Source organism: Anastrepha ludens, chromosome 5 (genome assembly GCF_028408465.1).
Source record: "Anastrepha ludens isolate Willacy chromosome 5, idAnaLude1.1, whole genome shotgun sequence".
Taxonomy (NCBI): Eukaryota; Metazoa; Arthropoda; class Insecta; order Diptera; family Tephritidae; genus Anastrepha; species Anastrepha ludens.
The window spans coordinates 38,363,890-38,652,247 of NC_071501.1; the positions used below are offsets into that span (position 1 = coordinate 38,363,890).

General features: G+C 35.5%; 3 protein-coding genes and 1 long non-coding RNA gene across 8 annotated transcripts; 3 read left to right on the forward strand and 1 right to left on the reverse strand.

The window, feature by feature from the left end:
- The first annotated feature begins 22,709 nt into the window (after window positions 1-22,709).
- Window positions 22,710-183,935, forward strand: LOC128863950 (sodium/potassium-transporting ATPase subunit beta-2). Of its 5 annotated transcripts, none has more exons than XM_054103382.1 (8): window positions 22,710-23,197; window positions 44,087-44,974; window positions 133,252-133,392; window positions 140,832-140,951; window positions 146,078-146,244; window positions 146,327-146,437; window positions 146,801-146,966; window positions 183,539-183,935. In XM_054103382.1, the coding sequence occupies exons 2-8, from the start codon at window positions 44,845-44,847 to the stop codon at window positions 183,640-183,642; spliced, it is 939 nt and encodes a 312-aa protein (XP_053959357.1). In that variant the 5' UTR covers window positions 22,710-23,197; window positions 44,087-44,844; the 3' UTR covers window positions 183,643-183,935. The 5 variants fall into 5 exon arrangements, with proteins under 5 accessions (XP_053959357.1, XP_053959358.1, XP_053959360.1 ...); XM_054103383.1 differs by having other exon boundaries at window positions 22,710-23,179; XM_054103385.1 differs by having other exon boundaries at window positions 22,710-22,912.
- On the reverse strand, window positions 28,727-29,201 carry LOC128863951 (uncharacterized). The gene is made up of 2 exons (XR_008454639.1): window positions 29,029-29,201; window positions 28,727-28,971 (listed from the first exon to the last, which is right to left on the reverse strand). It is a non-coding gene; the product is annotated as an uncharacterized LOC128863951 (long non-coding RNA).
- Window positions 183,936-199,089: 15,154 nt separating the features above from the next.
- LOC128863490 (proteasome maturation protein) lies at window positions 199,090-199,749 on the forward strand. The gene is made up of 3 exons (XM_054102680.1): window positions 199,090-199,198; window positions 199,261-199,481; window positions 199,546-199,749. The coding sequence occupies exons 1-3, from the start codon at window positions 199,196-199,198 to the stop codon at window positions 199,697-199,699; spliced, it is 378 nt and encodes a 125-aa protein (XP_053958655.1). The 5' UTR covers window positions 199,090-199,195; the 3' UTR covers window positions 199,700-199,749.
- Window positions 199,750-202,823: 3,074 nt separating this feature from the next.
- LOC128865174 (lysosome-associated membrane glycoprotein 1-like) lies at window positions 202,824-233,618 on the forward strand. The gene is made up of 5 exons (XM_054105243.1): window positions 202,824-202,905; window positions 203,061-203,256; window positions 229,047-229,436; window positions 231,653-231,871; window positions 231,941-233,618. The coding sequence occupies exons 2-5, from the start codon at window positions 203,193-203,195 to the stop codon at window positions 232,276-232,278; spliced, it is 1,011 nt and encodes a 336-aa protein (XP_053961218.1). The 5' UTR covers window positions 202,824-202,905; window positions 203,061-203,192; the 3' UTR covers window positions 232,279-233,618.
- The last annotated feature ends 54,740 nt before the right edge of the window (window positions 233,619-288,358 follow it).

Genomic DNA, 288,358 nt, shown 5'->3' on the forward strand with positions numbered 1-288,358 from the left:
ACGCAAATAGGTATCAGTCGACGGTCTTTACAGCGAATTTTGGTTGATTTGAAGATGTTTCCGTACAAGGTCCAGACGGTGCATCAGCTAATAGCTGCTGACCGCCAATCGCGTCTAACATACGCTCAAGCCATCCTTAATCACCACCAAGAGGAAGATGATTTTTCATCAAAAATAATCATAAGTGCTGAGGCCCATTTCCATCTTAGCGGGTACGTAAATAAGCAAAATTTACGCTTCTGGGGCACTGAAAATCCGCGTGTAACCCACAAAGAGCCATTACACCCGCTCAAAGTCACTGTATGGTGTGCTGTTTTCGTTGGAGGAGTCATCGGACCTTTTTTCTTCAAAGACGTCGCGGGCCAAGCGGTAACTGTGAATGGTGAGCGCTACAGAGCAATGATCAACGAGTTCTTTTTGCCGCAACTTGATGAATTGGGATTGGAAAACATGTGGTTCCAACAGGACGGTGCAACGGCACACACTGCACGTGCCACAACCGATATGCTGAAGGATGCATTTCCCGGGCGCCTAATCTCCCGTTTTGGCGATTTGCACTGGCCAGCAAGATCGACTGATTTGACCGCTTCAGACTTCTTTTTGAGGGGCTTTTTGAAATCGCGGGTTTATGTCAACAAGCCTCAGACTCTTGCAGCTCTTAAAGCCAATATCCGTCAAGAATGTGAGGACCTATCGCCGGAGGTTTTGGCCAAAGTGATGGAAAATGCCATAAAAAGGGCTCAAATGGCAATCAACTGTGGCGGCGGCCATTTACATGACATCATATTCTCGACTTGATGTGAAAAAAATTAAAAGACCAAATAAAAATAATCCACAAGAAGAATCAAAGTTTTTCATTTTTTTTTTTAAATTACAGCCAAAAAACATCGCAAGGTTACTTTTGCGCCACCTTGTATAACGCATATGAACCACATGGTTTTTTAAATGCAACTTAAAAATAATCCACTTTGCGCTTTGCTGTTAACAATAATATGTGATTTTTAAAATCAGTTTGTCTTAAATTTGAAATGGTTTTATTTTATGGAAATTCTAAATGCTTTTATCTATTGAAACCGGATTGAATCCCGGAATCTCGTGATTACTTTAAAAAAATCCCGAAATTTCAAAATTTTCCGCCAATATTGACATCACTAGTAAGAACGTATGCATATATTTATGTTTATTAGGGCGGGTAAATTTTTTTCGACATCGTTCCTGGATCGGATTCTTTATATCATTCTAAGAAAAAAATTCTAGTAGAGTAAAGCTCTAAAGTAAATTTTTGACCCCTAATTTAAAAAAAGATATTTTGTATTTTTTTCTTTGTTTTTTGTCGCGACTCATACAACATTAAGTCCATTGCACTGCATTCGGGTTCCTTTTCGTTTTCTTTAAATCTACCCGGCCTCCAAAGAAATATGAGCAGATCTTCCGGTGCCAATGGGCCAAAATGGTCGCTTCTTAAGGGGGGAGCCAGGTTTAGGAGGTCTAAAAACTGCATCTCTTTGCGATTTTTTTTAAGGAAAAAATTAATTTAGCACTGCAAAGCTTTTTCTATCTTTTAATGAACATTTAAAAAGTATAAAAAATTTTTGTCCTGGTTAAAATAAGTTGAAAAAAATGTTTAACATAGAAATTAGTAGAGCGCTGTAACGCTGGAGTTTCCAACTGGCGTACAAGATACAGCTCGTAATTATTATCTAAAGCAAAAAATTCAAATGGATTTCTAATTATCATGATTTTTTATTCTAGATGAACTAAGAAAACTGAGAGAAATTCCAAAATTTCAACTTTTTGGAGGTTTTAAAGAAAAAAATGCCTTTCTATAAAAAAAAAAATTCACTTCAACTTGGTATAAAAATCTTGAACATTTTTTTTTAACTATTTTGTTAGTTCAAATAGAAGAGAATTTAATACTGAAGGGAACAAGCTATGATTCTTTTCAAAAGGTTCATTAGTTTTTTTTTCATTCATGTACGCCAATTCAAAGAAATCATTAAAATGAAAAGTCGAGAAAGGAAGATAAAGTTTGTACTATGTTCTAGCTGTCCGGTCACAGCGTAACTACCTAACGCTCGCCTACCTTTGGCTTTGTATCTACGGAAATATTGAGAATTAGGCTCTGTAACTTTGTGTGAATATCCTGAAATATATTAGGAATCGCTTAAAACGAAAAAAAAAAATTATTTTTTTGACCTTATAAACCAGGCTCCTCCCTTAACACATCAGACCTCAAGCATGATTCGAGCGAAGGCTGGGCAAGCGCACAGAAAGTGGTCCGCCGTCTCACCCTCCCATTTACATGCTGGGCAAAGTGCACTGTCTGAGATGCCTACCTTTTCCTTTTCTACCAACCAGCTGCCTACAGTCCCTTCTCCTTAATGACAGGAAAATCTGTGACAGTCAGACATGACAGGTAATATCAGTTTCGTCCATCTGCAGCCTCTCTCAGCCTGCCAAGCTCACTTTTAGGTTAGAGTAACCCGTTTGCTAACCGTGGCTTTAACTGCGGCAGAAGGGAGTGGCCAAAGAAGTTGACCTCAGAGCCCATCCTAGCTACCAAGTTAATATAAAGTTTAATATTGGCCACTGTATGTATTATTGTTTTTTTAATACAAACTCCGACTTTCGAATTTTTTTATACGAAAAATGTATTTCTGATATCTATTTATCTTCATAAATTACGCCTATGACAAAAGTTCAGCGACTATCTGCATTTTGTATTACGGGAGCACTAAGAACGACTCCAACCACGGTCTTTGATTACATACTTAACCTGACTTCTTTAGCTCTAAACGCAATACACTTAACTCTTATACGGGCAGTTTTAATATGACTTAGACCTAAATGAGTCAGACCTAAGCGAGTTGTATTAGTTACCAGATCACTGCAGTGTATTTCAAGCTGGGATTTTCGCAGTTAGAAAGGCAGTAGGTCTAGCTATTGATACTACTGAGACAAATTCCATGGTTAACTTTTACAAAAATATTTAGACAGCTATTAAGGTAATTATGTACATGGTTTAGTATAACGTCCTGAGCAGGCAGGCAGCAGAAAGGTTGGTAGCGAATTGTATGCTAAAATTCTATAGTGTTCAAGGCAATAAGGACATTGAAGGGAATGAGAAATGGGGTCACTCTATCCTCGGATTTTGTCAACAAAATACCAAAGCCAATATGAATATTATTCAACGAACTAGACGAAAAAATTATCAGAAAATTCCGGACAAGGTGGGAGAAATTGTCCAATTACAGAAATGCTAAGACTCTGTGTAATCAAGACGACAATAGTCGTACTCGACTTATACTATCACTAACACGATGAGATTGTAGATCTATGATAGCCCAGTAGCTGCGTGTGTTTAGAAGATATGAATCTCGGGCAGCGATTAATGCAGGGCTCAAGGGAAACTGTTAATCATCCTCCTTGCGGTTGTCCTGTGTTATTCAAAACACGCTTAACATATTTGGGGACAACACAGTTTGATGGATTGGAAGGCATCTCAGCAGTGGTTTCGAAATGCCTGCTTAAATTCGTAATAGAAACAGGCATCATGCGGGTGGACTATTTCAAAACGCATAACTAATGAATTCCATCTGGTAATGCTATCGACCGGACCTCTCTGTGACTACAAGTCAACTAGCTCAACCTAACCTAACAATTTTTTTATTCAAAATACCCCATGACGGCGCTACAGAGCAAACTGTATGGACTTTTTAAATATTATATTAAAAAAGGATGCTATTGGAAAATGTGCTAGGAACGATGGCGAAAGAAACTATCTCATAAGAATTGGCCTACCCTAGTACGAGTATATGTATATACAAAAAAATTGCAGTTTTCTGTCCGCAATTAGGTTTTTTAAATTTCCATCAAAATATTTTGGAAAAATATCTATATGAATTGATCCGATTTGAAAATACCTTCAAAAGTCGATTTTTTTTAATAAAATTAGTTTTTAAAAATTTCGGGTTTTTTGTAGTTGCACGAGAATGATCGATATCGACAACTATGGTTTGACAGCTTAGAATGGCAAACTGTTGGCAGTTCTGTTCAGTAAAGCTGGGCAAGTCATCCTGATTCGTTTAACGCCAGATCAACGCTTTCAAATTGTGGAAATTTTTTTTGTTTGTTTTTTTATTAGCGCGTACACCCTTCTTTTGGGTGTTTGGCCGAGCTCCTCCTCCTATTTGTGGTGTGCCTTTTGATCTTGCTCCACAAATGGAGGGACCTACAGTTTGAAGCCGACTCCGAACGGCAGATATTTTTTTATGAGGAGCTTTTCCATGGCAGAAATACATTCGGAGGTTTGCCATTGCCTGCCGAGGGGCGACCGCTATTAGAAAAAACTTTTTCTTAATTTTTGATCCTTCACCGAGATTCGAGCCGACGTTCTCTCTCTGAACTCCGAATGGTAGTCACGCATCAACCCATTCGGCCACGGCGGCCGCCATTGTGGAAATTCACTTAAAAAAAAAAATCTGTTCGCGAAGTGTTGAGAAGACGCCGAAATGCTCTACCAGATATAATAAAAGAAAATCAATCCTACAATTTTTCTGTTTTGTATTATCATTTAAGTTCACAAGCTCAGGTTTTTGATAGTTTTTCCAAAAATCCCTTATATGATAGAAGTGTTTAAGTAGAAAACTTGTTGCATAAAAATGTTTAAGGCCCCCTTTAAACTTATCAGTGGATTCATAAAAAGGTGTTTTTTCTCAATTTTTTTTCGAGGCGAAAAAAGTGACACACAGGAATAATCTTTTGCATTTACTTGAAGGCATGATTGGAGAGTAATAAACAATTTTTTAACATAAATAAAAAAAAAAAATGGCGGACATATAAGGGATCTCGCACAGCTTCTCGTTGCGCGCTAGTAAAACGGCGTGTAAGATTGCGGTCGCAGTTTTCACCTGAAACACAAAAATATTGCCTTATTCAGAATATAATAGACTACTCTTGGTTAAAATATGAAATAAATAAACACACAATTAATTATTGAAAAAAGTGCGTTTTTCAGTATTTTTTTCAAAAAAGGTGTTAAACAACATTAAAAAAAGATTTTTTTTTGTATTTTGTTAGTTAATTAGTTGCGCATTTTAATTATCTTTATATAGATTATCGGTTTGAAACGATAACTTTCGTCGTTTTTTTTAATCTTACAAGCCATTTTCAAAAACTTGGTTTTGAGAAAACTTGTTTCAAAGTTTTCAGAAGGTGGACAGTATACTCACACGAGGGACCGTACACAGGCCTGTAGCCCCGAAATCACTTTGAATTGCGCTATAAAATTTTGAGGGCATATTCTCCTATAATATAGGGTGGTTAAATTTTAAAGGCCGATGCTGAATGTGAACCACACCTAACATCAAGATTGTTCCGCATTTCATTTGACATTTTTCAATTTCAGACTAACTCAATTTGAAGCATGGAAAGATACATAATCGAGTAACGCGTTAAAGTTATTCAGGCTTATTATGAAAACGGACGTTCAAATCAAAATCAAAGTCATCTTCAGTGGTGAGGCACATTTTCACCTAAATGGATTCATCAATAAGCAGAATTGCCGCATTTGGGCGAAAGATAATTCAAGAGTGATTGCCGGAAAACCAATGCACCTACAAAGAGTGACTGTTTGGTGCGGTTTATGGGCCGGCGGCATCATTGGGCCATATTTTTTCCAAAATGAGGCCGGTCAGGCAGTTACTGTGAATAGTGTTAGCTATCGTGAGATGATAACGAACTTTTTATGGCCCGAATTGGAAGATATGGCTGTGGACGATACGTGGTTTCAACAGGACGATGCCAGTTGTCACACAGCTAACGAAACAGGGGCTCTTTTGTGCGAAAAATTTGATGGCCGAATAATCTCACGTCGCGGCGATGTCAATTGGCCGCCAAGATCATGTGATTTGACACCGTTGGACTTCTTTCTTTGGAGTTATTTGAAAGAAAAGGTGTACGTCGATAAGCCAACAACAATTCAAGATAATTCGGCACATTAACGGCATTGAACATCAATTATGCCTCAGCGTCATCAAAAATTTTGACCATCGGATAGAGGTTTGCCGCCGAGGCCGCGGCGGTCATTTGGCCGATACTTGGTTCTATACCTAATTGAGCCATACCAATATCATAATAAAGAGAAATGACAATAATTTCCTAAACAAATTGTATTTTATTCAAAATCAACACCGGCCCTTGAAACTTAACCACCCTTTATATCTATCGATTGCAGTAAAAAAAAAATAGATTTTTTTAAGCCGACTGATAAGAGGCCCCGCTTGAACATTTCATGAACGAAATTAAAATAAAGAGATTTTAGGCGCTATTTCAAATCGTAAATGATTTTTTTGGTATGGCGAGTGATGCACCCTAATGTACAATACAAAAAATGTAGGTCCTTTGCTGGGCTATGTTTGTGGCATGCAATGTCCTTTCTTAATGCACTACAGTAGAATAACTTGATTTTATTGGTGTGATAAGCAGTCCTATTTGTATGTAATGTGTGTATCTGTGCATAGGTTGGTATATTTTTGCATGATAGCTTTAAACTTACATACATACGACTACATACATACACATGCATATCGGCACAAATGTCAAAATGACAAGTTGATTTTGGACAGCTTTGGGCAAGTCGATTTGTGCTATACAATAATAGAAATGATAGCTTTTTTTATTTGGGCGTGACAGTCAATTTATTATCTGAGTGTAATCAGATCTAAAACACTAAAATGCAGTTTTATATTTGGAAGCTCGAAATTTTGTATAATCACGCTAAGAAGGACTATTGAATGGAATTCGGCTAATAAAAATACAAGAATATATGTTTGTAGCCATAACAAATTCCAGATCCTTCCCATTGTTATGTCCCCTACTCTATTACCTATAACTTGGCCAATAGTAGGGTATTGATAATGTGTATACCCATACTAAGTAACAGTATTTCAACATAAATGGTTCTAGAGGTATTTTGGAATTGGAGGTGCCACGCCCTTTTATATGGGATTTAATATTTGTGTAGGTAGGTAGGTGAAATGGTTGAAGTACCCCTCTGGCACTCCCCAAGTAGCATTAAAGCACCGTTTTGATACCATTATGAGACTTTCAGCAGGCAGATATCTGCAGTCAGCCAGAGCTGTTGATGTTAGGGAGCAGATTGGTGGGATTTAGGTTGGCGCACTGCCCCAGGCTATCGAAGAAAGGATCACTCAGTGACCTTAATCGTATAGCTGCCAAGTCCGGACATTTATAGAGAAAGTGCTCAACTGTCTCCTTCTCTGAAAGGTCCCCACTGCTTCTGCAATGCAGGTGAAATAGTAAACTTAGCTTTTCCGCCTATGTGCCGATCATCTAATGACCAGCTATGAGTTAGGAAATTGAATGGCGTGGAGTCCCCAGCACTTTTTGAGTCCTGCGTCTATTGTACTGTAACCAAAGGGTTTTTGAAATAGCACATATTTGTGTATTAGAACAGAAATTAGTAAACGGTAAATCTTTTATTGAAATTGAACAAAATTAAGACGCTGAAGATTTATCTGGTGTTGTTTTACGAGCTTGAGAACTTAAACTGATAATACAAAATAGAAATTTCGTTGCAATAAACTTTTTTTGTTATAATCTGGCAGATCCTTTCTTGCCACTTATTATTTTAAAGATGATATTCGACATATGCCCGCCGCGGTTACGTGTTATCTTTTTCCAACAAATCTGAATAATAAATCGAGTCGAACCAATCAGCAAAAATGCGACGCAAACGATGGTCATTTGGCTTCAATTCGTGCACGAGCTGTATTTTATAGGTACATAAGTCAAGATCCTTATGTAAAATTTTGCACGTAGTCGAAAGACAAAAAGACAAAGGCCAAGAAGTTGAGAACGACAACGAATCGACATTTCGGCGTCTTCTCAACATTTCACTCCATGAACTACGCCAATAGATATATTTTTTCAAAGTAAGTTTCCAGAATTTTGAAACGTTGATCTGGCGTTAAACGATTCATGATGACTTGCAAACCTTACTGAGCAGAAATGTCCACAAAGTTTGCCGTTCTTAGCTGCCAAGTCATAATTATCGATATCGATAATTTTCATGCAATCACAAGGGCGAATTTTTGATTTTCCTCCAAGTGTGCCCTTTTTTACAAAGCACAAACATTTTATCATTTAAAAAATCCGATCTCATACCTGCTAGCCCTATAAGCCTTCATCAGTTTCATATACGTACATATACTTACACATATATGTACCTAACGGACTTCAATTGTGTGCCATTATCTAGCTGAGGAGCACTTGCTCTACCTTCTCGATTTTGAATTGCTAAACAAATAAAAATGTTCGTGTATAGATAAACGTGTGTGTGTCTACATAAAAATTTATAGTCCACTTGGAGTTATTATTTAACTCAAAGCTTACGGAAGATTTACTTAAGTGTGCTCATAAATACATTGCATAATTTACTGATGTGTGTCGGCAAAAAATTATATTTCGGAATTACTTTCAATTTATAGTTATTTATTTTAACTCTCTTAATTTTATATGGAATTAAGTACTGGCAATATTTAAACCAAAATTGGTGACTCCTCAAAATCCTTTTAGATAGCAAAGCTTAATTTTATTTAAAATATAAAAGTGTTTACGTATTTTTGCACACTTGAAAAGGGCTTCCGACTGCAGTTGAGGTTACTGATGCTTTGTTTACTTAATTGTTTCTTCAGCGAAATTTGATTGCCTTTAAAAATACGATAGTTGATTTTGTTCACTGCTGTCATTTGTTTGCGAATGACAAAAGCACAAAATCAAGTCAATAACTTCATCGTTTGCTCTTCTCAATTCAGTAGTAGTCTCTCTTTTTTTATGCCACCTTTGATGAATATCTTTATCTAATAGTTTCTAGGGTTCTTTGCATTGGTGCTGATAGAGAAAAATATCTACGTAACAATCGAAAGTAACTTAGGACGGATTTTTCTTAATATAAAAATCATGCATTAATGATTATTCTTTTAGTTTTATGCGAAAAATTTACAGAACATATTTAACCCCCTTTGGAAACCTTTTTTAAAACCTTTGGTTGGGCACCCTGGTCCGGCCTTTTTAGACCTCGAGGATCCTTTTGAAAAGGTTATATCTGTAAATCGATAGAAAATTAAATTTTAGAAAGCTATCTGGAAGCTGAAGTCATGAGCTATAATAGAAATATGTCAAATTCATGTCCAAAGTCGTCTGGCCAGACCCGGGTGCCCAACGGAGGGCTAAGTGCGATGATCAATTTTTTCCATAAATTATATGAACTTTTCATTAGTAGACGTGTATCCCGCCATCATATTCGGAGCACACATAATTTATTAGTCCGAAAAGTGTCCTACTGTAAGAAATTTGAGTGGAAGCTATTTTTTTTAACCCTTTACGTGCTCCAATGCTTATTGCTATTGAGTTGGGTCCAGAGGGAGAGGGGTGTGAGGTGAGTGAGTTTAAGAGGGTATGTGAGTTTAAGAGGGTATGTGAATATGTGGTTAGTATCGTGCGGAGTATCTTCACATGCCCAATATATACGTATATTGAGTATGTCGGGATCGATTCTGGATAGGTTGGAGTTTAACCTGCTACAATATCCATAACGTTATTGAACCAATAAAATGGGTCTCACGAGGCAGCTGAAGCTCTTGGTTGAGCTCCGATTACGGCATTCGGTAGTCTGGTGTTTTGAAAGGTGGTAAGATGGTAAGAGACTCCCAATGGATGCCGTTTAATGTCTGTCTATATACTGTAGAATCCAGTAATTGTAGTCGTGTTTGACCCTGGATGTAGTCAATATAGTCGAAGAGATGTCTCTTGCCTCGCCTGGGAGGTGCCTCAGCCTCTAGCAAGTGTCTTCATATTCGTCAGCAGTAATATTAATACTTCTATCCTCTTGTGACTTTTATAGATTAAACAGCATTTTACATGACATCAACTGGGAATATTTGCTTTCTGGGTTAGATATTGTTGAGTGCTATCCTACCTTAAAGCGCAGTTGCTCGAATTTTTTATGAATTATGTACCACAAATTAAAAAAAAAACCCTTTTAAGCTTCCATGGTACACTTCTCAACTTAAAAAACTTAAAAATTAGCGGAATAAGCTTCATAAACAATTTTTAGAATCTCAGAGTAAATCTATATTTATAAATTATCAGCAATGCTTAGAAAAATTCAACCGTTTAAATAAATTTTTGTACAGGAACTATATTCTTCGGATTGAAGAGAATATTAAGTCTAATCGTAATGCCTTTTGGCGATTTGTTAAAACTAAATGTTCAAACGCTGAAGTCCTTTCTGCGGCTAGCTTTATTGACAAATCAGCTACAGACGTAGCAAATTTGTTTATCGTTTTTTTCAAATCTAATTTCACTAGTGATGATACGCACTCGTTTTCTTCTTGCCGTTATAATCTATTTTCATCATTGAATTTTGACTATTTAAACCATGTTTCTCTGGACATTGAGAATGGGATTTTGGGTTAAAAAAAATCTTCGCAGACTGATAAGGATGGGCTGTCCGTAATTCTTCCTAAAAACTGCTCGGCTATTCTCATCCCTCTCAAACTAGTTTTTAATAAATCTCTATTTTCTAGAGTTCTTCTCAACGATTGGAAAATCACAACTATCGCCCCTATTTAAAAGTGGCAAAAAGAATGATGTGTGCAACTATAGGTCGGTCTCGAAGCTTTCTATATCTAAAATTTTCGAAGGAATTTTAAAAGAAAATATGTACAATACTTTGCAACTAAGAGCTTAATCTTGGCCAATCAGCATGGATTTATCACGGGTAGGACTACAGTTTCCAACATGGCTGCTTTTGGCGAATATTGCTGTTCAACTTTTGCTGACTTATCTGAAGCATTAAATAGAGTTTCTCATACAATTCTATTACGTACATTATTAGTCTCGCTTGGTTTTCATTCTGTTTTCTTTCAATGGTTGAAATCTTATTTATCCGATAGACGATGTGTGATAATGTTGGAGGGTGAATGTTCGGAACCTTTCACTGCATTTTTCGGGGTGCCACAAGGCAGTATTTTAGGATCTCTCCTCTTCGTTTGATTTGTTAATGATATTAGTACCTGGTTTTCATTTGCCAACTTTCTTCTGTCTGCTGATGATTTGAAACTATTTTCTGCCATTAGAAAAAATGAGAATGTTCCTATGTTAGATTAAATTAGATTAGATTTGTGGGGGGTTGGACAAGTCCAAGCACTCAGTCAGTAGACCATTGTACTACACCCGGATAGAAATCAGTAGAAAGAATAGAGATAGGAAAGATAGAAGGTGGATGGTAAAAAGTAATAGATTAGTTTGAGGTGACTCTTCCACAAATCTCTTGGATTCATTGATGAATTTTAAGAGATCCGGAAGAGGAAGAGTATGAACTTTGTCCATACTCAGTGTATCGCAACCCAATATCCTAAGTCTGATTCTGGCAAATGCAGGACAGCTACAGAGAAAATGCTCTGCAGTGTCGTCATTTTCAAGACAGGGTAGGCATATCGGACTGTCCACGACCCCCATGGTAGCCATATGCTGACCACAGACGTTGTTCCCTGTGATTACACCCACCAGTACTCTCAGGTCCTTCCTGCTGAGTTTTAGGAGGAAGGTCGCTGTTTTCCTGTTTGGTTCTTTCACAAAGCACTTGGCTACTCTGCACGAGTTCAACTCAGACCAGCGACCTCTGTGAGTAGACCTCATGAAGTCGTCAATCCATAGTTGAATCGATGCGGAATTGACACCTAGAAAGGGTTCACGGCCTAGTGCCATACTTGCAGAGCCTTCATTTCCCAATTTATCAGCCAATTCGTTCTCTGCAATACCACAATGTCCAGGCACCCAAATAAGATTAACTTTGTTGTGTTTTGCCACACTGTTCAGTTTTGTCTTACATTCACCGACCAACTTCGAAGAGCAGCGTGGGTTAGCAAGGGCTTCCAGTGCAGCTTGACTGTCACTATAAATTCCAATACTGTTGCCCTGCCACTTTTTCTCAATTAGCCAGTACGCCACATTCAAGATTGCATAGACTTCCGTAAGGAATACCGTGGCCATCTGTCCTGTGGCATAGGAGTACTTAGTGTCTTCGTCTAAGTACCATCCAGATCCGCTTCCATCGCTGGTTTTGGATCCGTCGGTTTAGAAAGTGTGCTGGTATCCCGTTAATAGGTTCTCTGGGCTTAACCATTGATCTCTATCTGGAATGAAAACATCATACTTCCTACGGAAGCTAACGACAGGCACCCGATTGTCCACCGACATCGAGAACAGTGTGCACCGCTCCGACAACTGGTGGTATATTTGACAGTGGCCAGTGTTTACTTCATTTCCCCAGACTCCGTTTAACTTGAGCCTGTACGCCGCCTTTATTGCTTCCTTTCGAATTTGAAGATCTAGAGGTTACAAGTTCAGAATGGCATTAAGGGCATCACCAGATGTTGTGCTCATGGCACCTGTGATACCCAAGCACACACTTCTCTGTAGCCTGTTTAGGGGTTTTACTCTGGAATTAACCATTGTGGGTTTCCACCATACTACAGAGGCGTATGTAATAATGGGTCTAATCAGGGTGATGTACAGCCAGTGTACTATCGCCGGTCTTAGACCCCATGTCTTGCCAAAGGTTCTTTTACACTGCCTATGTTACAAATGGAAATTAATGTGCCCGTTCGCTGGTGCAGTAACTCTCTCTAAATATTAAGAAATGTTTTCATGTCACTTTCGCCAAACTCAAAATGTTTTCCAGTCATATTATAGCGTTGAAAATACTTTACTTCAAACTGTTCATGAACTCAAAGATCTAGAGGTGATCTTTGACACACATTTTTCATTTAACAGTCACATTAACTTTATTGTACTCGTATCCACTTCTTACTCAATCTTAGGTTTCATACGGCGTAGTAGCTCGAAGTTCTCGCACCCCTCCACTCACAAATTACTTTTTACTTCCATTGTTCGCTCTAGATTAGAATATGCAACATTTCAACCGAAATCACGTAACATGATTACCGATAAAAAAACCTATTTCTGTACAACTTTTTTTATTTTATTATTATTTTTAATATATTTTATCATATTTCTGCACCTCTTAGACGAACATCCTTTGCTGCATATAAATGTAAGCAAATGAAAAAGAAAAAGAAAGAAAATATATTATAAAAAGTAAGAGACTTTGCATAGCCTATTAAACCACCTGGCCTAATGTTGGCTGCGTGCCTGCGTGCCTAAACACCGCAATCATTTGGCTGCTGACACCTCCCAAGAGACCTGGTGTCAGCAAAAAGCTGCGTAACGAGCAACAAATACAAATAAGTAAACGAATATTAGTTACCCGAATTCAAAGCGAAAGAAATTATAATGAAAATTCCGACAAACCAATGATTACGACACTGAGGTAGCTTTGTTTGCGGATATTCTTCTTCTCTTATTTATGTACATATGTACGTTTGCTGTTTATAGATAGTACAAGGCATATCGGCAAATCGAATAGCCAGTCCTTCGTACCACAGCGTTAAGGACTTCGGACACAATTGGTGACACTCATCCATTCACGCATACATCGACCTCTTGGAAAGTAGCTCCCTGACTGCGTCTCGTTCACAAAATCACCCACTTTCTTACCCACCGATGAAATGCATAAGTAGTGAGTATGAGACTATGCCGAAAAAAGTGTAAGAAAATTGAGACCGTGAGAACTTACCATCATCAAGCAGCGAAGGTAGCGCGCACTTCAGGTGTGGGTGCGAATTTTTATTATGGCGCCAAAGCGCCATATTTGTATGCTACAATGTCGGAAAACAAGATTTTTTGTTACATACATTTCTATTTAGATACTTGCACTGCTGAGTACTTATGCATTAACTGCCCTCAAAACAGAACTCACAAATAGCTGTAGGGCTACAATGAAAAGAACAACAAATTTGATTTCCTATTCTGTTATGGGTAGAGAGTAGAGAGTGGGCGCGAGAGAGAATGCATAAAAAAGCATGCGCTTCTTCCCATATCCTTCAAAGTATTTGCTTTTCTTGTTGCTGCTCCGCTTCGGTTAGGTAACAACAGCTGAGGAATGACGTAACTTTTGTAGGGGATTTTAGTGTGTGGCCTGTGGCCTGTGGCCTCTTTAGTCAGGATGTTAAGTTTAACATTTAGAAATAGAAGTATGCCAGTGTGTGATTTGCATACATCGGAGTGTTGGTTGTGAGTCACGTGGTTGTTTTTGTTGGGTCAGATAATAGGCATGAACGTATTCGTATTCATAGGGAAGCGTACGCAGTCTAGGTAAGAGGTCAAGCTAATGCGGGCTTAAAAGGGTCACGGGTATTAGTTGCGAGTTATTTTCGGTAATTTGGGAATATTTTTAATAGAGCTAAAATTTTAGGAAATCTTCAAGCGGGCGCATGCAAAAATTTGAACTTATTAAGTTTGTTGTTTAAAGAGGTAGAACTATAAAATAATATATGACGCCAACTAGATTTCCATACATAAGGCAGGTAACGAGTTCGATCCCCATCTCCGACAAAAAAGTTTTACAAGTTCTTTGTAACATCGGCCGCCTTCTTTGCTGACAACCGTACACTTCGCAGTGTATTTTTACCATCAAAAAACTTTTCATAATAAACTTTTTGCAGTTCACAGTTGGCGTAATATTTATGAGGAGTTTTTTCATGGCAGAAATACACTCGGAGGTTTGCCATTGCCTGCCGAACGGCAACCGCTATTAGACAAAACTTTCTCTTCATTTTAGTGTTTCACCGAGATTCGAGATTCAGAGAGAATGAATTCCGAATGGTAGTCACGCACCAACCCATTCGGTTACGGCGACCGCCTGCTGCCTGCTGTAAAATTGAACGCAATATCCCTCACAGGGAAGGAAATTCCTGCTTCCATAAATAAAAACTATGCGGGCGGCATAGTAATAGCGGTAATATTTTCGGAAAATTGGTAAACAAAAAAAATTTGAACAAATTAATAGTTTTGATATTTATTCAAGGTTTAAAATTTTGGTACAGTGTTTTTAAAAAAAACTTTACTTTTTTTTTAAATTATCATTGTTAAAATATTACAAAAAAAAAAAAATGTATAAAATTAGGAAATAATCTGAGCAAAAAATGTCCCCAAAAGTTTCAACAAATATATAAAACTGTTTTAAAAGTTTTTAGTCTCATAAATTAAATTTTTTTTAATTCTGTACCAAAAATTTAAATCTTGAATAAATCTCAAAACTATAAATTTTGTTCAACATGTTTTCTGTTTACTTGTTACCTACGCAAAAAAATTGACGGAAATGTCTAAAATACTTGGCGCATTTGATATCGAATCGCTCATATCTCCAGAAACAGCACTACAGAAGCAGAAGTAATCTCTTCCTGATACAGCAAGAAGAAAGGTACATGTGCTCCGAAAAACTGGAGGTGAGGTAGGAAGGGAGTCTAGGTTTATTGAGGGAACTGAGTCTGGATGAGGTATTGCGGTTAACAAAGTGCAGAAAAGTTCTTCAGGTTGAGGTCCATTTTATTTCATTCTATTCTATACAAAAATCACGGTAAGTATAAGCTTTAAAGAAAACATAGGCGAAGTGCTGCGAGTAAAGATCCACCAACCTCGGTGGATAGGCCACATTCATAGGTATATATCTCTTAGTGGGGACAGAGGAAAAGATGGAAAGCGGAAAGTAGAGAAGGACTTTGCTGTACCAGGTGTTTTTTTAATAACTTCGAGGAACAGGTTAGAGCGAGTAAGAAACGAAGTCAGATAAAATCAATTAGGACGAAAGTCTAGTCAGCAAGGGTCAAACATTATTGACGGAAGACGCCATTTGAAAAAATTATAAATCTTTCGATAGAGTGATAATCCTTTTTTATCAAATCATAGGGTGTTTATTTATACGTGCGCCATAAAATTCACGGAAACTGTAACCATTTGCTGATTTCGATATGACATCCGCTCTAATAAATTACGGGGGTGCTGAATAAAGAGGCGTACCACTTTTACATTAGGGTAGAATGGCTTTTGGCACAGCCTGAGCTAAAACGCCCAAAAGGAGAGAATTCCGAATGATTGGCTTTCAAGTTGGAGGAAACATAATGAATAGATGTTCTCATAGAAATTCCGCTTTGATCTCGATGACCCGTATTCGAGATTATAAATTCCTTTGATAAACAAATTTTTAGTTATGCGGAAATTTTTAAGTTATTATATTATTTGCATAAATAATTAGAAAAAAACTAAAAATATTAAAATTTTTATAGTGTCGGTAGTTATGATAAACAAAAAAATCCTTTGCGGGTAGAGCCCTTGGCAACACCTAGTTAATAAATTATATTAATAAAAAAATTGAAAAATAAAAATATAAATAAAAAATAAAAATAGATACTGAGTAAAGAAGAAAATATAATTAAATAGATAAATAACAACTTAATAAATAGAAAATAAAAATAAATAAATAATTAGATAATTGAATAAATACGGAAACAAATAAATAAATGAGTAAAAAAATAAATGCACAAATAAAAATATAAATAAATAAGTAAGTAAAAAAAGTAATAAAATAAAAAAGAATAAATAAATAAAAAAAATATAAACAAGTAAATAAATAAATAAATAAAAAAGGTAATAAATAAAAGAAGTAATAAACAAATTATTGCTAAATCAATACAACAATTAAAAAAAAAAAATAACTAAATGAAAAGATAACTTAATAAATAAATAGAAAAAATTATAATTAAATGAACAAAAAAATTAACAAATAAAAAGATAGTTAAATAAATAAATAATTAATAAAAATAACTAAGAAATAAATAATTAAAGAAATAGAAGAAAGAATTAAAAAACTAAAAAAGACAAATAAATAAATTATTATATACTAAATTAGATAATAAATAAATAAGTAATTAAATAAATAATAAATAAATAAAAGAAATCCAAAATAAATACATAGATAAAAAATAATAAAAATAAATACTGATTAAATACGTAAATGAAAATAAAAATTAAATAGATAAATAACAACCAACTAAATAAAAATAAATAAATAATTAGATAAATCAATAAATATAAACGAAAGGAAATAAATAAATGAGTAAATAAATAATAAAAAATAAATGCAAAAGTAAAAATAGTAAAAAAAGAAATTAAAGTAAATATAATATTAATAGATAAATGATTAAATAAATTAATAAATGAATAAAAATAAAAATAAATAAATAAATGAATAAATAAAACAATTAAATAATTAATAAATAATAATAAATAAATAAAACGATTGCAAAAAAAAAAATAAATATCGAAATAAAAAGATAACTTAATAAATATTTAATTAAATAAAGAGAAAAAAATGGTAATTAAATGATCAAATAAATTAAAAAAATAGTTAAATAAATAAATAATTAATAAAAATAAATAAATAATTAAATAAATAGAAATAAGAATTAAAAATTAATAATCAGAAAAATAAATAATCAGATAAAAAATTAAATAATAAAACATAAATAATAAGTAATTAAATTAAAAATAAATAAATAAAAATAAGTAAAAAAACAAGAAAGTAAGTAAATAATTCAAAAATGCATAAATGATAAAATAAAGAAATATTTAAATAAAGAAATAAGCACATAAATAAATAAATACATGCAGATATATATATATATATATAGATATATATATACATATAATTAGCGCGTACACCCTTTTGGGTGTTTGGCCGGGTTTCTCCTCCTATTTGTGGCAAGCGTCTTGATGTTCTTCGACAAATGGAGGGGCTTACAGTTTCAAGCCGACTCCGAACGGCTGATATTTTTAAGAGGAGATTTTATATTTGATGCTCCACGGAGATTCAAATCTACGTTCTCTTCGAATTCCGAATGGTAGTCACGCACCAAAACATTCGGCTATGGCGGTCATAGAAAAATAGATATATAAATAAGTTAGTAATTAAATAAATAAATATGCATATGAAATGTTTCCCTTTGGTTATTATAATTTTCTATTTCATGAAGTTAAGGTACTCCGCGCAGCTCTATCATCGCATATTATAATCGGTTATAAAGCTTCTAAAGATTATCCATAAAAAAAATTGAAAAAAACATGTCAAAAATATTACAACCCACCACAGAGTATCGATAGGTGCCTTTAAATTCAACCACATTCACTGTTTTCTGTTGCACTTTCCACCCAATTGCATAATTACTTGTGACACACTCATACAAGCATCATACGTATTTGAATCGCCACTATCACAACACATTCTCAACTTTAAAATTCTTCTTGTATTCCATTTATACTCCAAACCTCGCCACTCTGCACTCCATTGCTTCTACGACATGATTTTTATTAACACTTTGTTGCGCTCTCTCTAACTTTCTAGTTGGTAGCCAGATTTTGCCCCTACTCATTTAACCCATTTATAGTAATAATGAATATCACATTTAAAATTTAACAGAGTTTCAAAAGTTTTAACGCATCTATTCATCAATACACCAATACAAATACGGTCAATATATATGCCATCGCTTTGTACATACACACACATACCCTTTCACATACTTACATATACGCCTATAGTTATACAACAGAAATTGTGAATGCGCTCTCTTACTTCTCCAATTCTCATATAATCGAACACAAATCCACTCTTTCTTCGATATTCGTTGGTGTGCTCGCTACTTCTCAAGCGCTCAAGTTCTCATTTTCTATATTGAAATCAATCAATAAAAGTACTCGCTTCGTATTTTCAATTTTCCACATTTTTAGACGTTTCCCAACAGCTTTATCACATTCCTTCATATTACTGTACATACATACATACACACTTATTCGTATATGAGACAACAAAACGCATGGCTATGAAATTCTGTGTGCTTTTGCCTTCTGTATTACCAAATATTTTTGCCGCGCATGCCCATTTTTCAGACAAATACTCGAAATAACAAAGTGTATTGGAATTTGCCAGACTGGCCGTTGTTGTGGCTTGTGGGGCTGCACCTACCATGGAACTACATAAATGAGTAACTACTAAATTCACCCCTTATATATTCCAATCACGACTTCGCTTCCAATCAGGGAAAGGTATAGTTTAGTATTGGATTTCGGAAAGAGTTATTGTATTGAAAGCTCTCTTATGTTTGTTCTAAGAATAGTGTCTTACAAGCATAATAAGGATTGTATACTGCAAAAAATGATGGGCTTTTCGAGAGAAAAAAATTAATTCGTAAAATTTACTAACTCTAATAGATTATCTAATAATTTTATGATTTAAATTTTAACGCTCTATGGAAAGCTTAAAGCTAAAGCGAAAAGATATTCACTGACTAGCTCTAAAATCTTTATATGCTTGAAATTTTCTACAGAGATCCGAAGGAATTTTTGCTTCGAGTTGTCACCGTTGATGAAACCTGGATTTATCATTACAGACCAGGAACTAAACATTAATGAAAACAATGGATGCGAACGGTGTCATCTTCATGGAGTTTTTAGAAAATGGAAGAACGATCACTGGACAATACTACAGTGAGTTATTGGACTGCATTCACAAAAATTGAAGGAGACACGGTCGCATTTGGCGAAAAGGAAGGGGTTGTTCCACCACGATAACGCATCAGCACATTCATTCGCAGTTGTCGCCGCCAAACTGCATGAATTGCATTTCGAATTGCTGCCAATCACCCCGTAATCACCCGATCTGGCTCCCTCCGACTTTTTCTTTTTTCCTAACATGAAGAAAGGGCTCGTGGGAAAAATTTAGTTCAAACGAGGAAGTCATCGCCGAGACAGAAGCGTAATGGGGAGATTTCGCAAATATTATATTTTGGAGGGGTTAACAAAATGACCGGTGCGCTGGGAGAAGGGTATCTTTCTAAGAGGAGACTATGTTGAAAAAAAAAGTTTTTTTTTTTAAATGGTGTCTCATATCTAATACGGGTACTTTTTGAATCCCCTAAATAGTATTACTATCATTGTACCTACATTTTGTAGGACATAAAATACTGTACTGTGAGGTGTTTGGTCGAGCTCCTTCCCCGTGACGTGTGTCTAGATGTTGTTCCACAAATGGAGGGATCTACAGTTTTAAGCCGAATGCCATATGGTTTTTTATGTGGAGCTTTTTTCGTAGGACATACAATAATTTTTTAAAAATATCAGCTGCTAGCATTGAAGCCAAATAGGATACGAACTACTCAGTCGCAAAGAAAATTCATGGTATAGTAATTTAGAACTTTTACTTTTTCCGCCACGACATAAAAATCGAGCTTGGCGACTTCAGCGCCAGGGTAGGCAGGGAGGGAATTTTTAGCCCTCCTGCTTTCAGAGAGCACTCCCCAACAATCCGGCATGCACGAGCAATGGAGCAACGTACCGCCGCCGAAGAAGAAATCGGATTCCGGCGAGCCCGAAAAACAGTTGGTACGACGATGAGTGTCATGCTGCCGCCGAAAGAAAAGATGCTGCCTATAGAGTCACGCTGCGATCGGGTGCAACGCGAGCCATGTGGGATCGCTACCGAGAGCTGAGAAAGGAAGAGAGACGTATTATCCGACAGAATAACGAGAGGCCGAAATACGTGAGTGCGAGGAGCTTGAGTTGCTGGCCAATAGGACAACTCCCGAAAATTCTACCAGAAAGTTCGGCGGCTTACAGAAGGTTTTAAGACTGGGGCGTTTTCCTGTAAGAACAAAGACGGCGATCTGGGGACTGACATCCAGAGCATACTTAAGTTATGAAGGGGACACTTCTCGAACCTGTTAAACAGTGATAGTTGACTACGGAATTGTCGTTCAGCTACCCACCATGACGAGGTAAGAATAGCGATAACGCGGCTAAAGAACAATAAAGCAGCGGGCGCCGACGGACTGCCGGCTGAGCTATTCAAACATGGCGGCGAGGAGCTGGTAAGGTGCATGCATCAGCTTCTATGCAAAATATGGTCGGATAAAAGCAGTAGTAGTAATAGTAAAGTCCTTTCTCGACGAACAAAACTAACACTCTACAAGACTCTCATCATGCTCGTAGCGTATGGCGCAGAAGCGGGGACGATGACAGCATCCGATGAAGCGACGCTTGGAGTGTTTGAGAGAAAGATTCTGCGTAAGATTTTTGATCCTTTGCACGTTGGCAACGGCGAATATCGCAGCTCGATGCGGTACCAGCTGGTGGTAGTAGAGGAAGAGAAAGGCCTCCTTTGCGTTCGAAAGATCAGGTGGAGAAGGGCTTGGCTTCACTTGGTGTGCCCAATTGGCGCCGGTTAGCACGAGAAAGAAACGGCTGGCGCGCTTTGTTAAACTTGGCCAAAATCGCATAAGCGGTTATCGCGTCAATTAAGAAGAAGAAGATTTCAAGCGTTAGTATGGAGAGTTTACCTTATATTTTTTCTTTAATAACAGTTTGGGTAATTTAAGTAGGCTGCTAATTTTTTGATCTGTCATACTTTCTAATGTTGAAAACGATGCAGAAACTAAGCAGTTTATTCCTGTTCTTCTAAGTAGGTGTTCCAGGGTTCCTCTCGCGTTGACTTCGTTACATATTGTGCCCGTCAGTCCCTACTACAAGTTTACACTCTTTCCTGGGAAGAGATAAAATATAGTTTGTAGACCTGACATTGTGCTTGCGTAGTATGATTTCCGCGTTTCTGCATGATCTGTTTCTTTCCCACCTAGAATTCGCTTCTCGAATCATTGCTGCATATACACATATCTCGTCGTTGTTTGCAGAAAGGTGGTTGTATACCGGTCGTGCTAGCTACTGGAAGATTAGCACCTGAATTGGCTAGCATATCTACTTTCTCGTTTCCTTCAATTCCCTTGTGTCCAAGATCCCAGTAGATGGTGGCTTGTTTCTTAGTTTCCAGCTCATCCATCTTCTTCCGGCATTGTCGCATGCAGTGTGAGTTTGTCATTATAGCTGCTATTGTCTTTATGGCTGTTAGGTTATCAATGTAAATTTTTATTTGAGAGTTCGGAGGAGTGTTCTGTAGGGCTAAAGTCTACGGCTTTCGTTGCCGCGTACATCTCAGCTTGGAACTCACTGTAGTAGTCCGGTAATTTGTATGACTGTTCATATCCTAATTCCGGAGAGAATACTGCGGCTCCGACTCCCTCCTCCAACTGTGAAACCATTGGTGTATATGTTGAAAGTGTGGTGCTTTGAAAGTGGTCATTTCCGCCATCCATCCTTTTCTAACACCATCTTAGGTTCCCCGTTGAAATTAGTTTGAGGAATAACGTAGTCCGAGTTAGCGTTTAAGCCTCTACAGATTGCTTTGTTCTTGCTTCGGCAGAACATATACTAAAATTTAAACACTAAATTAATTCATTCTCTTCCAGGTTAGATTGATATGAGGTCATGGGTGGGAGAGCTCTCGAGACTTTGGCTGTTCAAAAGCTACAAACGGGATAAAAACTATTTTATATAAAATTGTCTGCAGTTATTTTCAAACTATTACTATTTTCTATCTGAATTTCACTCACCACCACCCACCATTTGTATACGCACACACACACACACTCACCTGCTTTCGTAAGAATTCAGTTGTGGTGTATATGGCCCCGTTTGAAAGCATCGATAAAAGCTCTAGAAATAATCTATTACAATACTCACACTTTCGTAGCTTTTTAGCACATTTCTAGTCAACGCTTCCAGCCGAAGCGCATTGCAATGCAGAGCAGCGATAACATTGACCGTTCGGTGAGGTTTGCCAGCTTAGAGCACCAGCACGACAAGTCGTTTCGGTCAGTTGCAGCGAAGACACTATCATTGGCGTTTTAACTGTGGACGGTAGCTCCTCGACTCGTCGTTTAGTGCGGATTATAATACAACAAAAGCAGTAGGCAAAGTCAAGCCAAATTAAAAGCAAGAAGGCTTCTACTAAACTATATTATATATTGCAAATTATGTAGAAGTGTGTGTGAATTGCATTTTTTCTGAAGAACAATTTTAGTGAAAGTGCATATTTTAATGAAAAAAAGAAGAAAAACTTTCTGAAATTTCATAGAAGTGGGCCTGCTGGATACTAGACACTCTCTCTCTCTTTCTCACTTGCACAACGCGCGCCTGGTGCTACTACATCGAGAAAATTACATAAAGCCTGGTGAAAAATCGAACGTTGAAATTGAAAAGTTGTGAAGGATTTGCGTGACGAAGGACTTTGTTTGACATTGGCTGAAGAGTAATGAAATCTATTGAAGTAAATTCTAGTATTTTTATGTTAGTTAAATGCAAAAAAACGCGTTTCTGTGAGGAATTTGAAAATTTTATGTAGACTATGAGTGTGTGTGCTGGCCTTATGTGATTATAAATGTGTGCATGTGTGTGTGTGTGTGTGTGTGCAAAGAAAATAAGGATATGACATCCCAATCACATTCAAATACATACAGAATTTCGATTTTTCGCCAAATAATAGAAATTTTCGGCTGCACAAATAAAAGCTGGTGCAAAATATTCGCGTTAATTTTTTGTCAAAAGCGTTAATAACGAGTGAAAATCAAAAGGACTTTCAAGGACAGCTAAGAAAAAAATATGTGATGTGTTATATCACACTCTGCCTACCGAAAAGCTTTTAAGTCATACATTGGGTGAACTAAGCAGGCATATTTAATACAAAAATGAATTGTTAGTGGTCAATTGAAGTGTGGCGAGCAATAATTTCAGTTTTCAAAACATATTTTATCTATTTCAAAATAAATTTTTTTTAATTATATGAAAAGGAAAACTTCGTGAAAAAATGTGCTGATTTTGTAACAGTTTCGCCGCAAACCTAGGCGCCATAGCGGCAGCGCGAGTATCCTGCGAGATAGAGAGCAAGTGAGCAAGCGAGAGAGTGAATTTGAGTTGGCTATAGAGGGCGAGCAAAAGCCGAGTTCTCATTATACAATATGCAATAAGAAAAAAAGTGTAACTGCGGTCTCTTCGAGTGCTCCAACTAATAGCCGCCGATACGGGCAAGGATAATATAATACATAATACAGCAGCAGCAGTGTGCCAGTGCTTTAGTGACACGTATTTTGTGTTTGTGTCTACGCGCCTCCAAGTGCTACGCCTCCTCGCAGACGTCTATGTACTCGCATATACACATATATATATGCATACATATATAAGTGTATGTGTGCGTGTGTGTGGAATTTGTCTGTATGTGTGCGCATAGGTTAGGCAAAGAATAGGTGCTGCCAGGCTATATGCAAACCCCTCCTGCTACTCCTCCTTTTTAGTGTCGCGCCCTCCTCGCCTCCATTTTTGCGCTCGCTTCATTGCTCAAATTTGTATACGATTCCGAATTCGAAATCCATTTGATGTCTAATTTTCGGTTAGTCGCTTTTCGGTAGCATTTCTGTAATACCCGTGCACGCTCGGGGTTTCTGTTTAAGAAGTTTTCACTCGCTCGCTTGGCCAGTCTCTTGGGGTAAGGCGAAGTTTTGCTGATTCGTTCGCTCATTTCATGCAAAGAACTTTACATACATATGTACATACTTATACATACATACTATAGTATTTGGTATGTATATTCCTGACAGCTTTTACACAATAGTCGTCCTCCGCCCGCTGTTCGTCCTCTTTCGCTTTTATTTCCTTTTGCTGCCTGCTGCCACATAAGCGTGTGTTCTTTTTGAGAATTTCTGCGCTACTCGCTGCATACTTGCGCAATCTGAAACCTTTAGTATAACATACAGCCTTTCACGATTTTTCCCATTTTCTCGATTTTTTTTCTTTTTATTTCAATTAATTTTCTGTCATTGATGTTATATTTGAACGTCACAAGTCAACTATGCTGCTATAACAAGCATTGATGAAATGGATAAAGCCATCATTATCCTTGCCATCACTGCGCTGATGGCATATCCTTGATGCCTTTAAGGTTGCACATTGAGATTATTAATTTGACTTAAGTCTGTTTACGAATATAATTTCGGAGTTTCAATATGATTTCTAGGCTTCAATCAAAAATATCAAAATAGTACGAGTGAGCTGTGAGTGTCAAAATTTATACAGCACCTCTTTCCAATTCGATTTCTCTCGAATACTTAATCCACTTTTCTCATAATTTTTTTTTTTTTCATGGAAAGAAAAAACTGTCTACTTAACCCGTTGCACCTTTTATGTGCAATTTTTCACTTTCACTTTTCATTACCTTACACCCTTACTTATTTACAAACAAATGCACATACATGCATGGATATTTGCCTCGTATGGCTTTCTTTTGTTGTGCTATTTTGGATTTACAATATATTTTGCTTAGCTTGCAAGAATATGGAAAGGTGAAACAACTTTGCAGCGTGACCTAGTCAGGGTATTAATGGAAGTGCGGAAAGCAGATTAAAATGCAAAATCGGATATTAACCTAAGTAAATATTTAATTGACCCAAATTACGAGGCAGACAGGAATAAAGACCCCAAGCTCGCTGCCTGAGACTTTAAATAAAAGAATATGTGGTATAGAAATACAATACAAAATACTTTTTACACATTGACCGGAAATTCATCCATAGTAGTACCAAGTGTTTGTATGGATAGTTTGAGAACTTTATATTTTGTCTTTCACACAGTTTTAGTTAGAGGATTTCTGCCAGCCAAGTACACATATAAAATATTTAAAAAAAATTCCAATAAAGGTTGCCTTGTGGCCGTTGTTACCAAACACCTCTGAGTACATTTTTGCTTCCAAAATTCAAACAAGAACCATTCGTGCGTCGAGGCGGTATGAGATTGTCAACGCCACCACTTGAAGGCAGTTTGGTGGAAGCTGGGTCCAAAACGCTTTTCTAGGTGGTATGTGTCAATGTTTTGATTATACTTGCCCAGAGAAAAAAATCGATACCTTTAAATCATCAAAAAAAAAAAAAACCGAACACATTTTTGTTAAAAAAGACGATCCAGTTAGAGGTATCGAATTTGAAATTGAAATAAAACAACGAAAATTCAAATTTATTAGACAATCATCATTATTTTTGTGTAGAACCATTCATGACATTTATTTTTTAAAGATAATCCCTTTTAAATGTTTACCGCAACTGCGCCGTAATTCGGCGCACCGTACTCACCAATTTCGAATGATTCGCTGGAGGCCTTCGGTCGGTATCTCATGAATAACTTTAGTAATGTTGGTTTCCAATGCCTCAATCGCAGCTGGTTTATCTACAAAGTATTTACATACCCCCACAAATAAACAAATAAAAGTCCAAAAGTGAGATTTCACACGATCTTGTTGGCCAATCCACTGGTCTGAGTCGAGCGATACGTTTAAGCACCGAAAGGACGACACAGTAAATCCATACTTTCAAATGCTTTATGGTGAGTAGCGCCATCTTGCTGAAACTCAATGATGTAAAGATCACGGGCTTCAACTTCCGGCAACAAAAAGTCCTTTATGATTACGCGATAGCGTTCGCCATTCACTGTTATATTGGCGTCAGTCTCGTCGTTGCAGAAATATGGGTCGATGATACCTACAGCCTATAGGCCGCACCAAAGGGTTATTTTCAATGGATGTAATGGCTGTTATTGAATTACTTTGTGTTCCTCTTCACCCCAAATACGGCAATGATGCTTTGTGATGTGGCCATTAAGCCAAAAAGGGGCCTTATCGCCGAACACCATAAGTTGGCCTGAGCGTGCGATGGACACTTTTCACAGAGCGTCGATTTTCGTAAGACAATTCCACGATTTGTTAACGTTGTTGAAGCGTAAGTTTTTCCATGATGAAATGTCATGAATACGGAAAAAAAATTTGACAGCAGTCACTCCTGTCTATCAAAAACCTTATTGGAAAAAGTACCTCCAACCTGATCATCCTCTAAAAATACTTATTCTTATAAAAATAAATATTATTAACTATAAAAATGTTAATTTGTGGCACAATTTGAAGTCAAACACTTCAATTTGTGTTATCTACGTATGTGTAAAAACACTTGTTTAATCTATGTTTTTATAAGCCCCTTAAATTTATTACGAACGCGAAAAATCTTAGCTTTGTGTCGATCATGTAAATTCTGCCATATCCTTCTTCTTCCTCTTTCAGAGAAAGCTTTTAAAATAGCTAAAATTAAAAAATGTTAAGGGATTACATACATCCAGCAGCGCCAAAAATGCGCTAAAAGAAATACTGTTTTTAGAAATAAATATAAAAAAAATGTATACATTGTTTATTAATACTTAAACTTTATAAAAAAATGTATTTTAATTTTTCTTTGCAAAAATTAGTATATAACAAATCACGTGACCAAAGTGCCAAGGAAAAAAGTTGCTCCACGGTCTGCATCATTTCTCCTTGAAATATTGATGGCTCTGTAAAAAAAAAAAAATCTTGTAAAATAAAGTTGTAGTTATAGTCTGTCGAGCCGGATTTTTGAATTTCGAAAAATTTTGCTCTATATGGCATTTTAAAAAATTATGCGTTTTACGTCATAAATGTCACACTTTAATTATGTCTATACATTTTTTTAATAAAAATATTAATAAAAATAAAAATCCGGCTCGACAACTATAGAAAAAACCCCTTCGAATATTAAAAAAACAACGCATCAAAAAATATTAAAAACGGTATGAGTTATCATGCAGACCGTGCCGGTAAAAGTAGTTTCGACAAAAACGAGTTTAAACTTTCAAGTGCATTTTTGCTGCCTCAAATGAAGGACAGCGACCGGTGCGCATCAAACTCTCGTCGGGCAGTTACATTTTCTACCATAAATTTGTATCTATGGGGAATTTTTATTATCGACTTCCACAGAAATACGCCTAAAACTACAATATAAAGAATAATAATCTAAAAAAAAATCTATTTTTTGAAAATTCTGGACGTATGTAACCCCATAAATGGAGGAAAAATTTAAAGCATAGTTATCAAACAAAATATGCTCAAAAACAATTTTATCCAGCAATTTTTCGAAATGATTAAAGAATCTCGTAGAAATGAATAAAGAATCTCATAGAAGAATCTCGTATAGTAACTGCTTTTTATTGTTTCGCTTTTAATTGAATTCACGCAACAATCGACCATTGATTAATTACACTGAGCAACAAAAAAAAACTCTCGGAAAATATCTTGGAAACCAACACTTGTTTTAAGACAAGTAAGACATGCTGATTACAAATATAGAAACCGTTTGTGTCTATCACCCACCGTTGTTGAGATATTTGGCATTGACCATTTATATATGTTTAATATTGTATCAAAGCAAACAACTCGCAGGCAAGTCACAGTAGAACATATATCGCTGAATAGAGTACTACTTAACATAAATACACATAGCTTAAGATATAATACACTTGTAAAATACATAGGTATAACGTAAAGTTCCTTAAATTGAAAGTTAGTTTGGTTTGAATTTCTTGGCTGTAGACTTGCGTTTGTGCTGACAATTTGGCATGTTGCGCTGAAGCATCCAGCAATAGTCGGCTAACATTGCTGCACTCCATCGACTTTGATAGCGTGACTCCATCATGCTAATATCTTAAAAACCTGACGTGATAGAGAAAAACGGTTTTAAGATTTGTAATCAGCATGAAAAACTGCTTTAGAAAATGTAATCATCAAACAAGATATTTTTGGGTTGTTATTCAGTGTTATTAATTGCTACCAGGATTATTATTAGGCAACTGCGCACTGCGACCAAAAGAGGTCTATTGGGCAATTATATGTATATACAGTCGAACTTCCATATAGTGAATTCGCACGGGACCTGAAAATCACTTCACTATATAGAAACTTCATTATACAGAAACATTGATTTTTTATGTCATTTTATTTAAAATAATCAGTGAGTTTGGTTTGAATTACAGTCTTCCATTTTTCATTTTCAATAAAAGCTTCCAAATCATGTAGAGAGTTGAAAACATTAATCGGCACGTCATTCCTCATTTCCACAAAGGCTCTAATTACGCTAATGGATGAAGCAGCTTGTATCAACGTAGGTAATGCCTCCTCAGTTTCTGCCAATTCTTCAACGGTCAAATAGTGTTCATCGTTATCTGAAATAATATTTACATATTAAATTTTTGTTTGACTATAAAAAGGTAAATGCTTACCAGGTTCAGCTGGAACTCCGCGACTTTCAAAAATGCTGTTGAGAATATCTTCTTCGGATGGTTTGTCCCAAGTCTGCACACCATTATCAACATTTACGTAGTCATCAAACGATGCTTCGATATTTGCTACTTTTTTAAATGAAGACTGTAAAGCGGCCTAATCCGATATTAAAAGAAGGTCTTCTTCATCCCAATGCTCAAATGGAATCTGCATAACATCTTTTGAAAATCCAGCCTTTTTAGAACAGTTGGCAACTGTTTCTGGTTTAACATAGACATTCCATATATTGCTAAGATTTAGAACTGCTTGCAGCAAGTCTATGGCCATAACAGAATTTCCCTCATCCACTTGAGTCAATATATTCGTTAAAATTCGTTTTCTGTAATGTTGTTTCATGTTGTAGATAATGCCTTGGTCCATTGGTTGCAGTAACGAAGTCATGTTGGGAGGAAAATAAGCGAGATGAATGTTTCTCAACTTGTCTCTTACATCTTTAGGGTGGGCAGTGCAGTTATCAACAAAAAACAACACCTTTCTGTTTTGATCACAAAATTTTTTGTCGAGTTTTACAATCCATTTCGTAAAAATCTCACTGGTCATCCATGCTTTTTTGTTAAACTCATAATCGACACCTAAAGATTTTATTCCCTTGAAGTACCTCGGATTTTTGGCCTTTCCGATTACCAGCAATTTTAGCTTTTCTGATCCAGTCATATTGCTTCCCACCAGGACAGTTATTCTCTCCTTGCTTTGCTTCCCACCAAAGCATTTTTCATTTTTGAATGCCAGTGTTTTAGTTGGCAAGCATTTGAAAAACAAAGCAGTCTCGTCGGCATTAAAAATGTCGTTAATGTTGTAATTTTCAATTAATTTCGGTAAGACGTTCGTCACCCATTCATCACGGTTTTCTATGTTGGTGTCAGCACTTTCCCCACATAATGTCTTTTGAATAACGCCATGCCGACTTTTGAACTTGTCTAACCAACCTGTACTTGCCTCAAATTCGTGGTGTCCTAGTGCTTCCGCAAAATCTTTGGCCTTTTGCTTCAATAATGGTCCAGATAAAGGGAGATTCTTACCACGTGCAACGAGTAACCATTTCAGCATTGCTTCGTCAATATCCTCAAAATGACAAGGTCGAAGTCTTTTGCGTTTGGTATTTACTGCCACATCCTCCGCATTTTTTAAAATCACTTCCTTATTTTTTAAAATATTTGATAAAGTGCTGGGAAGAACTCCGAATTCATTGGCAATATCTTTTTTTTTTCTTTCCTTCATTAATTTTGTTAATCATTAATAACTTTTTTTCAAGCGAAATGCTGCTTCGATGCATCATTTTAACTTCAATCACGGAATAAAACTGTAATAGCTCAGCTCTTTCTAAAACTTTTGAAAAAATTCACTATATGGAGACAAAAACTTAGGACGCTTGAATTTCCAGCTGTAAAATTTGTTCATTATATAGAAAATTTCACTATATAGAAATTCATTATAAGGAGACAAAAATACACCGAAAGTAGAACGAAAAAGCAGTGTCTTCGAAACCAGCTCATTATAAGGAGAGCTTCATTATATGGAAGTTCACTGTAGAGAAGTTCGACTGTATTTATGTATAATCGACGCTTACACTTTTTGTGTGTTTCTTCTATCGTGCTTCTCCTACTATTCGGGATCTTGATGTTTCTACAAATGGAGTGGCCTACAGTTTTACGCCGCTTCCCAATGACAGATGGTTTTTTATGAAGAGCCTTTTCACCGCAAAAATAAAAAAAGGAAATAAAACTCAATAAAATAGGACAAATACTAAAATTTATTGAGGAAGTTGAGAAATATTCTGAAGAAGAAAAATACTCTGAATCCAGTAAGGGGTTAGGGGTAGTTGGAGGCCGGAAAAAATGATGATTCTCAATAATTGGTTTTGCTAGTCAATTGCTTTATTTTACAAAAAAAAAACATAGCATTAATGAGTCATGTTTCGATTTGACTTTAGCCAAATTAAAAAAAAATTAATAATTATAAAAGTTATCGCTGTTTGTGTGGAGCCTGTTTCTCCAGAAGTCTCTTGAGGTGATCATCACAAGTTCTTGGAGATTCATCTAGAACCAATCGGACAAGAGAAATTAGTTTTATTAATAGATAATCTTGTGCCTGATCGAAGCTTTTTTCCAAAATTAACAATATGGCGGCCTCAGGAAATATATTTCGGATTTTCGAGAAAAAAACCGACAATCGAAATTTTTGAAAAAGAATCCTTCGATCAGGCACGAGTTTTTTATGTTTTTTTCAAAAGCAGTATAAATTTTACTAAATTCTACCAAGCGGTTTTTAAGTTACAGTGATCACCAGTTTAAAAAACATAGTTTTGAGAAAAACGCATTTTAAGTTTTGAATAGCTCAAAAAGTATTTGTCGGATTCACTTTAAATTTTCACACAATAAGATATTATACTTTAAGAAAGTGCAAAAAAATGTCCATTGTTTTGTAAATTCTGACTACCCCTAACCCCTTAATGGTGCGCAATAGATGTTTGAGTTCGGTGTGCTAAAACCCCTCATAATAATAATAATAATAATAATAATAATAATAAAAATAATCTGCTTACTGTACACTTATTGTAATATTCTCATTGTTTTAGAAACGAAATTCTATTCCGCAAAGCAAATTTACTGGAATTTTCATGATCAATAATATTGGCCAATTTTTAATTTGCTAACTCCACTTTTTAATCTTCAAAAAGCACATGTGGTAAGAGCATTTGGCACAGATGGCAATGACAGTATAAGCAACTTAGAAGAAACTCTGCCTGAATTGATGAATCCAAATATTTAAAAAATTATTTAATATTTCCTTTCACTAATGACGGTAATATTTACCAAAATACTCGTCAGATTTCCAATTATATACCATAATTGCCGAATTACCTGCAAAATTCCCTTAAAATTCCCCAAAATTTTGAATATTCATTTTCCCAGAGTTGTACGTGTCTTAGGCTTAGTAAAGTAGAAAAAAATGCATACGCAGAATTTTGAATTGGCCCTCGAAATCTAGGTGTCGGGCCTTTAAATCAATTATTCATAGGCTGAAGCTAACGCTCACCCATAATTTTAGTTATATTTATTTGGTGAAAAAGTTAGAAATTTTTGCACATTTTTTCTCATAAAAAATTCCCCAATTCTCATTTTTTTCCAGAATATGCGGAGTGATTTTTTATGACGAAATAAAAGAGTCAAATTTGAACGTGGATGGATTTTGATAGTTTATAGCTCGTTGAAATATAATTGAAAGTAGATTAGTATACACGCTGATAAACAAAACAGTCGTTAAAAATGCTAATCCTAATTGAAAAGTTTAGAAAAATTTGAAATATTTATTTTGTTTTGCCTTCGTAATCCGGCTTTCCTTAAGGGGTTGTAGACAGTTAGAAGGCCGAAAAAAGCGAATTTTTTCTTAGAGAACTTTTAAATTTATTGATCTAAAAATTTTTACACATATTTGCGTTATCTTTTTGCTGTATTTTAAGACTTAATATTAGTAAAAATATTTATTTGGAAATAAGCTACAGCTGATCTCCGGGAGCTCTTCTCAAAAAAGACGATTTGCGGTGACCTCTGTCCTCTGAAATTAAAAATCCAAACAGATTTCTTTTAAGTAACGTTAAATCTAGTAATTAGTCAAAGGAATAAGCAAAATAATTTTCTTGGACTAAATGGCGGTTTCTGAAAAAAAAAATCGATTTTTGACCAAAATTTCGGCCTTAAATTGTTTAGAAAAAAATTACTAAAATATATTTGTAAGAAGCTCGTATTAAAATTTGAAACTAATGTTGGTTACCGACTTTCAAAACACCATTTTGAGAAAAACGCATTTAAAGTTTGCCTTGTACGAGGGGTGGCTTTTATATGTCGGGATTAGAGAACAAAAACAAATGTTAATCATCGAAAACCACTTTATTGCTTTTCAAAATATTCTCCATGAAGATCTATACACTTTTGCATGCGTTTGAACCAAATGTCGAAGCACTTTTGCCACTCTGAATGAGGTACCTCCAAAACATGCATTCTGAATGCCGCAACCGCTTCAGGTGTCGAAAAACGTTGACCTCTCAGTTTGTTTTTTATGTACGGGAATAAAAAGAAGTCATTCGGTGCCAAGTCAGGACTATACGGACATTAATTCGATGTTTTGGGTGCTCAAAAATGCAGTTGTTTGAGCCGATGTGTGAGAGCTCGCATTGTCCTGGTGAAGAGTGATCCGTCTTTGGCGATTGGTTTTCCTAATTTCTTGGAAGACAACTGGCAAACAAATGGTTGTGTACCACTCAGAATTTACTGTTCTGCGATGTTCTAATGGTACGGTTGCGACATGTCCAGTTTTTCTGAAAAAACAGGCGACCATTTGCTTGGAAGTGCTTCGTGCGCGAACAACTCTTGTTGGATTTGGCGAATCTTGAAACACCCATACAGTCGACTGCTGTTTACTTTCGGGCTCATACGCGTAAATCCATGATTCATCACCTGTCACGATGTCATAGACGTGTTTCGAAGCGCCGCGATCGTATTTTTTGATCATTTTCTTCGACCAATCGACACGAGCCTTTTTTTGAGCTTGTCGATCGCTGGGTGATCCAATGCGAACAAATTTTTTTGACAGTCAAATGTTTATGCAATATTGAATGTATGCTGGTCCCACTAATGCCTAAGATTGTCTCAATCTCACGATAGGTCACATGACGATCTTGCAATATCAGTTCGCGCACAGCATCAATGGTTTTCGGAACAACAACTGATTTTGGACGACCTTCACGAAATTCTTCTTGGAGTGAACTACGATCACGATTGAATTCACCATACCATCGATAAACACTGGTCCTTGATGGAGCTTCATCGCCAACAAATGAATTAAGTTCATCCATGCAATGTTGCTGAGTTAATCCATGTCGAAAGTTGTAAAAAATAATCGCACGAAAATGTTCACGATTTAATTCCATTTTTGGACCGAGATGAATCTTTTGAGTTACTGTAAACAACACAAATAGCGCTGGTATTTCAGAACGTTCTGAGTACGTAAAAGCCAAAAAATGTCAAACTTTGCGATACAGCTGTCAGTTGCCAGATTGCAACACCAGGGTTGCCAACTCCCGACATATACAAGGCACCCCTCGTACTTTCAAACGCTTTTTCAAATTTACGTGTAACTTCGAAAATATTCACCGGAACGATATTAAATTTTCTGTGTGTATTCTTAAATATATATATATTAAGAAAAAAAAAATCAGTTGTTTGAAAATTCTAACTGTATATAACCCCTTAAGATATATTCACATTTTATATGCTATTGTAAGCAGCTGGGTGTCAGCTTTTGAATACCATTTAAAACATTTTCTCACCCAATACACAAATATAAAGAAACGGGAATGTAGGTACATATATGCGAAGCCTTTGAAGAACTGGTTTTTTCGTCCCTAAGTTTTGAATTTGACGGTCAATTCCTATTTCGCAGCATGCAGCTCTTTTTTACTTGACTAGACCTAAATCTTGGCGGCCGCCGTAGCCGAATGGGTTGGTGCGTGATTACCATTCGGAATTCACAGAGAGGTCGTTGGTTCGAATCTCGGCGAAAGCAAAATTAATAAAAACATTTTTCTAATAGCGGTCGCCCCTCGGCAGGCAATGGCAAACCTCCGAGTGTATTTCTGCCATGAAAAAGCTCCTCATAAAAATATCTGCCGTTCGGAGTCGGCTTGAAACTGTAGGTCCCTCCATTTGTGGAACAACATCAAGACGCACACCACAAATAGGAGGAGGAGCTCGGCCAAACACCTAACAGAAGTTTACGCGCCAATTATTTATTTTTTTTATTTTTAGACCTACATCTTGATTCATGTGTGCCTCAAAGGATGTATAGTTTCGCCAACCAACATTGTAATTTATTCAATTTTAAATCTGTAGTAAGTACATTCAAACTAAGTTACAAGGAGCTAAGATAAAAAGCTGCTTAGACCTGAAAACCGTTTTAGATACTTAAGGATGTTATAATTTAGGTAATTTCTGTTTATATGGCATGATGTCCCAAACTTCACCGTTTTCGAGATATTAGACTTGAAGATTATTAAAAAATACTTATACTTTGTTTTATTGCTTTTTTTTTAATGTTAGGGCTCGATTATTATCTATTTTATTATTATTATTGGGCCACTGCGTACTGCGACCAAAAAAGATTTATTGTATAGTTATTTCAATTTATGTTAATCATTAATTTTAACGCTGACAGTTAAAAATGGCTACTTGGTAAAGTTTTGAATTTACGGTTTTCATTAAGTGTTCCTGCTTTCTTCTGTTTCATACTCCACATCATCTAACGAAAAATTGTATGGAAACTATTCCGTAAATCATTTTACAGTGCGTTTCATAAAACAAATTCGCCTCACAAATTTTAAAGTAAAATTTCGTAAAGATTTTGTCTTTTATTTTTAGTTTAATATTTCAATACTTAGGTCCCGCTATAGTCATATGTCGTCCCTCACCAATGCTGGCTATAAAGCTTGATGTCATATTGAAGAGTTTTTGCTTATTTTTTTAGCATAATCTGGACGAAGACCCCTCTGATTTTCTTAGTGTCGTGCCAAGCAGTTTTTCCCCGAATCCTCGCTTCCATGGCTTTCGAGCTCACACATTTTCAATTAGATTTGCATCCGGACTTTACGAAGACTAATCAAGCTGTTGTTTCTTTCTGCTTTCCAAGAAGTGCAAAGTCGACTACGATGTTTTAGGCCATTGTCTCCTTGATAGATGCAATCCGCTGCCTTCGGTTTATGAAGCTTCTTTGCACGTTTTAATAAAAATTTCTCACAAAGTTTGATCGTAAATTTTGCGTCGCGATTTTGTGTAAAAACAGTTAAAGAAAAGTATCCGTAGACATGGACCTTGGGCGGATGTTTAACAGTCTGTTGAACAAATTTTGTGCCTTTACCAACCGAAGCTTTCTTCCAGGAATTGAAAACAACAATAAATGATTCGTTTGCGAACATAAACTGGGTCCAATAACGATTCAAATTTGCGTTTTCCCATACTAGACGTTTATGAATATGCGATTCAGTCAAAAGAGGTTTTTGAAGTTTGCTCCGATTTCCCGAGACAGCTTCCTTCAATCTCCGTTTGATTGTACAAATGGAGACTTCAACGCTTTTTGTCGAAAGAATTTAAATCGTTTGTTTAAGGGTTAGGATAAGAGTTTTTACGAATAAATTTGTAATGTCTTTGTCATCACTTTTGTGGTTGTTTTAGTTAAACCCCTGCTAGGCTTATCATCGACATTGCCATAAACCTTAGTTATGGGTCCGCTATATGCAAAATGACTTGACTTTTTTTAAGTACTTAGTTGTAGATATTTTCGGTGCTTTGGGATGAATTATCAGAAATGCAAATTCAAAACGCTTCTTCTATGTCTCCTTGTCTTAACAAGTAACCACTTGAAATCACATCACAAAAATAAAGGCTCATTGCACTGCGTAATTGGCATTATTACATTAAATAAGTACACAAATCTGTTTGGACGCTGCCGGCCACACTGTATGCCTCTCTAGCTATCCAAATAGGTATAATATTCTAAAAATAATGTAATTCATTAGACTCTGTAAGCAGTTCAGCATAACGACACATCGACTGCAAACACAACATATTTTGTACCGCGGATAATTTAAACAGTGGAAAAAAATTTTAAAAAATCATAACAATTATAAAAATATTATACAATTTTTTTTTAATTTAAAAAGCATATGAAATATGTATTAGAAATAGGGGCGTCAAGTCGATAATTAATTGTATTGAATAAAAAATTATAATTGGAAATTTTTTTGTTTTAGTCAATAGTGAATTGCATACCTCAAATGTCGGGTTCCTCGATATTGTGATTTTTGATAGTAAATCATAATTTTTCCAGTACATTTTTATTTGCAGTTTTTTTATTTAAGTGACATTTTTTTCACTCATACCTCATACACTTTCCATGTGGCTACGGTAAGCTCAGATTACTCGCAGCATTCGTTTACCTACGTAATTTAGTATTTTTATGCTTAGCAGATGTGCCAATATCCATTTCTGTTACGTTGCTTCCCATTTCTGGCTTAGCAACTTTCCAATAAATTTCATGTTCGCTATTCGAATCTTCCATGTGCTTCGTCCTTCACTATTCTTTGCTTTTTGCCTCGTCTTTTCCATTACTGACAGTTAATGGCTTTCTCTGCCATTTTAGTACTCACACACACCGCATAATCCCGCAGCCTTATTTATTCTCTTTTCCGCCATTTTTAGCAACACTTCGACTCTCTTCTTAGCACATTTCCGATTTCTCAATTTTCTGTGTTTGTGTTGTGGTGTATGAAACGAGCAGCGTATGCAGCTTTCGGTGACTCGTGTCTCTCTTTGCTTTCGGCTTTCGCTATTCTTCCTCATTCGTATTCGTTGCTCGTGACATACTCTGGCCATTGTGACTCGTTAACTGCTTTCGGTAATATTACGGACAAATTTTCATCTTTTCACTTGCGGTCTTTTACTGAGTATGTGCCGTTACATAATCGTATTTTCTGTTTGTGACAACAGTAGCAGCGACAGACACAAAACTTAGGCAGCTTTCTGGTAGTGGCAGTAATATTTTTGATGGCAGCAAATACGTGGTGCAGTAGCGGCAGTACAATTTTTAGAAAAAAAAGTTTTCAAATATTTTATGTATAAATTAAAAGCAGCAAACATCTAAACGGGGATGACTAATTACTAATACAATTTTTGGCACTTTAATATCGATAAAAGCCTAAGGTTTTCAGCCGATTGAGGTGTCCTTGTGCTGTCTCTGTGGACAAGTCATAGCAGTTGCAGTGAAGAGAACTATAAAAGAGGCATAACTTACATATAAGTAGTTGTGTGTATAGCGGTATTCAGTGCGACAGTGTGTTGTGATATATGAGAAGAGGTATTAGAGGAATTCAGATGGTACGCGGCAGCTGGCGGCATTTGACCATAAACCTCTCCTTGATAATAAAATAATCTTGTGGGAGTTGTCGTGTATAATTTTTTAATTTGGAAATGTGTATTCAGAAAAATGTATGTGTTTGTATGCAGAATATACAGTTTTATTGCACAAGTTCCTAAATGACAAAAAGTTGTCAATAGCCTTTTTATTTTTTAGAAGATGCGAAATAACGCGTTGAGGCAATAGGTCGGCATAAGCGAGTGCACTGACAAATACTGCCTTCAATATACCAGATTCCATCTCCAGAACGAGTTTACAAAATCTATTTATTTTTAAAAAAATTTCTCAAAGCGAGTGCTACTTGTCCAGTACGCGTACTGAAAAATCTCCGGGCTCATGTACGACATGAAGTTCTAAAGCGACTTTTCAATGACTTGTAAACCTTGTTTAAAGGGATTTTTTAAGTGCTTATTGTTGTTGCAACAGCTTAAAACATTCTCTATGTATTTTTGGGGAATGCCATTGAAGTGATGGTGCTTAGTCGGGTTCCCGGGTTCTTGCGGGAGTGCCATTTGTACACTCTGTGTAGATGAGGCTTTAATAAATTGTCTGCCATCTTGTCTAGATAATCTGAAGTGCCGCCGAAGCAAGAAAATATGCTAATAAAAATTCCTAGTTAGCCAGAAATATTGCACATTTTCTACACTCAGTTTCCCAGTCGTTGATCATCTCTCTTATCCGGATATTCTCTTATCATGAATTTAAAAGTGGCGTCAAAGAAAATGAGTACTAGTGAATGAATTAACTAAGGTAGGAACCTTGCGGTGACCGCTGTAGCAGAATGGGTTGGTGCATGACTACCCGTAGGTAGAGCCCGTAGCTTGAGCGAAACACCAAATGATAGACAAGGCTTTTTTAATAGTGGTCGTCACTCGGTTAAGGGGTTATACGCAGTTATGACTTTCAAAAAAATCGATTTTTTTTATTGCATTTTTGTAATGTACATATATTCAAAAGTATACGCACGAAATTTGAAGTAGATCTAAGCAATACTTTCGGAGTTATACCTAAATATGTAGAGATGCCTCGGCACGTTTTAAGGTAGGTATTGAAACTTTAAACGTGTTTTTTTCAAAACGGCATTTTTCAAGTCGGTGTACACGATATCTCGAAAACGGCTTGTTTGATCGGTCAACCGTTTTAACTCAATCTTTAAAGATACATTTTCTAGTAATTAATCGTTCCTTTTGTAAATCTGATACTTATTTTCCATTTTATAATCAATTTACGGCGAAATTTTAACGTAAAAATCGAAATCATTTCTTTTAAAAGCTGCCATTTTGTGAAAATTCACTATTTTTATTAGCCGAACGATTAATTACTAGATAATCTAATATTTAACAAAATTTGTTTGGTTTTCTGATTTCAGATAATCCAATCCTGAGTTACGATGTACACCGTAAATCGTCTTTTTTTAAAGGAGGTTCCAGAAATCGCCTGCAGCGCGCTCTATAATCAACATTTTCATAAATAAAAAATTTTGTTACGTTCTTGAAGGATGCTTTTATAACCGCCAAAAATTTTCAAATTAAAATATTCTGAAGTTTCTTCAGGATAAATCCTTGACAACCCGTCTTTTATTTGCTTCATAACTGCGTATAACCCCTTAACAATGACAAGTCTCCGAGTGCCTTTCTGCCATAAAAAAGCTTTTTATAAAACAGTGGGTCCGCACATGTACGAAAAACATCCAGAAGCACACCACAAATAAGAGGAGGAGCCTTGTACGAGCCCAATAAAATATTATATATAAGCGCTAGTTATATATAAATATATGTATGTCTATAGGAGCCTCTCTGGATCGTCCCGTAGAGGTGGCAATGGGAAGCTCTCTCGGGGTAATCCACAGTAGAACAAAATTGTACTTTTTTGGACTCCCGAGGGGGTCAGATATCCAAAAGGAATGGAGCTTTGAACTAATAACTGATAAGAACCGTTTAGTAGATGAAAGGCAGGAGAATTCTCAAGGAAATATTACGTTGGAAAATCATGGTATAAGAATAGAGTTTCCCTATAACAGAACATGCGGCAGCTGTCTTCTGCTTGATTGGGAGGAAACCCTCCATCATTTCCCAGGTCTATCACCCTTGAAGCAGAGATTGCGCGGCTGGATGACTTGAGTAGATTTATAAGTGAATCAATTTTTTTTGACTAATTAAATTACAATAGAATTGGAGTATTATTCATGAAAAGTGCTATAAAATGACACCTCCGCGCGATAATTGATTCTTGAATAGCCAATAAACTTTGGACAAGAGGACTATAGTATATGAGTAGTAAACTCATGCATAGACATATTTGAGTTGACTTAAGTTGAAGCTTTTATACAAGTTAGACTTAGTGGCTTGGTATTATTGAGGTATTCGCTCTGATTTACCAACGTTTACTAACCCGAAACCTTGCTAAAATACCTTCTCACAAGAATGTTTGGCTCAGCTAAAGGTAGCTTTTAGCGGCATCTGATAATTCATCAGCATCCATTCATTTTGTCTCGAATGCAACATGAGGCCTCCCATGCTACGCAGCATGCACGTTGGATTTGGAGGTGCAGAATGTGTGTTTATAAGGAAATAGTTCTACTGGTGTCTGTCGATTGGTCCCTGAGTAATCATCTAACCTACCGCGGTAGGTAGCACCGAAATGGTTCGGAAGCTAGTTGGATTCTGGATGTATCACTACTTCAACCAACCAACCAACTGCGAAGAATAAATGCCCAAAGTCGCTTATTGGCGGGCGATGTTAAACCTCCGGTAAAATTTCTGGCATGAACGAAATTCTGATAAAAACCCATCTGCCCTTGAAGGTAATAGTTATGACTGTAGCAGCATAAACATTCTCCATACATGTATGGGGCCAAATATAAATTAGTGTCGTTCCGGCAACATAGAATCGACTGTCGTAGGAACGTAGGTAGAACCCTCCATTTGCAGGAAACCTAAACTCGGCCCATAATAATTTCAGCGGAAGCTTGGTCTGAAGGCCTTTTAAAGATACCTTTTCCTTTTATTAATATATTAAAACATCTTGATCACTAAAGGAGAGCAGGTTGAGACAAATTGGCGTATAAGTGAATCCTTACAAATCCAGTTTTTATTAACCCTAACATTTGTATAGGTAAACTGTTAAGATCACCTAGCAGTTTCGAAGTTTCCTACTGTACTTCGTTGTTTTTTGAGAGCATCCATCATCTGACCCAGTCGGTACAATACATCTCAATATTGTACACCTAAATATTTCACTAGCGTTCAGGGGTAATCTAACCACCAACTCATAACCAAATGGCCGCCGTAGCCGAATGAATTGGTGCGTGACTACCACTCGGGGTTCGTAGGTTCAAATCTTCGTGCACGAAATACCAAAAGGAAAAAAAAAAATTTAGTAATAGCGATCGCCTCTCAACAGACAATGGCAAACCTCTGAGTGTATTTCTGCTATGAAAAAGTTCCGCATAAAAAATATCTAACATTCGGAGTTGGCTTGAAATTATAGGTGCCGGCATTTGTGGAACAACATCAACACTCACTCCATAAATAAGAGAAGGAGTTAAACCAAACACGCAAAAGAGGATGTAATCGCCAATTAAATATATACTTATGTAATCCATTCGAAGCGTTTGATGGATTTGCCGAAATATCAGTATTGATGTGCTGAATTCAAATCCGTACTTTTGTAAGTAGACAAATTCAAAATGGTAGAGCCGATATTTGCCCACTTTGACGTTTTCGAGGTTGCTGCTCACTACTCAATTCAAATTCTAAAAATGCAAGTAGCAGATTAAAAATTTTACGAAAAATCATCAAAATTACTAGTAGTTCCTCAAGCCAATCTGAAGACATTATATAAAGATACCACTGGAAGAACGTTATAGGCCAAACACATTTTTTTTTGCTTATGTATCCAGTAAAAGGACCTCATAAGTCAAAAATGTGTATTTACTTTTACTTGGTAAATTAAAAACTTTGAAGCCGTTTTTTCCGAATTTTTGATTTTTTGGGTCTGGACGTTCTTCCAGCAAATTAGAGATACATAGTAATCACATATGTTTCCCCATTGCCATTATTTAAAACAAATTTAAATAGAGTATAAAATAAATAATTTTTTAGAGTTTTTAGAATCTTTTACTAAAATTTACCAAAATACCTTCTTTCTGATGAAGTTAGGATGTACCTATAATTGGGATGTATATTACGATGTATTAAGCGCTACATATACGTCACAGAGTCATGGGTGATACCTGGTGCTGTGACATCTGAGATTATCAGAGACAGTTTTCTGAATTCAATTCGAGCATTCCACTAAAAAAATATTTCTTTGACGAATTATTAAAGAAAACAGTAAATAAATCAAATTAAATTTTTTTTACAGTCTTCAGGCTTAATTGTTACTGAAATGAACTAGCTTTTGAAGGCAACATCATTGAAATATGTTCTCAGAAGTCCGAAGGCTCCTTCAGAAGACTGCTGACCAGAAAAATTATTCCCAGAGTTACCTTTAAGCTACTACAGTATTTTCTAATGCATTGATGCTTGCCCGAGATTTCTCTCCTCTATTCGATTTTTTTGTAAACATAGCAAGCGTTGGGCGAAAAATCACTATCCATCGGGACTCTGAACTATTCAGATAGCTTTTTTTACTCTTACAACAGTTTTTGAAGTGTTGAACTTTTTTCTAAATTAATCTACTGGCTAACAGCTCACCTTGCTAAAATTGTGATGTAGCTTTTTATTTACCATTAGTTTGAGCTTGAAAACCCCCAAAAATATAAATAATGCGCATTTTTATTATTCAAATTTCAAGACACAGTTTTTAGATATCAAGCGTATATGAGTAGCAGAGCACAGTTAAATTGCAAGAGATGGTATGGCTAATAAACTACAGAGCTATGCATGTTAATCTTGAGGTGGTTCGTCCTAGAAGAGATAATGCGGGCAACCCTTTAGCTATCTTTCACTAGTCATTAAATTTGTGAAGAAGTTTAGAATTGAACTGGCCGATAAAGTAATCTGGTGTACTCCTGCAATTGAAAGGAAACTTCAAGAGTGGGTTGGGGATACAATCAAAAGAGGTTTAGTCAACTGATAACCATCCCTAAGAATGAACTGAGAATGCTCACGGGCATTTTTACTGGCCATTGCAGATTGCGTAGTCATCTGCACAGGATTGGAATATGGTCCACTGACTCTTGCCATTTCTGCGACCAATCCCCGGAGACTCTAATGGACCTTCTCCTTGAATGTAGCACAGTAGGTTGCGAAGAAAGGCATATACCTACGCTCAGCCCAACCCAGGTACATATATCTAAAGTTTACTGGGTTTGATTAAGGTACTGGGATAAGAAGAGGGCACAAACGGCCATGACGTCGAAGTCCAAACCACAAATCTATGTATTCTGTTATATTCTAACCCTTTAGCTATCTGCGCTGGGCGAGCACCATGACAAATATTGACGCAAAACCACTTTTATAAGGGTCACCCCTTAGTTACTTAGGAGCTTCTCAGGCTAGCCAATGTGCAATATGTCGGCAAAGGTGTAGGTTTTAAATGAGCACTATTTGTAAGGAGTCCATTTGATAGTGTATAGCTTTGTGAAAGTCACTTTTACCTTAGATAATTTCAGAAATTCGCCAATAAATATTTTTTAAGAGAAATGAAATGAAACGAGAGAAACAGTACTGCTAATTAGCGTTTTGTTGTATAGGTATGTGAAAGCTGCTGAAAGCTTCGAGAAAGTTTCGTGTGCGAATGTTGATAAAATAATGAAAGCTTCTTCTTTAATGAAATAACTTTTTTAAGGTTACTTTTAATTAAAAGCAGAGAACTTTTTGGAGCACAAGTGATTTGTAAGCAATGAATGAATAAATGTGATTGCGTGAAAATGTATAGGGAATGTGAGAGCTTTGTGTTTCGCAACTGTTATTTCTGTACCACTAACTCTCCAACTCGGTCAAACCTCGAAGAGCTTATAAAATATTCACAAAATTTAAATGCAGATTTTAATTAAAATGGAAACTTTCACTCTTTCATCTCCTTTAGGTGGCAACAGCATTAGTATTCAAAATTAACGAATTGCAATAGCCAACTCGCAGTATTCACCGTATCTAATAATATTATAAAATTATTACCAATATTCTAAGACGAACATTAAAGTGAGAACGAAAAAACCAACAAAAACTAAAAATAAAAATGTTTCGATGCAGTTGATTAAGGCAAAAACTTATTTCAATAAAGAAAAATAATAAAATTCAATAAAACAACAACACTCAAAGTAATTCCTTAAAGTTAAAAAGCAAAGAAAAGTTAAATCTAAACTACAGCAACAAAAATAAAAACAAAAACAAAACAAACACAACAAAACTAATAATCTTGTTGTTATACGTAAAAATACAGTTAGTAGAAAATCAGTTTACTAAGCAAAAAGTCAAACATTAAATAAACCAAATAAAGAACTACTCTATATTTCATAGTATAAACATACATACATAGTGTATGAACAGTAAATATTACCACAAAAATAGGCGAATCAAAAGAACTAATATAGATTAAATAAATGTTAGAAAACATTTGAAGAAAAAAATACTGAAAATAAGTATTTGAAGTGAAAAAGAAACCCTCTCAACTGCTACGCCAGCAAAGTCATCGAAACGAGAAGACAGTCAAATAAAAAGTACCAACTACTTACCAGATAATAAAAGTAGAACAACTAAGTTGAAGTACCACTAAAAAGCAGTTAAAAAAACCGCATACCCACAAATACAACAACAACTTCAGAGCAAAAGCACAAGACAGCAAAAATGGCCGACAAGAAGATAGCAGAACAATACTACTCGCCACCGCCAAAGATGGGCAAATGGGAGGGTTTCAAAAAATTCCTATGGAACAGTGAAACTAGCCAATGCCTTGGCCGAACAGGAGGCAGTTGGGGTGAGTACACAAAAAAAAAAAAAAAAAAAAAAAGAAAAGAGAAAAAAAGGAGACAAATAAAAGAAAGAAAAAAAAGAAAAAAAACAAAAAAAAATTTTGAAGGCTCAACTTAAGGGCTTATGGATGGGTATATTTATTTATATATATTATGTTGCAAGTATTTAGTTACCCTTATACACAAGTACATGAAATATACACAAATATTCAAAATATGGCTTACATAACCGAAAATAAAATAACAGATATTCTTAGGTATGTCTATTCATTACTGCTCAATATCAAGCAACATTACTGCATAATATAATATACAGTCACTCATAGCTTATTTGATACAGATACGATTTTTTTGTAAAGTGTTCTAAATTTCTCAATATCTTGCGTTAATGGGAAAACAGAGTATGCTCCATTTAATTTGTTTTAATTCATTTCTCCACATGAAATCCAAAAAAGTGCCCACTACGTTCATTGTAATGCAAAAAAAAAAATAAATAAAAAAAATAAAAAAATCCTAGAGAAAACTCACGCCGCAGCTTAAATGATACAGTTAAAAAAGAGCAACTATGTATTTCTAATTTTTAAAATTTTAAGGTATTTAGCACTTTGTTGTCATATTTTCTTATATTTGTCTTCAAACCCGACTACCAATTTTCAATGACGTTCAAACCCGGTGATTATGCAGGAGTTTCAACAATGTGGGGTCATTTATATATTAACTATTGTATTATTTATTAGTATTATTCGAGATTTATCTATAAATCGAAAGCCATCTTCAATGTGTAATTTTCTAGCGCTTCGAATCATATTTTCTTGCAGAAACTTTAAATAAACAAATTTTTTTATTGTTTCTTCGATAAAGGCCAATTTCCCATTCCATTTGATGACATGCAGGCCCATGTCTGATATGTCACCAGTTCCTGATAAACTGGGTAATGAAGGCTCTGCTAGCATACCACTAGGCCCTAAACTCTTTCTAGGATTTTAATTCTGTATCGATTCAACTATGGATTGACGACTTCATGAGGTCTACCCATAGAAGACATTGGTCTGAGTTAGGTTCCTTCACAGTAGCCAAGTGCTTTGTGAAAGAACCACACAAGAAACTAGCAGTATTTCTCCTAAAGCTTAGTAGGAAGGACCTGAGAGTACTGGTGGGTGTAATCACAGGCCACAACGCCTGTGGTCAGCGTATAGCCGCCATAGGGGTCGTAGACGGCCCGATATGCCTATCCTGCCGAGAGAATGATGACACTGCAAAGCATTTTCTCTGTAGCTGTCGGACGTTTTTTAGAATTAGACTTAGGCGATTGACGTGCGATATTCTGAATATGCATACAGTTCATACTCTTCCTCTTGCGGATCCCTTTAGATTCATCAATGAAAATATTCGCGGAAGAGCGACCTCAAATCAATTTTTCAATTTAACCATCCATATAATATCTGTCTCTCTATCCCTTCTCCTGTAATATATTTGGGTGTTATACAAGGGTCTTCCTGACTGAGTGCTTGGACCTGTCTAACCACCCACAAATCTAATCTAATGACCAAACCACAACGTTGCCACAATCGTGTTTTATAGTAGCTCACAAATATTGGGGCTTGGCCTCGCGCCCTATAAAAGGTTTGCCATCTGGTTCAAATACCTAGTCTGTGAAAAGTACGGCCCTTCAGAATGGGGTCTTATTTAGATGGTCACGCGCAAACTGCAATTTCTTACTTCTATTCCTTGCACTTACGAATGGTTTACTACGGGTATTTGTACCATTTCAATTTGCTCTCTCAGTACTCTTCGAACAGTTTCTGGATGGCAACTCTTTTCTAAATCATTTTTGACTATTTCAGTTTACTTTGGAGCGCTTTTGCTGGATTTTTATTCTCTGACACTCTATCTCTGTGAAAGTTTTCTGGGGGCCTGCCGTCCCCTTTTTACCACACGGTTTTCATGCAAAATGCATTCAATAATGTGCTGAACTGTTGACGAACTTAAGGGGTCCCGCTGGTCTAGAGCGGTAAAATTTAGGGTATATTCAGGAATTTTTTTCACAATAAAAAACGATATTTAAATTTTTTAGGCTTTTATTTAACTTGTTTTACAGACAAAAAAAAATTTTTTTTTTATTTTAATAATTTTGAAAATGGCGCTGAAGTTGACCCTCCCGAAAAACTCGACCTGGACGGTGTTGCCCATTTTGGCTCTTTTCTTTTTATCTGAAACACAAAAACCAAAAAAGTTATTAATCAATATGACTGTAGCTATGTCCCGTACTAGAATAAAAAAAAAAATTTGACAAAATGGCGCGACTAGAATTTGACACTCTAAAAAGTTTTTCAGTTTTTATTAAAAAAACGAAATAATTGAATAAAAATATGATTCTAGTACAGGCGATAGCCATTACTGTTGTGAACAATATATTAAAATTTCTGACGATTCGGATGAATAGTTTTTTTGTTTTTTTTTTTGACAACAACAGACCAAAAAAGTAGTTTCGAGATAAATGAATTCAAAGTTTTAAGAGCAGCCAAGTGGCGAACCTGACTCTACCTGCTAAAATGGCTGTAGATTCGAAAGCACTGGGAATATCCTGCCAAAAATTTGATAATGTATTCTTAAAAGTTTTTGCTTTCGGAACATTAAAAAACAAAAAATGGATTTTTCGAAATTCTAGCCCATTTTTAAAATGCTCCAAAACTAATTCACGCTTTTCCATTGAAGTACACGGTCCCATAAAACTTAGTCTCTCGCATATTAAAAATATAATTTCGTTCGCTAAAACTTGCGCCGGAAATAGCAGTACTTTCAACTGTATCATTTATGTTGCTGTGTGAATTCTCTATATGCATTTTTTTGGCACTACAATGAAATGAATGAACACTTCTTTGTATTTTATGTTGAGAAATTAAATAAAGCAAAATAAGTAATAAGTCTGAGCACTCCGTTTTCCTATTTTCGCAAAATATTTTTAAATATAGAACAATTTACAAAAAATCGTATCTGTATCAAATAAGCTGTGAGTGACTGTATAAATGCTGGGTAAAAATATTGATGAGTGTACGAGTATAAGCACATACAAGTCCCCCATGATTGCCTGCTACATTTCGAAACTAAAATAAATTGAATTGCTTACCATGCCAACTAACTACTACAGTTCACGTAATTGTCAGCTGCCACTTTTCTTTTATATTTTTGTTAAGCTGTCAGATGTATTATTATATATTTTGACTGAAAAACTTCAAATCAATTACTTTTAGTTCAGTTAGTTGAAATGGCATATGTAACTGCTTTTGATTGTATGCGGGAGGTTGTAGCTACGCAAGTAGAATACAAATCATGTACGCTGGTGGGCATAATTTGGTGCATCTTTTTTGTTTCGGTGCTTAAAGCGGGGAAATATAAAAAGTTAGTAGTGCGACTCATAATTAAGTGCAAATGGCCTGCCATCGCGGCATTTAGAAATGGGCGATTCTGCTATAGAAAATTATCAGTACTAATTTTTAAATCACAGTATTTTCGATTTTTGCACTCGATGTGAGTGCAAAGAAGAAGGTCAAAATCCAATGATAAATGCGAAACAAATGTAGATTTTGATTAATTTTAAAATTTTGCAGCGCTTGTCATTATATTATATTATCATTCGAAAAATCGGTATAAAGTCCAAAATCACGCTGGGCAATACTAACGTGAAGCAGCTGATACGCGAGTTGCATTTTTTATTTTGCTCCCAGTAAAGAAAATAAGAATTTCTGTGTACTAGCCAATGCAATGGTTGAAAATTTTCCTTTATTCCTGTTTTATTTTCTTTTTGATGAGATATTTTCAAGTTAATTTTGAGTCCAGATGGATTATTGTTGAGCTTAACCGCCATAGCAGCAACCTTTGGTTTTGTCGTAAACATTACTTGTACAGATTTGTTCTCATTTATTTTTAAACTCCATTTGTCAAACCACTACTTTACATTGTTGGTCTAGAACTGTAATTTTGTTGCTGCGGTTGAGAGATTTTTGTCAGATGACAATAAAATTGTGTCGCCTGCAAATTTTTCTATAGTTGAGTTGGCTTCGTCCGAAAGCGTTATGCCAGAGGTACATAAGACGTTTGGCAATGGTCCTAGAACGCTGCCTAGAGGAACTCCTGCTGTTATTGGATGTATATGGAATATTTATCTTTGTATTTTATGTGGAAGCAACGACTAGTAAGGTAGCTCGTGATAACTAAATAATATTGCAATCCTGAGTATGTAGAGACCTTTGTGCTAAAGTTTGTCAAATGCTTTTGCAACCTTTAAAAATACAGCAACGCAGTGTCGTTTATTTTCCATATTTAAATTATAGTTTGTATAACTCGATGTATTTGTTGGATAGTTGAATGTTTTTTTCGAAAACCGAATTGATGATCTTCTTCTTTTTGATTGACGCAATTTTGACCGAATTTAACAAAGCGCGCCAGTCGTTTCTTTCTCGTGCTAATCGGCACCAGTTGTAAACGCCAAGTGAAGCCAAGTCCTTCTCCACCTGATTTTTCGAAGGTACAGAAAGCCTTCCTCTTCCTCTACTACCACCAGCTAGTACCGCAGCGAATACTTTCAGAGCTGGAGCGTTAGTATCCATTCGAACGACATTACCGAGCCAACTTAACCGGGTCTTTATTCGCTGCACTATGTCTATGTTGTAAAACTCAAATAGCTCATCGTTCCATCGTCTGCGATACTCGCCGTCACCAACGTGCAAACGTTCAAAAATCTTCCGCAGAATTTTTCTCTCAAACTCTCCAAGGAACGCCTCATCGGATGTTGTCAACGTCTACGCTTCTGCGCCAAACGTTAGGATGGGATTAACGAGAGCCTTGTAGAGTGTCAGTATTATTCGTCGAGAGAGGGCTTTACTACTCAATTGCCTACTTAGTCAAAAGTAGTTCTTGTTGGCAAGAGATTCTCTGTTGGATTTCAAGGCTCAAATTTTTATTGGTGTTAATTCTGGTTCCTAAATAAACAAAGTCTTTTACAACACTCTGTCTGAAACCTCGTTTGGTATCAATCGGCTCGGAACGGTCCTTCCCAATTCTGACGGCGCTGCTGGTATTGAGCAACATAATCTTGCATAGCCGTATTTTTCGAAAACCGAATTGATGATGTGGAATAATATTTTTCGAGTCAAGTCAAGTCAGTTTGAAGTCAATATGAAGTTAAAGCGGTTGGATTTTTACCCGCTTTTGGTAGCGCAATGCTTTCAGCGACTTTCCATACTTTTAGAGAGTATTGTAAGCGGAACATGCTGTTAAACTCATTTCTAAGGGCTATGTAAGCCTCAGTTAGTACTTCCGTAAGTACTTTGCCCATCAGCTCATTAAATCTGGTTGCTTTTTAATGTTTAATCCTAGTTTCGATGTATAATATAAGTTTTGTGTACTTGTCTTGCTCATTTTTGTGATGGTATCAGTATTTATAATATATTATTATTCATCTCAATTTGTTTATCTTCGTCATTTGATAAGACTTTTTTCAAATAGTTTCCAAGTGTCGCTGCTTTTTTATCATGTGTAAAAACCCATGAATCGCCATCTTTTCTTAGTGGTGGTTAAGTTAAGTACATTTCCACAGGTATAATTTTTGATAATGATGTGAATAAGTTCCTGCATCGTTTCAACCAAATTTTCTTTTGTTGATCAAAATACTCAGCCACTCTGTTTGCACTAAAGCTCGCGGCGTATTTTGCAGGTTTCTCCTACTGTATTATAGACAACTCTACGATCGCGCGTAAATCTGGGCTCTGCAATGTTTATTGAAATACATGAAATTTGTGATCCTTGGGCCAATTTTTAACCACTTTTGGGGTTCATGTCACCCTGAAATATTATTTAATTGACGGAAAAAACATATTTTTCCATAAACTGTGGCAAAGTGGCTTGTAAGGTACTGCGGTAGCCTTTCTTCTTCATATTGACATCGATTTCTATGACAGGTTTTCAGTGGCTTATCACTTTACTCTACATTGCTCTACCTTTGCTTTCGTGCAACGACTGATCATCGTGCGTGCATTGCATTTTGATTTATTATCACCTTGACAGTTAAATAGCGACCTTTAGCAAATGCCGACTAGTCATGCTCTGCTAACGGCTGGCAAAGCGTACTCGTATTTGTAACTATAGTAGTTTCGAACAATGAATTTTGAAGTAAGAAGTAATTTGTAATATGTATATAATATCAGCTTGGTAGCGAGAGCAATGGAAAACAATGTTGCATGCAAATAATGACAATTATGTACAATTTTTCATTTCACACGCATCTGGCGCCTATGAAATAACGAATTGAAGCGACTCAATGCGGCGCGAACAAGTTATAAATATTGTGTGTAGTTTTTAGTGAATAGACAATAATTAGCGATGTAGATAAAACTAGGAAAATTCATACTTCCTGAATTAAAAACAAATACATAGACCATAGGCACAGCAACTTTTTTCTATTTTGCTGGTAAAAGGGTTGCTACTGCAGTTTTTAGATAGACAAGTAAAAATAAGTATTTATGCAAGATAATGACTTTATTGCGTTTCAAAATATAATATTACCCATGAACATGCATGCTTTTGAACATTTTATTTTATTCTTGTTTGGCGGCTGTAAGAAGCAATCATTATGTCCAAGACTAGAATACCAACTTGATCAAAAAGTTCCCGGAATATATTTAGAAAGTACTTAACACGTTTATTCCTCGCCTTCAAAGTACTCCCCATCAACTGCGTTTATGGTCCGAATTAATTACAAAATTCCGCTTCTTATTTGCTTATTTTACTAATTTGGTTTTCTTGCGACAGTAAGGTTATTTAAAAAAACTTTATAATAAGTTATAAAATGCGAGTCCTACAAAAATGCCGAAAAAATCATCACATGAAATAAAACCTTATTCCTAATATAATACAAGTTGTATTCATGTTTATGTATGTTTATTTTATCCAACTTTTTTGTGGCTTATAAACTAAAAAAATAATTTTTTGAAATAATTTAAAAAACTTCCATTCTCTACAAAATAATAAATTATGAATGTTTCATTGACGAAAAAAAAATCTGTAAAACTGCACACGAAACAAAGCCTTATCTTTATATATAAAAATGAATGTTTGTCTGTATGTCATCGATGAACTCAAAAACTACTGGACCGATTATTATAAAAATTGGTATATATATGTATTTTCCATGGAGAAGGTTTGTAGAATATGCTCATTGATGCCACTCGCCACCAGGTGGCGCTGCAGAGTAGCAACTTCTGCCTCGGTCAAGTGATTGTCATAAAAATTAGTATGACCATGTAGTTTTACACAGAGGAATCGAATATGACATGTTCCTGTTGGCGTAGCAACGCGCGCCGGGTACAGCTAGTTCCTAATAAAATACAAGTTGTAGTCAAAAAAAGAAAATTATGTATTTTTATTTCATACAAATCTTTAAGTGGCTTAAAAACTAAAAAAATATTTTTTGAACAACTAAAACAAAAATTTTTATTTTTATTTCTTAAAATTAAAATGTTGTGAACAGTCCAAAAATACTACAGAATTCTAACTAAATCTTAGTTTAGACTGGCTCGCATTTGCATAAATTCATAGCTCTAATTCTGAACTAGAATTTAGAAATTAGTGATCAGCTTGAAAAGTTTTGAAAAAGTTTGAGAGTAAATATTATATAATAAAACTAAAAACTAAAAAACATATTTTATGTATATTTATTTTTATTTTTTTAGTTTTAAAAATTATTTTAAAATTTCTGAAAATTTTAATTAATAACTAACCAAAAAAAACACACCAAGAAGTACCGAAAAACCATTTTTTTAAATTGGAAAAATAATTTTAAAGCAATAAACAAATTTGCATATATTTTTATTTTTTTACAAATTCTTAAATAATAACTAACTAAATACATCGCACAATTCCTGTAGTATAACTTTAGTCGAATTCAAGTACTCCCAGCAGGGTACGCATTGCACATTCAATAAACTTGTAAGGAGAAGTGTTTTGTGTGGTTATCTCCCCCAAAATCCAAGTTAAACAAGCACTACACTACACGCACTCACAGCCGCACGCATTAAATCGATCGATATAACTGAATAGTGTTGTTTGCCAACCCTTCGTTTGCTCAAAGTTGGCTGTTGGTCGATGAGGTACAATGAATACACACACGCACACACATACTACTTACATGCAACTTTACACATTCGGTTGTGGTCGCTAAAGTACGAGTTGTTGTAGTTGCTGCTTTCGCTTTGGGGAGCATTTCGGGTGGAGTTTCTCTTCCACATACACACATTTACGAAAGTAGTAGTGTAAAGTTGTCACGTAACACCCATTGTTGTTCTTGTTATTGATAAGCTGCAGTTGGCATGACTAATCGTTGGAAAGTTTCGTGTTTGCAGCTCATGACCATAAACAAAAAATATAAAAGAAATGTGTTCCAATTTTACTACTTAATCCATTTTTGTTATTCTTTTACAAAGTTACCAACATTTTATATCATTTTGCTTTTTATTAACTTTTTAGTATTTCATTAATCTGTTTTGTGTATAAAATGTTGTTAGGTCTTAATGATCTTCGATTTTTTTCATGCAGAAGATTTTTGGGAGTGAAAATGCAGTTTTTAGTCATATGAGTTGCCTTGTATGTATATTGGTTTATGTTTTTGTTGTGCCTTTTTATTTGTTTGAGTTAGGACGATTTCCCCGTGTAAGGCACCTGCATTTGTTCGAAATATTTCAACTTGAGTGTCTCCTACCATTTGTTCATACTTAGCCAATACATATTTGGAATATGAGATGAATTGTACCATAATATAATTTTTGGAAATATTTTGACGCCTGCTCCATCAGGATTATAATTTTTTCAAAATACAAATAGCTACTTCTATTGCGAGCTTAGGGGCGCTCAAATTTGGGTTTTTCTTAATTTTTGCACTTTCCCCCATTTATCTGCATCCAAAAACAGTTTTGGTCGTCCCGATTTTTTCTTTGAAGCGTTTTATCAAGTCGTATACAGTCGGACGGGTTTTCCCTTTTCATGATGACTAGTAAATAAATTTCTGACTTCAATTGGCTTGCCCACGCTGTCTACCTATGTTTATAATTTGGAAACTGAAATTTTATTTTAATTTATTACGTTTGTTCTTTCTTTGCACTGTTTAATCGAAAGCAAATTAATTGTGAAATTTCCCGTTTTAAAGTACCAAACAATCGCAATAATGCCAGATGTTCGGCTTCTTTTTTTACATAAATTTTGCGAATGCTGCATGATACATTTTTTTTAACAAGGAGGTAATAGATTTGTAAATTATTAATACTATTTTTAAAATCCTTGTTGAATAGCCAATAGAAAAATATAAAAATAAAAATATTTAATTTGCATTTCTTAGAAAAATTTTGAATTTGAAGCTGCATATGTCCGAGTTCTTTATTGAGCCACTGTACCTCATGTACATAGATATATACGTATGGTAAGTAAATTTTTATGACATTAAACAAAAATCAATGGTAACCTCATTTTTGAGAATGTGATTGCCAAAAAAAGCAACAACAAACATACATATGTATACATGCATACGTATATCTATCCTTGCTACATGCGATAGAACGGTAAAATTGTGTATTTATGAAGTCGTAATGGGTGGCTTCAGAGTTGTTGGTGTTGGAATGGAAAAATCTAAAAATTGTTTGACAGCCGAAAAAGGACAATTGAAGAAAATATGGAATTTTACATGTATTTGTGTAAGTTTATGTGAAATTACAAGCGTGGATGTGGAAAGTTTATAGCCAGGCGTGGTTGCTAACTCGTTGCAGTATACATACATTATTCATATAAATAAGTAGGTTAAATTTTCTTTGTTTTTGCTTTCGCTACTTTTTATTTTAGACATTTTTAGAAGTTTTTAAGACATCTAGTGCTTTGTAGCTTTATTTGTAGTTTCAAGTAACCAAAAATGAGTAAGGAATTTATGCCACTGCTTACGTTAATTACGTAGGGTGAGCACTAACCGACATGCATACAGATATATATATATATATATATATACATGTATATTTATTTATACATATATACAAGACATACATGTATATGCATGTATGTAAATACTTCCAAAATAGTTTTCAAAACCGAGCGTGCAGAAGCAGAGGTATGACCAATATCAGACCATTAAACGGCTCTCAAAGCAACCATCTGATGTCACCTGGGTTATCTCGTTCGTTGACGAAAAAACTGAGATTTTGTTGGAGATATGGATGTCACTTTGTTGCCATCTGAACAACGATTCATTGGACAGAATTTTGGTGCTGAATCCCCAATGACGTGGTAGTCGAAAATGCTCTCACAGTTTTGCTTCGGATAGCCAAACCTGTTAATCTATCATCTTTGTGTGCGTAGCATATCAGGCAGCAAAACGAAGGTTGTTGGTTCTGTGTCCGCTTTAAAGTGATGAAAACAGAATGAATATATGTATTTGATAATGGTAAATCTGCGAGTAAGTTTCTACCTGATGGGAGATGAGTAAGATGCGACATTTGAGCGTATTTGGTGTACTCTAAGTGTTGATCCATTTTTAACGAATGGGAGAGAAAATTTCATTATTCTCACCGTAAATTGATTCGATGGAGAAAGTAAAGCCGGTAACATTGTGATTGATAAACTGGATTGATAAACAATGTGGAATAACTTGTCGGCGGCATCTTCTAAATCAAAATTGAAGAGGAGCTTTCCCTTTGTAAAAATAAGGCAAAAACCTCGATGCCACACGCTCCCATGATAGATTTACGGAACCCGAACGACCCGGATTTATATCCGGCCAGGGACTGTCACTCCAGCAGCATACCCCATATATGTGTGGATAATGTTTATACCGGTAGAACGATATGACTCTCGACTCTATCTATCCACTCTCCCTATCCACCCTTAAAAGATAAGTGAGTAGGGGCATAATAAATACCCAAGTTACTTATTATCGATCTCCGAAACTGTAAGGTTACAGCGGTGGATTATATAGTAGTTAAAAATATTAGGAATTGCAGCTATTTTTTTTAATTTAATTTGTTTTGATACGATTGCTGATTGTCCCGTGTTTCTTGAAGTTATTTTCCTTAATATTCCCGCCAGACCACATCCTTGCCCAGAGCTTTTCTATGTGTGACTTCTTAGGTTTTTGTATGTTCATAATTCTCCTATTACCAGTGCCTTAATAGAGTTCAATAGAATCTTAAAACATGTCGAGATTTATTTTTTAGTTTCAAAAAATCGTTTGATGGATTGTTTGAATCACTTTTTTAAGGAGTTTAGTTTAGGTTTTCTCGTATTCCTACTTAAATGTAAAATTTACATATACCCTAGTATAAATGCATAAATAAATAAATGGATAGTTAAATAAATAAACAAAAACTAATAATAAAAAAAATTAAAAGTAAATAAATAAATGTATCTCTTAGCCTTTTACAATAATATCGAAGTCCTAAATATTCTTTGGCTGCACATCTTCCGTAATGTGCGTTGCTGATGTCCTTCAATAGGAAAGGCTTGCAATTCTATGCGTCTGCTGAAGGTAAGCGATGTTTTTATGAGCAGTTTATTATCGCAGAAGATGTGGCATCGCTTGCAAATCGGTGACTACTACAAACATATTTTTTCTATGAATGCCGATATTTCATGTTTCGAGAAGGCAACGAGCCCGGAACCGACCGAACGATAGTCCAACATGAGTTCATTAAAATAGTTCAGGTAGTAACACAATGTAAAGGAAAATAGATACACTCCATACTGTGTCACGCCAATACCATTTTTCTGGCTCCCATTCCATCTTCTCAATCCCTTTTTTTTAGGCTGCCTCAATTCTTTACAGGAAAGAAAAAAGGCCTCTAATTGGCTAGAATATCAGATTTCTGCTGGTTTTAATTAATCGCCTGATTTTGCTTAATTTTTTCACTTAAAGCAATGATTTATTAAAACCGAATAACCAGTAAAATCGCCTTTTAATGCAGTGAGCTTCGTTTTATAAAACTTTCCACTAGTCCTGTGTACAAAATATTACCTTTGAAGGGTCAGTTGTATAAGAGGTATACGCAGAGATGGCACTGCTGTATTATTCTACCAAATCCTAACCCAGATTATATTATATACATATTTACTGCAAGACTTATGTACCTCACCCCACAACTTTAAGATAACCCAGCGCATTGTTTTCTAAGAGGAGTTTAGGTTTGAGGAAGCGCGGACTGCATGTAGGGTGGCAGTGTATTTATATAGTACGTAGAGAGGACCGGAAAATGAGTAACTCGAGGTTTTGCCTTTTATAACTGGCAACAATATTGCTAGAGTATGGAAGAACTCAGCTAATTTATTCCTTACAAGAAAAAAAAGCATAAACATAGTTTTAAAGCGAGTGAGCTCTGTTTCTACAAACTCGTTAAGGGTAAAGTTAAAATTTCATTAGCAGGATGAAAATTAGAAATTAACTCATGCCTGAAATCGCCATATATCTGGATGATTTTTTTGAATTTCATCCTATCAAAACTTGATTAAATTAATCCAATTTATGCTACAAAGCAACCAGCAAAGCATTGCACTGACTTCGTGCACTATACGGTGATTAATTTTTGTTTGCTAATTGAAAAACTTTTACTCATAATGAATTTCTCCTGTTAATTATACTTTTTGTAAACTCTATTTAATTACAAAAGTTAAGAGTATAAAAAGGCAAATGAAATACGCTAGCACACACGAAATGATATTTATTTAAAATGATTTGAAAGGGAATTGGGTAGAAAGAAGGCCAATGCATATCCACATTTTTACTTTTCAAATTCCGAAAAATCCACAATAACCAACAATGGCGGCTAAAAACATAGAATTTCTGAGTCTGCAGCTCCCACTTACCCAGCTACCCAGAGATGATATCACCAAGTTTAGTATTGAAGTGAACGACAAAGCCAACTGGAGTACACCGGCATTTGTAAGAAAACTCCAGGAGTGTACCCTGCACTGACAAACGAAATACTCGAATACACCAGTAGAGATAGGTACTGAAATATATATGGCCTCAGAGCACCAAGCGTTCTGTGCCGATGGGTAGTTTTCCAAGCGGAGGTGTATGCCATATGTCTATGTGCCGAGTTTAAGTTAGACAGGATCTTCCGGAATTAGCGCATTACCATTGCGAGCGACAGTCAGGCTTTGTTATCCTGTGAGATTAAGCCCTCATTGATCTCTGAGTGTATTGAAAAACTGAATCTCTTAGGAGCATCCGACTAAATTGGGTCCCAGGACACAAAAGTATAGATGGTAAAGAAATAGTGGACGCATTGTCGCTTCCATATTACGGGACAACATATCATCAAGGAGAAACTTAGGAGTGAATAGCTAAGGTTAAGGGAGGCTAGGTGGTACCTAACTATGGGGCTACGCTAGCCGAAATCCTTATTGGGCGGGTGCAACTAAAAGAGGTTTAGAAGGCTAATAACTCTCCCAAAGGATAAATTGGAAATGTTCATGTGCCTGACCACTGAAGACTGCTGATGATCGGGATATGGTTCACTGACTCTTGCCGTTTCTGTGACCAATCCCAGGAGCCTCTAAAGCCCCTTCTTCTTGAATGTGCCGCTATAGAGCGAAGAAAGTTGAGACATCTAGGCCAATTGCAGCCAGAAGGAAGGCACATACGCTCAATTCAACCCAGCGCTAGTTTGATTCGAATAAGAAAACTGGGTCTGGATGTGGTACTCTTGTTATGAGTTGAGGGTAAAAAAAACATGAGGTCAAAGTGCAAACTAAAATCAATCTATGTCTTTCATGAGCAAACATTCCATTGAAAAGCTATTAAGGTATACTTGGACCTTAGATAATGTGAAAATTGAATGTGATCACAAGTTATGGAAAGCTTCGGACCTGTAAAAGCTTTGTTTCAACGTCATGCACAACTCTGGTGATAGAGATTTGGTCAAGAATGCGTTTATCACAATGGACAAATTTAATTTCCTCTACAAGCGTATTGGGAGTCAAAGCCAAAGTTGCAGCAGCTCACTCGATTAGAGAAATGCTGCAGACGTCACTAACATAATAAATAATTCAATTATTTTGTAATCAATTTTGCAGTCCGCATTGCGACCAGTTACATTCACATAAACCTTCATACAAAATAAATCCTTGGCGCTGGATTCAGCAGTGATCGGCAAATTTATTGCTGTAAATTTGTTTCTTCTTTTTCCGGTAGAAAATCCATTTTTTCACATATTCGCCACAAAATACATAACTACTTCCAACACACAAATGCACATACAGACATACCTACTGTGAGGTTATTATGTAGTTACATTGCTATTGACGACATTTGCAACAACAACGACGACGACAATTGCATGTAATTGCGGAACGAATGAAGTTGGCTGCTGCAGCGGGCCGCCACTGATGGTATTGTATAGATGGAAATGATGTGAGGCAGCTGATGCTGATAAATTGATTTTCATGTATTATTCCTGATTCTTACAAAAAATTAAAGAAAAAAAAGAATTGTCATTGGAGAAAAATGGTACGTGAAATGAGATAGTGCGAAGGGAGCAAAAGAGAGCACAAGGAGAGTGGGTGGAAATTAGGGGAATGGGTATTTAATTTCAACATTAAAAACTGCTGCCATCAATGCCAGAAAAATTGAGTGCACTTAATGGCCATGAAAGACGGAAACCGGAAAGGGAATGCTTGAATTTCCATTGAGGCTGAGTGTAGATGAGAGGAAATAGGAAGTGAGAAGTGGAATGCATGGGGTAGAAAATTGGCCCGGAAATTTAGTCAACTAAATTTGCATGGCGAACAATTTCTATAATTGTCGTTACTTTAATACGTACATACAGTTATTTTACCTGAATGCGGAACTAGCAAGTGAATGTGAATTGTAATTGAATTGAAAGGACTTGAAGGAGGAATAGGGACATAATAAAATAAAGAGATAAATAAAATAAATTTGAATAAATTTAAGAAATGAAATGAATTGCAATGAAATATGCTTAAAATTGGGTAAATGCATGAAATACATGAAATAAAATAAAATAAAGAGAGATTAATTAAAGTAATAAATAAAAAAAATTAATAAATAAAACTAAGTGAAATGAATGTAATTAAGGTAAAATAAAGTAAAATAGAAAAGTATTAACTCGCAGTGCTTCCCAGGAAACTATTCTGAACTCCATTTGCATTTTAGGTGTTATTTTGGCGAACTTCTCATGGATAGTGATATCTATGGTGAAAAGAATTTGACCTGTAAAGGGCCGTAAACCAGCACTCAGCAAGTTTGGAGGCATCAGCTGATTTGCTGGTATAACTGGGGCTATGAAAGATTTTTGTTTACGACAGAGGTCGTCAAAAACTGAGACTCTGTAAACAACGACTGATAAGAGAGCGTAGGAATACGTGTAAAACGGTAAAATGAGCATACAGAATTCTGCTGCCGAGTCGCCGATGGCGTGGTAACCGAAATTACTCTCAAAAGTAAAGGATGTTTATTTTAAGAGCTTGAGAACTTAGAACTTTCGAACTATTTTTTTTTATTATAATCTGGCTGATAATTTCATGGCATTTATTTTCTGGATTTGACATACGTGGCGGCTATATTATATGATCCATTCGACCTGTGGAATTTTTTTTTACTTTTTCCAATTAATCTGTATCTTAATCTTAAAAAATCCCAATCAGCAAAAATGCGACACAAACGATGGCCATTTGGCTTCAATTCTTGCACGAGCTGTATTTTATAGACACATAAGCCAAGATCCTTATGTAAAACTTTCCACATAGTCGAAGCACAAAGGCCAATAAGTTAACAACAACGACGAATTGTCATGTCGATTGTGACTTCTTCAACATTTCACTCTATGAGCTTCGGGAACAGATACATTTGTTTTCAAGTAAATTCCCACAATTTGGACGCATTGTTCTGGCGCTAAACATTTCATGATCACTTAACGCACCTTACTGAACAGAAATATCAACACTGTTTGTTATTCTCAGCTGTCAAACCATAGTTATCAAAATTAATAGTTTTCTTGCAGTTAAAAAAACGCCCAATATCTGTCCTTAATAGTCTCCACGATTTTACCGCGACTGAATTCAAATAAATTCTCACAGTGGAGATAATATTGAAAGTGGTGACCTCTGCAAACCACTATCCCGCCCTCAGTAAATATGACAGAATCAGCTGATTCTTGAACTTTTTATTCTTTGCACGTAATTCTTTACTGTGGAGCACACACACTTTTTTTGTGTTTTTTGTACTTTTTTTTATGAGGTGTAAAAGCAATCGAAAGTCACTAAAAACACCTCAAGTCCGACGGTTGATCCTACCGGGATGCCGATTTGATAATTACGTCTGGAGGCCATCGTGAGCAATAAGCTCAATTGTCAGTTACATTTGTCTGGTGTTCGTCTTGCTGCATTTTATCAATACGGCAGGGGTTCTTGCTGCTGCCTTCGTCTAGCCCCGTTTGCCTTCGTTTAGCATCATTCCTTCGTCTCCAATCAACGTTGCGAAGTTCCACGCTTTCCAACTCAAGCCTTTATGTGACGAGATTATTGGGTGTTATAAACACACCAGTTTTGTTTGCAAGGTATCGCGTTCTTTATCGAATCTGCTGCAATAAAATGTTACATGTTCGGCAGCCTCCTCTTCGCCCAAGCATTCTGGGCAAAAGGACTAACAGCCAAGTCTAGGTGATGCAGATATTTTTGGATGCATCCATGTCCGCTTACAAGCTGCGTCAGGAAAAAATCAACGTCTCCGTGTTTGCCAGAGCTGCACTCGTTAATTCGTTGGGGCAACCTATGCGACCACCGGCCTTTTGATGACCGGCCCCATTTTGATAGCCATTAAGCTTTCGAGGTAGAACGTTCCGCTTGTTTGAGTTCATTTATCGACTGGGACCTTGCGAGCACACACACACAGTGACTGTTTGGCAAGGCATTACTGCGAGAATTTATCATACCTATGTACTACGTCGTTCGCTCTCTCTTGTTTACCCAATTTTTACGTCACAGCCATAAATAACATACTTTCGCGGATGTCGCAATATCTACTGTAATCTATCATTCTTCATATTGTATTTTGATACTCTTGCAAATTTGGATTGCTTATCTATGCGTGTTTGTAGCATCAAAATGGATTCTGGCGCCAAAAATATTTTAGTGAATATAAATGGAATGTATAGTATGTACATATGTATAAGCATTAACCATTAACCATGTATAAGCATATGTACGTATATATGAAATTGAATAATGATTCATTTAAAAGCACATGGCTTCTCTATTATCCCATTCTAGTATCATAGACATAAAAAAGTTATAAAAGCCATTTGTTAGCTATTCAAGTGAAGACGAATGGAAAATAAAAAAACTCTGCCTGGTCTTCGATTTGGGTTGTGAGGTATTTACGAATTTATATTGTATTTCAACTGGTTTGTTTGAAGTAAAATTGCTTCAGTGATAAAATAAACTAATATAATATAAAAACTAATAAAGAAATCAAATATAAATAAAATAAAAATATTTCAATAAAAGGCAAATAATAAAGTTATTGGTATACCCAGTGTGTTTTGCCAAAATGTATGAATTTGCTTTACAAATAACAACAACAAAAAAAATTTATGGTATACCCACCATGCTTTGCAAGCATTTTTTACCGCTTTTCGTTATCATTTTACTTCATTTATTGTCAGATTTAGTGGAATTTCATTAAAATTCTGTAAATCTCGGTATGTACATACATATGTACATATGTAAGTTTATATGAACCGCTTTCATTGAAAATATAAACATGCACATAAATACATGAAAATGTGAAATTCATTTGCGTTTGATTTTCACTTTGAATTACATTCATTACCTATATGTGTGTGCTTAAGCGAGTTTGTGTACACACTTGTGCTGGTTTGTATACATTTAGCAGTGCATTTCTTTATCAAATATTAATTAATAAATGTGTAAACAAACAATTTCAGTATTTGTACTCGCTCTTCGCTTTAATCGATGTGTATTCAGTGTTTTTTTTTTACTTTTTTAACTTTTTGTAAACCGAGAAAAATGAGTAATCATTAATAATAATCAGTTCAGTCTGTTATTACATAAATTTCAGAAAAATTACTTTGTTGAATAAATCTATAATTGTACTAATATTATTTTAAATTATTGGGTCTGGCTTTCGTAAAAATGTGAGTGGAATATCATTGAATTTTTTAATATCAACTAACTGATTGGAAATTTGTGTAGACAAATTTTTAAATAAAATAGTAAGTTGGAGTAAATTTATAAATAATTTCTAACAAATGCAGTCATAATATATTTTTTAATATATTTTTATCATATATTATATTTTTTAAGAACTTTTTTCAAACATTTTTTTATTAATTTCTTTCAGTAATTCTTTATAAGTTTTTGTAATATAAAAATATTACATTTCTTATACCGGCCGCCCCCTCCATGTGTATTTCTGCAATAAAAAAGCTTCTCATAAAAAACTATCTGTCGTTCGGAGGCGGGATAAAATTGCAGGTCACACCATTTCCACCAATTTCTTTAATAGTTTTTTATATTTTTTGTGCAATATAGTTTTTTTTTTAGCAATTTTGGAAGAATATTTTATACAAACTGTACGCCCCATTATGTCGTTACGAATCGACAACCTTAAATATTTTATAAATTATTTTTATGATACATAATTTCTTAAATTTTTCTGAATTTTTCTAAAGAATTTTTTACACGCCCCATATTGTTCTCGATAACATTGAATATTTCAAAATGTATTTTTATAATACGAAGTTTGTTATAAATCTTTTAAACCTTTAAACATTGTATATTTTATAATGTATTTTTATAATATGAAATTTGTTAAAAAAATTTTTTTAAATAATTTTGTGCAAAAATAAAAGAGTAAACAATTTTTAAATAATTTGTTTTGTTACTAAATTCCATAATATAGTAGTAGTTTCTATAATGGAAAGTTTAAACTTTCTTTTAAAATAATTTTTTCAAACTGTTTCAAAGAATATTTTATTAAAATGCATGTTCGACCCATTCTGATGTTAAGGGGGGAACCTAGTTTATAAGGTCAAAAAAATCATTTTTTGTTTTCGTTTTAAGCGATTCCTAATATATTTCAGAATATTCACACAAAGTTACAGAGCCTAATTCTCAATATTTCCGTAGATACAAAGCCAAAGGTAGGCGAGCGTTAGGTAGTTACGCTGTGAACGGACAGCTATAGTACAAACTTTATCTTCTTTTCTCGACCTTTCATTTTTACGATTTCTTTGAATTGGCGTACATGAATGAAAAGAAACTAATGAACCTTTTGAAATGAATCATAGCTTGTTCCCTTCAGTATTAAATTCTCTTCTATTTGAACTAACAAAATAGATAAAAAAAAATTGTTCACGATTTTTATACCAAGTTGAAGTGAATTTTTTTTTTATAGAAAGGCATTTGTTTCTTTAAAACCTCCAAAAAGTTGAAATTTTGGAATTTCTCTCAGTTTTCTTAGTTCATCTAGAATAAAAAATCATGATAATTAGAAATCCATTTGAATTTTTTGCTTTAGAAAATAATTACGAGCTGTATCTTGTACGCCAGTTGGAAACTCCAGCGTTGCAGCGCTCTACTAATTTTGTGTTAAACATTTTTTTCAACTTATTTTAACCAGTACAATAATTTTTATACTTTTTAAATATTCATTAAAAGATAGAAAAAACTTTGCAGTGCTAAATTAATTTTTTCCTTAAAAAAAAAATCGCAAAGAGCTGCAATTTTAGACCTCATAAAGCAGGCTCCCCCCTTAATATTGTTACGAGAGGACAACATTGAATTTTTTGTAATGTATTTTTTAAAAACAAATTTTTTTATATTGATTTTAAACATAAATTATAAATATGCGACCACTATAGGTATCGGTCCACATTCAATATTTCATAATATATTTTTATAATATACAATTTTTGTATGATACAGAACAATTTTTTAACATTTTTTTTTTAATTCAATAATGTAATTGTAGTTTTTAATATTCAACATCCAAAGTTTCATAATGTATTTTTACTATATATCATCAAATTTGTGCGTAATACTGAACAAATTGTTTCTTATGGCATACACTTTTTTTAAAATACTTGTTTTTTTTTTTAATTTATATTTTTATAATATTTCAAATTTATTTCAATACTTTCAAACGTTTTTCGTTTCAAGTTTTTGTTTATTTTTTTAAAGAATAGTTTATTACATAGAGATATATATACAGAGGTCTTATTATTGTTAGGCCTTCATAATCTGGGAAATCGTAAAACATCATTTTAATATAAATTTTAATAAATGTTTGTTAATATTGTAATATTTTTTTTTTAATTTCTTTCAATTTTTTTAACAGTTTTTTCATATATTTATTTTTTAAGAATCCATTACATATACATAAATACATGCGGCTACTATAGGTCTTAATATTGTTAATCTTCCATAATATAGAATATTGAATAATATACTTTTAATATAAGACTTAATTTTTTTTAATAAGTTCTTAGATATATAAATTTATATTTTTTGTACAAGTGGGCCCCTCGCAAGGACAACCATTTAACCTAGATATATTTTTAAATATTTTTTTTTGATAATGTTTTTGTTTTTACCTTTTTTACCATATTATATACAATAAAATACTCAGCCACTAGCGATCTTAACATTCTTATGCGGCCATGACATAGCAAAAAACAGATACATACACGTAAATACAGGGCCCGCCATCTATCGTTACGGATTTGAAGTAGGTTTTATTTGAAGAATGGTAGCACTTAGCTGTCATCTGATTTGCTCTGCGACCAGATTGATATATTGTGCGCGCTTAAGTGCTTAATTAAAATGAATTATTTCGTATTGCGAGGAATCGAACCAGCTGCTTAGAAGGGAACATTTGTAAGTCTTCATTCTTTAGTAGGTGCGAGTCTAAGATTCTGTGTCACTTGTGTCAACTGTGACCAACCACAGTTGGTGATTAAGTGTTACATGGGCTCCTTTGCATCACAGCAGAACCTGCATAAACCAGTGCTAGATAATTCCATTGTGGCCTGTAAGTGTTCCACAGAGTAATCAAAGGCCCTTTTTACCTAGGGTTGGGTCGGGCTTTGCTCTGTTGATAATAAAGTTTAGAAACTTTAAGGCCATTTGTGTCGTTCTTGGTTTTATTTGGATCCATTTATACGACTTTCACTTTTTCCATTATGGCGCATGGAAAATTGTCGCTTCTGTGCTCAGTGTTAAAGATTTGTGTGCTTTAGGTCCCACTATTCCTGCTCATATGCCCTTGAGCGTTTTGGGTCCGCCTGTATACCAGTTTTGCGAATCATGGTGACACTTGACTACATGGCCATGTTAGGCTAGTATTCCACTCTTCCCTAGAGGGGAAGATAACCTTCTATCTCTTAGTAAAATTGAGTACGGGTTTCGTGTATTCATATGTATATATATGTACTTATACTCGTACTTTTAGAAATATTAAGTTTTTACTTCTTATTCTTATACTTATTATAAAAAAATGCATTTAAAAAAAACTAAATTTCTTTTCCGTCTCTTTGTTGTGTTGCCTTTCATCAATTTATTTGCATTGCATTTGCTATTATATTCGTGCATACATAAGTACATATGTAAATATATACATACACAATTGTATACATATGCAAGCACATTTTAATCGACTATCACTTGCGACTGCCGCACGCTTAATTGTCGGGCAATTAAAATGCGTCTGCAAGCGAGAAATTAATTGGGTGGCGTATTTTCATGTACTAAAAATAACAATAACAAACAACAACACAAAGTTATGGAAATAAAAACAAACAAAAATAAATCATGGAGTTTTTTAAGTTGTACTCAATTAACGTAATTTGTTGTTGTAACATGGATTAACTTAAATTTCTACCCGTAATTCGTTTTTCTCCGATATTTATTCTGAACGCAATGACAGAGGTAATTATGACCGAGGTGGAAGAAAGAGTAGCTCTTTTGTCGAAAATTGAAATTAAAGCTCCGGTATACCCGTACGCTGACAGCGTAGGAAAAATGGAAAAGTTAGGACATGTTTATGCATCTGTAGAAGATTACTTTCACAAATTGCGAATTAGAGTTAAAGGGAATGTAGGTGCATTTGTAAACAGCTATGTGGGTAAATGTATGTATATGTGTGTATATGAACTCATATATGTATTGCCTTAATATGTGTATTTGATTTGTCTCTAATTGATTAGTTTTCTGTTATGGAAATCAGATGCGAAACATTTTTTGAAATTACAGAAGGAAATGATGGGAAGAATAAAGCGTTCAGAATTTTTTTTTTTTTTTGCTAAAACTAAATTGATTTTTTGTGTGCCACAATAGAAACTTGCAAAAACGAGTAGAAGATTGCGTGTCGGACTTCAGTGCCAACCAGCACACATGCACTTGTACATACATAAGTAGTAGAGAAGTAAGGGTCAAATGTTCCTCCATATTCATATAGTAAATTATAATATTAATAATTGGCGCTTAGACCTTTTGTTCGATGTTTCGCTGAGCTCCTGCTCTTATTTTTGGTGTGCGTCTTCTGTTTTTCCACAAATGCAAGTTTTATTGCCACCTTTGAACGGCAGATGGTGTTTTCAGAGTAACTTTTTCATGGCAGAAATTCATCACTAGGAGGTTTGCCTGACGAGAGGTGACCGTTATTAGAAAAACTTTTTATATCATTTGTTGCTTCATTCCTGAGGCTTATTGTTCCATAATTTATATGAATTCTCGGCAATATCACCAAGTTAGTGTAGATTTTTTCTGCCTATTGCAGGATATTCACAAAGAATGCGTTCTGAATTTTCAGTGTCCGTTTCACAGAATCGGCAGATGATAGTCTTAGAGAGACCAATTTTGTTTAAATGAATTTCAGGCTACCCTGGCCTGTAAAGTAACCAGTTAAAAGTCTAATCTGCTGAGTGAAAGTAGCTAATCGGAAATTTCTCTATCCGGCGTTAGAAAGTGTTTCGCTTGTAGCTGACCTTTAGAATATCCGCCAGTGTTCAATGAATTTTATATCCTTCCGCTTTCTGAGAAGTTCATTAATGTGATCTTTTGTAAGTCCACAAGAATGGTTATGAACAATTGGAGACACGTTTGCCCCTTTTTGAGCTAGATGATCAGCCATTGCATTTTCCTTATATACAGGGACCCAACCTAATAATACTGGGCTGAAATTCCCTAACATGTTAAGAAGATTCAGGTAGTCAAGAACAATTTTTGAGGTGATTACAGTTGATAGAAGGGCTTCCAAAGCCGCCTGACTATCTGAAAGTAAATTAATTTAGATTCCTCTGAATTTCCTTCGAAGAAATTCCCTCACACATCTCTCGCTGACATTTATTTCTGCCTGGAAGATTGTTGTGTAAAAAACCATTGAAACCGATTTTTTGAATTTAGGACAATTGATGCCCTAAAGTTTCAATCAGTAAACCATATCTGGGAGCCTAGTTTGAAGGTGATAAAATTATTGTTCCAGGCCGTAGGTACGTGCATTATTAAGAATTTGAAAGTTCCTGAAGAGAATGGGCTTGGGTGATAATGTATCAACCCTATCGAAAGCAGGAGTATGTCGAAAGTAAGATCTTTAAATATCCTTTCATGCCCCCACTTTTTAGATCGAACATGGCTTTTAATCTTAAAGCGCACAAACGAGCTTCTCTTTCAATTAAAATGGGAAGCGGTGGTATACATAAGAACACCCATGCTTTCATTGTTTCAATTTGTTAAGTTCATTTACCGCCGTTCGTTGCTTAACTTTAGGCCGCCGTGCTAGGGAAGCGTAAGTGACTACGAGTTTAAGAACTGTAGTGAATATCTAGTACGTATTTTTGTGGCTTAGTCCCCATTTTTTCCAAAAAGCCTTGTGCAGGTAAAGAATACTCTTATGGTTTTTGCAGTAACTTTCTCCAGATGAGAGTTCCAAGGGAGCGTTTTATTAGGATCAAAGAAAAATGCTATTTTTTAATATAAATGGGCGGATGTTTATTTCATTATAAAGAGGAAGGTATGCCGTTAATAGTGGAAAATAACATCAGGCAAATGACCACCACGACCATGCTTACAGGACAATATCCTTTTCATGCAATTTTCCATAACCGAATCGCAAAGTGGCTGCCATATGTCCCCGATAGCCTCACGAATTTCATCTTTGAGGTCTTAAATTGACTCTGGGTTGTTGGCGTAGATCTTCCCTTTCACGTGGCCCCAAAAAAAAAGAGTCACAAGGTGTTAAATCACAAGATCTCGGTGGCCAATTGTGATCACCTCTTCGAGAGATAACACGGTCCGGAAACTTTTCCCGTAAAGATCGGTGCTTGTGTGGCACGTAGCGCCGTATTGTTGAAAATAAACGTTGTCCGTCCAATTCCGGCTATAAAAATTCGTTAATCATCGCTCCTGTTTAATACCTAACAGCTGTTATTGGAAAACCCGTTACAATAGATGGTTAAAAGATGGCGTATTGCAGTTTCAGCAGATTTGTTTTTTATGTAGGCAAATTGAAGTTGATGAAACTAAGTTGTTTTCGATTATGAGCTGATTTAATATTATATTTTTCCATTGTTTTGTGGGAAAATGCGCTAAGGTAGTCATGCATCACCTACTCGGCGTTGGCGGGAACATTTATTTTACCTTGTATACAACCTAGGATTTAATATTTTTTTTTTTTTTTTGTTTGTCGGGACGACTAGCAAGTGCAGCACTCAGACATTAATTGAGTCCATTGTACTACACTTGGATTCCCTTTTAATTTTCTTTAAATCTACCCGATCTCCGAAGAAATCTGAGTAGATCTTGTGGTGTCAAGGAGCCAAGATGGTCGCTTCTTAACACATCAGTGCCAAAGACCTCAAACCTGATTCGGGCGAAGGCGGGGCAGACACACAGGAAGTGGTCCGCCGTCTCATCCTCCTCTTCACAAGCTGGGCAGAGTACACTGTCTGAGATGCCCAACCTTTCCATGTGCTTTGCCCACAGAAAGTGGCCCGTCATCGGTCCAACCAGCCGTCTGCACTCCCCTCTGCTTAATGACAGAAGGGTTAGCGACAGTCGATCGGACATGACAGGTAACATCAGTTTTGTCCATCTGCAGCCTCTCTCAGCCTGCCAAGCTCGCTTGTGGGTAGTAGTTACCCATTTGCTAACCGTGGCCGTGATGGCCGCAGAGGGGAGTGGCAAAGCGGGCTCTGGGCCAAAGAAGTTGGCTTCAGAGCCCATCTTAGCTAAGGAGTCAGAGGTCTCGTTACCCGCGATACCCACGTGTCCCGGGACCCATGTTAGCATCAGGCTATTATGTCTGCCGACATAGTTCAGCCTGGATTTACAGGACTTCACTACCCCTGATGTGGTTTGAGGGCTGTCTAAGGCCATAAGCGCTGCTTGGCTGTTGCTGCAGACACATATAGATCTGCCTCTCCATCGTTTTTCCACAACAAAGTTCATCGCTTCTTGAACTGCATACACCTCCGCTTGAAACACAGATGCATGCATTCCAAGAGCAAAGTGCAGTTTTGTCCCGCTGGATTCCACGTAGACCCCAGAGCCGGAGCCATGCTCGGTCCTGGAGCCATCCTTAAAAATGCGAAAACAGTGTTTGCCGGGCTCATTTTCTGAGTCTCCCCACAACTGAGCCTCTGGTAGCACTACACTGTATCTCTTTTCAAGTACGACTCTTGATGGCATTGAGTCAAGGGGCATGGAGAGAATCGTTGGATCGATGTCCATGCCTTCTCTGTGTTCCAATGCCGGACAAGGGCCGTACCAGTTCCCACTGTGTTTCAGTCTGCAGATGGCCTTCAGGGCCTCTCCTCGGATGAAAGCATCAAGTGGTGGTAAACCAATCAGAGCATCTAGTGCCGGGCCTGAAGTAGTCGGAAAAGCTCCGGTGCAACAGATGGCCACAGTGCGTTGTAGTCTCGATAAGGTCCTCCTGACTCCCACTAGGGATAGTCTACTCATCCAGACCACTGATGCATAGGTGATAATGGGTCTTATCATAGCCGTGTAGATCCATAGGACCTTGCTAGGAGAGAGACCCCACGTTTTCCCAAAGACACCTTTGCACTGCCAGAAAGCTGTCAGCGCTTTGGATGCTTTTGTCTCAACGTGTGATTTCCATAGGAGCTTACTATCGAGGATTACTCCTAGATATTTAATTTCCTTGGATAGCTGGATTGTGACTCCTTTTAGCCTTGGCAGAACGAGTCCGTCAAGCTTCCTACTTCTGGTAAAGAGGACAATACCAGTCTTGGCGGGATTTGCCGACAGCCCGTTCGCACAGCACCAAGTGTCAATCCGATCCAGAGTTTTCTGCACTTTCCTGCAGATGTTCATAAGCGAAGAGCCTGTTACCAAACAAGCAACATCGTCCGCATATGCTTGTGCGTAGACTCCCGAATCGTTTAAGGTGGTGAGTAGAGGATCGATTACCATGCACCAGAGTAATGGAGACAGTACACCGCCTTGGGGGCCGCCTCTGTTAACCCCAGATGACACCAGCAGATCTTCCTCTGCTCGCACCGAAACGATTCTTTGGGCCAGCATCGAACGAATCCAATTTACTAGCACCCGGTCTACGCCGTGCCTACTAGCAGAGTTACACATACTATCAAAAGTGGCATTATCAAACGCCCCCTCTATGTCTAAAAAGATACCCATAGCGTAGTCCCTCCTGTCGATGGCCAGCTCTACCCTAGCAACAAGGTTTTGCAGTGCCGACTCGCAGGATTTTCCACTCTGATAGGCATGCTGAAATAGAGACAGAGGGTGAGCCTTCAGCGACTTCTGACGTATGCGCAGTTCCACCAGTCGTTCGAGACTTTTCAGCATGAAAGAGGTCATGCTGATTGGTCTAAAGCTTTTGGGGCTGGTGTAGTCGTCTTTTCCAACCTTTGGGATGAAAGCGACCCTCACCATCCTCCAAGAGCGTAGGATTTAATATGCTAGCTGCGGTTTTTGCGCAAGAGTCTGAAAACAAAGCAGCATTTTGATTGCGATTTGAGCCTTGTGGTGAAATAGTTTTTGCTTTGGTATTTCGATAAACCAGACTTTGCATTCAGATCAGGAATTGAAAAAGGAAGATAACACTCACACACAGAGTAAGAGAGGTTTATTCAAATACTCACACTTCTTCGGTAATATTTGCCTCTCTCTTATTTAAAAAATTTCGAATACAAGTTACAATACAATACGGTTGATTGCCAAATACATAAATGCATATGGTACATAGATGCTTATGTAATATATTTGAATTTGTTACTACATTTCAACATTTGTCATGTCTGCTGTCTCGTGACACACTGTCAGTTTGGTGAATATGAAAAGCTGTAATACATTCGCTTGTCATATGCTCGCTATCAAAGCAATATATAATATTTCAGAACGCTTCACAAAGTTCTCTACCTTTTTTTTTGAAGAAAGTTTGGTTGTCATAATTTGTTGTTGTGAAATATTCAAAAGTTCACAGAAATGGCGTGACGGAATGTAAATTTATTAGTGTTACATTATTTTATACATACCTTCTGCTCAAATATGAACGAGACGTTATCAATAAAACGGCCCGCGGATGGCATATGGCAAAAATAAATTTTTTGTTTTTTGGTAGGACTGTTATAAGCTTACATGGCAAATTTCAGCGTGATATGTCACATAGTTTGTTTTCTGTGCTACTGTAAACAAGTCAAGCTCGAGTGTGTTCTTCGAATTCTCTTTTATGACTTCAATTGTCTCAAAATGTTTTCCACGGAGCGGCAACTTGAGCTTGGGAAACAGGAAAAAGCCACATGGAGCCATATCAGGCGAATACGGTGCTTGCGGAACGATATTAACATTATTTTTGTTCAAATAATCGCGAACAAGACGTGATGTGTGAGCTGGTGCATTATCGTGATGCAAGAACCATGACTTGTTGTCCCACAATTCCTTCCATTTAAGACGAATCTTCTCGCGCAAACGCTTTAAAACGTCTAAATAATATTCAGCGTTAACCGATTTTGCGATTTGTGCGATTTTCAAGCACAATTTCCTTTACTTTTACGATGTTTTCGTCGTTTACTGATGTTGCTAGACGACGTTCATGAGGCAAGTTTTCAACCGATGTACGGCCCTTTTTGAACGATTTGTACCACTGGAAAACACGTGCACGCGATAGACCAGAGTCCCCATAGGTTGTCTGCAACATTTTTAAGGCGTCTGAAGCCGAAATTTTGTTGGAATAATAAAATTTCAAACAAATTCTTTGTTCAACTTGAATTTCCATCGTTAAATTCGAAGAACACACTCGATCTTGACTTGTTTACAGTAGCACCGAAAACAAACTATGTGAGATATCACGCTGAAATTTGCCATGTAAGCTACCAAAAAACAAAAAATTTATTTTTGCCATATGCCATCCGCGGACCGTTTTATTGATAACGTATCGTTCATATTTGAGCAGAAGGTATATGGTAGAATTTGCAAAATCAGAAATAAGAAATGTGCAACATGCAGTAAATGATTTAATTTAATAGTATATGCTTTATTTTTTATGCAATATTATTTTTTTATTTTACATACATATGTATATCATTTTGTATGATAGTGAGTACGTTGAGAGGCTTAACAGGCTTGTGTTCGGATATATCTTTCATATGAAAGACCGTTTTGAATAAATTGTGCGGAAAGTAACGAAGTCTAGGTTAGACAGGTTGCTTGTCTAGACAAGACACTCAGTGGCCCTAAGGTCCATTGTGAAACTTGCATTTGATTTCCATCCTCCAACTAAGTAGCACAGGCTTACTAGAATTACACAATTTTAAATCCATACAAAATATTCGTTATTGGAAAACAACTAAACTTTGATATCGTCACGTTTTGTAAAGGGTCTTTCAAAAGTGTTCCCTAGATGTAAGTAGTAAATAATCCCGAAATGGAAATTTTTTTTGTCATCTTTGGCATTTATCAAGTAGACAGATGCGCAATATTACACGTTAAAACGACGAGTTAAAATTATTGAAACTTATGAAAATGGTCGACCTTTAAGAACAGCGTATTGTGAAATTCATTTTTTTTTATGAAAATAATCGCCAGAATGAGTCGACAATGAAAGATGGGTGATCAAAATTTCAAGAAAGTGGTTCTGTCGAGGATAGAAAAATGACTAACAGACCAAAAGCTGGACGTTCTAACGAGAATATTGTTGCTGTAGCGCAAAGTGTTGCTGAATAATCTTCAACATTGATATCTCCACGTTCTCAGCAATTAGGCATTCATGAATCGACTGTTTGGCGGATTTTACCTGTAGATAGACATAATCATGGTGGACATTTAAATAATGCAATTTTTCATATATAATTGTTAAGAGCGGTATTTTGAATGAAAATAGAGAAACCTGAAAGAATATATGAGTAAATTTGTACATGCTTTTTTTTAAAACAACATTTAAGCGCATCTTTTTAAAGGCCTTTTATAAATGGAGGTTCTTGATTTTTGTTTGTGAATTTGTCAGTGAGTTTAAATTCTCCTTATTTGCTGTTAGGTTGTGTATTTGCCGCGTTATGTTCGGTTATGTTCGGTTATGCTATGTTATGTTTTCTTATGTTTTGTTATGTTATGTTATGTGTTATTATGTTATGTAAATTATTATCACTAACTACATTTTCTTATATTGTTATTGTTCTGCTCTGTTGTTTTGTTATGTCATGTTATGTTCTGCTATGCTATGTTTTCTTATGTTTTGGTAACTGGTGTTGTTCTATGTTCAGTTTTGTTATGTTATGCTATGTTTTATTATGTTATGTATGTTTTCATGTGCTGTTGTGTTCTGTTATGTTGTTCATTTCTTTTAATTTTTTTATAATTAAAAGGTTATAAAATTATATCCGACATTTTAATTTATAGCCTCTTTTTCATTAAATGTTTCAGAGCTCTTTTGGCCTAATTACGATGTTTCGTACTAATATTTGTTTACAATGCATACTTTATGTGCGTATATTTTATTATTATTTGATACAACTGCTGTCGCTTAGCGATAAATATTTTTTAGTTACATATAATCGTACTTTTACGCGGTGAATTCTTCCATTCATTCTTTGCTATGCATTCTACTGGGGTACACTAAGTGTCATTAATTATTTAGCTTTACATTATCACATTTTCACACATTTCATTAATCCAATGCATTTGAACAGCTCATTGAAACACATAAATAAAATTTGTAAGAGGGCGCCATCAATTTCCCCTCTACCCACTGTCATAACTGTATGCTTGTAATATTTGCGAAGTTTTAAAAAAGTTGTTAGTTATCCAAGATATTTTGTCACTTAGAGGTTGACCCTCGGCAAGTAGTGACGAGCCCTTCAATGCATTTCTGCCATGAAAAAGCTTTTATAGAAATCTTAAACTCACATCAGGTGTACGTAATTGCTTTCGCTCATTTAATATTTTTTTCTAAGATCAATAGAATTACATACACTTTTAGAAAACACAACTCATATATACAAATCGTTTTAAAGTTTAGTTCGCTGCAACTTTCACTTTGTATCAATCGCATTCTAAAATCGTTGGAAGGCATTCGGTACGAGTAAAAGCAGTAAAGAAGTAAAGAAAACAGTTCAACTTCAGTAAAAGTTAGAAATACCTACCCTATGATCAGAAAGTACCGGGAATATTTAAATAAAATAAAACAGAGTTAAATTTCAGGCAAATTTATTTTGTAGCCTTCAAAATATGACCCGTCTGAAGCAACACACATGTGCCAACGTGTAACCCAGTCCTCCATGTACCCTGATAGGCGGACGAAGGGATGGCCTTCAGCTCCTTCGTCGCATTCTCTTTCATCTGCTCTATCGACTGAAATCTCCTTCCACGAAGTGGTAACTTCAACTTGGGAAACAAAGAGAAGTCGCGCGGGGTCATATCAGGTAATTACGGTGCTTGCACGATGGTATTTACTTGGAGTTTGGTCAAATAATGCAGCACAATTTGGGCTCGGTGCGATGGCGCGTTATCATCATGCAAAATCCAACAATTGTTTGCCCACATTTCTGGCCGTTTGCGACGTACAGCATCTCTCAAATGCTTCAAAACGGATTAATAATATTCTTTATTGACTGTCTGGCCCGATGGAAGGTACTCATGGTCCACTACGCCTTGACAATCGAAGAAAACAGTCAACATCATCTTCCCGGTACTTTTTGATCATAGGGTATGTCACAGTCAAAGCAGATAGTATTTGCGCTGAATAATCCCGCACAAAAAGTATATATTATTATTCTATTCGAGACATTTTTAAGAAGAGACAGAAAAATATATACATTTTAACTACAACACAGAAAATTTTAAACAAAACAAAATTATCCATATCTCCGAACGAAATAATCTGTCCTCAATTTGCGTGAAAAATCCACAAAATGGCGTAAAATCCCCACATCCGGCACCACAGGTCTTAAAAAAAATGTTTTCGCATAGAAAATTAGATACATTTAAGATGAAATTTGCTGCTGAAAAATTAAACTGCCACATGAAAGACTCTGTATAGCGAGCCGTATCAATCAAATTAAAAAAATATTTTTATATGTAGTATTTGGCCACCCGTATTGACAAAATTGGCAATAAAAACTTTTTGTAATTTATAATTAAAAACTAAAGTGCACTTAGTCTGCACACTTCCTTTGCCAAATAAATTGCACAGCTTATTGCACAACCAGTATCTGCATCGCCTAACCAAACTTTGCAATTCATTTTAATGCACTTAACTAAAAGAACTGGAATCAGGATAAATGAAAGAGCAACAAAAAAAGTTCAGCAAAAGCAAAACTTTGCTTAAGTGCCGAAACTCTTCCATGGTATCCATGGGCAGCTATAATATTTTTTTATTAACGAAAATCAACGCCTTAAAGAACAAATAAATTTATTTGAGAAAATTCAGAAATAAATTGCTTCCAATAAATGCAAGCAAAATTTCTTAAGCTACGCTTCAAAGGAAAATCTTAAGCAAAGCGTGGATGCACTGCGCTTTTCAATAGAAGCAATGACAGAAGCTCAAGGGGTATGCAGTTGAAAAAAACGAAAAATTTAAATGTTTAAAGTAAAGAAAGGATAGCACAAAAATGCCACAAATATTCAAAAGCACGTGAAGGCATTGAAAAATGTGCTCAACGGAAATGTACAAGGACTACGCGCACTCGAGTTACAAAAGACAGAAAAAAAAAAACAAAATTGATACAAAAAATGAATGAAGAAAAGCTTTAAGCTGTAAGATTACTGTGTGTGCCAACTATCCCTACAGGTATGGAAAGAATTATGAAAAAACAGAAGGTGGGTGAGCCATACACTCTAAGGATGCATATATTTGCCCCACACAAAATGCAGTAGCACTGCGTTACAAAAAAAAAAGAAAGGAAAATATTAAAAAAGTATATGAAAGCAAACACGACACAATAAAATACACGACGAGTGATGGATAGGGCAGTAGAAATCCTTGAACTGCGTAAAAAATATTAAAACGTGCTGCTTGTGCGTGCAAACGTATGCACATGCAGTGAAGCCTCGATATAACGAATAAATGCTTCGTTTGGAATAAATAATTACTTTGTAATAATAATAATTGACGCTTACACGGTTTGCTGGGTCTTTGTGGTTTGCATCTTGGCTTGGGAAGGACTCCGAACGGTGATCTTTTTTATGGGAAGTTTTTTCATGGGCGACAGCTATTGGATAATCTTATTTTTATTCTTCATACCAAAACTTCGGCTTATCTTTCTTACTTTTATAGGTACACCGAAAAATGCAGAGTTATTAAAAAAAAATCGTTACAAATATAATCTCCTCGCTATTGGGTGGGAGACGTAAATATCTTTTCCGATAGTCAAGCTCCGATCATGGTCCTGTAGTCGCCATGTTGCAGCTCTGTTCTGGTAAATTCCTGTGAGGAGAAAATCAAACGTCTCGAATGTGTAGACAACACTTACATTATCTGGGTTCAAGAACATGCAATCATAGAGGGAAATGAAATCGCCGATGATAGAACCGAAAGAAAAGATTGTCAGAACCGGTTTAAGCTGCCCCTATCTCAGACATCACTGCCCTCTTGACCGTTGTTAAAAGGAAAACTGCACAATTTATTTCTTAAAAAAGCGCAAGACAAATGGAGTTCTATCTTATCGTGTGCTATATCAAAAACACTTTGGCCTCAGTGCTAGGGATCCGCTGTCATTCAATTTCCAAACTCATAGCTGTGGTCACAATGTCATGGTCACAAAATCCATCACAATGGATTATCGAAACTCATGAGCAGAAACTTGGACTTCCGTACAACCCCCCATTGCAGGAGCTGTGGGGATCTGGCAGATAATTAGACTGTTGAACACTTTCTTTGCAAATGTTCGGGTCTGGCGGTTAGGCACTAAGGTTCCTTAGTGTGCCTTTCGGTGATAGCTTGAAGCAATTCTCCAATATATGTAGATCCCGTTTTTACAGCACTGGAAAAATGTAGACAGTTTTTCTTCCACTTTTCGCAGGTAGTGGTCTACTGTATGGTATCAAAACGGCAATCTAGTGCTACTTGTAGTGGTACTCTTGCCATCTGACCTACCTACCTATAATTTTCTTTTTTCTTTCTTTCAAACAACAAAGAAAAACATACACTGCTTAAATTTTTTTTTTATAAATTATAGAAATTTAGACGCATTTTTTAAATTGTTAATTTAAAATAAAAAATAAAACAAATATGCACTCAACGCACTAGTCTTTTGCTATATAGAGGCTTTAACTAACGAGACTCTAAGGTTTCCAAGGGCAACATGTCTTCGTTATATCTATGAAGCATTTTTTTATATGGCCAATTTCGCTACACCGAAGTTTTTTCAGAGGGCACAGCAAAAGTGTTATTGTCTTAAGTTTTATGCTTTATCAAGATTGACTATATTGAGAACTCGCTGTATCATATAGTAAATGCATACAATTTCAGTCCAGCGCTAACTTTATACATCTGTTGATGTTTTGCATTGCATTAGACAGACAGGTTCCTCCATCAGGGATTGGTTTGACTGTATGATGAGCAACGGCTTTACATTGGCAATGATAATAAAATATAAAAAAGTAGAAAAAAGAGAGAAGGTGTACGCGTATTGGTGCGCTTTTGTCACCTTCATAGCTGGCTAGTTGCTAGATGCAATTTTTCTCCATTTTATTTTGCTTCACTTTAAAGTTTTCAAAGCATTCAACATAATGCGTCATCCTACTTTTTTACAAAATTTAAAAGGTTACAACATGATATTTCAAGAAAAAAATGCATGCAAGAATGTTGTGGGATTCATTTTAATAACTGCATGGTAGAGGTGACCAATAGAGTTACGGGGCTCAATCGTACAAGATTTGCAGACAACCGATTTGTCCGAGAGAGAAATTCCATATCAGTTGATGATGGGCCAATGCACTCAAAGTGGAAAAACTCCTTATACTAAGCACAGAGCCCTTGGGTTTAGCGCGGTAAACTCTTTATCCGCAGATACACGGCATATTACTAATTAAATTTTAATGTTTCTTAGATGATCATAGATTATTTAGTAATAGTCAATATCTCGTAATAAAAAGTGGATATTAGGAAGTCGGTATCATGTAAATTATGATTAGGGAAATTTTAATTATACTATAAAGTATTTTTTAATTTAAAATGTATAGGAATTGTCTTTTTATATAAGACCAACTTTACTCCTCCGTCTGTTAGTGATTCTGAGTTTACGAGGGGTGCCTTTTATATGTCGGGATTAGAGAACAAAAACAAATTTTATTCATCGAAAATCACTTTATTGTTTTTCAAAATATTCTCCATGAAGATCTATACACTTTTGCATGCGTTTGAACCAATTGTCGAAGCACTTTTGCGATTCTGAATGAGGTACCTCCAAAACATGCATTCTGAATGCCGCAACCGCTTCTTCAGGTGTCGAAAAACGTTGACCTCTCAGTTGCTTTTTTACGTACGGGAATAAAAAGAAGTCATTCGATGCCAAGTCAGGACTATACGGCGGATGACCCATTAATTCGATGTTTTGGGTGCTCAAAAATGCAGTTGTTTGAGCCGATGTGTGAGAGCTCGCATTGTCCTGGTGAAGAGTGATCCGTCTTTGGCGATTGGTTTTCCTAATTTCTTGGAAGACAACTGGCAAACAAATGGTTGTGTACCACTCAGAATTGACTGTTCTGCGTTGTTCTAGTGGTACAGTTGCGACATGTCCAGTTTTTCCGAAAAAACAGGCGACCATTTGCTTTGTTGGATTTGGCTCATCTTGAAACACCCATACAGTCGACTGCTGTTTACTTTCGGGCTCATACGCGTAAATCCATGATTCAACACCTGTCACGATGTCGTAGACGTGTTTCGAAGCTCCGCGATCGTATTTTTTGAGCATTTCCTTCGACCAATCGACACGAGCCTTTTTTTGAGCGATTGACAAATTTTGTGGGATCCAACGCGAACAAATTTTTTTGACAGTCAAATGTTTATGCAATATTGAATGTATGCTGGTCCCACTAATGCCTAAGATTGTTTCAATCTCACGATAGGTCACATGACGATCTTGCAATATCAGTTCGCGCACAGCATCAATGGTTTTCGGAACAACAACTGATTTTGGACGACTTTCACGAAATACGTCTTGGAGTGAACTACGACCACGATTGAATTCACCATACCATCGATAAACACTGGTCCTTGATGGAGCTTCATCGCCAACAAATGAATTAAGTTCATCCATGCAATGTTGCTGAGTTAATCCACGTCGAAAGTTATAAAAAATAATCGCACGAAAATGTTCACGATTTAATTCCATTTTTGGACCGAGATGAATCTTTTGAGTTACTGTAAACAACACAAATAGCGCTGGTATTTCAGAACGTTCTGAGTACGTAAAAGCCAAAAAATGTCAAACTTTGCGATACAGCTGTCAGTTGCCAGTTTGCAACACCAGGGTTGCCAAATCCCGAAATATAAAAGGCACCCCTCGTAAGTGTGATGCGAATTCGTCTGTTGACTTAGACTATTTGTGTGTGATGTTGCCAAAGGTATTGCTAAACAAAAGAACTCCTCACAAACAGATATCGATGGTCTTTCGGTGGTTCAGGTTAAAAATTATGTTTCGCTTTCTTATGCTGTTCAGTTGGTAATTTTTTTGACGAGTGAAAATTAACCAATTTTTAAATGCGGAAACAAGAAAGATGAGAGTAATTATAGACCTATTTCCAAGCTTTTGACTACCTCTAAGTTGTTTGAATGCATTGTAAACGCTAAGATATTGTTTACGATTAAACTCATAATTTGCCCCAACTTTCATCCTTGGTAGATCAACGCTTTTTTACTGCTGCGAAATACCATTAGATGGTACGAGTATACAATTCTGATGCAGGTTTATTTTCGAGCAAACAATAGTCTTCATTTAAATTAAGAGAAAACGTCGGGTTACTAGACTATTTCATTCCTTAAAAATTATTGCCTCTAATTAAGTGAACCGGACAGTTTATCAGCTTTTCAGAAAGGTCCCCAGGTCCATGTGGTATATACGGATTTCTCTAAGGCTTTTTCCAGAAGTTCGCCATCAATCCTTGTTAAGAAATTAACGTGCTTTGGCTTCCAGTCCATGTTTCTCCGCTGGTTGGAGTCCTATATCTGGAATGGTTGGTGTGTGGTTGTTGTTGAAAATCATCAATCATATTCTTTTATCGTATTTTGGGTTCTTTGCTATTTGCCTTGTTTATCAATGACATTAAAATCTGTTTTTCATATGCCAAGTTTGCTTTGTACTGACGACTTAACATCTATTTTATTCTAAGAAACTCATTCGATTCATAAATGCCACAAAAAGAGTTTGATAAACTTTATTTCATGTCGTACTAGTAATCAACTGTTTCGAAATGTCGCCACTTAACTTTTGAATACCACCTTTTTAAAGAAAAAAACCGAACTTTTTACGAAAAAAACTACCAGTGTATATTTTGTGACAACTATTTCTTATTACTCAATTTATTCGCCTTTACTATTTGCCAATTCTGATCGCTTCTGGTCGTTCGCCAGTTTCATTCAGGCCAGTTGTTGACCGAAAGGTGCATTTCAGTAAAACAAAAAATACCAAGTTCAACTAAAATTCAATTGCACATCTTTGTTTCAAGCTTATTTTCCGAACACAATACAAAATAGTCGACGTAATTACGTTAATTGAACTCAAATGGCATAGTTATTTCACCATATAGCAATGAGGAACTCTTGTATCGAATTAAAAATGTTGAAAAATATGACGTTTTTAGAGTAATGGGTATATGTGAAGGTGCATGATTCATCTGAACTTTAACTCCACTTTTTGAATTATGGTCTTGCTACTCTTAGCTTGATATCTGCTTTGGCGTTGTGCTACAAGAGTTAAATATTTATCTTCGCAATGCTCTTTGCTACCATTCGTTTGGCAGAGCAAATAGTGGCTTTTTCTACACTCTAAATAAGTTATAAACATCAAATACGAGATAAATCAATACGGTCTCACATAAAGTACCAATTAGCGAAATAAATTAGGTATTGTAAATAAATTCCACACTTTTTAACGTGGTTTGAGTTCAAGTGGTTATATGAAATACGTGGGAAATAAATAATTTTTAAACAAAGCTCCTTGATCTTAAACCCTCTGCATTGCATATTTGCTTTCCGTTGAAATCGAAAGTTAATAAAATTAATTCACTTACGTTTTTTTCATTCTTACATTTACTTTAGAATTAATATTCTCACACTCACACATAGGTACATGCATCTACTTGTATGTTATCAGCCTATTAAAGTGATAAGCAGAGTCATTAACATTTTATTATTGCTTATTCGAAACATTCATGTTGTTAATTTTCATGAGGTGCATTTGCAAATTTGCATTGTTATGGGAAACGAATACACATACGTAAACATACCATACATATATACATTTATATATGAGGCAATAGGGGTATGACTTTTTACAAACAACATGTTGACCTATTCTTAGAAGAAGAATAAAAGAATGTTGGGCAAAAATTGAATGGATTTATTAAAATATTATATGTTGTTTGTTATTGCAAAATTGAGTTGAGGAAGCCGGCTAAATTAAGAATGGTCCAAAAGTAGTGTTCTGTGGCTAAAAGAAGCAAATGAATGATCAAAGAGAAAGAAAGAAGTGAAATATACAGGCTTAAAGGGAAAGCCATCCTAAATATTTGAGGATATTATTATTTAAGCGGTATCAATTAAGAACCTGGAGAGGTTTGAAAGGTCTGCGCTCATTTGTATCAGTGGGGAGCTTCGGGTCACTCCTACTCTAGCACTTAGTGGAATGCTAAATGTGGTGCCCATGGACATTGAAGGGAAAATTGCCACTGCATGCACTGCAATAAGATTGAAATATTCGTGCCGTAAGCTACGGACACTCTAGTATTCTTAAAAACTTTGAGTTCATCCCCATGGTGCTGGATGATTGTACACCCACGCTGTGTCCGAGCGGTATTTTTTCCACTCATACAGGCGGCTGGACGAAAGAGTTGGTGGGGGAGTATTCTACGAGGAGTTCCCAATCAAGCTCAAAGTTGGGTTTCCGGACCACGGTAGTGTTTCCCAAGCGGAAGTAGCTGTAATTAAGGAATTTTCGTGTGAACTGGTTGCGTACTTCCTCAATTACAGTAAAGAAACTAAATATCTACTCCGACAGCCAAGCGGCAATTAGGGCTTTGGGCTCGTTGTTTGTGCGTTCGAAATTAGTTGGGGAATGCTTGACTTCAGTCTCGATTGCATCCGAACACTTCGATATTAGGCTCATTTGTGTTTCCCGTCACAACGGCATAGAGGGAAACTGCTGGGCTGATGTTCTAGTATATAGGGATCCTGCAGATGATTTCATCGCATAACGAGAGGATTGGAGTTACCTTGAAAACCTGTTTTCTGCTTCTGGATAGATGAGCCTTGCGTCAACTCAACCAGCGCTGGGATAATGCGCAAACATGCAAAGTCGCGAGATCCTTCTGGCCACGGGAGGATCGGGGGCGCTCGAGGGAACTTCTAAGGCTAACAAAGCCGCAGCTCTTTACCGGTCGTTGCTCGCTAGGTGTCCATTCGCTGAGACTTAGGATTGCTTCAAGTCATTTCTGAAGAATTGTCTAGAGGACGAGGTGAAATCATCTCAGTACTTTCTTCTCAGCTGCTCTGCTCTCGTCGGGTAAAGATTTAAACATCTGAGCTCTCACTTTTTTACTACAACTGCGGATATTGGGGGTTTACATATCACACACCTGATGAAACTCGTCAGCAGCTTGAAGTAGCTAATACTAACCTAATTAGCCACTGTTGGTCGTCATCCACTAATCCAACACCCTTTCTTTCTATGCCCACCTTTTTGGTTCTTTTTCTTCTGCTTTCTCATGCTCAATGCCTCAATGGCGAGGGCTCGAAAGAAACCTTGTACAAATTATTATATTTTCCCAATGCATCCAAAAAAATTTGCTATAAGTGCATGCCCCTAATTTATGTAAATACTTGCAATTATTATTATGGTTATGTTTACAGTGCATATGCACATTGCCATTTGATTTAATTGAAGCCATTAATTCAAATGGTTATTGTGATTTTGTTCAATTCGAAGGGCAAAGAACAATGACATTCTAAGTATGAACGCAATACCACATTCCACAATTGGGTGTCAACATTGACTTTGTTAAAGCAAACAATATTACAACAACAATTGTTTTAATGAATTGAACACAAAGATTACTACTTTCGTGCAAATATGAAGCAGTAAAGTGGAGAAGCGCCCGAAAATTGCCAAACTGTACAAACAAAACGTTTAGGGGAAATTTGAATTCACTCTGGATGAGCAAACAAACATTAGTGCAATCAAAGAGCGTAGGTTGTATATAGGTTTTCTGCGTTTTTCTGCATGCTTGTCGGTACTGCAAGTTAGCATTAGCTTAATCAGAACAGTGATGGCCAAGTGGGTGGTATGTGTATGTGTGTCTTTATACCTCTTCGCTGGCAGTGCGACTGCTGATGCTTGGTTGCGCTCACCGCAGTATGTCATTGGCTGCGGCTGCATCACAAGAGGCGCAGCACTCCAACGATTGCAATCTCCTGAATTCCAGCTCTTTTAACGATTACTCGCAGTTAGTTCAAATTGCTACTTTCCCTTCCGCCTTTGTCACAACTGAGGTAGACAAGTTCATTTTTGTTTTTTGATTTGTGGTTTGCAATTGCAATTTGAACTTCCTTCTCTAATGCTAACATACTCGTATGTATGTTCATAAAGTGCATTCTTGTGCTAGTGGTGTAAGTGGTTCTCTATTGTTTTTTTCTTCTTATTTTCCAACCGTTGTTGTGGGAACAGCTGGTGTTTTGCGTCATATGGATACATAGTTGCTGTAATGTGGTAAACTCACTGATTAAATTTCCATCCACTTGCACACACAGTGACACGCAAGTGCACATACACGAAGAAGGAAAGTGGAAATGTCAAGGCTGCTATGATGAACGTCAGCAGGCAAATGCGGTAATAGTAATAACACACAAGCATCTAGAGAACATATGGGGGTAACCATTTAGAATATTTCTGATTAAGAGTTACTCACGCATCGATTAGAAATCGAGCGTGTAAAAGTATTCAATCTGAATTTTTAAGTGAAATTTGGTCAGATGTCACAAAGTCGAAGACGTGGTAATAAAAATGAAAAATACTTTTTATTTCAAACTTTTCTATTAAGTTTCAAATTTGTATTAATATAATTCTTTGATTTTCATGAAAATTTGTTAAAATTTCAAATTTGTTAATCAGAATTTAAAAAAATAAAATGGATATGCAGTTCATTCATTATAGTCCATTGAATTTTGATACATTAAATTGCAATCGCGTTTATTTTTGAAGATTTTTTGTTTTGCGTTTTATTCCACAAAAAAAAATTCAAGCATTTATTATATGGAGAAATCCACAAGACTGACAGCAAAAAAAAAAAAATATTAAGAAAATCGGTATTTTTTAGTAATTTTAAACTTGTCCTTTATGGTATTAGAATTATTTGGCTATAAAACTGCGTACCCGAAATTTTTTTTAAGTTCTGAAATTTTTTTGGAAAATCGTTGAATATTTATAAATCCACATGACCGCCAGCGAAAAAAACACAACAAAATGTGAAAACTTTTTCTCTTATTAATGTACTATAAAACTGTGTACCCGAATTCCTTTATTTTTTTTTTTCAGTATAAAAAATTTTGAAATTTTGATGAAAATTCATTAAATATTGTATTTACAAATCTTCTATGAAGTTTGAAACTTGGTTTAATATGGTCTTTATCATAGAATGAACTGTGTTTAAATAAAGAAATAATTTTAGTTAAAAAATAAATATTATAAATAAATAGTTCTTTTGGGTGGTGCATTTTAATTTCATCGACGATGTAATAAAATAAATAAATAATTGGCGCGTAAACTTCTGTTAGGTGTTTGGCCGAGCTCCTCTTCCTATTTGTGGTGTGCGTCTTGATGTCGTCCCACAAATGGAGGGATCTACAGTTTTAAGCGGACTCCGATGGTTGATGGTCGATGTAGAAGACCCCACAATTGGTCCTTTGCGCCCGTTCCGCAACAAATTCGGCTGACAGCTCAATATATTATGTTTTTTTTTTCGAAGTTGCCAAATAAGTTCGGGATGGCGTACGGGAATGCACAAAACATGGCAACGTTCTGCTGCCTTACGGCAAGTCCGGCGAAAATGACAACTGTTTAAATAAAACAAATTTGTATATCGCTCAAATTTTTATCAGAGGTATATTATTTTTATTATATCAAATAAAATGAAGAAAATAAATGGAATTTAAATTAATTGAGATTGAAAAGTTGTTCTGAAAATAACCAAGTTGTTCTGAAAAAGGAATGTGGGCCCAATCTCGAAGTTGTGGTCGCATCCACGCACTACCACCACCATAAATTCTATTAAAACCCCTCTTTCGCTCCAAAAAGCATTAATTTCAAAACGTATATCACACACAACCAAAAACCTCTTTATATATGACGAAATATCGTATTTGCTTTCACGACAAGAACATCTGAGTTTTTGTTTATATGCGGCAATCCTTCGTTGTGGCACCATGGTACGTTTTAAACGTCACCCCAGTCAAAGGCGTTGCCTCAACGGACGAAACGAACCCATTGTGATAGGTTTATAAAGCTTGCTACTGGACTATATATATATATATAATTGGCGCGTACACCCTTTTTGAGTGTTTGGCCGAGCTCCTCCTCCTATTTGTGGAGTGCGTGTTGATGTTGTTCCACAAATGGGGGGACCTATACTTTCAAGCCGACTTCGAACATCAATATTTTTATGAGGAGTTTTTCATGGCAGAAATACGCTCGGAGGTTTGCCATTGCCTGCCGAGGGGCGACCGCTATTAGAAAAACGGTTTTCTTAATTTTGGTGTTTCACCGAGATTCGAACCAACGTTCTCTCTGTGAATTCCGAGTGGTAGTCACGCACCAACCCATTCGGCTACGGCGGCCGTTGGACTATTCTTATACCTAATTTCCCAAAAAATGTATTATTAATAATTAACTCTCCAGTTTCCAAGCCAAACGAGTACAAAAAAACTATTTCAGTTAAATGCCTCGTATTGTAGCTTGCAATTTTTTAATTTTCCTTTCCATTGGGACATTTATTTTGCAAGATAGTTAATAATGCAGGCACATTTTAGATATACGTACATAATATTTTTCTCTTAATAAAACGAAACTTAACACACAATGAATAACTCAGGTGTTCACCCTTTTTTAATTCAATACCTAATTACACTGATTTGGTTCCTTCAAAAAAAGTTGGGTACCCCTCTTTTCGATTGAAATGCAATCTGTGCTTTTGTATTAAAGAATAAGTGTTAGACAAAGGATCGTGGCTGTACATTCTTCGTTTTTGTTACTATATTGTAGAATCACTTTGGATTAAGATATAATTACACACATATTTACTAAAATCTCGTCACCTGTGAGTAACACTGGGGACTGAATCGTTTACTTTATTCAACTAAACTACCAAGTTATTTATTCTAAAATTTCATTTGATTTCACAATCCATATTTTTCTTTTGAATTTCGAAATATGCCATCGAGTTATTTCTGCTTTGAGGAAAGGCGGCAAACTCAAAACGAAAATATTAAATTAAAATAGCGCTTCTTCTCGAAAATTAAATGAAAACCACTGTAAAGTCTCGTCATGTCTTAAGAATGTCCGGAAGGCACAGCCAGCCATTCACTGTTGCTCACAATTCCCGGCAAGCCTTTCCAATCCCACCCATCGCATTTTTTTGTATATGGTTCGTGGCTATTGTGAATTCCTAAGTGTGTTTTGCCCATCCTTATTTTGTGCTTTGTTGCTGAAAATACGAGCTTGATAAATGTGTTATCATCAATTACTATCGCGTTTTCCACTACATATCCGACACTAATTGGATTTTGTTGCTTTGGCGAAACTGCCACTGCTGCACCGTTATGTTGGCTTATGAATTTCATCCACTAAGCATTGCTCCTTTGGGGAACGCACACTGTAACTTACAACTTTGGCCACCATTAGCAGATACGGCATTTTGCCGCCTACATACAGTTTGACAGCCAATGTCCATTAGTTATGTCAACAGAGTAAATGATGGGCGTAATCATTTGGAAAGCTTTGGGCGCTTCTAATTGTTTTTCAAACAGTTTTGTTTTAATTAACCTTACCAGTTTGAAGGTTCAAGTCAGGCATAGAAATGATTGTTTCAAAGCGGAAAAATCACAAATTCAATTTTTTTCGATAGTATTCGAAAGTATGAAGTCAATTTTTTTTATCAGGCTTTGCGTGGGTAATAGGTATAGTTGTAAGTTAATTAATAGAAAATTAGAGCAAATGATATCGAATCTTATAGTTTTTTGGGTTAATGAAATTACCGTTTTAGGTAAGATTAAATTTTTGGTTTCATACTCAAAGATATACCTACTGAATTAAAAAGCCGAGGGAAATGAATGAAAATATAAAGTTATTTAATATTATTTTGTGAAAAAAATCCTATTATGTCGAAATAGGTGCTTCATTAGGGCATATCATCCAGTGTTACTTTACTGTTGGGATTTGGTATCTTCAGCCGTATGGACTGCTGGTTGACAGTCCTTTTCATATACCTAATCTGTAGATAAAATCACTAAAATCCATTTTTCTGTACATTTTATTGGGTATGGGAATAAATTTCCGCCTTCATAAAAGAGATGTCGTGATTGTGATTGTTTTTGTGTTCGCTCTAGTAATATACTGGTGATTTAAATGTGTATACGTGAGGTCTCGATCGCAGTAGTTAACATTCGTTTGAAGCCTAAAGATCCTTTTTTATCTGACGTCAAAAATGTCTACGATCGTTCCGAAAAACAGCATTTGCGAGAAGTTATGCCATACTAATACCTTTCAAAGAAAAGTGCAGCTGAAACGTGTCGGTAATCACGCTCCATCAAATACAAATTGTAAAGAGTGGTTTCTACGCTTCCAAAGTGGCAATTTCGAATAGCGTGATAAGGCGAATAATCGCGAAGGGGCTCCGAAAAATACGAAGGTACTCAACTAGAACAATTATTGAATGAAGACGCATGTCGAATCCTTAATGATATGTCTAAAGGGTTGGATGTTTACAGATCAACCGTCGATAAACGTTTGCACGCATTCGCAATAGTCCAGAAAGCAGGTAACTGGGTGCCACATCAATTGAAGGAGAGGGATATCGAGAGACATTTGGTGACGTGTGAAATTGATCTTTTATGATAACCCTAACCGTCGAAAATGTTGGAGCCTGCCAGGTGAACCAGGTCCATCGATAGCCAAAAATACTATTCATGCTTCAAAGAGTATGTCATGCATCTGGTAGGATCAGAAGGGTGCCTTCTGTTATGAACTCCTTAAGACATCTGAAATCATCGCCGGCAATCGTTACCAACTGCAGCTAATGCGTCTGAATCAAACTCTCGAAGAAAAGTGGCCGGAATGGGACGGTAGACATGATTGACATGAAACTGATTTGCTACATGACAACGCCAGGCCACATGTTGCTAAACTGGTCCAGAAATATTTAGAGGTACTGAATTGAGAAATCTTGCCCCACCCGCCGTATTCCCCAGACATTGCACCTTCGGATTACCCTCTGTTCCGATCAATGCAGTCAGCCCTTATTGGGGAGCGGTTCACGTCTTACGAGAGCATGGTAAACTGGCTCAATGAACGGATTAAGTCAAAAGAACTCGAATTTTTCGTCAGAGGAATCCGTATGCTCCCTGAAAGATGGTGTAAAGTTGTAGCTTCCAATGTCACATACTTCGTAATTAATTCGTAAATAATTCATAACTTTGACTAAGAGTGGACGGAAGCTTTTTCCAGTACCCAATAGCATCGGATAAATTTTATATTGCATATGTCTAATGTCCACCGCTCAATTCATTTACGACAGTTCGAAACTAATATTAAATTTGGAGCTACTGAGTACGCTTTGCATTGCTTTTTTAATATACTTCCGAATCAGCGTGAAATTCGATAAATTATGGATATACAAGGCGGCGCTAAATTAGTCACCTTGTCGGAACATGTTATAATTTTTGCAAATTGCGTTGTACGTCAATCGTATTTGACACTTGTGGACTAGAGAGGTCCAAGTAAAGATTTCGAACACTTAAAATCATATTTTTTCATTTAGTAAAAAAGGGTTATTAAAAAACAAAATAGGATGATCAATTTAATACAATATTAATTTTAAACATTTCACTGATAGATGGTTCCTTTTCTTGTCGTTAAGTACGTACGAGAAGGACAAACGCTTGCTTTGATTGAATTGAATCGAATTTTGTAACTGTCGACTCTGAGCATTTTGGTATACAAATGTCTATATCTATTTCGATAATCTTATAGACTGTTAACTGTTAGCAACTCCCGGTCTTACTGTAGGGTCTTAGTTCTGGACATTGACGAGCCTCGATGGACTGTTATTAGGAGCATTCGAGAGAAAAATTCTTCGCAAGATCAATGGTGCGATTTGCGTGAATAATGCATATTGAATAAGATGTAACCACGAGCTGTACGCCGGCATCGACGTAATAAAGCGCATTCGAATTCAGCGGATGTACTGGCTAGGTCACGTTGAGCGAATGGGCAATAATTCTACAGAAAAGAAGGCCCTCTTTTTCAAATGCACTGGTGGAACTCGCAACAAAGGACGTCCTCATCTACGTTGGAAAGACCAAGTCGACGACGATCTGACCGCTCTTGGTGTTTCTAACTGGCGCCAACGAGCGCAATACAGAGGCGATTGGCGCAACATCTTGGTAGTGGCCAAGATCGACCATCGGTTGTAGTTGCCAACTAAGTAAGTAAGTAATTAACTTTTAACAATGGAATCAAATCGCAGTTTCTAAGCAGCTAACCGTTGTAGTTAAGTACTCGATCTTCGATATTCGATTTGAATATTTCCCACCTTTGTTCAAGTGAAAAGCAACTCATTTTGGAAATGTCTGTCTACAAACTAAATGCCTAACGTCATTCCATGGATGCCATTTAAATTCCAAATGCAAAATACAAATAAACGATTGCATATTTTCTAATAACAAAAAAACTATCATAACACCGAAAAATCACACTCGAACATAAATTGAAGTCTGTAATTGCCACTAGCTGGCTACTTAATTGGTACAAATAAATATGATATTTATAACGAGCGGATTGTTACAAATCAATAACAAAATATTAACACATGAACAAGGGAAAGCATAGTAAAAAAACGTGGAAAATGCTAAACGAGTATTTGTAGAATAAAAAAATAAAAACAATCAGTAGCAACCGAGAGCATCATTGAAGCTATCAGCGGCAACAGTAGCATATTTTTTTCCATAAAGTAAAACAATGGCTATATTGATGATGGGGACAATGTTGCTTGAGTAAATGAATAGCGTGCACTCAACACTAACAATTCAGAACAACATCAACAATAACAGAACAGCAATAGCCAGTTGTCATGACAGGCAATCAATTGACATATTCAACGAATCTGTTGATAAAATCAACAACTGTTTGCCAGCTCAATGTGCAAGCACCAATGAATGATTGAATAAATGAATGGATGGATGGATGCATGAAAGGCCTTCGATTGTTATTGATGCAGACGCAAATAGATCATGCATGTATAAGTTTAATATTTTATTGCATATCTATTTGTATGTATGTATGTACATACTTAGGCAATCTTGAATATCGGTTTATTAACGCCTACCACATCAGCGCTCACGTAAGCATCTTTGATGTGTTGAATTTTCTTGTTTTGCAATCAGTATTTGGAGCCAAGCTCCCTTTCTCTTGGTAGTAAACTCATATGTATACATGTAAATATGTATGTATGCATGTATGCATTACTTTTTCGCGCGTCATACTGCCTTCAATTTCCTGCATGTGCCAAATTCTCCTCGTTTATGGAATTCGCTAATGATTCTGACAATGACTATTGCTTGTCTTTCAACACTCCCCCTTCTCTCACCTCCCCAATCGAGTGACTCGCTACTGCTGCCTGCCTGCTACTTCATTGTAGTTGTTATCGCTATTTTGGCATATTAGTGCCTCTGGGTGTAAAATTACAAATGAAAGCGTCAAAATTGGGAGTTTAGCTATTAGCACGTATACAAATGCACGAATTAACACGTAAATTTGCATGCGTAAGTGCCGCCTGTAGCATACAGAAGAAGCGTAAGCTGCGGCAATTAAACAGTTCCTAGCAAATGATGGTACAAAATGTCAATAACTTCTGCAATTCTAACGCCGCTGTAAATTTTGTGGACTCCAGCACTGTTAGAGAAGTAGAAGCAGTTTTATAGCCCATAGAAATTTGATATAATAAAGTGCACGTTTGAAGTGGTTTAAAAATCATTTGGGATAATTTTTTTTGTTGTCGATATCAATTTTGGCCTATCAATTTTCGCCATATACTCGTAACGAATGCTCGATATTTCTGCTATAAGGAAGAAAACACCCACAAAATTAGCATAGCAAAAAAAAAATAATAATAAAAAATTAAGGCGACTTTCTCACCACCTCAAACTTTTACTTTATTACACAATATTCAATAGGCTATAAAAATGTGAACCCATTTTTTTTTTAATTCTGATAAAAAACTTTGATATTCTGATAAAAATTTGTTGATCTTTTTTTAAATTTGCACGAAGTTCGACATTTGATTTATATTTTATGAAAATCATTTCAATCAAATATAAAAAAAAAAATCAACAAATTTTTATCATATTAAAATTAAATAGGAAAGAAATAAATTTTCCACGTTTGTCAATGAGTCATTGTGTAGTAGTTATTCTATCATAGATATATAGTCCTGATATTGAAAAAATTTGTATGATACCTGATATCGACAATTGAAACTTGTATATGTATATAAATATGTAAGTTAACCTGACATACTCAAAATATATAGTTTCCATTCTATTTACTCCTTACAAGGAAATTTTTTCAAAACGGCACAAGTAGCTTAGCGAAAACTTGATTTGCGAAAATCAGAAAACAATGAAGAATGCCAGTTTGTCTGTCTCTAGACTTTCTTGAGGAATTGTAAGCTATAAATATTATCAATATATAAAAGTCCAGTATCAACTTTATATGCATCTGCAACTAGTAACAATTAAAGAGTAAAAAACGTGGTGCCATGCGGTATATTACGCGCCATTGCTTAACGAAAAGAAAAACAAAACTGGATACAAAATTTAACCACCAAATACCGAGATCGTCTTCAATTGCTTCTATTCTCATGCCACCATTGCATGCCTTTTTAAAGTGGAAAAGGAAATGACCGATGCAGCTCATCTGCATCTAACTATAAAATGTCAAATTTGTTTTACTAGGAAGGATATTTCACAGAAAAATACCTTTAATACTTATTTGTGTCACTTTTTAAATGAACTCAAATATTTCTAAAAGGTCTTCTATGAATTATAAGTATAGACAGAATACAGAATAAAGTTAAAACAAATTAAAAAAAAAAAAATTAATTAAAGATCTAAACCGACTGAAAGCCTCTTTGTTATTGTCGCTAATACATATTATTTATACTGTAGTTTAGCAATGCGTAAATTGTTATAAATAAATAAAAAAATTGTATTGTTTAATTAAATTTTTCTTTATTTATAATTAAATTTTTCTTGTTAAGTTTTTTTTAACTTTTTGTGAAAAAAAGCATTGGATAATCTGAAAAATCCTTATTTGTGCTTATAACACATAAGTCAGGCCTAACAAAGAAATCACTTTTTTTTGTTCAAAATTCGCTTTATTCAGCAACGTAATTTCTATCAAGAACAACGGAAGCATTCCAGCGCCGCTCTAACATTTCCATATCACTTTTGTAGAACTATTTATCTTTTGCTTCAAAAAAGGCCTCAGTTCCAGCTATAACCTCTTCATTTGAGCGAAATTTCTTACTGGCGAGCATTGTTTTAGGTCTGCTGGGAGACAAATCTGGTGAATGCGGTGAATGTTGGAGCAATTCGAAGTTCAATTCACATAGTTTTGGCACTATGACATGGTGCGTTGACTTGTGACATGGTGCGTTGCCTTGACGAAACAAAAATATTCTCTTGTTTCGGCCATATGCCGACGTTTCTTTCGCAATTTCGGTCTTCCAATGCTCCAAAAACTTTAAATGATATTCATTTTTGATGGTATTTCCCTTCTCAAGATAGTCGATGAATATTACACCACACACATCCCAAAATACTGAAGTCATAACCTTTCCAGCAGATTGTTGAGTTTTCGGCTGCTTTGGACGAGGATCTCCTGTTGCTGTCCACTCAGATGACGATCGTTTTGTTTCCGGATTGAAGAGATACGTGAATCCAACGGAGGTCCCAAAACAATTTTTAAGTTATTACTTCACTTGAACGCTATTCTTTCCAATCATAAAGTAGTGGAAAATTAAAACTGTTTCAAGCCGACTCTGAATGGCAGATATTTTTTAAGATTCGTTTTTTCATGGCAGAAATACACTTAGGTACACTCACTTAGAAAGATATTGCTCGAATTGATTCTTCTACATTATTTTAGAAATGCCAGTACGGTACAATTTTAACCATGAAGTGGTACACAGCGCAGAAATCGGGAAATTTTATTTTTAAAATAATTCATCGAATATTTTATCCGTCCAACGCCTTCAGTGTACACAGTAAAGTCTCTCATGCAGGAATACGTGTCTTGTGCGAATATCTTAGAAGTGTACCAATCTCAGCTCATACAAAATTTGGAGAACAGGGAAGTTGTGGATGCGCGTAAAAATCCTGTGGAGGTGCGCCATTATTCATCACAACGGAATATTCAAAATCTCGTTAGGGAGAAGAAAGACTTGCATAAGCCTCAAGCACTCGAAAATCTCGTTAGGGAGAAGAAAGACTTGCATAAGCCTCAAGCACTCGACTGCCTGCAGACCAATTTTTGCGCCATAATCCTAGAAGTGCTTGAAAATGCTCAAAGTACGGTTCAAATGTGCGTCGTTGGAAATGATGAGCATCTTTTCGATATTATTTTCGGTGGTTAACTCAATAAATTAAATATTAAATCAAATTAAATTTTAATTTGAGAAATTTTAACTGTATATTTACTTATACGGGTATTTTTTTAAGAGCTTTAGAAGTTCAAATGATAATACAATCTTTTTATTATAATTTGGTTGATAATTTCATGGCATTTACGTCGTAGCTACGAGTTACATGATCCATTCGATCAGCCAAATTTTTGACTGCTTTTTCCAATAAATCTGGCCGTATGGTGCCAATGGTGGCTTTAATATTGCAATAATTCGATGGTCGCGCCGTCTTGTTGGAACCAAATGTCGTCAATGTTTAGCGGATTAATATTCGGAAACAAAACTTCAGTCGATAGCCCTCGCCATTCACCGTAACGGCAGCTCCTTCCTCATTTCGAGCGAAATAAAGACCGATGACGCCACCAGTGCGCAATGAACTTCGCGCAAGGGGTTTTTAAATAAATTTCCACAATTCAGAAATGTGTTGTTCTGGCGTTAAACGATTCATGATGGCTTACCAAATCTTACTCAACAGAAATGTCAACAAAGTTCGCCATTCTCAGTTATCAAACCATAATTATCGGTATCAATAGTCCTCATGCACCTAAAAAACACCCGATATATAGGTACATATACATATATTGCATACGTATACACTCAATTACATGCATATGTTTTTAGGAAAATGCTTTTATAACATTTTTATGCACGAGCCAATATTGAAATTACACTTTTTATTTTATAGCTGACAACAAACGACCGAAACTTATTGATTCTCCTCGCAATTAGTATGTATCCATATATGTACATACATACATACACACCCATGTACTATATACTCGTATTGGCGACCTGATGGCTGGCGATAATAAATCTGTTGTTTGGCGTTAACTGCTTTCCGCATAAATATGCGAATTGACGAGCGCTGCCTAATATACACACATACATACATAAATGCACCTACTTGCATATGTTTGTATGCGTGACTTTTACTAGCCCAATTAGCAATGGTAACTCTCTGGAAAAGTTGTAAATGACTAAAATTTAGCAGCCACAACAACAGTCATTAGAATGTTCTAAATTGAAAAGCTGTTAAATTTGTTGAGGTCAGCTGTACTCGGCAGTCATAATAATCGCATTGGTTATGCAAACAAAGCAAATGGCTTCAAAATAATTAACAAGGTCTTGATTTTATATTGTAGGTATAAGAGAAGTTAGCTTGCTTTGCTAGAAATGGCTGAACTATGGTAGATTTACCTGATCTTAAGGCGGTATTCTAGTCTAGAGGCCCGAATTTCGAGCATTTTTTGACGATGAATAAAAAAAAAGCTATTGATATTTTTACGATACATTTTTTTATCATTTATTTATTCATATATTAGGAGCACACAAAATAAATTAAAAAAAAAAAAAATGAATTTTCATGGAGTTATGCGTCCTTGAAGTGGAAGGGGGGAAAAAGGCAGTGTCCCCGTCGTCACGATTTCTACCCTTGTGGTCATCTGAAAAAAAAAAATACAAATTCTTAATTAATATGAATGTCATTATCGAATGAACCAGAAAAAACGGAAACAATTTTTTTTCCATAAAATGGCGGCTACTCAAAAAATTGAGGTCGATTTTTCTCTTATTTTTAAGCTTTCTTGAATTGTTTACACATATTAAAAAATTTAAATTTCCAGTTTTTCGAGCTTCATACGATAGAGATATATTTAAGGAATATTCATGACAAATTTGAAGCAAATCGGTTGATTAGAACTTGAGATATCGTGCCGACCGTTTCGAAAGAAATAGTTTCGAGAAAAACACGTTTAAAGTTCGCCGACCGCTCAAACCAGTCCAGCTGTCGCGTCACTAAAATAGTTGTAGCTTCGAAAATAATTCGAATTTTGAAAAATCCTTTTAGGGAGATATTTTTGAATAGTTAAACTATCAAATTTTGAAAAAAAAATTTTTTCGATTTTTTAAAATTTCTAGACTAGAATACCCCCTTAAGGTGTCCTGTTCGGTATAACCTTAGCGGCTGATTCTGCACTAACTTTAACCGCGCCTCGCCACAATTTTCGAAGGATTCGGCCAAAGTACGTAATCCTGTGGTATTGTTATTTTGTTTACAGTTAATCACTAGGGCAGAACATGGTTGAAATTATTTTTTAAAATTTATTTTATAAAAGCTTACATAACAATAAAATGTTTACATAAACGAAAACTTGTGCAGCCCTAGCTTTGGAAGCTTTCGGCTGTTGGTTAAAGCATTACGCCACCTTGTTTATTCATCTAATCACCATAAATTTGTTTTTTAATAACTTTTTACTTAATATGAAAAACACAAATATCAGTGCTGAAAATTTTTAATTCAGCCTCCACGCACACCATTGCTTGTCTGCTCGTATATGGCAGCCGACTCGCTCGCGAGTCTCAAATATAATACATATAATTGACGTATGACGGCATTTGCAAAAATTATAAATCTGGGGTGATTAATTTTGTCCCATCTTGTATGAAGGTTACACGAGTTGTCATAAGGGTTTTTCAATTGGCGTGGGTCAATTTTGGCGCCCTGTGGCAGCCATTTTGATTTGGTGATATCTGTCAAATTTTTTGTTTATTATTCAGTTGTTTATGCCAAATCATCATGGCAAGTTACACGATTGAACAGCACGTTCAAATGATAAAACTTTATTATCAAAATGAGTGTTCATTAACGCAACCGTTGCGCGCATTGCGCCCATTTTTCGGTAGACGTGGTGGCACTTCCAATTTCTTATGTCCCATATTGAACCATATGGATCTAGACGACATGTGGTTCCAGCGGGAAGGCGCTACGTGCCACACAGCAAACGCCATTTTATTCCATTTCAACATCTACCCGCCCTTATTGAAAAACCCTATACTACACCTTTTTAGTTTTATTACGCATTAGAAAAAAAATCCTATTTAAGTAGACCTCGAAAATTAAGGGTATTTTCAGGATGGTTTTTTACAATAGAAAACTGAAAAACGAGATTTAAATTTTTTAGGCTGTTTATTTAATTCTTTTTACATACAAAAATGAAACTTTTTTTTTTTAATTTTAATAATTTAAAAAATAGCGCTGAAGTTGATACTTCCGAAAAATTGAACCTGGACGGTGTTGTCCATTTTGGATCTTCTATTTATCTGAAGCACAAAAACCAAAAAAAAATAATAATGTAGCTATGTCCCGTACTAGAATAAAAACAAAATTTTTCAAAATGGCGCGATTTTGAATTTGATACTCTAAAAATCGGGGTTTTTCAGTTTTTTAACCAAAAATGAAATATAAATATTATTCTAGCTATCGCCCATTGATGTTGTGAACAACATATTAAAATTTTAAATAATTCGGTTGAATAGTTTTTTTTTTTTTTTGACAGCACCAGGTCGAAAAAATTCGTTGCGAGATAATGTTAATGGGCTGTAGCAGCTATAATATTGGGAATTTTCGCAAGCAAATTTTACAGTATATTCTTAAGATACTACACTTTCGAAATATCGAAAAAACAAAAAATCGATTTTTTTTAATTTCTAGACCACCGGGTCCACTTAAATTGATTAATTTTTTATTTTTGTTTTTAATAAAAATTATTCTTTCATCGTATTATTCTGAATTATACTTTCATGTATATCGCCTTGACCTACTAATCACATGAAGAAATAATTCTAGATTGGAGCTCTAACTTCATTTTCAGCGACAGATATTCGATTTGCCCATCCTTCTTGACGCGCTAGCATCTACCACTATTCCTAGCTATATTCAATTGGTAAAAAGCACGAGGCTAATATGAGCATCAAATATCAAATGACGTAGAATCTTTTGCTAATTGCGTTCTACTCTCGTTAAGCAGAAAGATTAGCACGGCGGCTATGATAAGCCGCTTTCAAGCATTAGCTGCCATTCACAAGCAGCGTAGAACTGTGGGGGGCCTTTCATTAGAACCAAAAAGCAAATCAGAAATTGACAGAACTACTTGGCCAAAACCTCCCCAATATTCTTCTTGCTCTCTTTCTGGTTCAACATTTTTTTGCTGAGTTAGTTCTAAGTCCCTCTTAAACGACACTGCAACTGCTGTCTGATTGATTTGGCTTTGAGATTTGTAATTTTCTTAAATCTACATGCTTCCAGTCATAGCAAGGAAAGCCATCCTATTCGGCATGGAAGAACTGATTTTTTTTTATATTTATTTTTTATCAACACCGTTTAAAAAAAAAATTGCCAAAAATCAGCACGATTTTCCAGCTACTTCTAGATTACACTTTATTATACAGGGTGATGCAAAGTTAATCATCCAATTCTGTTTTTCAATAGCTTTTTTACTAAAGAAAGGAAAAAATTATTTTGAGTGATAGAAAAAATTAAAAACCTTCCAATAGAGTGGCTAAAATTGTGTCACCTTAGATGGCCTATATTTAATTGCATACATAGAATTTGTCTCAAAATTCATTTTGCTAAGAATAGTTGGAAATTTGTAAATTTTTTGTGAGTTTTGTACAAAGTTTCTAGCTCTGGTACAAAAGTTATTGTCATATGAACTCTATTTTAATAAAAAATTAACGAAAAAGAGTTTGCATGAAAAATATTATGAGAATTGTAAATGGATAAAGTAACTAAAATATGTGAGCACAGAAAAACATGTTGCTACGTGTTTTTTTTTACAAAAAATGTTCGAACAAAGCCACATTGGACAGCTAATAGCAGTAGAGGAAAAACAACAAGAGCAAGAGTATTGTTTGTTTTGCTTTTGGTCTCAAGAATCTTTAGAAAGCTTAAACAAAGGTTGATAGTATAGCGCAATTTAAATTCAAAATTTGGAGGTCAAAATTTAGAGGCTTATTGATGCATAAGTATAAGTGAATTGTTTTTATTTATCATAAAAATAAAAGTAATATTTATCAATAAAAAAAATATTTTAATTTAAATATTTTGAAAGAAAAGATAATAATACTTACCAAAAATTATTTAAATCTCAATTTATTTTATAAAAATATAATAATTTATTCATAATTGTGCTATATTTCATCCTTCCGCAGAAAAAAATGCATATCTATAAATAGTATTTATTTTCCACCGCCATAGAGGCCCAACATCTTAAGAGACCCGATGTGCGCTGAACACACCCTTCAAATGTGCCCTTAATCATGCATTTGAAACATCCCGTTAGTTTGCTTAGAAACCAACCGTAGTGTATATTCACTATCATCACCTAAAATATTCACAGCTCAATTTAATGACATTAAAAGATAACAGAAAAATGTTAATTTACTCAAAGGCAGAAATGTTAGAACGACTACAAGTGCGCCCCCTTCAAATGTTTTTTTACACGTTTTTACTAGAGCGAGAAATCTCCCAATTTATTCCTAATTTGTTGTATTTACATACTTCCTTTTTATTTATTTATTTTTCTTTTTTTTTTGGGTTCCGTTGATTGCTTGCTACTTTTCTATTTTCCAATTTCCATACCAAAGGTATCCATTGCTTATGTGCAAATATACAGCTATCACATCTGCTCTCCAAAGTTTTTCTCCCTTGAGTTTTTTCTTTTGTTCGCTTGCTGTTTGATTTATGGTCTGATGCACATAAGTCAGCGTGATTTATATTCCAATTTTGAGATTATTGGTGACACCGGCATTAAGCAGTAGGCGATAAAAAAGTCAAAGAAACGCCATAGTGCAGATTTATACTGTGGAACATAAGAGGGCAATAAAATGGTAAGCAAAGAAGGCACATTTGAGGCTTAGCCTTTGGCAAACCGTTGTAGGTGTGTAGGCTGGTGAAGATGGTGTTAAACGGTAGCCATTTTGATATATCTTTTCTAAGATCTTTCCCAATAAATTGGTTAAACATTTATTTTGCAAAAGAGAAGTTTCTCGGCTGAAGAGGAGATGAAGAAAAAGGACATTTTTCAATGAAACGAATATTTATTCGACAATTTTCCTGAACGGAAAGTCCATAATCAAAACAAATTTTTTGGCTGCCTGCGGTTAACTTTAACTTTGGTCTTAGTAGCATTAAAAAATGTGTCGAGTTTCTTCCTTTCACTTTATTTTGAAACGCTGCACCAAATAGCTGGATTCACCAAAAATAAACCTGTTAAGCCATTTTTTCTGAAGCGTAATATAACCTTTGCACCTTGCACGATTGAACAAAAACCAAAACACCTAATTTTTTTTGCAGAATAAAAACCTTTATTTTAAGATGGAATAAAAATGAAAAATAGTTTTCATATTCTGCTGCTGCTTGATCGGCGCGTTAACCGCTTAAGTCATTTTGACCGAGTTTAACAAAGCGCGTCAGGCATTTCTTTTTCATAATAACCGACACCAGTTGGACACACCAGGTGAAAGTGAAGCCAAGTCCTTCTCCACCTGATCCTTCCAACGAGATGAGGTCTTTCTCTTTTTCTGCTACCACCAGCTGGTGCCGTATCGAATACTGGCAGAGCCGGAGCATTTGTATCCGTTCGGATGGCACGACCTAGACAGATAAGCCGCTGGCAAAGATCCAAAAATCTTCCATCCCAAACATCTTTTTCCTCAAACACTCCAAAGGACGCCTCATCGGATATCTTCGTCCAAGCTTCTGCGCCATACAATAGGACGGGAATGATGAGAGCTTTATGAAGTGTTAGTGTTGTTCGTCGAGAGAGGACTTTACCGCTCAGTTGCCTACTTAGTTCAAAGTAGCACTTGTTGGCAAGAGAAGTTCTTCGTTGGATTTCAAGGCTGACATTGTTATCGGTGTTAATGCTGGTTTCTAAATAAACGAAGTCTCTTACTACTTTAAAATCACAACTGTCAACAGCTTGTCAACTGTTTGAGTGATGATAGGATGTACTTCGTTTTGCCCTCATTCACCAGCAGACCCATTCCTTTTGCTTCTTTACTCAGCTTAGAAAAGGCAGAACTAACAGCGCGATTCTTATGGCCGATGAGGTCAATATTGTAACAGCAATTGTACGCCTTTATGATGAATTGTGCTTGAGCGATTAAGTTCTGCAGCTTTAACAAGTTCGGTGAGGTCTGCTGATTTTATTTGGATATTACATAGAAAATTAGTTAAAAAATTAGCGTTTTAGCTTTTTAATTCCTTATTTAATACGGTTATATTTATTAGTTTCATGCCCGGTTCTGTGCTTGCGGTTCGATAATTTTTTCACACTTATGAAGATATTATAAATGTTTAACTCATAAGGTCTATGCCGTAATTCGGCCTTCCGCAAATAGTAATGATGGTTTCCAAAGCCTCAATCAAAGCTGGTTTATCAACAACGCATTTAGACTTATATACCCCCACAAATAAAAAGCCCAAGGTGTGATTTCACACGATATTGATGGCCAATCCACTGGTCCGAGATAACAGATAAATTGCTCACCAAAACGGTGATGCAGTAAATCCATTCTTTCAGAGGCTGTATGACAAGTAGCGCCGTCTTGTTGGAAGCAAATGTTGTGGCAATTTCTGGTATCGTCGTTTATCATCGTTACATTGGCGCCTCGACATCATAAGTTACACCAAAAAAGTAATTTTCAATAGATGTAATGACACTTCTTGAAGGGCTTCGGGTTGCTCTTCAACCCAAATACGGCCATTTTGCTCATTGATGGAACCATTAAGCCAAAAATTGGCCTCATCGCTGAATAAAATTCGGATCCCAATATGTGGATCTTCGGCGAGTTTCTCAAGAGCCCAACGACTGAATATATGATGCTTTGGAAGAGCCGGCTTAAAATTTTGGATGAGATGTATTTTATACGCGTAGATCTTTGCGTAAAATCGCTCAAGTTTAGCGAGCGGCACCGATCGATTCTTCCGGGTCTTCGGCAAAGCTCTCATTTACAGCCGCAATATTCTCTTCACTTCGAGCTGTACGTAATCTAATCGGTCGAGTATCATCCAATAATGTAAAACTATTCTCAATTTCTCCAATGGTTTGCAGAATATTGAGTTCGGTAAGATGGTTATGTGCATCATAAGTTGGCCTAAGCGCGCAATGAACACATTTTTTACAGGGCGTCGTTTTCGTAAAACAATTGTAAGTTTTTCCGTGATGAAATGTCAATGAGTATTGACAAAAATTACGTATTTAGTTTGTCAGTAATCACGCGTGATCTGTCAAAAAAACCCCACCCCTATTGGAAAAAGTACCCCCAATCTGAACACCCTTTGCATACACAGAAGGATTTATCTTGCGAGACATTCATGACAGTTTTGAAAAGGATCAAATCTTGAACCCTCTTTATGAGATACAGTCCCAAGCCCGCGACATGAAATTTTGCCAAATTTTACAGATGACATTATATTACGATTTTTCACATATTTTAAAGGATTTGTTTTACAGAACAAAATAAATAAATCTCCTTTTAAAAACATTTTGTCAACAATATATAAAATAGGCTCTACTAACTATATAATTTGCACAATTTAAAGTGCGAAAATTTATTTAAATTAAGTTCTCAATAATTCAAATTCGTGCCATACAGATATGCCTGAATACACAGTTGCTTTTGCATTACATTTTTGGTAGCAATTAATCCTCGCATTTGCTGCTGCGCATGGTTGCGACTGTATCTGCTTCCTGTAGTTAGTTGAAGCGAAGAGAACAACAAAGTGAAAGTAAGAGTAAGTTTTCATTCACGAATATACTCTTACGCTTCTCTGCACCTCTTATTACGATTTTGCTGCCTTTTGATATACTAAATATTTCTCATGTTTTCAGTTATGCAGCTCCTACTATTTTCTACGCAACCGCAATTAACGCTCACTCTCCTTTCTCTATACACAAGAAACAAAACAAACAAAAAATTACCCGTTTTTGATTGCCAATAGCCTAGCAACTTCCCCTTATTTGAATTACGTCACTTAGCAACGTACGTTTGAAAGTGTACATACAAACACATACACATGCAAGTATTTACTATATAAATGTGTGCGATAAACCGCATATCCTAGAGAATTTTCCTCTTAAAAGCTTGCTTGCTATAACTCAATTCGGTAACCTTTTTTGCAATTAGCTGGGGTGCTTACTCTCACTACCTGTTTTGTTTCTTAATATGTGCTTCTGCCACTTTGTTGCTAATTTTTTTCTCCAAAAATATGCCTGTTAAAAATAAATTAAAATTTTTTACTTCTCTGCTTTGAAATTTTACACTAACATTGCCATTCGCTTATGTAAGCGCTATGCGCTTCAAATGATTATTATTTTTAGAGCTCACACATTTTTATGCAGTGCTAATTTTGACAATATTGACTTGAAAATTATTGGGGTATATAAACAGATTTCAGTTCTGCCTATCCTCCAAGTAAGCTTTACCAACTTTATTGGTCATAAGAGGAAAGATATAAAATCAATTTTAGAAAGAGAAGAGAAATAAAATTAATTAAGTTTCCTAAAGGTTTTCTCATGAGCAGTATAATAAGTATAATATTATCTCCATCTAGTTTGAAAGATTAATATGAGAAGATCATTGGGATCATAAAAATTTTGGTTTCTGGCGAGAACTAATTGAATTAATATTGACTGTATATCAAATTTTGTCATAGCTCTTTTTAATATTACTCAATTTGAAAGCGATATATATTATATCGCTGAAAATATAATTTTGAGTACTTCATATAATTCTCAGATTCTTTTACCCTGCAATGCCTTATTAAACTACTCAGTTCAAATAAATACAATTAAATACAACACCTCTTGAAACTAAACATTTTTATAACCCTTTATTAGCAAATTAGTCGAGCTCCTCCTCCGGTTTCTCTTGTGCGTTTTCATATTTTCCCACAAAAGGAGGGATCTATAGTTGTAAGCCGCCTCTGAAAGGTAGATTTTTTTTATGCGAATCTTTGTCATGGCAGAAATACTCTCTGAGGTTTGCCATTGCCTGCTGAGTGGCGACGGCTGTTTGAAAAAATTGTTTCTATCCTTTGGTATTTCATGCCCGGAGACTTCGACCGGCGCATTTCCGAATGGTAGTCACGCATCGAATCATTAAACTATGGCTTTATTATATAGCACTTAAAATTACCTTCTCAACCGTGTATCACACTTTAGAATCGAGCAATAAAAAAATAAAACTCGATTTTTTCTACCTTTGGGAATCGCCAAGCACGAACATTTTTATGACTCTAAACTCCTCCCAAAGTAAATATCCAAATTATGTGGAGAAATTGCAAAGTATTTTCTATCTTAAATGGACCAATCCGATCTAAGACGTATCCTGCTTGATAACTTTTTTAAGACAATGTTTCCTACCATACACCACCGTACACTCCCCGCTTTGGGGTACCTATATTCACGGACGGTTCCAAAGTGCACCTTGAAGTATAATCCGAAGATCTTTTGCGAACATTCATACAGGGAGGGAGAGGTCTATGCAATTACCAGACTCGGTTGGTGTCTTTTACTTTTGCTTTCTGAGAGGATGTTTTAGCCTTGAAACAGTCCACAACTAGCCGTACTGTCTTTTCGGATAGCTTTAGCTAATAATGAGATCGTATATTACATCATGCGACAGTAAAAGTTATACAGGAAAAATTGCATATCCACATGTAAGAATGCTTCATACCCAGCTTTCCATTTTCCTATCAATTTTATTTTTAAAGGTCTTTAAAACTTGAAAGTACCAAATTTTCAGAAAAATTATAAATATGGATAACAATTGGAAGAGGATATATCAAGCTATTAATAAAAATGTTCGTTTACTTTGCGCCAGGTCAAATATCCTTTGAAAAATGAATCTTGAAATTTTCCAATGAATTTTTGAATTATTTTGAAAAAATTTATATATATTTATAAGCTAAATATATGGGTTCCAGAGGACACAGGAGGTATAACAGAAAAAATATTGACAACAATAGGATCAGAAGCCCTTCCTTGCTCGGAGACAGAACACTATGAAAAAAACTAGGCTTGGGTGAGGTACTCTGACGAGTAGAGGGCACACAAGGCCATGAGTTTGAAGTGAAAATCTCAAAATGTATATATATGTATTTTATTCTATGTTAAAGATATATATATACATATATTGTTGTACTCCTGTTTTATAAAAACGTAAAAAAACGTTATAGTTGAACTCCCCTCCTTTGGCATAAAGTATACGCCACGTATACCTCTGTATACGTTTTCGACTTTGAAGCTTTAAAGTGCTTTACAAATTTTATTGATGAGCAAATAAAAAAATGGGTATGCAGCATTACAACACTACTTAGTCTCATCTGCAAATGTAGTTTTTCCTGGATAGCAAAAAAAATACAGTCGACTCTCGTTAATTCGAAATTTTTGAGAGATAATAAATAAAATTTCGAATTATCAAGTGTTTTTATTTCATTGCTAATGTTTTACATATTCATAATGTGAATTAATTAATCTTTGGAAAGAACTCATTTATACGGGTTCGCTTCTAAGCAAAGGAGAAAGGAGAAAAAATGCCTGATATGCTGTTTCCTCAGTTTCGTTTTGTGAAGTATATAAGTTATCGAATGAGGCTCTTGCTACCTTAACTGACACCTCTGCCAAAATTTCTGGTGTATCGGCTTCATCTTCATCGTTGCTCTTTTCATTCGTATCTGTCGCAGATAAAATTTCGCCATCGTTTAGTGATCCTGAGACAGCAACATCTTCATCCACTTGAACATAGTCAGAAAAACTCACACCCCTGATGTCAACTACTGGTACCATTGATGGTTCTTCATCATCCATAAATATTTGTGAATTGTTCTGATCTTCTTTTACGAAACGCGATTTTTTGAAGCAGTTGAGAATCGTTAGGGGCGGGAGCGTGCGTCAAAATATGCCTATGTTTTATGCGTAACACGCAACCACGCACAGTGGAGGTACTTTCAGGGGAGTCCCAAAATTCAAAGTTCTTACTAACACATCAAGAAATTTTGCAAATTTCAATTGTCGAGTGTTTGACCAAATGAGTTCGAATTACCGCGTCGTAGCAATGATTTTTTCGTTCGAATTACCGAGTGCATAAAAATGTATGGACATAATTCAAAATATAAAGAGATTTCGTAGGGGACTCGTGATAACTTAGAATTAATGCGAGATTCGAAACATCGCAGGTTTGAATTAACGAGAGTCGACTGTACATGTTTTCCGGGATAAGCCAAGAGTTACCATTTCGGATTCGGTAGATCTTTGCCAGGTTGTATGAGGGCTTCCAACTGAATGTCCTGCTTGCTGGAACTGGTTCCACCTTAACGCTTGTTTCGCCTAGTTGTTGTCGTCGTAGATTTTGATCGCACGCTGTTTGAAAGCAGTGCCGAGAGTGCATTGTGAGGGTGAGGTTCAGCTCACTTGAAAAGGCTAGTTTACTGGAGCGGCTGCCCGTGGTCGAGAAAAACCCGGGTCATTCCAATACATAGAATCGGCTACCATAGGAATGTAGAGTACAATGTGAACATAGTTCGTAGTTATATCGTATTCAGGCCATGGAGGCATGACGCAGTGGTATTCATGCAATGAGATGGTCGATGATGTAGGCTCGAACTGCTCGGCCCTGGTTATCTGAGAGATAAAAGAGGTTTTTTATTTTATTTTCAATTTTTATTCTCAACTTTTACACATGCACATACGTTCGTTTCAGCTACATAGTTTGCTTAAAACGCGGGGATAAAAATGCAGAATATTTGTTTAAGTAATTCATAAGTCAACTTTATAAGTCACCATTTCGGTAATCCGCTTAAAAGTGAAAGTCAAAAATACGAGAAAATATTTTGCAAATGCGCCACCAATAACTGCTGATCCAATGAGGCTCTGTTATTCCCCTGTATTATATTTATGGACAGATATACACAAAAAATTTCACACCCATACGTTCACGAGCTCACATACATACGAGTACATGAATGTGCTTTTAGAAGCGCTGTGATGAGCAAAAGTAAGTGACACTAAAAGCCAAATCTCTAAAGACTACTGAGATGCTGAATCCAGGCGAAATGCGGAATAAATACGTCGAAAACAACAAAAAAGTAAACACGTTTTAGGACAGTGGTTAGTTGATACTTTAATTCCATTTCAGTTTATTCCCTCATTACCTCACTCTTCTATTGCCTACTTTATACTCGAATATAAGACATAATTCTGATAATTAAAAGAACAATAAGTCCGTACCAAAAGCAGAGTACGAGTATAATATATTGTCCCACGCGGGACACCATAGCCGCTTGACACTCGCAGTTTGTAATGAGGGAGGGTGGAATGGCGATCCGATAGATTTGATGTGTGCGTATTGTGGATTATTGCGTATTCGAGGGTATACATGTAAGTAGAAACGAGAGCTGGATGCATAATTTTCTAGCATTTTTATATTACTGAGTCAGGCAGGTCAATCGATTGCTATTAAAAAGGGAAATTAAATGGGAATTTCTGAATTTTGGGAAGGAAAATTTGGTCTAGAGTCGAATGGAAGCAGGAGCAATGGAATAAATACAAAGTCGTTAGGAACGAGAAATCCGAAATTAAAGAGTAACAAAGTAAACAAGTTTAATCTGATGAAATCCTGCAATATCATATTTTTCCTATGCGCGGATGTAAACACGGAAAACGTCCGACACTAGATGGAGAGTTCAAAGTGGTGAGCCAAACAGTTTGTTCTTCCCTTTAGAATGACATTAAATATATGATCGTATTTGACTATGATATAGACTTATGTATTGTACTTTTAATACATATTCACTTACGGGGCATTGCAGTCTTCGTTATCAATTGAGGAAGCTATGATTGGTAGAAAAAAGTATCTACCTTTTTTGCGAAATGTGTGATGAATATTTTCTTTGCCGATGGGTTTAATAATGAAAGAGATTCTAGAGCCGCATAGTATATTACTTAAACGATAGTAATATGTGTAAGTATCATTACGCTATAGGAGTAATGGCAAGTGCTTTCCAAACGGAAATTTTCGCCATTCTAAAAGTAGCAGAATGGATAATTGAGAGGACAAAGAGCGGGAAACAGATAGGAGTCTATAGTGGCAGTCAGGCTGCACTAAAGGCTCTGGAGAACGCAAAGCAAATCTCAGAGATTATTCAAGAATGTTAAAAGAAGCTTAATGCAGTTACAAGACCAAATAAGCGTATACTTATATGGGTTCCAGGACACTGCGGTGTTCACGGGAATGAAATTGTCGATGAATTGGCCAACTCTGGATCAGCCCCACAGGGGCCAATGCCAATAATTGGGATCAATGTTGCAGAAATCATGAATGGGATCAGTGATTATGTATGCAATTTCCGTAAAAAATGATAGTCCGGTCTAGAACGCTGCATAACTGCAAAGTGTTTTGTGACAAGCCTGAAAACTGTCGAACTTTCTTCTAAGACTTGTAGGAAAAGACGTTCATTTGATGGTCGGTATTATTACAGGACACAACACATGGGGTTCGCATAAGACCACCATTGGAATTATTAAGGACCGGATGTGCCTGTCTTGCTTTGAGGAGGCGAATAGCACTGAGTACTTTCCCTATGGGTGTCCTGGCTTTGCTAGAGCAAGGCTACGAATGTTGAATTCCGATGACATAAGAACGAGCATTATTCGTTCTCTAAAACTGGAGAATATTTTCAGATTTACCAAGGAATCTAGAAAAGTCTCACAGGTCTAGTTACCTCTCTGTCTCTACCCTACCCTCTCTCTTTCTTTCTGTTATGCATCCTTTTACTTCCCAGAACTTTAAATACAATGGGATTTTTAGCCTGAGTGTTTTAATAATCACCAAATCTCTGGGTGCTTCAATTTCGAAAATTTCATGGTGAAACTCCAGATCACATTGTCTGTGAATGTGCAGCTCTCGCGAAGCAAGCACTCGTACACTTAGCCAGTGCAAATCTTAATCAATTTTTAATAAGGAACTAAAAGCCTGATGAGGTACTCCAATTCACATAAAGTCTCTATAGACAAGCGATGTATTGCTCTAAGGTCCAACAATAACAATAATCATGATGGTTTAGTAAAATTATGAACAATTATAATAAATAATAATAAAATGTGGTAGTCAAGTTCCGAGAATTTAGTTAAAACTCGAAACGTGCAATGGGTCAAATAAAGTGTAATCGCGGTGCTAACTTCGGAAGACTATCAAGTGTGTTTCGAATCCTAGAAGCGAGTTTGTAATAATGAGGGAGACTATGGCGAAGGTCGATAATACAATTTTGCTTGAAATTTAATTTTTTGAATTTCAGTGACAAATTCTTGAAGCTTAACTGTCACATCTTGTAAAAAATGATATTCGTAATGACATGAACAGAAGAATAGAGGTGAACGCTATCCAAAAGATTTTTTATATCCCGATGAGAAGTCGATAACCTCCAAATCACAAGGAAGCTTCAAACTAATGAGAGCTAAGAAGCTTAGAGGTCATTAGTAGCTACATTCTTAAAAACCATACAGCCACCTACACATACTTTAATATACTTTAAATTGATCCACATCTAGTCAAAGCGAGACATTCACATAAATTGTATTGCGAGTTTTGAGACGCCTTGTACATATTTGGAACTACATTTCTCTAAACAGGCTCATCCAGAACAGGTACAAATGCAATTTATTATGACTGGTAAATAGACAGTCTTGAGACTATGTCTGTGGTCATAATGTTTCTGTGATTAAAATCGCTTGATTGTAGCCTTATAGCTGTATGCCCTGTGATCCATAAAATTATAGCGGTACTGTACAATACTTACGAGTTTAATCTTTCGTGTAGGCCTTGTCCCTTCGCTATCCGATTTGTTAGCGGAGTACCTTGTCTACAACATTGCTTTCTTTGTAGCCCCTCTCTAACAGTCACAGATATAGCGAACACTTTGTGAGTAACGGCTAATTACTTTCCGTCTCGGAAAATATGCTGGTTCGTCTGCTGGAAACTATTAGAAATCCATCCACTATAGAACCAGTGAATGGGAGTCGGTTCTAGCTATCAGAATGCTCGCTTGTTCGCTGATAGATGACATATCGAAACCGTCACTGGAACTTAAGATCTGCCGTTTAGGTATCAACACCTTAATAAGAGTCCTTTCGCCATCGTTCCTCTCCGCAACACTGAAACCTATGTGACACTTAAGCAACACTTCAAATCGGTATGTTCGTCTGAAAACCTCTTTTTTCGTAGCAAGAGAAGGGATAGAGATAAGGCAGAGTAAGGCATCCATTACAGCACTCCAAACTCATTGTCATTCTATAGCATTAGGTTGTTAATTCAATAAAGTACCTTCTATCAGGCAGATTTTATTCCATGATAGTAAAAATAATATAATTTTCTCTCTTCTATCGAATCAATCTCCTATATTCACGAATGCTTAAGTCTAGTGCTCCAATCTATGAAAAGTTTTCCCTGCACGTCTTACTGTATTCATATTTTTTCTTTCAACTCTAGTGCATCCATCTAAGGCCACTGTTTTTTCTTCGCATGCTATACCAGTTACCGTTACGGATTTTTCCCGACACAGCTGAAGTCACATAGTTCATCGTTGCCCACTTTTAGCAATGAGTGGAGTTCCAACCTGTATTGTTACCAAACAGTAACCGGTTGAATGCAGATGTATTGAGCATCCATTACCCTGGGCACACACTGATCGATGGTTCAATTTAAAGTAAAGAAATACCTTGCCTTTTCTTTGGATTTTTCCAATAATTTTTGCTTGCGTATCCCTCAAGTTCAGTAAAAACTAATAGCAGCAATTTAAAATCACGACTTTAATTTACAAGGAAGTCGCTACCTGGAAACATGTCAAATATTAGGTGAGGTGCAATGAATAGTGCGTTTGAAAATAAGCAGAAAACTCAAAGAATTCATATATTTTTAGCTTCACGGCATTGGTATATAACGAATCAGCAATGCTTGCTCCAACGCTGCGCATCCGATTTACTCCACTTTCCGCCACTGCCTCTTGCCTTTTGACTTTTTCCTACATTCCAATTCCTATTTTCCACATTCGGCTTATTCATCTCATTACATTTTCGTTTTGGTTTTATCTGTATTTTTCTTTTTTACCTGTTTGTGCGTTTACTTGTTGGTTTGTGTCTTTTCACTTCAGTGACTCGTACGAGTTTCTCTAACTGCTTGTGCGTGTTCGCATGCACATAATTGAGAATTTGTATGGGCGGGCGTGTACGCTTGAAGAATGCTTTGAAGTGCAACGGGCGCAAATAAGTAAGAATCTACCAAGCTTTGCAGAAAGCATTTTTGCGTGTGAGTTGGACGTGTGGCGGTTCGTGGCTGTGGGACACACATCTCGCACACCTCTTTAAATGATTTCTATTTGTAGCCCTAAACTGAGTAAGCAATTTTCGAAAGAATTTTCTGTAATGACGAACGGCAACTATTTAGTTGGAGCAATAAGTTATTGGAAGCGGAAGAGTTCAAATGAAAATCAATTTTTTTGCTTGTTAAGCTGCTAAAGTTAATTAAATGGAGTAGAGTATTCGAAGGAAAACTAATAAAGGATCTAGAGAACACGGCATTTTTTTTGGGATGACGCCGCGTGAAGTGGAAACTCTTATGAGTACTGCTATATTGGAATAGCAGCGTGCCCGACTTGTAGCCCCACAGCTACGCCTATGACCCTCCCCGCGGAACTGCCAAGAAGGTATTACCTCAAGGGGCTGGTTAGCTCAAAGGCTCTTAGTTATTGTCGACGCCTACCAAAACTCGCGCGTCTTAGATTATTATGAATAAGTGTTACATGCGCGCAGATTCCCTTCCATTTTGATTCTCGTCCAGCGTAAAATCCACAATGCTTTCTCCAAATAAGATTTTAGAGGTTTCGGGATCATAGCGTGGGCATTGTCTCTAGACGTGATCAACATATACTTCCCTCTCTGAGCAGGTCTGAGGTTTGGTGAACTGTCATAACCAAATCTATAGAGTTGTTATCGAAATACCACGTGCCCTGAAAGGAATTGCGTTAGGTAGTAGTTTGTTCGCCCATGGTCGCTTCCTCATATACTCAAACAGCGCAGACTTGCAGAGTCTGTTGAAAGTCCAGGAGGATTATCGGCAAGGCAATACGGTTTCCAATGGGGGAAATCAACCCTTGGCGCAAAAGAAGAGGTGGTAAGCAGCGCTCAAGGCAGGCGTCACTTCCCGAACCACACCACCGTCCTGGCCACGATTGATGTACGAAACGCCTTTAACAGCCTACGATGGATAGACATTATAAAGGCACTGCGAGAAAGGTTTCGAATAGCTGCATACCTGCTAAGGATTCTCCAGAGCTACCTGAGTGAGCGTGAACTACTGTACGACACACCAGTCAGAAAACAAAAGCGATAACGTCTGGCGCATCTCAAGGATCTATTCTCGGCGCCGTTCTCCGGAATCTGAGCTATGATGAGATATTGAACATTGAAATGCCAGATGATACATATCTAGTAGGATACGCGGACGATATAGCGGCGGTCAAGGACGCAAATATGGCTTGACGACCACGGCCTGGAACTCGCCAAATATAAAACCGAAGTCATCCTTATGACCGAGGTCACATGCCACTCGAGGTCAGCATGCAAATAAGCGACACGTCCTTAGTGACCCAAAAAGTAGTGAAATACTTAGGTATTCAAATTGACTGCAGACTACTTTCTGGGCCGCACTGTTTCAGGCGCAGCAATATTCGTGATCAGTGGGCAGATACCCGTCGACTTCATGGTCCGGGAACGAACGGATATGCCAAACCATGCCGCGGTGGCAAAGCCGATGGGACACTGAACCGAGTGGCAGATGGACGGCGAAACTTATTCTATCAATTGACAAATGGGTCCAAAGGAACTTAAGGGAAGTGAACTACTTCTTAACTCGGTTTCTCGCGGGCCACCGATACTTCCGGAGATACCTATACCGCATGGGCAAAGCCACACCACACGATGCAGTAGACGACGGTCGCTGTAAGTGCGAAGGCATTTTGGACCCTACCTCACCCACCAAAAAGAAATGGTTGCTTGCTAACTACGTCGCCTGGACGGGTATTAACTAAAGTGATCTGTTCTACCGGTCTTGACAGTGCGCGATCGCAAAAATCATTTCTTCTGCTGCAATTTCGTCACGCCTTGCTCTATCCTCGAATTCAAATAGCCTTATATAAAGTATTCTCTCCTCATTTGCTTTTTTTGCCAAAGTGTTCCCTGGGATTAGTCCTGCAATAGAACAAGGCTATTAAGGTCCGTTGTACCATCGTTCATGCAAGCTGTATTCACTAGAAATAAGATGATTCTTTTAGTTAAGTTTTCAGCCGAATTTTCAGATAGAGGATAAAGTTTCCCTTTGTAGCGGAGGGTCCAGGCAAACATCGGTAGATCCCTGGTATCTCTGAAAGCGTATATTAGACGTGAAGACTTCTGTCTGTCTGAGGTTGAGTCCATAAGGGTTGAGGCTAGTCTGCAATTTAGATTTTGCAAATTAATCAAAGTGTCGGTTATAGGACAAGGGCCAATGCCGTCAGTCTGCAACATCCGCTCTCTTGCCAAAAATAACTAAAATTCTAATATTTTTTAATGTGATGAGGAAATGCCAAACTTCACATATAGATTAAAGACCCATACCGAAATTCGAGCTGATACCTTTTCTATGATAGCTTCCAAGAAGGATCCTCGAACAAGACGAAAAAAAATATTTAAAAAGTTACAGCTTCATTTCTATGGGAATATGTGGCAATTGTACCTCATTTGTAATTAATTTTTAAGTACCGCAGCTATATATTCTTAATTTCTTACCTTTTTCACTGGTCTTGGCGTGCATTGAGCTACCTACAGAAGCAAAAACAATCGCTTAAAATATTTTGGTTTGTCAAAAAAGGATTTTTTTTATTTTGTTCTTTATTTTGTCTCATTTCGAAGAAGGTTGAAAAAAATGGATAACATTGCAAAGTATTTTAAAATATTAAGTGATATTTATTTATGAATTCGGTGAAGGGCAAGGAAAAGATGTATAAGAGATTCTTGAGTGCTGTTGGCGTACTGGATTCTTGCATACAATGCAATAGGAACGAGTTTTTCGATGAAGCTTTTCGCCTTGCATCAATTTTTCTGACCATATCAACTTCCTTCCGAAAGGCCAGACCCGGGTGCCCAACCGAAGATTTGAAAAAAGGTGTCCAACTGGTTATATATATATATAATTGACGCGTACACCCTTTTTGGGTGTTTGGCCGAGCTCCTCCTCTTATTTGTGGCGTGCGTCTTGATGTTGTTCCACAAATGGAGAGACCTACAGTTTCAAGCCGACTCCGAACGGCAGATATTTTTTATGAGGAGCTTTTTCATGGCAGAAATACGCTCGGAGGTTTGCCATTGCCTGCCGAGGAGCGACCGCTATTAGAAAAACTTTTTCTTAATTTTTGGTGTTTCACCGAGATTCGAACCTACGTTCTCTCTGTGAATTCCGAATGGTAGTCATGCACCCAACCATTCGGCTACGGCGGCCGCCAACTGTTTAATTAAGTAAAAAATCTATTAGTATTATTTTAGGCCGCCAATCTTATTTGCTAGTTCATTTCGTAATGTATTGTAATTTTTCATAATTATATTTTTAATAAATAAGTAGGTAATTAAATAAATAAATAAATATAATTAAATTATTGATATATGGAAATACACTTGTGTTCATAATAATAAGAGCAGTTCTGACTATTTATTTATTTATTTTTTTGTTTTTATAAAAATATATTTCGTAAAAAATCATCTGTCTAAAAGAATCAAACATTTTAAGAATTTTCAAATTTTCAATTTCTGCTTTTTAATCCGTATTTTCAGAGAAAATAGGGCGTTGTTGTATAGTCCACAGCATTTGGTACAATAAAGTGGCTCAAAACTCACATTGATTTTGGTAATTTTTTTTGAATATAAAAGGCCTTTTCATTTAATTCAATGAATTAGGATACCTTAACAATCTTTTGTCGTTTAACGTCATGAAAATTAAGAATTTTTATTACGTTCACCGACAGATTTTAATTAGTTTAAAACCAAATTTAGTATTAGCTTGTGGTGAGTTTAAATTTAAAGCCGATTCTAAACTAAAAACCAGGTACTAATTCGACTATCATTAAAATAAACTATGGTTGTCCTTAAACCTCTTTTTAACAAATAAGGAGCCGGCTTACTTTCGACTCTGAATATACACCCTAATAAAGGCATGGGGCCTGATTCAAAGGTATTTTTTAATGTCCAATATGAAGTAAACTTTTTTTTGCTTTTAAATCCTTTGTGACAAATATTCCCTTGACATCGACAACAGCTACAGGCGATTTTCATATTTTTTCCCGATGCATAAAAATTCAAATTTATTATACGCGTAAATAACAGTAGTGCAAGTAACGGAAATCACTTATCACCTGCGACAATTTTTTCGCCTCTGTTTGACCTGTACAATCACTTGCACTTTCCTTAATTTTCACATGCAATCATTTTTATCCGTCTCAATCACGCTTTACACATCCCATACAAGCATAAAGGCTATTGTGTTTCACATGAATACGTACATACACACATACTCGTACATAAAGGAGAAGGAATACAATGTTGCTGATATGTTGGTGATTTTTCAGCATAACGCATCGCCATTAGAGCTGAATAGATATTTTCACATAAGAAAGAATTCTCAAAAGACGTTTACATATACATACATACATAGAAGCACATGCATACATAGTACGAGTATTTCAGTGCAAATGTATTTTGCTGGCAGCATTTCACTTTCTGCACCTTTTCTCCTATCGCTCTTTGCTACCTTCGGCCACGCTCACAATAAATTATGCCAGAGAAAACGTAAGTGTGGGTCATCGCAGTGGATGGAAAGCAGGAGAAAAGGCACGCATTTTGTAGAGTAGTGAATAAGCAAACGGCCATCTCTACAAATATAAGCGCGCACAAGTGTATGTAGATATATGTATGCGCAATATTGTTGTTCTTGTTGTTGTAGTATGTGTAATGAGCACTCACTTGGCCTTGTACTAACACGACTCAAAAACAAGCAACACAGCCATGCTTCTAACTACATACAAACATATAGAGGAAGGCCTCAAAGCACCTCTACCTGTTTTGATTTTTTAACTTTCTTGTTTTTATACGCTCGTCATTGTTGCCAGGTTGCAAATAAATTACACTTTACTCACTCGCAAATTACATAATCTAATTTGGCATTTTCGCTACTCTAGATGGATATCTACTTTTTTGTTTTTTGTGTTGTTTTTGTGCTTTGTCTTTTCTTTTAGCTTACAGTTTCATATCATTTTTATACTTTTTTTTTTTTTTGTTTTTTTTTACTGTTCAGCCTTGGCGTAGCAAAACCATATTGTTCAGATGTATCATACATATTTACACATAGTAACTGTAGTTGAGAAAATTGTAATTGTACGTGTATATGTGTTTGTATATACAAGTAAATAGAGCATTTCATGTTGCCGCCAGATTTTGTTTGCCCTACAGAACTTTAAGTATTACAATTCTTATAAAATGAAACAAGCTGCGGTAATTAATAATATTCAAGGATGAGCCACGGGGAGGGTTCTTTTTTAATAACATCTTAAGTATTTTGATAGTGACTGCGATTACTTTAAAGTTCAGTATCATCTTTTCATATGCTTAAAAAAATATTGGAAAAAATAAAGATACAAATAAAATAAATAAAAAAAAAGAAAATTAAAATTTAAAAACATACATACATGCAAACATACCTACTTTCACAGTAGATTCCGCGTTCAAAAAACAGTGTGTACTGCAAAACGAAATTACATACAAAATAACCCAAGCAGACAAGCAATGGAGCGCGTAAAAGTCATAATAAAAATGTACATCGTTCAAAATCATTTCTTCTATTTAAATCTTTTAATTACTATTTTTTTTAATTTAATTTTTTGTTTTTGTTTTTAATTTTTTATTTTTTTACTTAATATTTACAATTTATTTAAAAACAAAGTTGAATGATTAACTTTGTGCCCCGTTGTATTTGAAATATTTGAAAATTAGCTGGATAAATTGCAAAATTAGAAATTATTTTTTTATTTACTTACTTTAAGGAACCCGCCACTTCGCAATAGGGTTTATATTCCTTATTCAAACCCTTCAGACAGCTCAACCTATTCCCATGTACCTTCCAATATCTCCGTTTGACTTAATCGAGAATATTATTACTATTGCCATTAGTGCGCTCATAAACACGAGAACAACAAGACGCCGCAGATATAGGCATTTAAAAATTAATCGAATTAGACTAAGAAAAATTCTGCATAAAAATGCTGGCTCATTCGCTCTAAGGTACAATTAACTCACAATCGCTTTTCTATACATTTATGTTTTGGAGTACCTCAAAAACGGCGTTGAATTTGTTCAAATACTAAATGAGGCGCATTTTTAACTAGACGATTAAATTAATAAACAAAATTTGTTTGCTTATTTGTGGTCCGAAAAATCAGCGCTTAGGCGTAGGAAACCGGAAACCAAGTAATTCTTAGATTGAAGCTGTTTGGTGTGTTTTAGGGGCGAAAATGCCGCCTAATTTTCTACGAAAGTGAAATGGGAATGCACTATTGGCCGTTCTTTAACTATTTTTTAGCACCTCATTGAAGAAGTAAATGTGTTTTACTACTTTAGGCTTCCACAAGATGGGGCTACGTACCTCATAAGTAGTTCAACAATCAATTTTTTGCGCACTAAGTTCGATATTCCGGTAATCGGTATTCGTGTAATTATTGGCCCCCCACGGAGCTTTGATTCAAAGATTCAAATCCTATGATATACCATTTATTGGTGAATTTTCTTCAAAAAGGGAATGATTGGATAGTCTGCTGCAGGGTCACCTGAGGCAGCAATTTGATTAAAGTTATATAGCAGAGTTGAGCGGAAGTTATATCTATCGACTTGTATATTAATAGAGTAAAAGTCGTTAAAAAATAACCTTTTTCTTATAGAATTTCTAGAAAGAAATCAGTTTTATCATTCAACCAATATGACGGCAACGCCTCGTTCACACGACAGTCTAAAACACGCTACCGAAACGACTTGGATTTTTATATAAAGCCAAGGCCTGTTACTCCAGTCACCGTCATCCCGTACATGTATGGGGAATATTTATGCTGCTACAACAACAGCAAAAATATAATACCCCTTTCCTATATGAAAGCTGAACTGCAATAATTATTTCCATCAAGCCTTTTGAAAACTCGACGATGAGAAGAAAAAAAAATAATGCAGACGAATACGTGATGAAAAATCAATGCATACGATTTTTCAAAAATTCTCTTTATAACAGTGCTACAAAACACCTCCTAAAGTTTATGATGAATCTTTTGTTGATTAAGATGATTTCTACGTTTAGGATATTTCACCTAACAGGGAAAGAACAAAAAAAGTGATTTATTTAGATTATGTTTTACCAGCAAGCCAAAGTCAGCGGAAAAATAAATAAATATAATATTAAATTATTTGTATGGTGATTATTTAGTTCGTTTATTGAAAAACATAATCTTTTTTTTGCGAAAATTGTGGAAAACTTAACACTCATAATGAATTTCCATTTCAGTCTCTGGCCGTTTAGCCCAAAAATACCGTGTGCACCCGGTATTTGAGGACAACTTTGTAGTAAAACCAATTAGCTTTTATTTTGAACAAAATTTAATAAAAGTTCCCATTAGATAACATTAACTTATTATATATCTATAAAATCATACAATAAAATTTCCATTACCTGCAATAACATCTTCGATCAGGGTTCGGAAACGATTGCATGCCTGAATTAGATGCTCCTTATTCATATTGACCATAACCGTATTAATTGCAGCTATCAGAGAAGAAATGGTATTATGGGGATAGTTATTGGTTTCACACTGAACTACGACCTAGGTGATTAAGGTCTGGGGAGTTTGAGCCATCCAATCTTGAGTGTCCATCGCTTTGCGTGAAAGAGCAGAGTCTTGTTAAATGGTGTGTGGATGGACTACATATCATTCTAGGGTGTCATTAATGCCTCTAAAGCCTGGATATATGCCGCAGAATTCACTCAAAATCCTTATGTAAAGAAATGTAGTGGCATGACATGCCCTTTGTTGCTCACAACACATAGAACCATAACAGTGCCTTAAAACTTCGCGTACATGACAACAGGCAGGCTTAACCATTTATCATTTCTCCGGTTTTGTCAAAAAAAAAAAAAACCATAACATCTCAGGCGCTTAAGGCTTTTTAATTTTGTTTAGAAGATGTTTTGATTGAATAACTCGCTTTTTTCGTGTTTGCTTCGACATAAAAAATCTTATGCACATAGCCTAGGATTAATATATATATGGAGATCTGCATGGACGACTCGAAGGATATGAAACATTAACCTCCCTCGCAAGGGTCCTCATTGATATTTAAGGGTCCTCGGCAATGAATAAATTCTGCAGATCGGACAGTGTCAGAACGTTCCTCGTGTTTTTGGTGTTTTGCAACAGATTCTGCATCGCCGCTTGATGCTTTCAATTTACGACGAACCTTATGAACGAATGAACGGACACAATAATAAAAATTAAGGATTTTTAAATCGGGGTGATTTGCACATAAAGTGACGATAACCGCATGTTTCTTCATTTCTTGAGTTAGTTGTAGCAAAATATAATAATTGTTTCGGGAAGTTATAGCCACATTTATGCATGTTTATACTACAGGGTGCATAGTATAATTTTTTTTTAAATATATTTAAAAAACAAAATTTAAATTAAAAATATATTTTTTTATTTATATTTATATTTAAAATTTTATTTAAATATAGTTAAAAAATATATATTTTAAATATAGCAATCAAATTTTTTTTAATAATATATAAACAAATTTTTGAATAATAACAGATTTTTTTAATTATCTTGTAGCGAAGAATAAATGACTTATGCCACTTTCACAATTACGGATTATTTTGTTCACAAGCCCCAAGTCCTTTACATGCACTTCCTCAAAAAAAATTTTATTTAGCCGTCAGAGTGGTGCGGCTCCTGAACGAAATTGAAGGCAAAATGTTCAATAGTTTTTATTAGCAAATATTTTTGGGGGTACTTTTTGCCCATTTCAGCCTATTTTAACGGAATTATATTTGAGTAATACACATTTACGTTCCCACGACAATCCGTTCTACGTTACCGGAACGACCCGTATTTATATCCAGCCACTCTACACTGATACACCACAACAACAACTAACACACTGCAAATGATTCAAATTAAATTAGATTATTTTTGAAAAAATTATTATATTCTACCTCTTATCTGGCTTTCTGTCGCAGAACGAGTAATAATGGTGCTTATGGTTTTGCTAAAAATATACATCAACTTACTTACAACATTTACTGTATCGTTGCTTGCCTTCAGCGTATATTTATTTGCGCTTCATGGCGCATTCTATATATCTTTTACAAATTGCGCGCACAGAAGTGCTCTTAAAAGTATCCACATAATGACTGTAACTAAGGAAAGTGGAAGAAATAAAGAACGAATAAAAACGAGGAAGAAACGCGTTTGCCTTCTGTGCGACTGCGAATATATGCAGCCATAAGTTGCTTATGTTAATACTCAAGTAAGTGCAAGTGCGGCAAAAGAGAGGTGAAATATTTTCCACATTTATTCTATAAATAAAGGGTAGACACACGCAGGCGGAAGACTAAATATTTTCTGAGACAAAAAAAATAATGTAGAAAGGAGCAATTATGGAAATTGTTGCAGGAATTTTTTTTTTTCATTTTTATTTTTTTCATTTCATTTCTATGGTTGTAAAACCTTACAGACTAGAGGCACAAAATAAAAACTTAAATCTAATATTTAAAGATAAGACTTAAAAGTAATTTGATAACAGTTTAAGGATCTCTCTACTGAGGACATCTTAAAATAGAATTTTAACCTTGAATCCCTCCTTATGTGAACGGACTTTTGGTACTTCTCTTTGAGAACTTTCTCATCATAGCAACTCCATTAAAAGTTCTTCTTCTTTTTTCATAGCGTTACAACGCGTCAAAGCTTCCTTCAATTTGCTCCTCTTGAGCTGTTGCTTCGTATTGACGTATTCCCAACTTCTTAAGGTCGTGTTCCATCGTGCGTCTATCCAACGGTTCCTCGGTCTGCCTTTGGAACTCACGGCCATTAGCTTTCCTGTTAAGGCTTTCTTCACGGTACAGTCAGCAGACATACGGATCACTTGACCTAGCCTTATGCGCTGCACTTTAAGAATACGCACAGCTGTCTCGTTCTGAGTTAGAATGTTCAGTTCAGAGTTCAATCGAATTCTGTAGGTATCATCATCCATTCTTATTGGGTCAAAGATCTTTCTTAAAATTTTTCTTTACATGCTAGCAGTCTGTGCGCAGTCATCAACCTTAAGAGTGCATATCTCACAACCATACGTTGGGATTGGTCGAATAAGGGTCTTGTACATAGTTAACTTTGTAGCTTTAAACAAAGGTGGGCGTAATATGCTTTGTTGGTGGCGTTAATACGATCCCTAGCTGCGGAAGTTGAATCACCGCTACATGCGAACATAACTCCTAGATACTTAAAACGCTGCAGTGCTTCAAAATTATAAGCTCCCACATGGAAATTTAGCATCTGTGCAGGTCACCTCGATTTCGACAGATATTTGGTTTTACCCTTGTTTACAAAAAGGCCAATACTGTTCGCAATTTTGTCAATTTTTAGGAAAGTTTTCTGTTTCTTGAGAGTATAACGGTTCCTTGGTGTACATATTCGTATTGAATTTTTAAAAATATTTTCAAGTCACTTACTCTAAATCGCGTGATGCTCTACAACTGTCTATTATATCTTACAATTGTCTATTATAATTATATCTCTAATAATGCCCTCCAATCTGCGGATGAGATCAAAGACCTTGGAGTAATTTTTGACTCTAATTTTTCATTCTCAATCCATATCAATTATTTTATCTCAAAACCATATTCGATCTTGAGTTTTGTTAAAATACTTATACATATTCCTCACCTCATGTTTGTTTGAGCGACATGTGCTCTCTATTTCATTCGCCTATCAAATGTCTGTACCTCTCAGCCATCTAACGAAATAGTCCACACTTTTTGCGTACCACAACCAAGCTGAATGCTTATTGCGCATCACACATAAAACGAAAACTCTTCTCATAGACTTGCTGATCCTCAAGACATAATTACACTCTGCCTAATAGTCCACATAAATTACACGCCTGCGGTGAGTGTAATCTAAGCGATTGCTGCTGGCATTAATTAGTAGCAGCCTTTTTGCTAGCAGCACTGAAACTAATTAAGCTATCCCGCTCAAGTAAATAAAACCGCAATAAAAAGGTAATAATTCACGTGCATCTTTCTCTCTTCTCTTCGCTCGGCACGTAACTCTACCCAAACTCATCAATGTTTGATAGTTTAAATTATAAATTTTTGGTTAAATTTCGAGTTTGGTGTTCCTTTTTTGGCTTGAGAGGATCATCTTACAGAAGTGTCCATGTAATGAAATTGAAAAGAAAAGGCGAAACTCATTGCTTGATGGTTATAGGCACTTGTGCGATTATTTCGTGTATACAAATAGTATTGCAGAGGCAAATACAAAAGTCCCTAGTTAGGTATATAATTATTAATATATCTGGTATATAATTATTAATATATCTGGAATGCCTTAGAAAATTTTAAATTAATGAAAATCTTAAAGTACCGGCAGTTCGAATAGATAAAATAAATTAGGGAAATCGGCAGTTTTCTATTTATAAACTGTCACTTCTTAGAGGGTGCGCACAGCACCTAAGGTGCTGATTGGTTTCGCCGTTTGGCAAAATCCTTACTGGACTCCGCAAGGGCAGAAGTGTGCTCGGGGCTAAGCGTTAAATGTACTTGCAAGGAAATACTCGTAACTTTTTTACTTGATGCTTGCTTTCTTGTAATATTTGCTATTATAGAAAATGTATAATGTCTTTCATCATAAATTCATTCCATCGTGTCAAAGTAGCCCATATAAATTTCAGTTCGGCGTATTTTTTCGATTGAGAGTTGACTTCAATAAACTTCAATAAACTTGCAGCGTATAAAATATATTAGACTGAAAAAAAGTCGCCTACCAGGCAAATATTTCGAAATTTTTTGGACCTCAGTTAGGGAATATTTTTTTAGCTTAATTTGTTATGCTAAGTGTTAACATATTAATTTTGGTGCATTTCCGTTCGCAAAATTAAAAAAAAGTAAAAAAAAAACATGGTAAATGAATTTCCGTTCAATAAAGAAATAAAAAAAAAATGTCGGATTTTTATAATTTCCATTTTTTACTCGTTACGCGAGTAACTTTTTAGCGATATTTATTTAATATATTGTATATAATATAATTGGAGCTTAAATTTTTCAGGGGGATTTGGCCGAGTTTCTCCTCCTGTTTGTGGCGCGCATCTTGATGCTGTTTCACAAATGGACGGACCCACAGTTTTAAGCCGACTCCGAACGGTAGATATTTTCTTATGTTTCTTATTTGATGTTTCTTGTACGGAGATTCAAACCAAGTGTACTTCCGAATGGTAGTCACCTGCAAATCCATTCAGCTACGACTACCGATATTTATATATATATATATATATAATTGGCGCGTACACCCTTTTTGGGTGTTTGGCCGAGCTCCTCCTCCTATTTGTGGTGTGCGTCTTGATGTTGTTCCACAAATGGAGGGACCTACAGTTTCAAGCCGACTCCGAACGGCAAATATTTTTTATGAGGAGCTTTTTCATGGCAGAAATACACTCGGAGGTTTGCCATTGCCTGCCGAGGGGCGACCGCTATTAGAAAAATGTTTTTTTTTTTATTAATTTTGGATATTTATATAGTACTCGGTAATTTGCTACGATAACAGAAGTAAGTAATAGTATCGCTGCCAGAGTGGTATTGTGGGTACTAAGTGGACTCTTAAGAGCAGCCCGTCTTACTTAACTTAACTTGGTCAACACCTGGTTTGAAAGGAACAGTTAATTCGTCAGCGTTTGCAGATATTATTCGACTGGGTTTTTTAAAGAAAACAAGTAGTAGTACTAATTAGCTTGAAGCACTACTGCTGACTTTCTATGACTGAGTGCATCACTTAAGACATTTTCTTTCCAATTCGTTTATCAGCTTACACAAATACATAGATACATCTACTCTATAGGTGAGACTTCTTGCTCTGAGTCATCTTCCCATCTTCTCATTTCTCAACTTCTCTTTCCTTAAGTGTTAGTAAATTTTTTTTTTTTCATATTTCTATTCACAGTTCAAAAATAGTGTTAAGGGACTTCCACTGCCCCCCTAGTTACTGCTTTTTCCCAATTCCCTCCAATGTAATGGTAAATTGTGTTTTCAAAATAACTTCAGCAAACCGCAAAAGGTCAGAAAAATCACTTCGTCTAACAAGAAAATTCCATTAAGTTAGCCTTAGTGCTTTGTAGTCAACTGTTGCCCGTTCTCCCAAAGGATTTGGCATCCACTTCCCCTTCTCCCTACACAAATGGTTGGAAGAGCGCATAAAGCACAGTCAACATTTGTAATCAATAAATTGTAAAATTACTAGGAAAACAAAAAAATTAATTGCTGCCACTTTAGTTTATTATTATTACTAAGCAATTTTCCTGTTACTAGCAACCAAGTTGAAACAAGTAAAGCAGTAATTATTTTTCTATGTTCATTCTTTTAATAAAGTGATAGCTAACTTTAAATTGTTTTGAGATTAAGGAGTAGGATTTCGTGGAAATAAGCGAATTGGTAGAGCAAAATGTAGATATACATATGTACAGGTGTACATACCTATACATATACACATATCTGTCAGTCAGAGTCCTTGAAGCAATTTTAATTACATAAAAAGAGAGAAAATTGAAATAGTGCTTGGCAATCGGTAGTAACTTGTGTGTATGTTAGTAACGAGTTGAAATGTCGAAATAACAAGAGTTATGCCCAACAATTTTTATATGCACACACATGCCACCACACATGCATAGATGTGGAATTGAAGTGCATATAAATGTTTACAAAGCATATCTATAAATTTCCTGGAAATATGTAATTCAAACTGCTGCCCTTCCTGTAAGTCAGGAATAGTTTGCTCGTTTGCTCTTTTTTATACCAACAACAAGCATATTTTCGCAATATAAAAAGAGTTCTGTAGCAGTTGTGCTTTCTTACGGGAAAAGCACATCAACAGGCAAACAGAGCCATAAACATTGGGTATGACGGGCCTTTCTAAATGCCCACTTTCATAGACATATCCTGTGCGTGCGTCAAAGCTCAAATACAGATCGCTGAAAGGCATCAAATTGAGGCTTTGCTGACTAGATGACTACGGCTGTTTGGTAGCTTATTTCAATGTGAATCTGCTTTTGTGTACTCAGGCGGTTTTTTGGTTAACTTTTTTTGATTAGCGCTGAAGGTGCAGTCCATTGTGTATTCCCTAAACTCTTGCTGACTCTTGGAATAAATGTTACTTTTAGTCAATTGAACAGAGTGTGTGAGAGAGAGAGAGGGAGAGAGATGTGTAACAAATTTGCTCCATTTGTGGATGTATGAGCTGGAGCTCTCTTCAGAGGTGGCTCAGTGAAAAATATCTGTCGTGTAGAAATCCCTCATTCGCAGTGAATACTCAGCCTTCTATTACATACAGCTTATCAAGGAGAGCATGCCATTGTTTTGAGGACGGGCTCAATGGCTACGGTGAATATGACACACTATGGGAAATATATAGCTACCCCTCTCAGTGCACGTCCGAGTGTTTTGCTGCTAAGATAAATATTCGCATAAAACCATTTAATATTGGGAGGGGGCATACAATTGTAGGCCCCTCTTTTTAAGCGACAACATAAAGATGGCCACTGAAAATTGTCGGAGAAGTTCGGCTGAATACCTTATGAATCATACATCCTTCATAATTATTCCTTCCAATTATTTCCATAAATTCTATGGGTGAAAAAACTGTCGGTTTCGGAGATACGGCAAGTCATTCTTTTCTGAAACATTTATTTCTAATCACCTGTTTATTTATTATATTTAAACAAACAAAACAAATCAGCAAAGTTACATTAGATGTTCAAAGTGCGCTCCCCCCAGTACCAGCAGGCACTGTTTGATGAATGATATTCGAACTCTTTCTAAAGCCACTCACTAGCTTGGACTTGTAGGCATTTTTGATTAGTTATTAGCTGCAGTTATTCGAGTTATTACTAATCTTTTTAAAAATCTTGAAAAACCAAAATCAGCTTCGAAAAGGTGTTTTGGAGTTTCCTGAGATTGCTCCCAGGAACGCCAAGAGGCGGTAGATCAAATCTTCAGCCCTTGCGCAATGGCATTGAGCATACTCAGTTTGCCGTTAAGGAGGGATATAAGTTCCCTGAAGTTCCCACAGTATGGACTTCGCTTGGCCAGTTTAGCGTCTTCTTACATCTCGTAACCTTAAGATACTCTTTGATGGCGTTTTGTCCCATGGCAAAGAAAGACGCGAGTCCTACTAATTACGAAGTCCCAGCCTCCCTAACCAATGCATCTGCTACTTAATTCCCAGGTATACCTCTATGTTCTGGGATCCATTTGGGCTGGTTTCCATTATGCGTTGCTAGTAAATTCAATTTGACGCTTGACTGTCTCTCAGAATAGCAATTCGCCCATTTCTACTCATCTACGTGGAAAAGTGTAGTGCAAGTGCTTTATAACCACAATCGAAAAGTGATAATTTAAAGATAATTTTAGTTTTTTGTGAGAGGTTTTTTTATGGAAGGTTCGACTTTTATTATCTCTTCGATAACAGGTAACAATGAGTTTAACGATTTCATTTTGGTAGAACAATCGGTGAAAATGTTAATAAAATCATCGATTCGGATCACTTATTCCATTGGCCAGGAATTAAAAATTCGTCACAGAACTATTTCGAACCATTTTTGTCAAGATACTTTTAACTATGTTATTTCATCGTCATAATTTTACTGACCCCTATGCTCCAATAGTAGTTAAAGAAAAAACTATAAATAATAAAAATTAGGCGAATTTTTAAACTACGCGGGCTACGTACATTCGACTTTCGACTATTTTTTTTATGCTGGTGCACTCGTCTCGAAGGTATGTAGCCCGCAAAATTTGAAAATTCACCATATTGTTTTAACACATCTCGTATTGTACATAATTTTATCGCCAAAGTAAAGCGAAACAACATTGAGAGCTTTTTACTTCACCCAATATTTTCGAATATTTCCTTCCATCTCTTTCGAATTCGCCGTCTATCCAATATTTACTTTCGCTGTCTTGTCAATTAAAATGCAAATTTTTCTATTAAACCATTTACACACAGACTACAGGTGAACTAAAATAAATTGTGTACAAGCTAACGCCTTGAAATATGGCAACCTAAGAAAAATATTAAAAACCAAAATAGCTATCGCCATTGAAACCAAAGCAGCAATTTTAGCTGCAGCATTAATTTGTGGTTACCAGTTTTCCCCTCAAAGGCAAATTTCAAATAACATTTTATGGCAGACGAAAAGTGATAGAGATAGAAAGACAGGAAGGAGGGAAGGAGGGAAGGAGAGTGCGTAAGGTCATTGCGGTAACAGTTCGACGCCACAGCCGATAGAACGGAATTCGATTAGCATCAGCTCTATGAAACTAGAAATTTGCCTATGTAACTCATGGCAATTGTTAGTGATTGTGAGAGCAAGAAGGGGAAATGAGTAGAGAGAAAAGCTTATTTTAATCCGGATTACACGGATTGCATTTCTGATTTGTTATTGCTATTTGGATGCTTCGCAGGTGAGAGTTTGGGTGGAGATTTTAGAAACTTCTGAATTTTTATATTTTGATAAGATAATTTTTAAGACTAGTAGTTAAGAATGGAATGAAAGAAACTATGGGTTGATTCTGTAATAGTTTTAGTTTACCTTATTCCAGCAAACAGTCCTCACATTAATTTTTTCTAGAAATATAAATTAGGAATAGCGATAATAAATAGAAATTACAAAATTACGCTAAGGGTGTTGTATTTAGAGCACTATTAAGAAAAGAATTTCACTTTATCTTAAGTTGACTTAAGCTACTATGGTATACCACCGTAGACACACTTTACATGGGAAGTTATTACTTCAGCAAACGCAAGTATTGTTGATTTGTCATACTCCTATCGAAACGGACATTTAAGTATGTAAGTCATTTGAATTGCATAATGAGCCTGCTGATTCAGAGCAATGTAGTCTGAGTCTTAGGTATTATTATTAAATATGTAGACAATCTAATAAGCGCTTACTGCTCTCTGTCAGATATGTGCCACCGCCAGGGTGTTTCTAAAAATGCTCTGAACGAACCTGATTTTTCGCTCTATCCAAAGCATGAATGTTTGTTGTGTGCAGAAACTTGAAATACTTCAACACCAATTTCATTTTTATTTTACTAGGACTTTTTACATGAATACTTTTTTAACATTTACTAAATGATTGAATCGATATAAAACTCCTTTGGTTTGCCTATAGGAATAGTCTTTGTCCCTAGTCTTCACTATGTCTCTTTGTTTTCAAGGTGGAGTGTTTATACCTCGGGGCATAGAATTCCCATGGTAGCAAAATTTACTATAGAAAGTCGGTATGTTCCCCTTAGCTAACCCATTCTTAACCGTTATCCTCTCATATCATGCTTTGTATTCAAGTGGAGTGAAATCTATAAACCATTTTAGCTTTCTAAAAGCTTATAGACTTATAAAAAAGGAGTGCTTGTATTTTAATACATCGCTCAGGCTATCAACTATGTGAAGCTAAGCGTAAAAAGTCAAAATTTCTGTCGCTTTATATCTGCTTCGTCCATGTATGTTAGCGTCGCCTTGGCTTCTTCAGCACCACAACGATATCTTGAGCTTTCTTTGGCACATCCGATGCAGGCTTTCTCTGGACGTGACCATACCAGCGTAGACCGCTTTCTTGGATCCTCAATCGATGCTGTTTTACGGCTTACACGAATCTATCGGTTTGGTATTTGTCCAGCATTGTGATCGATGTTGACCATCTCAGCATTTTCATTTCGTTCGTGTAGCTTTTTTAGAAGCCAACCTTTGGTGCCATATAACAGGGTGGAACGAACAGCCGTTTTATAGATTTTGCCAATTAGATGGAGTGGCATCCTTTTGGTGCATAGCACGCCGGTTTTCGATTTTAACCATTCTGAGTTTACTTAATGCTGCACATCCGGTATTTGTTACAACGTATTCCAAATACTTAGAGGTGGAGAGCTCGCTTAGCGGCTGCCATCCATCGGCGATATGCTCGTTGATGTTGATTTGGAGGGGCAACTCGATTCCTGCTTATGCGATTCGAGTTTGTCTTGCCACTGATTGAGTGTGGCTTGCGTGGGCGTCGCACTGCGTGCTGGCGGTTAATATTCCATGACCCGGTAAAATAAAACAAAACTCAATGCGGTATTTCAAGCACTTCACCTACATAACTAATCTAAATCATGCAAATTTCCAAATCCATCTATTGATGAGAAAAAGAAAAAAGCATAAAATAAATGATAAATACCTTCACTTGAAAAATCCACTGATTAGAGTTAAAAATATAACACTTCGTAAAAATGATTCACAGACAAACGCAACTAAACTGATTAGTTGAAATCGCGCCGATTCTATTATTTCTATGGTAATCTACCGTTCATTGGTAAGTGATGTGAAATTTTGTATTCACTACTTGTACTTTTGCCTTTCTGAACTAAACAGCTTTTTCACCAACTGTCACCATGACTCTTTTCCCCCATTGGTAAAAAAATGTATAGAGGTGTGGCCAAGGTTAGCCAACTCTCAGCGAATTGAAGGAATCAGCTGATGGGCTCATTTAATCGGAGTCATGACTGTGGTTTGCTTACGAAAAATCTGCGACTGTGTTGGTGATATACGAATAAAATCAATGCAGCCTCCGCCTATGTTACTTCGTTGTCGTCTGAACAACAATCAACTCGTCTACGCAGTGTGTGGATACATGTGCCATGGAGAGCAGAATTCTGCTGCCAAGTCCCATGTGACGTGGCAGACAAAGTTACTCAATTTCGTTTTTCATCGTCTTTGTTTCCACCTACCTCCATTTAGTCGAAGTAATACCTACACGTATGAGATCGAATGAAAACTATTTACCTCGATATCTCAATTCCAGCAAAAATTAAATTGTTACTGGAGCAAATTTTTGCAAAAATACGTCCTCTCATCTAAATATGAACCAATTCGACCGACCGATTTCCTTAAGTGTATCGACGCCAGCGCCACCTACCGTGTGCGTTTTCTGCAAAGACATGTCTGCTTACGCAATTAATCTTGAGTCTGAGTGCTAACTATGGAGAAGGAAAACGCTTTCCATTTGGTAAACACGAGATGGACAACTACGCGCCATACCCGAAAATCAGTGCATCATCTTCCTCGGTAAAATTTCCTTAAACTACTTTTTTGTATTTTAAGATGTTGTTTTATCTCCCTAGAGTTATTAAGCAATCGTAACTTTTCTGACAAAGCTTTTGATGCATTGCATTAACTTGCAAATTGAGCCTTTCTGGTAGAAGCCTTCCAGCTATTTTTAGTTGAAACTATCGTCTGAACGTTACTGGCCCATGCCGCCCGCATCGATCTCACAAAGAAAGATTTTTTTCTACCATATTCTACGGCAATTCTCTCTCTCTATGCATATTGCATTTATTATACGCTCACACAAGTCTTTAGAAAAGTGTTTGCGTATCTACATATATATCTGTATACCTGTATTATGCTAAGTGTGTATTATATGTGCATACAGTATGCAGTTACGTATACACACCAACTTTTTAATTATTGCCCTTTCTTCTCATATTACTCAACCACAGTAGAAGCCAGCTTATCTTTCAGCCTTGCTGCTCTTCTATAACAGCTTATGCTTGTCATACGATACCTATTATGACTTAATTAAATTTTGAAAATTTTAATTAAGCTGTAATCTAATATTTGCACAGCTCAGTCAGTGGAGAGATATAAGAAAATTATATATTATTTTTAAGAGCAATTGAAGTTGACAGGACTTATGTGATCATGAACATTATTTGATATGTGTGTACGTGCGAACATATGGGCTTTGATAATGAACATGCATAGTATATGAAAATAGAGGGTCTATCAAAAGTGACGCCTAGTTTTCAGTAGTGAATAATTCCTAGACGGTAGCTTTGATATGTCATCTTTGACATTTGTCATTAGATAGAATAGCGCGTTCAAATTATTGAAACTTGAAACAAAATTCATGACTTTTCTTATGAAAATAATCATTCGAATAAATCGACAATCAGAAGAATGGGGAGAAAATTTCAAGAAACTAATTCTGTCGAGTGTCGAAAGAGGACTCCTTCTCTACCGCAAAGAGTTACTAAAAACCATCAACATCGATATCTCGACGTTCTCAATAATAAGCCTTTCATGAATCGACCGTTCGGCAGATTCTGCCAGCAGGGCATTTAAATGATGCAAATTGGGCCATATTTTGAATGAAAAAAAAAAAACGAAACCTGAAAGAGTCTAAATTTTTACGTGTTTTATTTTGAAAGACTCTTTACAAATATTTTATGGGAAAAAATTCTCTAATTGCTAAGTTAATGCAAATGCACCTATCAATTTAACTAATTTCCTTTTTTCTATGTTTTTTTCTGATTGCAGCAAAAATTTTATTTTTCTACATTATTTTTTATGCGGCGTTAACTGGATTCTTCGCTGCCATGTTGGCTGTGTTTTATCAAACACTTCGAGTGGATAAACCTAAGTGGACAATGGACGATGGATTGATTGGCTCAAATCCAGGTGAGTAATAAAAATATGTACTTACAGCTACGGACAGAGAAATAGCGCACTTCGCCCCAATAACTTAAAATGATGATTATTTTACTGGATATTTGATTTGATGATATTTTTTACTGCTAGTAAAACGTTTATTTTTTTAGTTTTTGTTTTAAATATATTATTTTCTTTCAGTATTATCTAAAAACAAAGCACGAAAAATAAATAATAATTCAATAACTTCCATTATAATGTGTAATTGGCGTGTACACCCTTTTTTGGGTTTTTGGCTGAGCTCCTCCTCCTACTTGTGGTGTGCGTCTTGATGTTGTTCCACAAATGGAGGGACCTACAGTTTCAAGCCGACTCCGAACGTCAATATTTCACGTTCTCTCTGTGAATGCGAATTCAGCTACGGCGGCCGCCTATAATCAGACAAAATATTTGTACATTTGTGTCTTGTAGTTGGTTTGTCTATTCCAGCGCTTATTGACTCAGGTAATGAATTTCAGACTCTGATGGTGTTAACGAAAAATATCCTAGAGGAGGTTAAGTTATTGTATTTTGGCACAACTAGATTATGGAATCGCCATGATCTTACTGATATCAACCTCTTAAATGAATAAGTAGGTGTCTTCCGAATTAGGACTTCGTATATAAAAATACAACTCCTGGCAGATAAATAATTTTCCGGCTCATAAACAAGAATATTCTATGGTTTCAACTGACATAATGTAGCTGAGACTCTTAGTTTTTGCAGTTTGTCATACACCTTGCTAACCACCCTATTTATGTGATAACTCCATGTAAATTTAGAGTCAAGAATGAATTTTAATTTTTTTGTGAGTGTGAATAAATTTTGATGAACCCACTAAATTGCTGTACACTCTGTTGTTCTACACTTAAGTTACATGTGAACGCTCCATGAAAATTCGCCAATTATTTTTTTTTTTTGGAAACAAATGTGTAAAAACAAACAAATAAGCAGACAGGGTTTCGTTTTTCAGAGTTCAAACGCCCATGAAAGCAAGTCAATTTAATTTTTTTGTAAGCTTCAATGCAATTCTAATCGACTCAATCAAGGTGAAAAATGCGTTATTTTAACACTTTCTTATTCAAGTGTTTTTTTTATACACCTTTGCTTCTTTTTAAACAGATATTAAGCGAAATCAGCGCATATTGAGCTCTTCAAGCGTTCTATTATTTCATTCATCCTCATTAAGGGTCGCTTAATAACATATATTTTAAACTTGACCTAAAACCAACCATATTCTTTTCGAAATATCTCGACTATAGTGCGTACTAGTGACCATTTCTAGCCTGTGTTCATTTAAAGAACATTCTTGCATATTCTGAATTTGAACTAGAATGGAACATAAACACAATTTTTCGAAATATCTCAATCCGAGTCTCAACTAACTGGCCAATTTACTGGAAAAACTTTTTATGTTCTGAATGTGAGGTGAACTGATCCATAATTTTGATTTTTGAAGTCCGCCTGAATAATAATATTTTCAATAAAGAAGTAGCATATAACCTTCTCAGATTATTCTATCTATCAGAGGAATCTCGTCGAATTTGGCTTATCCGCTCCGGAGATTAGCGTGTACAGTTTTTAAGAACGGAGTTACTATACTTAGGATTCTATTCCATATTCATATTTATTTCTTCGATAATATTTTGAAAGTACACACTCGTCGGTTCTACAGGTTTATTATGTACTTGATTTTTTTCACAAAAGTCACGTATACGCTCTGTCACCCTTTGCCTGTGTTATTAGAAATTGATCTTTTTACTGTTTTAAATATCCCAACCCAATATTCTAGTATGGAATGGAAACTTAATTACATTTCTTATATAAAAAGCTTAATTATATTAAATGTATTTGCTTACAGTCAGTCTGAGGTATTTAATTACCTACTATCATGTAATTATGCACCAGGTATTGTAACTTTAACTAAATCAGATTTATGTGGGCATAATTAGTGTTGTAGGGTAATTAAGATTAACAGCACCACTCGAAACAGAAATGTGTAAGAGAGGTACGCATATAAAATAAACTGCAAGAAGATAGTGGCAGGAAATAAGTAACGCGAGAAATAACTTAAAATGCGCTACGTATATCTTTTTCTATCTTTCGGTCAAATAAATTAATGTAAAAATAAATTACAATAAATAAAAAAAGGAAAAAACCCATAAAATGTAATACAATAAAATGAAGTCAACTAACATTAAAATAAAAATAATTAGAAAACGAATAAAAACTAAAAGAATACAAAAAAGCACAGAAAATAAAAAAAAAGTAAAATTAAAAAAAAAATTAAATAAAAAATGGGGAAAACATAAAATAGTAAAAAATAAAATTAAGTAAAATAAAAAATAATAATAAGAAAAAAATAAACAAAAAATTTACATTTAAAAAAATTAAAAAAAAGAAATATAAAAAAAATGTTGTAAATCAAATGTTACAAAATAAGAGTAAATAAAAATATAACAATGTTAAATTAAATTATTATTATTTTTTTATTATTAACGCATCATAAAGAATAAACAGAATAACGTTTAGAAATTACATTTAGTACAACTAAACAAAGATACAGAATAACGTTTAGAAATTACATTTAGTACAACTAAACAAAGATACTAATGAGCTATTTTTATTGAACATATACCTATATTAAAAGAAGAAAAAACCAAGATGCCTCAATATTTATAAATTCATTATGAATGCTATGCTACTAGGTGCCCATCTGGTCCAAAATTGTGTTATGCTTGACCCACCGACGATGAGTATTTGGCTGGAGCAAAGCCAATGCTTCAACGTTGTCATGTGTACTTAGACGTTGCCTGTGAGCCATGGCATACTTTTTCGCCACGTCAGTGACCAGCAGCATACTAAGATCACGATGTCGGTCGAGATTTCTCCCATAGTATGGAGCATTTACGAAGTTGCGCAACACTTTATTTTGGAATCGTTGGATAATAGTCATGCAAGGTTCGCTAGCATGGCTTGTTCATCTTTTTTTTCAGGCCGAATACAATGTGCACCGATTTTGAATTATAATGTTTGATATGCCATTTTTGGGCCAATGTTGCAATCGAACTCACCACTGATTGCAATTTTGTCGTTGTTGTCATGATTAATTCTCCAACTGCTAGGATAGCCGTGTCATCTGCAAAGGTTGCGGTAACATGTTGCTCGTGGATCGGTAAGTCATGCGTATGCAAGAGGTATAGGAGACCGCCTAGGATGCTTCCTTGAGGTACCCTGCGCTAGCTTTATGTAATAAAGAATAGGAGTTGTCAAATCTGACACGAAAGTATCTGCCATCAAGGTAGGAAGAAAGGAGGAGGTTTTTGTAGTAGTTTTTCTTTTGAAAATTTCATACAAAAAAGCAAAATCGGTAATAAAAATTTGAATATCATGATGACGAATTAAGACTCATATCTATAAATTGTGCGATGACAGAAGTTTCGTAACGATTTTTATACTTACTAAAGTTCAATTAATTCACTCCTAAAAAAATTATTCTAATGGAAAAATTCCACACAATTCGGAATGAAAAGTGGTGAACAATGCGAGCACTTGAAGCATGTTTTAAAATTGAAAATATCAGTGATTTTGTTTTTGTTGTTACAGCATAAACATTCCCCATACATGTACGGGGAATGCTGCTGGTGTGACGAACCTTGGCCGGATATAAATCTGGGTCGTTCCGGTAACGGAAAACTGACTGTCTGAACTTAGTTTTGTTGTTGTTATTGCAGCAGTTCCCTACGCCCTGCCAGTGAAGTGTAATCACCGATCGTCATTGTCTAATGATTGGCCTAGGAAGCATGCTGTTTCAACAAGGTGGGCCCAGAGGCAGAGGGGCGTTACGTCAGTGGGTCAGAGGGCATGTAAGTTGAGTCGGCTGGGACTCGCAATAATGTCTATTGGGCAATTTTTGGCAAACTATAATGTCTTTATTAATGAAACTTTGTGGAGATGCTAGTGTGGTGTTCAGGAAGACTCTTTATAACTCCAAACTATTCAGGAAATAATAATTTCGTAATTATTTGCCTTCAAAATGCCCTATAATTTGGCACAATACACTATATATTTTTTTACACTTCACTAAATATACACTCACACGCGTGTTTTAACTTATTTTTATACAATACTTATATTCGAATTATTTTCATTACAATTAAATGCAAATGCATTTGCCCATACAATCATTTTACAATTTTAAACGCGAATAAGAAGAAGATTGGAATGACATCAATATGGTGTTGCCGGATGCCTGCAAATGAAAACAAAAATATAAACAAAAATTAAGTATTTCAGTTTACTGTTAATGATGGGGATGGGGATTATTGTGCCTACTTCTTACACACACGCATATGACGTTTTAATTTTGAGTTCAATGGTTTTAACACGGAAAGGAGTTCTACGCAAAAATATTGGCTGTATGTTTATATAGTGTCCGGTCCTGTAGTTGTAGTTGTGTTTGGTTCTTGATCTCGTCGGTGTAGTCGTTGAGATGTCTCCTGATTCGCCTGGAAGGTGGCTCAGGCTCTACCAAATATCTGCACCGGTGATCCCTTAAGGAACATCCAAGCAGAAACTGCTTTCTGAGTATTTTATTGTGCTCCTTAACTGGGAGCGTGGAAACCTCGTTGTGAAGGTGTGGCATGTGGGACATCAGGAAGCATCCCATGGCTGTCTTGATAGGAGTATTTTGAAAGGTCTAGAGATTGCTTTTTACGGCTGACGAGGGCATTAAATTTGAATTAAGGGAGAGGGTAGCACTACGCCAAGCATACGATATCGATGTTGCTTTGTGTTTTGTTCCTTCTTTTGAGAACAAAAATGTGTCACTTGGACTACACAAGTCAACGTTATTACGCCGTCGAAGAGAGTCGTCACAATTTAGTTACCGCACACCATTGTAATGTAACTAACATCGCCTTTTAGAAATTTTTGTTTAATTTCTACAGCAGTAAAGTTGCTTTCCAGCCAATTGCGCTCTAGTGAGGAATCATGCAAGAATGTGCAAAAAACTTTTCTTAAAGATCCATATATCTTAAGACATGCCAAAAAATTGCTAATGTAAATTTTTTTGCAAATACAAATATTTTTTGTCCTCCTTCCCTTTCGTTTCTTTGTACTATTTTGATAGCAAAAGCTTAATCTGCATCCAATTATTGATTTTTTGAATATTTGAACGTATTCTCGCATGCGACCCAGGCTTGAAGTCAATTTTATTTATTTCTTTTATGTATAGCCAGGCGCCTCCTGCCATGTTCCAAATCCACAATATGTTGAATATTTTTTTCGTCTTATTTCCCCCGCTGCCGAAATTTTAGCTTGAATTTTTGTAATTTTAATTTAATTTATTTTAGCTGAGTAAGCATTTGGCGGTGCTGGTGCGTGCTCCTTTCAATTTAATCGCCAGCAACTTCAGCTGGTTGTTTTTTTTGTTTTTTTTGCTGCTCTTACTGCGGCACCATTTTGCGTGCACATGTTGTCTTACAAAGTTTGAATGTGTATATCGAATTTTTATTAGGTTCCTAAACGTAAAAATGTGGTGATTGAAATGCGCGCGTGGGCACAGCTGTAGTATATTTATAAGTGACTTTAATTGCAGGAATGAAAAATTTTATGGGGTTTCTGTAATTCATTGCTGCCTAGTAATTGACTTTGCTTTAATCATATAAATTGCTGCTTAAAATGTGTCATCTGCTTGTAGATGTTGCAATTTCTCTATGCGAGGGTAGGGCGTATACGTAACTTGAATGTCGCCTTTAAATTACACTGTGTGACAGTGAAAATATACTTCCTGCGAGATATATGTACATCACATTGTAGGTCTAGTTAGATAGAAAAAACTGCATGTTCGGAATTTTGAATTGATGCTCAAAATATTGACTTAGGGCCGAAAAACTATTTTTTTATAGGTTGATGTATATAAACTTGCTTCATCTTTCCCTTATCTCTTTGTTTTGAAAGCCATTCAAAATGAGATATTTAGCTGCTTATAAGGGGAATTAAAGTGTTACTTTATCTTAAGGAATGACCGAAGAAGGTGTTAAAACATAAGGAACATTTTAAATTTTTTCAAACGACGATGTTCTTTATATTATGAGTTTGTTACAATAGTATATTTAATATTAAATGAGAATAGACTGCTTTCAATCTCGTTTTCAACGAACTATATATTATGAAAGTCCACTGACGCAAACAAATGTCTGGAAAAATCCATAGTAAAAAAAGAGTTTTGAATTGCTTTCCCTTTTTTGCCGAATATACCTGGTGATAAAATAAAAATATCAAATGTTTTCTCGAGTTTTCGTTAAATTTTATCATAAAGTTCCTTTTCTTCTTGTTTTATTTTTTATTGATTGCATTACGATGAAGTGCCAATCAAATGGCGAAAGAACAGAAAATATCTGACCGTAGCACCCGCCACATACTGAAAAATGATCTTAAAGTCAAGCCTTACAAGACCCAAAAGGCTCAAGATCTCACCCCAAAGCAGCAACAAGTCAGACTTGAGATGGCGAAGGAGTTGCTTCGCTTGGCCGAAAGCGGTCAATTTCCGAACATCAATGATTGTCCACCAGGAGGCAGCACCCACCACAGGTAATGGTTTGGGCCCCTGTAACCGCAGATGGGCGCTCTCCAATCGTTTTCATCGAGGCTGGTGTCAAGGTAAATGCGAAATATTATCGGGAAAGTATTTTGGAGGTTGCTTTGAAGGCGCGGGCAGGCAAACATTTCGGTGGCAGACCATGGACATTTCAACAGGACTCGGCACCATCTCGCAGAGCTCGAGTGAACCAAGAATGGCTAAAAAACAACGTTCCGTACTTCATAACGTCCACACAATGGTTTTCAAATTCATCAGACGCGAATCCGATGGATTATTCTCTTAGGCCGTTTTGGAGAGCAAGGCCCGAACTAAAAGATTCCCAAGCCTCGAGGCGCTGAAAAACGCCATTGTCTGCGAGTGGGCCAAATTACCACCAAATCACCACCAAATCACATTCGGGCAACTTGCGATTCCTTTCTGGGCGGTCTCAAGGCCATAGTCAAGGCAAAAAGTGGTCATATCGAGAAAAAGTAAATTGATTCTTAATTTTGATTTCTTATTTTCACACATTTTTTACTTTGAATTGAATAAAAGTAATTTTGCGAACTAAACTTATGACATTTTTAATTGGTTATACTTCGAGCGCCGGACCCTGTAAACACAAAAAAATTAATTTGAGTGGTGGAAATCTTTATCTTGGCCTTTATGTGCTCCACTGCTTGTCTGCTTGCATACTGCAGCTGTTTAGTTTAGAAGTAACAAATATAATTTGTAAAACTTATAAATCTTCCAATAGGGTGATTATTTTTGCGCCATCTTGTATTAACATTTTATGTGTCGAGTTCAGACAATTTATAATATCCATTTAAATTTTCTACTTTTTAGGTCTTGGTTTTCGACCAATGCCCCCAGAGGCAAATGTTGAGAGTACTTTAATCTGGTATGAGAAATCGAAACCCGAAAACTACAAATACTGGGTCGATGAAACTGCTGCATTCCTTCTCTGTAAGTATAATTTTCTAGTATTTTATTTTAAATAAATTTTAAATATGGTTTTGGTTATACGTGCAGTATTTAGGATTCATAGTTTATGTGAATGTCTTAGAACTAGAAAGTTTTTTTAACTGCTTTTTTTGTAATTATATTTAAAATGTACAATATATCAATCGGAATCCAATACTTCATAAGTGGATTATATTTTCAATTAACACCCGTTAATGAAAAATAAAATGTACATATGTGATCACAAGGAATAACCCCGCAACTCTAACTATGTCGAAAGAGAGATATTATAAGTAAGATATTGATGTTCTATACCATACGGCATCAGAAATTTATATACTTGTACATCGGTTCAGTGGTTAGCGAAAAATTAAGGGGTAAGGGGTAGTCAGAGGTCCGAAAAAATGATGATTTCAATAATTTTTTTTTGCTAGCCAATTCCTTTATATTACAAAAATAAAAGCATAGCATTAATATGAGTACATCATGTTTCGACTTGACTTTAGCAAAATTTCAAAAAAAAAAAAAATGAATAATTGTAAAAGTTATCGCTGTTTTGGTGGATCCCGTTTCTGCAGAAGTCCCTTGCGGTAATCATCACAAGTCCTTGGAGATTCATCTAAAATCAATCGAGCAAGAGAAATTAGTTTTACTAAAAGATAATCTTGTGCCTGATCGAAGTTTTTTTTTTTTAATTAACAATATGGCGGCCTCAGGAAATATTTTTCAGATTTTCGAGAAATATATCGACAATTAATTGTTAAAAACAGATCGAAATTTTTGAGAAAAAAATCCTTCGAGTTTTTTATGTTTTTCAAAGCAGTATAAATAAATTTTATTAAAATCTACCAAGCGGATTTTAAATTACAGTGATCATCAGTTCAAAAAACATATTTTTGAGAAAAACGCATTTAAAGTTTTTCGAACGCTCCGGACCGCCCGAGTGCCCTTTGTTGATTGTTGAATAACTCGAAAAGCATTTGACGGATTCACTTCAAATTTTTACACAGTATTTTTCAGCTATCATGTTTTAAGAAAATGCAAAAAAAAAAAAATCAAATTTTTTGTAAATTCTGACTACCCCTAACTCCTTATAGAAAAAATAGCACAACTCAGTTTGATTATGATTTGCATAGGAATGTAAACCCTTAAAGTTGTTTATTGCAAAATGCAAAAAAACACAGTTATGCTGTTATGACTTGTGACCACACATATCTTTGGCCGATCTTACTAATTGAATGTATATAGCTGTTAGTTATAATAAGTTAGGTTTTTTTAAATTCGCACCTTTATAAGCAACACTGCTTCCACATAGGTCAGAACTGCTCCCTGATGTTATAAAACGTTTATATGCTTCGTATATAGTTAATTTTACTCGTTCGTCTCTCGCAATCAGAAGAAGAATACAATACAGAATAAAGATAGCTAAGTGTCGATGTGCAAAGTGCTGGGCAGTAAAAACGAAGGCACGCCAGACTACCCTTAGCATTACCTTCATTTCACTTTGCATCAGCCCTAGATTTGCAGCATGAGATAGTGTATAGATGTTTACAGTAGCTAGAATTGATAAAAGTTTCGAGTATATTTACAAGATTGGAAGCACGATCCAGTTACTTGTTAAGAGAGTAGGACCCGAACAACAATTTTTCATATGCAACCAATATCAAGAGCACGAAAGTTGCGGGATTGAAAACTCAAAATAATTTTTTTTATGATTATAACCTGGTAGATAATTTCACGGAATTTTTTTTTTAATATGACCGCCATCACACCATCGCACGCAAAGGTCGGTCATTTGGCCTGAATTTTCGTACGTGCTGTATTTTATAAAGCGTTTTTCAGTAAGAGCGCTTCAACTTTTGAACTTTTTTGAATAAAACACAAATGGTTTGACTTTTTTAACTAATTTTTTTTTTATTATCGAGTTTGAACATATACATTTAAGTATGAAACTCGATTTTTTTGCTGACCACCGCGTGCACGTTTTACGAAGTCCAATCGTTGAACCCAATTTTCGACCACTCTTTTGCATAAATCGGCCGAAATTCCAGCAATTTCGCGTTCAATATTGGCTCTGAGCTCACAAATCGTCGCCGACTAGTTACTGTAGACCAATAACTTCACATAACCCCAAAGAAAATAGTCTAGAGGCGTCAAATCACACGAGCCATTCGACCGGTCCATTTCTGGAAATAATGCGCTCATCGAACTTACTCTTCAATAAATCAATTGTAGCGTGTGCTGTGTGGCTTGTAGCCCCGTCCTGCTGAAACCACATGTCGTCTAAGTCCATATCATTCAATTGCGGCCAAAAATAATCGTTTATCATGTCGCGGTATCGATTTCCATTCACAGTAACGTGGCGATCGTTCTCGTCAACGAAAAAATATGGGCCAATTACGCCGCCGGCATGTAAACCGCACCAAACAGTGATTTTTTCGGAATGCAACGGTGCCTCATGAATCACGTGTGGATTGCTTTCTGCCCAGTAACGCATATTTTGCTTGTTGACAAAGCCATTGAGCCAAAAGTGAGCTTCATCACTGAAGATGATTTTTCGACTTTAAACTTTCTTAACAGAACACGCATTTTTATAATAAAATTCAATGATTTGCAAGCGTTGCTCAAGTGTGTAGCGTTCCATGATGAAATGTATACTAATGAAGTTTACAAATGACAAGCGAAAAATAAAAAATATTGCGTCGTTCGCCCTCACTATCGGAAAAAAGTTGAAGCGCACCTATTGAAAAACGCCTTAGAAACGCAAGCAGGAATAATAATTAAATACTAATACTAATAATAATTTAATAACGTCGGATTTCGGATTACACTCGTTCAAATCCATCTATTTTACGCCTTTTTTCAATTTAGTAAGTCAAATAAACAGCCCGGTTGCTATACGGTTATAGGCTTAGCTGCTATCTAATCGATTAGAAGCTTCAGCTCGAAGAATCTACTCCCACATCAGATGAAAGAAAGACACTTGATAAAGTGCTACTGAAGAACTGCTGGAAACCCCATTGATTGTAAAATGGCTCTACGATGCATTTCTCCAAATTTGATCAAGATGACAGTTTCATTGAACTTCATTCTGTTTGCTCGAATACGTTCTGCGGTAATACTGGTAATAAGTATAGTGGAGAATTGGCAACTTGTTTTTCTGTCATCGAAAAGGGCCTACAAAATTGAAATGCTGTATTCCGATGACTTTTGGTTGTTTTTGTTTAAGATTTCACGTATCGTGAATATTTGATCAATAGTCAGTCAAATCTTCACAATACCCCAAATCTTGGAAAACACCCACGAAAAACATCTCGATACACACCAACTGTTCGTCGATTTTACAATTGCCTTTGGTACCACAGACCAAAGTACCGCCTAACTATTGGTACTTGCAAAACTGAAGGACTTCATACCTTAGTACCACCATCAACAACAAAAATGACGATAGCCGGGAGATCAAACGGAAAATAACTCTTGTCAACGGGTGTTACTTTGGGTTCAGTAGACAATTGAGAAGTAAATATCTCTCTCTCGAAGGACCAGACTGATACTGAACAGCTGGTGTGAAAGTTTTGGGAGCCCTCTAAAGAAAACAATTCCGCAAGGTGTTTGGTCCACTCTGCGTTTGTGAGATGCCTAGTGCACGGTGGAACAGCGAGCTGTATGAGCTATATAGGGCATAGTTATGCGTGTAAAAATACAACGGTTTCTCTGGCTTAGCCATGTCTCCCGAATGAAATAAGACGCTTCAGCAAGACAAATCCACGTCACGGTACCCCAAAAAAGAAAGTCAAGGAAAAAGAAGACCACATATCCAAGTTATTAGATTTTTATAGTTCTAGGGGCACAATGACCAAATTTAATCACTTCATCAATGAAAGACACTTTCGTTCACAAAATGAGCTTTATGCAGTAGAATTATATCGCGGTACTTGACGCAGATTTCAGGATCACCCTTCTTTTGGAGTGGATATAGTAAACATAAAATCCAGTCGACGGGCATGGTCTCTTCCAACAAATTAGCCTCCGATTTATTATTTATATTCCATGTAGTGCTATCAGGACTGTGGATTAGGCTTCGCCGGTTAATAAATTTTTTAAATAATGCATATATACATTCATAGTCAAAATAACAGAAACTCATTTTTTTTACCAGTTTTGATTACTTTTTTATGCTTTCTATTAATTTTCATTAATTTCTTACAAAAGCAAAACTCATTCTACAACAAATATCGTATAAATGAAAACTTCAAACTCTGTATGAAATTAATACAAAATCGTTACATTTGCTTACAAATTTCAAACTTTTTAATCAGAATTTTAAAAAATGTATACGCCGTTTTATAGCCCACTAAATTTTAGTATAATAAATTTCAAATTTAAAGTGCTTCTATTATATTGACTATGAGTGTATAGATTTGCTTATAATTTTAGTTAATCTGTTTAAATTTTGCTTTCTCTTTATGTTATCCTAATGATGAATCTGGCATAATATTTAGCGGTGCCGAAAAGTGAGTGTGTCCAGTAGAAAAAAAGGAAACAAACAAATTGCTACAGCTACTAATTTTCCAAACAAATTTGCTTGTAATCTTATTCTAACATATGAAGGGTTTGCTAGTATCTATAAGTATATGTAAAAGTATGTAAAGTAAGACTTTGCAAGATTTAGTAACTTCAAATGCCATGTACGCTTCAAGGGTTAAGTGAATAGTGTGGCAATATTGAGTTAGTTTAGCTACGCATAAAAAGTAGATATGAGTATGAAAAAAAATTAAAAATTATTTCAAGCTCGAAAGTTTGTACAAGGTGGCGCAAAATTAATCATCCAATTGTATTTTTCAATCATGTTTTTACTAAATACAAAATAAATGAATTTGGAGTGATGGAAATCTTTATTTTGTTTTTTACGCGCAGAGGGGTCAAATATGATTGACGTACGACGTCATTTGCAAAAATGATAAATCTTCCAATAGAGTGATTAATTTTGTGCCACCTTGTTTATCAGCAAATTAAATTGCTAATTCCTTCTACTAATTAAAGCTCGTAGTTTTTATGCTCTACCTTTTAACTCATTCGCCATCTTTTAATGGTATTTCTACTAAGCAAAATGTTTACTTCACTCACAGCCTATGAAAATCTGCCCAAGCAGAATCAAATGAATTGCTCATTTGAGAATCCACCAGCATCGGGTAAGGTATGCGCTTTCGATCCAAACTCTTTTGCTCCATGCACAAAGGAGAACAATTTCGGCTATCATCAGGCTAGGCCATGCATATTCCTTAAGTTGAACAAGGTAAAGGGAAATTTAAATATAAAAGTAATATAAACAAATTTATTTACATATAACTGTTTTTTTACCTTTCTTGCATTTAAAGATTTACAACTGGGAACCGTCTCTTTACAACGATTCGAAAGCTCTGCCAGAAGAAATGCCTGTCGAACTGAAAAATCACATTACAGAGAAACAGAGCTTGCGACCAAATCAGGTGAGTCTTTAGAGCACTACAAAATAATAAAACAATAAAAATGAAAAACTCAAATTTAAAGCAATTCATTTATAAGCTATTAATAATGCAGTCTGTATGCGGAACTACAAATTGATTTAAAAAAAACAAAACAAATTATTAATTATTCAAAATGCAGTTAAGATACGAACAAAATTTTTTTTCTTTTTTTCGGTTTTATATCGGAATTTTTTTATTGCTAAAAATAATTTCATTACTCTAATGAGCTTTGAGCTAGGTCGACGGATGTGTAATTGTCATTTCCTTTTATTTCTGCTATTTCTCTTAGATTTTCCTCATATTTATTTTAATTTTTCATCTTCTTTGTCGGATTCCTCTTTTCAGACTAATGTCGTTTGGATCTCGTGCGAAGGCGAAAATCCTGCTGATGTGGAAAATATTAAATCTCGTGACTATTACCCACGTATGGGTTTCCCCGGCTATTATTTCCCATTCAAAAATATCGAAGGTTATGTACAACCCATTGTTGCCGTACAATTTACCGTTGAAAGTGAGTAGAACCGTATGAAAATAATCTCTATTGTATAATTAATGAGCTGAAACTGGAAAAAAGCTTGAATGTCAACGTAGACCGATTAGTAATGATGATGTTTTAATGGTAAATTAAGTAAAAAAAAAACACAAGCACAAAGCAATGAGTGTGACCCACGCATACCTCTTCAGTGCAGAGGAAATTTAATTTATCTACCTTTCTATTATTTTACGATTTTCTAAATTTAACCTCCAAAGCCCTGGAAAATATTACGAGGCAATATTGTTTTTTTTTTTATCAACAATAAATAGCACAAACGGTTACCAACACTTATTGGCTTGACAGGGTATGATTACGCGCCAAGGTATGGTGGGAATTAATTCCCCTATCAAGCAGGTGAGTTTTATTATACGCGCGTGTGGAGCAGACACTTGCCGCGTGGTAATTGACAGCTAACACAAAAGTGAAATTTGGCGTTGAAATATGATGGCTGCCGAAAAGTGTAACGCGTGTGGCCAAAAATAGCAAAAGTGAAGGTGGTGAATTTAATAAAATTTTCACTCGCATCAATCCATAAAAAATACTACAAATAAATAAAAGGAAATATAAGAAATTTACAATCATTTCTATTTTTCTATTTTTAATAAAAGTTCAATACAAAAGGTAGTTCGAGGGTTAAAGTGTTCTGTAGAAAATTTAGAAATTGATAGAAATTTTGTAGGGGATCATTGAAAAGGAAACACTCATACGGATTGAAGTGAGTGCGCAACAAAGTTTTGTCCAAGCTTATCTTTACATATTTGGCTTCGTCATATTGTAAACACATACAACTATGAGCATTAGGGTGGAACGATTTGTACAGAAAGCAATTTTTTTACTTGCACTAAAATTTGGGTTGATATGAAAATTAATTTTGGGCTGTGTTATGCTTTTTTATTCGAGAGTTTGTAGGCATGCATTGTTTTTGTTTCCTTGTCTCCATGTACACAACGGTTTCACGACGCGTGAGATGACCACAACAAAAGGATGATAGATTAACAAGGCTTGGCTATTTACCATGCCACAAAATTGTGCAAGCAACTTCGGCTGCCAGGTCACTTGGAAGATTCGGCAGCTAAGTTCGCCACGATCATTTCATATGTATGTATGATTCACACGCTCATCCAATCAGTCGGCATCAAAGTAATATGGACATAGGTTGTATTGACTTTTTTTTTCGTATATCATCAACACAATTTCAGTTTTTTAGTAAACTAACCAATTCCTAACTCCTGCTACGTCAGCCCATAAGCTGATTCTGTCAAATTCGCTGAAAGCCGGTTAACGATCTAATATTGGCCACACCTGTAAAAATCTTTTCCCCATGGCCACAAAAGTTTTCCATGCGAAAACCGCCGATTCTTCAAATCAAGTCAAATCCTAATTCTTGCATAAGCGAATCGCAGCGGCAACTGCTAAAGTTTGAATTCAAACGCCATATCTGTTGAAATCATTGGAATACGTGGCAGCAGTAAATTTCACTACTTAATTTCTCTTTCTAAAGTTTAGATAATTTTATTCATCACATTTTTCACCGCAAGTGTTTCACGGCTACAAGTCGTGGTGGATTGAAGTTAATGCTAAAATGAATGGTGCCATACCTAATAAATCGCGAGTGGATGCGCTTACGCTTTGTCACTTTGTCTCGTATGCTATTTTGAATGCTGAAATTAATGCCATCCACTTCATTGTTTGTAACTGCACTGAGTGCTCTGGGTCACTGGATAACTTATGGAAGACTTTTCTAATCGATTCGTCTTTGGTTAATGGCATCTTACAAAAGTTTGAGATGATACTCGAGCTGACACTCCTTCATGTAGTTATCCTGCCATAGTTATTAGCCAAGAGTACTGCTGAATATTACTAGAGAAGGCTTCAGTAAAGTTAAAGTGATATTATCTAAGAACAAGGAACCACTGAGTCTGTTCCCACTTACCCAGCTACCCAGAGATGATATCACTTAAGTCACCAAATTCAAAACGAAGTTCAGAACTGAACTGGATGACATGGTAAACAGGAGTACACCTGCCCCAAAACCAAGCATCCTATGCCGATGGGTAGTTTTCGATACATCTTCCAAGCGGAGGTGTGTGCCATCTGTGCAGAAATTAACTTGGACAGAAACTTCTGAAATGAACGAATTGCCATTTCGAGCGACATTCAAGGCTTTATTCTCCTGTGAGATTAAGTCCTCACTATTCCCTTAGTCTATTGAGAAAATGAATCTGTTAGGTATGCACAATTGCATCCGACTAATTTGGGTCCCAGCAGACAGGGCTATAACTGGGAACGAAGTAGCGGACGCATTGGCAGGAGAGAATGCAGCCTTGTTATTAATAGGACCCGACCCTTGCTTGCTACGGAATAACACACCATCAAGGAGTAGCCTAGGAGGAAAGAGCTAAGGCGAAGGGATAGTAGCTAGCAACAAATTATGGGGCTACGCCAAGCAAAATCTTTACTGGAGGGTACAAGCAAGATAGGTTCAAAAAACTCATAACTCTCCCCAAGGATAAACTGAGAATGCTTACGGGCATTCTCATAGGCCATTGTAGACAGTGTAGTCATCTGCACGTGATCGAGATATGTTCCACTAATCCTTGCCGTTTCTGTGATCAATCCCAGGAAACTTCAATATACCTTCTCCTTGAATACAGCGCTGGAGGGTGGAGACGGTTGAGACATCTCGGCCATTTGCAACCAGAAGAAAGGCATATACGCTCAGTCCAACCCAGCTCTATCTTTAATTTAATAATAAGGGAACTGGGTCTGACCATGGGTAAGACCATGAAGCCGACCTGTAAGCCTCAATAAAGCTAAATCTAAATCTATGAATTGTGTAATTTTTTCAATTGCCATCCTTTCAACCTCAGTATCCAGCAATTATTTTGCAAAACGTTCGCTGGAGCAAACACCTAGCGCAGATATGGCAGCGACTTCAGAAACGCCCAGTTAGTGATTTGGTGCCAGCCAGGTTACTTTAAAATAAAATTAAACTGTCAAAATTATAAAAATCAAAAGAATTTTTCCCACACTGACAACACTGTTTAACAAGAATTGGAATGTTCAAACTACAGGCATTTATGTATTAATTATAAAAAAAAATGTTATGAGCGAAGTAGTTTGATTAATATGCAATTATTTTTTAATGCAAGTTGTTGTAGGAAGAAACATGAATATACCTGCCAAAAACAGATTGAGTAAATAAAATAATGCCAATGAAAAGTATTAAATCTGCTCACTTGAACAGCTGTATATGTAAAGTATTCTTCATCACTATTATGAAGAAAGGAAAGTCAATGGTATGTTTTTGTTTGTAGCCTTACTACTGACTGGCATGAACTGAATATATTTATATTTGTAATATGATAAGTCGATAATAATGGAAAAGCAGGTGGGTTTTGTTATTAGCGCGTGTATAGAGAATGACAACACTGCTTCCACTTGCTTTGTGGTAATTGACAGCTGTCACAATAGAGACGTTATTATGGGTAATATTGACTTTCTAGTGGCTTGACAGATGTCATTTAGGATTTTAATTCTGTGAACAATCACTTGAACAGATAGAAAGAGAGGTTCAGATATACAATACAATTTTTTTTTGGCAACAGGCTAACCAACTTTTAGTAAAAGCAAAATTACTTATTTTAGTATTCATTACAATGAAGTAAATAAGTTTTTGTATGTTCAGTGAATTTAATAAAAAGATAGTAATAAATAAAAGTATAAATAATGTACATATTTTGAAAATCACTTGGTAAGAATGCTTTTGAAAATTATTTAGGAATGAGGCAAGATGCCGAAACCTGTCCACGAGTTTTTATCTAAAAAGTGGATACCTATCCTCTTATAGAGGCAACAATTTTATTAATCCCAAAAAAAAAACACTTGCCTACAGATCTCCGGTATGGTATATACAGTCAAACTTTATCCAGAATTTGTCATCGAAAATTGAACTTCCAGAAAGTAAGCGACCAAGGTGGAAAGGATAGATTAAGGGGGTGGTGAATCGTGAAGCCCTTTTCACGATGTTAAATAACACTTTTCAAATATTTAATTTAATTATTTGTAATTTTATGTTGTTCTTTATTCGGCGTCAGATAATCGAATGATCTTATTACTAAAACTAAATATAGGGTTTTTCAGTAAGAGCACTTCAACTTTTGAACTTTTTTGAATAAAACACAAACGGATTGACTTTTTTAACTAATTTTTTTTTTATTATCGAGCTTGAACATATACATTTAAGTATGAAATTCGATTTCTTTTGCATGACCACCGCGTGCACGTTTTACGAAGTCCAATCGTTGAACCCAATTTTCGACCACTCTTTTGCATAAATCGGCCGAAATTCCAGCAATTTCGCGTTCAATATTGGCTCTGAGCTCACAAATCGTCGCCGGCTTGTTACTGTAGACCAATGACTTCACATAATCCCAAAACGGGACGGCTGGTTAAATGGACCGTAAAATGGCCGTAATGCTCTTAAAGTAGCAGCAACAGAACGATTATTTTCATAAAAAATTTGCACGATTCGAAATCGTTGCTCAAGTGTGTAGCGTTCCATGTGATATGTATACTAATGAAGTTTACAAATGACAAGCGGAAAATAAAAAATATTGCGTCGTTCGCCCTCCCTATCGGAAAAAAGTTGAAGCGCACCTATTGAATAACCCTATATATGTATAAGCTAAGACGGATCTTTCTTACGAAAAAAAACAAGACATCATCACACGAGATCAGTGGTATTAAAACGGTTTTCGTCGCTAATTAGGATTATTTCAGTAGAAATACTTAACCACTTCAACAACAACAAGACGCTTATGATTTAATGGAAATATCCTGCTATTTCACCTTTTACCTATTCTGTGATTTTATCGAAATTTTCTTTAACAACATAAATGCACGAACAGAATCGTCGAAACCAAAGTTCCACGTAATAAGCTGTTACAGTATCGGCACCATGAACTCCATTCACAATTTCCGTGACCTGGATTGCATTTTCGCCTTTATCAAAGAAAAACTGTAATATGTACTGAATTTTCTCTTTGCTGACTTCCATTGTTAACACCCTGTAACTCACAATTGACCGATTTTGGAATGGTAAGTTTAAAGTGTGATGTACGTTCATACTTGTCCAGAAGCTAGAGATCGACCATTAAATTATTTTTAAACCGTTTGCGCAAAACATTTCCACAACAATAATGGATTTATTTTTTCCAAACTAATATAAAAAACAACTTTCTTAAGCACTGACTGTGTTATTTTTAAAGTATTTTCTTCCAGATTGAAGTAGTTTTGATATGCTTTTTCCACCATCGCTTTCAATGCTGCCAGCTATAATTTCAGTATAGTCCCAATAAACTCCAAACGAGTAGCTTTAATTTCAGTTTTGGGAAAGATAAAAAAGCATACGAGACAGATCTAATAAATTCAGTGGCTGATTGATGGCATAAATGGCGTTTTTACTGCGAATTCGTTCATAAAATCCAACGCCTACTAAGATTTAGAATCTACTTATGGTTTCATGGCTTAGTAAATAGTTCAGCCGCTTCTTGCCGATGGTCTCACACAGACACTTCAAAACGACGAAGTATAAATCCCCATTACCTTTTTGTCCTTTCAGGACGAGCTTATAATGCACCTCAGCATATAACGAAATATTTATGAATCATCCAATATTTCCTTTTGAATATTCAATGGCAGAAGGGGATTTTTTGGTTGTTATTATTTTTTTTTGATAAATGGCAACAGTACATAAAAGTATTTCTCATATTTTTTTAAACACATTCCGGCGTTTGTTGTAATTTTGCATGCAAATATACTAACATTTGAATGCCTTTTAAAAATTTTTTTTTCCGATAGGCGCAACTCTACCGAACTTTCATTTTTTAAATTGAATTTTTTAAAACATTCTTTGAAAAATACCTTTAATGTGGCTGTATTAAGTAACATTTTTTTTTTTTTTGTGAAATCTCGAAAATCTGGTAGCACCATTTTTTCCAAGTTGTTCCTTACAAACCTGCCACAAAGAAGTAAAATAGAAAAATCAGTGGAGCAAATTTTTTTATAGATGATACACTTACAACAGCAATTTATTTTTATATAAATACTAGCACTTAAAATCTTCAAATTTTTAAAACTAAAAAATTATTTTTATTAATTTGTGTAATACGTAAATTTCGTGTTGGTTTATTTAAAGCAATTAACTCTTTCTTATTGGCGAAATTTAAAGTTTCTAAATTTAAAGTATTTATAAGCTTTGCAAAAAACTCGCAAGTATCAACGTGGGAATTTATTGGAAATCAAAACGATATTTGCAATAGGTAGTTGCCTTCACCACCAACGTCGATTTTATATTCCCACGGGCTCTACAATACCGGAACGATACGGATTAGTTATATCCGGCCAAGGACTGTCTTCCTAGAAGCATTCCTCATGTATGGGAGTGTTTATGCTGATGCAACAACAGCAACACCTTTGTGTTTGCATTGCATTCATTCTATTGTAGATTTCGATTTTGATAAGCAAACTTCATAGCTATTTAAATTCAGAACTTGCATCAACTGGCTTCTAAAAAAAGTCATACAAAAGTTCTTGCACATTCAAAATAACGACAACCTCGCAATCATATGCAAAAACATGCAAAAACAATGCAATACGTTAGTGAGAAGAAAAGAAAGCACGAAACTGGAAATTTTTACTTTTGAAAGCCGCGTAAAAGCCAATAAGTTAACGCGAAATAATCCTACTATTCAAATATGGTGAAATTTTGTACAAAATTCCAATTGGTCGTTCTGAAGAATTTTTAAACTAATGAATTTTATGACAGACAAGCCAGTCTTTTGAACTTACGAGAGTAAAGCCCCTGAGAAATAATATTACATAGCTAAAACTCGAGCTCCTAAAAAGGGTAGGTTGTTTAAAAGTGAAGCATTGTACCAAGATCGCGTTTCACATGAAGTGGCGGTAAAAATTCATACAATTTGCCTTGCCATGAAATATGACTGAAATTTCGTATATATCTCACGGCAAAGTAGTAGCCTCATGCGCGCACTCATCATTGCGCAACATGATGCCAACAACATTTTTTTACACCTTTTAAAATCCACATGTCCATTAAAATTCAGCGAAAATATACAGTTCGTTTGCGAGTTAAGTGCCTGCCGAGTTAAGGCATTTCTAAACGAAAAGTCTTTGCAATGAGTGTAAGTAAATTTTATCTGCATTTTTTTCTGTCAATATAATTGTATGTGTGTTAATTTGTTTCAATTACCTTATTTACCAAAATTTGCCAATTGGTTCTGGGGCGATCCTCATGAATTTGACGTTTTTCTCATTTGAAAATCGATGCCTCTAGCAATATTTCACGGCTGTGAAGTTGGTAGGTACTAACCTTAAAAATTGCATTTTTTCCTTTACGATGTCTGATTTTCTTCGATCTTTTATTCATTGCTCTGCACGCAACTAAAATCCCTAAAACCACACAGTGCACCAACCTGAAATCAAAGAAAGAAAAATTAAATGCAATCGGAAGCAAAACTAATAAAAAACGAAGTTTTAGCTAACCTCGTTTGTGAAATGTTAAAAATGTCCAACATACCATATAACCGTATTTAATTTGCTGTTACCATGGTTTCTGTTAAGTAAATGTTGTTGATAACATTTTCGGCTTTGCCTGTATATGTGCATTTGGATACTCACTTATACTTGTACATGTAAAAGACGAAGTCCGGAACATTCACCGCATAAGTTGAATTGCTTGCAAGTATAAGTGAATATGTATGGAAATAAAATTATGTCAAACCAAAGTAGAAACAATGCGACGACATATCGTGATTAAACAAATCACTGAAGTTTACTTCCTTTTTATGAGTTTATCCAGTTTACACGAGTGAATCTCTCATACAAGGCTTTGAATGCGCCTACTATATACCGCTACAGTTGTGTTTGCACACGCAGTCACATTTATAAGAGTCCTAATGGTACGATATTCGACATCAATGTGAATCAAGCATTTCTAAGCCATTAAACGAGTTTATTCTAATTACACCAAAAGTCGTGAAAATTTTTGCTATTCGCGACGTTTCGTTGAGTCCTCCATGGATTTGCACTCCATTGATTTTTTTTTTTTTTGCATACATACCTACACACCCTTTAGGTTGTTCACAGGCAAATGTGCCACTTAGGCATTCAAAAGTTGTAACCAAGTCAACTATGCTTATTGCACATAATTGTTGCATTCTTTTTCGTTTTTGCTAGAGATCTTTTGCATAAGCAAAACAGATAGTGCAAGTATTTGCTTAAGTAGAGCAGACAGCCGGCGCTTCACATATTTATGCTATGTATATTATAAAAACTACAAAAAACAAGAACCAGAACAATGAAATTTCTGCACCAAAAGCGATAAAACAATATACAAATATGATATATACAATGTGTAAGGAAGAAGAAGAGAGAAAGAGCAGAAGAGAAGGTTTGAATAAAAGTGGGAAAAAACTTAAATGCTGTCATATACATACAAAGGCCGCCAACCTCCACCCTTCAGCGGCAATAGTTGTCAACACTTTACTCGGTATGCGGAAAAGTGTTAAAAAAATATAGAAAAATATGAAAATGAGAGATATTAATAAAAAATAGAAAGTTTGTGCACATTTAATGAATTATAATATATATAGAGCTTAATATACCCAGTGCACGCGTTTTGAAAATATTACTACTACTCTCATTCTTCTACTTTCTTCAAAATTTATCATATCTTATAAGTAAAGTTCGCTGGTATGTTACTGCCCAATTTTCAGTAAATTTAAGTAGGCAGCAGCTTTTGTTGCCTTGGGCGTGTAATAAATAAACACATGAGGGTTTTTAGATCCCTAGATGTGAGCCATTTTTTTCTACACACAGCCGCTAAGATAAGAATGTGTCTGTGCGATGTTTTTTTCAATAAAGGCATAGCTTGCGCCATTCTTCAGTCACTTCGGAAAAAAATTTTCAAAATTTCGAAATCCTTTTTCAAGTGTAAAGAAATATGGGCTTGAGTTTCCATTACTTTTTTGAATGCGAAATAGCTGTTACTGTCAAAATACGTCTAATAAAAAAAAAAAGGAGTCCACCCTTTACTTTTAACTGCATATATAAATTTTAGCAGCTTTTTTTTATTAATCCCTGTTGCCTCACCACATTCTCGCTATGATGTAATCCTTCAGTCCCTGCCGTAATTTAAATCGCCCCATAAAATATCCGGTTTATATATTTCTGTGCTAGAATTCCATTGGGTGCACAAATAACCGAATTATTGTTGAATTTTTTCACGTCTGTGTGCACCTGCATATTTTAACATACACACATACATACATACATGCATATGTACGCATAGTATGCGCCTTTGTTATTTTAAATTGTTTTTGTTACAGTTATTGTATGACAGTTCGCTGTTGTTTTATTTCTCGTTGCTGTTTTTCTTGCATATTGGAATAAGGGCACCATGTCACGTTATGTCATCATCACTTCCATATATACGAGTACTAGTATACGTGTATATATGTATGTGTGTGCATAGTTGCAGCGGAACCTCTTCGTACGACGCTATGCATTGCATAACTGTAAGCCTTAAATTTTTGCAGGTTATGATTGCACTGCTGCTATTATTCTATTTTATTGGCTGTCAAAAAGGTGGGGTTCCTTTGGTTAGCATGCGAAGGTGGAATTGTGATTGTTTTCCTTATAAGCTGGTATGTGTGTTTGTGGCAAAACGTGAGCTATTTAAAGATAATTTGCTAACGGCAATATGTATTTACAAGAAAACTAGTGCCAGCTGGGGGGTACTGTAATTATTGGTATTATTGAGTGCCTGTGCTTTTACCCTCGCATAGTTAACTACAAGAAAATGAAAAAAACCTCACTTATTTATGATTAAGGACAAGAAATTGCCAGTAGGAGGTAAAATAATGAATTTCTATTCTCAAATGGGAACAGATTTTTGAATAGAAAATTCAAATAGCTTGCGGACGATTCTCGTAAGTTCACATGCTCCAGAAAGCAAATTTGATTTGAAAAGAAAATGAAGCCGGTTGACGAAAAGCTTACTAGAAGAGACCACTAGATGATTTCTCTTCTTCTTCTTAATTGGCGCGATAACCGCTTACGCATTTTGGCCGAGTTTAACAAAGCGCGCCAATCGTTGCTTTCTCTTGTTAACCGGCGTCAGTTGGACACACCAAGTTGGACAAGAAGACAAGTCCTTCTCCACCTGATCTTTCCAACGCAGAGGAGGTCTTTCTCTTCCTCAGCTACCTCCAGCTGGCACCGCATTGCATATTTTCAGAGTCGGAACGTTTGTATCCATTTGAACGACATGACCCACGCAACATATCCGCTGAATCTTTATTCGCTGCGCTATGTCTATGTCGTCGTAAGGTCCAAAAAAATTGCGCAGAATCTCTTTTTCTCTGAAAGCCTTTTACAGTGTTAGTTTTGGCTCTTCTATTTATCTGAAACACAAAAACCAAAAAAATTATTAATCAGTATGACTGAAACTATGTCCCGCTACTAGAAAAAAAAAAAAAAATTTCACAAAAAGGCGCGGTTTTGTATTTGACCACGCCGAAAAAGTTGTTTTGAGATAAATGAGCTCAAAGTTTGAAGTGCAGGAGTAGAATCTATAATATTGGGAATTTCCGTATGAAATTTTCACAGTATATTCTTAAGATTCGAAATATCGAAAAACAAAAAATCGATTTTTTGAAATTCCTAAAGCACCGGGGAAAAAGGCTGAAACAGCAGTTGGACTAATCTGAACTTTTCTGGATCTCGATAAACGAAGATCATGGAACTAACTGAGGCTCTCGAAAACGAATATATAAAATCTCAAGAAAATACTAACGGGGCCGGTGTGTGCTAACGACCATCAGGGTTTGAGTCTCACATAAAAAATTCTGTAGCAGCTATAGATCTATGGAAGAAGTAGAGTATCTACAGCGTGCATCTTACACTTGAAAAATGTGCTTGATATATATGGAGAATCACTTCTTTAAGGAACTGGATAACTTAGCCACTTTTTGAACGGCAGATAGTTGATTTCTGTGGGGTACCGATTTTAGAGAAAACTTCTACCACTATAAAGTACAGATGGCTGAAGATGCCAATAATGAACCCCAAAGCATGAAATGGAATCAAATGATGTCACTCTCTACTTTTACGATATCTGCCAATATCCTTCACACCTACGTCAATCAAGGAATTGACTCTACATCTTCCTGCCATTGTTAGCTTTTAATCTATAAATCATCATGCACAAAGGAAAGAATTGCATCTTCAACGTAATTGGAGTAGACGCTTTACCTTGAACACTCACATAAACATTTCCACTACACACAAACATACTCACTTTATCGCCTACAACAGTCACTAAAATTAAAATTCTATTTACTCTCGCGAAATCCCCCATAGCGCTGAATTGCAGTGTAAAATAAAAAATATTAAAAAGAAAAACTATGCGCGACCTATATCCCTTAAGGTCCTCAATGACAGCAACGTGACACCGGGAAGTACGTGACTTAGTGCTTGATTGCCTGAAGCTGCAGTTTTTGTTGCATACGAGCAATGCATAATACTGTTTGCGTTGGTTGGCGGTCGGTTAGTTGGTTGGCTGCTTGGTAACTTACAGTCCAACCTTCATTGTCTGCGCCACTATTCGCGCTTGCAACGCTACACTAATGGGATTAAATGTGCTCATTATTGCCGGTTTACTTAGTCGGCAGGTGACTAAGGGAATACAATTAAAATCTGTCGGCATATTAGAAGGGTGAAACAAAGCGAAAAGTATCTTTGGTATGCGGCATGCGGTTGGTATGAAATACTCGTATAAGGCACGTGCGGGGACATTTTTTAAATAGATTATGTTGGTTGGACTTTCGCTCAACTGATGGGCTATGTGAAATTATATAACGATGTAATAATTAAATATGTACCATATGTACCCTTAAAATAAAAATTCAGGATCAAAACTCACTTTAGTATTTTTCTATATACTTCCTTGTAGTATATGGGGAAATATATGCGAAGGTATCCATTGCGTATATTTGATTTTTTAGGAAGGCAGTTCAACTATTTTTTTACGTTTTTATAAAGCTACAAGAAGAACTAAGTTGAGGTATGAATTACCACATATATGAGTACCTTTAAGAGTTTTTGTTTCGTAAATAACTCGTTAGAAATTTCAAGGATATTTAAGGATACATATTTCAAAGGACATTATTGTGCTATATATAATATATCCTGGCGGAAAGTAAAAGGAATTTTTTTTTAAAGCTAGATATATTCTCATTTGTTCCGTATCTATATATTCATTTCAGAGAGTGAGTGTTAGTATTTATAGCCATTTTATTTTTAATTTAATCCTTTGAAACTTTAAAGTCCTTTAAAAACTAAATCGATGAGAAAGTGAAACACTGAGTACGCAGCATTACTATATTAAATCCATAATTAAATAAGCATATGAAATTTTTACGATTAACTTTTACTGCTATACCACCTTCACCAACAAGTTCCCGAAATATATAAAAATTATTTGATATTTGAATTTGGATTCTGAGGCTTAAAAGGGGTGATCAAATTGAAATAAAGCAACGAAAATTCAAATTGATTGGGCAATCTTTATTATTTATTTAAAAAAATAATAATTCCCTACAAATCTTGGCTTCAACTGCGTAGTAGTTCGGCCGTTATCTCGTAAATAACTTCAGTAATGAAAGCTTCAATCCAAGCTGGTTTATCCACGACGCATTTAGACTTTATATACTCCTACAAATAAAAATCCAATGGTGGGATATCACACGACCATGGTGGCCAATCCACTGGCCCGAGAGGAGAAATAAATATACTCGTACAAGTTTAACCCCCAAAAGTGAGAGTATCGCCTTCAAAGTACTCCCCATCAACTGCAACGCACTTATGCCAGTGTTTGATCCAGCTCTCGAAACTTTTCTGGATCTCCACATTCGGTCTAGCCAACAAAGTCATCTTCGATTTTTCATTTATTTGTTTTCGGTTGTTAAAACGCGTTTTCCGTAGTGGTTTTTTGACTCGATTAAACAAAACTAATTACAGGGAGCCAAATCAGTTGAATTCGATGGCTGTTGGATGGTACTCGTTTCGTTCTTGGTCAAAAGCTCACGAATATTGAAGGCACTGAGGGGCGGTGAGTTATTATGGTGCAAAATACACGAGTTGTTTTCCCACAATCCTTCCTTTTTGGCGAATTGCTTCACGTAACCGCTCATTAACTGTCTGACCTTCTAGCAAAAATTCGTGGTGTACAATACCGTTGTAATGCATAAAAATCGTGCGCATCAATTTCTTTTTTGACAGTCGCTTGATGTTTGAATTGCGTGTCGCACACATAAGTCTACGTGTCATCTTCAGTGATGATGCGTTTGATGAGCATGACTTTGTAGCAATATGTCCCAAACCAAATCATTAACTGCAATGCCCTGAACGGATTCATAAGCATTGTTCAAGTGCTCTGCTCTGTTATTGATAAACTTTTCTTTCACTTTATTTATGTATACACTGCTACTAAGTTCGTCGCCCCAATGAGCTCACGATCCCTTCTTAAGCGTTCATGCCACACGCAAACGGCTGATTTCTTTAAAGTACCATTACCGAAACAATTTTCCAACATTTCTAAGGTTTTCGTACCATTGAATCCATTTGAAACTCAAAATGTACAATAATACAAATTCGTTTTTGCAAATTCAAATCTATTTTTAAAACTGTAAGAAATCGATAAGACGCGCAGAGGTAAATTTAAAATTTAAATTTAGACAAACGTTTTCATTAATATTTATTTTATTCGCTTCAAAGTAATCTCCGTAGTAACCCTTCGCTAGTATTCCAAATCTTCCAATCTTAAAAATACATTTCAGAGGATTAGTTTTAATCACTTTCAAATATTTCTGCGAATTTCGCGAAACCTTAATCGTCTGAAATTGACTCAGAGTATAAAAAGTTCCACGGAACTATGTGCGAACTACACAATTTCTTTCTAAAAAAAGCGCAAGACAGATGGAGGCCTGTCTCATCGTGAGCTATTTCAAAAGCACTGGCCATTCAATACGATATAAACAGAACGCTTAAGGTGATGGGAATCCCCCGCCATTCAATTTCCAAACACATTGCGGTGATCACTGGTCACTGGGTGATCGGCACTCATGCAGAGAAGCTTGGAATTCCAGATAACCCCTATTGTAGAAGCTGTGGGGATCCTGCAGAGAAAGAGCCGGTGAAACACTTTCTCTGCAAATGTCCGGCTCTGGCGGCTAGGCGCTTGAGATTCCTTAGCGTGCCCTTTGGGGATGCCTTAAAGAAATTCTCCAGCCTAGATCCCTTTTCTCTCCTCCGCTACATCAACAGCACTGGATGGCTGTAGACTGTTTTCTCTCCTCCCAAAATCCTTTCACAGGTAGTGGTCCACATTATGGTATCATAAAGGTACGTAAGTGCTACTTGTAGTGTATCTGGGGTACTCTTGCCATCTTACCTACCTACCTACCTATGTGCGAACTATGTGCATTGAATACAAAACTTGTGAAACGATACTGATGTTGTTTTTATTCAAGATAAATAGTGGAGCAAAATTAAGATTTATAGTTTTTTCAAATTGCGTCGAATTGCGTTGGTGAAGAATCAATGACTTCTTTCTACTACATAACGCCGTTCTTTGACAAGAAACATTCGTCCTCAAACATTTCAGTACACTCACATAATTTACTAAGCTCATTCACTATTTCACCTTACTGAGGAAACTACACCCCGTTTAGGTCCCAATGAGGTTTTAGATTCAAAGTTCCAGTGCTTTGCTGCCTTTTAAGTACTGAATCAGACGAATCGCAGTGAGCCACATCAATCTTAGGTATGTCAAGTGCTCCAAGTATTTTGGATATTCTCGTAAATTTTTGCGCAAACTCTTTTATTTGCAGGCTTGATTATAATAAGAGCAAATTGAATAAATGTTGAAAAAAAGTTATAATTTTCAGATTTATTCAATGTTGTAAATTTTAGTATAGTTACTTGAAGGGAAATATGTATTTATTTATTTATTTATTTAAATATGTATAAAGTCTATGAACAACAAATTCTTACAGGCTACTAATACACATTAAATAAGATTATATACAAGATTTCAAAAGTTTAATAAAAGCAACACGAGACAGAGAAAATTCAAGCTCGATAAGAAATAAGATTGAGTTGAATTCATTAAGAGCGCTATCAATTGTCCCACTTCGGGCATAATCTGTTTTGTTATTACTTTCATAAAAATGATAGAAATTTCGAAGTTCTTTCCTTTGAACATCAAAGGTTATTTTTTTCCCAAAAGGCAGCACAGTCCAAATCTCCCTTTATAATGCCATATACAAAGGTTAAGGAAAGAACAGATCATCTGATTTTGACTCACAGAAACCATTTCTTTAGCGAAAGCAATGCAATGCAATTTTTGAAAAAACATTCGAGCACACTCACACCTTCCGATATTCTATACATTCAGTAAACATTACATCTGTTTAATGCTCATACTGTGATTTTTGAGTACTTAACTCAACCTTCTTAACATTCTTGTTGTTGTTGTAGCAGTTCAATCAAAACAGGTTGGTGCAACAAACATTTGAAATTTCAACCAGTTTTACTTTGACAGCGAAAATAACATCCCCGTAAAATAATAAAAACAATCGAAAATCTTTGAAAGTCGAATACTCAAGCTTCAATTTATATAGCTCTACTATACTATTTTTTGTGGGGAGCCGTTAAAGCTAAATCTTACGCCAACCATCCGTAGAGGATTCACGAGTTGAAGCATGAAGTCCAACTTGTATTGGTGAGAAAAGTGCCGAAACTCATGAAACTGCGTTAAAACATTTAATTGTCAGAAAAAACTTGCTACTGTAAAGCCAGCCGTGGAAGTTATGTGAAGAAAATTGTATTCCATTTATAATGGCAGAGCTTCCTTACTTTACAAAGAAAATAATCATTAAAAAATATTCATGTGCCTTCTAATTATATCCAAATTCAATTAAATACCAAGCATAAATGAACCAACTTGTATTTTTAATAATTCTACGTATGATACCTTGTTACAAATGAATTATTTTCAAGTCTACTCTGCACAAATTATCCAACAAATCGCGTTCAAAAGAGGAATGCAAATAATACAAAAATGCGCAAACAAAAAAAAAATGTATGAAAGTATCTCATGCAGAAATCGTTCTAATGAGTAGATCCGCGTAGTTTTTGAATATAATATATTTTAAATATTCTTTTCCAAATCTCCTAAACATCGGAATATTTTCCAAATAAAATCCACAAAATGTATTTAAGTTGCAGCTGTACTGACTCGACGAAAGCAAACAAAAAATTACACAAGCGCGGAAACGGAAATCAGACATAAAGCGCTGTAAATATCAGCGCTATCAACTCCAGTTTCTTTTTCCGTTTCGTAATATACAACATAAATACTTTTGTTATACTCGTATAAACATACATATGTATTTACGTATGTACTTACCTGAAGGCTCTTCAAAATTTACTTGGATTTCTGTAGCTGTCTTTCGTTGAGACTTGCTGCATACCTACTATATACTTGTATGTTTGTACTTATATATAGATCTGAGTGTATTTTTTTTATTTTTCGAATACTATTTATTTACGGTTATACGAGTATACGCAACTGTGTATTTTTTATTGAAAACGTCTATGAACCTTGAGAGAAAACCCATCCGTATAGACTGAATGAGATATGCATTTAATTGATTTTTATTTTGCTGATATTTTTTTTCGTACGGAAAGAGGTAGAGCATGTGAAAATAAAAATATTTAACAGATACAAAATATATATTCATGAAATTCTCAGCAATGTTCAGGGCTTAACAAAGTTGTACCAAGCAAAAAAATATCTCATTAGACACATCACACATCAATTTGTAACTAACGTCTTTTACAAAAAAGCTCTGCTGCAGCATGGGAATTAAGCTCTTAGTAGACATTTAGTAATAATGCTAATGCTTTTAATATGACATTAGAAAACACACGTAAAAATCTTTTATAAAAATTCAAAAGAGATTTTCGCCAAAAGTTTTAGATTGGAAATTAAAATAATAACTTTGACTTTGCAAGTCCGGCGCCATTACAATCAGTTTTCTCAGTCCATAAAAATTCCAAATATATATATACATAAATATAAATAGTGCCTCCTCCAACTTGCGATATATATATATATATATATATATAATTGGCACGTACACCTTTTTTGGGTGTTTGGCCGAGCTCCTCCTCCTATTTGTGGCGTGCGTCTTGATGTTGTTCCACAAATAGAGGGACCTACAATTTCAAGCCGACTCCGAACGGCAGATATTTTTTATGAGGAGCTTTTTCATGGCAGAAATACACTCGGAGGTTTGCCATTGCCTGCCGAGGGGCGACCGCTATTAGAAAAATGTTTTTATTAATTTTGCTTTCACCGAGATTCGAACCAACGTTCTCTCTGTGAATTCCGAATGGCAATCACGCACCAACCCATTCGGCTATGGCGGCCACCGATTTGCGATAGATGTTTCATGTGATTTTGCTGTGAAACTTTTCCACAATGGAAACATACTTGGATGTTTATCAGTGGTGGCCGAAAGGGACATAACCCTGAGTTAACCCTGAAATGCCTAAAATTGTATTTTCTAACAAAATAAATATATTTGATATCTTATTCACTTCTAAATCACATTTGTTATAAAACTTTTCCGGTAATTGAGTTTCGGAAATTTACCCAGAGATTAGTTGGTTGTTCTCTTACAGAGCCGTAAGTGTTTAGAAAAAAAATATCCCTATATCCCTGAATGTTGAATCATAACGCTTACATACAAGGTGAAGTTCAAACTAAGCAAGACTTGCGTCATAATAATGTTTTTGATGGTGTCATCTTTTGAATGAGTTAGTGTATTGGAAGTTACATCCTTAGCTGACTTCCAATGAAAGCTTGGTGACATTCGGTTCAGTGGAAGCGAAGTTTTTGCGTCTAAAGTGTCAGTATGTTTGTGTCATCGGTACAAAAATGAGTTTCGAACAAAGAGCTAATATCAAATTTGGTCTTTAAATCGGTAAAACATAAATGACAATGAACATCCCAAAATCATCAGTAATCATCGAAAACTCCATCGAAATCGTTCGTAAATTTATCAAAAATTAACCGAAATCATCTTTGAAATTCATGGAATCGGAGTTGAATATCTCCAAAACATCGATTTATCGGATTTTAACTGATCATTTGGACTTACGAAAGATATGTGCACGTTTCATTTCGCACGAGTTAACTGAGGACCAAAAATTGCTCAGAATTCAACATTCGAAAGACTACATTAAAGAGGCGAGAAAACACCTGCATGTCGAAATGTATATACGAAAGCACACAAATATCATCCGCGTAGTCCATGTCACGTGGTTGGCGGGATAGCATCTAAGTGATGCCGTGGTTTGTTTTTCCACTTTTGGCGTCACTTCGTCAAGTGTAACCGCGACTAGAAATGGCGACAGTGGACAGCCCTGTTTTACACCGAGCGTTGTTCTAAATGGAGTGCTGGTGACACCATTGTGGAGAACTGTTAAGTCCGTGATAAAGTGCCTTGATAAACTGCATAATTGTTGTAGGAACTCTTTTTACCAGAGAAGACCATTTTGCTGTTCATTTAACGATACCAAAAGCCTTCTCAAAATCGATGAATACCATATGAAGCGGAGTTTTCCATTCTAAGAATTGTTCAATAAATATGCTAAGACTATCCGCTTGATCTACGCAGCTTCATTGGGGATGGCACGTAATGACATTTCGACCGGTTGAAGTTTATCCAGAGTAATAGTTGCGAGCAGCGTGATGCCTCTCCAGTTGCCGCATTCCCGATGGTCACCTTTTTTTGGCAGCTTAACCACAATGCCTTTCGTCCACGACATCGGAAAATTTTCGCTATCCATGGCTATAGCGATATGTGGGTGTAGAATCGATGCGTTACCGTCTGCATGGGTGAGAAATAGTGTAGCAGGGATTCCGTCATCATCTGCCGCTTTGCTTTGTTTGAGTTTATGAATTGGACAACAGTTTTTATGAGAAAGCAGGTTTTGTTATAGCACAAAAAATCGAGTGTTTATATCGGTAGTATTTAGCATTATCTAATTGTGCGCAAGGCGGCGCAAAATTAATCACCCTATATGTCACCCGTATGTCAATTATGCTTGTTTTTTTTTAAAAAACAGCTGCGGTATATAAACAGACAAGCAATGGAGCACGTAAAGGTCAAAATGAAGGCTCGTATTTTCATTATTATATTTATTTTAACTCCTATTGTAGCATAGGGCGTCAAACGATTTGCATCACTCAGCATTATTTTTTTATTTTGTTTTTATATTAGTAAAAAAGTTACTTAAACACAAAATTGGTTGTGTAATTTTGCGCCATATAAGCAGTTCTACTTAGCAGCGCTTGCTAGTTTTTATTTTCCTATGAAATCACCTTTCTTGAATTTTTTTCTCACATAATCTCCATGTAAGAAAAATAGAATAATATATTATAGTAGACAAGTATCATTGAGAATAAAAATAGTTTCCCTCTTCTGTATAAATATGAATGTACATATGTGTGTATACGAGTAGCTCTATTCATGACAATAGCTGACTATTAAATAAATGGCGCCTATATGCATGCTATAAATAAGTAATTTACTCATTAACGCTGTGCTTCAGTCACAACAATAATGACCTTAATGGCCTTTGTTGTAAGCCCAGGAACTACAAGTATACGCAAATAGATTATCACTATTATATATTTTATAAATGTATAGGTGTATATTTATATTTAAGAACAGATGCAAAGGACTCAATAAAAAAACAAAAAATAAATAAAATGAAAACATTCTACTGGTATGTGGTTAATAGTATTGTCTGTAGTAAAATTGTATAAAAGATATATTTACGTAAGCACATACAACAATATAAGCATATGAAATTACATATGTATGTATGTACATTCTCGTCGTAAATAGTACGCATATACTTCGTAGATGCATTTACTTGCATTATTTTGCGCCATTGATGGGCGATGGATACAAATTAAAATTCAATACACAGAAGCAAAAAGCAAGCAAAATGCAAATACAAGAAATGCAAGGAAAAACAATAAAAAGTATGCTGAGAAACGAAAAAATCACATGAAGCGGTAACCCACAAATAAATTGCAGCCAGTAAAATGGCATACAGTTTGGCCGCCTACAGCGCACACTCGCAATCAATCAATAGATCAAGCAGTGCAGAAGAAATAAAATAAATGGAAAAAGTTTAAACAAAAGCAAATCAAAATTAAACGCGCAACCTAGCAAAATTTCAGCTTTATTGCTTTATTACTTCATTCAAATAACCAACTGATAGTCAATCACACCGTACCACAACCACAGAACAAATAACTCTGTAGAATTCACTAACTGTGAATGCAATGGTAGAATAACAAACAATCGAAGTGAATATAAGAATAGAGCATAAATTGTACGTGCACCATTCGGGGGCTAGTTGATTCATCCACTTAATTGATACGTAAAGATTGTAGGTATAATTGATTGGTAGTAGTAGACATTTTTTTTGTTTTTAGAAAATCAAAAAATTTTATTTTTTACATTTAATTTTATTTTAATATAAATGTATATGTTAATAAGACATTATAATTTCTCGTCGCCATTTTCCTTATATAAATACAAATAAAATAACCAATTAGTTAAACTCCGCTATCAAATAATGTTTAAGTTGAATACAAAAAAACCTCACAGTTTTCTCCAATTTTCATAGTTTTCTCCATTTAATGCGCTTATATATAATTTCTTTTTCTGTTAATTCAGCTGTTGTTAAATAAATATTTCTAAACTTAGCGAGTACAGGACATCTTCCAATAAAATGCTTCACATATCATATTTTTCTTCATTCAGATTGCAGAGGCTACACATTTTTTGCAAGTTTCCGAATTTATGGACATTTAACATAATCAGGCCGCATCTTGCTTTGAAAATCATTGAGATCTCCTCAATCCGAATTCCTTTTTTTTAAGTAGGTCGAACCCTTTCTTTGGCCTAAGTATTTGCATATGCGTAATGCACTTGAGAGTGCCTCTTCGCTATGTTCTCTGCTGTGTTTGGCCTTTAATTCTGTCAGCAACTATAAGCGAAGGATGTGCCACTTAATCCGAATTCTGAGCCCATTTCATTTAAATAATTTTCGCACCAAATACTGCGACAATTTATGCGGAACTCTTTATATTCAAATAAAGTTTTAAAACTATATTTCATGTGAAGACCCAATGTAAAAAAGTGACTTTCTTCAGCTGCTGTTTCCAGCAAAATTGCATAGTTTGGCGTGAAGTCTGGTATCTTTAAGGTCCGTTTTATGATGTTTGTTTGCAGTTTGTCGATCTCATTCGACACATGGTCAGCATACATTTGCATGGATCTACAGACAGCTCGAAAAAGTTTCCATTTATTTTTTACCGAGATTTAGCAAGAAAGTCCTTACAGGTGCAATTAATGCTTGTCTTGGCTGCATTGTTTCTGGCTTCCAACTGTTGTCCGAATGTCATTTTTTGGTGTAAGTATGATACCCAAATAGCGGCCGCCATGGCCGAATGGGTTGGTGCCTGACTACCATTCGGAATTCAGAGAGAACGTAGGTTCGAATCTCGGAGAAATACCAAAAGTGAAGAAAAAGTTTTTTCTAATAGCGGTCGGCCCTCGGCAGGCAATGGCAAACCTCCGAGTATATTTCTGCCATGAAAAAGTTCCCATAAAAAATATATGCCGTTCGGAGTCGGCTTGAAACTGTAGGTCCCTCCATTTGTGGAACAGCATCAAGATGCACACAACAAATAGGAGGAGGAGCTCGGCCAAACACCCAAAAAGGAAAAGCACCAATTCGGCAAAGTAACTGAAGGAATATGCAGATTTTCATTCTTTGGGTGCCAGCATCTAAAAATGAGATTTCTGAGCAATAGGCTAGAAAACGCTCTGACCAGACTTTTCTTGACCAGTCATCCGTTTTATGTTAGCGCTCCTCCTCCGGCTTTCGAGACCAAAGTTAAAATGATGGTGTTAAGTATATTTTATCTTCTTCCACCTCAGAAAGTTTACCTAGAAGTGTACTCTGATTTATCCAATGAAGCTGTCGACAATTTGTAAAATGGGTAACCCAAATATTGTTATCGTTGTTGTTGCAGCAACATAAACACTCCCCATACATGTACGAGGAATCCTAATGGAGTGGCCGGATATAAATCCGAGTTGTTTCGGAAACGTAGAATCGACTTCCGAGGGAGCAACCTGAATAGGGTCACCACCCTTACCACTTCCATTAGCCGTACCTGCTTTGAGGTGCATGAAAGGAATATTTTTTGTGCTTCTGCATTGCCTTCGGCAGGATGAGGTATGCGAACTTAAGAAAAAATGTGTGGAACGATGAACGACTGATATCTTTAACACCCAATAATCTTCTATTTCTTGATTGACGCGATGACCACTAAAGCGATTGGTCGACCTCAAAGCGTGCCAGTTGTTTCTTTCTCGTGCTAACCGGCGTCAGTTTGACTAACCAAGTGAAACCAAATCTTTCTCCACCTGATCTTGCCAACGTAGCAGAGGCATTCCTCATCCTCTACTACCACTAGCTGGCTAGCTCGAATACTTTCAGAGCCGTAGCGTTTGTATCCATTCGAACGACATAATACAGCCAACGAAACCCACGAAACTGCGTTCGCTTTATTGGTAAATCGAATTAAATAAAAGAAACTAAAATGAAAAAGAAAAGGGAACAGAGAGTATGAGACAACATTTGGTCGGACTGCCATCGTCTCTGCTTGTGCAGTTCGAATAAAAAAGGAACCATTGAAACTCTTTATTATATATTTATTACAGACAAAATCTGCTTACCTTTTTCTATCCTTCCGAAAAAGCGCTTACTTAAGTAAATAAATTTTCCAAATAAATAAAATTAAAGTAAACATTAAAAAATAGAGCCTGCAAGCAGCCACAAATAAATTGCAAAAAAGCATAAAATGACAATTTTATGGCAAATACCGAGATCAAAATGAGGCACGGAAGACACAAAAATGAGTAGGTACGTAAATGTGTTTGTTTTTAGTGTACAAATGTAAATATGTAAATATGCGTTGTTGTACAACTTTTAAAATATATAGCAAAACTTGTAGGATATAAACACAATGAAAGCAAGCAGCAAGCGAGAACTCAATAGAGATGGCATGCAAATTGGCGTAGCAAATGTTGAGCTGCTTCCAACTGGCATAGAGTAAAGGGGGAAGGCTATATAACAGATATGGGCAAAAAAGTTTTTGTTGACTCTTATAGCAAGGATGCTGGCATAGTTGTTGGTAGTTTTGAGGATGAAGGCTCAAGTACTTTATTTATATTTAGGTTTGTGTGTATGTGTGGGTGGATGGATGGATGTAGAATAGCGGTGGCATCTAATGAAATAGTTTGGTGGTAGTAAACGAAATTATTTTAAAGAAAAAGTTAAAAGACTTCTAGAGCTGTTCACAACAATAACAAAATAAAAGAAAAATTTCTTCTGCATACAAAAGCATCCGCACTTGAGAGCACAAACTCGATGATATGCCTAGAAGACTTGAACAATTTAATAGAAATCGTGAGTCGATGTCAGTGGCGAAGCAAAACAAAAAAAAAAATTGAAATGCAAATAAGATGAAAATAGCTCTGTCACACAACGGGGATTTTTTATTCAAAAAAGGTTACTGGCTCCAATTTTCGATCAATTTTAATAATTTTTTGATCATCTTTAATAATTTTTTTCTTCAAATGTTAAATGAAAATATAAACGATTTTGGAAGTGACTGACTAGGTCATTTATTTTTTTATACATTTTTTTTTATTATATCAAAATATACCCTTGAGTAGGGGTATCTTTATGAAAAATTCAGAAAAACTTTAAAAATAAATAATTGCAGGTATTGAAATTCCGTTTCGCATTTTATTGTTCATGGGCATGTCGATATATTATGATTTTTTTTTTTTTTGAAAACTGGGAAGTTAGCGAAATATCTATAGTATATATATATAATTGGCGCGTACATCCTTTTTTGGGTGCTTAGCCAAACTCCTGCTGCTATTTGTGACGTGCGTTTCACAAATGGAGGGACCTACAGTTTCAAGCCGACTCCGAATGGCAGATATTTTTATGAGGAGCTTTTTCATGGCAGAAATAAACTCGAAGGTTTGCCATTGCCTGCCGAGGGGCGACCGCTATTAGAAAAAACTTTTTTCTTCACTTTGGTCTTTCACCGGGATCCGAACCTACGTTCTCTCTGAATTCCGAATGGTAATCACGCATCAACCCATTCCGTTACTGCGGCCGCTTTATATAATATTAGCGAAATACAATAGTAACAAGAAATATCGAGCGATTCAATACAGACCGCGATTTTTTGTTATTATAAACAGTTGCACGCTAAGTGAAAATATTTCAAGTGCCATAAGTTTGACAGCAATTATTTGTATATACAACGTGGAACAAAACTAGTCATCCAATTTCACTTTTGAATAACTTTTTTACTAAATAAAAAAATTATTTTCAGTGGCGAAAATCTTTATTTGGACCTTTACACGCTCCATTGCTTATAAGATAATATCTGTTTGTATACTATGTACAACTGATTAGTTCCGATAGGGTGATTAATTTTGTGCCACCTTGCTGTATTCTGAACTCATCATTGCTTATGCATAGATATAGAGCTAAAAATTTACTTTCCAAAGCGCTTCGACTATTAACTTTCGAAATAACTTTGGTCGCAATCTCGACAATTTTGCGTCGAATGTTTCCTCTGAAAATTTCAATTACTTCTGGTTCAATCTTTCACCGTGTACCACAGAAAATAGTCCAAAAGCTGGTGGACTGTGTTGCTCAAACTGTTGCAGACTATCGCGAAATATATTTTTCAACAATTTCGTTTGCAATAAATTTTTTGCTTTGTTAGCCATGTGGAAAACATCGGTAACCGTCAGTACTATCAATAATATGCCAAAAAACTACATACATTGCGTTAAATAACTATAGAACTAAGGATTATTGAAAAGTTTTGAAAATTCGTTTGTCTTTTACTTACTTTTAATAATTTTTTTATGCAGATATGGTTCATCCTTCGACAAATATCGAATCGAAGTTTCAAACTTTGAGCAAATTTAAAAAGACTCAAAAAATATTTGTCAGAATTGCTTGGAAAATTTTCCAGTATGCAATTTATTGAATTTTTGTATAATAACACGTAAATTTCAAGTACCTCAAAAATCCAATTGGTTTTAAATAATTTATATTGCGGTGTTGGGTATTTTCTTCCATACAAAAACAAAAATCAAGCATACGTTCAACGCGTTCTTGGCGTCTGATCTTCAAAAATAGAAAAATTTGGACTGGTCTTCTCACTCGCCCGATTTGACAGGGCAGAACTTTTTCCTGTGAGGATATTTAAAAGAAAAAGTGTTCATTAATAAACATCAAACGCTCGACTCCCTGAAGGCCAATATATGCGAGAAAATCGACGCCAAAACTCGAGAAATACTGCGAAATGTTAATAAAATGCAAAAAAAAGAGTTCAAATATGCGCCACTAGAAATGTTGACCAGACTAGAAAGTGTTTACGGTGACTGACTTAATAAATCGGAAAAAGTTAAAATTTATGCACTTTTCCATAAATTGTTCATAGTTTCCATATTTCAGGTATATATGATTGACGCGTGCGTATTTCATTATTTTTTTAACAGATTTTTTAATACAATTTTTGGTGTGCGCTTTTTGCTCAAAATTATCTTTGTATTTCTTTTGTTTGCAATTCCTTATGTGAATGATTTTTTGCCGCACAAATCAACCTGTACCTATACAAAAATGTATACACCTATGTAACCAGAATTATTAAGCCTATTCAATGGAAAATAAAATAAATATATTTTTTTAAATTAGTGTTTAAAATGTTGAACCATACATGGTTTCTTTCTCATATTAAAGTAATGGTAAGAACGCTTGTTAAATTTGCTATAAGAATAAGATTTTCCACTAAGAAAATGTGGAAGAATTATTCAAAGAAATTATGTTAGGAATAACAATAGTGGAAATGGGAGCAAAAAAAAAATTGTGAACTAGAGAATTTTCTTCACAAAAAATGCAATAAAGCGAAAATTATAAGAAATGATTTCATCTTAAAAGTACATGCACGCATACATCCATAAGTACGTACAAAGCGTATTTTGACATACATTTGCAAAGGCCTCTCTATTTGCGTATTTAAACACACTCTATAGTACGTAAATATGTAAGCATATGTACTTATAACACCAATGTATTCAACTACAATACGCCTTTCATGCTCCGGGGCGTATGAGCAACTTTTCTTGTATTAGACTGCCTGTCGCCCCAGCTGCGGGTATTTCACTCAAACTGATATGTGTGTGCGAGTGTGTTTACTGCTGGTGTTTGCTGACTGCAATTGTCACAATAAATGCTTCAAGGCTAGCGTTTTGTTGGTCTTGTGTATACAAATGTGTTTATATTTTATTTGTTCGCAACGAAAAGAACGAAAAGCACTTGTGGCAGGCGAAAAGAATAAATAAAAATACAATAAAAAATGTATATACCAAAGCGAAACTGTATTGCAGCAGCGTATAGCATGTGCCTGTTAGGTACATACGTATGTAAAGGAAATTTCTGTAAATGTATAAACAAAATTAAAAAAAATTCCGTTTTCCCTTCTTCCGTCCCCTTTTTCGTAGTGTACAAAAATTGAAAATTATACGCACATAACCATTTGTATAATTTTGTTCTCAACTTTTCTTTATGCTCATGGCATTTATTCTTATATGCTCAAATGTGTATATATGTGCATACAGCGGTGAGCCGTAATATCCCTACAGCCAAACTCACTAGTTCTGAACTATCTTACAACCGAAGTAGTTCGTATATTATTATTTTTATTGCTAGCAACTGATGTTTTTGACATGGCGATGTCGACTTTTGGCCAGCTTTTTGGGAATCGGCCGCACTGTGTGTCGTACTAAATATGGTATCTGTAGTAAGCCTTAGCATCATACGAGTGTCTATTAACGATCTAGTAGCATGTGCCACAGCATTATGATGTTTAACGAACTAATAAGCATCAGCATTATAATAGTCAAGCAACTATTTCAAAATTAATAAAAAAGTAACTAGTCCAGTTTTTACCGAAAGTCACTAGTCTAGGACTAGTTGCATAAGTATATAAGAATTTAATTAAATTAAATTTCAAATTGACTGAAATTGATCGAACGTTTCGACAACTTGTTTTATTACTCAAATTTGTTTCTCATCTTTAAATTTATTGTGCGACTTGATACGATTCTCTTTTTAAAAATTGCATATCGCAATATATTTTAAGGAATTAATAAGCATTAACAATTAACATTATACTAGTGAATCAACTATTTCATAAAGAATAAAAAAGTAACTAATCAAATTTTTACCGAAATTCACTAGTTTAGGACTAATTGGTTAAAATTGCTCCAGAGTTTTAAAAACATTTTTTTATTGCACAAAATTGTTTATTATCTTAAAATTTATTGTGGGAGTGGATATGATTTTATTTTTAAAAATAGCATATCTCAAGGTATTTAATTTTCAATTATGTTATGCAATTATGTACATTGTCCTTTGTCTCACAGATTGCCTTTCGTTTGATTTCAGAAAGAATTTTTGAAGTAATGAAAAGTTTATGTTTTTGGATTCACGGTACAGACAATTTATCGCATCAACATTTAAATCTAATCTTCTTTGTAAGCATCCTTAAAGGGATATTCAAGTGTACATAGAAGAATAAAAAACGAAAAATATTTTTACTATCAATTTTTTACCAGACATTTATTGTATTAATCTTTGAACAATACATAAAAAAATTAAAAACTGAAAATTTTATAAGCTATTGAAGTGGGGAGCTTCAATATTGCGAGCTTTCTAATGGTCTGAAACTAAGAAATGAAAAAGATTTTTAATTTAGATGAATGCCACTATCGTTCTAACTAAAAAAAAGTGGATTTTTTTTTTGTTCTTTGCTAAATTATGGCTGTGCGAAAAAATAGTTTATTTTTTCCTACATTTTTGGACATTTCTGAATTTTTTAAAAATAGTATACAATGTTTTTTCGTTTTGTTAAAACAATAGTTTGTACAATAGAAATATGTATTGAGAAGACTCACACCAAATTTCAAGTGAATCCGTTAAGTAGAACTTGAGATATCATGTCAAACGTTTTGAAAAATGTAGTTTCGAGGAAAACGCGTTTAAAATTTTCTGACAACACGGATCGGAACCGATGCCATGTCCTCAAAAAGCTATAACTCATAAAATAATAGGAATTTTAAAAAATCCTCTTGATGACATATTCCTAAATGTCTAAACTTTGAAAATATGAAAAACAATTTGGATTTTTTCAAAATTTTACTCTTCAATATCCCCTTAACATTTGAATCATTTTTATCTATTTATAATAATAATAGCGGAATAGACATACAATATATACTTACTTAAGGTACTTGACCACCTTGGAAAGCTAAAAAGTACAACATATTCAATAATTTTTTTTTCATGTTCTGTATATATTAATATATTAAAATAAATTTTTTTTTTAATTTTTATTTAGAGCTTATATAATACAAAAAAAAATTGATTTATTAAAATTTCTTTTTTTAACATATATCCAGGAGGCGCCAAAGTCGAGGCCTGAAGAAAATCATGTCTTGCGGCGGACAGTTAATCTTAGAAATGGTAATTCTAAAATAAAAGAGAGAAACAAAATTTTCAAAAGGAGGGTTCCTTGCGTGAGAATTTACCACAAACTGACAAAAAAAAAATAATAAAAAAATGGCGGATGTTTGAAAAAAAGTTAAGAAAACACCCCTGTTTTTCACAATGTTATGCTTAAAAAGCAATACTTTATTAACTTTTTTTTGCAAAATGTGGTAAATTGGCATACAAAACATCTTAACAAATAAAACAAGACCAAAATCATTAAAATCGGCTAAGCAGTTTCGGAGATAAAGTGTCCGCCATTCGAAAAAAAGTAATTTCTGGAAAAACGCGTTTAAAGTTAAAACTTGCTATTTTCTTTCAGCTGAGTCAGCAAGTAATGAGTGCAAGATGCGCCTGCACATTTTCACTGATTTCACTTTGTTAGAATTCGAATTTAAAAAAACAGTTTCAGGTGATGATTTTTAAAAGTATAAGGATTGAAAAAATGTAAACAAAAAAAATTTTATTTTTTGAAACTTATAAGGTGGTCAAGTACCTTAAAATTGGCTATTTTGCAACTGGCTCAATTCTAGCCACTTTCGTACTAGTCATCATCATCCCATCCCCCATCAAATACGAGCTCATGACCTAAAATGTGTTCTGAGTAGTTGGGCTTTTCACTGCATGGATAATACGTCTACTTATCTGCCCCTCCCTATACTTATGCACGCTTTCTCGCATATACATATTTCATATAAATATAATACAATCTCATCATGAATTCTGGTTTACCATTGTGCCACTTTTCTTTTATTTTCTTTCCATTTCTTTTCTTTCCACTTATCATTGTTCGCCTTATTATTTGCGGTTGGCATTTAATTTTCATCAGCGTAAAAATTCAAGTTGTTGTACTGCTTCCGCTTCCGTTTGTCATGAGACTACTTGAGGTTTGTTCAAATATGTAATTACGGAATGCTTCGCTACACGGACACAAGCAGACAAGTATTATTTAATATAATAAATATACGAATATTAAAATATCATATATATATATAATACATATATACAATTATACCCCTTATTGAGTGTTAGGCTGAACTTTTCCTCCAATTTGTGGTGTGTGTCTTTATGTTGTCCACAAATCTAGGGACCTACAGTTTTTATGATGCCTCTGAACGGCAGATAGTTTTTCATTAGGAGCTTTTCATTGGCAAAAATACTCTCTGAGGTTTGCCATACCTGCCGAGGAGCGACCGCATAGCTAGAAAAAAATTACTCCTTTGCGCTTAGAAGATCGTATGTAGAAGAACTTGGTGTGCCCAACTAGCGCCGGCTAGCACGAAGAAGCAATGACTGCCGTATCTTGCTGTTGCTGCACTCGACCAAAATTTCTTAGACGGTTACCGCGCCAATCAAAAAGAAGAAGAACTACACAAATTCTGTGAAGAACTACACAGTTCTGCGATTGAATTCAAAACCAATTTGAGTAACGAGTTTGGGTTTGGTCAAATTTAAGTTTCTCCTACTAGACGGGTGTTGGGATCGAGATATTTAGAAAATTCATCTTTAGAATTCGTATTGATTCATGTTGATAAAACTGTGTGTTAATTACATAAGAGACATATATTTCCAAAAAATGGACTCGCTAGTTGGCATTGAGGTTGATATTTCATAAACTCACACTGATACTCCGATTATATTTATGAAAAAACGAGGGTCTACCAAGAAGCCTTAATAAAATTGGAACACAATATCGCTCGTTTCCACATAGACGGTCATAATGTATGTACAGAAGATTCTGTTTTTATGCGGTCTTTTTTTATGCGGTTTTGAAATAGTGCGGTTTTTTTTTTAATTAAAAAATGCATGTCGACCTATCGGGAATTGTACATATAAACAATATTCTAAACCAGCTGAGCAAAAACTCATTACAGATTATATCAAAAATGCTAACCCTTCAAGTATGGAACCGCCTGCATCACCATCCAGATCAGACGTGTACATTTCCTCAAGTGACGGAAGTGATTTTACGCCAAATCCTAAACCGAATGCGCAACATGCGAGTATTGTCTGATTCTATTTCTGACGATGCGGTCTATGGAACGTATCTATAATTATAATATGGGACTAGTACCCTTTTTTTATGCGATTTTATTACATTATTTCAGATTTATGCGGTTCTTAGCACTTTTGAAACGTATCTATAGTTTTACTATAGAACTGGTAGCTTTTTTTATGCTGTTTCTTGCGGAACGTATATACCGCATAAAAACAGAATCTACTGTATATACAAAATTTTAAATAATCAATACCTTTTGTATTGTTTTTTCTTTTTTGTTGCATATCTTTCCTTATAAATTGAATGCAAAATCAATGTAACATTACAATTTAATGATGTTCCTAGTCGAAACATATGGCGATATCTAATTCGAAAGAAAGAAAACATATTTTTAGTTTTAGGTACTTAAGAAGTCATAGTATTTTAGAGACGGAGTTGTTGATATTTTGTTTTTTTGTAATACTCGTTTGATGTTCACCCGGCAAATGGGAGTTATGTTACATGAGAGAGGAAAAGATTAAGGGTTTAGTATCGCTCGAACGATTAAACTCAGAAATGTAAAACACTACATACATACTCGTTTATAAGTATATCCATATAGACTGAATGACAGGAGAATAATAAGGGGCCGGTATCATTGGAAAATCATCGACCTAAAGCACATTTAAAATTGCCCTCTTTTAAAAGTTTCTATTTACCAATGTCAGAAATTGTGTAATGGAGTTCGGAGTAATTGCTATTCATCATCATCAGTCAGCGTTACAACCCGGGTGGGTTTTGGCTTGCTCCACTATTCTCTTCCAGGCATCTCTATTATTTGCTGGTAACCGCCAGTTTTTCACTCCAATTGTTCTTAGATCATCTTTAACGCACTCTATCCTTCTTTTATTCCCCTTTTTCTCTCTGCAATCGGCGTTAGTCTATAATGGTTTTTGGACGCGAGTGTTTTCCATTCCCATATCCCAGCCTTCTCTGCGATTTAATGAACTTGACTATATCATTTCCGTTCTTTAGACTTAGCAGTTCCGAGTTGCTTCGCAGCTTCTTAATTTCACCTCGGGCCAAAGATTTTGCGCAGTATTTTCCTTTCGAATACTTTTAGAAAGTCTTCTACTAAACTCATCATGCCCCATACTTCGGAGCCATATGTTGGTATTGGCCATCTCTTATTGGTTTATCTATTACTCGTATAATGACGAAATAGACCAACGAAATTCAACGCTTTCTGCACCAAAAAGACGTCTCGTAGTTTTTTCGATTTAATCTGGAATAAAAAAGTTTCCATCATGTTTTAGAATTGAAAAGTTAAAAAACTGAAAAAATATCGTTTTTGGGCATTTTTGAAAATTTTTACAACCCACTTGCTTGATGAAACCTCGCTATTTGCAGAAATTAAGATTAGTTTTAAACCGGGGGAATTCATTGGAGAACATTCAGTTACTTCTTATTTCTAAATATTCAAACTGCGTGTAGGTTTATGTATTCAATAAGGAATGCAAGGATTAATCACCCTATCGGAAGTTTTAAAATTTTTGCAAATGGCGTCGCATGTCAATCATATTTGACAGTCGTAAGCGAGACAGCCGCAGTATACAAACAGACAAGCAATGGAGCGCGTAAAGACGAAAATAATAAAAAAAAAATAAAAAAACGAAAATTCCTTTAGTTTAAAAATATATTAGAAAATAAAATTGGATTATTAATTTTGTGCCACCATATATATTATATTATAAGTATAAGAAAGAAAATCAAAACAAAAATATTAGACGAGGAGTGCTTAGCTTTCAACGATGTATACAGGTATTTTTCTCAGAAGTTTGGCTGTCTCAGCAAAATTTTAAAGAACGCCAAAACTACCACTCGATGGAGGGAAGACTAAGGGAAGTTGATTTTTTGGCACCAAACTATGGGGATATGCCAGGTGAAATTCTTACTGGACCTACAACCAAAAGAGCTTTTTAAAACTCATAACTCTCACCAAGGAGAGACTGAGAATGCTCACGGGCATTCTCATAGGCCATTGCAGACCACGTTGTCATCTGCTGATCGGGATATGGTCCATTTTTTTTGTCGTTTCCGCGACTAATCCCAGGAGACTTCAATGCACTTTCTCCTTGAGTGCAGCGCTATGGCACGAGCCATATCGGTCATTTACAGCCAGAAGAAAGGCCGACACGCTCAGTTCAACCTAGATCTATCTTAAGTTTAATACGAGAACTGGGTCTGGATGAGGTACTGTGACGAGTAGAGGGCACAAAAAGCCATGAGTTCGAAATGCAAACCTCCAATAAATCTAAACCTAAATCAAATTTAATCATTCGATGGAAAGACTACCCTTAGACCATGTTCTATATACCTATGGATGTTCACATCAGGTGTTAAATGTCAGATATGTAAAAAATTCATCGAAAACGAAATAAAGAGAGTTTAAACTAGTCTATGCCTATTTCAGGCTTGCAAAAAGGATATAAGCGGGCACATTTTTTTTACTAAAGATCAGGATACAAAATATTATTAAAATTTTAAGAAAATTCTAGGACTACTCAAAAAAAACTATAATTGGTAGATTTAGAACTACTTTTTGTTCGAACACAATGATTCCTGCAGATGAAGATATTGTTCTCCTACACTTATTTCATGCCCTCCTAGAAGTAAAACTGACATGCCTTTTTTTCATCAAACTCAAACGTAGTAAAAATATAATGAGCCTCATTAATAAACCACCAGCAAGCTGAATACCTACTGAGCTATTTAAATGAGGCAGCCAGTGCCTTATCAGACAATTCACGTAATCACAAAAGCAGTCAGCGCATACGCTTCTAATAAATAATTATGGATATGGGTCTTAAAATTAATTCCAAGTGACTGCAATGCGCTGATTTATCAATTAAAAATTAAAGCTCAATCTCTGTGAACAAAAACAATGTTTTACAAGCCCGTACTCAGCTGTGTCTGATTGTATGGTGCAGAAACTTGAGCTATGGCAACGCCCGATAAGGCAGCCATAAAAAGATTTGGGAAAAAGTTTTTTGGAGTAGAACAAATTTACTTAAACGATTAAAGAGCCATTTACAAAAACGACATTCCATTTAGATTCGATTTCACTGATAAGTGTGTACTCGATGTATGCATACATGGACATATGGTATGCTACCAATAAGCAATATGGGGGTGATTATGTAAATGGGTTATTGATTCTCATCCACTTGCATATTTACTTACTCTGCTCATAAACATGTTTAGCTGTATGGAAATTTCCTTAAGTACCAAGCAAATGTTGTGCTGTGGTCGGTCGAGTGTGCTTACGCAAAGTACATTGGCTGCATAGTTAATGGAAGCGCGTGAGTTCGAGTTCTATCAAAGTGAAACATAGGAATTATTTATATGTATTTTTTTTTGCTAGTAGCACTCAACTCTCTGCATTGATAAAGCTGCTTCTAGGCATCATGGATGAGCGAAGGCGGCTTATGAGGCAGGCCAGTTATTAAAGAAGTTTGGCCTTTGCCTTACAGATTGTTTGCGCGGCAGGTATTTATTACTAAGTAAATGGAGCTGAACAGTAAGTAGGAAAATAAAAATATAAGGAAATAAGTGTGCGCCTGAGTGGGGCTTCTGTCGCTACTTGTAAAAAACAGTTATTGCACATATACGTCTACAAGCCTTCATTATCGACAAAATTGCCAAAACGTGCTACGATTAAATGTGGAGTATTAATGTATTTTTTGTGCTGTAGAACAGTTTGGGTTTTAGCAAATCTTTTGAATTGACTACGTTCTATTTAAGTCTTTTTGATAAGTTACTTATTTTTCTTTATTGACACAAGTCAAGTTATAGAGCGAATATTATGACTTTCAATAAAAAGAGATAACCAAAATTGTAACATAAAAAACTTATTATCTGCAATCTCTATTATTCGTTCGTAAAAGTTATTCAAAAAAATTTCCAAAGTAAAAGTTTCGAAAATTCCAATCGTTCCTCTTTACATAAATACGCTAAATTATAGCGAATGACAAAGGAAAATACATATTTGTTCGAAAATGTGTATTTTTTCTATTGTATGAGTTACCAAATTAATAGCACTATCATAGAAGTCAACATTTTCCTAAATTTTCAATTCAAATTGTTGGAATCAAATGAAGATACAATTCTTCTAAATTGTAAGCCGAACAAGGATGTAATAGAATTTATAATTTACGGTAAAATTCTTTAACAAAATATAATTTTTGATACAAAAAAAACAGTGTTACCTGAAAAGTCTATTATTCCTGTCTAGAAGTCTGTACGAGTCTTAAAAGTCTTTCCAAAGTAAATGTTTCGAAAATTCCAATCGTTCCTCTATATAAAAATACTTTATATTATGGCAAAAGGCAAAAGAAAATGCATATACTTCGAAAATTTTAACTATTTCTATTACGAAATTAATAGCACTAAGATAGAAATCAGAATGTTCTTAAACTTTGAATTCAAATTCTTGAAATCAAATTAAGATAAAATGTTTTTAAATTTGTAAGCTGGACAAAAATGGAATATATGTATATATATATATATTTAATTGCCGTTTTCACCCATTTTGGGTGTTTGGCTATTTGTCTATGCGTCTTGATGTTATGGAGGTATCTACAGTTTTAAATCACTTATAAATACTGAAAAAACTTGCCTTGATTCCATTCTATTTAAACCAAGTCAAGTTATAGAGCGAATATTATGACTTTCAGTGAAAATATATCGCCGGAATTTCAAGTTGAATAAGTGGAACGTTACGATTTTTAAGTCCCATATATCGCGCACAGTAAAAACAGTTATCATCTGAAAACTTTATTATTCCTGTCTAAAAGTCTGTAAAAGTTATTCCAAAGTAAATGTTGCGAAAATTCCACTTGTTCCTTCATATGAAAATACGCTAAATTATGTCAAACAACAAAAGAAAACATCCAAAAATTAAGATTTTCACAAATTTTCAATTCAAATTCAACAAAAATTTATTAGAATTTTCAATTTAACACAAATTTATTAGAATTAGTAATTGTCGGTGAAATTCTGAAACAGTAGCCAGTGGATCATATCCCAATCCTTTGCAGATGACTACGCAATGTGCAGAGACCTGTGACACTGTCGTTGAGTATTCTCAGTTTGTGCTTAGAGAGTGCGAATTTCACAACTTTTCACAAAACTCAATGTGCCATGAATAAACAAACTCTTAACTCTAAACTAAACAAACTTCTCTAAATCAAGTACAAACTCTGGTAAATGTGCAAGACTTATGAAAATATACAACGAAGTTCCTAATTTCTTGTAAATTTAATTTTTTTTATTATTTGATATTTTTTGTTCCAAATTTTTCGCCAAAAGTCTTTAATAGTTGCTGAGTGGAAGATGGTGCGTTCTCCTTGACCGTAAATGCGTGCTTACTTGCTTGTAAGAAAATGTTGTTTTTGTTGGTCTAGCAACATAAATATTCCCCATACATGTACCGGGAGTGCTACTGGGTTGACATTTCTTTACCGGATATACTTAAATCCGACTCATTACGTAGCGGGTGGAAACGTAAGATAATGTCGGGTCTATCGTTGGCTTTCAAACTGTTTACTCTTTTCTATAAAAATTGTTGCTAACCTTTATTTATTACTAATGTTTTCTACATCTTTTCCTTTAGCCGGCGTTTTGATCAACATTGAATGCAAAGCCTGGGCCAGCAACATTTTCCACGATCGCTACGAAAGGAGAGGATCCGTCCACTTCGAATTGATGGTTGATTAAGAAATGGCGCGGAGCCATTAAGTGAACGAAGCACATAAAATAAATTAATAAATCCATAACAAGAACCAGAAATAATTTAAAAAAATTAAATTAAATAAACAAAAACAAAGAGAATACTTAGCAGGAGAAGTAAGAAACGCAGCAGCAAATAAAAAAACTTCAGATATTAAAAGAAAACAATAACATAAACACAACCAGTAGCAAAATTAAGTAAATGAGCATGCAAAGAAAGGGAGGCAAAAGTGGAGAAAAGATCAAAGAAATAGAGAGAGAAAGAGAGAGAGAGAGAAAGAGAGAGGAAGAGTAGCCAAAGTAGCAAAGGCAAGTAGATTGCAAGCAATGTGTGCTAAGTTGGTTAAGAAGGGGTGGAGGGAAAGATGAAGAGAGAAGAGGAAGATGATAAAGAATGCATGACAAAAATACAGCAACAACCAAAGAACAACAGGCCGAAAAAATAACTAAAATAAAGAGCAAAATTTTGGCGCATATGCGAGCAGTGAAAACAAAGTTAAAAAACAACAGCAACAGCAAAATAAATAAATGAATTAAAATAAATTAAAAATGTGAGCAAAATAGTAAAAAGTTCATAGTATAAAAAAGCTAAATATTTATTTTGCGAACGAAGAAAAAAATTACACAAAACACATTGAACCAATCTAATTAAACTGCAAAATAGAGCGAGAGCAACCCAAATAAAAATGAAAAATAAGAAAAAACAAAAAACAAGAAATAATACTATAAATAAATAATTTAATAGACAAAGCGTAACAAGGCATCATTTATTACATACATATGTACATACGTACTCGTATAAATTAATTTTTGAAAAAAATTGTAAAATGGCAAAAAACACAAAAATATAGACAAAACGCAAAAGAAACACTGCAGCGATAGGAAAAAAGTTATTTTTTTAAATTAAATTTAATTTGCAAAAACTTGAAAATATAATAAAAATAATTCGATTTATGGTAAGAAAAAGGGTAGTTAAAAATATGCTTTACAAAGTGCAAAATGTGCTTACAATTTTGATAATAATTCAAAAGCTTTTTTTCGTACTTATGTATTTCTTTACTTTAACGCCTACTTAAAATAGCAAAGTAAAAAAGAAGTTTTTTGAAAATTAGTAGATTTTAATTATTGAGAATACATATTAGGATTTGTTGATATTTTTGAATAGAGAAAGCGAGTTTAATAAAAATATAAAAAAAATATTATTATTATTATGATTAAAAAAGAGAAATTTTAATGAAAAAAAATAACGAAAACCAGCGCAGCGAAAAAAAAACACAAAAGCAACAAACAAACAATACAATACAAAAAATATAAACTATGTACTTACACTGGCATATACATATTTATATGTACATATATATAAATACAAAAACAAACAATTTCTAAGCGATTTGTATGTATCTATGTTTAACGCAAAGCGGAGCAAGCAGTTTAGTGGCAAAATGAGCAAGCAGGAAGAGAATATAACAATAAGCAAAATATTTAAATGCAAAATAACCGTTTAAAGTAAAGTAAATAACAATACATACACACAGAAACATATGATTTCAAAGCAAACTACACTACAAAAACAAACAAAAATTATAAAAAATGCCTCCGTAAAAAGTTTGATCGCGCGCTTCAAACCAATTAGCGCTAGCACTAGAAGAAACCAATCGCATGAGAGTTTTTTTTTAATTATAACATAATTTTCTTAATTAAAAATCTCATGAAAGATTTTTTTTCGGAGCGAAAAAGAACAATTGGGCATGCCCTGTAACGCATACAAGTATCCAATATAAGTATGAATATGTTTAACGCTATATGTACAATATGACACCACACCCACACCCACAAACACAAACAAATTCATTGCACCTCACACTCATTCACACACACACACGCATGCGCTGTAAATGCTGTTTAGTGTCAGTGAAAGTTAAATTTATATAAATTAAATTATTATTAGTATTTAAAAGGAAAGATATGCAAAGAAAAATTTGTTTAAATTTGTTATTAAAATCTAAGCGCCCTCCCCTTAAAAAAAAACCAAACTAAATAATAATAAAGTATTAAACAAAGAAGAAAGCAGCAAAAGAGTATAGTATAAAAAAAATAAAACATAAACGTAAAGAAAAATATAATTAAAAAAAATTATAATTAAATAAGAAAACAAAGTACATAAATTGTAGATTTTTAAATAAAAATTAAAAACAAAACCCATTATTTTAGTAAATTACAATTAAAACAACACTAAAACAAGTAATAAAAAGCAGCTAGCAGTGAAGCTCCCAAATGTCGTGCGCTGTTGCCGCACCTGACATTGACGCAATGCTGATGAAATCAATAGTGAAAATATTTAATTGAAATTGAAAATAAGCAGAAATAGCAAAGAATGCTAAAGTAAATTGAAAGCAAAAAGAATTTCATAAAATTTAATCCTCTTCACTTCTTATACTAGAGAAAATTAAACAAATAAATGATAAAGCAGAAAATATAGGAAACAGTTTAAAGAATGATTGAATGTGCGAGAAAATAAAAAATTGCTCATAATAGGAAAATTTGCAAAATAAAATAAACCAAATAATAGTAAATAAAGAGTGTGAAAAATAATAAACATGAACAAAAATACACCACACACATAAAAACACATACAAACCCATGCATACATACACACACAACGGGGACACACAATAAGAGCAACAAAAAAGCTAAAAAAAAGGAGCTGCAAAATTACAAAAAGATGTTTCACAAATAAGTATTAAATATTTTGGCGTACTTTTTCAGTAATCTTTTTTTGTTAGTTGAATTACATTGTTTAATGGTTAATGTACTTAAACTGTGTTCGAAATCGAAAACCAAAAACAAAAGTGTTCAGCCTTCACACACTTTACGCTTAACAACACTGTAACGAATCTCTCTATATACAAAAAGTTCCGCCTAAAGCTTTCAAAGCTGCACTTCTATGTATCCATGTATGTATATTGAAAATGCATATTTTAACTTTAAGTTTCAAACAATAAATTTTAAATTTATTATTCACGATTTTTTCAGTTTTTTCTTATTTTTATTAATGTTATTATTTTTATTTATTTAAAAATTTAAATTTTAATTTCTAGCACAAGCAGCTGCCTTGTTTTAAGATTGTTTTAATTATTTGTTTCTTAAGTTTTGTTCATAATTTTTAGGCTTTTAACATCAACAAAGACATTTTTAAGGTTTTCATTTTTTATGTATCTACATCCTTCAATTTAAAATTTTCGAAACTTAATGGTAAATTTAAATTTTGTAAATTGACTTTTTTCACCTCAATTTATTTAACTACATTTTTTAATTTAAAATTTTTAATTAAATTTTTATTTTATTAAAACTTAAATTTTTTTAACTAATACATATACTTTTTTTCGGTAAACTAGATTTTGAAAATTGCCTTTTTAACCTCAATTTATTTAACTACGTTTTTTTATTTAAAATTTAAAAATTTTTTTCATTAAACTTTTATTTTATTAAAACTTACATTTTTTAACTATACCATGCATGCATATACATTTTTTTGTAAATTTAGATTTTGCAAATTGACTTCTTTTAGCCTTAATTTATTTAATTACGTTTTTTATTTAAAAATTATAAAATTTTTTTAATTTAACGTTTGTTTCATTAAACTTAAATTTTTTAAATTAATACATACGTACACATTTTTTTTGTAAATTAACATTTTGTAAATTGACTTCTTTTATTTAACAACCTTTTTTATTAAATTGATTTATTAAACTTTTTCATACATATAAATTTTTTTTAGTTAAATTTATATTAAAAAAATGTATATTTATTCTATTAAAAATGCGTTTTTTAAGCGCACTTTGTAATTTTCCTTGATCAACTTTATTTACCTACATTTCCAAATTTTTTAAATTAAGGTTTTTTCACATATTCCACTCTAAAATTTTGTTTTGGCAAACTAAGATTTTGTATATTAATTTTTTTAACCTCAATTTATTTAACTAAATTTTTCAATTTAAAATCTTTACATTTTTTTTAAATACATATACAATTTTTTGGCAAATCAAGGTTTTCTGAATTGACTCCTTAAAATATTAAAACTTTTATTCAATTTCTTTAATTAAACTTTTTAATGCATATAATTTTTGTTTTGGCAAATTTATATTTAAAAAAATTTATTTTAATTGTATTAAAAAGGCATTTTTTTGCTAAGGTCGTAAAACTCCTTAAAATTGATTAAAATTTTTTTTTCATACATGAAATTTTGGTTTTTAAGTTTTGATTTGAAATTTATTATTTTATAGTTTATATAATTACTCTAAAATTTTTATAATTATTTTATAAAATTATATAATTTTTTATATAATGCAAAATTGTGGCAAGTTTTTGAAGTTCTTTTTATATTTTTCGAAAATATTTTCTTCTTTAAATGGTAGAGTATAGAACTCAATATAATTTAAATTTTTTAAATATTTGTTATTCCAAATTTGAAATAATATTGAAATGAAACTTGAAAATGGTAAAAAGAGTTATATTGGGCTGGTGCATAATTATTGCGGCAGAAAACTGTCAAGGCAAAACAAACAACATGCTCATGTTCTTCATTCTTCTTTATTTGGAATGAGCGATTTGCGTATGCTGCATTCGACGGAGTGTAAAAAAAATATTTCAATAAAAAGCAAAGGAATTCAAAAGCCAAATAGTAAGCAATTGCGTATAAATTATGCACCATTCCAATATTAAAACCAAAGCATTATTTAGAATAAATAAAAATGGTTCATAAAACCAGTTTTCTTGAAGGGTTTTCAGGCTTTTTCACTTTGATGCGTAAACGCGTAGAGCATATTTTAAGAGCCTCACAAAATTCCGTTACTTCTCTCTGCCAGCATCAAATGACTCGCTTATTTAATAATTTCATCAAAGTATTTTTCGCGCTTATGCCTTTTTCACCCACCCAAAAATAAACAAAATGACCAACCAGCTTTATAGAATCTAATATATTTTTAAAAAAGATATATATACACTTATTTAGTATAGTAAATGCCCACCAGCTAGTAAAAAACAAAAAAAAAAACAAAAATACAAATCTTAACAAAACGGAGTTTTATTAATGAAATAATTCAGCTAAAGTAAACGAGTAATAAAAACAAAGTTGGTCTCTTAAAATTCAAACTTGTTTTTGACACCAACCTCGGTGTGCCCAAAATGTACTTAACTACGATTTGTCTTACTCTCTCACTCTTACTTCTCACACCTTCATTTCGTACAAAGCATTTCTTACTCAGTTCACCTGCTACAATCACTTACTTAATTATCTAGTGAAGATCAATATTTTTCCGCCATTATTTAATAAAGCGTGTTATTCTGTTTTATTTCTGTACCGATATTAGTCAAGACAGCAACACTTTATGTTGAATCGTCTTAACGTTCGCTAACAACACTGAAAAAATACGCTCTCACGGCGCTCACTTACTCAACCATTCAAGCAAACGGTACACTCACTCAGCTGGCCACCCACATAATCTCTCACATTTTAGCCAATAAGCTCATCCAACATCATCACTAGAAAAGTATTGAAAATACAAGAGCGTAAATAAATTTTTAATAATAATAAAAAAGTATATAAATAAATGCATAGTAAAAATTAATGATCCACAAAATAATCTATATGAAAATAAATAGCATAGAAAAGAGAAAAAGCAAACAAAACCAATGTAAGCTGTGTGTAACTTCGTATATAGTCAACAAAAGCAAACAATTTAATTATAAATATAATAAATATATATGTATGTATCTATATGATTTGTGTGAAAGCAGAGAGCAAAAAAAGGTACATATAACTATATAATTAAAAATTAAATGCAAGTAAAAAGAAAAAAATCCAAATAAATATAAAAAATGCAAATGGGCTTTTCACGCTGTGCTGTGCTGGTTGTTGACACGTAACCCAATACATACTATAACGTAACGCAAGTAAAGTGCCGCGCAACGTTATTACTGCAAATTTAAACTGCCTAATCAACCATAAATGTATGTACTATGTATTGTATGTAATACGAGTATACGTATGTATGTATGTACCGCTCTCGCACGCATGCTCTCCTCAATTGTCACTTGTAGTGGCGTTTCTTTTTTATTCCGCTGTTTGTGCATGCGCCGTTACGTTTTTATACGTCAATCAATTTCAATGTTGTGACGATAAACTGACGCAACGTAACATCCAATAACAACAGTAATAACAACACATGCGAAAGCAACTACACAAAGGAAGTGTCAGTCAATCAGCAAATATTCCACTAAGGTAGTATGATTTCGTAAGTGTTTGTTAAGGTGTTTGTTACGTTAACGTAACTGCCACGCAGCGTGAATAATGGCAATAGGCATATTATATTATATATAGCGAAAATTGTATAATTTTATTTGAATTAGCATAAAAAATATATATATAAACAAATACGAAATAGTGAAGAGCGATTAATTTATAAACAAACAAAAAATATCATAAAGCTGAGAAAAAACTTAAAGAGAGCGGTGAGAGCAGTGTTGGATTGCAACGAAAGTAAAATTGCTAATGATAATTGAAAACAATGTTAACTTTTTGCTAGTAAATGTTTTTTCGTATGCTAACTAAACAAATATAATAATGATAATAAAACAAACAAAAACTTAATTAGTCGTACTTACGTATTTATTTTTTAATGATTCAACTATAAACACAGAGCAAAAGAGAGTAATAATGTTGAAGAGTTTTACGTAGACTAAAAAGCAAGAAGAAGAGTACGAAATTCCGTGCAGGGGAACTGGACGCTATGTATTAAATAATTTACTAAATTCCCGTTCCATTTAGCACTGTAAGTTTTAGCCAACAGTGCTTTGCTTCGAATATTCCAATCGTTCCAGATTCAGATTTTAATTTTTTTTTTTTCAAAACATGATAAAATTGTAGAAAATTGAATTGTCTCTAAAAATTCTATTACTTCTTATGAAATTCTACTCTATCCCGAATGTTGGCCTGAAATTTAAATGGCACGCTTTAATTTGATGTGAGAATTGCTAAGATGTAACAGAATAAAATAGTTACGCTTAGCCCTTAAAAGCTGTGTTTCGAACATTTTCTGATGTTGCATTTTGACACATTTTTGCATGATATAGGTACTATACATACAAACTACGAGTGGTACTGTAGCTTCTTAAAAATTACGCTTAAAGGGACGTGTTGTAAAGCTCAATGTACTTCAATAAAAAAAGCGCTCGAATGTGCTAATGTTTTATGGTTAATTGTTATGGATTCTTACATACAAAAATTGATATTATTCTGGCTCATACAGCAGGTATTATTCGTTACTAATTTCGGTTAGATCAAATTCTGTCTCACGACTTCCGGAATTTTACTAAATTCATTTGGAACGAAAATTGCTTAAGTGAATAAATAAAAATAATGCTTAATTTTGGTGCAATTTAGCTCGTATTCAATAATTTTATCAACTGCCTTTTCAAATTCAGAGTGTTTCGAAAATTCCATTTGCAAGAAATTAAAACTAATTCCTAACAAGAAACTGTTGAGTAAGTACAACTTCTTAGAATATGACAAGTGTTTCGAAAATTCCATTCATTCCCTTTCAAATTAAAACTAATTCTTTACAAGAAACTGTTGAGTAGGTACACCTTTTTAAAACATGACTAGTGTTTCAAAAATTCCACTAGTTTCCTTTACAATCATACCAAATGCCGTACAGAAAAGTAATGGTCGTGTGGTATGTTTTGACATTACTGCCAGTGTTTCGAATATTCCATTCATTCCAAATACATGCATTTGTTTTAAAAAATATTTGTATTTCACAAATGCTTCATTCCCATGCATAACGCGCGAGTATCATACCAAAAACTCCCATTTCTTTGCACGTTGTGTTGTTCGTAAGAAAATGTGAAGACAGATGAAGGATATGTTTGAATAAAATGTGAAAGGAGAATAAACTGCCATTTTTTACACAAATGTATGTAAAAATTATTTGAGTGTATGCAAAGCTATTCACACACTCACTCACTGAATACACACATACACACACACACATACACATGCAATACGTGCTTATTTACATACATACATATAGGTGCATAAAGATGTGTGTAAGCACACTAAAGTTTTAAATGTTAAAAATGCGTAATTGTTGAATGGACGTTGTAAACAAAAAAACCAGTAAAATTCGCCAAAAAATTGTGTGCGAAAATCAACAATTTTAGAAAGCTTAATCAACTTTAATAATGTGTCTGTAGTTTTATAAATCTGAATGCATTTTTTCATGTTTAACTATTAAGTTGTTGAGAAATGAAATAAAAATAAAAAAAGTCAATACTTAACTAAAATTATAAGCAGGTGATGGAAATTAATTTATCAGAAGCGTCGTCAGTTTATCGTCACAATGTAAACCAGAAAAAACATAAACATGGACATAAAACATCACAGACCCCCACCACTCAGAGCACACCACACAAAATAAAACCACCACATTGGCACCACCTACATTAAGGTATTGAATATTTACAAACACAACACGTTTCCTCAAAATGACATTGATGAGAATGGAATACGCATTCAAGGCAATATTTAAAAATTAAACAACAACACAACGTGAAGAGATTGTATTAGGTAGTGGGAAATATCTCACACAGCAAAAGAAAGTAAAAGTGTGTGTGAGGGAGAGAAAGAAAGGGAAAATGGAAAGAGAGAGAGAGAGAGAGAGTCTAGAAAATAACAACAGGTGAGTTGTGGGCGTGGATAATTACAACAATAGAAACTCAACGCCAGCGGCACCAGCTGCTCCCAACAAATACAATAAGTAATAGAACGGACCTTTTTTATTAAATTGTTTCCAATTTTTTATTTTGCAGCAAATTAATTTTTGAATTGAATCTGTTCGTGCTCAAAAATATATTGCTTTACTTTAGAATTTTGCACTATTCGTTTTATATTTTCTTGGTTTCAAAATATTTTTATTTTAATTGTACGTTTAAATGAAAATTGACGGACAGCGGTGTACTAGTTACTTAAAATAGTAAAATGAAAATTTGCATAGAAAAAATTAGCAGCAAAAAATTAATAAGAGAATACACTTCTAATTTAAGCAGTTTAGCTCTTAAGATAATTATAACTAAATTTATTAAAAGAAGAGAATAATGTTAAATATGCAATGCTGGTAGCAACTGAAATGGTGAAAAATTAATTAGTAAACAAAACTAAGATTCTTGTAAAATTTACAATTAAGTAAATAAAAAAAAAAAAACACTAAATTTATAAAATTAACATTTCAATAATATAATAATGTTAATAAAGTAAATGGCGGCAAAGAGTTTTAAAAAAGTTAAGGAGCGTTGAGCTGTAGCAGCGGTTGTATCCACACCATTGGCGTAGTAATGGCAGCAAATAGGAAGTTGTAGAGCAAAATAAAAAATAAAAAACCAAAAATAAGAAGAAACAAAACGAGCCGAAGGATCGTGAACGTTGTAGAATGCATGTAACAAAAACAAAAACAAACATATACATAATTAGTAACATTGCGTATTCTCTAGAGTATAACAAATTTTGAATTGAAAATTACTGAATAAAAAGCTAATAAAGTACCACACGAACAAAAAAAAAAAAAACAAAAAACAAAAAACCAAACGAGAAATATTCAATGCATATTTTTAGGTAAAAGAAACTTGGAAATAAAGAGGAAATGGAAATTCGAACAGGTGAGTAAGCGGGAAGCAAAAAATTAACAAATAAAAAATACATAAAAGTTAATTAGCATAAAGCGAATCAAGAGTGATAGAGTACAAGATTGTGCCTTCCGAAACAAACAACAAAAAATAACAAAAAATAAATAAAAAATCGTTAAAAATAAAATAGCGGTTTTCGGAAGGCGCCACCTTTAGCTTCTGTACACCGCGTGAATTTTTGGTGTTCTGAACTTCTGGTATTTTCCGAGAGTTTGCGTACGCCATTGTTTTAGATGGAGCTGACCCAAAGTGAAAAGATTTTTGGAGGTGTGGCCAACATCAGACCGGCGTGGATGATAGGTTTAGAAGGTTTAGCCAATAACTATGGTAAAGAAGAAAAATGTGAGGGGAACTTCGACTACCATCGATAAGACCAGCCGATTGGTTGGCGTAACAGGGGTCATGGCAACGGTTTGCTTAGGAAAGAAGTGAGATACTATGGCCCTTATTATGAGCAACATTCGATCTTCGACTGTAGTCGAAAGTGCTGATCGAACGAATTTTCATTTGGTATTATGGTACTCATTCGCTGAAGAATAGGACTATTGGGAATTTCGATCGCTCGACGCATTTACAATAGATAATTTTTTCTCAGCTGATACAGCAAATCAAAATAAAAGAAAAAGCGGTTGTATTAAAATTCTTTGTTAACAACATTTTTAAAAGTTAAAAAAAGTATTTTTTGTGAAAATGAGTACAACGGAGTTGTGGTTCGACGATTCATCTCAATGCGAATACTGTAAATTTTAGGTTTGTCATCATACAATGAAAATAACTTATATAAATGCAAAAATCCAGGAGCTACTCATATTTCTATGGCTTTCATTATGTCGCCATTGAAAGCGCATTTAGAGGAGCAACATCTCAATGACCGCCGCAATACTTGGCTCCTCGGTATGTAATAAACACCGATTGAAATTCCGTTTTTAATAATTTTTGTCTGTCTCAGGTGATGCTGGATACGCTCTAAAACCATATTTAATGACGGCGTTCAGAAACTCTGAGGAAGGGTCTCCAAAAAGAACATCCAACAAACAACATACTAAAGCGAGAAGTATCATTGAGAGAACAATTGGAGTCTTGAAAAACCAATTTAGATGTTTGTTGTTGTTGTAGCAGCATAATCATTCCCCATATTTACATACGGGGAATGCTGCTGGGTTGACAGTCCTTGGCCGGATATAAATCCGGGTCGTTTCGGTAACGTAGAACCGACTGTCGTGGAAACGACTAGATGTTTGTTGCAGGCAAGATCTCTCCACTATTCTCCAAAAAAAGTAACACAAATTATTAATGTGTGTGCAGCTTTGTACAACAGTTGTCTGCTTTACAATGTTCAACTTCCGGATGAAGAGTTATCCGGTGAGACCCTCAACGATGGTGCTGGAGATATTGAAGTGAAGTCAAATGACGGAGAAGCAGAAAACATAAGAAATGAAATTCTTAGAATATTATGGAAAACACTAAAAAGTATTAAATAAAAACCTTAACGCCATAGTTTCTGTTTTTATTTTTGTTAAAAATTATCTTTATTCAATTATTCGTCATTCGTTAGGTCATACCAGCCAAGGCAAAATAAAAATGTATTTCTACAAACATAACAAAAAAAAAACCAATATTAACCTTAATCCATTTTGTGCCGTTCTAACTGGTGGTCCCAATAAATTCAGCTCCGTTGTAAACTCCTCCCATTTTTTTGTTGCTTGAACTTTTGTGCAAATCCCTTTTGCGAATTATGGATTCTCTTCCATTAATGCAACCAGCCTTTTTAATTGCCATTTGGTACTCACGACTTTCGACCTGCATAAAATTAACAAAATTAGTATATGTTATATGTATATTACAATAGTATATGTTTATTATTTGGTTACTATAAAACAAACAGTATAAAACAACTTTACTTTACTTACATTTTAACAAATTTTCCCACAATACCCTACACAATCGAAAGCAAAATTGTATTTGACTCTAAATTCGGTATACAACGAAAATTTCGACAGGCCTGCACCGCTCATAATATTAAATTCACATTCGATTTTCGATCTTCGACAACCATCGAATATCGAAGATCGAATCCAACTCATAATAGGGGCCTATATTTGTGTTCGCTCTAGAAATATACTGGTGATTTAAAGGTAAATATGTGAGATCTCGATCGTAGTAGTTGACATTCGTTTGAAACGTTAAGATCCCTTTTTATCTGACGTCAAAAATGTCTACGTTCGTCCCGAAAAAGCAGCATTTGCGAGAAGTCATTCTTCATTACTAGCTTTTAAAGAAAAGTGCAGCTGAAACGAGTCGTATATTGTTCAATATTTTCGGTAATCGCGCTCCCTCAAGTACAACTTGATGGTGGTTTCGATGCTTCCAAAGTGGCAATTTTGACGTGAGTGATAAAGATCGCAAAGGGACACTGAAAAAATTCGAAGATACTCAACTATAACAATTATTGGATGAAGGCGCATGTCGAACCCTTGATGATATGTCTAAAGAGTTGGACGTTGACAGATCAACTGTCGGCAAAGGCTTGCACGCGATGGGAATGGTCCAGAAAGCAGATAACTGGGTGCCACATCAATTGAAGGAGAAGGATGTCGAGAGACGTTTGGTGACGTGTGGGATGCTTCTTCAACGGCAGAAAAAAAAAGATTTTCTGCATCGAAAAAACTATTCATGCTTCAAATAGTATGTTATGCATCCGGTGGGATCAGAAAAGTGTCATCACTTATGAACTCCTTAAACCATCTGAAACCATAACTGACAATCGTTATCGACTGCAGCTAATGCGTTTGAATCGAGCTCTCAAAGAAAAGCGGTCGGAATAGGACCGTAGACATGGCTGACATGAGGTTGATTTTGCTGCATGACAGCTCCAGGCCACACGTTGCTAAATCGGTCCAGAAATATTTAGAGGGACTGAATTGGGAAATCTTGCCCCACCCGCCGTATTCCCCTTCGGATTACCATCTGTTCCGATTAATGCAGTCAGCCCTTATTGGAGAGCGGTTCACTTCTTACGAGAGCATCGCAAACTGGCTCAATGAATGGATCAAGTCAAAAGAACTCTAATTTTTCGTCAGAGGAATCCGTATGCTGCCTGAAGGATGGAGTAAAGGTGTAGCTTCCAATGGCGCATAATTCACATAATACGAGTATTTTGCAGTATTTAATTGTTTAAATAATTCGTAACTTTGGCTAAGGAAGGACGGAAACTTTTTCCCATGCATGTTTGTGAATGTCTTGGTAATATTCAGATTTGTGAGATTTAAACTAACCCAACTAATGAAAACGAAGTGCCGAGTGTTAAATTATTAAAGCAGAAATTAATATAAAGCCTCCAAATGTAGTTTTTTGCGTTTTTATGCGGAAGACGCCGAGGTAAGAGAGTGTGTGGGTGTGCGTATAATTTCTTCTGTTTGGTTGTTTACATTCTTTCGCCTGCTCTTCCGTGGAGGAAACAAACAAGTCACACTCCTTCATTTTTTTCGTTTATTCATAGGCTATAACGTCATAGGGAATTCGAATCTTATTCTTGATCTTAACTTAAGTTTTTCCAACATCTTGAAGAGCCCATAGTTTTGCCCAGCTACAATAACAACCAACTCAGTTCAGATCAGTTTACGAGAATGCATAAAAAAATCGCTTTTTTAAGCATAGTGCGCATTTTGGAATGAAAGGGCTAAATAAAAAACTAAAACTAATCTGAGGAATACCAAGTCGAGTGCAATAAATATTAGTTTTTTCAGCATAGCTGAATGATCCACTTAATTAATGTTGTTTTCTTTTTCATGTTCAAGGTACGGATTGAATGGACAGGTAAAAACTTTGAAAATACCTCAAATTTAATTTCCGAAAAAAAATGATTGTAAAGTGTAACTAAATAAAGTAAAACTTAATTAAATACAAGTTACCGTTGAGATATTTGTGGTTTTGATTTTCTTTTGATATTTTCTTTGTCAACCTAAAAACTTTAGTTTTTACAATTGTTAAACAACTTTCTGGAACCTGTGATATTTTCAGCTGCACTTCCATGAAAGAAATAAAGATAAAAATAAGTAATTGGCGCGTAGACTTCTGTTAAGTGTTTGGCCGAGCTCCTCCTCCTATTTGTGGTGTGCGTTTTATGTTGTTCCAAAAATGGAGGGTCCTACAGTTTTAAGCCAACTCCGAATGGTTTTTTCTGAGGAGGTTTTTCATTGCAGAAATAGACTCGGAGGTTTGCCATTGCCTTCCCAGGGGCAACCGCTATTAGAAAAAACGTTTTCTTCTTTTTGGTCTTTCACCGAGATTCGAACCTACGTTCTCTCGGAATTCCAAATGGTAGTCACGCACCAACCCATTCGGGTACGGCGGCCGTAGTGGTAAGAAATTCGCCCAATAATAAAGATTTATGTAAAGAAATTTTGAGAAAATATTGTTTTAATAATTTAAAATAAATATTAAACTATTCTAATCGTTGTGTTATTGTGTCTTAAATTTTATCTTTACTTCACGGCAATCACAACTAAAATGACATTATATTACTTGTAAGCGGTTTACTCACTTATATCAAATGAGGTTATATTGAGGTCTGTTTGGAACCTAATTTGAATAGAAATGAAAGGAATGGAATATAATATTTCACATTAAAATTTATTATTAATATTAAACCGGTAAAAAAATTATTTTATGTCTAATATTTTATATATAATTTAACGATAAATAAACGAAATTAAACTAGAGGCCTGTATACCTTGTTTCCTGTTTCCATTAAAATCAAATATATTGTTAAGAATTAGTTTAGTTTTTATCCAAACTAAATGTCTCACAATAATTACCCTGAGTTTAATCGCTGTATTGCTAAATAAAAGTCACAAATTAATGGCAACAACACTTGCCTCCTTTATTGAACCATTTTATTGCTTTACTTTTCGTTTACATGTTCACACGCTTGGTTGGTTGTTTAAAGTGGTGATTCATTCAGAATCCAACCAGCGCTTCCGCATCATTTTGTTGCAACATCCTCGCTTGTTTAATGGTTATTTTCAGCATAACTATATCCAGTCTGAGCGGTTTAAAACTAATTGGTTGGTGACGTCTAATCCAGACTTTCGAACAGTGGTTTGCACAGGATTGACATTCTATCCTTTCATAAGGAAGGGTATTCCAGAGAAAATGGAAAATCGTTTCTTTTTCCTCTGGTTGTTCACAACTGTGACAGTACGTGTTGTTAGAGATGCTGTTGTTGTAGCAGCATAAACATTTCTCGTGCATATACGAGAAATGCTGCTGAAGTGACAGTCCTTGGCCGGATATGAATCCGCGTCGTTCCTGTTAGATAGAACCGACTGTCGTGGAAACGTTGTGAGAGATGCTCACTTTGGTTGCTTGTTCCCCGATAGACAAGGAGCCAGTCAATACCGCCGTGAGTCTGTAAGCATCATTTTGTACCTTGGCAGTCTACGACTTGTTTAATGCAAACTGACTGCATTTGTATATTACACGGGGAGCTCCAGTCTGTTAACGCAACGATAAACAGACATAAAACAACGAAAAAATCAAGTCTTCCACCATTGTCTTGGAGAACAAATCTCAAAAATCTCCAAAATAAAATTATCTTAAACGAGTTTTCAAATTAATTAATTATGTCAAGTTAAGTTACGCAAATTAAGTCAAATCTAATTGAGCCTTAAAACTTTAACTTTTGCCTAAGCTGGCAGCACTCTAATACGAAATGTCACACTGGTTTCTATACAAATGATTTGGCAGCACCATTCGGAATTTGTATTGTCATTCAGCACCGCAAAAATTACCAAATAACAAAATGGTAAGGAATTTATAGTTTTATCAGTTTTATAGTAAAAAAAACTTTCTAAATATTTGAAACAGGAATCTGCACCTAAAATTATTGATGCTTCACCGAATTGGGCTGCACCCGTTCACAAAAATGCATTGATGCAGACAACCTCAAAGGTGCCTGTGGATGGGAGCGAAAACGTTTGGTTAATGCAAGTAGCGCGCAACAGGGAAGGACAGGGAGTGCCTCTAAAGATGGCTATGGAATTGCATGCAGCCAATCAAGTTGGCCGACTTCCTTTCCTAAATTCTAGGTGAGTGAACGGTCTTACTTCAATGGCTGCAATTAATCGTATCGTTCTAATATACCACATATAGCAATATGATGCGCGATGTGCTTCTGGGTAGGGATGAAATGATTGACTTCTCTGATATACTCGGCAATCCAGAACACTTTGAATTCCACAATGAACCACATGCTACCGTGGAAAAGATGCAGGAGCGTAAATCAAACTATAACGGGATGTGGTGAAACAACATTCTCAAGTGTTTTTTCATAAATATATAGATATTTAGCTGTAATATGCACACATTTTCTTTTATCTGGAATAGGACGTAAGGAAGATTTTATACAAAAAACATTTCGCAGTAAACTTAAAGCATCGCGATGTTTACAGCGAAAGTAAGTCTTTCAAAAAAGGTGTTTCGCTGTTCGAATATCTGCCACATATTTTGAGCCGTATAATCAACAGCGTAGATAATACATTTTTGGAAATGTTTGTTCGATTGAATGGAATTTCCGTACATGTAAGTCATTGTTGCTGTTGTTGTAGCAGTGTACTAGGCCCTACCAGTGTGATGTAAATTACCGGTCGTCTTCGTCTAGCTCATTTAACAGGGGGCTCATGAAACACGCTGTTTCGTCAGGTCGGGTCTAGAGCGAGAGGAGTGTTGGGCGAGTGGGTTTAAGAGGGCTACAGAACTAGACCTAGCCTATATGTGCTTGCAAGTTGAATATATTGGCCAATTTAAGAAAATCAAAACAAATTGGAAGTATTGCCAACATTAGTTACTCGAATAACTTCGTTCCCTCTACAGTGAGTTCTATGTAACTAGAGCGACCCGGATTCGTTCCCACGGCAGTCGGTTCTACCTAACCGAAACTACCCAGATTTATCTCCGGCCAAGGACTGTCATTTCAGCAGCATTCCCAGTATATGTATGGAGATTGTTTTTGCTGCGGCAACAACAACAACTCGAATGACTTGCTTTTTGATGATGGTAGATCTTCAATCATGAAGGTGAGAATATGCCGTTACTTTGAATGTTGTACAGTAAACGAAAGTATTTGCTGAAATTCAAATGAGGAATTATTCGCTCCCAACCGAGACGCATGAAACATATAACAGCAGTAGAGTTGCAATTTTAGTTTTTTTTTTTTATTTATTTGGTCTCTAAATATCAAATTTTGTTTAAGTTCCTCAAAGTTGTCAATCTTTGTTTATAGATTTTGACACACTAGGGACCGAAAGTATAGACCAAATACTCGTTGTTTTTGCGTCATCTATGCCTACTGTTGCTATCAGTTTAATGATTAATTTAAGATTCAATTAATATACAATATATTAGTGAAAAATGTTATGTGGGTGTTAATTAGTGTTATTCCAATACGAGTAGGTACTCGATACTTTATTAAAGTACTGAGTATTTTTTGTATTCAAGTCTTCATGCAAGAACTCAGGTGTGTCGAGGGGCGACCGCTTTTAGACAAGTTTTTCTATCATTTGATGTTTCATGCCCAGAGATTCGAGTCTGGACTCTTCTGAATGGTGGTCACAGACGAACTCATTGGACTACGACGGCTGCCGGCTAAGTAGAATTCCGTATTATCATTGCTAAAATCGCAACTTTGAATAGTGGGTTCAAACGCATTCACTGCAGAGATTCCAGATTCCATTAATAAAAATTAGCCCAGAAGATGAGAAAGCTTGTTTAGGTTGAAGCTCTCAATATTCCAAGCATGTTATGATTTTTGAGAATATCGCCGAGGTCTAGTGCTTGGGTACAAAAGACGAAAAACATCCTGAAAAATGTTGGAGACATAAAGCAGTACCAATTCTGGTCTTCAAGTGAGACCCGTGAGAAGAAAGGAAAGATCTTAAACACACATTTCCAGCTCCTTAGGTTATAACAAAAAGGTTTCTTTATGTGAATTTTAGAACGAGCTCGGCACGAGAAATACCGATTACTTCTCTTCGATACTTTTAACAAGTATCGGGTGTTTTTTAAGAGCATGGTATCTTAAAATGATAATACAAAGGAAATATTTTTGAAATAAATTTTTGTTTTTTATAATAATCTGGTAATTTCATGGCATTTATTTTTTGAATATGATATCCGGCATATGTCCACCCCGGCTAAGAGGTACATGGTCCATGCGATCAGTTTAATTTTTGACTACTTTTTTCAATAAATCTTGCCGTATGGCGTCACTGGAGAGTTGAGTATTGTAATAAATCGATTGTTAAGCGCGCTGTATGGCAATTCGCGCCGTCTTGTGGGAATCAAATGTCGGCTATGTTTAGTTGATCAATCTTCGGAATTCCGGAATTCAGTTAGCATGGCTCGATAACACTCGCCATTCACCGTAACGGCAGCTACTTTTCACAATGACAGCTCCTTCCACAAAAATAAGGATCGATGACGCCGCTATTTCCATAGATGTTTGCGGAATGCTGCTCGAGTTGAGGAAATTTTCAACCCCCACTGTAAGAACGAGCTGTCAAATTCAAACATTAAAATTTTCTTCATACATGTATGTAGCCTCAGAATGATGTGTACACCCGTTTATCCACGATGCGATGATATGCCATACTGCATATGTAGTACAAACCTGTCTGTATATTCGCTAAATGTACTTAACAGATGAAACTAAAGTTAACTGAAACAAATGAAATCAATGTTAACCCAAAATATCAGATGTAGTACCGCGTTGCAATACCGCCTCGGTATTAATTTATCTGGTAGAGCGTACAAACTCGAAATATCTACTGGGAAGGTATTCCGGAATATCCTTAGAGTGCGTCAATTAGGTTCTATCCCTAAATAAACACAAAATTTCAATTTTCTTAAACTTTACAATGAAGACTAGCAGGTAGCAAAAGAATTTATGGTACAAAGGAATTTATGATGCAAATACTTCTTTGTTCACAAAATAACACAAGCTTTAAAAATACATTAATTGTTAACATATCTTAGAACAAAATACTGAATTTCGATTTCAAAACAATGTCAAACTACAAAAATGTATATTACCGTAAATTAGACAATGGAAAAAATTAATGAAATGCATGCAATACAACTGAATTAAAACTGTATAATGCATTACAACGGATAATTTTTTCTTTAAAGAAACCCGCTTACACGCAAAAAAAATTCTCATCTACATACGCGTTCTTTTTTGTATTGTGGTATTTTATTGTAACTTCTATTAACGTTCGGTACAATTCTCTTGTGCGTGAACAAGCCCATAATTTTATTTCAGAGCATGTCCATCACGCCAGTCGCTTGTAAACTTTTGACACTTTTTTCGTTTCCAGATGGCGCTGACTCGCTGAATCAGCTGAATCATTCGTTCCGTTCGCCAATTGTTGTTGCATTTCGGACAGCACTTAAGTACGTGAAGAAGCAGCAAGAACAAAAGACGTAGAAAATTTCTAAGGGCCTAGAGAAATTGAAGTTAGAACAGTAATAAAATTGTATTTTTACTATTAAAAATAAATACATAAAGCTGCAGAATTTAGCAAATCAATTTATTACACAAGAAAGCGAACACAATTAGTATTTGGCTTAGTTTAGAGAGAATTTATTAAATTCCGTTTTCATGTAAACAGCACATATCGGGGGTATACCAAAAAACTAATCCTGCAAATCGTCGTGTTTCCACAAAAGTTACTACATAATTTCAAGCTGCTGCTGGAGTATTTATAAAGGGATAATTTGTGTAATTACGAGTGCTAACTAAAATGTTTCATAATAAATTTGTGACGTTGGCTTTCTTGCTGAGCGTTTTTAGCGCTTTAGTTTGTGGTGAGTAATTGCAATAATTATTGTAGCACTGAATGCATTTAATTATACCATTAATCTAAGGACTTTGCATATATTTTATAGTGAATTTCACTATATAATCTAAGTTTCAAGTAATTGCGCAAATACAATTTTCTAATTTGATTATGAGCCTGCTGTTTATGCACGAATCTACAGTATTGGCGCAGCTGCTTTTGTGTGGCTGTTCGTGGTTTTCGTTGTTTTTTCGTCAACCATCGTCGGACCAGTTTTGCTATGTTGCTTTCATTTTTTTTCTAAACGGCTTATTTATTTATTTTTGCAATGCTTTTTTTGTACGTGTTTTTAATTAGTCATGTAGGAACAAAAGAAAAAAGGGTTTGCAAAAGCCAGCTGTCAGCAAGTGACGATAGCGGTAATCGGGAATGTCGCTAGCCTGCACCGCCTCCACTGGTGCATGAAGTGTAGCTGCTGCTGTTATCGATAGAGGTTTTTTTTTCGTTGAAATGCTGGAAGATTTATGGCGAAATAAATTAATTCAATTATAATGTTGACGGCATATTAAATGGTGCGCGTAGCAAAGATACTCTTTCATTTTATAAAGATTTATATGCAATGTAATGTAATGAGAAAGAAATTTAACAGTTGAAGGATGCTTAATCTGGTTAAATAGATTTTCTGTGGGGCACATGGAAAAATTTATCAAAACAAATCAAGGGTACAAATAGTTGCCTAATGGTCTTAATGGTTTTTTTTTCACCGTTCAAAAGTTATTGACAAAAAAATCTTGTGTAAGGCAGCTCTTTTTTCTATCCCTAAATATGAAAAGAAAATAACCTTAACTTTTTTTTACATAGTAGACTATTACTATTATGTTTATTCTTCCCCTTATCTCATACATATCAAATCAACATCAACATAGGGGGAAAGCGTAGAGGGAAGGTTTTAAGCAGTTTCAATACCAGCAAGCGCTCTTATTTTTTGTTATCGCTATTTTAAAGCTGGCAATTAGCACCTGCATGTCACATACCCTCCGGAGCCAATTTCTATTTTTGCCAATTTTGTTTTGCTAGACAACAAATAACTGGATTTTTGCCGTCAAATGTTTATCACAGTTTTGGGTGAAGTAAATAAGTGACTATATACTATGTATGTATGCATTACTTATTCTGAACTACCTCACTATCAGTTTGTTGTTTAACTGAAGTGTGGTTCCTCTTCTATTTTTTTTTTTTTTTCAATGACAGCGGAGGTTATTTTTTAGAATGGCGATGCCCCACGTAATGTCAATTGCTATTCTATGTGTGTACATATGTACCAGCCAAGTAATATTTAACGATTTAGAGAACAGTTGTTGCAGACATTCTTATACCAGTTAACGAACTAGTTAATAATGGGCTAAAAGAAGAAGCATTTGGTTTAGTCCATCAACTTTTATATATGTATTCATTTGTATGAATTGCATTGTATGAATGCATATATGCATTCTCATTTGCAGTAATAGAATAATATTTGTACTGCATAAACTAGTATGACTTCCATTAAGTATCAATTCATGCACTAAGAATGTTGACCATTCACTGCAGGGTATCTACTTAAGTATGTGTGTGATGAGCATCAATTTGCCACTGACAAGGCGCGTGACTTTGGCATCGTTTCCGAAGTTTGATGACAGAATGTTGTGAAGCCATCTTATAAAAAGTAACACTGCCGCAATTATTACAGCTCGAACTCACTTCTATCTGCAAAAAAAAAAAAAAAAATTAAAAGCAGATTTTTATTTTTTTTGCCAGTAATGACCTGTTTATTAGCTTTTAGTTATGTAAAATCAAGCTGAACAGATTCATCCACTGATATGGAAAAGTTAACTTATCTCCATAAAGAAAAATAAAAGTATTTTAAAGAGTTCACTGTGTGGCAACTGATTTTTATCTACATCTATACATATGGATATGTGTACATATTTGGAGATTAAGCAGCAAAAAAGATGCTGATGTTGGAATATATACAAGCAAACAAATTAATGAGAAAGTAGTTTCGTTTTTGTTTACAAATTAATTTATTTATGTTTATGTAATTTAAGAACTAGCGACATAAACATAAAGAGCTGTGTACATAAAAGTGACATTTTTGAATTAATTTGTATATTTTCGTCCATTAATATAAAAGCGTTGACTTTATGAGCTTTGACTTTTATGGTACATATTTCTGATACAAATATTTGTCATTCCCGGGTACTGAACTTTTGACAGCACAGCATCACTTGGGAACTTGCTTTTAAAATTTTAAAATCTCGTTCATCTAATTTTAAAATTAGAACGACTTTTAAGAGAAGAAGCACATTTAAAGTTGACTATAACAGAATAAATTTTTTTTTTATTTGTTTTCAATTACGTGTAATTTTATTTGGACATTTGAGAAAAAATTTAAATAAATTTTATTAACATTAATTTGCAAAAAAAAAAAATTAATTCCATACTTAACTGGTAGTAAGTGCAAAACCGGAACAGGGTGGTCTATCTAGCGTTTAGAATTTGATTTATAAATTGATTGCGACAGCTAAAATAGCATCCGTGATGTGTCGCAAATTTAGTTTATTTGGCGAAATGGGCCGCTTTTTAATTGAAAGAAATTTGTCCAACGGTCTAAAAAAAGTAAAGGGTGATCATTTTAGAGGCATCGGATTTTAAATTGAAATAAAACAAAGAAAAATTCTTTGGGCAATTATTTTTAAAGATAATTCCTTTCAAATGTTGAGCGCAACTGCGCCGTATTTCGGCCGTCCGTAAAGACCAATTTTGAATGACTCGCTGGAGAACTTTGTAGAGTATCTCGTGAATAACTTTAGTAATGTGGGCTTCTAATACCTCAATCAAAGCTGGTGTATCCATAAAGCATCTAGATTTTACCTACTGCCACAAATAAAAGTCAAAAGGTGTGATATCATACGATCTTGGTGACCAATCCACTGATTCCAGATGGGAGATAAATTGCTTACCGAAACGATGAAACGTTGATAAAATGTCAATGAATACTGAAAAAAATTATGTATTTATTTTGACAGTACTCACGATTGATCTGCCAAAAAAATTATATTCTAAGAAGTACCTGCAATCTAATCACCCTTTATAATAAATGCTAAAAACTCGCGAAAATGTGCTGAAAATTTTGACAGAATGGGGTATTCTGTAAAGTCATACGCGGAAGATTTTATTATTATTTTTTAATATTCCTGGGTCTTTTATTTATAGCCGAATGGAATTTCAAACGCTAGTGACTCGTCCCGTATAAATTGTTTTTCAAAATATCACAAAGCAACAAAAATACAATTTTGATTTAACTTCCCGAATCCCGTTTGTGCTATACCCATGTAAGTCCCGATTTATATAGGGAAACATTTAATTCGTGGTAGAAGGTCGCACGGGGAGTGGTTTTTGTTTTCCGTACTGGCGATACGCTTTGTGTTTCTTATTCGTATTCTCAAATTTAAAGAAGTAAACGCCAAAAGCAACGAATGTTGCCGAAAACAATTTTACCCGTGTGACCGCAAATGAAACATCAAAAGAGAATTTCCAGTGTCTCGCTTCCAGATGTCTCTGGGTGTAAATCGGAACCAAGCAATACAATTGAGAATTTTTAGATAGTCCTTAACCTGCCTTAACCTTCGGTTGGGCACTTGGGTCTGGCCTTTTTTCGTTCTGTTCGAGGATCTTTTTTAAAAGGTTATATCCATAAATCTATAGAAAATTAAATCTTAGGAAGCTACCTGGAAGCTCAAGTCGTTAGCTATAATAAAAATATGTTAAATTCAATTCTGAAATTTGTTAAAATGAAAAGGCCAGTCTGGCTAGAGCCGGGTGCCTAATGTAGGGTGCATTCTTCCAAGTTTGCTGGGTTTCATACTCTATGAATGTGCGGATCGGGATATTGCTACAGTGATTTTATAAAGTTATCAAGCAGTTTTTGAATTATCTTAATCCCAGTGCCATTTAGCAGAAAAGTTCTCTACTCTGTAGAATCGTTTCAACAGTTTCGGATAAATTTAAAACCAAATATAGTAAATTCGGGCAGGTTCTGTAATTCACTTTCGAGTGAAGTCACAGAAAACTATTTAAATTTTATGTATACATATCTATTGGTATAGGTGTATATACGTACATACCTTTGCCCATAACCCTTTTTAAGTGCACAAATTTCTTTCCACACATGCAAAAATACATACGTACATACTTTCATACCTAAGTACGTATATAAATACACATGCGATAATTACATATTATAGCTCGCCAACTACTTAAAGTCTGCGAATATTCTCGGCTTCGCTCTATGCCTCAGCCAACAAACCCTGCAATCAGCAGCAATCCTACTTATATGCACGTACGTATGTATGTATGTATGTCAAACTTGGTTGCCTTTTGGAAAATGCCTGCTCAACCATTTACTTTGTTTATTTACATACATAGGTACAAGTACGTATGCATTCCTATTTTCAATGCTTTGAGTTCTTTCGAACAATCGCTGCGGTTGTTAATCAGTTGTTAGGCCTCAATTTTCTTTGATTACATTTTCTCCGATTACATTGTATAAGTCTGTAACTACGTACACATATGCATGGATGTATGCATCGCTTCTGATTCAACTAAAGATGAATGCAACTAGCAGCAGTCATGCAGCAGTTTAGCAAAAACAACTACACACATCTATAGTTAAAACGCCCACGGCTCGATGATGTTTTTGCTCAGATTTTCTTGAATGCACTTTGAGCTATTACATAAGGATTTTTACAATATGAATTCATATTTTTACTTATTTATAAATAAACCAGCATGCGCTTTTGGACACTTTCTATGTGCATGTACATACAAATATTTCACTTGTATATAGTATATATAAATATATATTCCATATATTTTAATCTAGTTAATAGGCAGAATTTCTTGAGTTTTTGTTGCTAATCGCACTGCTTTGGCTTCCATTCATCAATGCATTTTGTGCATTCAATCATTCTCAATTTAATTTAATCATTTTATAGACCAATATACTATGCATTAATTGCTGTCATTCAATTAGATCAGTTGTTGGATTCATATGAGATGATATACAAGGTGGCACAAATTTATTCATTCAATTTGGTTTTTGAATAACTTTTTTTTTACCGAATGGATACGATTTATTTCGAGTCGATGAGCTGATTAAATCTAGTCATGCCTCGTTTAACTCAATAGTCTATAGATTTTAAAGTTATCTAGCAGAAGTTGCTAGTTGTAGTTGTAAAATTTTGCACTCAGATGGTCTATGAAATGGCACCCAAGAAAAGTGTTAAGGGGGAAGTCTACTGTGACAAGGGGAAAAACAGGCTTATTTTCCGGATTTTATTTCTAACAAAATATTGCTCGTACATAAAATCTATTTAAACTCTTATCTTTATTATATATTTAAGTTTTTGAAAAAAAAATTTTAAGTCAAAATATTCAAAATGGCCGCTGTGGCACTTCTGCAAGCGCAGGTCCGCTTTTCTTAGGTGCCTAAACGGTGTACATGAAATCTTACGTTTCGGTGATCTAAAACAAAAAAACAAAATATTGTTATCATATACATAGTATTGACTCTCGTCTGACGTAGGATTATGTCGATAAAAAATTTTGGCGTTGCAAAAAAATTCTTGAAATTTGTTTCTTTTTTTTTGCCTAAAATTGATGTTACTATTGTTTATAACAATTTAACAAATAACGATATCAAAAAAATCCTATGTCAGACGAGAGACACTATTACAGAGAATATATAATTAAATTTTTAAGCTGATTCATTTATCAGAACTCGAGATATCGTGTACACCGTATACAAAAACTTAGTTTCGAGAAAAATGCGTTTAAAGTTTCAGTATAGCAGGTACGCGCTTTGGAGCGCTTCGGGAAAGGTCGAAATTTCAACGAAGAAAAATTTAGCCAGCTGTAACACATATTGTACCTTATTTAAGAGGGTTCAAAGTATTTTTTAAGCTAATAAAAAAAAAATCGATTTTTTGAAAAATTCACAGTAGACTTCCCCCTTAAATTAGTTTGGTAGGCAGTGAATTACCCCGGGTCGTTTCGCCAAGGATACCTAAAAGAGTTCGGAGAGACTTTGATTTATATACTGCCAAATATTTGGCGAAATCGAAATAAAAGGAAGTTTGAACTACGAGGCTCGATTCATATTCCAGTTTTGCCATAACGATATAAGCGGTTATAATTTTTCTATCACATTTTTCTGTTATTGTCAAAATTGAAAAAAAAAAAAATGAGCAAAATCTCAACCTAGAAGTTAAATTGACATGCATTTTTTGTCAAACTCAAACGGAGTAAAAATATAATGGGACTCATTGTTAAATCACCAGCCGCAACTATGATGACCTAGACGTTTCCACGACAGTCGGTTCTACGTTACCGAAACGACCCGGATTTATATCCGGCCAAGGACTGTCACTCCAGCAGCATTGCCTGGATGTAAGTATGGGGAATGTTTATGCTGCTACAATAACAACAACATGCTGACCTAGGATGATATTGTCGCGACGAGAGCTGGCTGGTGTAGGTTGAAACCGTCGTGCGACGCATACTTTTAAATCTTTTCAGGTTTGCCTCGCCTTTCGCTTTACAAAAATTATGACTAAACTGTAATGCTAGAGGTTAGTTGACAAATCAGCTCTTAATTACAGGTTTTGCGTAAATGCAAAAAAAGGGGGAAAAGTGAAAGCTTCCAAAACTTTCAAAGCACATTTTGGGAATACACCTTTTTGCAACTTCTTAAACAATTGCGAAAACTAGTGTGAAATGTCACCTAGACAACGAGCATAAACTTTAAATGTTTTTATCGATACTTTACGAGATATCAATCACTTCAGCCATCTGCCGAGAAAATAATAGTTTTCTTGTTCCAGAAAGTAATACCTATAATCCTTCTAGTCGAATCAACCCATTAGTGTACCCTACTTCAATTACAAATTTGGAGCTGCCATTAACATTTTCTAAGTATTGCTTGTTGTTATTCATTAAGTTCGATTTTTCTGCGATGTTAAGAGTAAAAAAAGTTACGAGAGACTTTCCAAGGTGATAGCGATTTCACTTCTTTCACTTTGTTCCCACTCTATCGGAAAATCCATTTTCCTGTGCTCACCATTCGATGAAATTGAGGACAACGATAGATGTCGTCTTCGCACTAAGCAGGCAACTGTAAGCTGCTAGAATAACAAGCTTTTTAAAGCTCTTTTTGCCACCAATTATTCTTGTAAGCTCTTGAGGCTCGCAAAAAGTATCTTTCATACAAATTCTAGACAGTTTTCTCCCTAAGCTCGAAAAGTTTCAAAGGTTTCGGCTGTCAAAGGCTTTTATTAAAGACTAATCCTTCATTGGGCTCCAGGGTCTGGCCAGACTGGCTTTTTCCACTTTGGACGTGAATTTAACATACATATTTCAATTATAGCGAACGACTTGATCTTCCAGGTAGCTTCCTAAATTGTATGGATATATATATATATATATATATAATTGGCGCGTACACCCTTTTTGGGTGTTTGGCCGAGCTCCTCCTCCTATTTGTGGTGTGCGTCTTAATGTTGTTCCATAAATGGAGAGACCTACAGTTTTAAGCCGACTCCGAACGGCAGATACTTTTATGAGGAGCTTTTTCATGGCAGAAATACACTCGGAGGTTTGCCATTGCCTGCCGAGGGGCAACCGCTATTAGAAAACGGTTTTTATTAATTTTGGTTTCACCGAGATTCGAAGCAACGTTCTCTCTGGGAATTGCGAATGGTAGTCACGCACCAACCCATTCGGCTACGGCGGCCGAATAACTTTTTAACAAGTCGGAAAAAGGTCAGACCCGGCTGCTCAGAACTTAAAAAAGGTGTCCAAGGGAGGCTTAAGGGAATTTCCTTTTTAGTTAATTCAACGACAACTATCTAGCGTGGCTTCTATTTGTTGATGAATTCATATTTTGCATTTTCAAAATTGCTTTTTGTCTTCTAATATTCCCTTGTTCGAATGTTACAAATGCGCTAAGTTCTTACCGTAACAACCCTCGCAACTTTATTATAAACACATACTACTACATATTAGTAAATTATACAAGTAAGTCTAGTTTCATAAATTTTTCTCCGCCACTGATTGTTACATAACTGTATTGCGGGCTGCATTTAAAGGTCATCACTGTGGTATTGCACAACAGTCGAACTCACATAATCATAGATGTATGTATGTATGGATATGTGTAATATTTAGCGGGAAATTGTTGGCATGCACAATTCGGGCCATCGAATGCCACACCCCACACAGCTGCCATGACATTGAACTAGAACTGTGGGCGAACCACAGCTGAAATGCAGTTTTGTGGTTTGGAAGTTGGCATTAGGCTTCACACACATTAGTATATAGGTATGTATATGCATGCAGGTACAAGGTCCTTCAAGTTGGAGTTTCTTTCCATCACATATTTTGGATGGGAGTTCATTATCTGTTTATTTGACATACATACATTTATAGTAGTGGGTCCCCTCGAAGGTGCGGTAGTTCTTGATGATAAAAAAATGTCGAACATTATTGCAGGCTCTGTTGAACAATAATAAGCACTGGAAATACCTTTTGGCGAAATAACGAATCCTCATAGATCTACAATTTCCATAGATAATTTTAATTATTTTTATGCAATTCTCGAGTAAAATCGGAACTTCTTTTATTAAGTTGCAGATTTTCTAATTAACATCGAATTGAGGCTGCTGTTCCTAACAAAACATTGCTAAAAACGAAATTTGAGCTTAAAAGACCCTGTTCATATGCCTTTGCTTATATACTTATATAGTGTGTATGTGCAAGCAATTTTCACATTTACTATTGTATATGCCAAGCGAGTGTATTATTTATCTACATATAAATATGTTTACTAGTGCTTTTGTGGGTCGAAGGCGTCAAAATTAGTGGTTGTATTTATTTATTTTTATTGCGTTTTGTTTTTATAGGCGTATGTTTTTGTGTTATTGTTATTCGCTTATAAAGCTTTGTTAACCGCAATTTATTTTATTTTTTGTATCAATTAACAGGGCAAGACTTCATTAGTAGTCGATAATTTCCAACTATAGAATTAAAATAAGTTAAATACCTTAAGTTTATCCAGCTTCCTACTGCGATAAATATTCTAATAAAAACACTTTGGTTGTTCGAAGGAGCCTTTGAAAATTTCGGGGAACATACATACATTTGTAGGAAAAAAATATTGCTCGATAATCTTGGCTTTAAGCCTGACCAGGTTATATGCGACATGCTGTTATGTTGTTGTTGTAGCAGCATAAACATTCCCCATACTTACATACGGGCAATGCTGCTGGAGTGACAGTCCTTGGCCGGATATAAATCCGGGTCGTTTCGGTAACGTAGAACTGACTGTCGAAGGAACAACAATTAAAAAATAGTTAGCTATGGCTAAATAAAAAAATAAAAATTTTTCAGTGAAGTATCAACTTTTTTATTAATTTTTTTCTAATTAATTCTTTTTAAGTGTTTCTTGTAATTTATAATTTTTTTTCAATCGTTAAAACACAAATTTCTAAAATGATTTTAAGCCAAATATATTTCAAAGCTTTAACAGTAGCAGGCTGACACCTTTTTATGCAACAAATATTCTTATAGATGTATAAAAAAAAAAAAAATTTTTATAAAACTCTATAATGACGGCATCAAAGAAAATTAATTTAAAAAGTGGGGGAAGTATTCGGGATTTTTAAAATTGGAAATTATATTTCAATAATTGCTTCAGAAACAACGTCTTTCCATTTAACCGAACTGATCCCTATCTAAACGTGACTGGTTACAGCTACATGGCTACTATATAAATGTATTTAGATATACTCGTACTTGGCACAATGACGTTTTAAAAGTATACATTTACATATGCATACATATAAAATTTTTATAATAAACAAAACAATTAGTTTTTTCGAAGGAATTTTACTGATAAACAAGACATGCAAAATTGTTGTATTTTCCCAATCGCTAAAACTGATGAATTCATTAAACAACACAGACAAAAAGTGCTATACGGGCGTTCGTGCCTTATTCAAGTTTCTTTTATTTATAAAAAAAACGATGATTTTCCTGAAATCTATGTAAAAAATGAGACTTTAGAAAATGTGTTGATATTTGGAAAAAGTTCCATTTTTAGCATAAAGCGCATATGGAGGTTACTTCTTTAATCTTATTCAGGTTAAACTCTTTGTGTTGGAACACTTCGCAGTTCAAATAATTTAAGAGATTTCTAACAAGACTCAAAACTTGGATTTAGTATATGACCACTTAAGATATGAAAATATTTTGTCGAATGGAAAGAAAATATAGGCAATACTGTTCTTTTTATTTCTTTAGTATTGGGAGGATTTGGTAATTGATTAATTGATATCGCGCCGATCACTGGTCGCATAGTGCCGGATTGGAATATTTGCTTCCCGAAAAAATATTGGAGTATTTGCTATAGCATGCCCCAGAAGGCACTGAGTTCATCCCAGCATGATAGGTTATCAGGTTTGGCCATTAGCTATGGTGAAAAACGAAATGGAGCGAGTAACTTCTGAGTTTTTCAAAATCGTTGAGAGTCGTTAACGGTCTGATCTTGGCCAGGCCTCTGAAATCTTCATCAGGGAGTTCGTCTGAGAACTGAGAGTCGGTATATAAAAGTTCGTCAAAACAATTTTAAGTAAACTATAGTTGTTACAAAAAAAGAAGTAAAGCTTTTAATTTTATTATATTCAATATATAATTCGTGGAAGGGTTGGAATTTTCTTGTTCTTTTCTCATATGAAATGTGCAACATAGCAACATTTTCAATAATGCTGCCGTATGATAAGTTGACATTTTTTTCGAGAAAAGAAAACACTATAAGAAAGAAATGAGGCATACTGCCACTCTTCTCTTTTTTAACGCATAAAATCTTCAGTATTATAGGATAAAGTGACTTGGTTTTGTTTATATATTTTTTTGCTGTTTGTTATATGAGGTTCGTCGCCTTATAATCGTCGATGAAAGAAATACATTTTTATAAATTGGTGCATATGTATGTGTTTGTACAGTAATAAAAACTTTAACACCTGTAAAATATCTGTTTACATTTTTTGGCGTTAAATATATTTATCATTCTTCGAGTCGCATTTGTGTAATGCCGAAATTAAGTGGTGAATTTTATATGACTAACTGCATACTTAGAGTAGCACTTAAAGGTAAATGCGCATTCAGAGCTAAGCATGAATGTAGATTATCGCTACTTTTTGACACGAATCTAAACTTTTCTTCCATATTTGTCATATGCCATATCATTTACGAAACTTAAATAAACAGGCATTTACACGTTCACAAAATAATGCAGAGTGGCAGTCAAAATACAAACAAATACAAACAGTGCCACTTATTGCAAAGTTTAGACTATTTTTTGTTTTTGTTTAAATGTAGTTCATACTACAAAAAACCATATAATTCAAAGCTTGAAATTTTGTACAAAATTTAAGAAAATGCAAAACCTTTTCATGAAAGTTTCAAGCTTTTTAGTCGGAATGTTTAGAAAAATTCTGAATTTTCATTTTTTTACTCCTTTGAATTTTAGTATAATATAATATTTTGCATTTCTGTACATATCATCTGCATTTATGTATATTATTCATTGCATTTGTATTTGCATATTTATTTCTCTACATCTATTTACATGCATGTGTACATATATATGTATGTATCTATGTAAATAAATTTTTTATCATCAACAACAAAGAAAAATGCTGCTTTTTATTGCTGCTTGGCTGATATGCCAAAAGCACACAAAAATTCCCATTTCAGTACAGAAACTCAGCACTCGATTTATATACATACTTACATCTGTAAATTTAAGCTAAAAAAATAAAATTTTATTTTTATATGTACATACATAGGTTTACATTTTATTTAATAAGCAAGTAACGTGGTTTTTACCCAACCCGTACATTTTTTTCTTACTTCAATTATTATCTTTGCTTGTGTTGATTTGGTTTTGTGCTCACCCACTACAATTCCTCTTTATTTGATTTACTTTAATTTTATTCGTTTTACATAGGTGCGTATGTGTGTATGTAGGTATGTATGCAGGTATTTGTATCAGTTTCAATAAGTAAATTTGTGTTGTACTTTCTATAGATAGTTATCACAGTTGTCCAGAAGTACAGGCTATTCAAAGTTTCGTCTACTCCTAAGATAAGATAAAAAGTAGGAAATGCAAAATAATGCACTTAGTTAAATGTTATCTTCAGATTTAATGTTGTGTTATGTCTTATATCTGTTATGCCTCGAAACGCTGTAATGAATTAGGCTGAGCACACGCGGTATCAGGTACAATGCAAGGGTGCTCAACAAACATAATCGTGCATGAGTCCAGGTGTAGTTAAACTGGGACTCAATATTTAAAATTGGCTTTATTTTCTTTGCTCCCATAGTCAATTTGGTACTATGTTTATATATAAAATATATATGTTTATTAGGCCGGGTCGATTTGTGGGGAGGCAAAAAAATCGCCCATTGCTCTGTGAAAATCATATTCTAGGGATCAAAATAAGAAACTTTGCCGAAGGAACCATACCTCTAAAACAAATTCGGATGTCCCCCAATTTGGGTCGAACTTTTTAGTTTCTTTTCTATAACTCACTTGAAATTAATTTTTTCATTTACATATGTTCTGACTAAATAAATTTCTTAAGAGAAAAAATAGATATTATTATAAATAAATAATAAATATTATTATAAATAAATAAAAATAAAGAAAAAACATAGCCATTTAGCTGATTTTTTCATGTAAAGGCCAAAAATGGTGATATTTTGAAATTGGGGGACATGAGAATTCGTTTTAGAGGTATGGTTCCTTCGGCAAAGTTTCTTATTTTGATCCCTAGAATACGATTTTCACAGAGCAATGAGCGATTTTTAAATCGACCCGCCCTAATGTTTATTATAAAAGGCGTCTTCGATTCGCCAAGCGTTAGCAAGTGGCGAATAGATGAAGCAACTGGTTGAGTTTTGGTAGCGCTGAACAAGAGCTGTCAAACTTTACATTTGTTTGGAAACACTTAATGAATACTCGTATTAGTAGCGTTCATACAGGTAAACATTTATTACTTCAACTCCTGCCAACTCCCTTCTAGTGCTTCTCAGTGTTGTTATAGACCAAAAACTAACAATTTATTTATTTATTACTACAGTTAATGGTACAGACATTATGGAAAATTACAAATACAGTCTGTGTCAGAAAAAAGGAACCGCGATTATTCATGCAGTAAGAAAGATATATATTTAAAATTTTTTTGTGTGTGTGTACAAAACTACAATATGAGTCGCAATTACTTAGTAAGCCGTGTAGTCTTCATCGTTGACGAGTATAGTCTGGAATGTTCTCCATGCTTTGAGCCAGCTTTTCTGCGTAGCTCGCCGACAAATAGAACTAGATTTTGCGAACTTGACGCACGAATTGGTTTAAATCATGAACTGGCTTTCCGGCAAAATGCGTTTTCATAGTTCCCCACACATTTTCAATGGGGTTGGCGTCTGGGGACTGGGAAGGTCAGTCCAATACTGTGACACCATGTTCTTGTTTTGTTGTGTCTCAATGTGTTATTCTGAGAATAGTGGTTTTGATGATGTGGGACGGTAGGAAATGTTCGCCACCTCCTTCAATCGTCGTTCGATGGTGTTGATACTCACAAGAACTAATCATGTTTGTCGTAGTATCAAAAAAGGGCTCCGCTTAAAAAGTTGGATGATCACTTTATCCTGCTTTTTTGTCGTCACTCGCTTCAAGCCGCAGTCGGAAAAGTCATACAAGTTTTTGTACAATTTATACCACTGATTCCACATCCCAAAAACCTTTTTTGATTTTTCAATCACTTTTGCAGCCGCGGCGTAAGATAATTTCGGGCCTTTCGAATGCGTGCATAAAAATACCGTCTCAAAACGCTTCGCGTACTTCTCACTCATTTTTTTTTGGTTGCGTTTATGGAAAAGTTTCGAACGACACTAACCTGAGTTAACACTGGCGTCGTAGCCCTTGAGTGGGACTATTATGCAGCAAAAAGCAGACTGAAATATATCTTGAAGTTACAAGAAAAAAACCGGTTCTTTTCTTTTGACACAGACTGTATATTTTTTTTCTTAGTATAATGCGCTTAAGGATAAATTCCAATAACATTATACTAAATTATTACACAATAAATAGTGCTTCAATCTATTATAGAGTATTGATTTTGAATCCGACAAGCCCAGTTCTAAAAAATGCGAAAAATAATTGAACTCTGACAAAGCTCTATTAATTGGAGCATTAGCATTGTGAAGTGTTTTATATAAAAGCCTATACGAAAAGTATCGAAACTGCGAAGGTTTCTACATGGCACAATTAACCCAAGAAGAGACGAGTAGTCAATTTTACCCGAAAGAATGTCGAGCAGGAATGAAAGAGGCAAGAGAGATCGTCTGTTATTTAATGTTTATAAGCCAATTATGATACTTGACAACGAGAATTATAAGATGGCATTGGTTCAGAAAAATTTAAGGAGTGCAAAGCAAAATGTAGGAATATTTTCTGCACTCTCTCGCAAGCGATTTATATGAACAGCGTCACACACTCGAGCTTGACTTGTTTACAGTAGCACAGAAAACAAACTATGTGACATATCACGCTGAAATTTGCCATGTAAGCTTATAACAGTCCTACCAAAAACAAAAAATTTATTTTTGCCATATGTCATCCGCGGACCGTTTTATTGATAACGTCTCGTTCATATTTGAGCAGAAGGTATATGAATATGACGGGCAACACCAAAAGAAAATTTGAAAAGTTGAACGCGGTCTAATGAAACTCTCTTCAAAGAGAGTTGGCAGCATTGAGAATAAGGAGTTATACCAGTTTTATGAGGTACAGTCATACTCGCTAGCGGCAAATCTTGCTTCAAAACTTTGTTGTTGGTTTCACATGCAAGTTTTTCGTCAAGTGCGCAGTTCCCAGAGATAGCGAGTAGAGAGCTGGCGAATCGAAGGCACCTAAATTTACATTCAAATATTTTTGTTTTCTTATTTACTTTGAAAATTATAAATGTCAGAGAAGCAAAAAGTAAGTTAATTTCGAATAAAGTTATGCATTTAATAATATTTTGATATACACCTGTATTCACAGTAATAATCGCGCCGCATATTGCAAATTGGCTATTTATTTAATTTTTTTATTTGTTTGTATTTTTACTTTTTGTTTTTTAAATATTTCATATATAAATATATATAATTGGGGTGTTTGGCCTAGCTCCTCCTCCTATTTGTTTCACAAATGAAGGGACCTACAGTTTTAAGCCGGCTCCGAACAGCAAACTGTTTTTTATGACAGAAATACATATTTCATACTGCAACAAAAACCATATAACTTAATGATTTGCACTTTGTATGAAATTTCAAAGAATTAAAAAATGTTCATAAGAACTTCAAACTTTCTAATGGGAATTTTCAGAAAATTTTCCTTTAAGCACTTTTATAGCCCACCGAATTTTGAAGTTTATAGTGGCTCGAAATTCGCATTCATTTTTAATAATTTTTGTTGATAAAAACGACTCTGATCTATCTCAATTGGATTCGGGTACTTTAACCATCTTTTATTGTTTATTATATCAAATTCTCTTTTAATATCTTGAAAATGAAACTTTTAAGGTGCAGAAAAAATCGTAAATTCCATTATATTTTAATTGGCTTAAACCCAACTTTAGTATCAGTTTGTGGTATTTAAAATTTATGTCCGTCTCTGAGCTAAGAACCAGCTACTCATTCGACTATTTAAGAGAAACTATGGCTTTTGTTAAATCTCTGTTTAACAAATATAGCACCGGCTCATTTTCGACCACGAGGCGCCAATGAATCAATTTCGTTTCGTTAACAAGTAAAAAAGCTTAAAATAACTTCGTTTTGCTTCAAAGCGGAATTAGCGAAGTGAAATCTAATCGTAAACGTTGAAACGCAACAAACTAAAACCAAAACATACCAATGCTACTGAAATACATACATATGTACAGAACGCATTATCTCTTTGATCGAGTCATGGCTATACCTCAGAAATGTTTCGAGAGCTGGATCAAACGCTGGCGGTATAAGTGCGTTGCAGTTGATGGAGAACACTTTGAAGGCGATAATCTCACTTTTGAGGAATTCTTGTGTTTTGTACTTTCTGAATATATTCCGGGAATTTTTTCACCATGGTGGTATGTTAAAAATATAATAATTTTCCAGCTAACAACATCTCTCCTGAAATCGTGAAGTATTGAGTCAAGGCTTTGCGTTTGTTCTGCCTTATTACTACTTCGCTTTATTATTATTATTTATTTTATTATCATTTGCTCAACTCTTTTCATTTTGCGACACACTCATTACCTCCACTCATCCATGCAAATTGCTGATGCCTTTTCATTGTTAGTGTCAACAGCCTGGTTTTGCATTTCATTGTCATCACCAGCAGTTGCTGCACACCTTATCTGCGTGGGGCTGTGCATACGCCCTTCCGTTTTGCATTTTCGCTATGAAATAAAATTATCGTTTTGCTTTTTGTTGTGCTTTTGATCTGTTTTCATTTCTTCGATTTTCATAAAATTCTGCGGTGCCATTGTTTTATATTTTTTTGCGGTGTATCTTGTCCATGATTCACCAAAGTACGTACTTATATCGACCGTTTCTCGCGATTTCCTTGTAAGTGTGAAACGCAAATTTTACAGGAAATATTTTCTTTTGCTGCCAGTTTCACTTAAAATACGGTGGAGGCTTTGTTTTTTTGGTTTTTTTGGGATCCGTTTTTCATAAATCTTCGTCTGACTGTAGGGGCTGAAACTTTACTTCCGGTGAGAAATTGCCTTTTTCAAGTTTCCAAATTAGGTATTTTGACAATTTTCAATTAAGTGTAAATAACTTAACATTATGACATTTGCAAATTACCATGAAAACACAACAACTGGTTTATTTGAGAATCTAATTTGCAAACGTTTTGTTGCCGGGTTATTTGCACTTAATTGCGAAATCGCTGAATCGTCGTATTAAAGCCACTTGCTATTCAAGTTGAAATGGAGTTTTCTTTGTCTGGCTACTGAATAGACATGCTTCCCAAGATTTTGGTCGCTTCGAGCACAGTCTTGCACATTGAAATAGGAAAGTGGGGTCCAATTCCAACCTTTCTTATTCTTTAACAACTTCTGCAGAACGATCTTGGGCCATTGGTTCAATAGCTTAGTGCTTAGTGAAAAATCTGGATGGCCGAAATTTTCCAAGTACTTAGGTAATATTGCGTACTTGTTCAGCGCTCGAACTTATTTTGGCCACGACGGATCTTCTAAGGTAACAAAATCTCAGCTCTCGAATGTCGTGGGTGCCCTTTCAGCAGACTGTGCCCAAGGTATGCATACTGTGAGACTCGGCAGTTGATTAGATATTGGATTTCTTCAGAAGGAGGCGAATTTTATTGATATTACCATTATGTAAGCATAAACAAAGGAAAAGGTGAAATAAAAAAATGATAAAAAAATTAATAATAAAAATTAATTAATAAAAAATAAAATAAATTAAAAAAAAGTGAAATACAATAAATTAAATAAATAAATAAGATAAAATAAAGAATAAATTTAAAAAAAAGTAGGTAAAAAAAGCTTTATTAAAAAAAAATTAATTAAAAAAAACAAATTAAAAAAAGTAATAACATAAAAGTAATAAAGTAAAATTAATGATATGAGAATATTTTAATATAAACAAATAAATCAATAAGTAAATAAATAAAAGAAGTAAAAAAAATAAAACAAAAAAAAAAAAATTAAAAAAATGCAAAAATATAAAAAAATACAAAAATTATTAAAAATATCGCAGAGTCTTGTTCGAACGTGTTCTTTATTTGAACAACCAGGAAGTGAGAAAAAAATGTGTGTTTAATGAATTGACATAAATGACATTTAAGTCTAAGTAATATGGGTGATGCCAGATTTGTGATACATTATCCATTTCAACACTTTCCCTCAAATCTGACATCGCTTACAAATTTATTTTATAAATACTCAAGTGTGTTAAATTAGTAATTAAATTAAGTACATATTCCCGAAATATTAATCTTAAATCAGTTTCATTCCGAGATTTTGTATACAATGAATGTGCTTGGTTGCTGACAAACTTTTTGTCAAAACGTCCGCTGGCATCTCTTCAGTGCTAACATATTTTATAATAATGTCTTTTCTTTCAACAGCTTCACGAACAAAGTGATGACGTATATCGACGTGTTTGGTGCGGTTATGGAAAATCGGATTTTTGCTTAGCTTACCGGCGCCTTGGTTGTCATTGTAGATGATTACTGTTCTGTCTTCGCCGGTTATTTCTCTGACTAACCTCTTCAGGTGTATTGCTTCTTTGGTTGAATCAGAAAGCGCCATGTACTCAGCTTCGGTGCTTGACATAGCCACTGTACGCTGTTTTCTGGACTCCCAACTTATTGCTCCGTTCGCTAATTTAAATGTGAACCCGGTATATGATCTTCTGTCGTCAATATTTGACCCCCAATCGGCATCGGCGAATCCTTCTAAGGTGCTGTTTTTGGTTGAAGTGAAAGTCATTCCAAGATTTGGTGTACCTTTTAAATAGCGCAATACTCGCTTTGCTGCCACCCAGTGTGCACTTCCGTAGTTGGTGTTAAATTGACTCAATACGCTTACGATGTGTGCGATGTCTGGCCTTGTTGAAACAGCCAAGTACATTAGTGAGCCAACTAGATTCTGGAATGGCAGTTTGCTTGCAGAATTACGTTCTTCTTCGGTTTTCGGAGACATTGCCTTAGACAGCTTTATGCTTGCGTTTGCAGGTGTGGCGACCGGTTTGCATTCTTCCATGTTAAATTTTTTCAGTAATTGACTTACGTATTTCGATTGACACATTGTAATAGTTTTTGTGTTTATACATTGATTAAATTCAATCCCGAGGCAAAACTTTATCGGGCCTAAATCCTTCATTTCAAAAGTAGATGCCAGTTCATTTTTTATTTCTTCTAATTTTTGCTTGTTGTTCGACGCTACGATTATATCGTCAACATATATGGCAATAAGAGCAATAGTGCTTTTGCTTCTGTACATATATAAACACGGATCACATTTCGATGCTGTCATGTTCATATTTTGTAGCTTCTGATCTAGCTTTTGGTACCACAATCTACCCGACTGCTTTAAGCCATAGATTGCTTTTTTCAATAAACAGGCGTTGTCTCTCGTGTATTGAGATGCTTCAGCATCGCTCAATATCTCACGCAAATCGCTGGGCAAAGTCATGTATATTTCGTTTTCTACAGTTCCGTTTAAATATGCGCTTACAAAATCGAGCTGGTGGACCTCTAAACCCATTTCTGCTGAAAAAGCCATTAGCAGCCGTATGGTGTTTAGCCTAGCGACAGGTGCAAAGGTTTCATTATAATCAATTCCAGCCCTTTGAGTGAATCCTTTTGCTACCAGTCTAGCTTTTCTGGTGTCAACACTGCCATCTGATTTGTATTTAGTTCGAAAAGCCCACTTAGATTGGACAATCTTCTTCCCAACCGGTCGATCTACGATTTCCCAAGTATTATTTGACATAAGCGTTCGGTATTCTTTTATCATGGCTTTCTTCCATTCGGTTGCTTCAGGACTTGAGAGGGCTTCTTTACTGGTTTCTGGGTCGGTACTATGGGCTAATGCTGTACTGTGATGTTCATCTTCGAGAACCGCTTCCGGATCACTGGTAGAATTTTCGTCGCTTGATGACATTTCGAAAACTGGTACCATATTGTATTCTAACCGTGGTCTACCGCGGGACTTAATCTTAATTTTCTTTCGGCGGCCTCTACCTCGTTTAAGAGCTCGTGGCGCTTGAACGCCCAAATCTCCAGTTGTTTGGGGTTGTTGTTGTTGGTTTTCGGGAAAATTTACTGGTGCCTTTTCTTTCGTTTGTTCTAACAGCGAATGTATTTCGATGTCTTTCGTTAAAAATTCTTCGTATGTGTCTATATTCTGTTGCGGGACAAACACGACGTCTCTACTTCGACGTATTTTTCTGGCTACGGGGTCCCAAAGGCGGTAACCCTTCGACGTGTCGCAATAACCTACAAATATGCATTTTATGGACTTCGAATTGAATTTACACTTACTTGCACTTTTGTCTAACATGTACGCTGTGCAACCGAACTTTTGTAAATAGCTGACATGTGGAGTCCTTCCCATCCATATTTGGTAGGGAACTTCACCATTTAAACTTTGTGATGGACAGCGATTGCGTAAATAGTTTGCGGTATTGATAGCTTCTGCCCAATATGCTGGAGGAAGGCCCGATTGTATGAGCATGCATCTGGCCATTTCTACGATGGTTCGGTTTTTCCGTTCGGCCACTCCATTTTGCTGTGGAGTGTATTCGATAGTAAACTCTTGTCGTATACCTTCGGCTTTGAGGAAACTTCTCATAGCATTGCTTGTGTATTCAGTTCCATTGTCACTTCGCAGACATTTAATTTTCTTGCCAGATTGATTTTCCATTAAACGTTTATATTCTTTGAATTTTTCTAAAACTTCGCTTTTATGTTTTAGAAAGTAAATTTCGCACCACCGACTCTTGTCATCAATGAATGTGAGAAAGTAACGTGAGCCAGCAAAAGATTGCGTTTTCATCGGCCCGCATACGTCACTGTGTACTAACTCTAAAACATCCATGGCTTCACGAGTCGACTTCTGGAATGGTTTCTGTGTCTGCTTTCCCTGAATACAAGTACTGCATGAAGTTAAGTTTGTTTTCGTATTTGCGTTTATTCCAAAAACTTTTTTCTTGTCAATAACTGCCTTTAGATCTTTTTCGTTTAAATGGCCAAAAGCTTCGTGCCAATCTTGAAGTGATGTTGGTTTCATGTTGGCGATGGCTGTAAATTCAAAGGGTTCTTCAACGTAATAAAGATTCTCTTTCCGCTCCGCAACGAAGATTCTTGCGCCTGTCGAAGCATTTTTGACAATAGCTTTGTTTCCGGCAAATGTCACTTCAAGACCATGCTGAGTCATTTTTGGCACTGACAACAAATTTGTTCGGAGGTCCGGCACATACAATGTTTCGTTAAGTGTAACATTACAACCGGTATTCGATTTGATTTCCACTATTCCGCGCCCTTCTATTTTCGTAAAGCTCTCATTCGCTAACGCTAACGTTTTGCCGTTTAAGGTTTTAAAATGTCGAAATTTTTCACGCAATGCACACATGTGCGACGATGCCCCTGAATCTAGACACCATCTGCCACTCATATTTACGCTGCTTGCACCTAAAACGATTTCTTCAACTTTGCACGACGAATAGTTTTGTTCTTGCCTCTGTTGTGGCTTTCTGTGCTTGAAATTTTTGGATTTACAATCTCTTGCTTTGTGGCCTATCTTTCCGCATGTGTGACAAGCGTATTTGAAAGATTGTTTCTGTTGATCTTCCCTTGCTGTGTTTGGTGGTCGACCTCTGCTTTTATTTAAGTTACGTCTATTCGCATACAATACGTCTTCGGGATCTGCTTCTTCATTTCGTTTCCGTGCTTCGAACTCCTCCAATAATTTCACTTTCAGCATTTCTAGTTTCGGTAGTTTTTCTTGCGTCTCAATTGCAATTCTGAACGTTTCGTATTCGTTAGGAATGCTATACAATAGCAGGATGGTCAATAGTTCATCTATGACGACCATATCCATTTCTACAAGCTTATCAACAATGTCGAAAAATTTTCGCAAATGTTCGTGCATATCATCACCGGGTGTCATTTTGTGCAATATAAGCGATTTGAGCAACATTGCTTGACGTGCTGGTCCGCGGGATTGATATACCGAATGCAGTTTATCCCAAATATCCTTCGATGTACGACATTGTTTAATTTGCTGTAATTCGGTTGGAGAGATTGATAATATCAAATCTGACCTCGCTTTGGCATCGCTATCTATCCATTCGTTCACTGCTTCGGGTGGCGCTTCTGGTTTTATACAGCTGCCATTCACGTATTTCCACGTCCCATTTTTTATTAAAATGGCCTCAACCTGTATTTTCCAGGTATCAAAATTTTCCTTATTCAGACGTTCAATATTAATTGCCGAAAAACTCATTTTTCAGTTTGCACTTCACTTTTTTTTCGTTTCTATGGATTTCTATTTTCTTCTGTTGTCAAGATATTTTCTTTGTTTCGCAGTTGTGGTTAAATGGGAACTATCCAGGCGCAGTGGAAGCGTGCTGGGCCCATAACCTATTAAAAATATCGCAGAGTCTTGTTCGAACGTGTTCTTTATTTGAACAACCAGGAAGTGAGAAAAAAATGTGTGTTTAATGAATTGACATAAATGACATTTAAGTCTAAGTAATATGGGTGATGCCAGATTTGTGATACATTATCCATTTCAACAAAAATATATTATAAAAAAACCAAAAAGAAATGTAATGAAGTAAAGAAAAAGAGATAATAAAATTTAAAATGAAATATAATATTTTAATATAAATCGATAAAAAGTTAAATAATAGTGAAATATGTAACACAAAAATAAATACAAATATAATAAAATGAATAAATAAAAAGGTAATAAAATAAAGTAAAAAAAAGTAATTAATTAAAAAAAAGTAGATCTAAACAATATACAAAACAAAACAGAATATTTTAATATAAATAAATATATCAATAAGTAAATAAATAAATATGTAAATAATAGTCAAATAAATTGCAATAAAATAAAGTAAAATAAAATAAATGAATAAATCTAAATAAAACAAAACAAAAAGTAAATAAAATAAATTAAAAAAACAAATTAAAAAAACAAATTAAAAAAAAAAATTAAAAAAAATGGAAAAAATTAAAAAAATATAAAAAAATGAAAAAAATAAAAAAAAAATATAAAAAAATGAAAAAAAAAATATAAAAAAATGAAAAAAAATATAAAAAAATGAAAAGAATACAAAAAATTAAAAAAAACTAATGATATAAAAAAAAGTAGAAAAAAAAAAAAAAATAAACATAAATAAAAAAAGTAATAAAAAAAAAATAAAAAAAGTAATAAAAAAAATTAAAAAAAAAATAAAAAAGTAATACAAAAAAAAACAAATAAATAAATAAATAAATAAGTAAAATGAACGAGTAAATTAAAACAAAAAAAAAAATGAATAAAACAAGTAATACAATATATAAAAAAAAACTAAAAAGTAAAAATAAAAATGTATTATAATAAAGTACAAAAAAATAAATAAAATGAAAAAGTAATAAAGTAAAAAAAAATATAACAAAATGTGAATAAAATATAATATTTTAAAATAAATAATTAAATAAATACAATTATAGTAAAATAAATAACAAAAAAAGAGGTAAAGTCGGTTTACTGACGATAGTTTAACGTGACAACGTCATAAGAAAATATTGATGGAATGATTGCATTTTTCAAAAGAAAATTTTAATTTTATTTGTTTGATAGATATTTTGTATGGATATAGAAAAGGAGGTAAATGGAATCGCAATGGAATAGGTCAAGTTACATTTACACAAACGTGAAAAATGACGAAACATTTACCAAATTCATGAGAGATATGTTCAATTTCGATTGTGCATCAGACGTTAATAAGTCAACAACACAGAGGCACCATCATCGATTTGACTTTTTCGATGTCGAACATTGCCGAATGCGGGGGTCGATTGTGCCTCTTTGTAGTTCGTTCCGCGTTCTCGCTTGCAGTTCAAGCAAGGTAACGACGCATGAGCAAGATAACGACGCATTTTTTGGTGCGTGCAGCCGCCTACATCGAATTATAAGACGTTATCACGTCAAAAATAAATATAAATATATACATAAAAAAAAAATGAGGAAATAAAAATAAATTAAAGCAAAATGAAATAATAAAAAAAAAGGTAAGATAAAGTAAAAAAAAAATAAATCAAAAGATGCAAGAAACAAAAATTCAGTGTAAAATCATCACGTTTCATTTCGAAAACTTGTCTTGCCTTGGTGTGAAGCCTTGAAATACGGGAGTTTGCTAGTCGGCATTAAATTAATCTTGAGCCTAACGTGCATTTTGCGGTGATGAATAGTCAACTATGTACATACATGTACACACACATACACACATAGACATGAACGTACATATTATACATCTGAGAGAAGGGATTATTTACAAGTTTCTATTGGCTTTTTGGTTTATTCGCCTTTGCTTTTGTTTATAACTTCATTTAAAATAAAATCGAATATCTACATTAGCTGGCAGCTCAATTTACTTTAAAGCTTGCAATAACTATTCATACACACACACACACATATGAGGTAAACAAGTCACACTTCAAGCGAATGATATTTATACTTCCATCCATACATATCTACATGCGCTTTGCATTTATCGCCTTTGCGTTTTGCACTACGTGACTCATTGTTTTTACTTTTTGCATTTACCAGCACTTTGTTTGTTTGTTTCTCCAGATAGTCGTTGATGACGATTCGCCTGATTTCAGTGGAAGAAAACCATAGTACAAATTTTTCTGACACTATCGGAACAAATTTGCTTACAATGGAAATCGAGACTTGAGCCATGCTAGTGCTGCTTTTTTTGTTTTTGTTGCAATGATCTTTTATTTATTTTTTCGATATTTCGATATCAATTTCTTGAATTTCACAATTGTAGCATTATTTTGTTCGACAAATTGGATCGACAGTTGTATGTCGCCTGGGAACGGCGGTAAATTTTTTTTTTACCAGAACTGCATTTGCTCCAAATAAATACCTTGCGTTGGCAAGACTTTTACTCTTTGCTCCAGTGAAAAATAATATTACAGGATTACTAAAGTTATTTATTTTCATCAAATTAAAAAAAAAAAATAATTTATTGTGGATTATTCCGTTCTTGGTGATAAGAGAGAGTTTTTGTTCGCGGATTATTCCGTTGAATGATAGCAAAAGCGTTAATGAAGGTAACACAGAAGAGATACTCGTCCCTATAAGACAGGCTGACTAAATACAATTCTAGAGCCCATTTAAAATGGGATTAAGTCGGCCGGTCAACTTTGCTCGCCGTTGATTGGTACGACACAAAAGACGAAGTTATAGGCTTGTCAGAATATTGCCCTTAGAACAGCCACTGAGGTGTGTCACCACATCAACGTGTGGTTTCTTTGTTAAGGAACGTATTAAAATGCTCAGCAAGCAGTTTCTACTGGATTATCACCGCAAATACCACCTCCTTGAGCTGAAATACGAGCTCCAGTAAATGGTGCACCTACCGTTGGACCCGACTTACTAGCGACAATCAATCTGCGACTTCCGTGGATACTCTATTTATACATTCATAAGCATTTGCTCCACGAAGGTTGCTATCGAAGACTAAAAATCGTAGAGCTTAAGTTGTTATCCCACTTATGGAGGATAGACAGCGGTATACCAAAAGTGTGTCAAAAAACAGATACTTCGTTTCTTGTGATACCGTACTCAATAAAAAAGGAAGAAAGAAGGAAAAAAGGATATGGATGGGAGAGTGGGTTACATTTGAGGGTTATGGAAAAGACCGACGAAATTCATCAGGAAACGGAATTCCACCTAGTAGAGTGGAAGTTCAAGTGACTGCAAGATCTATGTATATATTAATTATTATTTCATCAACTGCGCCAGTTGGCTTTATAATCAACTCTTTACCTAAGCTTCAGCAAGCAACCACTTTATTTTCCCTTTCGTAAATACTTAAGTCAATGCAGATAATGAAATATATGAAATATTTCTCTTTCTTTTATTTTCATTATAGCCGCTCAACTCGATGTGAGCTTGGACAAGGCCAACTTACCTGGTACTGCTGCACCATTACCTATTGCTGAGCAAGAGGAAGGTGTAGAAAAACCCAAGCCAAAGACGACAACTGTTCCCAGCACCAGCTCGAGTACCAGCAGCACAACAACAACTACAACGACGACGACAACAACAACAACAACACCAGCACCGACAACACCGACACCAACAACTTCGACCGCAGCACCGACTACCACAACAACACTTGCACCAAATACTACCACGGTAGCGCCAATAACAACAACACCTGCACCAGCCCCATTCCCAGCACCAGAGATCGGCAAATGGAATTCCAGCTGCATTATTTTACACTTCGCCGCACAGTTGAACTTTACTTACGAAACCAAAGGTTAGTAAAAACGTTATTCAATAACAGTTTTTAAGCTGTTACATATAACAAAAACAACAACACGATTTGGAATGATTTTGAAAATACGAAATTTTGTTTTTGTGCATAAATTTACAATGGTTGTTCGTGGAATCCTAACGGACTCTATAAGGAAGTAGAGACGGACTCTACATTTTGTTCACGATAATAAGAGAAATCGATTTGGCCTCATCTTTTCGACTGATTCCACTCTGGGACTGCTAAACGAATTTCATCAAGGTGGAGCCGCGTTTGTGCCTTTGAGATACACCAGGTACCTGCCGCCAGGTTTCTCTACTGTTGGGGTTCGTCTTAAGGTGTTTGTGCTTGTCGTCTGTTCGTAAATACAGTCACCTCTACAGGAGATCTGTCTTGTCTTCTTTGAATAACGCATCCGTTGGACGTTCTAGCTTGGTCGCGTTAGCCTTTCCTCCGGTTTGCGCTCCCATTTCTCTTTCGAGTTCAGCTTGCCTTGCCTTACCAGGTTATCTGGCGATGGGATGACGCCGAGGACATTTGCGAGCTCTTCGTAAAATCTGGCTCTGTGAAAAGTACCGAGATCTACGCTGGCATTCCGGAGAGGTCGAATTATCTGCTAGATTTAAAAGGGTGGATATTTACAAGAATACCACCATGTCCGTTGATAATCTGGGTTAGATAGAAATCTGTTTCACCGTGTTGTCTACTTATCCATTCATCTAGTTTGGGAATCAACTTATATATCCAGCGGCCTTTGGAAGAGTGAACTCAACTATTTTGCCACTTTGCTATCGAGCATGCGCGCTCGCTTATCTTTTCTTCAGTCATCGGTTAGTGTCCACGTGAGTGGTACAGTCGCTTAAGTTCCTCTGCTCGTATATCAAAGGGAACTTTACTCTCTAGAACGCAGATTGCATCATCCGATAATGTTCTGCATTGTCGTTGCTTTGAGCGTCGTATCTGCAACTGCGAGCTCCAATTTAGATTCCATCCAGCATAAGGTCTAGACATTTAGTTCTTTCCGCTATTCAAAGGGTGTTTCTCGCTAGGAATATCTGTTAAAGAAAATGTGTGTTAGTCTCTTACTAAAGAGTGTTAGATTCATTGTCTGTGGATTCACTCCTTGATTGTTACACCAAGCAGATTGTCCGTTGAGAGATCTCAACAGAAAGGTGGAAAGTGTCTACCCGAGATCGACTAAGGCAAGATCTATCAATCAATATCAATAATCAAGTGAAGGAGACTGTTGGAAGCCAGGCTCTAGAGCAGTGGCAAGATTACGTCACCCTGAGGTAGAAATATAATTGAGTACGTTGGTAAACATCGGTTACCCCTCCGTTGAGCACCTGGGTCTGGCTAGACTTATTCGACTTTGGGTGTGAAATTAACATATTTCCATTATAGCTAACAACTTGAGCTTCCAGGAAACTCCCTAAAATTAAAGTTTCTATCGATTTATGGATATAACTGTTTTAAACAAGACGAAAAAAGGCCCAACCGAAGGTTTTAAAAAAGATGTCCAAGTGAGGGTTAACAACTGTGGAACTGTCTTAACAACTATGTAGTTTTAAAAAAATGCAAGGATGCGATATTTAAACCCAATTACAAGATCAACTCTTTATAGAAAAATACGAATATTTAAAACAAAGAAATTGAAATTAGCGCGTTTGGCCTCGGTAAACAAATATTTGCGGTTTTATAAGCCACTCTGCCATAGAGCAAGGATCCGTAGTTTCCGATATGTATAATTGGCACTTGCACCCGTTTTGGGTGTTTGGCCGAGCTCCTCCTCTGTGGCGTGCGTCTTGATGTTGTTCCACAAATGGAGGGACTTACAGTTTTAAGCTGACTCCGAATGGCAAAGGGTTTTTTGTGAGGCAGAAATACACTCGAAGGTTTGTCATTGTCTGCCGAGGAAAAACGTTTTCTCCCATTTGATTTTTCATGCACGGAGCTTCGAAGCTGTGCATTTCCGAACGATAGTCGGCGACCGCTCTGTAGCTCTGGCTTTTATTTGCTTGTTTTGCTCATGTTGTTGTTGTTGTAACATAAATCATTTGACACACATTTGTAGGCAATACTGCTGAAACGTCATTGCTTGACCGGACATAAATCCGGGTCATTCCGGTTATGTCAGATTGACTGCCATGGAGACTTACATCTAAATCATTATTTTACTAATTCTTAATACTTTCTTATTTCTGAATTTATTCTTACAGACAACAAAACTGCTACCCGTCTCTTCAACATCCCCAAGGATGCCAAAGTCGAGGATTCCAACTGCGCTAATATTTCACAATCGATTCACATTATTTGGGGTCCAGCTGACGCCATACACTCGATGGTCTGGCAATTCGATATCGTTAACAAGTCTAGCGAATTAAAGCAGATCTTCTTCAGTCTGCCACTCACCAGCGATCATTTCCCCGACGCCAAGGGTATGTTGCAATATAATTAATTACATTTTCTGCATATACTTTACCACTAATTTGTTTTTGTTTTTACAGATAACCAAACTATTCAGTTGATTCATACTGGCGATGATTTCATCACACCCGCTAAGATGTCCTACCACTGCACACGTGCACAAAAATTCAACCTAACCGAGGTAGTGCTGGACAATACCGTCGTAGGCACCATTACACTGAGCAATGTGCAGGTCGAGGCATTCATCACCGACAAACGTGACACCTTCTCCAATGCCATGGACTGTGATGGCCCCAAGACAATGGACATTGTGCCCATTGCTGTGGGCATTGCCATGGCAGCACTCATACTGATTGTATTGATCTCGTACTTGTGTGCGCGCCGTCGTTCCACATCGCGTGGCTACATGAGCTTCTAAGCGAGACTGTTGGATTACTAAAAAAATCAGCAAGCGAGTGGTGGCGTTAGTGACAGTAATTATGTGTAGACATAGGCGGCAGGCGTTTATTTTTGGGGGGGACTGGCAGGTTTATTCGCAGTAGTGAAAATTTAAAAAAATTGGGTTAATTTGAGAATTTTTTTAGGGAGAGAAACAGTAAAAAGATTGAGTTGCTGAGTTTTGATTTACTTTGTCACGGAACAAACAAAAAGTCAAAAAGAGAAATAGGAAAAAAGGAAATAAATTGTGTGTAAACAGTAAATTAAGATATTCACCAAACAAATATAGTAAACAAATAAAACAAAAAAAATCTCAACACGAACGCGAAAACCAAAAAGGAAGAAACAGATGAGAAAAAAAATCGCTGCAATTAGTAATTTTATTCCAACAGACTTTTAACGAACACTTAGAACAACAGACACCGTAATAAAACATAAAACCGTGTGCAGTTACACAATTATATATTTACAGATATATCAGGCGGATCAAGCAATACTTTAGCTATGCACGTCCGAGCTCTGTGACTTAGAATTTTTTTTTGTTTTTTTTTTGTATATTCTTTATATGATTTTCTTTCTATCTAATATTTTTATAGATCTTACTTCAAACGATTTAGTGCTTTTTTTCTATGTTTATTCAAACTCTACATTTGCAGCTAAATTCTATGTTTAGCAGGAGTGTAAACTACACTCTTTCAAATGCCTTCCTTTCGATAAATGCACTGATACGAACCTAAAAATATATTGTTTATATCCGTACGATAAATGCAATACAACTAAATATTGAAAAAATTAGGTATATGGATTCCATGAAAATTATCACCGATATCAAACAAATGTATATTAATCAGCAATAAACACAACAAACGTGCATATGTTCATATGTTGTTCGTTCCCAAGACAGTTGCGTGCGTCTATGTGACCGGAATGGGCCGGATTTGTCTTCGGATAAGGACTGTAACGTCAGCAGCATTCTCCGAAAAGCTATGGGGGTGTTTTATGCGACTACAACAACAGCAACAACAACAACATATGTATAAATAGTATTTATAATTAATTCTACACTCTATTAAATCATTCTTATTGTTCTACATTTACCTACAAACATATATACTATAAATTTTAAATGATTGGCTAAACCTTGTATGTAATTTACTATTTCTATGTAATATTTGAATATATATTGTAATATTTTTTGATTTCAATGCGAATTACATATAAATATGATAAGTAGTTTCCATTGCATGTGGCTGCATATCGTTTTATATATGTACACAATTTTTTACGCCTGATTAATAAAGATGAAATCGATGAAAATTATTTTTAAACTACATACACAAATACTTGGCATGTAATTTTGTTTTTTTATTATAAAATTTAAACATGGCCTTAAATAAAATGAGGTAACTGAACAAAAAAAAAAAACTTCTAATTAATTTCATACAACATACATCAGGGGTTAGGGGTAGTCAGAATTAAAAAAAAAATTGATGTTTTTTGCATTTTCTTAAAGTATAATATCTTAAAAATTGTGTGAAAATTTGAAATGAATCCGACAAATACTTTTCGAGTTATTCAATAATTAACGAAGGGCGTTCCCGTTAAATGCGTTTTTCTCAAAACTATGTTTTATGAACTGGTGATCACTATAACTTAAAAACCGCTTGGTAGATTTCAATAAAATGTATACTGCTTTTGAAAAACATAAAAACATCGTGACTGATCGAAGGATTTTTTTTTTCAAAAATTTCGATTTTTTTTAAACAATTAATTGTCGGTTTTTTTCTAGAAAATCTGAAAAATATGTCCTGTGGCCACCATATTGTTAATTTTGAAAAAAGAGCCCGATCAAGGCACAATATTATCTATTAATAAAACTAATTTCTTTTGTCCAATTGATTTCAGTTGAATCTCCAAGGACTTGTGATGATCACCGCAAGGGACTTCTGGAGAAACGGGCTCCACACAAACAGCAACAACTCTTACAATTACACAGGCCGACAGCATCTCAGACCCAGAAACCGGACTATATATTTTCGAAGGATTTTGATGCGATGAATCGAAATCTGGCCTCAAAATTGCTCTATCAGCTCTGGTTTTCGAAATATCCTAACCTAAAAGTGCAAAAAACACCGTTTTTGCCCATATTTGAGGTTATATAGCCTTGCAGATGTTTTCTTTCACCAAAAAAAATAGGCTGGCATCTTTAAGTACAAGTCTTCTTCTTTCAAATGGCGTTTTGTTTGCTCAAATATCACTTTTTTTCTCAGAGATTTCGCATTTTGAAATTTTCATGTTTCTAAATTTTCCTACACCTGAAAATCGATTAAGATAACATAGACATGATATAGTCGATTACTAATTTTCTTGAATTGAGTCTTATTTTTCTTAAAATTTTATCTCACACCATAAGTGTGCTGACTCACTACACCCCTCCAGAGCTGATAGAGCGATTCTGAGGCCAGATTTAGATTCAGCGCATCATAAACCTTCGGTAATATATAGTCTGGTTTCTGGGTCTGAATGTTGGTTAAATTTTGTCGGCCTGTGTTATTAATTTTTTTTTTGAAATTTTGCTAAAGTCAAGTCGAAACATGATGTATTAATGCTATGTTTTTATTTTTGTAAAATAAAGCAATTGACGACCAAAAAAAAAATTATTGAAATCATAATTTTTTCGGACCTCTGATTACCCCTAACCCCTTAAGTTAGGTTAGGTTAGGTGAAGTGGCTGTGCTTCGACCAGTTAGAGGCTCCTTGTGATATCCTATCCTTACTCATAACACATCGGCTGAAAAGTTCCGGGCCTAACGCATAGATGGCACTAGTTTTATTGCGCTGAGTTATTGTGCTAGAAGTGACGCTACTTTTGTTATTTTCAAAACAATGGATCAAAACTTAATTAATTTCATACTGCTTCTTGATGGGGGAAAAATACCGTTCAAGCGAAGCAATGGCTTCAAAAGTGTTATGGGAACCCCACGCTCCATCGGAAACAGCAATAAAACGACGGTTTGCTGTGGCCGCACAGACACCACTGAACCCAGGAAGCATCAAAAAACTCCACAAAACCGTTTTGAATGATAGAAAAGTGAAGTTGCGTGAGTTAGCTGACATCGTAAAGATATCAAAAGATCATCTAGGCTTTAAATTGTATGAGCATTTGACCAGAGAATGTTAATGGAATGAGAAGGAGCAAATGTTAAATGAGCTTTTTTCGAGTACTAATTTGTAGCAGAGAATGTTAATGGACAGCACAATGGACTATCAGAGAATGTTAATGTCCATTAATAAAGTTGGTTGTTTTTGTGTTGCAAGTTCCTAGTATTATTTTGGTAATTCTGTGGGAGATCGAGGCTTCCCATATAGACAGCGGCTCCAGACTTGGTTCCTCGTCTAGTTCCGTCTTCAAATTGTTCCCTGTATATTCTCACAGAATAAGTTTAGACTAACGGCGGACCACATTAGTTCAGGACTATTTTTTGACGAGAAAAACTCCTTTGTATGCTTAGCGCTGTCCTGTTGATATGTTCAAGGCTCACCGTGATATTCTTCACAAATTCAATAAAATATTATCCAAGACCTCAACGTCATTTTCTTACTTTATCTTATGTGAAATAAAATAAATTTCGGTCTTGCCACAGTAGTTAAAAGCAACCCAGGTCATAAGAGAGCCACCGTGGAAGTTTCGGGAATGACGACTTTTGCCTTGGCTTGCGAATATCTCTCCAATACTTCTGAAAACTATCAGATCCATCGGGACTTAATTTTTTTTTCATCGCTAAAAGTGATGGATTGCTATTTATCATCCCAGAACTTATAATTATCGGCGAATTCGAGTCTAGCTGCTTTGTGTGTGGTGTAGTTTCGGCTTAGCCAGTCTATTTTGATATTTTAAATTGAAATCTTCACTCGAAATTTGCTGTATTTTTCTCTTTGTAACATTTAGAGAAAGTCCACATCTTATTTGGTTAGGGCTGATCGATTTATCTCTCTCTTACACCTGTCGTCAATCGGAGGCTTTGGACCAGTTCTTTTAATTTTTTCATATCAATCAGAATTTTTGAAAAAGTAGTTGATGGTATTTGTTTTCGATTTACTTTAGTGCTATTTTGCGAACTGAAGCTCCCGATTCACTATAGTTAAAAGTTATTGTCCCCTCATGAAAGTTATTTATTTGCTAATAAAAACTACTCAACTTATCTTATGGAATCTTTTAAATTGTGAACTGTGAATAAAAATATCACGCAATTGCGTCAACAAGAAATTAAATCTTTAGTTATAACTATTTCCTTTTCTATACCCGGCGAGTTCAAATGGAAAAATGCATACCCGCAACCAAACTGCCCAGTCTGTCTGCCTGACATATCCACGATTAATGGCCATCCCTGATTTTGTTGGCTACTCCTCATCCATTTCCACCCTTTGAGAAAAGCTTGATAGATTTATTTTCCCTCAAGTTAGCCCTTATTTGAAGAGTATTTGTTTTACCATACAAAGAAAAATTCATCGAAAGTCTAACGCCGGAGAGTTGATCTAAAACTCCGTTAAAACGCACTGTCCCGGCCACTACCTTCAAATTAGTTTTTCGTCGGTAGGGCGATTTGAGCACTAAGCTCTGCCATCAGTTCCTGTTTAAGTGCGGTTTTTCGGTAGCCGCATCACCCACTCGCACCCTCCAATTCACTCTTTTTAATATGTATGTAAAACCACGTATCTTCTTGTTATTGTTGTCGGGCATAAAAATTCGCATGGAATTTTAATAAAGTTACCCGTTGCGACAGCACAACATTTCAATTGACTGGAATTTCATAGCCTCAGCGTAACCATAACAATTTGATTTGATGTGGTGCAATAAAATTGGAAAAGTGCGGCAAAAAAAGAGAAGGAGAAGAAATGGGACAAAAATGCAAACCAAAAACAAGGCAAACAGCCACACAATTTTTCGTAACCCTACCAAGGCTTTGGCCGAGACTGCCGATATGCTAACTACTGTAATTTCGAGTGGAAATTGTAACTGGAAATTGTAACGGTCGAATGTCCCACATGACATCAGCAGTGGGGTGGGTGGGAATAATAACTTAGGGTTGGGCGCCTAAAAGTATGTAATAAAAATCTCGAAGTATATTGCCCTTTTGTTTTTAATAGCGGCAAAGGCTGATGGGACGAGACATTTGACTACCGAAAGTGATTTGAAAGGGCACATTGAAGGCAATTAAATATTCATGAGAATATGGCAGTGGAATAATTATTAAGCTGTGATATCAGCGGCTCACCAGTAATTGTTCCATGCACATGAAATTCTTTGTTAAATTTCTATAATTTGTATTTTGCAATTGAAGGTGGGTTTATTGCTTGATTGGAAATATGTATATGTAAGTATATAAGATGCCAATCATGTCCAATATCCTATTCTATTAGGAATTCTTGAAGTTTCGGTAATACATACTTTAAAATTGAGAGAACAACAACAATTGAAAGAACAGCTCAACAACGGAGGAATTGAACGGTGCATAAATTTTGATCGAGGGGGGGGAGGGCGACCAAATAATCATATGATTTATTAGTGTGGTATTGTGTACTATTTGTACTCGAGACCTTCATGAACGTATTTCGGTGGGTATCTGGTACGTGGTTAAAATGTTTACTTGCTTTTCTTTGTACATCGGAACTACAATCTTCGGTCTGTACAAAATGTAGAGTTGCGATCAAAATCTAATCCTTAACCAGCTCTCAGCGATTTTGAAGGAATCAGCTAATTGGCTGACGTAACTGGTAATGCGATATTACAGTGATTTGTTTACGAAAAAACTGTGATTGTGTTAGTGATATGCGAAAAATATCAGCAAAGTCGCTGCTCATGTTACTTGTTTGCCGTTTGAACAATGACTGATTAGACGAGTGTGTGAACACATGTGAAATGAGCCGACAGAATTCTGTTGCCGAGTCCCCGATGAAGTAGCAGTCGAAGTTACTCTCACAATTTTGCTTCGAGTGACCAAACCTAGTAACCTATCATGCTTTTGGGTCTTAGATTCAAATGTATTCACTTGAGGGAGCCCGTTACTTATTCAAAAGCAGTCCAAAAGATTCGACCGCTACTAAAATCACTGAAAACTCATTCGCGGCCAAAAAAGGCAAAAATAGTTCTCGTCGAATTTTTGCGATATGTAGCGGCATCACTTTTGGTCTTAAAGAGTAATTCGTTAAAATAATGGACAGCTTTTAAAGATACATTTTCCACTCGTTATAAAAGGGCAAAGAGGTTTATCGGTGTGGATTTTATAATGAGTCTGATAGCAGTAAGAGTTCAATACTTCTCTCCGATATTTTTGCAATTTCGATACTTTCTTCAACAATTTTAACGAGTGCAGGTAATGGAATTGGGGAAGCTACTAATCGCAGATCCCTCTTTTAAGGGCAATATCGCTATTCTTTCGGATAGCCAAGCTGCAATCCAGGCACTGGGTTCAGCTACAACAACTTCTAAAGTAGTGGAGCAAAGCAAGAATAGCCTCACCACCTTGAGCGAAAACCATAAAGTTACCTTAATCTGGGCCCCAGGACATCGGAACATCGAAGGTAATGAAAAAGCGGACGAACTGCCAAGAAGGAGATCTGCCATGAATATCGCTCTTGCAGAATCGGTATTCACACCACTAGGTGCAGTCAAGAGTGCAATTTCCCTAAAATACCTCCGAATCGCAGATTGTAGATGGAGAGACCAGACAAAATGCAAAATTAGCAGAACGTTATGGCCCACCTACAACCTTAAGCAATCGTCAACATTGATAAACATGAAACGACGGGACGCCTGGAGACTAACGGCAGTCATAACAGACTTTTGGTCTGTGGGAGAACAAGCAGCCAAAATGAGCATCCCTCACAACACATACTGTCATAGTTGTAAACAACTGGAGAAAAAAGAAACAATCTTCCATTTCCTCTGTGAATGCTCTGCCCTATTGAAGGACAGAATGTTAACCCTGGATAAACCGCTGATCGAGAGTCTGGAATAGCTGTCTGGCTTAGATGTCAACAACCTGATAAGGTTCCTGAACCGCACAGACTGGATATAGTCACGCTGTAAATAACTGTTAAACAAGTTGGTAACGAGGATGTGGCAACAAAAAGATGCGGAAGCGCTAGTTGGATTCTGGAAGAATCACCACTTAAACCAATTAACCAACCAACCAACCAGGTAATGGGTATAAGGCGGTAGCGGAACAACACTATTTTTGATTAATCTAGATTCCAATTCTGTGAGCGGTTAGTACGAGCATTACCGTCTATAGATATTGCTGCTTTTTTTCAATACAAAAGTGCTAGTGCCATTTTCCTTGCTAATTGTTGCCATATTCCATTAGCGAGTTAGAAATGTGACTGATTAGACTAGTGAGAGTGTGGAAGGCGGTTATTTTTAGGTAAAGCGCTGGTCTTCGGTGGGTCAAGTTAGGTTTTGGACCTTTCATAATACCGCAGTGCGAGCTATGATTTGTCTCCCAATCAGTTACTGCTCATCATACATTTTCTCAGATGTCTTACTTTTTTGGATCATTGATCCGAACGAGGGTATTTTGTACGGTTTCTTCGTCCTTTAAATCCTAATAACTTGCACAGGAAAAAATAGAAAACTTCTTTGTCTTTCACTTCTTACTGCTGTTTCGCCATTCCGAAAAATGTTTGTATTAGTTTAGATTTTCTAGTATTAAATATTTCATATTTATTAATAAGTTGCAGAAATACCTGGTGTAACACCGCATTTAGTATCCGGAAGGATCATTTCATCATGAGCTTATCAACCTTGCAATTGCTCTCTATGTCGAAATGGCCTATAATCCAAGTAAAGTAAAATCCAAATAGAATGACGGCATTTCAGAACTAATTTGAAGCTAGTCTTATACTAAGACTAGAAAATGAGAAGGTAATAGCAGGGGAGGACCAGTTGTTCAAGTGATAAGCGGTTCAGTACCAATTAATTTACTAGTCTTTGACTAGTCTTTGAGAGGAAGAAGTTTAGGGCACTAATTAAGCATTAGGACACAATCAGCAGCGCAGGAAATAAAGAACGAAACGATAAGGCTATGGCGAGACCGTTGGAGGAACGAAACATGTTGAAGATGGACGGCCGAGCAAATAAAAAACGTCAGCACATGGAACAATGGCAATCCTCTGAGTGTATTTCAGCCGTGCAAAAGCTCCTCATAAAAAAAGAGGGGCCGTTCGAAGTCGGCTTGAAACTGTAGGCGCCTCCATTTGTAGAACAACGCACGCCACAAATAGGAGGAAGAGCTCGTCCAAACATGCAAAAAGGGGTGTACGTGCCAATTATATGTATATATAATATTATATATATAACATATCACCTACAAAATTTCGGTTTTTTTATAAATAAATCGTTGTCTTGACCCCGGTTACGTTAGCCAATCAGTTTATTTCACTGAAATCGCTGAGAACCGGTTAACGATCTGATGTAGGCCATAACTCTGCATTCTGCAGTTTCGTACGCCCAATGAGAATTGTAGAGTTGAGGGCAGGCTTAATGAAACCATAGCCCATGGCGTCGAGAATTACCATTTACTCAAAAAGTCTAACAGCTCAGGTGCTCTGGGGAGAGTCATGCGCTTAAGTAAGAAAATATGTTGTTGATGTAGTTCCGCCAAAAATTGCCTGGTTTGGTGTCAAAGAAGTTGTTGAGCCAAATTTTAAAGACCTCTTTGTTATCGAAGTTAACGTCCTTCATATGGTTTGACAGGGAGCAGAAAATATGGTAATCGGTCGGTGCAAGGTTCGGAGAGTACGACGGACGCTGAAGGACCTACCCATTCGAGCTCTTGGAGTGCAGCTTTGACGACTTGTGCAAAATGGGGCCTGGCGTTGTCGTGATGGATTATGCTTTGACCATGTCGATCAGGTCTTTTCAGTCGAATAGCCTCAGTCACGCGTTGCAGCTGCGCAATGTAGAGTTCCTTGTTGACCGTGGCATTCTTTTCGAGCATTCTCCTAGAGCCATCCACTTCTTTATTTGCTTCATATTGATGTATAGCCACCACTTCTCAACTACCGTAACGATTCGATACAAAAAGCGCTGTTTATGACCGCGTGTTGCTCGATGGCGGGCGAGATACTGAGAAGCAATTTGAAGGCAACTTTCTTTGTTTGCTTCATTGAACTCGTGAAGCACCCAGGCTCCCAATTTTTCGTTAAATCCAATGGAATGAAGGAGCTTGCGAATCGTTTTATGATCGCAGTTCACTTTTTCCGCCAATTCATGACTGGTTTGGCGACGTTCTCCTTCAAAAATGATTTGAGACGTTCTTCATCGAATTCAGAAGGCTTTCCGCTGCAGGACGTGTCATCAACGTCAAAGTCGCAATTTTTGAACTTTGTAAACCATTCCCGTGCTGTAGACTCGCCTATGACACCTTCTCCATACACGTCGCAAATATCCCGATAAAACGTCGCAAATGACCTCGATGCAAAGCAAAGAGAGCAGGTGTCGAAAATTTAGATTTTGGCCTCAATTTCTAAGCCTCAAAATTAATAAAAAATTAAATAACTCAAAAATATTATTAACATATAATAGTTTTGTAGAGCAGAAAGCGTTCTATCGAATGAATACTTACCATTTGCTAAACAGCAAACAAATCGTTGTAAAATAAAAGGAAATATAAAAACGCTACGAACTTATTACCCAACCCAATACAATTAAGATTAGGAGAATTATGCTCTTTTACCAATGCACGAAGATTGTTTTTACATCAATTTTATTATTATTATGTTTTTTTTGTATTTACACTGTCAACCTTTTTGTTAATTTAGTCGGAGTGAGTCGTTTTAATCTTCTTCTGATATTTTCCGTCGGCACTATTTTTCGCATTTATTCGTTTTGGTGGGCTGATAGACGCTACATTTTGTGATTGTTTCTTATATTGGCCCATTTCTTTGATTAATTTGATTTTTTTTTTTATATTTCATTCATCACCCTTTTGAGATGAAAAAAATTAAATTCAGAAAACCGAAAAGTAGAAAATCTAAAATGCGAAATCTGCCTGAATTGCCGGACTTAAGTCTCCATACAACTTTAACGCTTAGATGATTCTCGCTTAGATGAAATCGCTGGAAAATCGAAGAAAATTAGAATTTGCCTCAATGCCTTTACAAAATTACTTACATACACACTTGCTTACACACATATTTGTATATTTATCTTGTAGCCAAAGCAATTCAATAAAAATTTTTACAATAATTTTAATTATTATTGCTTGAATAGACAAAATAAATGATTTTTTAATGCACAAAGCAGCAAATCTTACAAAGCAGTGACGAAGAAATTGGTTTTATACCTATAAAAAAAAAATAATAATAATAATAAAAGTTAAATTGTGCAATAACTTAAAAAAGATAGAAAGAAATAAATACGAGGAAATAAAATGAAAGAAAATTCAATTTCTATTGACGAGCGAGAACTTCATTTTCGTGGAGTAGGTACATATTATACACCCTTATGATAGTGTGTGTCCACTAGGGTGATCATTATTTTAATAAAAATCTCTTACAATTTATGGCGTACATCTTAATGCTGTTCCACAAATGGAGTGACCTGCATGGGCGCCTACCTGTGAACAATAGATGATTCTTCTTGTGGAGTTCTTTCTGGGTAGAAATGAATTCGAAAGTTGATCGTTGTGAGAAGAAGTTTTTTGAGTGTTAGCCTTCCCAGGAGCTTTCGCTTGTTTGCACAGCGAAGATGAAAAGTTTAACCGTCGGATGGTATAAAACAAGGACGAATGTTCCCTTGTTTCTATATGAGACGTTTCTCTTCCGCCATCACCACAATAAATTGTATCCCCATATACAAGTGGTCTGTTGCTTTTGCGAGTTGTAAATATTTTGCTATCAAGGGCTTGCCAAATAGGTGTTAGGATTACTAATCAATACACCCGAAATAAAATACATCAGAAAATTCTTTAAATTATTAGAAATCTTGAAATGTACTGTACTTATAGAATGGGTAAAATATTGCCCTACTGCAAGGACTTTATAAAACAAATGTGCTTATGTTCGGCTCTTCTTCTTAAAAAAGTTAAATCAACTAGAGATTGAAAACTTACTGTGGACATGAAACGATATTAAATTATATAGAAACTGGTTTTTCTAAAAGCGATCGCCTTCGGAAGGCAATGATAAGCCGCCAGGCAGTCATCTGCGTCAAAGTTAAAAGCTTCAAAACTCTAAAAAGGCCACCTTTACAGTACAAAATATTGAAGGAGAAGATTTTGCTAACGATATGTATACCAGGGTTGCCTTATAAATATATACATATTGCGCCCAATAATGAAAACACAGTAAAATAATAATGAAAATGGCTTTATTGTTTTTCAAAATATTTTTTCTTGGAAGTCGACACACTTCTGCATTCGCTTGAAACACTTTTCAAAACACTTTTACCCTCAGAAGTGGATACCTCCAAAATGAGCTGTTTACAAGTTTCAACATTAAGCGCTGGAAAACATTGGCTTCGCATTTTATTATGTGCCGAATCAGATATGTAATGCGGATGATCCATTAACTCGATCTTTTGAGTGCTCAAAAACTCTCTTGGGTGAGCCGACATGTGAGAGTTCGTATTGTCTTGGTGAAGGATAATTCACCTTGGGCGGTTAGGATTCCTTAATCCTCCGAAAACTTTAGCAAACAAATGGCTGTGCACCACTTCGAACTGACTAATTTAAGTTTCTTTAATGGTACGGTTATGACATGACCAGATTTTCTGAGAAAACAAGCAACTATTTGCTTTGAGGTGCTTCTCGCACCAACAACTTTGGTCTCGTCTTGAAACATCCACACTGTCGATTGCTGTTTTGTTTCCGGCTCATACTCGTATACATAGATCCAAGATTAATCACATATTCCAATGTTATAGATTAGCTTTTAATCACCACGGCTGAATTTATTCAACATTTCTTTACACAATCGACACGAGTTCTTTGCTCGACAATTGTTAAATTATGTGATATCCCACGAACGTCCCTAAAAATATGATGAGCAGTGGGCACCTGCCGACGTCGGCCTTACCCCCCGGTACTCAAAAGCGTATCAATCAAATCAATGCGTTGATCAGCGCCCCAATACGCTGAAAGTAAAGGGTGATTTTTTAAGAGCTATAGGAAAGTTTTTCAAAAAAACACACGTAAAATTCAGAAAAATGCATGACATTTTTATTCAAATCGATAGTACAGTCCATATAATTTAATGTTTGAAGATTATTTCATGCAAATGTCGACCGCGACTGCGCTTCAAATGGTCCATCCGCTTAGTCCAATCCAGACATAATTGCTTTAATGTTGTTTTCCAATGCAAAAAATAATCTAATAATAAAATTCAATGATTTGCAAGCGTTGTTCGTTTGTAAGACGATTCATGGTTAAATTATGGGCCAAATTGAAGATGTTTGACAGTGAAACAAAACACGAAACGTGCGTCAGCTGTTTAAACCAACTGTTTAAAAAGATAATAGCTAAAAAATCACCCGATACTTACGTTAACAATTGGTAGTATGCAATGGAAACACCTCCGCCGTACTTTGGCTCCGGCACCCAAATGCAAGGCAACTTCACATCGAGCTAAAAAGGCTGTACCACTATAATGCTCCCCGATGGATTGTCCTCACGAACAAGTCGGAGCAAACTGCGAGGGCTCATAAAGATTAGCAATCGGTTGAGATATTACTGGAGAAAGAAAGAGAAGGAAGTAAAAGCAGGGGAAGGTAACGATTTTAAAGTTCAGTTCGAGAATCACTCCGTAATTGTAGGAAAATTCTGTAGACGGCTAATACTCAACGCTGCTTTATTCACGAGAAAATCAGAACTTAGAAATTTGTATCTTATCGTCGACAAAGCAATCTAGCTGAAAAGAAGATGACTTGTAATGATGCCGAGTTTTAGAAGGACTGCTTCCAATTGAGGTTTTTCTGCGAGATCACGCGTGAGTTGTATCAAACTAAATTCATATTTTTTTTCAGTATTTATTGACATTTAATTATGGAAAGTCATACGCCTCACCAACGTTTACAAATCGTATAATTGTATTACCAAAATCGGCGCTCTATGAAAATTGTCATCGCGTGCTCAGAACCCGAATTTAGTTCAGCGATGAGGCTCATTTTTTTCTTAATCAAAATTACCGAATTTGGGGGGAATTGAACCCGAAGCTATTTAAGAACAACCATTGCGGACTATGTGCTGGAGGAATCGTTGCTGAGGCTTACGCCAATGCAACAGTGAATGGCGAACGCCATCTTGCCATGATGAACCACTTTTTGATGGCGGAAATTGAAACTTGGTTCAAACAGGACGGCGCTACTTGCCATAGAGCCCCGTGAAATAATAGATTAAGTGGACCAGTGGATTGGCCACCAAGATCGTATGATATCAAACCTATGGACTTTTATTTGTTAGGGTGTATTATGTGAATAAACCCGATTCGGTTGAGGTATTGGAAGCCATCATTACTAAAGTTGTTTACGACATATCGACCGAAGCCCTCTAGCGAGTTATTCAAAATTGATGTTTACGGATGGCCGAATTAAGGCGCAGTTGCGGCAATATTTGAAAGGAATTATCTTAAAAAAATAAATGTCATGAATGGTTTTACATAAAAATAGTAAAGATTGCCCAATCACTTTGAATTTTATTTGTTTTATTTCAATTTAAAATCCGATACCTCTAAGTTTATCACCGTTTATTACCGGACGCTTTGAATTGTTTCGTTGAGCAACTCTTTCGGAAATCTCAATTCAACTTTTTACCAATATGACATGTTCTGATATTCACCAACTAACACAGTTGTTGACTCACAGGTCTACCGAGGTCGAGATTTACTCGGTAATACTCACTCGTTTCGTATCAATTTCTTTTCGAAATATGGGTATACCTATAAGCAATACGCGTTGAAAATGAAGCTTTTTACGAGAAAGGCTGCTACTCATTTGCCGTCCTTACACACATACATAACATTATAACATAACATTACCATATTACATAACATTATTATTACACAAGTCTCACCTTAATGTAACTTCACAGGTACTCGTATGTATACTCGTACATCGTAAATACTATGTATTATTGTAGGGAGGAGAGAGCAAAAAATGGATTTCCGTGTTTACAATGTTAAGACGTTGAAGAATAATAAATCCCTCGTAATGTTTTTGTTAATACTCATACAATGCAACGAAGGTAGAGGGAAAGTTCTGAAACGATTATGGAAAAAAATAATGTATTTTTAGACATAATCGCATGAGACCAATAATATGAAAATAAAATTAAAGGAAATGCGGAGAATATGAAAAAATAGAAAAATATTTACATATCAAACAGCGAGCACACGAAAAAAGTAAAAGTAAAGAAACTTTTTCGACTTTGATGCCATTGAAGTGGAAGAAAATGTGGCTGCCTTGGCAAAATTGCTTTCACTGACTTTTATACGTCTAAGGGAGGTGGATGTGCAGCTGCGTTATATCAAAAAGGAAAGAGTTGATATGCGATGCATTTGATTTTAATGAATCAAGGGATTAAAAACTATATAGGTTGACGGATTTAAATTAAAAAAAAAAGAGATTTTGAAATACAAAACTTTTATAGTGAATTGAGGAATTAAACATTTTTTTGATAAATAAAGTAAGACTGGGCATGAGGATTGTGATAAATATTAACGAACTATTGTCGTGAGTTACATGCAAGTAGTAATAAAAATTGCAAGAAATCTGGAGATCGTGTTTTAATACCTTTACATATTCTAAGCGAGAAAATTGCTTAAATATTCTATTTGGAATTTAAGCACAAGCTTTATTGGTCCGTTGCGTAGAGCCCCGACCATTTTTTTTTTGCTGAAAACTAAATGTTTTTATCTATATTGCTTATCATAAAACACTTTAGTATTTCTATAGCTTAGCCTTCGCGTGAGTCGTGCATGACTACCATTCGGAAATACCCAGATTCGAATCTCCAGGCGTGAAACATCAAATAATAAAGAAAACGTTTTCTAATAGCGGTCGCCCCTCGCTCTGCAAGCAAAGGCTCTGAAAAGTTCAGCCGCAAATTTTATAAAAATTTTTTGTATACGCTCAATTCTTTTTACGTAAAGGGCTTGAAAGGCGGCAAATAAAAGCGGCATATTCTAAACGGGCCCCAACAAATGGTATTTACAACTTTTTAAGTAACACTTTTGTATAAAAATCTGGAAAATGTGTAAAATTACCTGAACAAAGGCCAACGTAGCGTAAGCATTCGGAATTAAATAATCTGTATGGCTCCTGAAGGTCAGTTTAGAGTCGAAAAATACTCGTTGATATTTAATTTGGTCCACAATTTTCAGTTTATACCCCAAAGTATTAAAGGTATAATTTATGGTCTTTGATTTCCTTGATAAAACTACTTTCCTACTACTACTACTTACTACGTTTTTTATCGCAGCAGGAATAAACTATGTTTATCTCACATTGCAATAAAACTGAATCTTCAACATTCGATATGGGGGAGTAAATTTTAAGATCATCAACATAAAGTAGAAATTTCGAAAAGTGAAAACATGAAGTGAAAACCAAGTAATGTAAATGGAATTGGAGATACCTTCCTTGAATTGCTGTAAGAGGCTATTGATAAGCCAAGAGGGCTTAGTGAGGTAAAATGAAGTTACCATAAGGCCAAAAGTGAAGAGCCTGTATGTAGTCCTTACTTAGTACAATTTCCTGTAAAGGAAGCTGAATTGAGTGCAATGAGCGGTTCTCATTGAAATTAGTCTGATATCACGGACCATTTCAATCCAAGTACTTAATGCCAAGTTGAAATTTTTTAGCTCTAGACATTGCAAGCAAAGTTGCGGGGCTAAAGACAAGAGAGGTGGTCTAAAAGTTTGGTCTATAAAACTCCACCGCGTGTTTATATTTTAAAGTACTGCCATCGTAGCTGAATAGCTTGGTGCTTGACTACCATTCGTTAGAACCCGAGTTCGAGACCCCGAAATAGTTTCACCTAAAAGTGATCTCCCCTCAGCAGGAGGCGGCATAAAAAACTGTAAGCCCCTCCATATGTGGAAAAATATCAACATAATATACCAAAAATAGGCGGAGAAGCTCAGACAAACACTCAGTAAAAGGTAAAGAATTTTGGCCTAGTGGAGTCTTCTTACCGTGGGCAAGCAGTTAGAAATGGTGATAAGAACTATTCTTATTGGTAAAAAACTTCGACTGTTCAGACGTATTTTTGTATGACGAACCGAGCTTGTCTAGTATTAGTAATCTTCATTCTCTGATAGTAGGCAACTCTGTAACAGCTCAGCTGATCCAAGGCACAGCAATTAAAAAACCGCTAATGAGTTGGTGGAGGAGCTCTAAGGGAAGAGGTCTCCCTGCGAAAAAAGATCTTATCTGCTATATTATATGGAGCAAAAGTATAGGAAATAACCACATCTGATAAAGTAGCCTTAGAAATGTTTCAAAGAAAATCACTGCGGAGGATTTGTGAATGGATCTGTATGACTTACTGACGGTAGACACTATAGATAGTGGAACAATGTGTGCCTCACAACGACATTAATATAGTAAATATTGGAAAGATCAAGCGGAGTAAGACATGAACTCATTTAAAGTCATAAATTAACTTCAACTAGCACCAGAAAGAAGCAAACGATTGATTAGGGGAGGTATTAATAACTGGGAGGGAATCGATTAAGTAGTGAATCTAGAAGACTTCAATGTATGATTGAAAAAAAGAAAAACGTATGTGAACACTGCTCAAAACTGTGAGTCACCATTGTATAGTAATCCTGGAAGCGAGTACCAAGCGTTGCATATCTCTTATACTTTCACCCAAAATGACCCACTTGGAGCCTTTGCTGAGTTAAATCCGAAGCTTCTGGGAAATTCTGAGCATCCCTGCGCCACTAAACCTACAGCCAGTATTTATTATTCAATCAATATTTTCCCATCTTATTCTTCTTTGTACAAACGCACGACGCACAAAACTGCGAATTTGTAACTCCAGTATAAAGTCGGCTTCTCCTTATGGTTGTGAAACGTGAAATGCGGCGTCTGTTGGTATAAGCTCATTATAAGTTTTTGTAAACAGATGCCTTCGAAAAATTCTCAAAATATTCTGGGACTCTAGGAATTTATGGTGATGATGATCCCTCGATATACTCAAACTATTTTGATCTTTTATCAATTTAATATAGTCCAAAACTATATTACTATGGTGAATTCAACTAAAACTGTGCTGAAGCTGTCCAGGTTCCTGAAGAAGTATATATATATATATATATGATTTTCTCTTACACACTTTTTTTGGATATTTGGCCGAGTTCCTCCCTCTATTTGTGGTGTGTGCCTTCGTGTTTTCCACCGGCTCCGAAAGGCAGATGGTGTTTTATGAGAAGCTTTTTCATGGTAGAAATATACTTGGAGGTTTGTCGTTGTCTACCGAGAAGCGACAGCTATTAGAAAAAACCTTTTCTATTAATTGGTGTTTCGTGCCCGCGGTTTCGAACTTGTGCACATCCGAATGGGAGTCACGCACCAACCCATTCGGCTGCAGCGGCCGGCCAGACTATATCCATCGGGAATTTGAATTCCACTCCTTCACGTCATTTCCAGATGAAATGTTTAATAAATTTTGCACCTTCCTCATCTCTAAAAAAACATTATAAGAGGGTCCGGTCCTGGCGGCCATATATCTCGTTTGATTAAAAGTCTCCATAATTTTCGTACTCCTCGTTCATCTGGAGCTGGTAAACGTAAACTCGAAACTCTTCAGGTAATCACATTAATATAATTTCTAGGAACTTTAATACTTAGATTTGATTCCTTGCATACTTTTCTGCTTCCTCGTTTCCTTAGCTCAATAGATTGGCGCTTTACTACATATTGAAAAGATTGTAGATATTTCCGTTTATTTAAAATTCACATCATTAAATTGAAAATTGGTTGGAATTTTCCTACCCAAAATCCGAATACCGCAACCAAATGAATGCCGAGTGGTCTGGTGCAATCAATCAACAATCAACCAGCGAAAGAAAAGTAACAACATACCAACGGCAGCCAATAATCATAACAGTCCAGATGAAAATTTCGTATTCAAGCGCCATATCCCGTGGTTTTCGTCAGGAAGTGCGAATTTTTGTTGACACTATTTTTGAAATAAAATTTTCACGCGCAAAAAATTTACTTATTCCCAAACTATATATCTATACAAATATATATACCACGTTCTAAATATATCAATAATATTGTTAAGGAAAATATACAAACACATTCCGGTTTTTGGCAACAATTGTTGACTACCAGAGGCTAATTTGAAACCATTTGCATTTTTGTACCAGCTGCGTAGGTTTTGTGGTTTTTACTCATTTCCATGGGCGTGTGTGTGTGTGTGTGTGAACGTGTTTCCGTACACGTATGCATGTAAATTATGTTTTCGATGTTGTTTTCCGGTTCGTGAAATTTCGTATAGTAATTTGGGAAAATTGTGTCGAGCGATAGAGTGCGCCTGCTGGTTAGTCCGGAAGGCAGCGTTTGGTTGATGCAACACTCGGAGCGGAATAAGTAGGTGAATTTCATTAGATCCATTGGTGTGAGAAAAGCGATAATTTCGTAGGAAAATTTAATTCTCTCCCAGTTGTAATTCACTTAAGGTAGCTGAAATATTGAGGACCTTTAAATGTTTCGTCGCAATAGAGAAATGAAGTAAAATTTAGATATTTATGAGAATTTATGGGTGTTACAGACCTATTACGCTTTTTTAAAGGTTATAATTGATAAACGCAAACTTATTTGAGTTAGCTTTTGTAGTTTGCCCGTGTTTTTCTCAGATTAGTTGCAGTCTTCCGTTATGGCGTGCGGATATTGAGAATTCGAGACCTTCTAAAGCGAGAAATCTGGTGACCTGAAGTGGTGATTTCCAAAATTGAAATTTTTTCCTTTAATACTTTGGAGTATTGTTGCTTTACTAAGTTTTAATGAATTATGCGGCCTTGGTAGTCTAGCGTAAGTGCACTAGCCTGCCATGCCAGAGGTTGTAGGTTCGAATCCTACATAAAGCACGGTTCTCGCTCTTTCCAAATTCACCTACTTTCCCAATATTACCTACTTCCACAAATCTCATTTCTCAACCCCACAAACTTATCCTTTCCATCCTTACCCCCGCACAATAGTTAGTGCATTATTTGCATTGTGGCTGCTAAAAAAAGCAAAAAAAAAACGAAGAAAAACACACAATTACACATTGCATTACTGGCGCCAGCAAGAGGAAGCGGACACCAAATTTACCGAAGTCCTCAACCATCTGTGCGATCCTTCTGGCAGAAAAATGTGAAACATAGATGGCGCTCAAATCAGTAAGAAGGCGTTGTTCCTAAGCAACGAAAGGTGGGCATTCTAACTAACTAGGACGTAGCGGCAGGCTAGTCACATACCCTGTCTCAAAAATCAAAATATATTAACGAAACCAACGCAAGACTGAGTCTTGTAGAGGCCCTATGCTCCCGAGAGGAGAGAACAAGGAAAACAAAGTTTTATCGAAAATCAATTCATCTTGAGCTCCTCCTCGCCAGGGTTTCCGTGGAAAAATTTACCGTATCTACATACAAGGTGGCGCAAAGTGAATCATCCTATCGAGGGATTCATAATTTTTGCAAATGGCTTCGTACGCCAATCATATTTAGAGCGCGTAAAGGTCAAAATAAACATTTCCATCACTCAAAATCATTTATTTTATTTAATAAAAAAGTTATTCAAAGACAAAATGGGATGGTTCATTTTTGTCCCCGTGTATAAATGACAGGTATGTATTGGCCCTTCTGAGCTCGATCCACTGTGGCTTGGAATTGTTCTCTCCCATGCTTTTATTGCCATCCCATTTTTTTGTATGATTTAAGTGGTATTTGTGATAGACGAAATCAAACCTCTTAGACTTGCCTTTTGAACCTGTTAGCAAAGATCTCAAGTTCAACAACAAGTTTATAACTATTGGAAAATGTTGAAATTGTAACTAGATGGCAACCTGAATTCGTACTTAATTTAATTTCTTAAGCCAGTTCCTTTTACTTGTATAAATTTAAGTTTAATGTGTAATAAAACGTTTAAACGAATATCACGTTTTCCTTTTCGCTCATCTGTTTTTTTGTCCTACAATAACTCTCAGCAGAGGTGGTCCTCAGATACGTTGGCCTCTTGTGTGTTGCTCAACTGAAGCCAAGACTTTCCAACGCAGAGAAAGCCTACCTCATCTTATCATGCCGAAAACGGCTTCTCGCTACCACGTTTTTAAGTCTGCCTATGACAGAATAAAAAAGGCTAGCTTAAGTTTCCTTCCTTACATAAGTAAAAGAAGTTAAGCGAAACCACCAGCTTTATCGGAATTGATATGAACAGTAGCAATGACATGTGGAGGATTAATCGGTATAAGGATCTGCGGAAGGCATATGAACATTTGTCCTTCCGTTCTTTCATGATTGCAACCAAGCTCGTAAGAATGCGCCAGTCGTTCCTCTCTCATGCTAACCGGTGCCAATTAGAAACACCAACTGAAACTAAGCTCTTCTCCTTGATTTTCCAACGCGGAGAAAGCCCGGCTCGTCTTCTGCCATGACCAGCGATCATCGCATCCAACCGTATGATGTGATAAACCAAATGGAGCCGCTCGATATATTCGTTAAAATGTTTCTATGATGAGCTTTATTGTGAAAATAAAGAGCTAGTATGGAAGGGGCTAAAAAATGATGCTTTCTTAAGGGGTTAGTCTACTTTGTCACTTTAAAATTTTTCATTTTTTTTTTTTGCATAATTTGAAAGTATATATATCCAGAAATATTGTGTAAAAATTTTAAGAAAATCCGAGCACTCTAACTATTTTTTTTTTACCTGAACATCAGTACCTTATTTCGTCTACCTGCGCGTATAGCGTGCATCGATGAACTTTAAACGCGTTTTTCTGAAAACAACGTTTTCAAAATCTAGCTCCACTGTATCTCAAAAACTAATCAACCGATTTTCATAAAATTTGGATCACCTATTCTAGACATAATTTGCACCAAATTGACGCTCGGGGGTTTTGAAATTTTAAATTTTTACTATATATTTTTTTTAAATATGCGAAAAAAAAACCGTTCTATCAAAAATTTTCCATTTTTATCAGCCATTTTTTTTGTCTTCATTAAAACCTAATATCCGAGGGTCATTTTGTAGCCAGTATCTTACTGAATCTGAAACATTTTGATTTTTTTGTTTCAGACAAGCCGTTCTTGAGTTCTGATGGAGCTGCCTCACCAACCCATGTTTGAGACGTTACGCTTCACTGCTATTTTTTTACTAAAAATACTATAAAATTGAATAAAAAAAAATTTATTTCTGAATTTTAAGACTTTATTTAATAAATCAAACAAATTTTATATTACTATCATTTATAGTTTTTAAAAAAAAAAAATCACGAATATAGCTTTTTTTTCGAGTCTCCAAAGTAGACTGACCCCTTAAGAGCTTGAGAATTCAAATTGATAATAAATTTACAAAACAGATGTATTGTTGGAATGACTTTTTTTATTTTAATCTGGTAGATAATTTCATGGCATTTTTTCAATAAACCTGAATAATAAAACTAGATGAGCCCAATTAGCAAAACCGGAATGCCCTTCAGGATACCGGTACAAGCCTTTTGGATGGCCTCTACGGACGCAAAACGTTTTCCTTTCAGGGCCAAATGCAATTTTCTGAATAGGTTACAGAGAGCCATATCAGGTGAATGCGGTGAGTGATTGATGGTTAAACTGCGATTTCTAGTCAAAAAGTCTGTCACAAGAGTGGATCGATGAGATGGTGCACTATCATCTAATAAGCGCCAGCTGCATCCTCCGAGGTATTCACGGCGAATCCGATGAATGCGATGCTACAAACACTTCAAAACGCCAAGTTAGAAAATTGCATTGACGGTTTGTTCCGTTGGCCCGAACTCCTTGTGGGCAATTCCTTTGGAATCGTAAAGAAAATGAGCATCGACTCCATTTTTGTCTTCTCCAAGCGCGATTTTTTTGGTGGCGGCTTGTCTGGGGCCTTCCAATCGACACTTTGACGCTTAGTTTCTGGTCCAGGTTTTTTTATTTTTTTTTTTATAACAAAAAAATTATAAATTTTGTTTTAAAGTATATTTTATCTTAAAAAACTAGAAATTAAAAAAATTTTAATTTTGAATTTAAAGTTTTGTTTTTTAATTTCTTAATTTTGAATTTAAAGTTTTTTTTTAATTTTTAGAAATTTAAAACAGAAAATTTGTTTAGACCATTTGACATGAAATCGTTCTACTGTAAAGAAATTTCTACCAAATTTCATCAAAATCGAAGCTATAAAGTTTTTAGACGGGCTCACTTGTGCTTCGAAGGGAGATTTTAATAAAGTTTTGTATGCAACAACAAGGAACAGTGAAAGTTCTAAAAAACTTTGTATTTTCAAAAAAAAAAAAATTAAAAAAAAATTACAATATAATATTCTTGTTTAAGCTTTTCCGGTGTATTTTATTTTGTTGTTGAAACACATTCCTACATTTGCAAAGAAAATACTTTATTTACCTTTTCCGATTAAAACTCAATGAAAGCAAGTGTTTAACATTCCCAGTGATATTTCGCAAGCGCAATGAAGTGACAAATAAAATGCAAAATTATTGTTTTCTGCCATCAACCAAAATTTTCACCAACTTCAAGCCTGGTTAACTGCCTGTTACCACGCTCGAGTGGTTCGTTGACTGCCTAGCGGACTGAAAATTTGTATATTGCGCCAATGCAGTCGGGACACACTCGTGGCACTTAGAGCTTCAGCTAATGGCGGTGATGACGTTGACATCATCAGCCACGCATTGAAAATGCCCCGAAAAAACTTCCGTCAGCTCAATAGGCAGAAATGGCAGAGCGATGATGTAAGCACAAACAAAAACAAAAAACACCAAAGAAAAACAACAAAAAAATAATAATAAGCAGAAACATAAAAACAAAATAGCGTCATTTTAATGACCTCAAGCTGTGAAGTTCTTGGGCGGGGATTTTGTGCTAAGCAGCGCTAAGCTATGCTTCCCCTTTGCTCCCTTTGCTGCACTCGGGCAAGTACATTTATTGTCTTTATGCATGTAGGAATGTAGGTTTCGAGAGTGAGTGGCGCCATTTTGCAGACAGTTTATGACTTCAGTTCACATCAATTTTATTTTGTTTTTGCACACAAAGTTTCTTGGCAAACACTGGGTGGAGCGCATTGTGCCAAAGACGTGGGTGGGGTGGTTTTAATATGGGTTGATGAACTTAAAAAATCTATAGGCAAACTGCCGAATACTCAACACCCCGTTAGAATGTATGTATGTGTGCATATATGTAGGTATGTACATTTTTTTTGCTACTGAAATGAGAAATTTAGCAGCAAAACACGTGAAAGGTTTTTTGGAGTTTGGTAGCATATTTTAATGAGCCCGATGAATAGAGCAACTTTTCAGTAAAACGTAAAAACAAAAAACAAAAAAATCTTCTCAAAACTTTTTAAATAAACAAAGCGAATAATTATTTCGACTTTTAATGGTGTCAACTTTTCGACACTTTTATTTGCATTTCTTGTTTCGGTGGCGCGAAGTGGGAAAAAGTTGCCTGCAGATATGAAGTTTTTTGCTAATAAAAGCTTAATTTTATGTTCGGGAAAATGTTTGTGCAGCGCTTGGCGTGGGCGTGTAGCGCCTGCCAAAGTAGCATAAAGTATTTAGTTGGCATGTCATTTGGAGTATTAAAAGGCAATTAAGAGAATATTAAATTACTCTATTAGGCAAAAGGCAGAAGCGATTAAATATGATTTTTATCACGCGTTAATGTGCAAAGAATTTCTGGAGGAGTGCGTGCACCCATACTCGTGGTATGCTGCAATTATAACTTTACAAATTTATGCGGCCAATGGTGTTTTTAAGATTTTATGAATTGCCAATTTAGATACAGGCCTGAGAACAAATTTTCTTTTGCAAAAATAAATAAAGTTAGATTGTTATCTCAACATGAGGCTCCAAAAACCTGTACTCGTACTATTTTTTGAACTAATCGATGGACACATTGAAATTGAACACTCACCACATTTGCAACTCTTCCGCTGCACTGAAACTCTGAACTAAATAATTTTGCGTACAAAATAATAATATATGCGTACAGACTTTCTGAATGTTTGGCCGAGCTCCTCCTCCTATTTGTGGTGTGCGTCTTAATGTTGTTCCACAAATGAAGGGACCTACAGTTTCAAGCCGACTCCGAACGGCAGATATTTTTTATGCGGAGCTTTTTCATGACAGAAATACACTCGGAGGTTTGCCATTGCCTCCCGAGGGGCGATCGCTATTAGAAAAAACTTTTTCTTCATTTTGGTGTTTCACCGAGATCCGAACCTACTTTCTCTCTGAATTCCGAAAGGTAGTCACGCATCAACCCATTCGGCTACGACGGCAGATTGGAAATAGAACCATGAAATTAATGCCTGCCGGTTATTGGCTCTTCTTTGGCACAGCATCGTCTTCATTAGGGGCTGTGCAACTCCGCTCGGGTCTTCACATGCAGTAAGAGTGGCCTCCAAAAGATTCTATCTCACTATATTGCTATTGCTTCCTGATCGATTCTTATGAAACATCGTAGTTTGAGATTTCTTACCGGTTCCCGGTGGTCTAGAGCTCAAAAAATTTATGTATTTTTAGGATTTTATTTACAATAAAAAATGAAAAACGATATTTATATGGTTTAGGCTTTATATTAATTTCTTTTTCATACAAAAATGAAATTTTTTTTTTTTAATTTTAATAATTTTAAAAATGGCGCTGAAGTTGACCCTCTCGAAAAATTGGACCTTGTCCATGAGTTTTTTTGGCTTTTCTATTTATCTAAACCACAAAAACCAAAAAAAAATTATTAATCCGTATAACTTTAACTATGTCCTGTACCAGAATAAAAAAGAATTTGACAAAATGGCGCGGGTTTGAGTTTGACACTCTGAAATAATTGAAAAATTAATATGATTCTAGTACAGCGATAGATTCGGTTGAATAGGTTTGTTTTTTGACAACACCTGGGCGAAAAAAGTCGTTTCGAGAGCAATGAGTCTAAAGTTTGAGGTACAGAAGCGGACCGCTATTTACGTAATTAATAGGCTATAGAAGCTATAAATTTGGAAACTTTCGCATGAAAATTTCACAGTATATTTTTAAGGTACTGTACTTTCGAAATATCGAAAAAAATCGATTTTTTGAAATTTCTAGACCACCGGGACCGCTTGAGTCAATTTTTATAAAATTTTTATAAATATTTTATACGCCACCTAGGGTTCGTCTGCTCTGATGATATGGCCAGCGCATCAATAGTTTATAAGCTTCATTCCAAAATCCCTAAATAAAGAGCTCATTATCTTTGTTAATGGTTGAGTGAGCGGTATAATGGAATTGTTATGTATCATAAATATTTGCACAGACTGACGTAACAGCGATTTAGAATAAAATTCTGTGGTTTTGGTTCAGCACCTAAACTAAGACTTTTGTTTTGCTTTCCCTGTTCACTATGCACGAGTGTCGTTTGAGAAGTCTATGGCACTATTGGCGCGCCTCTTGGAACCATCTCTTGGAAAACACATACCACGTTTCAGCTGGTATTTTATTCTCGAAATTTTTCGATACATAATTATTCTTAAAAATCTTAACACGGGGCACGTGTAAATAGCTTGACCCACTTAAGGGAATACATTGGACCACAGAAAGTTTCCCGAAAAAATTCCCCTTTGAACTTATCTGTCTCGCCTGGTAAATAGTTGCCAAAAAGATTAGCATCCATGCAATATGTAAAGCTGCCTGGACTATTGTACTCCTCACTAGAGCTATTTTATTTTATTTATTTATCGCGTTCCCTCATACTAAACCTTCATAGCATAACCTGGAACGAATATATTTCTTTGTGTTTGGCAGTCGTTTGAGCCGAAGAAGCCGAGTGATTTTGATTCTCCATCACGACAACGCATCAGCTCAGTAGTTGTGTTCGCAAAATTAAGGGAAATCCCCCTCCAACATCCCCAATATTCTCAGGACCTGGCTCTCTCGGATGCCTCAAATGACTATTTGTTCCCCAATTTGAAGAAATGTTTGGCGGAAAAAAGATTTTATTCAAACAAGGAGGTAATTGCAGAAACGAAAGGCTATTTTTTAGACAAGGACAAATCCTATTATTCGGAAGGGATCGAAAAGCTAGAACAGCGTTGGACGAAGTTTATAAGCCTAAAGGCAGACCATGTCGAGAAATAAAAAAAGGTTTACCACAAACAATTAAGTAGTTTTTATTTTTGCCCGTACTTTTCAAATGACCCTCGTATCTTTTATTAATCTAAGCTTTTAAAATTTTCTTTCAGCATGGGGCATAAGTTCGCAGCAGCGCCGACTTGAGGTTTGGTGCTTGATATATAAGAGGTTCGCAACAACCCCTACCCTAATATAATCATCAGGACCCTCCTCATTCAGATCTGATATCCACTGATATAATTCGTTAGCTTACTTTTTGATAAAATAAGCATTGTCTCATAGACGGGCGGACGGCTATTATTAGGCACACAGCGGAGTCCAAACCCTCTCCCCTGCGTATTTAAGTATTGCCTGGTATGGCTTTTTTTTGTTTTTTCTTGTTTGGATAATAACCGTGAAGAGGAAACTCTCATGAGTACTGCTATACCTGCACAGCATTACGTACGAAGTGCAGCCTCTCAGCTATACCTATTTACTAAATACCTTTCCACTATCTCTCCACGAGGAGCTGCTTTTAGTATTACCTCACGGCGCTGGTTAGCTTATTGGCTGCTAGTTATTGTGGGTGTCTGCAAAGCTCCGCACGCCTTAGGCCATTATAAGTATGATTGACATGTGCACAGATCATATTTCAGTTATCAGCTGACTGCATTATAAAAACAAACAATATTTCTGCATTTAAGATGTTAAAGGTCTCAGGAAAAAAATTAGGAATTTGGAGCAAGACGTGGTGAACATATTGTCCCCTTTCAGTGTAGATCGGCAAACTATTTATATGGGCCAAATCAATCGAGATACTCTGTGCCCTGAAAAGAATTGAGTTAGGTGGTAATTTTTACCGCCATGGTACAAGTCAAGTGGCTACGATGGGTAGTAAGTTGTGAGTCTATTTCCCATTAGCTGATCTGTTCCACAGGCCTTGCCAGAGTGAAATTGAGTGGCCCATTCTTCTTATTGAATCCCCTTTTGCCTTGCTCTTTCGCTAATCTCGGATAGCCAAGTTGTTGACTGGAATTAGACTTACAATGACGAACTAAGCACAACCGAAAATTGTGCGGAGGCAGCAGATAGTCCGAAGAGCGCTTAGCGCAATAGATTAGTCCAAACCAGTGCGGCGTACAAGAGGACGGAGCTGACTACCCTACTATTTTATATATTTTACAATGTTAGAGCCTCCGTTGCTTGGTCGTGTTAAACCTTCCTGCACACTCGATGCCTCCTTCATGACGTATTCTAAGTACATTTTGAAGTTTAAACGACCCTCACTCCTTAATGATAGTGGATTTAGACGTTATAGTAACGTCCAGGAAAGCGGTCACTGCTCTATGTGTGTGCCATATGGCTGTAGGTAAAAGATGGGGCTGAAAACCCCGCGTAGTGCACGGACTGTACACTTCTGTTGTGATGATCTTTTACGGAGTAACTGTTTGGTGACCAACGTTGGTATCCAGGAGAAAATTGTAAAAGGTACAAAAGGCAACTTCCATGATTATCACAAAAGCGCCGTCTTATATTCTCACCAAGGCTCATGAGGCTCTTTTGGACGTCCTCCATATAGATATCTCCAGATGGGACATGTCGGATCTTTAGGTAAATCTGACCAAGGTTTAATGAAAAAATATATAAATCTTTAATCTCACCTGATCTTCCCTCCAATAGTTCGCGGTAAGTCTAAGGAAAGCGAATGTACTATACCACAAACAAACATTTGCTACAGCTACAGGATTGAGGTGAGAGAGGGATAAGGGGCTTTCAGCTTCGTTAAATATGTACCATTTTCATTGAAATCAATTCTTACTTCATTGAATGTCTAGCGGATGTAGACGCAGTAGATGTGTGGAACCACTCGGTGCCAGTGGATATTGACAGTCTGCGCAAAACAGTCTAATCTAACCCAGCCTTCAATAGCCAATAATATTTTCTGATCATCAAAATCGGTGTCATGCCTCCCAAAAAAAAGCACAGTTTTTCCTCCTTTCCATCCCACACTTTTTCGCACAAACTTTGGCATAGAGAAGAAGCTTTGTAAATTGCAGCACCAAAATGATCAGAGTTCGTATGTGTAAGTAAGCAAATCATGTTGCTTGAAATCGGTAAATCCCGCTAACATGCATTCCGGCTTATGGGCTTGTTCGACTTGATATATGCTACAACATGTTCACCTACAAAGTATAAGTTAGCCTCTGCTTCTACGCTTCCTTATGGCAGATGATGTGTGAAATGCAGTTTTGCTCAATGCAATCGTCTGTTGCTCGCATACTGATGATAGATGCAAGTAGCAACGAGAGGAAGTGAGAATCTATTGAAGCCATGGGAGTATATGCACACACATGCACACATATGTACGCACGAATTTACACCATCGACAGACATTATTGAATTTTTGTGCTATTACTTCGTCGAGGACTCAAACTTGAATACCCCTATTTAAAATGATTGCCCATTCACATTCATATTCACACTTGCACAAACTCGTAGTCTAAAGGGTGATCAGAATGAAGGTACTTTTTCCAATTGGATGTTTCTAACAGATCACGGGTGACTACTGCCTAATTAAAAACATATTTTTTTCAGTATTTATTGACATTTTATCATTGAAAGCCTTACGCCTAATCAATGTTTACAAATCGTACAATTTTAAATCGATACTCTGTGAAAAATGTTCGTAGCGCGCTCAGGCGATGAGGCCCATTTTTGGCTTAATGAATTAAAGTCAATAAGCAAAATTGCCGTATTTGGGCTGAAGAGCAGCTCAAGACTATTACAGTCATTATATCCATTGAAAACAACCGTTTGGTGCGGACTATGGACTAGAGAAATTATCGGCCCATATTTCTTCAAAGACGAGGCTGGCGCCAATGAAGCAGTGAATGGCAAAGCGCTATGATAAATGACTTTTTGATGCCGGAAGTTGACACCCGTGATCTCCATAATAAGACGGGGCTACTTGCCATAGAGCTCGGGAAACAATGGATTTACTGCCTCGTTGTTTCGGAGAGCAATTTATCGCTCGTCTCGGTCCAGTGGATTGGCCACCAAGTTCGTGTGATATCACACCTTTGGACTTTTATTTTTGAGGGTATGTAAAGTCTAAATGTTTTGTGGATAAACCAACTTCGATTGATGCACTGGAAGCCAACATTAATGAGAGATACCGACCGAAGTCGAATAACGGTGCAGTTGCGGCAACATTTGAAAGTGAGAATCTTTCAAAATAAATGACATGAATAGTTTTACATAAAAATTATACAGATTGCCCAATCAATTTGAATTTTCGTTGTTTTACAATACTTTAAATGAAAATCCGATACCTATAAATAAATCACCCTTTGGTAAGTATGTAAATCATACAAGTACAATATTGTTAGAGATGTGCAAATTTTTCGCATGCCTTTTAAATTCGTTGCGTTCATGGAATGTTTGCACATGCGTGGGCGTGAGAGGGCCTCCCAATGCTTAGCATTGGCACCCGTAATAGCCTTATTTCATATTCCTGTCACGTTTAGCCACTTGAGCGATTTTTGCGTCAACACGAAAGCAGCTTGATGTAGCACCTATGCATATTTACACATACATACACATGTTTTGAGGTATGGCCTGCCGAGCTCATTTTCTGCAAATGCTCAATTTAATTTCTCACCACCTTCTAAGCATCTCTATTGAGCTACTTTGATATGGTTTGTAGGAAGGTACTGAGGGTTTATTCAATTCCTATGCTTTTAAATGGATTTATATTTAACTAGATTTTCTCAATTTCCTTATTTAACATTTATTTGCATTTGTCGCTGGTTGAGTGTGGAAAGTAGTTAAATTTCCTTTTAATTTTTTTAAATAAAGGCAGTCGTAATCAGATAAATATACTTAGTCCTGCCAAAAGTTCTGTTATAAGTGAAGCCCATTATAGATATGAAATTAAAACACTTATTTTAATGAAGTTAGTTTTATTTAATCATGAAAAAAAATACCTTTTACGCAGCCTTAGTTACGTTATTCAGCTATTGCAGCACGCACGATTTCTATGGATATTCATGTCGCTGCTCGAACCAGCGATTATTTCAGACTCTCCAAATTTCTGTAAGGCCTTCGGCAGGCCATGCTTTCCAATTCCGACCCCAAGCTGTAGTTCAATGGATTTAACACGCCTTCTAAGACATTCTCCTGGACCACTTTTCCCTCGGTCTTAACCCCTTTTTCGCAGAAATTACAAAACACTCCAAACCACATTATTACGGAGGCTGACTGGCGGTCACCCTGAAACCTTGGAACAACATTTTTTGCGTCTTTAGAAGTTTTAGTATAGATTTTGTCGTTTTGTTTATTAAAAACTTCTTCAGTGAACAGTGAACATTTTCGCATCTGTGAAAAGAATATTTGCATGGCCGTTGACCGCGTACCACCGAAGAAGCTGCTTGCGTCTGTAGAGTCTAATTTTCTTCAAGTGCGTTGTCAAAAGATGACTAGTTGAGCGACGGAGGGCTTTCATGTGCAGCTCATCTCTAATTAGTTTTCACATGGATCTGGTCGATGCATTCATTTCCCTGGATATGATTTTCCGGTTTTTTAGGGAATGTCGGCGAAATCTTTCTCGAACGTTTTTTATGGCTGCACTGGTTCGAACCAAGTGATGACGACCACTTCTTTTTCGGTCTGTCACTTCAGACGTTTGGCAAAAACGATTGATCGTGCAGTAAACAAACGTTCTCGAAATAAAAAGTTTTTCAGCAATTCGTACTTGCACTTTTACCACACTTTTGTAATGCAATCACTGAAAAGCGATTTTCCTTAGCTACCCACTCCATTGTTAACAACCGAAATTTGCCTCGAAACATACGAACAAAAGCAAAAATAACGGCACTTTTTTCTGCGAATTAGTTCTCGCCGTAAGTATTGCAAAGTTTGTGACAAAATTTATGGCACGACTAAGTAGAATTGGGACCTGTTCTCTTAGGAAGTCTAAGAGTAGATTTGGTAACGGGGCATTCCTTAATTTGAGAAGTAGGTCCTAATGTCTACGCCTGCATAAAAACTCTTCAAAATATTAGTAACCACTTCTGGGCTAAGTGAGTTCAGTGTTGATTAGCCAAAGTAAAGCAAGGGCATGTGCCCCACAAGACCAGTTCCATAATAAGTGCCAGTTCGAGTAAAACTCTCAGTATAAAAGGCGATATATGTATGTAAATCAACGGTAATTCGCAAGAAAGGCTAAATTTCAAGATGTTGGACATATTGACACAGTGTTAAGCCAAAAGGGCAATATGAGGACACGAGAAGGAAACTAACGTCTTTTATACACATATAAAAATTTTAAGTTAAACCCCAACATCGGCCATTGAATCAACAAATCAGACTAGCTCTTACGTGCCACTGAAAGGAGGCATCTTTTTAACGTCTTTCATACCTCAGTTTGAGCTATCACGAAAAGTCCACAGTTTCGAAACGGAACCTTTAGAAAACATTTTTTAGGGCTCTGAGTTTCTTCTATTGAATTTCAAAATTTGCCTTGGACTAAGGCCAACATCTTCAGAATACGTAAAAATATACTTCCTATCACACACTTTTCGGGCTTTCGGTACTGCGCATCGAAAGCAGGACATGACGGAGCAGATTATATTTCGAAAATAATCTGTATAAAAATGTTGTTATTCCTTATCAGACTTACAAACGTCTGCAAAGAGAATTTATGTATAAGTAGGCTGGTTGAAGGTAGAGTCGAAGTATATTTTATGGGACAGTCGAGAAAACGTGGACGGCTCGAGTTTTCTTCACTTTCTACAAAAAGATTATAAATGTACAGTCGTTGGAATTCTAAAAGTACTGCGTTGAAAAGACAGGTCTGCCTCTTTGAAAATGCTGTTTCAGTTGGAAAAAATTTGAGGGTGAACAAATGATCTCTCACCTATTCTTAAACAGTCAGTGGGTATATAAAAGAAGGCTTTGGTAGGACAGACATTTTTATAAAGCATACATAAGGTTGATATATTGCTTTAAAATACCTGGTGGGGTTCATCGAAGACATTGGGTGGATCCAGATAACGGGTTAGAAATGTAACTATGGTATTGCAATAGACGTAAATTTTCGATCTACGTCGATTTATTGGCAGCTAGGAGAGCGGGTTCAAGTCCGGAAGATAAGAGCGCAGAATTGCCACGTATATTACGATAGGAAAGCCTCAAGTTCCTCGCACTCCTACTGGACTTGGCATACTTTTATTCTTATTAAACGGGTCTCCTTATTCTCTTTAAAAGGGTCTCCCATTTGCTCTATCATAATCCAGCGTCATCGTACTCGTACTCTTTGATCGCTGCCTCGCACTTAGCCCGATCCTCGATGTCCCATTCGTGCGCTTTACCGGCCTGTTCATTCTTGGCAAACTTTGCCAAAATGAATTTCGCCCTCAAGTAACGTATTTCTTTTTGGTGACCTTGGCAGTGGTCACCGGGCCATCATTGCCAGGGGTCGCCTAGGTAGCCTTACCTGAGGCCCCCATGGAAACCTTTACAGAGGCCGCCTTGACTACCTCACCAGATGTCGTTTTGGAGGCTAACTGAAGTCGGCTTGGAATGAGAAGAGGGGTGCTGTGTCGTGCACCGTTCGTCGTACTTGGCTCGACGATCGTGTTCTGGCTGGAGGCCAGTAGATCGTCCTCAGTTTTTTACTTTTCTTCTCCTTTTTCTTTCTTGTTTTAACATATTCTATAAGCTATTTGGTCCCACGAGTTAGCACGGAAGAGGTGGTCCGCCATGCAGCCGCATAACGCGGTAAAGCACTTAATACAACCAACCTTGCCTGGACATTGGAGGGGACCGTTAAAGACTGGTTATTTACGCACTACCAAGACTGGTTATTACGCACTACTATGCTCTCGACACGGGTACCTCAACACCTTAGCTTAAAGTGCTGACAAGGTTATACCGCCTTGTCACCGATCGCCAGAGCCTCGTTAGCGAAAACAGGGAGTACCAAGTCCAGGACATCAAGTCTTGGACAGTGGGTAGAGGTTGCCATTTGGAGAGGACTGGCTATATTGTTCGCATCACTTTCGATTCTAACCCTCCAAACAGACTACAAACGTCCAGACATTTTATAAAAATGATTGCTCTGCATGAAGTGAATTTCGTGCATTAGGTAATTTATCTCATGAAAAGATGAGGACAAAAGGCCCCGTGTTTATTTCAAAAACTGGATGAAAACCAATATAACGGAATTGGATTGAGTAGGTTCCAATTCAGTAAGATCAACTATCAAAACCTTTAGCCTATGGCCCAAAAGTCTTCGTAGTATCTTTCTCTCAAACACACTAAGGGACTCCTCATGTGATGTTGTCATCATCTAAGCCTGTGCGCCATACGTTAGGACGGGCATAATGAGAGCCTTTGAAGGTGTTAGTTTTATTCGCCAAGAGAGGACTTTACTACTCAATTACCTACTTGGTTATCCTAATTACTAACTCCTATTTTCATTGATTAGTCGAGACGAAGACTTTGGCGGCCGGAGTTCAATTCATCCTGAGTTTAATATTGTACGAAGGTCGTTTGAATAGTCCATGCAAACCGAAAACTATTACTTAATTGTTTGGGGTAAATTTTTGTGTATTTTTCCGGATAGTCTCCCTTTAGGTTTATGCATTTCGTCCTACGCTGTTCTAGTTTTTTTATCCCTTCCGAATAATAGGATTTGTTCTAGTCTGACAAATAGCTGCACTTCTACAATCACCTTCTAGTTTGAATAAAATCTATTTTCCGTCAACCATTTCTTCAATTTGTGGAACAAATAGTAATCTGAGACATACGAGGGAGCCAGATCTAGAGAAAAGTGGGAATGTGGAACGAGTTGGCCCCATATTACCATTAATTTTGCGAACACAACTGCTGAGGCGTGAGCTGGTGTCTTGTTCGGGTTGAAATGGAAAATCACACGACCTCCTCGATTCCAACGAATGCCAAACACAAATAAATGAACCGATCTGGCTGAAACTTAGTGTGTGTTCTTCAAGAGATGCTACTAACTAAACATAACTTCGATAGGAAATCTCTCTAACTTTGCACGGACTTTTCAAAATACCCTCGTATTTATAATCTATTGAATAAATAAACAAAACTTATGTTTATTTAAATAAAAAAGTATAACCAATTACAAAATGCATTTTCCAATTTGTGTGATGGTTGTTTACCTTTATATATATTACAATAATATAAAAAATATATAAAAAAAGTCTGCTAATAGAAATTTCAATTCACCCAAAACGACTCTAGTGGCGCTGCCACATATGCGACGACCCCATCATCGCGCGTACCATAAGCCAACTAAGTAAATCTTATCTAAAAATTCAGCATGGAAATTTTTTTTTATGCAATAAACATTAATACAAATTCGAAATTAATTACGTAGAAAGTTTCATTTAGCCAATGGCGCATGCAAAGGGTGCCTGTGTATATTACGAGTAACATTTGTTTATGTATTTATATCCAAATAAATACTAGCCTACGCATTTAAAATTTTCAAGTCGACTAATTCATTCAAATATTTATTTATTGCTCCTGAATGAATATTTTATTATTTTGCTATGAATAAATTAACACATAATTATTTTCATACATAAGTTAGCAACAATTTAGCGAGAATAAAGTTGCATTTCCATTCATCCGGCCACTGATATACTCTTACTACTAATTGGCATGAATAATAAGCACATAAAGCAGACAGTTTATTATACGGCAAGTAAATTAATAGTGGTTGTCATTATTTATGAAATTGCAATGTACACACGGATTTACATGAATAAGTTGCGGAATTATGTATGCACCAGGCATAGGGGGTATATGTGACCGCAAAGCGATATTTATTTATGCAGGTTTTTTGTATTTGTAAATTTTTTTGCAAGCTTAAGCCAATTACGTATATATGTATATATCTTTATATATATAAAAATGAATGTTTGTCTGTATGTTCACGATGATTCAAAAACTACTAGACCGATTATTATAAAAATTGGTATATATGTGTATCTTTCTACGGAGAAGGTTTGTAGAATATGCTCATTGATGCTACTCGCCACCAGGTGACGCTGCAGAGTAGCAACTTCTGCCCCGTTCAACCGATTGTCATAAAAATTAGTATGACCATGTATTTTTACACAGAGGAAACGAAACTGCCGTTGAATTTGCAAAACACTGAGATACCAACATGCAACATCAGCAAAAACTCTGGAATGGGAAAAGTACTCCAAACGTGTCGAATTATCATATGGGACGAATGTACAATATCCCACAAGAAAGCATTGGAAGCGCTTGATCGTACACTGCGAGATTTGGGAGGAAACAGTCGGATCTTCGGTGGCGCACTCATTTTATTGTCTGGTGATTTTTGACAAACACTGCCCATTATACCACGCTCAACACCCGCTCATAAACTTAATGCATGTCTTATTTATTTATTTATTAGAAATATAATTATAAATAACTATATTACATTACGAAAGGCACTAGTAGCTAGGACTATCGGCCTGAATGCATGTCTTAAATCATCAGTTCTATGGCGTCATTTACAGAAATTGACTTTGAAAACTAACATGCGTGTACAACTACAACGGGATGCATCGGCTGGAAATTTTGCAAAACAATTATTGGATATTGGAAATGGGCGAATCGAAATTGATGAACCTACACAATGTATCACCCTGCCAGCAAACTTCTGTAAGATCACAGAAAGCATCGACGAGTTGGTGCAAAAAGTTTTCCCAAACATTGCACAAAACTACAAAAACCATCAGTGGCTCAGTACGCGTGCAATATTAGCAGCCAAAAACATCGATGTCAATACCATAACGTCACTATTCAGCATGGAATACCCAGTGAAACGACTACATATATGTCCATCGATACTGTGGAGAGGCAAGACGAGGTTGTCAACAATCCAACTGAATTCTTGAATTCGCTTGATTTGCCAGGGCATCCTGCACGCCACACGCCGCACGCTCTTACATTGAAAATTGGTGTACCCATCATTCTTCTTCGAAACATAAACCCACCACCACTTTGCAACGGAACCAGACTCTTAGTCAAGAAAATGATAAGCAATGCATCGAGGCAACAATTTTGACTGGAAAATGCAAAGGTGAAGACGTACTGTTGCCACATATCCCAATGATCCCGAAGATATGCCATTCGAATTAAAACGTTTACAGTTCCCGGTGCGACTCGCTTTCGCAATGACTATTAACAAAGCACAAGGGCAATCGTTACAAGTGTGTGGATTAAATTTGGAGAATCCATGCATCTCACATGGACAGCTCTATGTGGCTTGCTCACTTGTTGGAAAACACTCTGATTTATTCGTCTACGCACCAGACGGAAAAACAAGAAATATTGTGTATCCCACAGCACTTCAATAAACATCGAATTGAAACTAAAATTTGTAATGTGACAATAAACAAAATCAATAAAATGGTTTAGTATGAATTGAATATTTGTGTACTGATTTTTCTTTAAAGTTATTTTTCTTAAATTTATTTTAGTTGTTGCCGTAGCAACGCGCGCCGGGTACAGCTAGTATTGTATAAATATGATATATGGTGCTGATAGTGCGTATACGCTCTGGGCAAACCAAAAAAATTCGGATAAGAGATTTGTGTAAATTAATATCGAAGATATTCACATTCTGCTCTAAAATATTCTTTTGGCTGAAAATTCTGAAAAAATCTGAGACAGTCTAAACATTCCTGGGTTAATGATTCTGTATTTCAAAAATTCTGTAAAGACAAACGAATGTAGAATTACCATTTTGGGTATTAAAACTCTGCATACAAATTAATTTTGGGCCATAATTCTTTATTATTTAAGTGCTTTAAAGATATTGGCCGCCGTAGCTGAATGAGTTGGTGCGTGACTACCATTTGCAATTCACAGAGAGAACGTTGGTTCGAATCTCGGTGAAACCAAAATTAATAAAAACATTTTTCTAATAGCGGTCGCCCCTCGGCAGGCAATGGCAAACCTTCGAATGTATTTCTGCCATGAAAAAGCTCCTCATAAAAATATCTGCCGTTCGGAGTCGGCTTGAAACTGTAGGTCCCCCATTTGTGGAACCCCATCAAGACGCACACCATAAATAGGAGGAGGAGCTCGGCCAAACACCCAAAAAGGGTGTACGCGCCAATTATATATATATATATTTTATAATAAACATTTTGAACCTGAATGCTTTGAATTAAAAATGAAATTAATTAAAAAAATTAATTGAATTTATTAATAATTAAAAACTATCAAAAGGAAAATTGTATATTACTTAGCTCAGTAATAAAACTCTAGACCAGCGACTCGACTGTGCACTACCAATGCTTATAACCCACTGATTGTCCTTTCCCTTAGCTAGTAGAGATTTTTAGAATTTTCTTCAAGTGTTTGAAAAACTTAATATATTACACTGATAAAAAGGACTGAAAATACCCACTTATAAAAGAGCTAGCGGATTTATAAGCTCGAAATAAATTCATTCTCAATAAATTTAAGCAATATTTCACATAAAATTTTATAACTTATTTATACCACAGATGTAGGAATTTCATACGATTTTTCATCCCAGAAAAAGGTCACGTCTCACCTTCTTACATCTCACATTATTTTCTGGCCCTCTTTAAGACATTCTGTTGTTATTTTGAAAAATATTAGATTTGGGTGTGCAGCGTAATACATATAAGGTTGTCAAAAAAGTCTTGCGGTATTTGTATTGAATTTTCAATTGTTCATAAAATTGGTTATAATAATGCGATTTAAGTCAAATATGCGCCGTTTTGTTCGATGGCGAGTTCCCAACGAGATGCCAACTTCACAATGCCCCTCTTATAGAAGCTCGCTTCCCTATTGTCAAAAAACTCGGAGAGCCAATTTTCACAGGACTCTATTGTGGACAACTTCCGACTACCACGCTCGTTCGCCATGAACAGAAATAGGTGGTAATCACTTGGTGCGAGATCCGGACTATACGGTGGATGCAAAAGAACCTCCCAACCAAGCTCCCGGAGCTTCTGGCGCGTCACCAAAGATGTGTGTGGCCTGGCGTTGTCCTGATGGAAGATAATTCGGCCTCTGTTGATCAAAGATGGCCTCTTCTGCATGAGTGCTGCATTCAAGCGGTCCAGTTGTTCGCAGTACAGATCCGAATTGAGCGTTTGGCCATAGGGAAGCAGCTCAATATGGATGATTCCCTGCCAATCCCACCAAACACACAGAAGAACCTTCCTGGCCGTCAATCCAGGCTTGGCCACCGTCTGGGCAGCTTCCCCGTTTTTCGACCACGACCGTTTGCGCTTCACGTTGTCGTAAGTGACCCACTTTTCATCGCCAGTCACCATCCGCTTCAAAAACGGGTCGATTTTGTTGCGATTCAGAAGCGATTCGCATGCATCCATGCGGGCAAAAATGTTTATTTGCGTCAAGTCGTGTGGCACCCATACATCGAGCTTCTTTTTGAATCCAAGCTTCTTCAAATGGTTTATAACGGTTTGATGACTCATTCCCAGCTCTTGGCCGATGCTACGGCTGCTACTATGCCGGTCTCTTTCGATCAATTCAGCGATTTTATCGCAATTTTTGACGACAGGCCATCCGAACCGTGGCGCATCTTCGATCACCTCTGCACCAGAACGAAAACGTTGAAACCATCGTTTTGCGGTGGAAATGGAAACTGTATCGGGTCCATAAACTGCACAAATTTTATTGGCAGCATGAGATGCATTTTTGCCTTTATCGTAGTAGTACTGTAAAATATGCCGTATTTTCTCTTTATTTTGCTCCATGTTTGCGACGCTATAACTCACGAACGACTAAAAGCAAACAACAATTAATCAAACACGTGAAAAGAGCTTTCCAAAAATCTCTAGCGTGAACCGATGCGACGAATACAACTAGAACTATGCGCTTGCAAAGACAAGCTTGCGGAAATACCGCAAGACTTTTTTGACAACCTTATATTTTGTATTTTAGTGGTCGGATTTCGGCACTTTTTTGGCATACTATATATTTGAAAATTATTTGGAACTCTTTCACTTTGCTTTTGTTGGAAAATTATGAAGGGTTGTTTTTTTTAAATTATTAAGGGTTTTTTTCGAAGGTCATACAATTTCCTACTAGAGATGGTAATATATGATTTGGATTTTCAATATTTTTTATATGACTTTTCCGAAGCGCTATTTCGTGATAAAAATGACTAAAAAAGAAAGAAAGAGAAAACCCAAATTTCAGTTATAGCCACATTAAAAAAGGACAAAATTTACACTAAAAAGGGTACGTAACAATAAAAAATTCAAAAACACATTTAACAAAAACAAAAAACTAAAAATACGTGAATTTACGCTATGGTGCAGCATACACGTCATACATATGAATATATAAACCAGTATATTTATGTAAAAAATACCCCCCATGTACATATATTTCATATAAAAATCGTAAACATTTCAATTTTTTCGCTTTCTACTTCAAACGGTGATTTGTCGCTTAAAACTACACCTGAGGGAACATTTCGTTTCTATCGAGATTATTTGCATTTATTTCTGTTATTGGCATCCGCAAAATGCCACTCCAATGCAATGGAGAAGTGAATATTGTTGTCTAGCAAATGCAATTGACATATTGTATAGAAAACGCTGCGACCAAGCAGATAAGCACTCAACCTTGCATAAATAAATAGCAGTGGAACATGGCGTATGAGTAACCAAATAAAATAAAGTTGGCTATGCATACATACAGGCACATGGAAATGGGGGGAGGAAGAGTTGAAACTACCACCATGCATAAGGGTTGAGTTTCAGCATATAAGGCCAAGAAAGGACTAACAATAAAACTGTATTTTTTTATTGAATTTTTTTCTGAACCTGCTGGGAAATCGTTTGTACGGACTGCAAGGTTGGGCGCAGTGGCGCCGACTGTTCAAGCATATTGTCAATCGCCAAAGTTATTGTGTGGTTGGCGAATAGTTCAAATGCATGTCTGCAATTTCTTCACATGCTCAGTGTGTGTCTGTATGTATGTGTTTATATATGTAGGCATTTGTTGCCATGAGTGTGCATTTGTATGTATGTATGTATGTATATTTGTGCTCAACTGCACTGCAGGCACAAGAATTTTTTGTTGCGACTACCGCTTTTCTACTTAAATGAGCAAAAATAATTGCTAAAAAAAGATGTTGAAAGCCAAGACTTGCTTAGCTAAAGACAGCTTGTTGGGAACAAGGCACAAAAGATTGAAAGTTAAGTCAATGAAGCGGAAGCACGAGTGCGGCCACAAAAGATAATAATCAAATATATTGTACTCGTATAAAAAGAACCTAATGAAAACAATAAAAGAGAAAACTTGACGACGCGAAAAGGCTGTTTCAGTTTAATTCTTGCTGTCGCCGACTTTTATTTTCATGAAGTGCAGGGTTGGCTTGATGATAGGTTGCTTGGTTTATTGTCGTCATGCCTTTCAGCATTATTGCACACAATTGTCTCAGAATATATTGTATACCCTTCCAGGTCACATAAAAGCACAATCATAACATTTTTATTCACTTTCAGTAGATTCATAAATGTATGTGTATGTGAGTATCTACAAATATATTTACATATGTACATACTTCTTCTTCTTCTTCTTCTTCTTCTTGATTGGCGCGATAACCGCTTACGCGATTTTGAACGAGTTTAACAAAACGTTAGAAACACAAGGAGAATCCAAGTTCCTCTCCATCTGATCATTTCGACGCAGAGAAGGTCTTCCTCTTTCCCTACTACCATCACATAGTACCGCATCGAATACTTTCAGAGCCGGAGCATTTGTAGCCATTCGGATGACATGACCCTTTTCCAAAACTTGGGGTATTGTGAATATTTTTCTCTTTCCTCCTTGAAAATTCGGTTACCTTAGCAAGACACTGAGTGGCTAACTCTAGAATTGTTGAGTAGAAGTAGAGGAAAAGTAAAATTTATAGGAAAACCATTTCATTTTCAAACGGATGTGCTTATGGGCAAGAACTTGTCCGGTATGTTCAGAATCTGTAAGATATGGAATATATCCTAATATACCGCTTAAGTCGGGATAGTATTTTTTTGCGGCAAATGGCGTGAAAGTTGGACATTTTGACAAGCCTTGGGCCCTGCCTTTCAAATACATGCTGCAGAAATATCTACTAAGTTGCTTTAAAAATACATAATAAGCTATAAAAGTTCATTTAGCAATAAGTAGTTAATCACAGCTCACAACTCCGCAACTTCTGCTGCTCTTGGTAACGTACAAACTGATGAAATTGAGTTGCTTCGCATAGTTTTTCCCAAAACAACATCAAAAAATTATAAAAAGTCCCTCTAAATATAAGAACGCTTGATAAGCTCCTTGATAGTCTAAGCCATTTTTTAAATTCGAAAAGAAGGTCCACAAATTTTCAATCACGTTTTTATTCGGGACTCTGCGCTGGTGTATTTATAACTTGACCGCAATTGTAGAGAAGCCTCATCTGCGCATTATGCTCAGTATGCTTTGGATAAGACAATGTTAATGATGATAAATTTAAAACTAGGTTTATTCTTAGTGACAAATCCAAATTTTTTATCGCTGTCGACTAATTGTTTTTTCGATATATTGAAATGTTGTTTGGCGTCCTCTGTTCCGCCAGATCGATTTTTTAAAGCTGTCAAGGGCTTGCGCCATACTCTAGTCGGTCCTTCGTTGTAATGCAACATTTCTTTGACTCATTGCGAGATATAACGTCGACCCAATAATCTTCTGTTTCGGAAATGTGGTTCAAAGCAAAATATAGGCTTTTTTCTACATTTTGTGTTGACAGCAATAGTTTGTTGCGTACTGATCTCGATGAATATTTGTGGTGCAGTATGGCTTGAAGCATTGCTTCATGAGAGACAAGCAATGCGTCAAGTGTTCTGAAGGAAATTCTCGGATTTTGATCCAAATTTCGGATCATCAAGTTCAGTAATTTTAGTTTTAGACCCACTTACACACTTTGGCTCTAATCTATCCTATTTTTCCCCTCCATTTACAACATTATAAACTATATGACGTGTTACCGAATCAATTCCTGAACACTTTTACTCCAGTGGCAATTATAATATATGGTAATAAGTGCGTAATATCAAAGGATAATCTTTTGCCACGCATTTTAAAACCACAGTATTTAAATTTGACGTCGAATAAAGCAAATATTTTTCACTGAATGTTAAAGCGAAAGCATCAAAGTGATCATTGCAAAGCATAAATAACGGTAAATCGAAGTTAATCGCACAACACATTCTAAAGAAATTGAAAAAGCAAAATGTAAAATCAGTTTATTGACAGTGTCGAAATAGTGTGTTATTTGTTCTTGTTGCTTTAGTTTTTGTTTTTCCAAAGAACTTGAAAGTTGTCTTTAAATGTTGTGAATAAATATGAATAAGTACAGAGAAGAAGTCAAAGATAAATAAAGAGTGCTATTTTTGCTTATGAAGTCAAAAAATCCGAATTTATTTTCAATGAAAAAACTGTAGGTAAACTGTAGTAAAAGTATATACTATATTGTATTAAGTTTAAATATTAAAAATTTAACACATTTATTTTACTTCTCCTGATAAGTGAAGACTTGAAATTTGGTGACAGCACTTCTCAGTGATTTCTTGAGGTGCTGGTTAGTTAATACTGATAGGTATTGGGATTGCACCAATTTTTATGTGTGATAAGGACATAAAAACATAGAGAAAAATGAAATTGCTGATAAGTTTGCCAGGAAGGGGTCAACTGATATTAGTCTCAGAGCCGGGTACATTGGCTTCCTTCTAGCTATTGTTAAAGAGGAATAGCCCCTGTGCAATTGACGCAGGACGTAGATGGTCTTTTGGACTCCTCGCCATTCAATTTCCAAACTTGTAGCTGTGTTTACCGGTCATTGGACGATCGGCACACATGCAGTAAAGCTAGGTTTACCATTTATTCCCCATTGCATAAGCTGTGAGCACCTTTCAAAGAAGGAGGCATTTCTCTGTAAATGTCCGAGTTTGACAGACAGATGATTAAGGCCACCGGGTGCTCCTTTCTTCGACAGCCTACTGAAATCACATGAACTATTACAGTACACCAGCAGCTTGGACTGGCTATAGAAATCTGTAGATATCATGAAGAAGTATGAACTATTACGGTTGTTGTTTGTTCATGTTCTTTATGTCATATTAAATTCAAATAATGACAATGGCATACTAATAAACGTTTGACTATAACATAAGTTGTAATAAATATAAATATTTTTTTTTTTTTTTTAAAGCTTAAATAACAAGAGAATAGCTAAATAAACAAAAACATAACGCAGCGCTAGCAACGGAGGCTTTCAGCTGGCTGGTGAAGAAATGCTGGTTTATATACGTCGTAGAAGATCAGAGTCCTTCAGAAATTTATAGATTTTGGAAATGTAGGAATCGGAAGGATTAATTAGTAGTGATAGTCCAGGGCAAAAGGATAACAAGTGCAGTATACTAACTGGAGTACTACAAAATGGACACAGGCGTGGTTGCCTCCCTCGCAGTAGATATGCATTAGTGATTACACTGTGAACAATGCGTGGGCGAGTATATGGCGTAGTATAGTTAGATGGGAGGGATGATAGATGAGTTGGTTAGGTACGATTAGGAATATTCCTGGAGTAATGTTGGCTATTGTGAAATCAGTCAGCTACTAGTTTGGTTTGCCTATGCTGCTTTATAAGTCGATAAACATCATTTTTACATATAAGATTTGATGTGATAGTAGGAGTAATATAAAAATTATTTTGACACATATTTATTGTTTTTTTTCGGTCTCCATCTGGTATCGCTAGGGACCAAAAGGTCTATGCGTGGCTTATTGCCAACCAGGCTAACCTAACCTAACCTATTGTTTTTTTTGTTCTTCAACATTGCATATTCAAGAACGGATCCTAAAATGAACATATACATTTATCCTGTATTTGAGACAGCTAGATAAGAATACGGAGTTTTATAATCACTTCCGTTCAAAATCATGTTTATATTTAAAGAATGTTCACAATAAAAATTTGTATAGACAGGACAGGTCTCAATAGCGTGCTGAATATTTTCTGGCACATCCAAGTTACAAACTAGACAAGCGGTAGAAGTTACTTTTTAAAAAGGCCTTGCAGTTAGATCAAGGAGCCCTCCCCTTGCTCAAATGATCAAACTTATAGTAAAAGCAGACAAGGCGTCCCTGGAATAGTGGGTAGTAGATTTTTTCGTTGAGTGTAAAAATACTTAGAATATTTTGCCATTTACTTTTTCTATAAATTGCGGAATATATGAATATATGAAGGAAGCAAAAGAAAATTCATTTAGAGGCTCCATATCCAAATTTTTCAATAAATCTGTACACTTTTTAATTTAGTGTACACCAAGGCGCACAGTCTCTTTAGCAAGGATAAGCGTATGTCTATGTCACTTGGCATAGAAAAACAGTGAAAAACATAATACATATGAGCTCTGAAGTGTGCAAATATTGCGGAAGCACATTGGTATCAATGTACATCATGTAATTAGACGTGTTTGCAGGCAAAAAGATCAGTTTTTTTAATAAAGAAAAGCAAAAGTGTCTCTCTTGTTTTCTACATCCTAAATTTGAGTACCATAAAAAATTTTTAGGTTTTTAGAAATGGCCTCAGTTTTCCATTTCTAAAACCCTAAAAATTTTTTAAGAGTATTTACAGAATTTACTGCTATTTTAGAGTCGGCAACCTTTAAATCCAAATGCTTGGTGTAAGAAAGTTTCTGGTTAATCAATACACCAAGACATTTATGTTCATTGATAATATATTTTATATCGCTGAAATCCCAACTGTATGAAGCAGAAATTCTGGTGCCCAATACATTTAGACTTAGATAAATAAACTTGAAGGTCGCATTGAAAGCTATTATTTCGTATTGCATCGGTTGGAGGCTCGGCAAGAATAAGGCGTCAGCAACGTTGCAACGATTAGCTACTTATGTTCCACCCGGTAGAAATTGTTTTAAGTCATAAAGTACAGGGAAAACAAGATCGAATTTAACATACAACCTTGTTAAACTTCTTGATTTCCAAAAAGTGATGGGAAGGGTTCAGAGTTCTTCTTGTACCCAAATCTGGGTTGTTTTGTCTTTGTATACAAGTTTTAGAATTTCGATTATATGGCTCGAAAGTTTTATAGAAAAGCATACCTCGCGAGATAGTATCGAGTGCACATAAGAAATCGACAAAATATGCAAAAGTTTTCTTCTTAGACTTAAAGTTTAGATGCACAAATGACGACATGTTATAAAGATTATCTATTGTTGAGTATCCTCTCCGAAAACCTTCTTGAAATTCAATAATTATTTTGTTCACATCCGCCCAAACATTGATGCGTGTTAAAAGAAGGCCAGTATAGATTTTTACAATGTAATATATTAAAAAGGAAGAGGCCCTTATAATTTGAGAGGGTATACGGATCCTCTTGTTTGAACAGACAAACAATTACGACTCTTCTGAACGATGTAGGGATTGGCTTTTTTGTAAATATTGTGTTGAAAGTCTCATACAAAAAGCTTTCAGGTGCATATTTATAAAATTCGTAACTTTTACGATACGATTAATAAATGAGTCTTAAATAAGTAGTAGTCTGCAAGAAACCATATACATGCTTTCTAGATTTTCTGATAATAAATAAGTCAATAATGTCATAAAATATGCTTTTTTTAATTTTTTATATGAACTGCCGTAATTATTTTTCATTTCTTATATTAATCTTATCTTCATTTTCAATTTATAATGAAATAGATTAAAAAAATCCCATTTAATATATGTATTTTATTTCAGCGCAAAATTAAAACCGAAAAATATATTCTTGTATGCTCTTTCGTACATACATAACAAGTAGATAATTCATTTCGCTATGAGAATCGCCCTGGTAACTACTTTTCTTTGTAACTCAAAGCGACCTTTACAAGAATAAAAATACTTGCCTTTATTTCTTTTGTCGTTTGCTTTTGCTTTTCATTCATTTTTTTAACTTTCCATTTGTACATTTTCCCAATTTCTTTATTTGTAACTTAAATACATACACTTACACACACGAATTGGCATACTTACACCCATTCCCCTGTGGTCACCCCTAGATGCCTGATAAAAATCTTAATCGTTTGCAATTTGTCTTCATTTTGCTCCAGAGTTGGAAACCAAAAGAAATTGACTGCGAAATGCTCATACATTGAGAAGTTGTTGGGAAATTAAATTGCCTCTATGAAGCTATGTGCGATATTTATTTTTAAAGAAAAGGCAACCAATGGCTACTGCGATAAATAAAATTAAGTACCTTTTTGGCTGTGGGCATGGCAATGGTGACTACCATTTACTGAGGCCACAAAAGTGTCAATTACACTTTTGTTTTGCCGATTGCATTCACATTTTATTTTATTTTCCACGTTTATGCGGTGAAAGAATTCGTTACAAATGACTCAAAGCGCAAGTTTGGAGTAATAAAATAAATGTAGAAATTTAGAGAATGGCAGAAGAGGTGCTGGAATTCAATAAATATTTCTAACTTTTGGAAAAATAAATATTAAATAGAAAACTTAATATTGTGCTCTGTAACCAGGTGCTGAACTTTAGTCACAAATTCGCAAAGAAACTAAATTTCAGAGGCATCAAATGCAACAAAAAAAATTTATAAATATACTAAATATTTCAGCTGAATTGTTCAGTAATATTTTCGTATGGCAAAATGTGTTTTTTGTTGTTATTCACCTAATATCCAATGTGTCTGCTGGCGATAACAATAATTGCCTGCCACGTCGAATACAACAATAATACAATATTAATTGACTGTTTCAATTATTTCCACAACCATTTGCCATCCCCTCCCTTCAACATGCACGTGCACTTAATGCCGCAACAATCTTTTGTGGCTCTTGTTGGTCCAGTAAACAGGTTGTGTATTTAATCCGATGATTATCTTAATTAAGTGCCAATTGTTGATGCAACCTTTTAAATTCACAACTAAATTTGACTGGCTCGTGCAAAATTTATTGAGGTGAAAGGGTCTACTGGGCGTATGAGTTATAAACGTTTGGATTTCTCGACTTTGGCAATTAGTGGTTTGAAATAACTATTCTATTTTTATCGCTTCCTTACCGTACATGCGAAGAGAAATAATAAGAAATAAAAAAAAAATATAAAAATAAAAATATTTTTCTGCTTTTTGAAAATATATAATATGCCGATTTTGAGATGCATTTTATGTTAAAGTGAAGGAATAAGTTGAATTTGCTATGGAGTAATAATACAATACAAACAAAAAAAACTTCTACGTTAAAGTGAAAAAATAAGTGGAATTTACCATCGATTAATAATGAAAAAATAGTTAGGTCAATTAAACTTCTATTCAATTTAATTTGCCTTTGTAATGCAAACTTACACATTAAAATTATCGCTACATGCAGCACGATGAAACTTAGAGGCATAGAAAGCTGAACAACAAGATCGTATGGTCACAGAAAAATCCTCCTACAGGGACCCTAACTGTTAAAACAAATCAAACTTCACAATCCTCGACCTTAACTTCAAGAAAGGTTTTACAGTACGTTTTCCACCGAGAACCGAATGGAAGAAAGGGAAGGTAATTGGCAGATTCGACATTGAAATCTACACTTATGGTCCTTAGATGAAGTGTGGTGCTGGAAGCTGGCCTATATTCGGAGCCGTTCAAATCATCCAAATCAATTCGACTTCCTGATTACATCAGCGTGTTCCATGCAGAACTATTAGCAAGAGAGAAGCATACAAATCACTTAAACACTACAAAGAAATTGGTGTGAGAGTATAGTCAAGCAGCTGTCGCGGCTTCAGATTCCAACTCCATTACCTCCAAACTAGCTTTACAGTGTAGAGAGCAACTAGGATTGCTTGATCATTGGCTCCATATTACTCTTACATGAGTTCTTGGACACAAGAATATAGAGGGCAATGAAATAGCAAATGAGCCAGCAAGAAAAAGTTCGGTACTTAACTTCGCTCTGAAATCTCAGATATGGAGGTAATATGTTTTGTACCGCACGAAATGGATCTGAAAACAAAAAAAAAAGAAACAAAGCAACACATCACACCAGATCAGTGTTAGTAAAATGGGGCTAGTTTCAATAGTAATACTCAATCACTTCAACAACAAAAACAACAACATAGAACTTGAACCTGAACGCATTATAAACCTAAAATGTAAGAATCAAAATATCTGATAAATCGATTATTTTCAAGTGCACACCTACATATTTCCGTGCCTTTATGCATACAAAAATAAACCTCAATATCAAAAGCAGCTTTTTACCATTTGCTACCTCGAGCTATGCCATCAAGCGTAAGCGAAAAATGTCAATAGATGATAAATATTTATTTATGCTAATAAAGGAGTATTAGGAAAAAGAATAAAAATACAAAAGGAAGAAGCCTTTTTTTGTAAATATCCACCCTTAAATATTCGCATGCATACATTTCAAGTGAGTCTAAATAAAAGATTTGTAGTTCGGAGTCGACTTAAACTGTAGGTTCCCCCAATTGGGGAACAACTTCAACACGCATACCATAAACAGGAGGAGGAGCTCGGCCAAACACCTAGCAGAAGTTTACCCGCCAATGTACATATGTACATATGTACATGCATACAAAAACACATCTTTTATTTATGTGTAGGCATACGTCAAAAGAATCCTGCACTAAAACCTTCTAGTTCTGAACTAGGCAGAGACACATAAATCTGTAGAAAAGCGTCAACAATGAGCGGTTAGCCGTTTTAAGTCCCAATCGTGCTGCACTCAAAACTTTGCCATCCTTTGAGGTTAAATCTTTAATAGTTCTGGAGTATACAGATAGACTTAACTCATTAGGGACGGGAAATCGCATTCCACTTACCTGAGTCCCGGGGCACAAGTATACCCCCGGGAACTATGTAAATGTTATATAATGAAGATTAGCTAGAGTGGCTGTGGCTTCGAAACCAATATGACCTAGGATGTTCTAAGTAATGAGACAAGACACCATCAAGGGGGAGCTGTTAAGAACTGAGGCTATGAAATTCAAACTGACATCCCTTTGTGGGGCAGAAACGATTAACTCATGCCTATATAAGTCGCTAAGGACAAACAGGTAGTCTTACCGATCTTTGTAGACTGTGATATGGTTTATCGACTGCTGTTGGGTCTGCCCACAATGGTATTTCGCTATATGGAATACTTCTGTGGTGGCCATCAACTTAAAAGGCAAGTTACATGAAACTTCTGAGCAAGGTCGAAAGAGCTGCATTTTTATGCATTACCGGAGCTTTAAGGGCTACCCAAAATAAAGTGCTAGTCAACTTACGTGCTTAAAGTTTGGTAGGAAAAAACGTGGCCGCGCTTCAGCCCTCAGACTAATAGTATGGCATTATGGAAAACTCGGCGGTTCGTCCACGCTTCTATACTACGTACTATGAGTAGCAATTGACTACTCTTTCCTTAAACCCATCTTCAACAGGCTCTTAAAAACCAACATCCCGTTAAGAAGAGGGTGCAAATTCAAAGACCATGAAGAATAGGGGGGGAAGTTGTTTACAGGGATGGATCCAAGCTAGAAAATAAAGTAGGCTATAGAGTTTTTTCAAAAGAATTAGGATTAAACATACCTGCCCGACTTCCGAACTACTGTAGCGTCTACTAAGTAGAAGTCTTAGTCGTAAAGGAGGTAAACTACGATAAACATCTTCTTGGAAAGCCAGGCGGTTATCAAGTCAATGGAGGCAGTTATATTAAGATCAAAACTTGCTCAGGAATGTCTGGTAGCTCTAAATGATATGAACACCGTCTTCAAGGTCAGTCTTATATTGGTTGCAGGACATAGAGTTATTGAAAGAAATTGCAAGACCGATGAGCTGGCCACTCCTTGAAAACAAAGGCAATATTGGAATTCCCATGGTAACCTGCAAATTAAATATGAAAAATATCATTATCCAGGAGGCTAATAGGTCATGGAGAGAGAAAATACTTGTATTACAATTGAGCTAATTTGCCTGCGAATAGATAAGAAAATGTCAGGAGAAATGCTCAAATTTGATAGGTTAGTTTGCAGCTATTCGAGTAAGACGTGTTTCGTGATTTGCGCTAAGGTGGAAAAAGAGTGGTATCGTTCGGTAATTCGCTTTTTGTTTTTGGATGGGAAAAAATGTGGGGAGATAAAATTGTATGCTGTCTATTAGGACGCTTCGCCATCTTTGACCACAGTTAGATATTGGTACTACAAATTTAAAAGTGGGCGAACATCCGTTTTTGATGAGGAGCGACCAGAACGCCCGGCAGACGTGGCTACCGCGAAAATCATTCAAAAAATCCACGAAGTGATTCTCCGATCGACGAAAAAAGTGCGTGAAGTAACAGAGGTGTTCTTTCTCCGCTGCTGTGGTGCTTCGTCGTAGACTCTCTACCAGCGGACATGCAGGAACTCGGTTTTCATGTCCAAGCGTATGCGGACGATGTCTGTACGGATGGACTCAGTCTTCCAACACTGAAAGGTGTGACACTTGGTCTTTCCGATGCAGTTAAATATCTAGGAGTAATCTTGGATAAGAAGCTGACTTCGGAGACACACGTTTCACTGAAGGTGAATCGCGCATTGAGGATTTTTCAGCAATGCCGTAGAGCCTGTGGTAAAACCTGGGGTCTGTAACCTGCTGTGGTCCTATGGATATACACAGCACTCATCAGACCAATCATCACTTACGCTTCTGTGGTATGGTGGCGGCGGAGCATTGTTAAGTCCACAATCCGGGAACTATACAGGCTACAAAGAAGTGTATGTTTATGCATCACGGGTGCCTGAGTACAACCTCTGGTGATGCTATAAATGCTATGCTTGATTTGCTCCCCCTGGATCTTAAGATACAACAGGAAGCAATAAAAGCAATGTGTAGACTCCATAAATATGGTTTCTGGCACGAAGACGGAACTTCGGGACAAAGAGAAATCTTTAGGTTGCTATCTGTGCAGTATCCTCTGTTTTTGGCACCTGATACCCAATGTTTCATTTGGAAGGGAATTTGATGTCAGATTTCCATTACGTGAACAATGGAGCAGTTCAGAATGCATGCAGGGAGGTTTGACGGATATTTTCTTTACCGATGGGTCCAAGAATGAAATAGGGTCTGGAGCCGGATGGTACTTAAACGATTGTAATAAGTATCACTATGCTATGGGGGAAATGGCAACTGTTTTCCAAACAGAAGTTTTTGCCATCCTAAAAGTAGCCGAATGGATAATTGAGAGGAGATGGAGCGGGAAACAGATTGGAGTTGTAAGTGACAGTCAGGCTGCACTGAAGGCCCTGGAGAACGTGAAGCAAACCTCAAAGATTGTTCAAGAATGTAAGAAGAATCTCAATTCTGCCGCAAGACGAAACAGGCTTGAACTTATATGGGTTCTGGGACACTGCGGTGTTCAAGGAAACGAAATCGCCGACGAATTGGCCAACCGTGGATCAGCGGTGCCCCCACAGAGGCCAGAGCCAATCATCGAAATCAGTTCCGCAGGAATCCTGAACTGGATCAGCGATTATATAAAGAGCGGTGGTCCAGTCTAGAACGCTGCAGAACTGCAAAGTGTTTTGAGACAAGTCCGAACAGAAAACTGTCAAACTTTCTACTAAAACTTAGAAGGAAAGACGTTCGGTTGATGGTCGGTATTGTTGACCACCATTGGAATCATTGAGGACCCGGTGTGCCTGTCATGCTTGGAGGAGACGGATAGCACTGAGCCTTTTCTCTGAGAGTGTCCTGCCTATGCTAGAGAAAGGCTACGAGTTTTGGGTTCCGATGTCATGAGAATGAGTAATATTCGTTCTCTAAAACTGGAGGATATCTACAGATTTGCCAAAGAATCTGGAAAATTCTCACAGGACTAACTATCTCTATCTCTGTCTCTATTCTTTCCTATCTCTTTCTCTGATACTTTTCTCCTACCCTCCTTGACTATCCACCCCCTTTCCTGAGCTTAAATTACAATAGGCTTTTCAGCCTGAGTGTTTTAGGAGCCACCCAATCCCCTGGTCCTCCTTGGCTTGACCTTTTCAAATTTCAATTTCAAAAAACAGAGGTGTGTCGACTGACACGGCAATTAATATTTTACATGATAAGTTGGCGATGAAAAAATTGTCAACCCGATGGGTGCCGCGATTGCTCATAAGAAACAACAATCGGATGCGGCTGTTAACTTCGAAGCAGTGTTTGCAGCAATTTAGGCGAGATCCGAAGGAATTTTTGCATCGAGTTCTCACTGTTGATGAAATCTGGATTCATCATGACACATGGGAAGCTCAGCAACAATCAAAGCAATACATTTCTCCCGGTGCAAAGAAGTCGACGATAGTCCCATCAGCCGGAAAGGTGATAGCGACCATTTTTTTGGGATATTTTTTGAAGGAGTCAGAAAATCACCGGATCGTTGGGAGAAATTTATCTTTCTAAAAGAGGACTATGTTGAAAACTAAGTGCCTTTCTAAAACGGGTACTTATTGAACCCCCTCGTAAATAGTTTCATGATAAATAAACTCTGAGGTGCCCTTATTACTCAACGGTACTACATCGGACCTACCTGGTCTAGGTGAGTTAGTTTTTCTAAGCCGACTGCCACAAAAACCTTGTTTCGGCCGCAAAAGAGTTATATACGTTCAGTCCAGCTCAGTACATTTTGAAGTTTATTGAAAGAATTGGGACTGGATGAGATATTGTGAAGGGTAGAGTACTCGATGTATTCCTCTTTCGTGTAAAATTCTAATTAGTACAATTCAAGTCACTCTCGAACCAGTATGACTTCTATGAAATGCCAGTTCATGAACTACTTATAGAATATTTGCTGAGTAGCTTGGCTTTCCATTGTGGGGACGTTAAACAATTCAGCGTCAATTTCACGCTTAGTAGGACCGTAGGAGTGTCTAAATTAGGCCAAAGTGTGAAGTTATTCAAGTGGAAAACGAATGTCAGCGACACGAAGAAAAGGAAGAGGTTAAAAGGAAGTCAAGCGAATTCAAAGTTGTGCACACATACATACGTGCATATTTATAATAAATTTAAGGCAGGCATTGTTTTTTTTTGTTTGAATACTCAAGCAGTGATTTTCGCGCGAATTTACAGGCAACTGATTAACATTTAGATGGGATGTCAAGCTGCCGATTTGTATTAGCTTTCTTTCAAACAGATGCGATGATTAAACGATAAAGTCAGCTGGTTGAATACAATAGTGTTGATTTAATTTAACGAATTGGTTCAAGTTAAACGAAATAATTTATTTTTCTATTGAAGGCAGTATGACAAAAATACGTTGATGCTAAAGGAAAGTAAATAATGGGTTATGCAGCCATCTGGAAATGGAAAGTTTTGGAATGTGATTGATTTCTTAGAGTCAAATTTAATTCCCTTTTATCAGTCCATGCCGACTTCGCTGAAAACAGACATAGCATCAACATTTGGTATCTGGGCTTAAATGCTCAGCAAAGAGAGTAAAATTGAGTTGATTTATCGCTCGTTGAACTGACAAGAATAAGTCATAGTTGTTAATAATACATAGGAGAATTGGCCATTAAATACCGAAGCTGATGCCTAGAAACATGACTTCTAGAGTGCAAAAAACAAGTGAAGTAAATATCACTTCTGCAATCAAATCTGTATAGCCGTATTACACAAATGGTCACACACTTCGAAGGGATGACAACAACGTGGCCAAACATGCGTTGCAGTGGAACCTGTTCCAAGAAGAAGGGGTGCAATTGGAAGACCTCGTATAACCTGGCGAAGATCAACCGAATCTGAAATAGCAACACTTGGCTTATCAAGGAGCGAATTGAGGGTCATATCGCATGGTGTTCTGGAGTAGTTGACACTCTATGCTCCACTGCGAGTTAAAGGAATACATGGGCCAAATTATTAGTCCAAATCACTGCCTTTCCCTTCTTACTAAACTTAATGAAATAATAAGGAACAAAAAATTATCCTTTCCCTTAAGACAACCAGGTTTCTAACCAGTTGAAGCATCCTATTATCTATTATCTATTATCTATTATCTATTATCTATTATCTATTATCTATTATCTTTTATCTATTATCTGTTATCTATTATCTATTATCTATTATCTATTATCTATTATCTATTATCTATTATCTATTATCTATTATCTATTATCTATTATCTATTATCTATTATCTATTATCTATTATCTATTATCTATTATCTATTATCTATTATCTATTATCTATTATCTATTATCTATTATCTATTATCTATTATCTATTATCTATTATCTATTATCTATTATCTATTATCTATTATCTATTATCTATTATCTATTATCTATTATCTATTATCTATTATCTATTATCTATTATCTATTATCTATTATCTATTATCTATTATCTATTATCTACTATCTATTATCTATTATCTATTATCTATTATCTATTATCTATTATCTACTATCTATTATCTATTATCAAGGGTAAGGGTAACCCGAACAACATATCGGCCATCATGCATGCTCGACACAGCAGGCAAGCTCCTTGAAAGATTAATCAAGCTTCGACTGGCCGTAGACATAGATAACGTCGGAGAACTATCAACAAAGCAGCATGGATTTAGACGCGCAAAGTCTACAATAGGGCCAATAAAACTGTCATAAATAATTTAGGAGCATAGCATCCTCATTGCCACCTTAGACGTTAGAAACGTTTTCAATGTCGTAAGATGGGCAGATAAGTATATTAGCCGCCTTAAAGCTAAAGTTTAAAATTCCAGCATACCTACAGCGCATAATGAGGAATTACTTATGAGATCAAAAACTCGCCAATCGAACCCCAGAGGGTTCTCGTTGTATAGATGTCCCATCCGGATCGGTACAAAGATAAATTTTCCGTTCCGACTTGTGGAACATTAGTTATGATGAGATATTTAATATAGAAATGCCCGATAGCACCTTTCTAATCGGATACGTAGACGAATGACGAAATCTTGAAGAAGCTCGTACAAAACTTAACCAAGTTCATAGGACGCCGACGTAGCATAGGACACAGGCGTGGCTAGATTCGCATGGACTCAAATTAGCCAAGGAGGAAACGGAGGTAATACTTCTAACCAAGAAGCACGTCCCGTTAGAAGTTAGCATGCCAACTTTCTCAAATACGCTAAACATAAAAAAGTACCTAGGCATAAGACTGGACTCAAGATTAACCTTCTGGGTCCAAATAAACACGCAACAGGGAAATTCTTTAAGATGGCAAAGGAAACGGGAAATAGTGATGGCTATCTCGCTCTCTGATATCTTACTACTTACTCACCTACCGCATAGTGTCGGCGCCAGCTTTTAAGAAGAAAAAGTTGTGGCCATGAAAGAAAGAGGGAATGGAAGAAAGGGTTAGCAAATCTGCAGCGCGCGAGATAAGGGATGAAACGCTAAGGCCATGGCCAGACCGCTGGATTAATGAAACAACACATGGAACAGCAGGAACTTCGGTGAAGTCAATTTTTATACAACCCGAATACTTTCGGGGTATGGGTATTTCTAGAAATACCTGTTCAAAATTAGAACATACGAACACCCCACATGCATATACGGGAGATGCAGCTGAAGATGACGCTAAACACACATTTTTCCAACACATGCGATGGAACAAAAACGTTGAACGCTGGAGAATGCAGTAGGTTACATAACCACTGA

Coding starts and splice junctions, on each gene's coding strand:
- LOC128863950 (XM_054103382.1), top strand. CDS start 44,845: ATGGCCGACAAGAAGATAGCAGAACAATACTACTCGCCACCGCCAAAG. Junction 133,393..140,831: donor ATTGATTGGCTCAAATCCAG/GTGAGTAATAAA, acceptor TCTACTTTTTAG/GTCTTGGTTTTCGACCAATG. Junction 140,952..146,077: donor AACTGCTGCATTCCTTCTCT/GTAAGTATAATT, acceptor CTTCACTCACAG/CCTATGAAAATCTGCCCAAG.
- LOC128863490 (XM_054102680.1), top strand. Junction 199,482..199,545: donor CTTCCTTTCCTAAATTCTAG/GTGAGTGAACGG, acceptor TACCACATATAG/CAATATGATGCGCGATGTGC.
- LOC128865174 (XM_054105243.1), top strand. CDS start 203,193: ATGTTTCATAATAAATTTGTGACGTTGGCTTTCTTGCTGAGCGTTTTT. Junction 203,257..229,046: donor TTTTAGCGCTTTAGTTTGTG/GTGAGTAATTGC, acceptor TTTTCATTATAG/CCGCTCAACTCGATGTGAGC. Junction 229,437..231,652: donor CTTTACTTACGAAACCAAAG/GTTAGTAAAAAC, acceptor TTATTCTTACAG/ACAACAAAACTGCTACCCGT.